General features: G+C 45.1%; 1 protein-coding gene and 1 long non-coding RNA gene across 4 annotated transcripts; one reads left to right on the top strand and one right to left on the bottom strand.

The window, feature by feature from the left end:
* Positions 1–53060: 53060 nt before the first annotated feature.
* On the bottom strand, positions 53061–92997 carry LOC142023194 (uncharacterized). Its single transcript, XR_012648150.1, has 3 exons — positions 92914–92997; positions 54571–54677; positions 53061–53998 (listed from the first exon to the last, which is right to left on the bottom strand). It is a non-coding gene; the product is annotated as an uncharacterized LOC142023194 (long non-coding RNA).
* SLC16A7 (solute carrier family 16 member 7) lies at positions 92940–269396 on the top strand. 3 transcript variants are annotated; one of them, XM_075013908.1, is made up of 6 exons: positions 182737–182800; positions 183514–183536; positions 185525–185773; positions 255336–255479; positions 257052–257864; positions 261456–269396. In XM_075013908.1, exons 3-6 carry the CDS (start codon positions 185560–185562, stop codon positions 261725–261727), a joined length of 1443 nt encoding a protein of 480 aa, XP_074870009.1. In that variant the 5' UTR covers positions 182737–182800; positions 183514–183536; positions 185525–185559; the 3' UTR covers positions 261728–269396. The 3 variants fall into 3 exon arrangements, with proteins under 3 accessions (XP_074869989.1, XP_074869999.1, XP_074870009.1); XM_075013888.1 differs by lacking the exons at positions 182737–182800; positions 183514–183536 and adding an exon at positions 92940–93148; XM_075013898.1 differs by lacking the exons at positions 182737–182800; positions 183514–183536 and adding an exon at positions 94062–94208.
* The last annotated feature ends 18962 nt before the right edge of the window (positions 269397–288358 follow it).

Genomic DNA, 288358 nt, shown 5'->3' with positions numbered 1-288358 from the left:
AATTCGGATGAAATTTGACTGAGTTGTGAAAAGTCTAGATACGCATAAAGCCAGGGACAGATGGGGAGGGTGGGAACGCGCTCACCTGCTCAGGGCCAGCTGCAGCTGTCTGGTTTTACACAGCACCTCCACAAGGAGAATTGTGCCTTTCGTCTGCAGCATGTCTCAGTACACCTGCCCTGGCTCGACCGTGGCTGTTCCTTATCACACTGAAAGGAAGGGTGTATTAGGTGGCGCCATGTTGCTTCTGTGCCTTTCTCACGCCTCTGCAGTGCTGGTGCCTCTCCCCAGCATTCCAAGGAAGCAGCTGGTGCTGATGCTACTGTTTCCTGCAGTTGCTGGAGGACAGATATTTCAGAGGGGCAGAAAAGGAGGAGGCAGATGGGGGAGGAGAGAAGAATGGTGTAGGGAGGATGGAGAGAATAGTGTCTCCTGTCATAGACAGGCCCCTCTGTGGGGGTGGGAGAGAAGTGGGAGGGTGCATTTGCATTCCCTCATAGGCCACCCTAGCCTGTCCCCACTCCACCACCACCCCGATCCCGTGGTCCCTCCCCAACCAGCATGGCCAGGGGTTACTGGGGCAGGAGGTCAGCAGAGGAAGCAGAAGCAGCAGCAGCCTCAGGAGGTCACCTCTGCCTGGCCTCCTGTGGCCCCCTCCCCCCCCACAGCATTCATCATGCAGCACTCCGCCACTGCCTCCCAGCCCACTGAGCCCTGCTCCTGGAGCACATGATGGAAGATGTACAGGGTGGACATCCCATGATGCACTGGCTGACAGCTGTGGTCTCAGACACTGGTGGTACTTGTCTAGACCAACCTCCAGCTGGTGGCTGGAGTGGGTCGGGGTATGTAGGGTCAGCTGGAGAGTGGGGAGAGGCAAGACCAGCTGTGGGGGGTGGTCCATATTTACAATAAAAAAAAGGCATCCCTTCAGAAATTCCTGCATACAGGCCAGTAGATAATGGAATAGGAGCATGTTGCATAAATACAGCATGGAGACAGAGAAAGCAAGAACAATAATGCTTTTCTCACTTGAGTCTACTCCAAAAACTATCAAAAACATTAGGGTTGCAAAGTGCTGTGCTTAAATGCCTCATGTTTCAGTGCTTCATAATATGGCTGCATACTATTTTCTTAAATAATAAAATGTAATAGAATGCTCATATTGCACACCAAAACTAAGTTAAAAGGACAGTTAGATAACCAAGTCAGCACTGAAAAGTCAGGAAATGCCAGCATTAAAACTGCCTGTGCAACACTAATTCCACCTCTTTGTGAGACTGTATTATGCTACAGTCAGCTACCAGTTTTTCCACAGGACCCCTGCTTCAAGGTCGAAAGGATCCTATTTTTTGAGTGCCCAACTTGAGATGACTTACTTGACTTAAACCCTTGTAATGTTCCAAAGTTCCTCATTTGCGACAAAGTCTTGCCATTTGATGCAAAAAATGTACCTCAGGCATCTGTCTATGAAGGTCTGTAGCTTGTGATTTGAACAATTTGAGCACGCCAGGCCTCGCATCCATACAACACCGCACTCAATGAACATGAGATGCCTTCGGCTTAATTTTTTAGTGCACTTAGATAGTACTGTATAGCACTGAATTGAAGGCACTGCTCCCATCGACAACAGCTGAAGGCAAGTGCTCAGCATGTCTGCAGATGTAACTCTAAGGTCTCATATTCAGGACCCTCAGTATAAGGAACATACAGATAGGGATCACCTTGCCAGAATCACACAGGAACTCTGTTCTAGAGGCAGGGATAGGATCCAGTTCTCCAGGAAGCACTCAATGTCATACTTGTAAGCCACTGCCTCATTCACTATACACCTTCCAGAGCAGCTGCCCTGCCAATGGAGAGGGCCTCCTTATGATACCTGTGCTACACCACCCTCATCTATGTGTGCAGGTGGCAATGTTCCACTTGGCATGCTGGAGCTTGGTCTGGGCAAGTACCACAAGAGTCTGAGACCACAGCTCTCGGACAGTGCATGGGATGTCCACCCTGCACATCCTCCATCATGTGCGTCCAGGAGGTGAGAGCAGCTTTGCCACCTGCCTGTCGTATTCCTTGACCACATCACACAGGAAAGTGCTCCTCACCTGCCTTTCAGCCCTGCATGTGATGATCAGGTCTCCCCAACAAGTCACCTGAGATGACTGTGCAAAATCCAGCCGGTCTGCCTCCAAATGTTACCCCGGAAATGTCTGTGTGTTCTTGTAATTCATATTATTCACTTTCTCACCCATGTGTTCCATCCTGATGCCAACTGACAGAGCCTGTTGTCACCTAAGGAGGTGAGGAACCCCCACTAGGTCAGTCTGTGCTCCACCTGGTCCCATGGCCTGCCAAGGACTTTAGTTGGCAGCACCTTCACGGAACCTTGAGCACAGGTGCTTACCTGTCATGCTCACAAACTCCCACAATACCTGCCTATTTTGCAGTGAGAGGTAGACCTTGGCATACATCTATATAGCAAGGCCAGGTTGCACCCTCTCTTCCATCTGCTCCAGAACCTTGCTAAGAGTTTCTGGCTGTACCTCCTGATCCACTCAGATCCTATCCACAGTCCTATAAAGTTGCAGGAGCTCCTTATCATCCTCTTCTTGGAGCTAGCCAAGATAGCTATCCATCAGTCTAGGAGAGGAGGCGGGTGGGTGGTCTCATTGCAAGCCAAGTTAAGCTGGGTTTCCCTTTAAGTTACAGGAATAGAACTGAACCAATCCACATTTTCTTAGAAAGCAAAGATCCTCCTGTGTACTGGTGGGTCTCTCAGTCAGCACCTCTCTGAAGCCCCTTAAACAGTCTGGGCCTCCATATCACCCTACACAGCACTCTCTTTATCCTCTTTGTCATTTTCTACAGTGTATACAAATCATGACCCCTCTGCTCAGAGTAGCATGAGTGCTGACCAGGAGGTAGAGTGACCATGAAGGCTACTAGTTTCAGCAATGTTTTTTTTTTAGTGATCCTTGAGTGGAATCCCTTAGGTGACTATTAGAAAGGTTCTCTTCTTTCCTCTCCTGAGTAGGTTTCGCTTCCTAGCCACACCCGGAGGGGGTGGGGATTCATTTGGGGGAATTCATTTCCCAGAAGTGGTACAAAACAGCGCTAACACGTCTGAACATAGTATTAAAGAGTACCCACCTCTACATTTGTCTCAAGTTCCTTATAACCCACTCTTCTTTTGGCCTACAGTGTCCTATATAGATCAAGAAGGGTTGATGCAGTGGCCCTTACACGCTGACCGACATAAGTTAGCAGCCAAACTCTGACATTGCAACATCATTATAGTTGTCATTCTTTCTTAGGGTTCTGTGCCTAATTTACTGAGCCTAGTTTTCTGCCAACTTCTGCCCTGCAGAAAGCAGGGCTATAGCAACATCCTATGACTGTGTCTACACTACATTCCCCTTTCCAAAGAGGAATGCAAATGAGTGAAACTGAAAATGCAAATAAAGCACACATTTACATATCTCATGCCTTATTTGTGCATTCTCATGTGATTGCACCTCCAGAAGAGGCTTTTCTGGAAGCAAAAGCAGTCGTGTAGATGGAGCGCCTTCAAAAACAAACCCTGGTTTCAAAAGAACCCTTCTTCCAATTTTGTTCGGGAAGAAGAGATCTTTTGAAAATGGGGTTTGCTTCTGAAAGAACCCCATCTACACAGCTGTTTTTGCTTCAGGAAAAGCCCCTTCTTCAAGCATGATTGCACAAGAATATGAAATGAGGCACAAGATATGTAACTCCACACTTCATTTGCATTTTAATCTTGCTTATTTGCATTTGCTTCTGAAAGCAGAATACAGTGTAGATGTGTATGTTTTGGTAAAGTTACTGAATAGGTTATGGTGAGATGACTCACAGAATATCAAGTTGCTTCAGATCACTGTGGTCCTTGTTACTCTGGGTGCCAACCAAGGCCTGACAAACTCACTATACATTCACACACTGCTGTCACAATATTTAAACATCATGTAAAGTATCAAATGAAATATAGCGACACAGGCATCATTAGTATCTTTATGGAGTGTATGACTTACTATCTGATGTGTGAAGGCACTAATCATTTGCCTCATTGGCGCCAATATTTCTCCCTGTGGCAGTGGGGGCCTTAAATCAGTCCTGTTCTGGAGGATTTCTATTCCTCACTCCCGTTTGTTTTTCAGTATTTGCAAGGTACAGTCAAGTAGTTCTGTTAAGCAACAGAAAAAGATGAACAAGAAATTCACAGCACAGAAAGGGAATACTTCTCCCTGCCCACCTCTCCAGCTGTTGCTGTTATTAGGCTGGCTTCTGGTTGCCAGTCCATCCCCAGACAAGTATGTTGCCCAGTTGTTTCCCCTTTGGGAATGAGAGCTGGCCTCCCAGACAGCCTTCCAAAGTCTTTTCTCTCTATTACTATTACTTACTGCTGCTAATCCTGGTGCAACTTGCTTCTCATCCTTGCCTCTCACTAGAGAAGAGCTTTTAAAAAGGTCACAAGCAGCCATTATTTGGACTCAGGTATCCCTAGCTGACCTGAGGTAACCTCTCTTCAGTTCACAGAGAAAAGGGCCTTCCAGTCTTCATTCTAAGGTGGATGCACCTGCCTTCTACTATCCTCTGATAGCTGTCAGGCTTGCTAATATAGGGATTTAAAGTCTGTAGCCAAACAAAGGGAGAAACAAGTTTCTTCCAGACAGGAGGGAAGATAGTTATCTATCTGTCAAATATAAATTAAGATCTGAAGCCCAAAACAACAGGAGAGCAATCCATTTGCATGTCAAGTCAACAGGCATAATTGGTGCAGGGAGGGTGTGAAATCAACAAGGCAGTAGCACTTTGCAGAACAAACAACAGGAACACATTTCAGTTGCTTACTGGAGGATGACAGGGGGTGCCAAACCAATAATCTGTTTTCTGTTCCACTGAGGAATCACCCTTAGTGGAATGGGATGATTGATAAAGGAATGGATCCTGGATTGACTGAAAATCAGTAAGCTCTGCCGAAAAACTCTGAGGGCGAGAAACTGCCTTGAACAAGCATTGCAGGACATTCAAACATGCTTTCTAAAGACTAAAGCTTACTTTAGTTTTATTTAAGGGTTATGATGTAAAGAAGAGGACACCCCTGAGAGGCAGCATGTCTGTATCAGTATCTACCAACTCATGTTGTATTAATGTGTTATGGTATATATAGTATATTAATGCAACGTGAGCTGGTAGATGCTGATACAGATACACTTCCTCTCACGGGTCTCCTTTTTTTTGAAATGTCAGACATGGTAACCCTATTTGCAACCATTTCTAGTTCCATTATCTTACTCAGTTCTCAGTCAAATCTATGAATCTGTTCTTTGTTAATAAACTTGTATTTGTTTCCACCACAAATAGATTATGTTGCTGTGTTCTAAAGGACCCAATCCTGAGTTGTCCTCTTCCACCTGTGTGTACACTGTACTGGTATCTCGAAATAGCTACTCCTTGTATTTCATACGCGCCCGTCATTTCAATATATTTTTCAAAATACTGGGTATGCTATTCCTGCATCCCTGTAGTCTTCTTTCCAGGAGGAGTAAGGGATGCTTTGAAATAGTGTGCTATTTTGACATTTGGTGCTGTTCAGAGTCTTTGGCTAGCTGTTCTTCAAATTCTGTGTTGGCCCTCTGAATTTTATTTTTATAGTTCATGTGCCAGGGTTTCTGTTCCTTTCTATTTTCTTCACTAAGTTTTAACTTCCACTTTTAAATTATGCTTTTTTGCCTCTCGCCACTTCTTTTGTTCTGTTATTTAGCCACAATAGCATGTTGTTGATTTTCTTTTTAGTTTATTTTTTAACTTAAGGAATATGGGAAATACATTTAGGCTGTGTCTACACTAGCCAAAACCTTAGAAATGGCCATGCAAATGGCCATTTCGAAGTTTACTAATGAAGTGCTGAAATACATATTCAGCGCCTCATTAGAATGCGGGTGGCCGCAGCTCTTCGAAATTGATGCGGCTCACCACCGCGCAGCTGGTCCAGACGGGGCTCCTTTTCGAAAGGACCCCGGCTACTTCGAAGTCCCCTTATTCCTATGAGCAGATAGGAATAGGGTTATGAGCAGATAGCAATAAGGGGACTTCGAAGTAGCCGGGGTCCTTTCAAAAAGGAGCCCAGTCTGGACCAACTGTGTGGCGGCGAGCCGCGTCAATTTCGAAGTGCCGCAGCCACCCGCATGCTAATGAGGCACTGAATATGTATTTCAGCGCTTCATTAGTAAACTTCGAAATGGACATTTGCATGGCAATTTCGAAGTTTTTGGCTAGGGTAGACGTAGCCTTAAGTTGTATCTCTTTAATGGCGTCTTTAAGAAGTTTACGTGCAGCTCCCAAGGATTTCACTTTCAGCACTGAACCTTTTAACTTCTATTTAACTAACCTCCTTGTTTTTGTGCAGTTCTTCTTTCTGAAATTAAATGATACAGTGTTGGGATACTGTGGCATTTTTCCTGCTACCAGGATGTGAAATTTAATCATATTATGGTCATTGTTATCAAGCTTTCCAGCTATATTCACCTCTTGGATCACATCCTGTGATCCATTTAGGAGTAAATCAAGAATTGTCTCTCCTTTTGTGGGTTTCAAGATCACCTGCTCCAAGAAACAGTCACTTGAAGTGTCAAGAAATGTTATCTCTGCAGCCCATCCTGAGATGACATAACTCCATTTAATATGGGGATAGTTGAAATCCCCCATTATTACTGAGTTTTTTATTTTAACAGTCCTTCTAATCTCCCCAAGAAAGTCACAGTCACTATCATCATCCTGGTCAGGTGGTGGGTAATATATCCTTTCTATTCTATTCTATGCTTAGAATATGGAATTACTATTCATACAGTTTCTATGGTACTGTTTGGTTCATAAGTATATTCAGCCAGCACTCTAAAATAGGAATAAGCTGTATGAGGTTTCTGGATGACATTCAGAACAAATTGATCTGGAGGGTAGCCTCTCTCTGCATGCCATACCACAGTTAAGACTAGCAACGAACCTTCAGCTGTAGTCCTACAGGCATCAACAAGAAGGCAGGCTAACTTGTTACTTCATGATGCCTCCTTGGCGCCAGTAGGAGGAGAAAACTATTGCCCAATAGCTAAGGCAGTCTTGGGACGTAGGAGACCCAGCTTAGACCCTTTATTCAGGTCTCTTGATTCATTCCAGTGTGGCATGAAAACAAATTTGAAAACTTGACAACATTTTTGGAAACAGTTCTTGTTGTCCAGCCAGCCATCCTACTTTTGTCTAAATATGCCAAATTTGACAGCCTTCTGAGCATCTTACAAACTTCTTCCCTGCTCAGGCAATAATCACATTTGGGAATTGTTAGACCAGGAAGGAGATTGGAGCTCTTGAGTGGCCTGGTTTGCTGGACATTGCTATAATGACACACTTCAGTGCTGTTTAGGGGTTAGTTTTGTATTTTTAAGACATCCGAAGGACCACTACAGTATAAAAGGCAATACTGGAGAACAGCATTTGCTTAATCTTATATCTTCTACTGCGTATACCCGCTTTTTCACTTTGGCTTATATGTACCATCATTTTATACTCACACCATTTTATAACAATTTACCAGTGTGTAAGTTACATAGAACCAAATTTGGAGGTAACTAGGTATCTTTTTGATTCTGGGTCTGGAAACATAAATTTTTAGCATAAGCTTCTTAATTTTTTTAATCCTAATTTGTATGCAAGGTTTATGAGTTTAGCTCTTTTGATTCCTTTAAAATCCACAGATGCCATCATACTATAAATGACCAATGTACCTCTGTTCTCTTCATCCTGGACTATACCTGTTCTTACAGGCAGAATTATTGACTTATTTTTTCTCTAAAACCAAGACTTTCCTTAGTATGCATTTAATTAAGGATTATTTCCATGCATACACACAAAAAGAGACAGAGATCAGGTCTCAGTAACGATCATATTATCTGCATCAGATGGCTGAAAACTCTTTGGACCCATCTGTAATTTGCATAATTTAGTAGAAGTGGGACATAATACTTTTTTCTAGCTAGTGCTATTCTTATGTGTGGTATAAGCTTCCACTTTGCTCCTGCATACCAAAGGAAAAAATGGGTTAATAATAGATGAATGAGGTTATATCCACATGACTGTCTCTGTGATCTGTTGTAAATACCCAGCTGGCAGGGAAGATTTACACTTGCGTTCCGTGCTGTATGAGTCTGTATGAACACCTGATAGTCAGATAAACAAATTACATTTCTATTGTCCCAGCAGCCTGGCAGCCTCACACAAACAGTCTATTTACAAGACAGCCTTGTGGCTTTAGGCTAAACTCTGAGGAGTCTTGTAGAAGAATGGAAATTGCAGGATCTGGCAGTGTAAATAGAAATAGCAGGAGGAGGTAATGGTATGGAAATAAATATTAGCTATACTCTACCCAGCCAAAGCACAAGTCAGAAGTGAGATGGGTGCAACCAATTTCAAATCTGTCTGCTGTGCAAATATCAGAAGTGGGAGTCACACAAGTCTAATATACATATCTGAAATCTCCTCAGTTGCTGATTGGCAGTCATTGGAAAGGACATGATGAAAACAGTTGAGTCAGAGATCAGGCACAAAAATTAATGTAAATATTTTGGGATTTAAGTTCTTTAGCAGACCCAAGCACAATGCAAAATTCAGGTGCAAGAATGCTAGTTACTAGCTATCTCCCTCCCTTTGTGTTTTAAATAAAATTTCGAATTCCTGATCTCGCCCAAAGATGTTGCTATAGATGGTCCATGCATCACTCCAGATCCTATAGTGAGCTCCACATACATGCACAGAGCCTTATAAACACATAGACCCCTAACATTTCATTGGCCACAGTGATCTAGCTATATGGAGGTCACTGCAAGATCAAATCCACCTGCATTTTCTGCAACCTACCATGGTACAGGAAACTGTAGTCATATGACATATTTCCTAAAGGGATATGATGCTCATTGTCAAATTAAATTGAATGATTTAGTCAATATTTTTACATTCATTAATTCAAGTATAATGCAGTACTGTGATTCTGATGTGCTTTGCTGGCAGTTACATAACGAGGCCAAACTCCCTTCACACAAATGATGGTGATGTTATGGTCTGTATTGGAACTTCTTGCCTATGGCCTATGTTTGTAATAAGGTTCCAAATCTGGACCCAGTGTCTAGATTACTCACAAGTATGCATAGCCTCACTGAAATCCAAGAGTGTACCCGTGCCAGTTGGGCTTAATACATTAGATCTAAATTGTTACAGGGTGCTCCTCTATCCTTTGGAGGAGTACCCGGTAACCCCCACACTATCATGCAGTGATGAATTTCTCCACACAAGATTAAATGTCTGTCTCTACAGCCTGGCAAGACTCAAGGCTAAAACTAAGATAAAGAAAGACCTCATTAGGGAACTCCTCTTCACAGATGATGCGGCTCTCATCACTCATAATGAAGACGGGCTACAGTCACTAATGGATTCTGTATCCAGAGCTTGCAAGTTGTTTTCTTTTGACATAAACATGAAGAAAAATGCTGTATTCACTCAAGGTATACCTCAGTGACCCAATGTCATTCTGGATAACAGCCCATTGGATGTGGCTCAACAATTCTATTACCTTGGACCTACTGTTACCACAAACCTATCCATGGATCAAAACAAAAAGCAGTCAAGTAGCACTTTAAAGACTAGCCAAATAATTTATTAGGTGAGCTTTCATGGGACAGACCCACTTCTTCAGACCATAGCCATACCAGAACAGACTCAATATTTAAGGCACAGACAACCAAAAACAGTAATCAAGGAGGACAAATCAGAAAAAAATGATCAAGGTGAGCAAATCAGAGAGTGGAGGGGTGGGGCGGGGGGAAAGGTCGAGAATTAGATTAAGCCAAGTATGAAGACGAGCCCTATAGTGACTATCCATGGATGAAGAACTGAACATCAGAACCAGGAAAGCAGCTACTATTTTTGGCAGACTTACAAAGCAAGCATGGAACAATCCTAAGCTGTCAGTGAAAACAAAGATGCTAATCTACCAGGTATGTGTATTGTGTATCCTGCTATATGGTTCTGAGACACGGATCACCTACTTGAACCAGGAGAAAAAATTGATCAGCTTCCAGCTTCGTTGCCTCCACAGAATTATGAATATCAACAGGCAAGATAAAGTTTCAGATGCAGATATCCTGTTAAGATCTGCCATACCTAGCCTCATAGCGATACTTAACAGCAGAAGACTACGTTGGCTTGGTCATGTGAGAAGAGTGAGTGATGAATGTCTTCCCAAAGAAATCCTCTTTGGTGAACTGTCATGTGGATTGAGAACAAGAAGAAGACCAAAGCTAAGATTCAAGGATACATGCAAAAATGCCATGAAAAAATTCAACATCGATCCAAAATCCTGGGAATCTACACCATCCGATCGAAATATCTGGTGATGATTGCTACAACAGGGCACATCATCCTTCAATCGTGTATGTGCAAGCCACGCAAAAGAACTTTGTCTTGAAAGGAAAAACTCTCAGGCTCAAGAATTTGGAAATAGATGACATGCAGTTGTTGCAATCGACTGTGCAAATTCAAAATTGGACAGATAAGCCACGAGAGAAGCTGCAGACTTAAACGCTGCCCACAGATCCTCACCGCTGCTGCTAACCACCATCTCTCATAATGAAAGGGGCCATATATATATATGTATATTTGTTTATATACAACTGTGATTGTGCATCTAAAGCATAACATGTAAAGTATCAGAAGAGAGCTTATGATCAGAGGAAACCTACAGTTCTTACTAAATAGGTTCACCTTTAGTGCACATGAAGTTACAAGATTATGCTGTATGGTTGTTAATAAAACATGCTGGGTGTGTCTACACTAGCCAGCTACTTTGAAGCAGCTGGCACAACGTCGAAATAATACATGTCGCGTCTACACATGCTGTGAGCTATGTCAATGTTGAAATCAATGTTAGGCTGCGAGACGTTGAAATCGCTATTCCTATCTGAAGATGAGAATAGCACCCTCCTTCAACGTTGAAGTAGGGCGTGTGTAGATGATCCACATCCTGCTACATCGAAATAGTGGGATCCTCCATGGTGGCCATCAGCTGGGCGGGTGAGAGATGCTCTGTCCAGCCCCTGCGGGGCTCTGTGGTCGCCGCATGCAGCAGTCCTTAGCCCAGGACTTCTGGCTGCTGCTGCTGCAGCTGGGGGTCCACACTGCATGCATGGGGTCTGCAACCGGTTGTCAGCTCTGTGGATCTTGTGCTGTGGCGGCTGAGTGTGTCTGGGAGGGACCCTTTAAGGGAGCAGCTTGGGGCTTTGCTGGCCCCTTATTTCGACGGGGAGCACTTGTGTGTGTGGATGCTCCACATTTCCTTCCAGGGCGGCTCCTTTCGACATTCTCCGTCGCTGCTTCAATGATGAATGTCGATGGCACCAGCCCTGGAGGATGTGTAGACAATACGCGTTGAAGTAGCCTATTTCAATGTTCTTACATCAAAATAGGCTACTTCAACATAGTGTGCTACTGTAGACATAGCCGCTGTAAACTGAGGAATCAGTCCTCGGAGACAACAGCAAGGAGAGTAGCAAATGCCTGGGGCGGGTGTCAAGCAACCACTAATAGCCATTTTCCAGGAAGGGAGCTAAGCTCCAAGGACTCACTTTCATGAAGCCGCACCAAGGAAGTTGCTCAACTTTGTCTGGGGACTCAGCAATGCCCACCACACATTCCCAGATTTGAATTCTCCAAGCCCATGGACTGAGTGTCTGAAGCCAAATACAGAGGGCCCATGCTTGGCATTCATCCTACCCCCATCTATGCTGCAAGCAGCAAGGACACTGAAGAGGTGACTGAGGACTTCAACAGAAGGGTGTGGCCCAGGGTGAAATGCAGGGGGTGAGAATGGGGAGAGGGCAAATGGGAAATTGCCCAGGGGCCCAATGACTCAACAGTGGTGGTAGTTAGAGCCTTGGGCCGTTAAAATTGCTGCTGGAGGGCTGCCAGGGCACGGTACGGGCAGCTGTGAGGGCTGCCTGGGAGGGCCACAGTGTGTTTCCAGCAGCACTGAAAACTGCAACGCATTCATAGCCTGAAGGTATTCCCTCCCTTCAGCAGTAGGCTGATGGCATGGATGTTTCACTACTTTTTCAGATAAAACCTCAAGTCTCTTAAGGTAGCAAAGCCTTCAAAAGTAGAGCACAGAGCAACACAGCCCGAGGGTCTGACATGTTCTACTCATGTGAGTAAGCACTCGCAAATGTGAGAAAACTTATCCATGTCATTCATTGTACAGTTTGTGCACACCCCTACATCAGAGAGGCAAATGCCTCCTGGAGATTCATGGCATGCAATTCACTACTATTAGTCCCTTTATACATTGAGATTTCTTTGGCATCGAAACTACAGTGACTACCCTACAAATTCCTCAAAGTCTGTGCTCAGAAAGATAGCTGAAGAATACTTTTTCCTACTCTTCCTTGAGTGGGTAAGGTACAGTTGCCTGAATTGTGGTTGTGAGCTGTTACACAGACACTGCCATTCAGCATTATTCCTTTTCTGATTGAGATAGTGGCAGTCCTTGCAAAACTACAGCACTGTCTTTTTAGAGAAGCTTCTCAGGAGTTTCTGTATTTTGATAATAGAACAATAAAATGTAGGAGAAGCATATGACAATCTAGGTGTTGTGTGTGCTTTTGGAAACAGTGAGCACAGGATAGCAACACTGAATTGAAGCTCAAATATTTAAAGGGCCATGATGCAGCCTACAGTTATCTAATCTTCAGAGTATCCAACTGGGACTCCCTCACACAGTAGGCATGAAAAAATTGGAGGAAAGATGAAAATATATCAGTCCATTAACAACTTACAGCACCTATGTACCTATAATTTTCAAGGCCTGGGATATGTTTCTTCATTTTTATTTTGGAAAATAGAAAACTTTTTTTTGTTTAAGTTTTAAATAGAGTACACTTTATATATATATATATATATATATATATACAGGGTTGTTGTAGCTGTGTTGCCCCATGGATCTGTAATAAATAGTTATCCACAATGCCAATATTGATCTCATAAACAAAAGCAGGTAGTGAGTCTATGAATGCAAGCTTATTTCACTGTTATTACAGAGAGCTTTGTGAGAAACTGTACTCACTCATGTGGGCTATTTTCCTTCTTATTCTCTTTGAATAGTAACAGAGAGTAAGCTGTGCTAGTCTATACACTATCAAAACAAAAAACAGTCAAGTAGCACTTTAAAGACTAGCAAAATAGTTTATTAGGTGAGCTTTCGTGGGACAGACCCACTTCTTCAGACCATAGCCAGACCAGAACAGACTCAATATTTAAGACACAGAGAACCAAAAACAGTAAGCAAGGAGGACAAATCAGAAAATTGATTATCTTTTTCTGATTTGTCCCCCTTGCTTACTGTTTTTGGTTCTCTGTGTCTTAAATATTGAGTCTGTTCTGGTCTGGATATGGTCTGAAGAAGTGGGTCTGTCCCACAAAAGCTCATCTAATAAACTATTTTGCTAGTCTTTAAAGTGCTACTTGACTGCTTTTTATTCTCTTTGGTGTGATACTCTACTCACGGTTGTGCTGCCAAAGATGTTCTGCGTTTTGTAGTACACATTGAACCTCCCTAGACTGGAACTTTCTGGTCAGTAACATCCACAGTCTGGCATGGTTTTAGTCAGCTCAATGTTCACTTTCAGTGGATCTGGCCAATTTTCCTGTGGTCCCATAAAGTTTGTTTATAGCCACCTGTCTTGGTTCTCAGTATTCTGTATTGTTACTTAAGCTGTAATTTACCCTTAACTGTCTTCTAAAGCTCAGCAAGCAGTGGAAGTGTTGGTAAAGCTGCTAGACAATATAGAACTCCTGAGGTTTGGCAAATTCTCTGGTTTGGCATCAGTCAGGTACTGAGGATGCTGGACTAGAGAGGATCAAGGTCTAGTGGCAGCTTTTATTGTGTTGCACAAGTGTAGGGTGCGAGAAGACATTGTAACGGTCGAGAGTGCAGTCCGACCCCTCTGTGAATCCTCAGGAGAATCTAAACAGACCAGTCTGTGCAAGGTGAAAAGCTGCAAAATAACTGCCATGGGAACTACTGCAGAACAAGGCGCGCTTGCCAAGACTTCAAGGCTACGCTGGCAGTAGGCCACAAGAGATAGTGATAAGAAATGCATAGGCAATTTTAGGCAATCTTATGTTAATGAGTTCAGCTTTATCAGCTAGTGTTAGGAGGCGGTTACCTCGCAATCTGAAAGGACGCAAGAGTTAACCCATCATTGTGAGGTGTTGGCGGTGAGAATTGCGAATCGGCAGCATGTGAAACTAGGGAAAGAACCAGTGTCGACGGCCCAAGTGTATGCGGTCCTTGCGCTAGCCACTTGGGACCCTGAGACCTGGGATGGGGACATTTGGAGCTCTTCCTCCTCTGAGGGGGAGGAGGAGGTGAACAGGGAGGCTGTGCAAACCGACCCGAGACAGGCGCACCCCATTCGGGAGCTGAGGGCAGAAGGAGGTCACTGCAATGAGGTCTGGCAAACATTTAAGACAAGTGAGTTGCAGGAGCTGGTGAAGAGTTTTAAGCAGGAGCCAGAGGAAGGCCTGTTGGCCTGGCTAGTGCGTGTGTGGGACAACGCGGGCAACACTGTGTTGCTGCTGCTTGCAGAACTCCACCAGATGGGCATGTTGTCCCAGGATTCACAGGTCAGACAGGCGCTGCAGACTATGCAAGGTCTTACAGATGCACAGGGAAACGCCATGGAAGCACCGTCCCTGTACTGCTGGTTGACTGTGGCGGTGGACCAGGTCTACCCCTCCCCGGGGGAACTGGAAGCACTGGTGAGGCCCTGGTGTACAATCCCAGAAGGGGTGAGTGCGCTACGGCAGCTGGGCATGGCGTGGGCTGTGGCTTTCATCGACATAGGACCGGACGATGTAGAGGTCCAGAAATCCATCAAAGCCACTCTGTTACGCCTTGCCCCCCTCGAGCTGAAGGCCTCCTTTATGGCTGTGGTCATGGCGGCGAATGGGCACATAGGTGACTTGGTTGGAACGTTGATGCAGTTAGAGGCTGTCATAGGCGCGAAAGAGGTCCGTGCCACAAAAGGAAAAGGTGATCGGGCGGGAGCCCCTGGACAGGAAAAAGAGCATGCTAGGGTGACCTGGAGAACCATGTGGACAGACTTGCTGAAGGCAGGAGTGCCCCGTGAGGAGATCAATGGTTTGCCAACACCAGACTTGTACAAGCGTTGGTTACAACTGCTGCCTGCCCAGCGGAGTGAGGATGTGGGTGCCTCCAAGAGGGCTGGCAAGACTCAGGCACCACAGAAAGGTACAGGAGCTGGGGGGAGGACCGAGCCCAGCGCCCCGGTCGACTGGACCCTTACCCCTAGGAAGTGACCGGTAGGTGGGTCCCCTGCGGTATGGGCTGTGGCGGTGCAACAGGTAGCAGGGGACCAGCGCCCATTCATCCCATTAACCATCAAGTGGCCCTGGGGAGGGGAGCAGCATGTGCTAGCTCTGTTAGACACTGGAGCTGAAGTGACCATTCTGCATTCTACCCAGACTGCGGGTCACACAGTGGTTGTGCAGGGCCTCAGAGGAGCGGAGACCACCGCTTATTCGGTGGAGGTCACCCTAACTCTGGGGAAAGCCCCTCCCTTTCAGGTGACTGTGCTGGCTGCACCTTTAGGTGAATACATCATTGGAATGGACGTCTTGCATGGCCGGTGTGTGGATACGCAATATGGGCTGTTTGCCTTTGGGCACCCCGATACATTCGGGCAATCAGAACTGTGGAGCCCCTACTGCGGGGACATCCCAAATGGGACCCAGTGCACCTGCCAATTCCCCAGACCCCCGTGTCAGTCAAGCAGTACCGTATTCCTGGTGGAGAGCATGAGATTAGTGACGCTATTGCTGCATTGCTACAAGTGGAGATTATTCGCCCCACGCTGAGAGCCTTCAACAGCCCCATCTGGCCAGTGAAGAAGCCGGATGGATTGTGGTGCATGACAGTGGACTATCGGGAACTCAATAAGGTAACCCCGGAGCTAATGGCCATAGTTCTGGACATGGTTACCATCCTGGAGCACATCACCATGGCGGCCTTGCCATGGCATGCCGTCATAGACCTGGCCAATGTGTTTTTCTCTATTGACATTCATCCTGAGAGTCAGGAGCAGTTTGCCTTCACATGGCTAATAAAGCAGTACACGTTTACTGTGTTACCACAGGGCTTTAAGCACTTCCCGACGATCTGTCATCAGCTAGTGCAGGCCGATCTGGAGCGTCTGGACCTTCCTGACCAGACGGCCTGCTACCACTACATCGACGACGTTATGATCTCAGGACCAGATGAACCGACTGTTCAAGCTGCCCTAGACACGGTTATAACAGGAGCTGGTGCGCAAAGCCACCCAGTGGAACTGGACAGAGAAGCACCAACTAGCCTTTGATCTCTGCAAAGAGGTGGTGGTGGCTCACGCCCGCCTCACTGCACCGATGCAGGGCCAACCATTTGAACTGGAGGTAACAACCATCAGCGACGTGGCATCCTGGGGTCTGTGGCAGTAGGTAGGAACCCAGCGAAAAACCTATCGGCTTCTGGTCACAAACCCTCCACGAAGCCGAAGGTGGGTACATCCCCCCTGGAAAAGCAAATCCTAGCAGTGGTGTGGGCTTTGCAGAACACTGAGTGGGTCACGGGCATTGCCCCTGTTACCGTACAAACCCTGATCCCCTTAATGGGGTGGGTCACGGGTACCTCTGGACTGCTGTAGCAGCGGCCTCAAAGTGGGGCCCACGTATCAGTGACAGCTCCAACGTACAGGTAGCATTGGCACAAACTGCCATCAACGCATCTGCCTTTTGTCTGCCCCACAGTATGGCCATGGGAGAGCTCATGAATACATGCTTTATAGGCGTCAGTGCTACTCCTGCTCTCTTGCAAAACTATACCCTTTTGCAAAACTTTGCTTTTACTGCTCTCATATGCTGTCATCAAGTCTGTTGCACAGGTGCACTCTGCGTTGCCAGAAGAGCATCAACCACTTCACTTGATTCCTACTAGCCTCGGAATTCACAAAGGGGTCGTGGGGAGGAGTGGAGGGTGCGAGAAGACGTTGTAACGGTCAAGAGTGCAGTCCGACCCCTCTGTGAATCCTCAGGAGAATCTAAACAGACCAGTCTGTGCAAGGTGAAAAGCTGCAAAATAACTGCCATGGGAACTACTGCAGAACAAGGCGTGCTTGCCAAGACTTCAAGGCTATGCTGGCAGGAGGCCACAAGAGATAGTGATAAGAAATGCATAGGCAATTTTAGGCAATCTTATGTTAATGAGTTCAGCTTTATCAGCTAGTGTTAGGAGACCTGTTACAGAGCCTCTCCCCAAGCAAAGCTCTAGCACATCAGGTCGTTCCCCACTGGTGACTGCGGCGTCTCCGGGGCTCCCGTCGCGGGTGTCACGCACTTTCAATAAACCAAATATAGCACTTGCCTTCTGGGTGCAGCCTCATTTCTGGGGAACCCGAGCCTGGTTCGCTACAACAAGGTATAATAAGGGTGTATGTTCAGAGCCTACCAAAACAGACACCATGGCCATTTCTACACATGCCACTTCCTAATACATGGACCGAAAGATGCTAATGAGGCGCGGTTGCAAATTCCCCGTGCCTCATTAGCATAATGTCACGTGATTTGGAGTCTGGAAGACTGTTCTTCCAGACTCCAAAACACCGTGTAGAAGCGTAGCCCCCGGGGGGCTTCTGAAAGGAGGTCCTTCTTCTGGAGGCCCCTTCTTCCCAAAAATTTTTGGGAAGAAGGGGCCTCCGGAAGAAGGACTTCCTTCCGGAAGCCCCCCTGGGGCTGCACTTCTACACGGCGTTTTGGAGTCCAGAAGAACAGTCTTCCACACTACAAATCACGTGACTTATGCTAATGAGGCACGAGGAATTTGCATCCGTGCCTCATTAGCATTTTTTGCTCTGCGTATTAGCATGCCACTTCTGAAGGAAGTGGCCTGTGTAGAAACGGCCCATGAAAGTGAAGGCTTTTGTCTCCAATGATAAATGAACAGGGCTGGAGTCAATAAATACTACTGACAGCTGAGAGCTGTAGCAGGAGCTCAAGGAATATAATTCAGGGAAGGAAGATGATAAATATAATAACTGAGCACTACTTAATTTGCATCACCTTAATAAATAATCAAGGTTTGCACTAAAAAAATTAGTCATTTGCTTCAATCAAAATGCAACAATAGTGCTGTGGAGAAAATTACAGTGTAAACACTCTTTACCTCAATAATTTCCTACATGATCTACTCCTGGCCTTGCAATGCACAAGCAAGAAGGTTCTCAGTGGTGCTAATTGTCTGGCTAAGACTGCAGTAGAACATCTGTCCTTTCCTCCTCATTCTCACTGCCAAAGGCTTTTTCTTGCCTTGCCGACTGCAATTTCTATTTCTCTCCTCCCCTCTCTACATCACTACTCCCCTGTTATTGTCCAACAGAGAATCACCCCTTTGCTCTTACGAGGCCCTCCTACACAAATCTCTGAGAATTATCCAATATTGAAATCCTCCTCCTCCTAATCAAAGAGGATTACATGTTAATGAGCCTATCAATTCCGCTCCTAAATTGACTGGAATGGCTTTTCTCGAGTAATTTAAGGAACTCCCTTAGGCAAGGCGATATGCAGGTCTCTGAGGCCCAGCTCCACAAACATACTTTAGTGCCTAAACACCAGATTTAATGCCTATTTCCCGGTTTATGTGGCCAGGCAATACAGATAACTCCTGCTCAGCTGCTGCTTTATCCTGTAGGTGCCTGAACTCACTTGATACCTTAATTTTCAGAGCAAAATTTCTCAGGGTACCTACGTTTCTGCCTCTGAGCATGCACATTGCCTGCCTCACTTGAGGTGTCTCAGTGCCTATCTCCCACTTATCAAATTGGCCCTCACTCTTCTCTTCCGCAAACTAAACAAGCCTAGATCCCTCAGCCTCTCCTCATAGATTATGTGCTCCAGCCCCCTAATCATTGTCATTGCCCTCCGCTGGATCTGCTCCAATGCATCCGCATCCTTTCTATACTGGGGGGCCCAGAACTGGACTCCAGGGGTCCATCTACACTAGCCAGCTACTTTGAAGTAGCTGGCACAACGTCCAAATAGTACGTGTCGCGTCTACATGTGCCGTGAGTTATTTCAATGCTGAACTCAACATTAAGTGGTGAGACGTCGAAATCGCTATTCCTATCTGAATATGGGAATAGTTCCCTACTTCGATGTTCAACGTCGAAGTAGGGTGTGTGTAGACGATCCGCGTCCCGCTACATCGAAATAGCGGGGTCCTCCATGGCGGCCATCAGCTGAGGGGTTGAGAAATGCTCTGTCCAGCCCCTGCAGGGCTCTATGGCCGCTGCATGCAGCAACCCTTAGCCCAGGGCTTCTGGCTGCTGCTGCTGCTGCTGCTGCTGCTGCAGCTGGGGGTCCAGGATGCATGCACGGGTCTGCAACCAGTTGTCAGCTCTGTGGATCTTGTGCTGTGCAGGGCGAGTGTGTCTGGGAGGGGCCCTTTAAGGGAGCGGCTTGGGGCTTTGCTGGCCCCTTATTTCAACCAGAAGCACGTGTGTGTAGACGCTCTGGATTTCCTTCTGGGGCGGCTCCTTTCAATGTTCTCCATTGCTACTTCGATGTTGAACGTCGATGGCACCAGCCCTGGAGCATGTGTAGACGATACACGTTGAAGTAGCCTATTTCAATGTTCTTACATCGAAACAGGCTACTTTGACGTAGTGTGCTAGTGTAGATGTAGCCCAGATGTGGCCTCTCCAATGCCAAATAAAGGCCGTGTCTGCACTAGCCAAAAACTTCAAAATTGCCATGCAAATGGCCATTTCGAAGTTTACTAATGAAGCGCTGAAATACATATTCAGTGCCTCATTAGCACGTGGGCAGCTGCAGCACTTCAAAATTGAAGCAGCTCATCGCCGCGCGGCTCATCCAGAAGGGGCTCCTTTTCGAAAGGAACCCGGCTACTTCGAAGTCCCCTTATTCCTATGAGCAGATGGGTTGTTTTGAAAAGGAGACGCATCTGGCAATTGCGAAGTTTTTGGCTAGTGTAGACATAGCCAATGAGCAATAATAACCTGTGGATCGGCTGGAAATGCTCCTTCTAGTGCACCCCAATATGCCATTAGACTTCTTGACTGCAATGGCACACTGTTGACTCATATTCAACCTCTCATCCACTGAAATCTCCAGGTCCTTTTCTTATGTACTACTACTTAACCTGTTGATCCCTGGCCTGTAATAGGACTTGGGATTCCTCCATCCCAAGTGGCAGAACTCTGCACTTGTCCTTGTTGAACCTCATCAGATTACTTTTGGCCCAATCCTCCAATTTATTTAAGTCACTCTGGACCTTATACCTACTCTCCAGTGTATCTGCCTCTCTCCCATCTTAGCGTCATCTGCAAATTTGCTGAGGGTGCAAGCTATCCCCTCATTCAGGTCATTAATAAAGATGTTGAACAGTACCTGCCCCAGAATCAATCCACTTGAAACTGACCACGAATCAGACAGTGAGCCATTGATTGTACCCATTGAGCATGACCACCTAGCCAGCTTTCTATCCACCTTACAGTCCATATATCCATAGTTTCTTAATTTATGGGCAAGAATATTGTGGGAAACTGTATCAAACGCTTTGCTAAAGTTAATGTATATCAAGTCCATGGACTTTGCCATGTCCACAGAGCCAGTTACCTCACCATAGATGGTCATATGGTCAGCCATAACTTGTCCTTGGTGAATCCATGCTGACTACTTTTGATCACTTTCCCCGTCTCCAAGTGCTTCGAAATGGATTCCTTGAGGATCCCCTCTATGATTTTTCCAGGGACTGAGGTAAGGCTGACCAGTCTATAGCTCCCTGGATTGTCTTTCTTTCCTTTTTTAAAGATGGGCACTACATTTGCCTTTTTCCAGTCATTTGGCACCTCTCCCAATCTCCAAGAGTTTTCAAAGATAATAGCCAAAGGCTATGCAATGACATCTGCAAATCCCCTCAGTATCCTTGGATGCATTAAATCCAGACACATGGATTTGTGTAAGTCCAGCTCTTCTAAATAGCTGTTAACCATTTTTTCCCAACCAAGGGTTGCCCACCTCGTTCCCATATTGCACTGCATAATGCAGTAGCCTGGGATCTGACCTTGTCCGTGAAGACTGAGGCAAAAAAAGCACTGAGTACATCAGCTTTTCCCACATCATCTGTCCCATATCCAGTAATGGCCCTACACCCTCCCTGATATCCCTCATTGTTCACATGCCTATAGAAACCCTACTTGTTACCCTTCACTTTCCTTGCTAGCTGCAATTCCAATTTACTTTCACCTTCCTGATTACTCCCCGGCATTCTCCAGCAATATGTTTACACTCCTTCTTAGTCATCTGTCCAAGTTTCCACTTCTTATATGCATATCTTTTGAGTTTAAGCTCACCAAGGATTTCCCTGTTAAGCCAAGCTGGTTGACTACCATATTTGCTTTTCTTAGAGTGCATCAGGATGGTTTTTTCCTGTGCCTTCAATAAGGTTTCTTTAAAATACTGCCAGTTCTCCTGAACTCCTTTCCCCTTCATATTTGCTTCCCAGGGAATCCTGCCCACCAGGTCTCTAAGGGAGTTGAAGTCTGCTCTTCTGAAATCAAGGGTCTGTATTTTACTGCTCACCTTTCTTCCTTTTGTCAGGATCTTGATATCCACCATCTCATGATTGCTGCAGTCCAGGTTGCCACCCACTTCTATTTCTTCTGCTAGCTCTTCCCTGTTTGTGAGCAGCAGGTCAAGCTCTGCACAGCCTCTGGACGGTTCCTTCAGAAATTCTACCAAGAAGTTTTCCCCAACATTCTCCAAAAACTTCCTGGATTTTCTGTGTGCTTCTGTATTGGCCTCCCAACAAATGTCAAGGTGATTAAAGTCTCCCATTAGAATCAGGGTCTGTGATTTGGAAGCTTCTCTTAGTTGTCTGAAGAAATGCTCATCCACCTCATCTACCCGATCTGGTGATCTATAGCAGACATGAGCCACAACATAACCTTTATTGCTTCTGCCTCTAAGCTTAACCCAAAGACTCTCAACAGGCTACTCCTTTCATATGCTGGAGCTCTGAGCAATCATACTGCTCTCTTATATACAGCGCCACTCCTCCTTTTCACCCCTTTCTGTCCTTCCTGAACAGTTGATACCCATCCATAATAGCGCTCCAGTTAAGTGAGTCATCCCACCAGCTCTCCATTATTCCAGTCATCTCATACTTCCTTGACTGTGCCAGGGCCTCTAATTCTTCCTCTTTGTTTCCCAGTCTTGCATTTGTGTATAAACACCTTTGATAGTTAGCTGATTGGCCTACTTTCTCCTTTTGAACGAGTGGTCCTTTGTTGTAACCTCCTCCTTCCCCACTTACCTCAGGGCTTAGGTCACTGTCCTCCAACAACCCTACTTTAAAGCCCTTCTCACTGGGTTTGCAAGCCTGCCCGCAAACATGCTCTTCCCTCTCTTCATTACATGGATCCCATCTCTTCCTAGCAATCCTTGTTCCCAAAACAGAATTCCAAGATCAAAGAAACCACATTCCCTCTCTCCAGCACCACCTGTGCAACCACACATTTACTTCTAGGATCTCTACCTGGACCCTGTCGTCCTTCAATGGAGAGGATAGATGAGAACACCACTTGTGCTCCATATTCCTTGATATTTCTTCCCAGAGTTACATACTCTTCGGTGATCTGCTCAAGATTGTTCTGTGCTGTGTCATTGGTTCCTACATGGAGAAGCAGAAAGGGGTAATAATCCACAGGCTTGACGATTTCTGGGAGACTGTTACGTCCTGGATTCTAGCATATGGTATGCAGCAACTTCCTGAGATTTCAGGTCTGGATGGAGAGATACCTATCTCCTGGAACTAGAAGGGACCTTCAGAGGTCATTGAGTCCAGTCGCCTGCTCTTACAGCAGAACCTATCACCATCCCTGGCATTTTTTCTAAAAAACATATTTACCCCAGACCTCTAAATGGCCCCTCCAGGGCTGAGCTTACAACCCTTGATTTGATAGGCCAATGTGCAAACCACTGTATTATCCCTCCTGCCAGGATAAAGCCTTAGTTCTAAGTCCTACTTCTTCAATCTTGTAGGAACTTCAGGCCATTCTGCCCTGCAAACCAATGCATATTACTTATTTAACCATCATGAGACCAGTCATGGGATCTGAAGTTCTCCTGGATAACTGCTGACACATCAACTGAGAAAAATTGTCTGTCCCTATACGGACAGCTGTTCATTCTGCAAACTAAATCAAGCCTGTTTCATTGTGCTATGTTATGCAATAACATAATGTAATGAAATACCTTAATCAAGAATGAAGGAAAAATATACTCATTTTATAATTCAGATGTTTGTCATTTAGATACTAAATATAGCATCATGTCTGGAATGCAGAAACAAATTTGGACTGAAAAAATGTTCCTACTTTAGTTCATTGGTAGTATACCAAAAGTAGAAATGCATTTCACAAGAATTTGTCAGAATCATACCTTCTTCTGAATCTCTGTTTATTGACAGCTTTCTAGTAGGTCACAGTAACTATCTCAGATACGTTTATTAGAAATCCTTAATGGAACCGTACCCTGGCTTAATGGTAAAGGATGCCTCCTTCTCCCCCACACCTCACGCTCAAAAACGTTATTTCTGTAAGAAATCCTGGACTGTCGTTAGTCTTTGCTATTGATTATATAACAGAATAGAATAAAATAAAATAAAATAAAATGGTTTCTTTATTAATGAGAACTCTGAAAAAATCTCTAATGTAATAGCCCAGATTGAAAACTGTAGGAAATAAATAAATCAATAATATCAACCTGGAACACAGCAGATGAAAAGCGAAGAGTACAGGTAAATGACCCTCGTTAGTTTAGTCTAGGCCCTAGGGTTAGTCTAGGGAGGGATGGTAATAAAATCTAAACTGAAATGTGTTTGTGATATTTGAGAGTTGCAGGGAGAAGTTATTTTATCAATACAGCCCTTAAACTGCAGTACTGTGAAAAAGACAACAATATTCTAAGAGTGCGCACAAACTGATTACAACACTGACTAGCAACTAAGTGAAACCAAACATTCCTGGCTTACTGTCCAAGCTAAGTGGCATCCAAGTAACAAACATCATGGATAAAAAGTCATGTTATGGCAGGCACTTTCCTCTGGAGTACTGTCTTGTATCAAAGCTGCTGTATCTCTCCCCATGCTCCCTACTGGCCCAGTGCAGAAGTGTGGGCATGTCTCTGCCTCTCTTTCTGCTTCTAGATCTTTCAGTGAGCTCAGTGAGTTCACAAATAATATCTGAAAAGACAAAACTATGGATCTTCAACACAAATGTGAAGAGTGTGCTCTTGTATGGATGTGAAACCTGGCATACTACAAAGTCTTCAAATCACAAGCCACAGATATTCATAAACAGATGCCTGAAGTACATCCATCACATCAAATGACAGGACTTTGCCTTCCCTTTCTTTTGGTACTGAGGCTAGCCAGCGTCCCCTTCACAAAACAAAGAAACAAACACAAAAAACACACTGAGTTTTAGTAAGTGGCTTACAGTCCCCTTACAAAACAAAAAAGCAGTCCAGTAACACTTTAAAGACTAACAAAATAATTTATTAGGTGATGAGCTTTCACGTGACAGACCCACTTCTTCAGATCATAGCCATACCAGAACAGACTCAACATTTAAGGCACAGAGAACCAAAAACAGTAATCAAGGTTGACAAATCAGAAAATTATTATCAAGGTGAGCAAATCAGAGAGCAGAGGGGCAGAGGGCGGGAGTGGGGGGTAGGTGAAGCATTAGATAATACTAAGTATGTAAAAGAGCCCCTATAATGAGCTAGAAAATTGCCATCCCCATTCAAACTACGTGTTGATGTGTCGAATTTGAACATAAAAGAGAGTTCAGCAGCCTGTCTTTCCAAATGGCTGTGAAAGTTCCTTTTCAGTAAAACACAGACTTTCAGGTCATTAACAGAATGGCCCACTTCATTAAAGTGCTGTCTGACAGGTTTGTGAATCGGGAGTCTTTTTATGACTGCTTTTTTGTTTTGATAGTTTATAGACTAGCACGGCTGTCTCTCTGTCACTATTCAACATGCAAGGCACTACATTCAGCTGTTTGGAATGGAGATCCATCAACTACATGAAAAAACTCACCCAAATACAAACAGACATCATCTTTCTCTTCAAATGCAAGAAAATGGACATTGTACCCAAGGGACTGACAGTGAAAGACCCATTACAATCCAGGTACTACACCAACTACAGCGAGCATCTATGCCACACGCTCTCTAAAAAACTGAGGATCCACTTGATCAAAATCCTTTACAATAAACAAAAGATGTTTAAAAATGAACTCTCTGAACTTCAAATTCTCATCAACAATCAGGCATCCATGCAAGACTCCACAGAACGAGACTTTACTAAGACTAGACAAGAAATCTATAAAACCCGCTTCCACTTCCGACAAAAAAGAAAAGGCAATAAATTTTCTAAATTACTTTGTACCTCAGGATGCAACTTCTACAACAACCACAGCTCTACTAACAATATTTCTAACCTTTCCAGCTACCAACTCAGCCCAGCAGAAGAGTCTCTTTTATCCTGGGGTCTTTCATTCCACCCTACTTCCTCCATGAACTTAATACTATTCTGTGGTGACCTTGAAGCCTTCTCTCGCCTCCTCCATCTAAAGGAATTTTTCCAATACACCTATGGACAACAGTCTGACTTTCTCGATGCCCCCTACCAACACCAAAAGAACAAGAACTGTATGTGGACTCCCCCTGACGATCATAGTGAAAGTCAGGATTTCTACATACAATGCTTCCGCAACTGTGCTCAGAATGACATTATATGCAAACAAAACCAAATGAGACACAATCTCAACTATGCTGAACGTTATGCTGTCCAGAGTCTCAAAAATAACCCAGACATTATAATCAAACCAGCTGACAAAGGGGGTGCTGTTGTCATCATGAATAAGGCAGACTATGAACAGGAGGCAGTCAGACAACTCCCCAACACCACATTTTACCAACACCAGACTTTTCTCCACTGATCCCACTTTGGAATTCCAAAAGAAATTACAACTACTTAAGGAACTCCCTGCTGCTACTCGGGACCTTATTCACTCAGACACACCATCTGAGCCCCAAGCTGGATTATTCTATTTACTTCCCAAAGTCCACAAACCTGGAAATCCCAGACACCCCATAATTTCAGGTATTAGCACTTTTAACACTAGACTCACTCTTCATACCCTATGCCACCAACACTCCCGGCTATCTCCAAGATACCACTGACTTCCTGAGGAAATTACAAAACATCGGAAAAGTTCCTGACAACACCATCCTTGCCACCATAGATGTAGAGGTTCTGTAAACTAATATTCCACATGAAGACAGATTACAAGTGATTAGGAATACCATTCCTGATGTCACCACAGCCAATCTGGTGTCTGACCTCTGTAACTTTGTTCTCATCCACAATTATTTCTGATTTGGGGACAATTTATACCTCCAGATTAGTGGAACTGCTATGGGCACCGTCATGGCTCCTCAATATGCTAATGTATTTATGGCTGACTTGGAACAATGATTCCTCAGCTCTCGTCCCCTATTACCCATCCTCTACTTACAATGCATCGATGACATCTTTATGATTTGGACCCATGGTATAGAGACTCTAGATGAATTCCACAGAGACTTTAATAATCTGCACCCCACCATCAACTTATGCCTCAATTACTCCACACAAGAGATACATTTTCTGGACACTACAGTACAAATCAAGGATGGCCTGATCAGTATCATACTCTACTGGAAACCCACTGATCACTATATTTACCTACACGCTTCTAGCTTCCATCCTGCACACACAACTAGATACATTGTTTATAGTCAAGCCCTTAGGTACAATCGCATTTGCTCTGATCTTACTGACAGAGACCGAAAACTACAAGATCTCTACCAAGTATTCATAAATCTGAATTACCCACCAGGAGAAATTAAAAAAAAGAAATTGACGGGGCCAGGCAAATACCCAGAGATCAGCTACTCCATTGATCAGAAGAAGTGGGTCTGTCCCACGAAAGCTCATCACCCAATAAATTATTTTACTAGTCTTTAAAGTTCTCTGTGTTTTGTGTCTGCTGGCTTGTAAGTGTCTGCTATTCCTTCGGATCACTTGTCCCTTGTGTGCAGTCATGGCCTATGACCTGGATGCCACTGTCCTCAGGGATGACTACTGAGGAGAGACATGGGGAGGCTCCAGGCATGTGACCATGAATGTTCCCTCTAATCTTTTCCATCCATGTACTTGCACCCAGGCATAGGTGAACATTGGCACTGGAACCAGGACTGGACTGGGGGTGCTGCCGCATCCCTTGACTTTGAAGTGGTTCCCATTATATAATTTGATTCCATGGATCACAGCACCCCCTCCATAAAAATTGCTCCAGTGCCCTACGTCTGAATGCGCACCACCAGCAGAAATTAAAAACGCCTAGCTTTGGGCACTCTGCTAACCAGCTGGGCAGTGTTTGACTCTCTTCTGAGCAGCTGCACAAGAGCACAGCCTACAGGAAACACTGGCAACCACACCCCACATGACTCTTCTCCATGCCGCTCTAGCCCAGGGGGAGGGCTAGGAGAACTCCTCCCTCTGCCAAAGCCCCGCCTATGCTCTGCTTCTTTCTGCCCTGCCCCACCTCTCCCTGAGCCTTCCCCACTGCTACTCTGCTCCATCCCCACTTCTCTGCAACCCCTGCTCCAACCCCACTTTGCCTTTTCCCCAAATCCCCTCCCCTAAGTGATGCAGCTGGTGGATTAGAGGAGTTTGGTGCCAGCAGCAAGGCTTGGGCTCCCCTCGTTCACTGGCAGCAGTGGAGGGAAGTGAAGCAACACGGACCCAGCCTGCTCCACTCTCACAGCTCCCAATTGCATTGCCCTGCTTCCTGCCACTGAGTACAGAGAGGTATTCCTGGTCCATCCCACAGAGCCAAAGTTTGAAGACAGGGTACTGGGCTAGATAGGCCTTTGATCTGACCCAGTATGGCTGTTCTTATGTTCTAATTATTGCTTTTCACTGGAGATAATAACTCCACTCCCACTTTTCTTGTGGTCAGATGAGCAGGTCATGTGGTAACCATTTCTTTTTGCTGACTCAAAACACCATTCTGTCAAGGAGCAGAGTTGTGTATTCATTACTGACCAGTAAACGTGCACTTGAGCACAGGCTAAACCAGCTGTCCATGCCCATGTATTTTTGCACTCCATCCTTATGAAACTAAATAAGGAAAAATGCTCTCTGCTCTCAAAATGTGATTCCATCCTTCACACTAAGCTCATCTTGAATTTGAAAATGTGGTTGGTTCCTACAAGTATTTAGCTTTTGTCTTCTGACCACCCTCCGCTCTCAGTGTATTTTCTGTTCATAGCTGGATGTCCTTGTCCATCACCTCTTTGTCTTTCATCAGCTTAGCTGTTGAAACTAGAAAACAGTGTAGCATGTTAATTGATCCACTGTCCTGATCCACTTCTCCCAACTCACTGATGCTTGGTATTTATGCACTGCTCAGGAGGGCAGCTAACATTAGTAATCATTCTTGACAAGATCTTCTCTCAGTACATGAACGGGTGCTGCTATCTGTTTTGAGCGTGAAACAGGAACTCGCAATGACAGTATGTAAGGGTATGTGACCTTGGGTGTACTGATGGAATTGCTCCACTCCAGATAACTCCGAAACTTTTTATTTTGGGTATCCCCTTTTCAGTCTCTGTCAGGTTTCTGCTGCCATAAGCAACTTGCTGCTCCTACAAAAAAAAAAAAAGACACCACACACACAATGTTTTCTCTCATGTATCACCCTGGGGAGTCAGTGGCTCTCCTTGCCGGTAGTCCTTCTGAACCAAGGCCCCTGTTACTGCTCCAGCATGTCAAGTGTTTGCTGTTGGACACTGGCACAGTTGCACTCAATGTCCTTCCTTGTAGGCTGATGTATGGATTCTGCTTCTGCAGCCGAGTGTGGACAGAACTTGGGCAAAGAAAATGGATCTTTCTGACGGAGTTCTGTCACCATTTCACTTCACATGAAGCGGGCACATCTCTGACTGCCTGGGTCTTCTTGGGATCTGCTTTCATCCCCTCTGCTGTGAGCAGATGTCCAAAGTATGTTACTTCACACTGTGAGTCACTTTTTTCCAGGCTGAATTTTATATTCTTGTCCTTACATTGGGTATAGAAAATTTGTAGTTGTCTGTCGTGGTCTTGTTCAGCTTCTACATTACTGCCCCTTTCGCCAGCAATGAGGATATTATCTGCAATTATTTTCAACCCCAGCAGTCCCGAGGCACTTGGACAAGTCTTTTCGGAACATCTGTGGTGCTGGGCCTATTCTAGGAGGCACATGTAGCCATCTATAGTGACCCATTAGTGTTACAGTAGTTGTCAGTAGGTTGGGTTCTTTATCCCGGTTTATGTGCCAAACCAGTGTTCCCTCTGATCTTTTCCATCCATGAGTGGATTTTTTTCGACCCCTGTGTGGAATGCATTTTTTATGTTCACTGAGCCATGTGCAAATGTTCATGAACACTAGAAACAAAAAACATCTCTCTGTGGGTGCTCTGCTAATGGTATTTGTATTTCTCTTGAGTGGCCACACAAAAACACAGCTTATGGGGAACGCTGGCCACAACCCACTATTCATATCACTTGCCATAAAATTATGTCTTTGGAAAATTCTGTCAAGATGTCACAATTCTTATCAGTGGATTTTGACATCTTTTCCATGCTCAGTTCAATGGTTTTGGGTCTATTTCGATACGTATTTTTCCCAAAAGCGTCTTTACTGCCACCATGCTGTAAGTACTGTGAAACCTGTGCTCTGCAGACTTTCGAGCTGCTGACATAATAACATAATAACATAACATAAGAACATAAGAATGGCCATACTGGGTCAGACCAAAGGTCCATCCAGCCCAGCATCCCATCTGCCGACGGTGGCCAATGCCAGGTGCCCCAGAGAAGGAAAACAGAAGACAATGATCAAGTGATTTATCTCCTGCCATCCATCTCCTGCCCTTGTTCTGAAGGCCAGGGCACCATACTTTATCCCTGGCTAATAGCCATTTATGGACCTAACCTGCAAAAATTTATCAAGCTCTTTTTTAAACCCTAATAGAGTCCTGGCCTTCACAGCCTCCTCGGGCAAGGAGTTCCACAGGTTGACTGTGCGCTGTGTGAAGAAAAATTTCCTTTTATTAGTTTTGAACCTACTACCCATCAATTTCATTTGGTGTCCCCCAGTTCTTGTATTATGGGAAAAGGTAAATAATTTTTCTATATTCACTTTCTCCACACCATTCATGATTTTATATACCTCTATCATATCGCCCCTCAATTGCCTCTTTTCCAAACTGAAAAGTCCCAGTCTCTCTAGCCTCTCCCCATATGGGACCCGTTCCAAGCCCCTAATCATCTTAGTCGCCCTTTTCTGAACCTTTTCTAATGCCAATATATCTTTTTTGAGGTGAGGAGACCACATCTGCATGCAGTACTGCCGCTGCACACTGCGTGGATGTCTTCAGAGAACTATCCACTATAACTCCAAGATCCCTTTCCTGATCTGTCGTAGCTAAATTTGACCCCATCATGTTGTACGTGTAATTTGGGTTATTTTTTCCAACATGCATTACCTTACACTTACCCACATTAAATTTCATTTGCCATTTTGCTGCCTTGCAATTTTATTCTTTACTAGTGTTTCTACTAATTTGCCTGGTACTGATGTTAAACTTATCGGTCTATAATTGCCAGGGTCTCCTCTGGAGCCTTTTTTAAATATTGGCGTTATATTGGCCGTCTTCCAGTCATTTGGTACCAAAGTGGATTTAAAGGGTAGGTTACAAACCACTGTTAATAACTCCGCAATTTCACATTTGAGTTCTTTCAGAACCCTTGGGTGAATACCGTCTGGTCGTGGAGACTTGTTACTATTCAGCTTATCAATTAACTCCAAAACCTCCTCTAATGTCACTTCAATCTGACAGAGTTCCTCAGATTTGTCACCTAAAAAGGCTGACTCAGATTTAGGAACCTCTGTAACATCCTCAGCCATGAAGACTGAAGCAAAGAAATCATTTAATCGCTCCGCAATGTCACTGTCTTCCTTGATTGCTCCTTTTATATCTTTATCGTCCAAGGGCCCCACTGCTTTTTTAGCGGGTTTCCTGCTTCTAATGTATTTAAAAAACATTTTACGATCATTTTTTGAATTTTTGGCTAGCTGTTCTTCAAAATCTTTTTTGGCCTTTCTTACTATATTATGACACTTAATTTGGGAGTGTTTATGTTCCTTTCTATTTTCCTCACTAGGATTTGACTTCCACTTTTTAAAAGCTGCCCTTTTCTCTCTCACTGCCTTTTTAACATGGCTGTTAAGCCATGGTGGTTCTTTGTCAGGTCTCTTACTGTGTTTTTTTATTTGGGGTATACATTTAAGTTGGGCCTCTAGTATGGTGTCTTGAAACAGTTTCCATGCAGCTTCCAGGGATTTTAGTTTAGTTACTCTACCTTTTAGTCTCTGTTTAACTAGCTTCCTCATTTTAGTGTAATCCCCTTTTTGAAATTGCTGCCATACTGCATTTCTTAATGTCACTGGAATTTTTCTGTGTATTATACATGCGGCTTTTACCAGGGGTCTAGTTCAAGCTTCAACTCTCCCTTAAGGCACCCATCTCCTTTAGCAGCATTCACATCCACTTCTAACGTTGTCCTTGGGATTTGCCTTTTGCTTCTTGCACACGACCGGCTGCACCCAGATCAGATTCATGGCTTATATAACTTTATTCCCCTACAGAGTGATCTTCAGGGCTCACCATCCATCACAACACATTTCACTTGGTACTGTTTGTTATTTTTTCAGGTTAGTTACCACAAGACCACATTCTTCCTATGGGCTTTATTATCTCTTGTATACTAATAGACTAAGTTTACACAAGAAACCTCTGTTGACAGAAGTCACTGTTGGAAGGGATTTCCCTGCAAAACTTCTGTTGACAGATTGCACCTACACATAAAAGCAGATCGAAAGAGCAATCTCCTCTTGTTCACAGAGAGCAGCCAGACTGTCCAGCCCTCTTTCAACAGAATGGTTGTCCGGAAGCTCTGCAAACAGGGCTACCAGGTGAACCAGAAGCCTTGTCTGTAGACAAAAGGGCCCTGGAGCATCTACATGACTGTTTTGTTTACAGAACACTCCCAAGAGAGGCGTTATACCTGAATGGGTCCAGGTATAACACTGCCGGCAGAAGCGCTGGGTTTTGTCAACAAAGCACGTTCTGCATGTAGATGCTCCATGGTTTTTCCCAACAAAAGCCCAGTTTTGCTGGGAAAAGCCTCTCAAGTAGACCGAGCCTTAAATGGTAAGTGCTCTATATAATGGATACATTTGAGTCCTATTCATCTTGAGTAAATCTCATAAGAGGAGGCCCAGCCATCCAGCTGAAATCACACAGAGCATTTTCCTGTTAACATTGCTGAACGAACAAAACTGGCATTGATCCTTGTTGGTTTCCTGTCATGAAAGCCTGAACCTGATATGCTCCGGGGCAGCGGTTCCCAACCTTTTCACTGGTGCAGACCCCTAGTCACTCTCCCAAAAGCATTCGGAGACCCCCATCAAAGCCAATTCTAGCTGCTACACACATTTCATTAAATGAAAAAGGAAACCACAAAATAGACTTTTGGACAGCAATTAATAACCTTATTGGAAGATATTTCATTTAAAAATAATAATTGATTGTAACTTTGCAATTTATTTAAAACATATTTTCTATGTTTTTTTTATTTTTCACATGGCCCCCCCTGTAATACCCTTGCGGGGCTCCAGGGGTTCATGGACCCCAAGTCGGGAACTATGGCTCTATAGTACTCGAATCATGATGTCATCACCACTGCAGAATGTGCCTACTTATGCATAAGTTTGATGAAATCTCTCTGAAATCTTCCTCTGCTCTTGTCAATGCTGCTAGCAGGGCTCGCCTTGACACATTCTTCACACTGCTGTCTTAGTTCAGGACATTTCTTCTTTGCCCATTCGTAATGTCATCTCACAGGATATGGAATCCTGGGCATCTGCTTGCCTTTGCTGTTGTCTCACTGTGTATACCTCTGGGTTGTTGTACCTCCTAGTGCTTTCATCCTGTCTCTGGAGGCTTTGGCTGCATGCCCTTTGTGACTGATGTGAAAACACTTTCCAGAGCAGATGCTTTTACAGGTGGTGATTTCAAGTGCCACACGCAATCCTGTTCTGAGTTAGGGAGGATGTCAATTTCCCAAAATTGCATGGAGCAGCCAGTGTGTAAAGCAGTAAGAGAGGAGTCTATGGCAGCCTCCCACTCCCTCCTGTGTTTTAGTTTCTTGTAAAACACCTGTCTCTGTCCACAGTTTCATCCTGATTTCAGGACCAATAAATGGACCCCTGGGACTCCTAGAACTGATGTGATGTTGGAAGCAATCGTGAGCATCAGAGTTATTCAGATTTCTTTGCCTTGCTTCCCAAATAAGGTAAAGTAACAGTTTTACTTTCCTGTGGTTGCAGTCCTCTTATTTGGCCATATGTGTGTACTACCAAAACTCAGTCTTCCACTCGGTCCATCACTGGACTACATTTGTTTCTGGAAAACCCAGGGCTCTGGGGAACCTCAGGCAGAGTTCCATGGCTCATGCTGCCAGTTGCTGCAACTCAGTGACCTTACAGCTTAGACTCTGCCACCATGTTTCATTAACAAAGTGGGAAGCTGAATGCAGGTTAAGCTGAACAAATGGAAATTTATTAAACCTTGTTCATTGTACTGTCTATGTGGCAGTTGCTTCCAGCCTAAACTCCATCAATACTGCTAACAGGGCTCACCTTGACACATTCCTCACCCTTCTATCTTAGTGCAGGGCGTTTCTTCTTTGCCCATTCTTCTTTGCCCTTGGTTTCCCCTCAGTAAGAGTCCCTCCAAGGAAGAAGGGCTCTTGACTCCAGTCTCACTGATTACACACACATCTACCTCATCTGTCCAGGCTCACTAGCAGAGAATCCCTCTCAGCCTGGGACGTTCCTTTGCAGTAGGGCCTCCTGCCATGATGTGAGCTCAGGATCTCTGCAGAGGTTTAACCACTTTAGCTCTTCTCAGCTGCGTCTACACGTGCACGCTACTTCGAAGTAGCGGCAGTAACTTCGAAATAGCGCCCGTCACGTCTACACGTGTTGGGCGCTATTTCGAAGTTGAAATCGACGTTAGGCGGCGAGACGTCGAAGTCGCTAACCCCATGAGGGGATGGGAATAGCGCCCTACTTCGACGTTCAACATCGAAGTAGGGACGTGTAGATGATCCGCGTCCCGCAACATCGAAATAGCGGGGTCCTCCATGGCGGCCATCAGCTGGGGGGTTGAGAGATACTCTCTCTCCAGCCCTTGCGGGGCTCTGTGGTCACCGTGGGCAGCAGCCCTTAGCCCAGGGCTTCTGGCTGCTGCTGCTGCAGCTGGGGGTCCGTGCTGCATATACAGGGTCTGCAACTAGTTGTTGGCTCTGTGTATCTTGCACTGTTTAATGAAAGTGTGTCTGGGAGGGGCCCTTTAAGGGAGCGACTTGCTGTTGAGTCCGCCCCGTGACCCTGTCTGCAGCTGTGCCTGGCTCCCTTATTTCGATGTGTGCTACTTTGGCGTGTAGACGTTCCCTCGCTGTGCCTATTTTGATGTTGGGCTGAGCAACGTCGAAGTTGAACATCGACGTTGCCAGCCCTGGAGGACGTGTAGACGTTATTCATCGAAATAGCCTATTTCGATGTTGCAACATCGAAATAAGCTATTTCGAAGTTGGGTGCACGTGTAGACGTAGCCCTCCAGAGCAGCTCGTAGGTCCACTTGATCTGAAGCTCCTGACAGTGCCTGGAAAGATCTGTCCCCTAGGAGTAGATCTGTCTGTGGCTCAGCACTCATTGTTCTTCTCTTTCAAAACTTCTATGGTATTCAAGATCTTCTTTGCTGGTGTGCACCTCGTCAGCTCCCCTGAGTTCTTCCTCTCAGGCTTTTGTATTCTGGATCTCATGACTGAGCCTATAAAGCCAGTTGCTAAGCCTCCAGTATTCCATGGATAATTGCCTAGCTGACTGCCTGGCAGTTAATTAAGTATTAGCAAGTGGCACTGGAGTGGCTTGTTCCCCTTAGGAGAGCCCGTGAAACATGGGCTCAATACCTGACCCCTTTAGATGGCAGCTGTGGATCTGACTGAGAGAAGATGGTTGCTAAGTAAGGAAGGTCTGCAGCTTCTCTGCAGCTCCAGGGCAGAGAGCCAAGTGATCTGCTGGGAAAGTCTGATTCTATCCCTCAAAGCTCTCTTGCAAAGGGAGAGGAAGAAGAAGACAGAGTTGGGAGAAGACAGCAATGGAAGGGGTTGCAGTTGTGGAAGGACACAAAGGGAAGGTAATTGAAAGCAGTTTTTGGGCAGCCCTTAGGGAACTTTTCCCAGAATAGCAAAAAGAGTTATCTGGGGGGACAAACTGACACAGATGCAGAAAGAGAGACGAGGAAAGAGCAGGGTTGGAGAAGGACGATCAACTAGACTAACAGATAATATCCTTGGTTGTGAAACAAGAGTCTCCCTAGTAGAAAAGAAGGATTACTAAAGAATGGAGGACTTAGGAAAGTGGAGATAAGAAGGGAATTCTACATGCTCTTCAGGACTTCAATGGTCTATATGGCATGAACTCAGCAGCAGAGAAGGTAAAACTGTTTGGAGTTTCTTTGGAGACGAGACCCCTAGCCCAGGAAAGCAAATTGATAGCCAAGGGGTTTCAATCAAACACTGTTTATATATTAAGGGGGATGACATGTGGCATCTTAGGCAAAGGTCTTGAAACAAACGAGGAAGGAAGTCCCCCAGTAGTGAGGGCAGGGGCAACTTTGGTGCGGGAGGATGATATGGGAAGATGTAGTATGAGTAAGTTATGTGGGGATACAGGAACAAATAACTGAAGATGGGCGAGGAGGTATGTGGCTCATTTGCAATACATTTCCCTAAAGAGATCAGTGCCAAACAGATGTTTTGACAGAGAATCTCTTTTTGAAAGGCATGAGGTTTATGCCTTCAGGCCCTGTAGTGCCAATTCAGCTGCCAAGGTCAAGGGAGATTGACATCTGCTTTCAGAGTAATGGAGAACTTAGGGAAGAACTCTGGTAAGGTTCAGAGTAAAGAGGGGAAGCAGCACATTGAGGGCTATTTCTTTATCTTTCCTGGACATAAAAATGTAAGAGTTCTCTTTAGAATCAATACAATTCCTTCTGAATTCACTGAGGGTTGGTTAAGATTGGAAATGACAATAGTGGCAAAGGAAGAGTAGAATTATGTGTCTCTCAGAAAGAGTCTGGAAGCTAATTCAAAGTGGAACAGTGGACTTGACGGGTGCCAGATAGAACCATCTCCTTAAATGCTTGGTTGGGATGCCACAGTATGTAGGAAAATAGGAAACATGGTGGGAGGAAATGGGAGGAGGACAGACAAGTGTGAGGATGTATCAGTAGGTACTATAGGCTCAAGTATCTGAGCCCTTGCAGATGAACAGCTGTCCAGAAGCTACAGTTGTGTTAGGGAACTTGAGGTGTCTAAAGACCCTGAGAATCTTTTTGAAATATTTTTGAAATAGCCTGGAGGTTTTGCCATAGGAAGGTGAGTGTGAGGAAAATATGTACACTTCTTTGGAAAGTGAGGTGGCATTTCAAATGGACACACTGACATAAGCTTTCCTGGAAGAGTTCCTGGAAGACGTGAGGAAGTAACAGAGGCCAGACACATCCAATTTCAATGTGGGTTGTGTTTGTGTTTGGTCCCTCTCCTCCTTTGGAGAGGGAGGAGGAGCAAAAACTTTTGAGACTATGGAGTGAAGAAATAAGGATCCTGGGCAGTATGTCACCTGCTGTTACAGTGGTAACTGGAAAGTTATAATGTTGGGTGGGGAAATTATGCAGTGCCCAGAGTACTGTTATTTACACAAAACAAAGCAAGCAGTCCTGTAGAACTTTAAAGACTAACAATACTATTTATTAGGTGATGAACTTTCGTGGGAAAAATCCAATTCTTCAGATCTGGGGAATAACTGATAAGTGGGTCTTTCCCATGAAAGCTCATCATCTAATAAATAATATTGTTAGTCTTTAAAGTGCTACCGAAATGCTTCTTTTGTTTTGTTATTTGTAGTTACCGTAGGCATCACTGAACCCAACTTGCCAGGGGCATAGGGGCCACGTCTACACGTGCATGCTACTTCAAAGTAGTGGCGCCAACTTCGAAATAGCGCCCGTCACGGCTACACGTGTTGGGCGCTATTTCGAAGTTGAACTCGACGTTAGGTGGCGAGACATCGAAGTCGCTAACCCCATGAGCGGATGGGAATAGCGCCCTACTTCGAAGTTGAACGTCGAAGTAGGGCACGTGTAGACGATCTGCGTCCCGCAACATCAAAATAGCGGGGTCCGCCATGGCAGCCATCAGCTGAGGGGTTGAGAGATGCTCTCTCTCCAGCCACTGCGGGGCTCTATGGTCATCATGTGCAGCAGCCCTTAGCCCAGGGCTTCTGGCTGCTGCTGCGGCAGCTGGGGATCCATGCTGCATGCACAGGGTCTGCAACCAGTTGTTGGCTCTGTGGATCTTGTGTTGTTTAGTGCAACTGTGTCTGGGAGGGGCCCTTTAAGGGAGCGGCTTGCTGTTGAGTCCGCCCTGTGACCCTGTCTGCAGCTGTGCCTGGCACCCTTATTTCGATGTGTGCTACTTTGGCGTGTAGACGTTCCCTTGCAGCGCCTATTTTGATGTGGTGCTGCCCAACGTTGAAGTTGAACGACGACATTGCCAGCCCTGGAGGACGTGTAGACGTTATTCATCGAAATAGCTTATTTCAATGTAGCGTTCACGTGTAGACGTAGCCAGGGTGTCATTGAAAGATTGTTATCACAGTTTTTGACAACTGCTTTTATTTTCCATTTTATTTATTGCTTCTGTGTACCCAAGAGCTGGGTTTGTGCCTGAGTATTGAGAAAATGCCAGACGCAGAATCCTGAGCACCCTGGACTCCCCTGTCTGCTGTCACCTATGGCTTCCTGACCCCTCTTTTCTGCCGCAGGCTACCCAGCTGTGGGCTCCTGGCCTCAGCCACCTCTCCCCAGGCTGCAGCTTCCTGCCTGACCCCAGCTGTGGCTTTCTGTCCAGCCCCCGGCCAAGAGTTTTCTATGCAGCCCGAGCCGCAGCATCCCGCCACCTGGGCTGGCAGCTTCCTAGCCCAGGTCACTGCTCTCTGCTGCAGCTCCTAGCCCGGACTCCCTGCTTGCTGCTATCCATTCTTGCTGCCATCCCAGCTGTAGCTGCCCTGCCCTGGGCTCCTGCCACTGGTCTGGCTGGCCCCTCCACCTCCCACTCGCTGGGACTCTCTGGTCCTGGAAGATCTGTGGTCCTGTCAGAGCATGGATGTTGCCAGATGAGAGAATGTCAGATTTGGAAGTTTTAACCTGTAGCAGCTTTTTGTAGACAGGGAATTGGGACAGCTGCCTAAGAGGGTTTTGTTTAAAAAAAAGGGGAAGGTATTGGGAGCAGCCTAGTGGAGTAAGCCTAAATATACTGAGAAGCACTTTATGCAGGACACCTAAGAATCAATGAGACACAGCGGTCTGAGGATGAGGGTAGATGCCCTCCTAGGCTACGTCTACACGTGCAGCCAACATCGAAATAGTCTATTTCGATGAATAACGTCTACACGTCCTCCAGGGCCGGCAACGTCGATGTTCAACTTCGACGTTGCTCAGCCCAACATCGAAATAGGCGCAGCGAGGGAACGTCTACACGTCAAAGTAGCACACATCGAAATAGGGATTCCAGGCACAGCTGCAGACAGGGTCACAGGGCGGACTCAACAGCAAGCCGCTCCCTTAAAGGGCCCCTCCCAGACACAGTTGCACTAAACAACACAAGATACACAGAGCTGACAACTGGTTGCAGACCCTGTGCCTGCAGCATAGATCCCCAGCTGCCGCAGAAGCAGCCAGAAGCCCTGGGCTAAGGGCTGCTGCCCACGGTGACCATAGAGCCCCGCAGGGGCTGGAGAGAGAGCATCTCTCAGCCCCCCAGCTGATGGCCGCCATGGAGGACCCAGCAATTTCGACATTGCGGGACGCGGATCGTCTACACGGTCCCTACTTCGACGTTGAACGTCGAAGTAGGGCGCTATTCCTATCTCCTCATGAGGTTAGCGACTTCGACGTCTCGCCGCCTAACGTTGAAGTTAACTTCGAAATAGCGCCCGACGCGTGTAGACGCGATGGGCGCTATTTCGAAGTTGGTGCCGCTACTTCGAAGTAGCGTGCACGTGTAGACACAGCTCTAATGTAAAGGTTGAGAGTTGGACTTCTAAGCAGAGGGGCATGAGAGGAACCTCTGCAATTCTGCCTGTAATGTAATATTGCTACTTCTGTGCTAAGGTGCAGGAAACCTTATGAACTCCAGGGACAAGGACTATACTGAAACTCCTGTGACCTAAAAGTTTTGCCCAATGAGGACAAACAGTTTGTGGAAGCCTTTTGATTCTGAGCAGGGATGAAAGACTACTCTGTCTTGAAAAGGCAACGGGCTTGCTTTGTTTTGAATTTACCCTAGGAGGAAGGATGTTTGACTTAGCCAGTGGACCACACCCCTGACTAACTGGAATCAATCTGCTAAGCATAAAAGGATGCTGAAGCATCCTGGGAGAAAAATAGTAGCAGAAACCTGTCAGGATCATTGAGAAGTAAGCCTTGCCCTCAGGAGCATCAACAAAATATGCATATACAAATAGCCAAAGCCTATCAGAAAGTAGCTGACTAGTTTTTCAGAGGAATCCGTTTCTGCAGCTCCAGGAATTTGCAGAAGCAGACGTTTAGCAAGCAAAAGGGTCACAAAGGTTGGCAAATCAAAATATTAGCAAAAGAAAAAAGTCAATTCAAAGAGTTTGAAATAATCTCACAAGTCTGGTCATTCCGAAAATAGTAGACAATGCTGCTGAATAGTTTCGGTCTATTTTCCTTTCTCATGAAAGTGAGAAACTAGTGAGGGAAGCCGTGCAAATTTCAGTATAGCTCCACAGCTCATCTGGAGGTCATGAGCCCCAGTTTGAGAACCACTGGTAGTTGTTTTTCTCATTAAAACCTTCACTTGCCTTCTTGTACTCATGCTGAGATTGTTATGGCCCTAACCCACTGCTAAGAGGGCTGAGAATTTCTGCTGGGACCTCAGTGTTGCTGTTAACAGGAGCATGTGTACAGTGAAGTACACTCTGATGGCCAAAGGGGGTGTATGTTCATTTATTTTACATGACATATACAAAATGGTGGAACTACAAATCATACATACAATTTTTAGCAGGAGCTCAGTTTCTGTAGTTAAAGCTGAAATGCAGCTTCATTCTGTTTCTCTCTCTCTCTCTCTCTCTCTCTCTCTCTGCTTCTAACTTTCAAGCAAATTCCTTTATGGAATTTTGTTTGTCCATCCAGAAATGAAGTTTTGTTTGGTTATTTTTTAAAAAGTGTATGTAATAATAATTGAAGCAAGTTGATGGACTACAGTATAGCTAATGACAGGAGTGTCAATGAGAGAGGCAAAATGATGGAGGTGTTACTTTCATGAGCAAACTAAGTTTGATTCTACAGTCTGCTTGCTAGTGTCCATCCAGTACAATAGCATTCTCACAAAATCTATTCAGTCTTTTTTAAGGTGTGCAGGTTTAAAAATATAAGCAAAGACCCCACACCCATTCCACACATTACAATAAGGAAAATGCTAGTGTTCCAGCTCTCCCTGCTCATTCTCACAGCTCTGCTTGTATGAATTGGTCTAGATCCAACCTTTTCACTAGTGTGGACCCCCAATCATCCCCCTCAAACTGTTCACATTCCCCCAGTCACCCCTCCCAAACAGTTTCTGGACTCCCATCAAAGCCAATTCTAGCAACTATGAACACTTCATTAAACGAAAAAGGAAAGCACAACATACATTTTTGGACAGCAGTTAATAATGTTATTGGAAGATATTTAATTTAAACATAATAATTAATTGTAACTTTGCAATTTATTTAAAACGTTTTGTCTATGATCATTTTTATTTATCTTTTATTTTTTTTTGTGGACTCCCTGCAACACCCTTATGGACTCCAGGTTGGGAACCATTGGTCTAAAAGTGCAAAGGAAACTTTTCTATTTCAAATATTATCTGTTCATAACTGCAGAACTACAGAACTGATTTTCTTCGAGCTTGGCTTCTGTTTTAGATCTCATTAAATCCTAAATCAAGCTAAATATTAAGGCAAAGTTTGTGCAATTTTCATTTTGAGTAGTATAGACTAGAGAGACACATCTTAAAACATATTCTGAAGGCTTAAGGCTGAACTTGCAAGTTTACTTGAAATATAGGTGAGAGGAAATAATTCATATTTATGTTCCAGTAAAGTCCAATAGCCAGCTCTTGCCACCTGATGTATTCAGACATGCAAGAAGTCATGGTGGCTGTCTTCAGGAGCTCACAAGCAAAGAAATCAAAAATAGGTGAGTAAAAGTAGGGACAACACCAAACGAATCATAGGGTGATGAGCTCATGATAACTTCATTTTTTCTTTTCCTTCTGATGTTATCAGTTTATTTACTTATCTTCATCTTTAGTATGAGGAAAAGGGTCGGGGGTGGCAGGAAGGTGTGAGGAAACAGGAACACTAAAGGAGAAAGGAGGGAGAGAAAGATGCAGAGGAGTAAGGCTGAGCATGCAGAAAGAGGCTGGTGTGAACAACCAGACAGCAAACAAAAACGTAATATTGTAGATGTACCTGAACACAAGCGACCAGATCTTTATCTGGTGCTCTACTGAGTTCAATGAGCGTATGCCTGCTGAGAACCGAACTGAAGATGTGACTATAAAGAATACCTGTGAGAAGCACAGAGTTGCCATAACAATATATTTTTTTTCTATTGACGTCAGCAGGAAAAGGACAGAGCCCAGCATTTGTGCTGGTGTATATCTCCCCTTAGCACTGCTGGAGAAGAAAAGGAGGAGTCAAACATCAGATTAAACAGTCTGTCAAACATAAGATAAGCATAGCCTCAAATTGCTCCATTTAGGATTGAGCCCATCCGGGTCAAGTGAAAAAAAAATCACTTGAATTTATTATCTGAGCCTTTGAACAAAACAAAATCAAAATCTTCTTTGAAAGGTAGTGCTGGCGTAAAGTCACTTTTGTGATGCATTTCAAACATCCCAGTGAAGCTTGGAAATGTATTGATAAAGGGATCGCTCATTTTATACACACACACATTCTGAATGGAAAAGGCATTAGCTGGGTCCCCTTTTTCCTTTATCTTTCCCCAATTTTTTAGTTCTGTTTAAAAAAAAACATTTGGTTTGGTTTCACTTAGCTTTCTTAGTGGAGAAGGATATTGTACATCTCGATTTATGAACTGCTGCCTAGGCTGATGATCTATCTCACGCAGGCTTCAATGAAATAAAAATGTTAGTTATTTCTAACATCTTCTTAAAGCTGAACTGGAAGTACAAAAGAGAACAAAACCCTATTTAATAGCATATTTATTGGAGAGAAAAAGGCAAGAATTTCCTCTAAAATTCCAGTTCTTTTGGGACTGACAGGCCATTTCTTAATACAGAAATTTTCTCCTGAGTGTGAAGTGAAGAATAGTACTAAAATGGCAGTCTTTGTACGTCCTATCTAGTTGCAGTTCTTTAGGACTTAGATTTAACAAATGAAATTTGTGGGAAATTACCATATCTAATTTTGATCTTTATTCACAGATTCCAACAGAGCACTTAATGATCTTGTCTGACTGACCATAGATTCATCCCACTGATGCAGGCATATGATGCAGCAATTTGTGCCTGAACTAGAACATGGGTAAAACATTCAAAAGTGCTTAGCTTCCTATCACTTTTGAAATTGGTATTTAGGACTCCAGAATCCTATATCTTTTAGAAAGACATCCCGTCCTTGACCCCAAAGAATGATAATTTACAGTTTAGTATCAGTTTTAACTTTTGAGATTTCAGGTTCTAGCCACTAGATAACACTATGTCAATATCTGATAAATTAAAGAACTTACTAGTATCATCCTCATCTCTTCCTGGGTGAGTCTACACTAGAAACTAACGTTGAAGTTAACTTTGAAGTTAGGCACTACATCAAAGCAGCCAGCAGAGAGTCCACACACATTTTCCCTCTACTTCAAAGTTAACTTCAAAGTCCTTACTCCACTCCTAGGAATGGAATAGTGCCCTACTTTGAAGTTTAATTTCAAAGTAGTGTGTGTGTAGGCACTCAACGTCAAAGTTTTTTGTAGACACAGCTCTTGTGTCTTAACCTTCTCTTTGAAGAGCTAAATAGATGGATCTCCTTGAGTGTCTCACTGTAAAGCATGTTTTCCACATCTTAAATTATTCTTGTGGCTTTTAAATCTTTCAATGTCCTTTTAAGAGAGTGGACACCAATTATGGACACATCGGCCTTGGCCATACAACCCCTCCCTTTTAGAAGGGTGCTTTTGAAATTGGGGCACTCTTTTGAAGGAACCCTGGCTACACAGCTATTTTTATTTTGAAATCACCACTTTTGACAGGCTGGGTGGCTGTCATTATGCAAATAAGGCATTGAATATTTATATCAGCCCCTCATTTGCATTTTTGAATGGCTGTATTTACATGCCCTTTCTGAAAGGGAGGAGTAGTGTAGCCACAGCCAACGTGATTTAGCTACATGGTCAGTTAGAGTAGAGTTTTATATGACACACCCTGCATGAGCCTGTTTCATCATCTCTTGAGGATGAGTAACCAGGAGCTCATTTTATACAAAACATTGCTTAATAATAATCAAGTTTAGAATCAATTCAATATTTAACTTTGGCTTTTGGTTTCAGCTCTGACACCAAGTAAACGTTTTGAAGAAATTTGGGTTTAGGTGTGGTTATAATAAATCTTTCATGGATTCCAGCAAATATAACGTGTAAAACTCAGTATATATGCCAATAAGATTAGTGACTCACCAGCTTACCAGGCCTTGTTTATTTGTAGCTTAGAGATACTGAAGAAATGCAACTAATTACTGTGATGTGATCATGGTCATAAACTCTATGACTTGTAATAAGTATGAACATTTTTTCAAGAATGCTGACAAGAGTGTGAACATTTGAACTTTTTGGCTAAAAGGGGATATGATAGAGGTCGATAAAATTATGAGAAATGTGGAGAAAGTAACTAAGGCAGTGTTATTTACTCCTCCTGATAACACAAGACCTAGGGGTAACCAAATGAAACTAATAAGGCAGCAGATTTAAAAACCAAAATGCATATTTTTGCATACAATGCACAGTCACCCATGAATCTTGTCTAGAGGATGTTCTGAAAACTAAAACTGTAACAGGATTAAAAAAAGAACTAGACAAATTCATGGAGGATAGGTCCATCAATGGGTATTAGGCAGGAGGGGCAGAGATGATGTTCCTAGCCTGGAGAAGAGGTCCTGAAGCTGGGAATAGGAAACAGGGAATCAACAGGTGGCCAACTCGTGGCCCACAGACCAGAAGCCTTTTCATCCAGCCCGCAAAGCCGGCACTGGCACCATTTTATCTAAACCAGTAAAGTGGGGCGTGGGGTTAGTAACCTGCATCTCTGGAGCTGTATGTGTCTCTTTAAGGAGCCATTTGTGGCTCCTAATGCTGCTGCCGCTGACTTATCCTCTGGCTGTCTTCCCTGCCATGGCTGAAATAATGGAACTAAATGTAATTGGTTTAATGGCTGGCAGGATGGTGGAAGGTATCTAGCCATTAAACCAATTAAATTTAGTTGTATTATTTCAGCGTGGAAGGACAGAGAGCTGCGCCAGCTGCAGGTGCAGGAAGGGAGTAGAAGAACTGCAGGGAGCCATGCAGCCGTGCTGAGGATGAGGTGGAGGCCACCACAAAGGAGCAGTGGGAGGGGAGCAGTGGCACCATGCATCATCTGAGGTAGGTAAATACTGCGTTTGGGGTGGGAGGGGTTAAGCCTGGAGATGAGGGGGCAGGTGTGGGGCAATTTTGTGTTCGGCCTCTGGAACATGTAAAAAATTGCCATGTGGCTCCCAGTGATAAAAGTTGTCCACCCCTGGCAATAGTCCATTTGATGATTACCTGTTCTGTTCATTCCCTCTGGGGCACCTGGCATTGGCCACTATTAGAAGGCAAGATACTAGGCTAGATGGACCTTTGATCTGACCTAGTATGCCTGTTCTTATGTTCTGAAGTTCGAAGGTGGGCCATTCCCCCACCCAAAAATAATACCAATTTACCCTATCCCCAAAATACAACTTTCTTTACATGATCTCTTTTGAAGTCATTGCACAAGGGCATGTTTGGATAAACCATTCCCAAACCTATGTTCAGTAATTCTGAGAGGTTTCTCCCTGAAACCCATTCAGTCTGCATAGGTGCCTATTCATTGTTGTCTGCGAACTAAACATCCAGCCTAATTTCATTTTAAAAGAATACATAAAACCACACCTCATGTAGTTTACACAATTATATTATCTGAGGGGTAGCTGCGTTAGTCTGTATCTTCAAAAACAATGTGAAATCCTGTGGCACCTTATAGATGAACAGATATTTTGGAGCATGAGCTTTCATGGGCAAAGACCCACTTCATCAGAAGAATTAAAATTATATTAAAATTAAATTATATTAAAATATAGAGCAAGAAAAGAGGTAGTTATGAGACTCTATACGTGTTCTCCAAGTAGCCTATATTTTCCCAGTGGATGATGTTTTTACCCCCCATAAAGTATTTATTAAACTGTGGAAACAAATCATGATTATAAAGATAAATGTATAACCCAGAGGCACTGTTAATGGAGAGTGAAGTCTGCTCTACAGCCTTAGCTAAGACCCAACTAGCCCTTAGCTCATGCAGTAGAGGCTCATGGCTTTAGCCTCTAAGGTCACAAATTCAATCCCACCTGACTACCTTAGAGGCTATGCCATGAGCCTCTACTGAATGAGATAAAACCCACCAGGTATTCAGATAAGGCTGTAGAGAAGTCTTTGCTATCTCTCATCAGTGATCTCAGTGCCTCTGGGTTAAAATGCATGGTTGTGCCTTTTGTGAAAATAAAATGTACACATTTCTAGATCTGTTACATTAGGTACACCTTTTTACATGAGGCAGGTGGGTAAACAAAACAAACAACCCACAGTTGCTTGGGGATCTACAGTTACAACTAATCTCTACAAAGTGCTGCATTCTGTACTGAAATCTGCAGAAGTCTGAACTAGTCTTTATGATGGCTAAAAGCTATGTGTATTCTTTGAGGCATGGTTTAGATGTAAGATAACATCTTCAGGCTTTCTGAGGGTTTTTGTTTTCTCAGTCTGTGGGAATTCCTGTTCCACTTTGGCAACTTTTGTTTAAACATAAAATCACCCAAGTCATTGCAGCTCTTGTATATTTTTAATTTGTCCGAACAGCTGCTTCCTGAGGTTTCACATATAATTCTATAGTAGATGGAACATAAGGATTTCTTCTCTCTCTGAATTCGGCAGCACTCCTTTGATCTGTTTGTGAACATCTGAACTGTGAAAATGATGATTATATTACATAACATAGAACAACATACCGCCTTCTTAACATACCGCCTTCTTAACTTTAGCAATGTTTTTTCCCTTGAATATTAAATTTTAATACCCAAAGAGAAGTGGAATTCTGAGAATAAAGACACACTGGGAAAGAGGATTCTGCCACTTGCTTCTCACACTACAATTGAAATGCTAATGGATTTTGCTAAGATGAAGTTTTATTATGATCTCTGTAGTTTGCATATGGATGCTTTTGATATACCAAGAGTTGCTCTTTTTCAGTTGAGTTGTATGAGTCCACGATTTAAATTGGCACATGTAGAATAAAATATCACATAAATACCAAACACTGGGGCTTAAAGATCAGCTAGCATATCTAATTCATATTCTTGTTGAATGTTGCTAACTTAGAATGACAAAACATTATTTTCAATTGAATTAGATCTCTTTGTACATATGGCCCACTTATTCAAAGTAATGTCACCATAAGCACAAGATTAGACTTAAATTATGTTTAGGATCTAAATGGATGTTGCTAATTACAGATTTCCTTTTAGATTTTGCGAATAATGACTTTTCACAAAGAAAGGAGAAAACTGATGGTTTGACATTGTAACCGAGAAAAAGACTAGAAATTACTGATGACCTCTAATGCAGCCATTCAGGAAAACTACAGAGGACTAAGGTGTGCCTTGTGTTGTCTCACCAGGGTTACCTGGATATTTGCTTTATGGGAGAAATGTGGAGCAAAGTATGGACTCATATCAGATGACACTCCTTCTCCCTCAGTGGGGCTGGCTGGACACTGGAGCTATGTCTACATGCCATGCACTATCTCAGAATATGGCAGTATCCTGAAATAGCTGTTCACAGCTAAGAAGCACACCCATTTTCTCGAAACAGTTTTTGAGATAATGGGCATGCTATTCCGGCATCTCTTGCAGGAGGGGTACAGGGGTGCCTCGAAACAGTGCTTTATTTTGCCATATGGTGCCACATGCCAAAACAGCCTATTTTGAAATCTATTCAAAATAGACTATGCAATTTGTGTAGCATAAATTGCGTAGCTTATTTCAAGGTTAGGCTGCCATGTAGACATGGCCTGAGAAAGGACTAAACTGCCCACCAAAATGAGCAGTTTTAAATTACTTTTCTCCCCTAACTCAATGAAGAAGCAGCTCTGAGCTCTGCTCAGGCTCTACTCCAAAGTTTATGTTTCTTACTGTTATCCAGGAAATCTACATTTGAGCTTTCTTTTAGAGAGGAAGTTGGTACATTTTAGTCATTAGCATAAACCTTGCAGGGTTTGTGTAAGCTGTAAGAAAACTGCTACTTTTCTCTCATATTTCCCTGATTTGCATCATGGATATGGAATAATGAAACCAAGGGAAAAGTATTCAGCATGACTCATGGATATGAAAAGAATGTTTGAAAAGTAAGTACGAATGTCAGGTGGTGAGTAAAAACTTTCGTTGTGAAAAGTTTTAGTAAGCTGAATTGTGCTGACTCCAGATAGTCTAAAAACTCAGGATAAAGAAAAACGGTGCCTGAAAACAAAAACTGAATACACGACATCTGGCACAGGATGCACTACTGCTTATAATGTGCGGTAAAATGATGAATGGCAGTAATCTAGATTTTAGGGTGAGCAGCTTCCATTGTTTGTTTCAGTAGCTCCAGTTGTGCAGTCCAGCTTCCTCTGCCTTCACTAATTTAGTAATATGTGTATCAAACAATTCAGGAGCTTTGGGGTTTGCACCCACTAGGTGAGTAGGTCAAATTTGTTAAGGTCCATTTTGTAGCACCCAATTTTGTAAAGTTGAGGGGGCATGTACACACTGGCACATGAAGTCAATGGAATGCCTTGCCATTGGATTGGGCAGCTTCAACTTTGACAGCAATGCACTGCGGTTACCTATCCCACAGTTCCTGCTGCCCCCTTGCATTGTGGGTTAATCTCCTTGGCTGCGTCTACACTAGCCCAAAACTTCGAAATGGCCATTTCAAAGATTACTAATGAAGCACTGAAATACATATTTGGCACCTCATTAGCATGCGGGCGGCTGTAGCACTTTGAAATTGCCACAGCTCGCTTCCACACAGCTCGTCCAGATGGGGACCCTTTTCGAAAGGACGCCGGGAACTTCGAAATCCCCTTATTACCATCTGCTGATAGGAATAAGGAGCTTTCAAAGTTGGTGGGTCCTTTTGAAAAGGACCCCCGTCTGGACAAGCTGCGTGGCATCGAGCCACAGCAATTTCGAAGTGCCACAGCGGCCAGCATGCTAATGAGGCACTGAATATGTATTTCAGCGCTTCATTAGTAATCTTTGAAATGGCTATTTGCATGGCCATTTCAAAGTTTTGGGCTAGTGTAGACATAGCCCTTGTGTCTGACAGGACAAGAAAGTTCCTCTTGCCTCCCATAAAGCACTTATCTCTTCTCCCTCCCTTTGGAAAACAATGGCAAATAATGTTTTCATGCCCTTTTTTCATGGGGAAGCTGAGCATACCCCATTGCAAGGCTAGCATGGACCCTCTTTGACTTCAAACTGTTGTGGCAAATATTGTGAGTACCTCATGCATTGTGCTGCAGTATGTGCAGCACCAAAGCAGCCTTCAGAATGATGAAGATTCTGAGGAGGCACGAACATTCATGAATATGAAACACAGAAGAGGAAGAACATGGAGATGTTCACTGCACTCAATGCTTTGTACACAGTGGAGCACTGGTTCTGGTGTATATATGTATAATTGGAGATACACATCTCCTAGACGGGACCTTGGGAGGTCATCTAGTCCAATCCCCTGCCCCCTTGGCAAGATCAAGCACTATCCCTGACATCTATTTGCCCCCATCCCTAAATGGCCTCCTCAAGGACTGAGCTCACAAGGCTGGGTTTAGCAGGCCAATGCTCAAACCACTGAGCTATGCCATGAAACAAGTTCAGACTGGTGGGACTGCATTGCTCTGCAAATATGGGATTATCAGCAGTGGCTGCAAAACTTCTGCATGTGTAAGGCCACTTTTACGAAACTATGCAAATTACTTTCCCCCTGCCCTGAAACACAGCATGAGACCTGTTCTGTCAGTTCAGAAGTGAGTGGCAATCGCTCTGTGGAAGCTTGACATGCCAGACAGTTACAATGGGCAATCAATCTGGAGTAGGCAAAATCTACAGTAGGGGGCTGCTGTCATCCAGGTAGCCAAAGCAATCAGTACCCTTCTGCTATGAAGTACTGTGACTCCGGGAAATGTGCAGGGCGTAGTGGATTGTTTTGCAGTAATGGGGCTCCCTAACTGCATTGGGACAATAGATGGCACACACATCCCTATCTTGGGACCAGACTACCTTGCCGCAAAGTACATAAACTGCAAGGGGTACTTCTGGATAGCGTTGCAGTCATTGTGGATCACAGGGGCTATTCATTGACATCAATATGGGGATGGTGAGGAAGGGTGCATGACGTCTGCATTGTTAGGAACTCTGGTCTGTTCAGAAAGCTACAGAATGGAACTTTCTTCACAGACCAGTAAATTACCATTGGAGTTGTGGACATGCTATTAGTGACCTTGGAAGACCCAGCATGCTTACCCCTTGTTCCCTTGGCTCATAAAGCCATACACAGGCAACCTGGACCACAGTAAGAAGCAGTTCAACTACAGGCTGAGAAAATACAGAATGGTAGTAGAATGTGTCTTTGGCCATTTAAAAGCTAGGTTCAGGACCCTTGTAACTCAGTTAGACCTCAACAAAAGCAACATTTCCATAGTAGTGGCAGCCTGCTGTCTGCTCCACAATTTATGTGTGAGTAAGGGCAAAATTCCATGCCAGGCTGCAGAACTGAGGCAGATCACCCAGCTACTACTTATGAGCAGCCAGACACTAGGGCACTCAGGAAGGGTACTGCTAATCAGGGAGGCTTTGGAAAACAGCTTTATGAATGACCAGACAGCGACATGACACCTCATTAGCATATTTGGGGCTATTTGTTAGCATGCCGCTTTTGGGGAAAGTGGCATGTGTAGGAACGACACTTGTCTTTCTGTACCTCAGTTTCCCTTTCTCTAAAACAAGGATAGTTACTTATCTCCTTTCCAGAAGTGTCTGGAGATCTAATGATGGACAGTGTGGTAAACCCAGTGGTAGACCCTTACCTGAAAGCTTCCGGAGCCTTCTAGAAGGACAGTATATTGGGTGGTGGGCCAATGCATTTCTGTTCCCTGTCTAGGCCCATACCTTCATTGTTCAGATAGGCCCTGTGCTCCCTATAAAAGGCTCCCCATCTGGTAGCAGGGGGGAAAAGATTTTCGAGGTGCACCAGAGGAGCAGGAGCAGGTGCACAGCGAAAAGGTACCACGGGGAAGTGGTGGGCGAAGTGGCCCAGGGTGAGGCTACTACTTTGGGGCAGGGGTAAAGGTCCTGCCGGTTGCCTCTTGTTCTCATAGGGACCCTGGGCCAGAGTCCAGGGTACAGGGTGGGTCTGGACTCCCCCCACCCTTTCCCCAAAGGATCACTTTACTGGGGCAGACGTGGGCCTGCAAGGGGACTGGTATTTTTCTCCCTGTACTGGTCCTGCCTATGATGAGGATGGCTAGCTAAGCGGAGACCCCTGCCTTTGGAAGGGCCTGGGCAAAAGGGGGGCCTCCGTGAGTCTCTAGGCAGCACAGCTCCGCCAGGAAGCGTAGGGACCCACAGAGGCTGACAAGGGATTTTGTCACACTTGCTTAATGCATTGTACAGTATTTTCTCCTATATTTGAGTAAATATGCACTGCAAGTCCTTTTGCTTTGCTTTTCTGCTATTGATGCACTAATGTGCTCTCACTGGTTCTGATCCAACATCCATTGCTTTGCATGTGATCTCTCCATTGAGTACAGAAGGAGTTGGATATGGGCCATAATTTCTTTGCATAACTCATAAATAACCAATGAAAGGCAGATTTATGAAGTTCATTTCTTATCAACTTCACAAATCAGGTCTGAGATAAATAACTCATTTAAAAAAGAATGGAACAGTGATGGGTTGGGGAACCCTATCTGCTGTAGGATGAGTGCACCCCATCCTTTGAGCAGCCTTCTGTCTCTAGCTGGTGAGATTTAAGAGCTAAACTTAATAGAGAAATCCTGATCCCCAGAGCTATAAGGCCTAGTGACTCTAATCACCCTGACCTGCAGAGCAGTAGGTCTCCATGGCCTAAGTCAATGGGGGTTGCCCTTCTCCACAAGACAGCCTAGCCTAATCCCCAAAGTCTAGAGTTATCCTGGTTCACAGGACTCTGAGCTTCAGTGGCCAGATCAATAGAACTTTCCCAGGTGTGCAGGACAGCAAGGCTTAGTGGCCAGAGTCCATGGAATTCTCTGGTTCACAGGATAGTGTGGCTTTAGCAACCAGAGTCAATATGACTACTCCAGTTTGCTGGGCAGCAAGGCCTGGTGGCTGGCAAAAGGCTTGGCCACCAAGTGGGAGGTAACTGGAGTAGTGAGACCTGGGTCCTCCGTCCTCAACTGGTTCCTAGCCTAGGGCTCTGGCAGTGGCAACTGAGTTCATCACTGAGTTAGTGGGGATCCAACTGCAACAGGCTGACTATGCTTGGGACAATGGCTAGTTCCTCCCCTGGGATACTTGCTACCATGACACCTGCATCCCTGGTCTTAGTGACTTTGGGATTCCCAGAGTCCTCTGTCTGAACTGGTTCTGGTGGCTTTGATGTCCCTAGGGGTGTTTGCAGGTATCTGGACATATTTTGGGGTCTCAGCAGCTTTGACTCCCACATTAAGAGATTTCTGTTTCTTGGAGGCAGGAGCCTACAGCAGACATCCCCTCAACAGCCTACAACCCATACTTAGCTGGGCTGCTGCTCTCTGTTACACTATTGCTGCATTTGGTGCATGGTCATTAGGGTGTGAAGGTATAGCTCCCTTAGCCCACAATAAATGCAACCCTTGCCCTTCCAGAAGGGGTGAGTACATCCTGTCACAAGTGGAATAGTAGGCAAATACATCCCTGTCCAAATGTCATAAAGTGATATTTATAATTAACAATGGCCACTAGATGAAGATCTGAATAAATTACTCTGATCTCTTGGGAGAATGCAAATTATTAGTCTAAAAATGTTCCAAACCAATAAGTATTCTAAAAGTCAACACTAATTTTTGGAAATAATTTCAAAACATGTCAGGAAGCCACTACAAGGTCTAGAGGACATGCCTAATGGATTAACTACAGGGTAGTAGCATTATATACAAACCATAAACTAGAAACTGACTTTTTAGGTAATTTTAACAATAAAGAACTGGAATACAGCAAACTTAAAATGATTAAGTATCAGAGGGGTAGCCGTGTTAATTGGTATCTGCAAAAAGAACAAGAAGTCCTGTGGCACCTTATATCACAGGATTTCTTGCAGTTTTTAAAATGATTAAAGCACTCAGCAACAGACCATTGCTGCTGACGCACAAAACGTGGTTCTGTAATCAATAACTGTGTCTTGCCGAAGACGGTGTTTGACTAATTGCAAGACATACAATCAGATAATTCAGAGTTTCAACTGTACATGAAGGGAAATGCACAAGGTATGAAACTGGAACACAAGTTACTGCATTAATAAGTTGTATGCCAGCTGTAATTATTACTTCAATCTTCAAATTCCCCTGGAAAATTGCTTTTGGTATGACTATTAAATTTTACTAGGAACTCTTTCAAACTAAACAGACGTGAGTGAGGTACATAGCAGACTAGATATGTGTCTTCTCTTGTCTGGGCAGCTGATCTACATTTATCCTAGGCTGATAGTAACAGGCTGTTTTTGCTGTCTGATGACTGTTCAGTTGCTTTTGTGAAACAAGCTGGTTTTGGAGAGATAACTTTCCACATCACAAAACAATCATCCCAGTCTGGTTGCCTGGTAACCATCACAGGAGAAAAGTGAACATTGAGTACAGACTTAACATATTTTTCAGGTTTAGAGGTGGTACCTCCAGGACATTGTTGAAGTACATCAGTGTGGGGCAGGTGAGCCTGCTGCTGTTACTTGCGGTGTCCTTGCTCCATCTTTATGCGTACATAGAAGGCATCAGTATCCATGACTGTCATTGTAACTGAGCATATATTCATCATAACAACAATGGTACAGTAAATATATGGAGTCTGCCAGATTATTTGAGCCTTTGGCAATTTTCAAGGAAACTTGCAAGCTGCATCTAGAATCATAGAATAACAAACAAATGATTAAAGCTAATGTTTCAGATAAAGATTGCAAGATACAAGTTAAAAAGGAACATCTGGGGTGAAGCTTGTGTTATGGGAAATTACAAGTATCAGTTTACACAGTTCACAAGATACATATCATAGATAACCAGTATCATCCCAGAACTGGAAAGAACCTCAAGAGATCATCAAGTCCAGTCCCCTGTGCTCATGGCAGGACCGAGCATCATCTAGACCAGGGGTGGGCAATAAGTTTCAATGGGGGACACTCCAAGATATTGGTAAGTGATCAGGTTCTGCACTTTTCAGTGGATGGGGTGTGGGTCTGAAATGGAAGATGGGTGCAGAAGAGAGTTTTGGGTAGGAAATTAGGGAACAGGCAAGAGTGTGGGGTCTGAGAGGGAGTTTGGGTGAAGAATGAGGTTGTGACTTGGGGCAGAGAATTGGGGTGCTGGATCTGGGAGGGAGTTGTGACCTGGAGTGGTGGGGAGCAGAGGGTTTCAGTGGTGACCTGGGGAAGACAGTTGGATTGCAGGAGCAGGTGGGGTATCAGAGGCAAGCTTACCTAGGCAGCTTCTGGCCAGCAGTCCAACAAGACCTTCAGGGAGGCTCCCTGTCTGCCATTGCTCCAGGCTGCTCCATGTGCCTGGCTGCTCCACGTGCCTCTCTGTGCTGGGTACAGGGAAGAGGCTTCACGTACTACTCCTGCCCTCAGCACAATCTCTCATCCTCCATTGGTCAGTTCTCATTGACTGCCCTCACACCCAGTATAAACTCTCAGTTCCCATTGGCAAGTTTCTTTTTTCCAATAGTTTCATCAGATAGTAAAGAAAACAAATTTCTCCCTCCTGCTTCTAACAACCTTGTAGGTACTTGAAAGAGGCTATTATGTCTCTTCTCAGTCTTCTCTTTTCCAGACTAAACAAACCCAATTCTTTCAGTCCTCCCTCCTGGGTCATGCTTTCTAGACTTTTAATATTTTTTATGCCTTTCTTTGGACCTGCTCCAATTTATTCACATCTTTCCTGCAATGCGACACCCAGAAGCGGCTGCAGTACATTCTTTAAAAGAAAAGAATAAATATGAGTTGGGCAATCTTGGTGAATCTTTTAGGCACAGTAGAAGTGATGTTGAATGTTTATCTAGTGGGTAGGTTTGAAGGGCTTTGTGCTAATCATAAGATCTATTTTCCCATCTCAAATGAATAGCAGGTACAGTTCAGGGCTCAAAATTCTGGCTTGAATCATATCTCCAGTTCTCAAGACAGAAACTGAGATAGCTGGAACCCGCTCTGAGATTTTATAAGGGTGTGGACCTAACTTATACATTTCAGTCTGATATTCACATATATACTTGTCCTATCTATAGCTTCACTGTTGTTCTTCACATGCCTGCGATCTGGCTATTGAATAATTCACAAATAGAAAAGAAATAAAATTCAACTGAGTTGTTTGTTCAGCTCTAATCCATTGCTAATGAAAGTACAGTAAAAACATATTTCACAGCTGTCCCCATCTGTGTGCCTGCCCATCAGTCTTTTTATTATTTTTATTATCCATCTGCTTTCAATGTCATTACTAAACTTAGTGAGTATAAGCATAAAAGCTGACGTTATAAAATATTAGTAACTGTGGTGTTTTATATGAAGGCTGTTAATATAGAATATTATAAATTTCTGCAATATTCTTTTAAAATAGCTCATAGTGACAGAGCCTATCTGTATAGGATTTATTAACTTGCTAACTTGAACAGTTAACCTTTGTCATATTAGTTTCTGATTCTATTACTTTTGTGGCTCTATTAAATAACTGTAACCTCAGATACCACCATTTCCTTCATATTTTCTTTTCACAAAGAATGGACTCAAAATTCAAGTCTCAAAGCAAGGGAGATTCTTATGCACAATGGATATATTACCAACAAGAAGAAAGAAAGAAGTCGTTTGAAGGGAAAGCTTAATGTGAACAAAAATAAAAATATGCTTAATTTTAACAGATCAGCAGTCCCACTAAAGTCAAAAGATTTCATCTGACGCTTAGCTGTGAGCCTGTATTTCAGTCCTTTGCCATGTTCAGGAAATAAAGCACAAAAACTGGGAACACTCACACTTTATCTGACTCATAAAGTGGGATGAGAAAGTTGGGGATACACTATCCCCAAAACAGGAAAGTTCTTTTTACAGGAGCAGACCACAAAAGCTGTACGTGGGATCCATTTAGTCACATGTTTACTTCCAGTAACTGCAATATGACACTTGTTCAAATAAAATGGTGGACCAAATTCAGTTATGGTACAACTACACTTGATGTATATGCATTTATGTATATAATAATCTTTGGTACATCAAGGACCCTCTTTCCCAGGACTTATTACACAATTTTGGCCACAGAACTGTAACTTGCATCACTAAGACCCTCTTGGTGATTCGTAAATCAAACTTGTGCTACTTTTGAACCCCCTATGCCTCTTACAATAGTGCATAGCTGTAACACACCTGGCTGCCCTCAATGCGTGAAATTCACCCTCTTCATGGAGCTCAGAGTCAGCAAAGACCTATGCACCATTAAGCTTCCTTTAAGCCTTATTTTAGTGGGCTCTGAGTTGGCTGTCTTTGGTGAATTTAATCCACTGTGACATTATCATTTGAACTACTTACCTAAATGCGTTCAATGACTCTTCAGGTATAAATACAGCAGGTGGTTTTTTCAGATCCTATCAGTCATGGAACTGGTTAGGAGTTACACTTGACAGAGAAAAGGCTAGGAGATACATAAAACCAGGGTTCTGTTTCTAAAGGATAATGAGCAAATGAGCTTTTGTAGCTACAGAACTGATTAACTTTTATGCAAAAAAGCAAAAAAACAAGCTTTCATAGTCATGTAGGGACAGTGTGTGCCTCTTCTGAAAAAGGGAGAGAGCTCCACACACAGGGAAATCTTCAGGTAAATTGTGTTGCCAAATAGATCAGGCTCTTCAGGGATCCATACAGCAGCAAATGGAATCTGCAGTAAAGCCAAGTTCTTACTAAGTTACCAGGCTGGAAGGAAAAGGTGATCTTCAACCTTTCAGAGTCATCACTGTGCAAAAGGTCAGATTTTTCTATTGAATAGAACTGCAAGAAGTTTATTACAGTATATGCACACTGTCCTACAAACAAGTATGACATGGCAGGGCTCTCACCAGCCTGACAGCACATGCAGCTGTAATCCACGCTTCTGTCATTGTTTCATTTAAACAGTAATAGTCAGTTTTGGTTTGTTTTTGCCAAAAGAATGGAACAGCTGTCCACAGACTCCAGTTAGTCTGGAACTAGCAAGTAAACAAAGGGAAAAGTTCACAAACAACCAGACTATGGCCAGTGGAGTATCTCCAAGGGTGGGGGCCAATTACACTCCCACGCACAAAGGAAAAAGATGCCAAACTCTTCATGTAGGTCAGCCAGCTAGCAATACCAGAGGGAGCATAAAACTCTCTGCCCTGAGCACTGATGCTCACAGGCTTTCTTTCACTAACTGCAGCAAGAAGATAAGCATGGGGAGATACCAGTCTATTCACAGTATCTGGGCACTTGCTCTTTCTTCAGCTTAGGACAATGTGGTTACATTAATAACAAATCAGTGGTGCTTATGCTAAAAGCATCGGATCAACATGGCTTGTGTATCAAAACAAAAAGCAGTCAAGTAGCACTTTAAAGACTAGCAAAATAATTTATTAGGTGAGCTTTCGTGTATGTGTATGGCTTGTGTATGTGTATGGCTTGTGTATGTTTTAGTAGTGAAGAAATCTGTATGTTTGATACAATTAATTGTTTTTTCTTTTTGGTTTGCATAGCATTTGCTGTGGTTCTAAGAGTTGTGTTTAGATTTATGAGGAATCGTAGTTAACCCTCAAATTGACCTCTTATAAAGTTACAGATTTACTTAGTCTGAGAAGCTTTGCTGTATTGTGGTCTCTTTATTCCAAACTGGAGCAACTCAAAATATGAACATTCACAACTGTCCAAATCTGAATACTTATCTTATATCTTATCATCCACAGGCAAGAGTTCTGTTGTCAAAACAGATGGCACATCAAAGTTTAGTGGTAACAGAGAGATAGCCATGCTAGTCTATATAGTATCAAAACAAAAAAGCAGTCCAGTAGCACTTTAAAGACTAATAAAATAATTTATTAGGTGATGAGCTTTTGTGGGACAGACCCACTTCCTCAGATCATAGCCATAGCAGAACAGACTCAATATTTAAAGCACAGAGAACCAAAAATAGTAATGAAGGTTGACAAATCAGAAAAATCTTATCAGGGTGAGCACATCAGAAAGTAGAGGGGAAGAAGGGGCAGGGAATCAAGAATTAGATAAAGCCAAGTATGCATAAGAGCCACTATAATGACCTAGAAAAAGCCCATCCTGGTTCAAACCACGTGTTAATGTGTCGAATTTGAATAAAAAAGAGAGTTCGGTAGCCTCTCTTTCCAAACTGTTGTGAAAATTGCTCTTCAGTAAGATGCAAACTTTCAGGTTGTTAACAGAGTGGCCACTCCATTAAAGTGTTGACTGACAGGAGTGTTTTTGTGTCTGTTTTGTGCCCATTAATTCTTTGTCTAAGAGAGTTTGAAGTCTGACCAATATACAAAGCATCTGGGCATTGTTGGCGCATGATGGGATATATGATGTTAGTTGAGGAACATGAATGTGCCCGTGATGCTGTGAATAACCTGGTTAGGTCTAGTGCTGGTATCTCCAGAATAAATATGTGGGCAATGGGCCTTGTTGCAAGGAAAAGTCCCAGGACTGGTGTTCTTATGGTATAGACTGTGGCTATTGGTGAGAATCCTCATAAGGTTGGTAGGTTGTCTGTAGGAGAGAACAGGCCTGTCACCTAGGGACTTCTGGAGTGTGGCATCCTGATTAAGGATAGGTTGCAGGTCTTTAACAATGTGTTGCAGAGGGTTAAGTTCGGGACCGTAGGTAATGGCCAGTGGTGTTCTGTTTTTGGCTTTTTGGGGCCTATCTTACAGTAGCTGGTCTCTGGGTATTCATTTGGCCCTGTTGATTTGGTTTTTTTGTTTCTCCTGGTGGGTAATTCAGGTTTATGAATATTTGGTAAAGATCTTGTAGTTTTGGTCTCTGTCAGTAGGATCAGAGCAAATGCAATTTTACCTAAAGGCTTGACTGTAAACCATGGATCTAGTTGTGTATGCAGGATGAAAGGTAGAAGTGTGTAGGTAAGTATAGCTATCAGTAGGTTTCTGGTACAGTGTGGTACTAATCAGACCATCCTTGATTTGTACTGTAGTGTCCAGGAAATGTATCTCTCATGTGGAGTAGTTGAGGCATAAGTTGATGGTGGGGTGCAGATTGTTAAAGTCTCTGTGGTTTCTTCTAGAGTCTCTATACCATGGGTCCAAATCATAAAGATGTCATCAATGTATCGTAAGTAGAGGAGGAGTAATAGGGGACGAGAGCTGAGGAATTGTTGTTCCAGGTCAGCCATAAATATATTAGCATATTGTTGGGCCATGCGGGTGCCCATAGCAGTTCCACTAATCTGGAGGTATAAATTGTCCCCAAATCAGAAATAATTGTGGGTGAGAACAAAGTTACAGAGATCAGACACCAGATTGGCTGTGGTGACATCAGGGATGGTGTTCCTGATTGCTTGTAATCTATCTTCATGTGGCATATTAGTGTACAGAGCCTCTACATCCATGGTGGCACGGATGGTGTTGTCAGAAACTTTTCCAATGTTTTGTAATTTCCTCAGGAAGTCAGTGGTATCATGGAGATAGCTGGGAGTGTTGGTAGCATAGAGTTTGAAGAGGTTGGGGCTCAGATGGTGTGTCTGAGTGAATAAGGTCCTGAGTAGCAGCAGGGAGTTCCTTAAGTAGTTGTTGTAATTTCTTTTGGAATTGCAAAGTGGGATGAGAGGAGAGAGGTCTGTAAAATGTGGTGTTGGAGAGTTGTCTGGCTGTCTCCTGTTCATAGTCTGACTTATTCATGATGACAACAGCACCCCCTTTGTCAGCTGGTTTGATTAAAATTTCTGGTTTATTTTTGAGACTCTGGACAGCATAGTGTTCAGCATATGTGAGATTGTGTCTCATTTGTCATTTTTGCATATAATGTCAGTCTAAGCACAGTTGCGGAAGCATTTTACGTAGAAATCCAGACTTCAACTACAACAGTCAGGGGGAGTCCACATAGTTTAGTTTACAAAAGAACCCAGCCCCTCACCTTTTTTCTTGGATCTCAGCCTCGCCACCAAAGGCTATCTGCTTCTTGCAGTTTCCCAATCCCAAGCAGAGATGTAACTAGGGGCAGGGTGTGGGGGCAGCCAGACATAGCACAGAGCTGGCAGGGTTGCAAAAATAGGGCAACACAGGATCAGGATCAGTGTTGTTTGTCTGCTCACTCCTCACGCCCACCCCAGGATTAAGTCTATAAGCTTAGGCCAGAGTCCGTGGGCATGGTTTGGGGTGGGCAGACATTGGCCCCCAAAGAGAAGCCTGGGCCAGATGCAGAAGGAGTTCAAAGCTGCTTCTCCTGCTCATGGTGTCTCTGCTGCTCGATGCCACCTCCTTTCTTCTACACTTTTAGAAAGATCTGGTCATGATACTTCTACAGGTGTAGGCACCCTGCATGGCCAGAATCCTCAGACATACAAGGCTGAGTGACCCTTGTGGGGGGCGGGGAAGGGACAGGGCAGAAGGGGAGAGGACATGTAAGGGAAGATGGGGAGGTGGGGGAAGAAGAGTGGGACAGAGCAGGGGGAGAGAGCATGGGACTGGGTAGCAAAAAGCTACCTTCATTCATATGAAATGACAATTTGTTATTCCTCTGAAAAATCAGAATGACTATTGCTCAGGCACGTTGTAAAATGATGTCCACAGTACTCTAAAAACAGCAGGGTGACAATTTACCTTGCAATGGCATATATGTTGTCTTCTTCTTTCTTCTTTTTCCTTTATGCTTCTTTTCCTAGGGGGGGTTGTAGCAGCAACATGGAGAATAGGGAGCACCAGACTACCATTTCCTCTGCAACAGACTCCAGCTCCTCCTGGGTAATTCCCCAATGTTCCCCAGCCAGTCAGGAGATATAATCTTCCAGAGTTTTCTAGGTTGGCTTTGGAGCCTCTTCTTGGTGAGGAATGCCTGGTAGAATTCCAATGGAAGCCTCCTTTGGGGCATCCTTATCAGACGCCCAAGCCACCTCACCTGGCTCCTCTCAATCCAGAGGACTAGAAATTCTACTCCAAGGTTCTTCCATATGGCTGAGCTCCTCGTTGTATCTTGGACTAAACCCACCTGTTCTATGGAGAAACCTCATTTCACTGTATCTGTGATCTTCTTTCATTCATCGAGCAAAGTTCATAACAATATGAGAGAATAGGGATGTAGAATGACTTCTAAGATAAGAGTTTCTTGCAAGCTGTTACCTCATTATCACAAACCACTGTAGCATCTGCATCACTACTGTCACACCAATCAGCCAGCAAATACATTGCATACAACATAATCTACCGGCTCAGACTCTTAAACCTACCCAGTCCCACAGAAGTCAATAAAGAATCAAGACGTCAATGGGAATCAGTGCAGATGAATACCTTTGAATATTGGATCCTTACTTAAAGTTGGTCTTACCGCAACAGATAATTCAAAACAGGACAGCTGGAAATATCCCCAAAGATTTAAAAAATGCTTTAACATCCATTTGCATAGGTAGAAGGGAGCTGGGTTTGAACTGAAGAAAAGCACTCTGACAGCATTTTATATATATAGACAGAGAGAGAGATGGATTTTTGCATTAGGAAGCCTGTCTTGCTTCCTGTAGCTACAAAATCAACCAAAGGGAATGCTTCTTGCAAAAGTCACAGGGGCAAAAATTGTTTAAATATCCAATGTCAATTTGAGGCGTATTCCTTTTCAGTCAGTATTGAACTACATTTTATTTATAGGTATTTTCTTTCAAAATAATATTTTTTTGTACTTCAGATATTAACCCACCCTATTTTTTATCTTTTGTCAAAAAAAGTGTTCTCTGTCACCATTAACTCCCAACAACAGTTTTCTAACCTACAACATATAAAAGAATGATAATATATTTGGGAAACTCTCCAAGAACTGTATTCCAATATAATGTGCTAATTTTAAAATCCCAGTAAGTCAATAAGAAATAATTAAACTGTCATCCTTCCAGGGTTTATATTTGCCCTGGGCATATATAGTTTGATATTCCATTTTTATTGTGCTTTAGTTAGTTGGTTAGTATGCATTTTTACAAGTGAAATATAATTAATAAAGATAGGGTGATATTTTTGTAAATTTTAAGATAAATACATAATTTGGCAACAGTTTCAAGAAATTACATATTTATATTTACACAGGTATTTGTCAGTTCTGTTTTCCAAAATAGATGTTTGGCTTAAAAAACCACAAGTATAAATATATGCATATTGATTTAAGATGCCATTCAACTGTGCTCATAATTTATTACTCTATTCATATGCTGTCAAAAATAAAGACCCAAGCATGATGATATTCATACTAGTAACAGCTTTTTTGTTTGATTTTGTGTCTCCAGAACTATATGGTAGGGTTGTGGCAAAGGCAACACAGAGAAGACTGCAACTTTCATTATATTTTGAAAGCCCTGTTTTAGACTCCCCTTTACATCCTTTCTCATAACATAGTTCTTATCATAGCTTCACACCTCTCTTCACCCCTCTGTGGTCTTTCTGCTTCCAAGTTCTGCTTCTGCCTTGCCTCCTCCCATCCTGCTCCACAGACTTGTAGCAAGTGAAAAGGGACTACAATTTAAAGATTTAATAACTTGGTGAAGATAACAGTAGGGGAAGCAAAGATTTTAAGCCACTTTTCTCTTCTCCCTCATCCTGGAGTTAGCCTGATGTTGTCTGATTCCCTCTCCACGTCTAGTTGAATTAGACCTTCTTTTAGGAGCATGAAAAAGAGAGTCCAATAGTGAACCATTGGGTTTCAGATGGTTCCAGGATGGTGATGCTGGTTCGTGCTCCTTCCCACTCATAAGTTCGTTGCCAGGTAATGATTCTAAAAGACGTTGCCTGGACACGCTCTTGAAAAGCACATCCAAAAGGAGTGGCAACCCAGTTCTGTCAAAATGAACAAATCAGAACAAGCATCTGGTGTTTCAACATGCTGTGGTGGAGTCAGGCCAGATGGCTACAAAAATATAGCAGAAAATGGATCTGTTAGCCTCAGGTAAAACAAGTACTTATTTCCCTGGTAAGCAAACAAGGTGCACCCATGTAAATTAAAACACCTGAAAGCATCCAGGAACCTAGAACCAGCTGAGACAGGTTGAATGGAACACTTGGAGCCAACCAGGGACCAGATGGAACAGATTAAAAAATCCCCACCAGCCCCTTTCAGCAATTCAGTTGTGTGCTAGAAGCTGTAGGAGGAGGTGAGGGGCAGGAAGGGCCCTGCTAGAAAGGGAGAGACTGGTTTAAGGAATCTAGTCTGTTGCCTCCATGCTCTATTGGTGAGTGGCAGGTTTGGGTTTTTTTGTTTGTTTGTTCTGTTTTTTTTTTCAGTGGAGTGGAAGGCTGGGACTGGGGCTCGGAGAGCCTAGCAGGGGTGGGTGGGCAGGTAAACCTTCACGTGTAACAGACTTTCAGTAATAGCAGACAAACTTCCCCTGATTAGCTCATCATATCGAGGGTTTACTGTACTGTCAACAGGCGCAGACCTTTTACAGAACTTCAGAAAACTTCAACCTCTGCACAATCAAAGAAGCACCGGATCATGGGGCTGATATATAATTTATGAAGACACAAAATTAATTTACAATGTAGAATTAGTGCAAACATGAATCTTGTTGACTAGCAGCAAATCAAACTCTAAGCAATTTTTTCCCAATACAAGTGACTGCAGTACTACTGGCATCGGAGCTTTCTTTTAAAGAATTCCCCCTGGGAAATAAATAGAAATTAACAGAGCTCAACTTATGTAAAATTCTATTTAGCCCACTTTGAAAATCATGACAGATTTTATTAGACATTTGTTAAGTGATCTGTACCAGTGCAGAAAGATTCCAGGTTGATCTTGTTTAACAAATATTACTTGCATTGTGCATTTGTTGATATGAGAAGTTACTCAGCAATTCATTAATGCAAAAATTGCCATTCAAAGGACCATAGAATAGACAATTTGAGTAAAATAAGATGCTGGTGAACTTCTAGTACATATGTGGCAAAAGTCAACACATCCTGCAAAGCAATTAGTGCTACAAAATATAGGAAACTATTGTTTTAATGATCAGGAGGAAGACAGTGTGTTCCTTGGAAAAGCAAAATATAGACTACTCCCATTAATTATGTTTTCTTTATTTCTATTTTCTTAGACCAAGCCTTAAATATAATAGCACTGGTATTTCAAAGATCACTACAAACTTAATACACATTACCCTTATTTCTCACAATTTAAATTTTTTTTTGCTTACATGCTTTGACTTTATCACTCTTGCTAACATCTCAATTCAATTTAAAACTGTATTTCATCCACGTCTAATGTGGGCCTATGCTCCTATGGTAGACAATGGTCAGAGGAGGGGAGTGTGGTAAATCAGAAATGAGTGATTCGCTAGTCTACACAGACTCTGACAGCAGAATGGGGAAGGTTCTAGACGGCTGGAAGGATGGTTGATGAGGGAGTCACAGAAGGAAGGTGTGGGGGATCCTGGGAGGAGTGTGACTTTGTAGGTAGTTTGTAGAATGCTGAATGAGACCCAACAGTGTTGGAGCTTATAAAAGTTAAGGCTTGGAGTGGCTACCATTTTTTCTCTAAGATCATGATGTACAAAGCACACTACTAGACACTTGCAAGGGGATGATGTACCACAGTATTCCAGTGACTCTACGGGATCAACAATTAAAATATGAAAAATGGGAAAAGAGGAATATAGCCAGATATACCATATTTTTTCAAGGCAAAGATATTTGGCCATCATACATTATTTCTGAAGTTTCCTTCCAGAGAATTCTTCTAACTCTATATAATATTAATCTGCCTCAGATATTTGAAGATGTAGGTGCATAGAAGATCGGGTCCTGATGAAGTTGTATCCAAAGGCTTAAGTCAGTCAAACTGTGAAGATTGTAAAATGTTCCTGCAATCCTTTTTATGACCTTGCCAATTGTATTTAAACCCATATACCTTTTTACAAAAATGTGTGAGCTGCACAAGCATTTGCAGATCTCTTTGGTTAAAATTCAGGCTAAAGGGGGAAAAGGTTTAATGGCCTGATTTTAATTCTGTGGATTCTTCGAAAGCATGAAGTTTTCTGTGCATTTTATTGCAAAGAGTTTGGGCAGGTCTACACTAGACCTTGAAGTTGATCCTAGATACGCATTTCCAGGTAGGGCAGTTGCACAGCTGAAATCGACATATCTACTATTGACTTATCGGTTTGTCCTCACTGAGGGAGGTTGACTGGAAAATCTTTCCCATCAACTTCCCTTATTCCTCATGAGAAAGAGGAGTACAAGGGTTGACTGTTGAACCCTGGTAGTTTGATTTCACATGTCTCCACTAGGTACGTGAATCAAACCCTGAAAGATTGACCCTGGCCAGGTTGATCTCCCACTAAGTGTAGATGTGCCCATAAACCAGTTCAGAGAAAAGTGTCATTGAACATGTAGGCCATCCCTGAGTTACAAATGTCAGACCTAAGAATATCTGCATGTACAAACAAACAACTAGCCACAGCCTCAGAGAAGCAGGCAAGAGGCACAGGTATGATAGCGATGAAAGTGATGGCAGAAGGACTCTGGAGGAGGAATAGGGGGTGATTGTGCAGCCCACGGCTGGAGGGAAACAGCACTTTGAAAGGGGAACCAATTTCTCTTGAGCCATTGGCTGCACGGTCAACCCTGCTCCTCCAGATTCTACAGACCTATGCTCATGGTCTTCTCATGAGAGGGGGCTAGGTGCTGCCTATGAGGGCGGGCAACTGGAGCTGAATGCTGGTGCTTCCAACATGGTCCCTGAATGGGCACTCTGCCAAGGATCAGTCCAGATGTGTATTTTTAAAACATCCTATAGGATTTAGTTGAAAATTATACACTTGCTTTAGTTCTGCAGGATGATTTAAAACTTAGCAGGAAATAGTTTTACAGTAATGTCTATAAAACTCTATTAGCTTCATGCCTATGTGTTTCTATAGAACTTTTCAGTAAGTGAAAAATTGGAAGTATTCAGAAGGTGTGTTTTAATGGGCACCTAAAAGTTAATCTGGTTATCTATAATGAATCTAAACTATCAAATTATCCTGCCTACCAAATTGAGCAAGGTATCCTGTGAGAATAGATTCTCTCAAGAAACCTTTGTATACTTCACCCTATTCTTCAGCTTGTATCTGTTTCATTGTCTTCTTAATCGCTCTTCAGTGTAGGCACATTGAGTTCCTGTATAACACGCTTTCGAGGGTGGAGATCTGTGTGGGTGCAGAAATTCATTTGTGTGGAGCTCCTTGCTCAATCAAGCTCTTATTTTTTTTAAGTCACAATGACATTCACTGTGAGAAGATAGTGTATAAACAATTTGACTAAAAAGAGAATGTATTATACTTACGGCATTTCAAAAGCCAATGTTTCTTTAAGTACTTCAGTTATGAGAATTCCTGTTAAACCATGTGATGCTAAAAACCCTGGCTCTTATGTAAAGAGAAGTGAGAAAAAAACATAGAAATTCTCTAAGGATTTCAGTTAAGCAACAGTGATGGAATATTTTCCTGTTACGGATGTTCCCAGTACTACTTTATAGTTAATTTACAGCATGGTTTAAATCTGATTTCAACAGTCCCCATGTTTTGTGGCATATTTCTTTATCTTAAGAGCAAATCTTAAATGGAAGACAAAGGAGGAGATAAGAGAAGAAAAGCATGGATACCTCCAACTGCTTTGATTTGTACATTCCCCTGAAGTTCTTGTACTCTCCACTTTGGGCTACATCTACACTAGATAGTTTTGTTGACAAAACCCATGCAGCATCCCCATTACCAAGGTGTTCTGTCAACAGCAAATTGACAGAACACAGCACTTTTGTTGAAAGCATTCTGCCATTCCCCCAGGAGACAGAACACCTCTCTTGACAGTGCTCTGTTGGCAACAAGCTAGTCTGGACATTCCAGGGGGCCCTCTGTCACTAGAAAAGGCCTAGAGGGTGCCACACAGCTGCCCTGGGGATTGTCCTGTCCACAGCAATTAGCGCTCTATGGATCCTGCCTCTGGACATTCTTAAAGTTGCAGCGAGCCCCAGAAACCCCATGGCCGGAAGCTGAGAGTGTGGAAGCAGCAGAGCCACAAGCTGCTTGTCCCCATACCCTCACAGCCACTCCTTCCTGCTGATTCCTGAAAGATGGCTGAGAACCAGGCACCCTGCAAACCCACGGGGCCCTCTAGGAAACAGATGGAGGCATCCCAGGAGCCATCCCTGGGCATGAAATGTTGGGCCCCCTCCTGGACTGGGCCTGAGGTCCAGGACTTACTGGGCTTGTGGGCTGAGGAAGATACCCTCCTTGACCACTCAGCAAAGTGGAGGATTGCCCTCACATATACCTGGCTGGCCACCATCCTGACAGCATAGGGCCACCCCACCCGCACCATGGAACAAGTGGGTGTGAAAATTAAAGAGCTCTGCCAGGGTTACACCCGGGCCCAAAACACCATGTGGAGATCAGGTGTAGGACCCACCACCTGTCCTTAATATTGGGAGCTGCACAAGCTCTGGGAGGAGGTGACATCTCCCCACCAATGTCCCCTGTCAACACAGGAGAGGAGGCTACACCTCCGCACCTGCAGCCAGAGCCCCAGGAGGACCAGCAGCATCCATGACCCACCCCCAACTGGAACCACAGGTGGACACAGGGTTCAAGGCCAGAGGTAGTACCCTGGTCATCGCCCTGGACTCAGGCCCCTCCAGTCAGACCATCTCCACAGCATCCCCAGAGCTGTTGGAGAGTCACATGGGCAATTAACCCATGCATCACACATCCTAGGGCGTGGAGGGTGGGCGCAGATGGGGCATGCTGCAAGTGTCACCAGGCAGTTCACTGTTTTCACACTGTATGTAAATAGTTTTTTATTATACTGTTTATTTTTTAAAAAGTTTCTTTGCTGAAGAAGTAATGTTATTTGACCACCCCCCTTTTGTCCCTCTTTATTGAGAAGGAGTCAGCAAGTGGTGAGAGGGTGAAGGGAGGGGTTGTGGTGGAGATGGGGTTGAGCTGCAGGCCTGAGGTCCCTGCTGGGGGTGCCCTCAGGAGGGTCTTTCATGGCTGCAGGAGAAGCTCTCCCTTAGGGCCTCATGGATCTGCAGCCCATCCCTATGGGCTTCACAGATTGGAGGTGTGCCCAGCTGCTCATAGCCACTGCCAGCATCTGCTGCCGAACCCCAGGAGGAAGGCTTCTCCCTCCCCTCCACAATGTTGTGGAGGGTACAACATGCCACCACTACGTGGGGGGCATTGGGCTCCCCTATGTCCAGGCAGGTGAGGAGCCACCTGAAGCATTCCTTCAGGTGACCAAAGGTGCTCTCAGTCTGCATTCAGGCCTAGGTGAGTTGGGCATTGAAGAGTACTTGATTCAGGTCCAGCTGCCCAGTGTGTGGCTTCATAAGCCAGGGCATGAGGGAGTAGGCAGCCTTCCCCACAATGCAGAGTGACATGTGCACATCCCCGACTGCCAGCTCCCAACAGGGGATGAAGGTGCCTGTCTCCATCATCTGGCACAGGCCAGAGTTGTGGAACACCTGTGTGTCATGTGGCTGGCCTGACCACCCAACCTAAATGTCAAGGAACTGCCCATGGTGGTTAACCATGGCCTGCATCATGATGGAGAAATATCCTTTTTGATTGATTAACTTGGCCGCACTGTGGTCCAGGGCATGGATGGGGATGATGGTCCCATTGGTCACCCCAAAGTAGTTGGGGAACCCCTGGTTGGTGAATCCAGCTATGGCCCCATCCATGTCTGCCCCATGGATGACCCTCTAAAGCAGAAGTCTGTTGATTGCTGTGTGATCTGCAAGGGGAGGGGACCAAACATACACATGAGGGACTGATGGAGGAAGCCCCTTGGCCCAGTTGCCTCCCATGCCCCGCTTCCTTGCCCTCCTACCCAAGCTCACTGGGTGGCCCCATGTGAGGCTGCCTCCCCAGCAGCATGTCTGTGTGAAGGTGGGATGGTACCGTCCCCTGGGGGTGGGGCTTCCCTCCCATACCTCCAACCCTTCTCCCCGAGGTCCCACCTTGGACAGGAAACATCCCCTACCCCATGCAGGGCCTGCATCCCAAGTGTGCCTTACTGCCATGAGGATGGTCCTGAGGGTGGACGTTCCCATGCCAAACTGGTTCCCAAAGGAACAGTAACTGTTGGGAGTGGCGAGTTTCCATAGAGAGAGAGCGACCTGCCTCTCCACAGGGATAGCGGGCCTCAGAGTTCCAGAAAGGTGTCCTTTTTCATTTTGCAGACAGCAGTTCTGGAGCCAGTGATGGTAATCCCACTGACCCATGATGAAACATCCCACCAATGAGAATTGGTGCTGTGCCTCCAGATCTGCCTGAGCATCTGGGGGAGGAGGTAAGTACAAGTGGCCCCGTATGGTAGCAAGGGTGTGCTCGTTGAAGGTGGTGCCAGGGTCACCTTCCCTGAGGACGAGAAGGACAGCCATGTGGATGTGCAGCAGATGCTGTAGCACCTCTGGGTGGGGAAGTGCAAGCCAGGGGGCTGCTCTGGCACCATAGCTATACAGAAAGTGCTGTGTCCCTCTCAAAAAGTGAGGGAGCCCTGTTGTAGAAACTGTGCTGTCTCCCATGGAGGGAGGCAAGCCTCAGCATGGGCAGAGAATGGGCATCGGGAGATGCCCTTTAAGGGTGCGCCTCACTGGCACTCCCAGAAGGGATTGCTGGCCATTTGACATAGCATGATGGAGTTCTGGGGCCCATTCTGTCAAGAGAGTGGCTGAGCAGTCTGGCCACTATCTGTCGACAGAGATGATTGAAACAGCGATCTGCTTTGGTATCTGGCTGCAATCTGTTGACAGAAATTTAGTTAGAAGATATCTTCCAACGGAAACTTCTGTCAATGGATTGCTCTAGTCTAGCTGTAGCATAGGAGTCAAGATACTGGGCTAAATGGACAATTAGCATTTCCCAGAGTGGTGGCTCTTATGATCTTAATATTCTCTGGCAACACCCATTAGCAGTGATGTCTGGATTACATGTAAGTATCAAGTGGAGAATACTGTTTTTAGTTGTTAAAATATTTGGTATAGTTACTCTGTTAGTGTTCAAGTGGTCTTCCTATGCAGAAGGTGGGATCAGATGCCTTTGCAGCTCTGCCCTTACTGTTTCATGTACCACATACTGAGTACTCCAAGAATACTAAGTGAAACCTGGTCTGGCTCTTTACTAATAAAATCGTTTCTGGAGACTTTGGAATACTAGTTACAGTTGCAGCTATCAGTCCAGCCCAGTACTCACAAGCCTAGCCCCCCCTGCTTCTTCCAAACCCTTCCTGCTGCCAACTGTGCTTTTTCCTCCACATTACATGCAGGTTGCTATGTGTTCCTTTTAGCAACTGTTATGTTGTAGGACCTGCTAGATCTACAGATTATTACTACATAATCCATCATATGCTGCTCTAGAGGAGGGATGGGACCTCCTCCACGCTCACCAGAAATGGTGAAATGTGGCGCTGATGATGAGGGGGGGCATGCGCTGGGGGTGCAAGTGATCCCTTGCACATCACCATGTACCACCCCTGGGTCAGAGTGGAGCTTGGATGGTTGCCTTGTGACATGGCTTGGAGTGGCTATTTGATGGTTGAATCCAGCCCTGCTCATCTGTGTACATTGTACTGGAGTCCTGGCTTGCTTTCTGCACTTCCATGTTCTTAACTGATTCTATGTATGGTCCATCTTTCCTCTGTAGGGCTTCAGCAGCCTCATGAGTCCTGATTCTCCAGCCCACAGTCCACTGTGCTGGACTACTGTCTAGTCTTTGGGAGGATATTTTGCAATGGTCCAAAATGATTATGAAGTGAATCCCTTCCTGCAGGACCATTCTTAGGGTTTTTTACGACTTACACAGCCCAAGCACCATCACCCTCCATCTTCTGTCAGGAAGGGGGGCAGCCACACCACAGGGGGAGCTGTGCTCACAGCTGAAGGGTTGGAGATGTTGGGGGGAGCAGGGCAGGGTCAGGGCAGGTAGGCTGCCAGGGGAGCAGGTGGATGGAGTGGCACGGCTAGCTGGAGCTTTAGAGTATGAGGCAAAGGCAAGGAAGGTGGGATCCCTGAGGTCAGGAGGCAGAGCAAGAGGTGGGAGGCCAAGAGACTGGGGTTACTGTAGCTGGCAACTGCCCATGGATGCTGGGGGCCCTAGGTATAAGCAGCACAGGACATTACTACATTTGGAGAACCTACAGTACCCAAGTCTTCTGACAGGGAGCGAAGGAAACAATGTGGGGAAACTCCACAAGGAAGAATTTTACAGAGATTTCTTCTCCAGACTTAGCCCTCTAGGGATTCTTCTGCAAGAAAAGCAAACATTTTTCTGTATCTGAAATCTCTCTCACTAACTCAAATGACTTTTAAATAACAAGAGAAACTCATTTTCCTGACCTCCCCGTTAAGGAAAGCAAACTCATGTAAGGCTGAGATTATTTGTATGAAGTGTGCGAAATACGGTGAACCCAATAAGCAACATTTCAATTCATGCACAGACAGTGAGTGGATTTGCCCTGAGCTTGGAGCTACAGGGACTTGACAGCCTCTTCCAGGAGCCCCATAGGGCTGTGTAGGAAACCTGTCTTAGCCTTGGGCCCCTGCTCTACTGCTGACCAGGCTTTTAATGAACCTCTTGGTAGTGCTGACTGGATCTGCCAGCATCTGTTAACACCTGGTTGAAAACAGGACACCTGGCAACCCTCAGCCAGAGCTCTGGGAAGCTTGAGGAAGTCCCATCAATTTAATTTTGAAAAATTCTAAATGAATGTCATTCCAGTTTTTCAAAACAAAATATTTGGACACCCCACCCCATTGCTCAGGGTACTTCACAATTACAAAATGTTCCAATGAGCAACTTTGTTGTTGAAAGTTTGGAATGTCCCATGAAACGGAAATTCTAGGTTCTAGCCAGCCCTAATAAAAGTTCAGAGAACACCCTCACAGAGGCCTCCTTGCTATTAAACGGACAGACTCTGCTGATGTTAATTACAGCGGTAGGCTACAGGAGAGAGGCATTTCATTTTACTCCTTGAAATACTTTTGATTAAACAGATCAAAACTACTCAACAATTTGAATAAACATATTGTTACAACCCTAAGCAGAGTACAAATGTAGAGTATCATTTTGCAACTCAAAGTACCTAGGGAAATAGCTTTGATACCGTTTTCTCATGTTTAGCTTTTTCTCTTGTAATCTTGAGTCACCATTAAAGTGACTTTTGCTTATGTGACCCTTAAAACAATTGGAACTAATTATTATAGCTTTTGGCAAAAAATTCAACTGTGGGGCAGAGAATTTCCATGGTCGGCAACTTTTCCTTAAAATTTGAGTGGATCAAAAAGTCAGTTGCAATGATGACAAATTTAAAATAACTTTTTCCTCTTAAAAGGTTAGGATAAATTAACATGCTTTCTGTACTGGCTACAGAAAAAATGGCTGTGTTTAAATAACCTCCTACAGCATACAAGGGATAATATTTATTTTTATTTTTGCCTCTCTTTCTTTTCTTTTCAATTACTTTTTTTCCTCCTGAAAACTATACACACATGCATCTGACAAAGCAGATCTCTGCCCATGAAATCTTATGCTTCAAAATATCTGTTAGTGTACAAAGTGCCACAGGACTTCTCCTTGTTTTTATGGACACAGACTAACATGGCTACCACTCTGATACACACACACATACACACCCCACACTGAAGTGAAAACAGTAAGCAAACAAAAACACTTAGGCTGCTTCTCCACTAAACACTCCAGATCCACAAACCAGTTAGTCAACATTTTAATGGAATGGGGCATTCTGTCAATGGCCTAAAGGTATGTGTGTTACTGAAGAAGAATTATCGCACAGTTCTGGAAAGAGAAGCAGCCGAGCTGGCTTTTATATTCAAATTTGGCACATTAACACATGATTTAAATTGTGATGGGAACTTTCTGAGTCACTACAGGGGCTCATCTGCATACTTGGCTCAATCTAATTCTTGACCTTCCCTCCCACCCCTCCACTCTCTGATTTGCTCACCTTGATTATCTTTTTCTGATTTGTCCTCCTTGCTTACTGTTTTTGGTTCTCTGTGCCTTAAATATTGAGTCTGTTCTGGTCTGGCTATGGTCTGAAGAAGTGGGTCTGTCCCATGAAAGCTCACCTAATAAACTATTTTGCTACTCTTTAAAGCGCTACTTGACTGCTTTTTGTTTTGATAGTGTATAGATTAGCACGGCTTCCTCTCTGTTACTAGAACTGACAGATATGAGCAGTAAAGCTGTGGCTGTCCTTTTAGCAGTAGATGTGATACACAGTTGTAGAACTGAGATGGTCAGTGAGAGAGCTTTAATAGGTCTTTCAGATTTTTAGATTGGTTTTCTATTTATCTTCCATACTTCTGTTGACAGTCTACTTGCTTCAGCTGGTAAATGGCAGCTGACTCAAATTCTCTGTAAGGCAGGAAATACTTTTTTCACATTTAACTCTTACTACTGTGGTCACAAGAAGTGTATTTGCTTTCTGCACCTCCAAGGGCTGTAAAAACATGCTTGTAATCTGAAGCAAATACTTCCTGTTCCTTAAAAAGAGGACAAACCTAAATAAAATCACACTCATGGGTAAATTTTCATATGGATTTGATAAAATGAAATCTATCTTGTGTAATGATTACACTTGTTTGAGTAATTTTCTCCTCTGTGTGATTTTATTTATTCGCAACAGGACAAAATTTACCTGCAGGGTCACTATTGGACCCATCATGTTTCTCACAATTCTTCATGGTACCAAATCCCATGGCATACAACAAAGTGAAATGCTGCTTCCCTCAGATGCTGCCTCATCAGTGTAATCTCTACAGTCAGCAAGAAAAACGCATATAAATGTTCACTGTGGGCCTGCCTGACTACTACTGTATTTAACTGATCTGAGGAATGTATTCTACGGGAATTCCCATTTCTTTTCTTAGAATCTTTTTGTTCCCAAATTTACATTCATTTAGTCTTGGTACACCTACAAGACATCTCTCAAGTATGATGGATGATTCCAGGCTGAATTGAAAGCAATGCGACTACTCTCACCTATAATTAGGTTTGGAAGGACTAGATTGTTACTGGTAAATGTAGATTTCACTGGGCACCAACCAACAAAATATGTTCCTTGGCAGTAATAAAACCTTACAGGTAAGCAAAATAAGAAAAATACAGCTTGAGAACATAGAATTTACAGGTATTTACTGTCAACATTTTGACATATAATTTTGGACAGCTTCTACTATAAAGGTTATAAAGCTTTACAATCTCAGGCTCTGTCATTAGTTAGCCATTGTCTGACAACTTCCGTAATTTTCCACAAAATGTAAAGATATATCAATGTTTATTTAAGCATTAGTAAAAACTTATCAATTGTATATTAAATTGAATTCTGCCCATCCTATATACAATAAACACACACCATATTTAAAGCTGAGTTTTTAACTTAATCAAGAGGTTGAATCACAGCTTAAATTTATGAAAAGTAATGCCTCCTTCACAAAATTACAGCAGTGGAGAGAACTAAATACCAAATAATATGGCAGTATAAATCTAGGAACTTATGTACATTTTTATTTGTAACTAAATGTGGAATTTCTCTCTGACACTTCAGCTCCTGGGATCTGGTGTACCTATATAATTCAGGACATGAGATGTGCACAGAATCACAGGGCTGGAAGGGACCTCAGGAGGTCATCTAGTCCAGCCCCCTGCTTCAGGCAGGATCAACCCCCACTAAGTCATCCCAGCCAGGACCTTGTCCAGCCGGGACTTAAAAACCTCAAGGGATGGAGAATCCTCCACCTCTCTAGGCAACGCATTCCAATGCTTCACCACCCACCTGGTGAAGTAGTTTTTCCTAATATCTAACCTACACCTTTCCCTCTTCAACTTCAGACCATTACTCCTTGTTCTGCCATCTGACACCACTGAGAACAGTTTCTCACCCTCCTTTTTAGAGCTCCCCTTCAGGAAGTTGAAGGCTGCTATTAAATCACCTCTAAATCTTCTCTCCTGTAAACTAAACAAGCCCAAATCCCTCAGCCTATCCTCATAGGTCTTGTGCTCCAGCCCCTTAATCATTTTTGTTGCCCTTCGCTGAACCTGCTCCAGCAAATCCACATCCTTTTTATACTGGGGGGCCCAAAACTGGACACAATATTCCAGACGTGGCCCCATGAGTGCCGAATAAAGAGGAATAACTACTTCTCTAGATCTGCTCGAAATGCTCCTCCTAATGCACCCCAGTATGTGGTTAGCTTTCTTGGCTACAAGGGCACACTGTTTACTCATATCCAGCCTTTCATCCACCATAACCCCTAGGTCCCTTTCCATCGTGCTGCTGCTGAGCCAGTCAGTCCCCAGCCTGTAACAATGTTTGGGATTCTTCTGCCCCAGGTGCAGGACTCTACACTTCTCCTTATTGACCTGCATCAGATTTTTCTTGGCCCAGTCCTCCAATTCATCCAGGTCACGCTGGATTCTCCCTCTACCCTCCAACGTATCTACCTCTCCCCCTAGTTTTGTGTCATTCGCAAACTTGCTCAGGGTGCAACCCAGTCCCTCATCCAGGTCATTAATAAAGATGTTGAATAACACCAGCCCCTGATCCAAGCCTTGCGGCACTCTGCTTGAAACAGACCGCCATCCAGATATTGAGCCATTGACCACCACCTGTTGGGCCCGACCATCAAGCCAGCTTTCTACCATCTTATAGTCCAAGGATCCAATCCATATTTCCTTAATTTATGGGCAAGAATGTTGTGGGAGACCTTATCAAAAGCCTTGCTGATGTCAAGGTATATCACATCCACTGACTTCCCCATCTCCACAGAGCTTGCTACCTTGTCATAGAAGCTAATCAGACTGGTCAGGCAGGACTTGCCCCTGGTGAATCCATGTTGGCTACTTTTGATCACTTTCCCCTCTTCCAAGTGCTTCAAAATGGATTCCTTGAGGATTCCCTCCATTATTTTCCCAGGGATTGAGGTAAGGCTGACAGTCTATAGTTCCCTGGATTGTCCTTCTTTCCTCTTTTAAAGGTGGGCACTACATTTGCCTTCTTCCAGTCATCCGGTATCTCCCCCAGTCTCCAAGAGTGTTCAAGAATAATGGCCAAAGTTTCAGCAATGACCTGTGCCAATTCCCTCAGTTCCCTGAGGTGCATTAAATCCAGACTCATGGACTTGTGCACATCTAGATTTTCTAGATAGCTCAGAACTTGTTCCTTCCCCACAGATGGCTGCCCTCCCCCTTCCCATACTGCATCATCTAGAACCGTCATGGGGAAGTTGACTTTGTCCGTGAAGACTGAGGCAAAAAAAGCATTGAGTACTTCAGCTTTTCCTGCATCATCTGTCACTAGGTTTCCTCCCTCATCCAGTAATAGCCCCACACCTTCTCTGATAACCTGTTTATTGTTCACATGCCTGTAGAAACTCTTCTTGTTACTCTTCACATCCCTTGCCAGCTGCAGTTCCAATTGTGCTTTCGCTTTCCTGATTACTGCCCGGCATTCTCCAGCCATATGTTTATACTCCTCCTTAGTCAACTGTCCATGTTTCCATTTCTTGTATGCATCCTTTTTTAATTTAATCTGACTAAGGATTTCCCTGTTAAGCCAAGCCGGTTGCCCACCACTTTTGCATTTCTTACTATGCAGTGGGATTGTTTGTTCCTGTGCCTTCAGTAAGACTTCTTTAAAATACTCCCAGTTCTCTTCAACTCTTTTCCCCTTCATCTTCGTTTCCCAAGGGATCCTGCTCATCCAGTCTCTTAGGGAGTCAGTCTGCTTTTCTGAAATCAAGGGTCTGTATGTTACTGCTCACCTTTCTTCCTTTCGTCCGGATTCTGAAATCTACGATCTCATGGTCGCTGCAGCCCAGGTTCCCTCCCACTTCTATTTCTTCTACTAGTTCTTCCCTGTTTGTGAGCAGCATGTCAAGTTGCGCACGGCCCCGGTCAGTTCCTTCAGCACTTGTACCAAGAAGTTATCCCCAACATTCTCCAAAAACTTCCTGGATTGTCTGTGTGCTGCTGTATTGGTCTCCCAACAAATGTCTGGATGATTAAAGTCTCCCATGAGAACCAGGGCCTATGATTTACACTATACTATACACTATATCAGTTGCTTAGAACACCTTTGACATAACTGGCTGTGTCAAGTGATGTGTTTTACTCATGTAGTGAGTCAGTATGGCCTCCTGCAGACCCGGAGGCCGGGGAGACTATGCAGAGGCCCTGGTGGGCGGGGCCGGAGCCAGGAGACCAGAGGCCCGCCCCTCAGAGGGCGGGGCCAAGGGCTAGAAGAGCCAAAGGCAGGACTCAGGACCCATTTGGGCCTGGGCCTCCGGGCAGGGAGGACGTGCCTGCATGAGCTCCTCGGCACCAAAGGGAGAGGGCCTGCTGCTGCCCAGCCAGGCCGGAGGAGCAAGCCCCCAGAGGCTCCAAGCAATCCCGGGTCCATATGCCCCAAGGGGACTACCCGGACTTCCCAGACCTACCAGGACCTTCACGCCGGCGGAGACCCCCCCGCCTTGGAAGAGGCCCCAGGAGCGGGCTGCCCCAGAGTCCCAGTGGATCCTTACAGCACTCAGACCCAGGATCGCCTAGGGTCTCCGGTATTACCGCCGCCCGACTACCCTAATGACATTGTTATGGACGACTGGCCGGAGCCCCCGAAGGTGGATGACCTGGAGGAGACCGACCTAGGGGGACCCCTTGACCAGATGGACTGGGACCTTCCGCCAGCAGAGGGTGAGGTAGGAAGTGGCCTGGGGAACGACGCTCATGAACCAATGGCAGTGTGTTGCGGTCTGGATCCCCACTGCCGGGGTTGCGTGTGAGCAACCCCCCAGGGCCCCGGGCCAGGTCGCAGTGGAGTGGGAGGGCCTGCGACCCCCTATCCCCCTCCGTGACAGGGCCAGCCTGTGCTGAGCCTGCACTTAAACCCTTGGGTTGCTGCCCTGCCCCAAACTGAGGGCTGGGCTTGTGTTTAAACCTTGTGTTGCTGCCCCGCCCCAAACTGAGGGCTGGGCTTGTGTTTAACCCTTGTGTTGCTGCCCTGCCCTGGACTGAGGGCTGGGCCCAGAACTGTGCTAGTACTTGGGAACTGCTGCCCTGCCCCTGGACTGAGGGCCGGGCCTAGAACTGTACTATTACCTGTAAACTGCTGCCCTGCCCTGGACTGAGGGCTGGGCCCAGAGCTATACAACTCTTGTGAACTGCTGCCCTGCCCTAGATTGAGGGCTGGGGCCGGTATGGCGTTGTAGCGGTGAGCCGCTGACCGCCCAAACTGAGTACGGGCTGGTGCTCTAACCCCCTTTTGCTGCCGCCCGCCCTAGGCCAAGGGGCTGGGCGTCTCTGGACGTGTTACACTCAACACAGTTCACAAGAAGTCCTGTAGCACCTTAAAGAATAACAAATTTACTAAGTCATGAGCTTTCTTGTGTAAGACACATATGATCAGATGATTGTAGTACGTACATTGGCTGTAGCCACACCTGGCTAAAACTTCAAAATGGCCATACAAATGGCCATTTTGAAGATTACTAATGAGGTGCTGAACTGAATATTCAGTGCCTCATTAGCATTAGGACGCTTCCGGCTGCGGTTCTTCGAAAGTGCCACTTTTGAATGTGCATGGCTCAGCGCGGCTACACGGGGGTCCTTTTCGAAAGGACCCTGCGCATTTCAAAATCCCCTTATTCCTCTCATTGGAGGGGAATAAGGGGATTTCGAAAGGTGTGGGGTCCTTTCAAAAAGGATCCCCCGTGTAGCAGTGCCAAGCCATGCGTTCGAAAGTGGCACTTTTGAAGTGCTGTGGCTGGAAGCACCCTAATGCTAATGAGGCACTTAATATTTAATTCAGCGCCTCATTAGTTACCTTCGAAATGGCCATTTTGAAGTTTTGGCCAAGTGTGGCCACAGCTACGTAGAATCCAGGGTTTATATAGGGGAAAGGGGTTGAAGGAAGGAGGAAGAAAAAATGGGGGAAGGGATGAGGTGGTTACCTGTCACTAGTAGGACCAGCAGATGAAGCAAATTAAGGAAGTAGGACGTGTCCCATGTGTCAAACACCTTTGATGTTCTCAAGAATGGGACATATCCTACTTAACTTTGCAGTGGGAAAGTTCAACAAATGAATATCCTTTTACACTTCACTGCTTTTTCTTTCTATTGCACAGCCTTACAGCGGGCTGTCCTTGGTCAGCAAAACCCAAGAGTTCACAGCTGTGTTCAGTTAAGAAGGGGTGCATCAAGCAATATCTCTGGATGTTTCCCTTTGTAGCTTTTCTCTGCTGTTACTGTTGGACGTTCACTGCCACTTCTGCATTGTCATGATCTGATGTTCTACTGCTTAACCCAGTACTCTCATGGTTTCAGCTCTTAGTCATTTCACTGAGTAGCAGAAAATCTCACTGTCAATACAGGTTGGACCTCCCATGTCCAGCACCCTGGTCCAGCAACCTGACTGGTTCTGAATGAGGGGATTTGCTGGACCAGAGGAGGTTGCCTGCCCCTTGCACCACACTGCCTCCACTCTGATTCTGGCCTCCCTACTTCTGGCCTTAATGCTTTCTGCTACAATCCCCTGATGTCAGCCCTAGTTTCAGCCCCACTGCCACCATCCATGGACTCTGGCCCTAGATGTGGCTCTGCTGCTGAAGGCTCCAGCCCCAGTCCCCGACCTTGCTGACGGGTCTGGCCCAGCCACGGTCCCTTCTACCCCACTGAGGTCTCTGGCCCTGACTGCCTCTGCCACTGCTGAGGGCTCTGGCCCTGGCTGCAGCCCTCAAGTGTCTGCTGAAGGCTCTGGCCCCTTCCACCTCTGCTACCATGGAGGCCTCCAGCCCTGTGCCCCTGCTGAGGCCTCTTGACCCGGATGCTTCTGCTGACACAGAGGGCCCTGGCCCCAGACACAGCTCCCACTGCTGTGGGCTCTGCACACAGCCCTCACTCTCTTGCTGAAGGCCCTGGACATGGTCGCACTGCCACAGGCTGTAGTCCCCGGTTCTCTGGTTCTGCAACATCTGCAGTTCAGCAAGAGCATGGATGTTGCTGGACCAGAGAATCCCAGTTTTTAGAATTACAGCCTGTACAAATTCTGCCTTTTCTCTCTTTTCACTACTGGTCCCTACACCATGACTGAGGCATAGCCCCTAGAGCTGCCTGTCAGTGATTTACCTCTAGTAACCACTGAACAGAGGCTGTGCTTCTCACATAATTCAATCAGGTTGCTCTTTGAATATCAGCAAGGAGACAATCAAAAAACAACAGGGAACTCTTTGAACACCAACCATCCTCCCCGCCTCTCCCGTCTCCACCAGGCGTTTGCATTCTCACCTCCTGCTTAGCAAGTGTGGTTCAGTTTAGGGTGACCCCCTCAGTCCAGCTAGGATAAGTACAGTGCTCCTGCCCTTTACTCAGACAATAAGCATAACAATATTGGATTCCTCTTGCAGACACTGCTAAAGTGATTTAGAACACACCTCCTGAAAGTGAATATTTTGACAAAGTAATGTCATCATGCTCAATGTAACTATGCACAGTAGACAAGCCTGTGCAAATACAGTGTGTTTCTAAAGTCTTTTCCCCCAACTCATCTCTAGATGCCAGTGAAGAGCACACACAATGTTTACACTTAAAAAAAAATCAGAGAACCCTTAATGCCAATAAGTAGAGAGGGTGCTGTGAAAATTGTCATTTCCATGTCAGATTCCTGCAGCAACCCCTTACTTATGCTTAACAATCAGCCTCCATGTTCTTATTATGCTATATAGATGGAATGTATAATATAATGCAACACTTGGTTCTGTGGAATGGAACTTAAAAGTTACAGGCTACACCTACACTAGCCCCATCCTTTGGGAAGGGGCATGGTAATGAGCCAGTTGGGAAGATGCTAATAAGGCACTGCCACAACTATGAAGCATTTCATTAGCATAATGGTGGCTGCACACGATTCGAAAGTGCCGCTTTCGAATCGCACGCCACCCATGTAGATAGGGGCCTTTTGAAAGGACCCCCCGGACTTTGAAAGCCCTTTATTCCCATTTGCTTTCAGGAGGAAGTGGCTTTCAAAGTCCAGGGGGTCCTTTGGAAAGGCCTCCGTCTACACGAGCAGCGTGTCATTTGAAAGCAGTGCTTTCCAATCACGTGCAACTGTCATTATGCTAATGAGGCACTGCATATTCATTACATCATTAGCATCTTCCCAACTCACTCATTACTATGCCCCTTCCAAAAGGAAGGAGCTAGTGTAAACACAGCCATATTGTATTCCTCCTGAAATTCATAAGGTACGCAACACTCTTTATTTTTCTAGTGCACCAAAACAAACAAAAAGTTCCATGCAACAATACTTTAATGCAGCACTTTTTAACTAGTGGGCTACAGTTCCTAGAGATTTTGTGGGGTGTTAAAATTGTAATTAACAATCCAAAGCAAAGAACCTCTTTTCTTCTGTCTACAGGCTGACCTCTCCGTGCTCATCCTTACTGTTTGAGGTCAAATATTTTCTGCCAGCCTCTTCAAACACATAAAAATGATACAGGTTTATATCTGATGCTTTGCTCCAAATCTAAAACAGAAGCATTTTTTTTCAGATTGCAAAAATACAACTACTAAAAGAATTAAAGGGTGGGGGAATTATTTATAAGTAATGGCTTTGCTTATTCACCATTCCATTATCCAGCTCAATTCCATTATGTCTAAATGCAGAGCAAAGCATGCTAAAGTCCGTGCTTCATTAGAAAAGATTATGTGTCTTGTCTTTTACAGGAACTGGCTATGCTTCTGCAGTGCTTGTGACTTCACGAGAGGACTACAGTGTGCTTGGCTGGTTTTTCTATGGAAAACAGCTGCCACTGTCTGTTATGTCACCTATCCATGTGGCTTGGAACAGGGCAGCTCCTTTTTGAAAGATATTGTGCCAGCTTCTGCCCTTATGTGCATAATTACATACTTGCAACTGAGATAACTGGCTCCTGCCTCAGATGTAGCTCAAATTTCTTCCCACACACTCACATCAATCATTTGCTTATTTTTGCCTGTTAATTGTCTTCTTCTGGGGCTTGTATTTATACGTCGTTTGTTGATCTGTTTTTAAGATATATTTCTAACCCCACAGACTCACTCCAACCCACCTGCACACCCACTCAGCTTAGCAGAACCAGGAATATTATCTGTTGTCACAGACGCTGAGCTTCGCAACCTGTTCCAGAAAGAAAATCAAGTATCACATGCCTAAAAGTGACTCTGCATATGTTACACTTAGATTCATAAATTGGAGATAACCCATTTCCCCACTGTCTGTCCTGAGCTATGTCTGACTCTATTGGAAGAAATGCCCACGACAAGGGGATCCATTTAAATCAGCTTGAGATAAGGCATTCCTGGCACTCTAGACCTTTTTTTCCCACCATGTGGCATCTGTCACGGCACAGCCATCTCTGTCTTATTATTGAGTCTGCAGCCTGCTCATCCATGAGGTGCAGCGCCTCTTCATTGGTTACATGATCTGTCCAATCCATGCTCAACTTATTTATTAAGTAAAGCTGGTGAAATGCATTCATCTTCCTGTTACGTACTTCCGCTTTCTGTCACAGTTGTGAGGTACAGTGTTGGGAAGACAACTATGTTGTTTAATCTCATTTTAGCATATCTGTGTGGAGTCTTACTGTTCCAGATGTCTGACACACAGGAGAATGCTTCACCGAAAATACCTTTCTGATCCTTGCCTTCACTTTGTGAGCTGGCCATTAGCAGGCACTATACTTCAAAGACAGATAAAGTCATCAACTCTTCATACTCTCAGTCGATCACACATCTGTCACTGTTGACAGCATTCTTTCATGTTTCCATGATCTTACTCTTCTAGATATTGATGGAAAATGCCCCTTCAGCAGCTTCTGGTTTTATGCCAACAAAAATTCTTTTCATTCTACCCAAAGTGGCATCCCGCACGACTATATTATCTGAAAAATCTAGGTCTCACAATTTATATTTTGCCCAAACACCACCAGTGTGTTCAGCAGCATCACAAAGTGAATGACAATACAGAAAAGTGGGGAGAGCATGCAACCTTGCCTTACGCCTGTAGCAATCTTAAATCATACCAGGTCTCCACTCTCTGTCTTGAAAGAGTATATAGTCTCCTCACATAATGCTTTTAACAAACAATTTAAATAGACAACACAAAGCAATGGATAACAAATAAATAAGAAGGAAATGGGGATAGAGGGAAAAGGTTCAACAAAAGGCAGCCACATCACTGAGGTTTCTAGCATACACAGCTTATGTTTAATGATAAAAATAACAGTTGTTAAATAAATCTAAGGCTGTGGCTACACTAGCCCCTGCCTTTTGAAAAGGGGGTACTAATGAGCCACTTTGGCAGATGCTAATGAGGTGCTGCCATGAATATGTTGCACCTCATTTGCTTAATGGCAGCCACACGCATTTCAAAAGTGCCGCTTTCAACATGCATGCTGCCCATTTAAACAGGGGCCTTTCGAAAGGACCCCCAGACTTGGAAAGCCTCTTCTTCTCATTTGATTTTGGAAAGAAGGGGCTTTCAAAATCTGGGGAGGTCCTTTCAAAAGGCCCCCGTCTACATGAGCAACATGCGTTTTGAAAGAGGCACTTTCTAAATGAGTGTGGCCGCCATTATGCTAATGAGGTGCTGCATATTCATGGCAGCACCTCATTAGCATCTGCCAAAGTGGCTCATTAGCATCCCCTTTTCGAAAGGTGGGGGCAAGTGTAGCCACAGCCTAAACGTTTTTCAGAAACCCATTAATGTTTTTTAAAAACATTGCTTCTCATGTAGCCACTAAACAGAATATTCACTCACCCTCAATAACAGTTTAGTCCCTGTTCCTTTATCTATATTTCATTTCTACACGCAATTTCAGTTTCAATTCCATTCCTACAGAGAGTAGTCTATAACTAAGATACAATCAATACAAATACAATAATAAAATTAAAATTAATGTGTTATTAACGTTATTTAAAAATTCAAACAAAATGTTTAGCAACATAATTTCAACAATTATTGTTTCTCCAGGCTTCTCCCACGAACCTGTGAGAATCTTATATATTAAATTAAAGTATATTAAACTGCACAGTTTTAAAATAAAGCAACTCAAAACTTGGGAAAGGGAAAATAAGGCTTCTCATGCAGTCATAATTCTGACCCTTGTGTACATCCATTATAACAAACTTTATTTATAGCCATTTTTCCCTCCTTGAATGCTCAGCAGCGTTTGAACCCAGGGTGCTGAAGATCCTCAGCACAGACTTAATCTACTTGAATTAAAGGACAAACCAGTAGCAGAGCTAGGCTGATATCCACATTCTTAGAGGAGAACACAAGACATGCTTTGACAATTGTTATATACCTATACCAAATGACTGAAGAATACTTAATGCTTTTTTTAAAAGCGTGAAGAGGCGATGCTGACAATTATAGGGTAGTAAGCCCAGGGTTCAAAGTAACTTAAATTTCTTACACTTTCTGTCATATCACAACCACCCCCAACCTCTTTCCCCACCTCCACTCCTAGACACTTACCTTCATGGAGCCCTTTGCATGATTTTGATACTTAAAGCTACTACCAATACTCTAGAATAGAACTTTAGTATTGAAATAAAAGCCTGAAATAACCTTATAGAGACTCCTACATTGACCCTTACAGCATCTCTCCCTGTTCCCATCATGCAATGCCTGGAGATAAATGTACTGTACTTTTCCAAGCCACATTTTCACACGTGGTGTAGGATTTGACTGAGTATAAAGAGGTCCCACACATTAAATGAATAGAAAGTCTGCTACATGACAGGTGGTAAGAGCAACCTGTTTCATTGTAATTGTTATTCATTGCACTGAATCCCATTTTGCAGTCAGCACTGCTTGCAGTAAGGTTGTCTGCTGCAAGGAGTTTAAGTCCTTTGGGAATGTTTATTCCTCCAGAGGCCTTGAATTCCACAAATCACTAGTGTGTTTCCTGTTGATTTATTCTCAGTTGATCACCCAATGTTCTTCCTTTCTCCAAAGAAGGGATTCTCTGGATTCTCTTGGCACGTTTCAGGATTCCAAAGTGACAAATTGTTAATTAAGTTGTTACAATCAGAAGACCTTACTTCATAGGTCGTTTGATCAGCTTTGTTTGAGGCAGCTGAGAATAGTTTGTTCTCATGTTGCCAGTAACTACTAGAATGCATTGAGGCAAGTTGATCCTGAGGCTTTTTCCAGTACTGGTTAGTTTGCTAGTTTCACAGATTGTTCAGCCTACTGGGTTTGTTCAGTGTGAGCTCGGGTCTGTTTTCAATCTTTTGATTCTCTTGAGCTGTGTGTGCACTACAGAGTTCTGTTGACAGAAGTCACTGTTGACAGATATTTCCAACAGAACCTCTGTCTACAGAGCACGTCCACACCTAATACAGGCTCTTCCTGCCAATTGCGGACAGACATCCAGCCCTCTGTTGACAGAACAACCAACCGGAAGCTCTGCAAACAGGGCAGCCCAGTGAGCCAGAAGCCCAGTCTGTCGACAGAGGGACCCCTGGAGTGTCTACACTATTTTTGTCAAAGATCTGTCGACAGAAGTGCTATGCCTTGTGCAGTCTAGGCAGAACTCTACCAGGAAAACTGCTGCATTCTGTTCACAGATTCTCAACAGAATGCATCTGTAGTGTGGATGCTCCCTAGTTTTGTTGACAGAAAGCCTCTTCTGTCAACAGAACTCTGTAGTGTAGATCCAGCTTTGATGTGCATTTTCATTAGGTTGTCTGCTTTGGGAATGGTCATTTCTCATTCTTGTAACACCTCAGACATGACCTTCAATTCTGCCAGCACATCCAGCATTTAAGAAGGGTTTCTGATGAAATTTACAGAACGTAACTTTGAGTGCAGTCTTTGAAATTTAGCACGTTCACTTCTGACTCTCAACTGGTCTTCTCAGGCCTCTTTGTGTGCCAGATTGTACTGCCTACTCTGCTTGTTGATACCACAGGCCTTAAACTAAGAACTTTGCCAATTTTAGAAATACAACATCAAATTCATTGGCATGAGCTCTCAGTTCGTGACATTGCCTGTATAATGAATATAATGCATCAAAAAAAAAAAAGGCTTAAAGTTATTTGTACCTCCAGTTACTTCTAAAACTTCATTAAAAACAAGTTCTAGTCTATGGTAGAGGCAATGCCATAATATCACATTAGGAAAGTCCATTTACAAATGTTTTCTAACACTTGCTTTAACTCTTAATATCACATTAGTGACATCACTACAAAAGTAAAATTTTCCCTTTGATGGCTTCTGCTGTTGCACTTTTCAGCTCAATCAAGTCCAGGGGAAACATAACTGGCTTCATAATTCCATCTACACTGGTTTTCAAATAAATGAGTCCAGTTTCCATCAAGAGTAGTTGATTCATCAACAAGTACAGTAATTTTTTACTTCTCAATTTTTTGGACAGTTTTCATATACAATTGATTATGTTTACAGAAGCTGTTCTACTGTGCAATAAATGCCCCATTTCAATTTCGTTGATTTGCTGTAGCTCAATGAGGCTCTTGTGGTCACCAAAGAGTCAATTTGTTTTTGCAAGGTAATATGCTGTATGGAATACGTGAGCAGTACTTTCAAACGCTGATTGTTCACTTTTAGCAGTCAGATTAAGAAGTGTTTCTTTATTAGCCATGGCTGAATTTTTTTCAGCCTCCATGTGAACTGCAGATTTCTTATGTTCACTTATTATTTTTTTAAGGGAGGGCAATTCTGTTTATTCTTTCTATATGAGGATATTCCACAAAAGGCCCAGTTTAGAGACATGTTAACTTCTCTTGCAGAATGCAGCTTCAAATTGGAAATGTCACAACATACTTTGTGCCCAAGTTAATTACCAGAAGCAAAAAGCCAGTTTTTTTTCATTTTTGAACTCCTCAAATTTCATTTTTGACCACACAGCAGGGTATGGCAACCTGCTTATCCAGCAGCAATTCAACAGGTTCATTTGTCTTCACTCTGTGGCAGCCCACATGACAAAGATGTAAAAGCATCAGCATTTTTTCTCTATCAAAACAAAAAGCAGTCAAGTAGCACTTTAAAGACTAGCAAAATAGTTTATGAGGTGAGATTTCGTGGGACAGATTTTGTTTTGATAGTGTATAGACTAGCACGGCTTCCTCTCTGTTATATTTTTTCTCTGTGGACTTTCAGCGTCTTCATTTGTTGTCAATCTTTTTGACTTACAATTCCCCCTTTCCTCGCGTTTGCATTTAAATGCACCCGTTAGGGCATGGTTTCCCAAACTGGGTGGTGTGCCCTCCTGCGGGGGTGAAGAAATTCCAGGGAGGTCACGAGGTGACCGAACCCCACCATTATTCTCCCCCCCCCGAAGAAAGAGCTGGCCTTTGCTTCCAGCTCTCAGCCTCTGCCATTTTATGTGGGTGACGTGGCATAGTCGCTATAAAAAGCAAGCAGCCAGCAAAGACCCACGTGGAGGTAGCTGCCTTCTGCAAAGATGAGTGAGGGTGGGTCGGGTGGGGGAGGAGGAGGATGGGATGAGATGAGAGGCTGGGGGTGCCTAGCTCAGGTGAGGGGGATGGGATAAGAGTGGGGAGGTGGTGATGCCTGGCTTTGTGGGACAAGAGGGGCTCAAGTGGACAGCTCATGACGTTCGGGCAGCTGACTGGCTTGTGGGACTCATGGTGCTTGGGCAGCTGGCTCCGGCATCCCAGGGTTCAAGCAGTTTGAGCTGGCAGCTGGCCCCAGCAGCACAGGGCTTGGGCAGCTCAGGCTGACAGGTGGGTGGCTGGCCCCAGCAGCACGGGGCTCAGGCAGCTGGCCCCAGCAGTGTGGGATTCAGGCAGCTCAGGATGGAAGGTGGGCGGCTTGCCTGGCAGCGTGGGGCTTGGGTGGGCAACTCAGGCAGTTGGCCTGTGGCTGGGGTGCATGGCTGGTGGGCAGGCAGCTGGTCCCAGCAGGGTGGGGCTCAGACAGCCAGCGGGCGGGCCAGTGGGCAGGTGGGCAGCTGACCCTGGTGGTGCGGGGCTCGGGCAAGTGGCTCTGGTAGCGCAGGTGTAAGGCAGGCAGGCAGCTGTCACAGCCAGGTCTGGTGGCCTGCAAGGGGCCAAGCAAAACTATTTGTGCTTGTTTTCAAATAACATTTTTATATCAAGTTTTTTGTATTTATTTTAAATTACAACTTGATTTTTTTTGTTAAAAGGGGGGTTGGATGATCATAAAGAAGAGGCTGGGGGCATGAGGGTTTCTCAAAACTCAAAAGGGGGGCATGATGCCAAAAAGTTTGGGAACCACTGCATTGTGGTCTATTTAACATGTATCTCTTTAGGATGCATTTTTCCCCACTTACTTTCTACTGTAAGTTGTGCACCTGACATGATAGACTATTCTAATAAGTATGGGGTGGTTGTACCAATTTCTGCTTATACATATAATACAAAACTGCTTTATGTAAGCAAGAGAAACTGCCTTTACCATCTATTTAAGACAGGCCCATACAATAGTGCTATATCACATCAGACCAGCTGTTTTGTTGAGACAGGGATGGGCAGTCTGGCTGCTCTCTGTCGACAGAGTGAATTGTTCTTTTGAGCTGCTTTATGTGCAGACACAATCTGTCAACAGAAGTTTTGCCAGGAAATTCTTTCCAACAGTGACAGAGGCTTCTTGTGCAGATATAGCCCATGGCTGAGAGGCAGAATGCTGCCGGTGTAATATGATGGGGTTTTTGGGCACAGCTAAGGAAATCAGTCCAGAGTACATATGCTTAACACCTGGCCACTTACAACCCCAGGCTGGGATTTCCTTCTCCCTAAGGCAAATCCAATCAGCCACAAAAGTACCTCTACCAGCCCCACTGGCAAGCCAGAAGCCACACCCGCAACCCCACAGGCTTCCCAGCTGCTATACCAGCCCAGACCAATAACCCCCAAACTCTCAAAACAAAAAAGCAGTCCAGTAGCACTTTAAAGACTAACAAAATAATTTATTAGGTGGTGAACTTTCATGGCACAGACCACTTCTTCAGGGGGAGAAACTAGCTCTCATAAAAGCAAGAGTAGATTAAGATAACACAGGCTAATGAGCGACTTGTGGATGGAAAGGGAAAAAAAGATAATAAAAGTGATGGCTGATTGAGAAAGGAAGTTATTGGAGGTCTACTTTCAGGAAGAAACAAGGTGACCATCGATCGCGTATTTGCTGGGACAGCCCTGTATTTCGGGCACCATTCTGGCACCCTGATTTATTTTGCAAAAGGGGCTAATTGCCCCGTATTTCACAGTGGTCACCGGCTTCTTCCAGCTGGGGTCACCGGGAGCTGGACCTGCACCACTGCCACCTGGTTTCCCCCACCTGTGGGAGCTGGGAGCCAGACTGCACGGCGGATCAGCTGCTGCCCAGCTTCCGCCAACAGGGGATGGAACTGAGCTGGGTCCGCAGGGGTTGGAGCGGAAGCTCGAGGCTTGAGCGGGGCCGCAGGGGTTGGGGCTGGAGATGCGAGGTGGGGTGTGGGGTGGGGTAACTGAAGAAATGTAACCTGGAATCTTACCCGTTATAGGGTAGACTTTCAAAGACTTTCAAGAATCAGCGTGTAACATTGCTGGCCTGCATCAATAGTTGTAATTGATGTATGTGAGGTATTGCTTAACAATTTTTCTCTCTAATCCTCCATTGTAAATAAACCTTTAGGGCTGCGTCTACACTAGCCAAAAACTTTGAAATGGCCATGCAAATGGCCATTTCGAAGTTTACTAATGAAGTGCTTAAATACATATTCAGCATCTCATTAGCATGCGGGCGGCCACGGCACTTCGAAATTGACGTGGCTCATCCAGAGGGGGCTCCTTTTCAAAAGGACCCCGGCTACTTCGAAGTCCCCTTATTCCCATTTGCTCATAGGAATAAGGGGACTTCGAAGTAGCCGGGGGCCTTTCGAAAAGGAGCCGCACGGCGGCGAGCAGCATCAATTTCAAAGTGCCGCGGCCGCCCGCATGCTAATGAGGTGCTGAATATGTATTTCAGCACTTCATTAGTAAACTTCAAAATGGCCATTTGCATGGCCATTTCAAAGTTTTCGGCTAGTGTAGACGCAGCCCTAAAGGTTTATTTACAATGGAGGATTAGAGAGAAATATTGTTAAGCAATACCTCACATACATCAATTACAACTATTGATGCAGGCCAGCAATGTTACATGCTGATTCTTGGAAGTCTTTGAAAGTCCACCCTATCACAGGTAAGATTCCAGGTTACGTTTCTTCAGTTACTGGAGAACTGGAGATCTGGCAAGCTGAAGTCAGCAAGCTGGAACATGGATCCTTGGAACAGGAACAAAGACAGGAACAAAAGACATAGGCTGTGTCTACACTAGCCTAAAAGGACCCCGGCAACTCTGAAATCCCTTTATTCCTATCTGCTGATAGGAATAAGGAGATTTCGAAGTTGGTGGGGTCCTTTCGAAAAGGACCCCCATCTGGACAAGCCGTGGCAATTTCAAAGTGCCGCGGCTGCCGGCATTCTAATGAGGCGCAAATATGTATTTCAGCACTTCATTAGTAAACTTCGAAATGGCCATTTGCATGGCCATTTTGAAGTTGTGGGCTAGTGTAGACACAGCCATAGACTCTCCCTAAAATGGATGCTGCTAGACCCTTTTATAGTTTTCTCCTGTGAAGGGAAAAAGCCCTTTCTCCTCTCATAAGCCATTCAGGGTCAACGTCATCTGACTCAGGTAAGCCTCTGTGGCAAAATGCCATTGGTTGCTGGTTTTGCTAGCACACCCTAGTCATTTACATGCCAGATGGAACGGATGTCTGGGCTTCTGATTTCAATTCCTTTACTCAGCCCAGGTCACCTGACCAGCAAGCTGCATTCTATTGACAAGTCCCAAATTTCTGAAAGGTGCATTGGACATCTGAGCCTTTGTTTATAGTCCATCATCCTTGCTGGGGTGGTGACCACACCTCCCAGTGTGTACTCCTAGCTCTGAATATTTCTAACATAACTACAGACCTAAAAACTATAACTTTACCTAACAACATAATACAAACATATAAGTAGCACACAGATTCAGGATATCATCAGCTTTCATTAGATACCTCACACAACCCCCTCACACACTATTTGGGGCCAACAGATAATCTGGGCACATAAAATGGCTTTCATATCCATTAAAAAAATCCAATCATGTGAGAGCAGGCAAAAGTGCTGAGTTTAGTCAAAAAACTGTCAACAAAATGCATTTTGTGTGTGGACATTCCACAAGTCTTGTCGACAAAACCATGGTTTTGTTGGAGAAGCTCTCTTGTGTAACCATAGCCTATATCTAAAAGGACACCCCACTTCCAAATTTCAAGCCCTGGACTCAACAATGGGAATGTTAAAGCTCTTCAAGAAAAAGGTTACCAGAATTTATTATTAGCATGGGTGAAATGATTTTTTTTCTGTAACCTCATTCTTAGAAACAGAACTATTTTAGCTTCCAAACTTTCTAAAAATTTCCTCCTGACACAGACATCTGACATGGAAAATTTTGACCTGAAGGTTAAAGTGCTGCAAAAATGTAAGCAGTTGAAAACTGGATCATGCACTGGGAAGTGTTAAGCACGTAATAAAAAGAGCTAGGAGAGCTTGACACTGCCTGCCAAATGCAAGAGTGTCATGTGAAAGGTGTCAACCTTGACAGGTCTTCATGGATCAAGTACCCCTGTATTTCCCTTCTCCTCCCTAAAAGAAATAACCAACCAACCAAAAAAACACAAAAATAAACAAACAAACAAAAAAACCCTCAAATGTACACCATGCACTTATTTGTTCATACCGAAGGGTGGGGCTCTCAGTTTACCCTGTAAGTGTGTATGTGTCTGGGGGAGGAGTGATCTCTGGAAAAAAGTCTTCCTGGGTTCTGGGAATGAACAAAATTAGGGAAGCTGTCTACCCCCAGCCACTAATGACCCTCTTATTGGACACCCGCTCCCCCTAACATTTGCATGTCTTGTCTGACACCCTCTCCTCCTGCCATTTCCCCCCTGGTCTGACACCGGCTGCCTTCTCCCTACTGCCCCATGGTCTGACGCCCGCTTCCCTCCTTCTTTCCCCCTTGTCTGACACCTGCTCCCTTCCAGCTACTGCTGCTTGGTCTGCCACCCGCTTCCCTACTCCAGCAGTCTGGTGGTCTGACATCCACTCCCCTCCTTCCACTGCCTCCTGATCTAACACCTGATCCCCCCACGCCTCATTGTTGCCTTGGTCTGACACCCACTCTCATCCCAATACTGCCCCCTTGTCTGACACCTGCTCCCCTCCCTTTACTGTTCCATATCTGATACCCGCTCCCCTCCCCACCACTGCCCCAGGTCTAACTCCCAATCCCTCCCCCCACACTACCCCAGCTCTGACACCCGCTCCACTCCCCTCCCCGCAACGCCCCAGGCCTGACTCCCACTCCCTGCCCCCACTGCCCCAGCTCTGATGCCCGCTCTCCCCACCGCTGGCGTTCCTTCAGCTGGCCGGGAGCCCGACGGGGAGGCCCAGGAGGCGTCTCCGGCAGCAGCCTCCTCCCCACCCCCGCCTGCCGCTCCGGCTAACCCCTTTGTCACCTTGCCCCGGCGGCCGGGCCCCGCACTCCGCGCAAGCACCGGGCTGCGGCAGCAGGTCCGGCAGCAGCAGCCGCCGGCTCGCACCGGGGCTCCCTCCTCCTCCGGCGGCTGCCGGGGCCACGTCATGGGGAATAAATAAATAAATAAATAACTCGCCCCCGCTCGCCCAGTGGCAGCGCGAGGAGCCGGCGGCGGCGGGATTAGACCGGCCCACCCAGCCCCAGCCGGAGAGCAGGTAACTTAACCGAGCCGCCAGGGGCTGCCCTGGGCCCCGGCCCGGCCGGGAGCGGGAGGAAGGGGACTAGCTCCGGCCTGGGGTGCGCGTCGCCCTCCCTGCACACACAGGCAGCGGCCGCTGCTCTTGCTGCTGCTGCTGCCTGGGGGCTGCCCTGCAGGCGGCGGACTGCGCTGGGCTCCGGCGGCCCCACGCCCCGCACGAGGAGCCGCTGCCATTGGCTGCTGGGCGCGAGGCCGGGTTGCCCCGCGGGCTCGCGCCCGGCCAGTGCCACAATCCCCCGCGGAGGAGGTGTGGGAGGGGGTAGGCGCGGGGCCGGGAGCCCCGCGCGTTGGGCTGCTCTTGCGGGGCGGGCGAGGCCCCGCTGCCTGCCACGCGCCGCTCTCCCGAGGCAGGAGCTGAGCGACGGGTACCCCGGGCAGCCCGGCCCGGCTCCCTCACAGGAGCGCGCGCGCGCCCGTGCAGGGCCGTCGCTGCAACCGCTGCCGCGCGGGGGGCTGCGAGCGGGGCGCGGCGCCCAGCCCCGCACGTCAATGAAACGTCTGTGGGAAGGGGCGGGGGCCGCATCGCCGTGCACAGCCACACACAGCGCTGACACCGCGAGCGGGGGGGGGGGGCGCACCGCCGTGTGCAATCACACACAGCACTGCCTTGTCCAGGGCGGCAGCCGCTGCAGGGATGCGCGTGGCTGTGCACGGCGGTGCGCTACCGCACCACCGTGCACAGCCACGCGCATCCCTGCAGCGGCTGCCGCCTTGGGCAAGGGGCGGGGACCCCCCCACGCGCACGCGCACGCACGAGGTGCACCCGTCTGTAGGTCACCCCCCCAAAAGTCTCAGCCAAGCCGCGTGCACACACAGGCTGCGCCCCTTGGTTCTGTGCCAGGCCGACGCCCCCCCCTCCCCTCCCCAGTGGCGGGGTTCACCCCGGCAGCCCCCTGCGCCGCCGAACTCCACGGCCCAGACGGGGTCTGGGTTGCAGGCTCAGCCCAGGCGGCCGCGGCGCCCCCGTTGCGTCCCGCGGCAGCCGGTTGTGATGGGGAGCGGCGCTGCGCGGAGAGGTAGGAGCTGACACAGGCTGGGTGTCCGCACTGCAGCAGCAGGAGGAGGAGGAGGAGGCGCGGCGGCGCTGCGACGTCCCCGCGGGTCTCTTTAGCTTTCTCCGCGCACAGCCCGGCCCTTTGCCTCCCTCCCGCGTCAGGGCAGACGGGCATCGCCGCGGGGAGCCGGAGACGGCCGGACCGGGGCTGCTGCAGGGTCTGCTGCGCCTCCCCGCCCCCCGCCTCGGCCAATGGGAGAGGGAAGGGGAAGGAGGCGTCAGGACCGGCAGAGGAGGCGAGCGGGCTCGGCCGGCGTCTCCCCGTTGGCCTGTGCCGGGGGAGCTGGGGCCGGATGGAGCGCGGAGTTCACGCCGCGCTTGTCTGGCCAGGGTTGCAGCGTACAGAGGCGCTTGCACGCTGGGGAAGAGTCCGCAGGGAAACGTGGGGACGTCTGAATGTCGTTATGGGAGGCGGGGCTGGAGGAAACAGATCCTGTCCTGGCAGCCGGCTGAGCCGCAGGGAAATCGGGCCGCAGTGGTGCTCCCGAGCAGAAGCGGGAAAAGGATTGTGCTTGAGAACGAGTCTCCAGCGTCCCTCGGGAAAACCACTTGTGTAAAAGTACACACATGCATGTGCACAAACACACCTCACGTCTTCATTGGGTTCAAGTACCTAGAGGTGAAAGCAGCTGCACTTTTACTCAAGTAACTTTTTGGCTATTTTTCCACCTCTGCTGACTTAGCAGTCCTAGGCTATGTCTACACAAGAGCGGAAAGTCGAGTTAAAGGCACGTAGCTTGATTTTACTGTTTGACTGTCTTCACCATGAATACCATGAGGTTGAATTTAAGGAGCACTAGGAGTGACGTTCTTGGGTCGACCATCCAATGTGGCGAAACGCCAAGTTCAAATTTGAAAGGGTTCATGCTAGTGTGGAAACTGATTCTTTAAATTGGTTTTATTGGCCTGTAGTGGAAGCCCACAGTGCCCTGAATGCATACAGTCTGTCTGCTTTCACCCCCCCTGCTATCCAGATGTGCAGGAAGTAGGAAACAGGAAGCCTGGCATTTTGAATTCATTTCGTTATGACCAGCATGACGATTGCATCTAGCCATGAAAGAGAGCCCCAGCATGGTGCCATCAGGAGAACCAGGGTCTCAGTTCATCTGGCAGGCTAGCCCAGTCCCCATCTCACCATGTGGTGGCTTGGCTGTAGGGACCAGACAGTAGCACATTAGATAGTGGGGTGGCATGCCATGCCCTCCTGCAGGGTGAAGGCTTCTTCCCTGCACAGGATGTAGCAGGAGAGTCTGAGAAACTTCTTTTCTGTGCTTCACATTTGTGTGGGGCAGCCCCCTCCCCAGGATCCGTGCAATCAGCGGTATAGCCCCCACCACATCACATGGCTAGCCCCCTCAGCACCGTGCGGCTGGCATGCCAACCCCGCCCCAGCCCACAACGCGGCAACGTGTGTGGGGGTCGTTCTTACAGAGAGTGGCATGTCCTGCATTGTGTGGAGTGAAGGCTTCCTCCCTGCACTGGATTTAGCAGGAATGTCTGAGAAACTTCTTTTCTATGCATCACGTTTGTATGGGGTAGTTCTCCTCTCTTCTGGGCACCATGTGGCTGGCGGGCGGGCTAGCTCCCTGCCCCAGCACACCACATGGGTAGCCCCCACTCACCCACCCACTACACCGCATGGCTAGCCCCCGCCCCACCACATCATGTGTCTACCCTGTACCTACCACACCATGTGCTGGCTGTGCATTGTGGACCATGCTTCCAGACAGCAGCATATCCTGGCTTGCGCAGGTGAAGGCTTCTGTGCTTTACATTTTCCAGGAGCTCACCAAGCACCGAGGGGCTTGTTCCCCCCATGGCAAAGATTATTGTGGGCTGGCTGGCCCCTGCAAGGCAACGTGTGCTGGAGGGATGGCTCCCATGGCGGGAAGTATTTTTGGGGGCAGGTGCTGGGGGGATGGCTGCCCCTACAGTAAAGATTTTCAGGGATTGGCTGGCCCCAGTGAGGCAATGTGCTGGCGGGGGATGGCTAAAAGAAACCAGGTGTCAATAGGAGCCTTAACTGGCGCGTACTAGCTGAGTTTAGTTGAGGAGCCAGCCCCTGGCTGCACCTATTTTCAGGGCTTCCCCCCACCCCGACCCTTTTTGGGTACACTGCTCAGGTATTCTCCCTTCCCAAAGTGTGTGGCCTGGGGGAGCCACAGTCTCAGCAGTGGCCTGTTTGCTGTATTTTAATCCAGGGAAAAGGAGCCAAGTGACCTGTTGACATGATTCTCTCCCTACCTTTCTGCCTGTGATCTGGTTTTAATCCACTGTTACCATAAACAACATTCCTTTTGAAAGGTGTTCTTTCACTGGGGAGCAGGGGGGAGTAAAACTAGTTGAAGTACCTGTTGACATGGAACAGGCAGCTGGAACACATACACTGTAGTATGTGGGTTGAGAGTTACCTGACGTGCTGTGTTATGAAAGGTGTTCTTTCACCAGGGCAAAATTAGTTGAGGCACCTGTTGAAATGGCAAAGTGAGCTGCAGCAAATACACTGTAATATGTGGGGTTGACGGTTCCCTGGAGTGCTGCCTTATGAAAGGAGTTCTTTCAGCAGGGGGAAAACTAGTTGAGGTACCTGTTGACATGGCACAGTCAACTGGGTGCTCCCAGAGCACATCTGTGAAGGGTGCTTCAGCTTCTGAACACTGCCACCTCTTTGGTTTTCTTTCCTTGGTATTCCCAACTTTCCTTCTCTGTTAATAATATTAAGTCTTTCTCTATTCACATGGATCCAGATTATTCCACTGTTTGGTGTTCTTTCACCGGGAGAAGATTAGTTGAGCAACCTGTTGATGTCGTGCAGTCATGGTTTTCTTTCCCTTGGGATTCCCTACTTTTCCTTCTTTCCTTCTGAAAAATGGCTGTTTGCTTTCAATGGGAGGGGAATGAGGGCAGTGCAGTCTGGGAAGATGACAGTGGGTGCTCTCAGGACACATTTGGTTAAAAGGTTCATAAGGTGGACGACTCAAATAATTTCACTCATCGGGGAAAGAGACTTCTGAAAAATGGCCGTGTTTTTATAGGGAGGAGAATGAGGGCACCGCGATGTGGGAAGATCACATCACATGGCCACAACACCTTGCAGGGTATTTTTTCCCATAATGCACCATGAAAACACCCCAAATGTTATGGGGATGAGGGATAGGTTCTCACAATGCGCTGCTGCAACAGTCAAACTTTAGGCAATGCACTAAGTCAACTGTGTGGACAGGTGCGGATACTCAACTTTGACTTTATAAAACCCAGTGTTATAAAGTTGACATTGATAAATATGACTTTATTTCATAGTGTAGATGTAGCCCTAAAGTATTTTTTGCTTTGATTACTACTACAATAATTATTGTGTTGGTTATGGTTGGTAGTTATTGATCCAGCTGTGCCACAGGCAGTGTATAGAGGGAGAAGTGAAGTGCAGGAGTTAGTTTTGTTATTGCAGCATCTTGACATACTTTAGCGTACATCCTGGATGCAAAGTAGTCCTGAAGTTCCTTCACAGAACTTTCCAGTTTGAGGGGCTTCCTTAGCAGGAGGAGCACGATTATGCCTTCACCACCACCCACCCACAAGCATCATTCTGTTGCAGAGTGCTCTGGAACTGGGGCATCACTGAAGCCCTGCTACCAAGGCCTCAGCTATTTCTAGCTGCTGGAATGGCTCACGTAAAATGACAGCTGAGGCACAAGATCAGAGCAGGTCAACAAGCTGCCTTAACCGACGCTGAGGTTTAACTGTACCCTGGCTGTTGGCAAATCCGCAGTCCCTGTCCCAGGCACAATGTCAACATATGAATGAATGAATGAATCCCCCTGAGTGATCACATGTTAGGCAGGGATAGTTCAGACATCAGGTGCTCAGTGGTGAAATTTTCTTACTGAGGTTATTGTTGAACTCCTATGTGGTGAACATTTAAGAGCAAACTGAGGTCAGTGGCTTGTGGAGTCTTTCATATATGTTACACTGGCCTTAATTGTAATTCTTTGCATTTCTGTAGCTCAGGCTCCTTGCTGAATAATAATGAAATAGCTGCATGGAGTTTCCATTGCAAGGGCAGGGTTGTAAATGCAGCAGCACACTAGATAAGCTTAGCAACATACCAGTCCAGGTTTATGAGTTGAAGCATATGAAGGTCATGCTTAAAGGCAAACATTTTGAACAGAGAGAAGAAGTAGTAAAAGTAATTACAAGAGAGGGCCAATAAAGGAAGGATAAAATATTTACATTTAAATTTGTTATTTTGTGGAATAATAAGATACATATTTTAAATAGAATCTTCCTATCTCTCCTTCAGTTCTAGACTGCATATCAAAGTTATTTAATATTGAACATTTCTGGTACTCTTCTTGTTAAAGAAACAGAGAGATAGCCATGCTAGTTTATATACTATCAAAACAAAAAAGCAGTCCAGTAGCACTTTAAAGACTAACAAAATAATTTATTAGGCAATGAGCTTTCGTGGGACGGACCCACTTCTTCAGATCATAGCCGTACCAGAACAGACTTAATATTTAAGGCACGGAGAACCAAAAATAGTAATGAAGGTTGACAAATCAGAAAAATATTATCAAGGTGAGCAAATCAGAGAGCAGGGGGCTCCCTCTGCTCTCTGATTTGCTCGCCTTGATAATATTTTCCTGATTTGTCAACCTTGATTATTATTTTTGGTTCTCCATGTCCTAAATATTGAGTCTGTTCTGGTACGGCTATGATATGAAGAAGTGGGTCCGTCCCACGAAAGCTCATTGCCTAATAAATTATTTTGTTAGTCTTTAAAGTGCTACTGGACTGCTTTTTTGTTTTGATAAAGAGATAGCCATGCTAGTTTATATACTATCTCTTTATCAAAACAAAAAAGCAGTCCAGTAGCACTTTAAAGACTAACAAAATAATTTATTAGGCAATGAGCTTTCGTGGGACGGACCCACTTCTTCAGATGATAGCCGTACCAGAACAGACTTAATATTTAAGGCACGGAGAACCAAAAATAGTAATGAAGGTTGACAAATCAGAAAAATATTATCAAGGTGAGCAAATCAGAGAGCAGGGGGCTCCCTCTGCTCTCTGATTTGCTCACCTTGATAATATTTTCCTGATTTGTCAACCTTGATTATTATTTTTGGTTCTCCATGTCCTAAATATTGAGTCTGTTCTGGTACGGCTATGATCTGAAGAAGTGGGTCTATTCTAGGAAAGCTCATCGCCTAATAAATTATTTTGTTAGTCTTTAAAGTGCTATTGGACTGCTTTTTGCTTCTTGATAAAGGGTGCTGAAGGGTTGCAGTTTCATCAGAAGAGAGTAGAGAATGGCTTTTTTTATGAGTTAAACATTCCTCTGGAGTATGTAACTTAGTATGGAGTAATAACTGTGTGTGAACTGTGTGTGAACTTTTAGTGATGCTATCTTGTCTTTTCCCCTAAATAAAAGCAGTGGTTTTCAGGACTACCTCCCAGTTAGAAATATTTTCATTATTTTGTAAAAATGTGACTCTACCAGCATACCCAGTATTTGTGTTTGTTCTGCCTGTATTTATCTTACAAATTACATGTTTACATTTCCCCATTCTGTTTTCTTATCTGACAGAGGGTCCTTATTGTGACTGCAGGTTACCTTCCTAAATAATACAACTTACGGTGAAACGACTTATAAAGTGGAATTAATATCCATAAGGAATAATGTAATTAGCTTGAGATACGTTCCAAACACATACAGTTCACACAAGTGTGGTCCATATACTGTACCTATAACCCACAAAAACAGTACATAGAAATAGAACAGAAATAAGTAAATAGAATAAATATATATATATATATAATAATAAATAATAACATAAACAAATAAATAAATGCAGAAAGATAAGCCAGCTCCCAGCTAGTGCCCATGGGCTCCCCACCACTCCCTGCCAGCTTCCCACCTGTTCCCACATCTCCCTGCTGGATCCCTGCGGCTTCCCTCTGGCTCCCTGCCAGCTCCCCACCTTTCCCGCTGGCTCCCTGCCAGGTTCCCGCTGCTCTCCCAGTTACCTGCCAGTATAACCCACATACAAGTAGTAGCACCTAGACCACTTCACAGCAAAAGAAAGTGTCCTCTACAGCCTAGGCTGAGAGCCAGCTGACCTTTAGCTCAATCTGTAGAGGTGCTTGCACTAAGTTTCAGAGGTACCAGCCTCAAGCCTGCCTGGGAGTAGTTACACCAGCTCACTTCCAGGGCCCCTGCACTACAGCACCTGCTGTCTGGCCACAACAGATCTCTGCTATGTTCCTGGCTTTTGGTCCCTTGGTTCCTAAACAACGTAAGTGTGGATTAGTGTGATTTACAATGAATCTGCTTTCCTGAATTACTTAATGGAGTATATGCAAAATGACTTATAGCAAAGCAACTTATGATGAGGACCCCCTGTAGGTTTAGCAGTCCTAGTCGTGCAGACTATATACAACCTGATTTCATCTGCTGAGGGGCTGGTGTACATACTTACTAGCTAATCCATTTCAGTGTTATACCTATATAGAGCCATATTTATACATTAGTCATTGTATCCTAAGAACTTTTTAAAAATCACAAATCAGGGACAGAATAAATCAGAAGATCTAGGTTTCCTCTCTGGCTCTGATTCACCGTGAGACTTTGGGCATATCACTTAATCTTTCATACTGGGGATTTCTTCTTTACACAGTGGAATGTATGATGGCTACCTACCTTTGCAAAGATCTTTGAGGTCAACAGATAACATAAAGCCATAAGAATGCTATTATTGTTTACAATTACCATGTTTATTATTGTTGATTAGTAGACAAAGTGACTATAAAAAGAACTGCAGTCTCTGAAATGCCAACAAACAGTGCAGTAAACATTGCACAACTAGTTGGTTTGATTTCCCTTCCCTCAGTCTTTCTGTGCTCTAGGCAGGCCTCAAGTGCTGTGTCTACACTAGAGCAATCTGTTGACAGAAGTTACTGTTCAATTCTTCCAACAAAACTTCTGTCGACACATTGTGGCCAGACTGCAAAATAGATCAAAAGAGCGATCTGCTCTGGCAACAAAGAGTGGCCGGACTACCCGGCTGCTCTCTCGACAAAACAGCCAACTGGAAGCAAAGCAGACAGGGTTGCACGGTGTCCTGGAAGCCCGGACTGTCAAGAGAGAGCCCCCCGGAACATCCAAATTGGCTTTCTATCAACAGAGGTGTTCTGCCTCATGGGGGAGTGGCAGAATGCTGTTAACAAAAGTGCCGTGTTCTGTCGATTTACTATTGACACATCACCTTGAGAATGTGGACACTCTGCAGGTTTTGTGTACAAAATGCCAATTTTGTCAACAAAACTCTCTAATGTAGACATAGCCAAGGATATCACCTAAATGCTTTCTTGGTACTTTGAATATATGAGTATAGAAGGAAAGAAAATACAGAGTGTAGGGAGGGAAACAACAAATGTAAAGGGGAGAAAAGAAAACAGATTGAGGGAAGGAAAGATGGGATTATGGGGAAACTAGCTCTCATAAAAGCAAGAGTAGATTAAGATAACACAGGCTAATGAGAGACTTGTGGATGGAAAGGGGAAAAAAGATAATAAAAGTGATGGCTGATTGAGAAAGGAAGTTATTGGAGGTCTACCTTCAGGAAGAAACAGGGTGACCATCGGTCGCGTGTTTGGTGGGACAGCCCCGTATTTCGGGCACCATTCTGGCACCCTGATTTATTTTGCAAAAGGGGCTAATTGCCCCATATTTCACAGTGGTCACTGGCTTCTTCCAGCTGGGGGTCACCGGGAGCTGGACCTGCACCACTGCCACCTGGTTTCCCCCACCTGTGGGAGCTGGGAGCCAGACTGCACGGCGGATCAGCTGCTGCCCAGCTTCCTCCAGCAGGGGATGGAACTGAGCTGGGTCTGCAGGGATTGGAGTGGAAGCTTGGGGCTTGAGCAGGGCCGCGGGGGTTGGGGCTGGAGATACGAGGTGGAGCGTGGGGTGAACCAGGGCTTCACTGAGGTCGGATCCGGGGCCTGGATGGCAGGGATTGGTGCAGGGTTTCTGGAGCTGGGGCTGAGGGGGCTGCAGCCAGAGGCACGGGGGGCTGAGCCAAGCCATGGAGGTTGGAGCGGGGGCTGGGGCCAAGAGTGGAGGTTGGAATGGGGCTGCTGGAGCTGGGAGAGGGGCGGGGGGGCTGGAGCTGAAGCCACGGGGGTTTGGGGGTGTGAACTGTGGCCGCAGTGGAGTTGGAGCCGGAGCCGCCCAGCTTCCCTCAGCTGGGGTAGCCAGGAGCTGGACCTGTGTAGTGGTACTGGCTGCCACCCACAGCTCGGGGAAGACAGAAGCTTCGCTGCTGGGGAGGTGGGGGGGCAGCCCTGTTCCTGGTGCCCCGGATAGGGTGACCATGCATCCCATTTTGGTTGGGATGGGGGTTATTTCCATGTCCATATTTGGCCAGGGGAGATACAGTCACTCTAGGAAGAACTCATATGCCTTAACCAGAACACAAAGTATATGTTTATAGATTTTGAAACCTTGATACCCGCTCACTCCCAGTTTATAAAAGAGGCAGCATATTTAAAAAATACTGTTTTCATGCACACTGTCTCCACGGAGTCAGCCTTGGTTTAGTACAAATCATGTAAGTACTGCCTAGACATTTCTCCAGATCTGAAAGCTCATCATCTAATCCATAATGTTGTTAGTCTTTAAGGTGCCCCAGGACTACTTTCTTTGTTTTGTGAAGATAGAAGATACAGACTAACACGGCTACTTCTCTGAGACTAGACATTTCCTGTCTGTTACTAGTGACTGTTCTAGTAATTTCTAAGCAGTCATTCTATAATCTATTATATTTGAGAATTTATGTTACATTTGTAAGTGGCATCCTGGAGGAGTTGTACCCCAACCCTCACTTGCCCAAACACATTTCTGTGCCACTTGAGCTGAAAGACTAACTCCCAAAACCGAGCACGCTATACAATCAAGACACATTACAAACTGGCTATCTAGATTGGAGTCCAGTCTTGAAGCAGTGCAGGTATTTTTATTGTTCCTTTCTTCCTCTGACTCCCTCACTGATGGACTAAAATTGAATGTTTTCACATAAGTATGTTTTAATGACATATTTTAATAATGAGAGGATAGTTGTTGAGATTTGAGTCCTACGTCCTTCTTGTCTTACCCAAAAGGCATTGTAAGCAATTGTGGTGTGGTCCTGGGAATGCCACATACAGTGTATGCAGTCCATCTGCTCTTTGTGCACAGAAGCCTGCTCTGTCTAGGCCTATGTCTGCAAGGCCAAGTTATCTCAAAATAACAGCAGTTATTTCAAAATAACTGCAGCGTCTAAATGATGCACATACGATTTCAAAATAAATTTGAAATAGCTGGTGCGTTATTTCAATTCTGGTAAACCTCATTTCCTGAGGAATGACACCTATTTTAAAATCAGCCATAATGGGTTCCAATGGCACTATTTCAAAATAGTGCTATGTGCCTGGAAATGCTATTTTGAAATAGCTGGGTACTACAGTAAACCCTCAATTTATGTGGAGGTTGCATCCTGTGCAACCTCCTTGTAAATCAAATTTCGTGTAAATGGAGGGGGCAGGGTTTGAGGAGCTCCCTGGAGCTCCCCGGAATTCCCCTGGCTTGGGGAAGTGAGTGGCTGGAGCCTCTGCTCCGGCTGGTGGCTCTGGATCCCCCTGCAGGCAGGTGGGGTCTGCGTTAGGGTTGGGATGGGGTGCCTCCTTCTCCAGCCGCTGGCCATGTGGAGCAGCCACAGTGCCCCTACTACCCGCCAGCTGAGGCTTCGCTTGGCCCCTGGGCTGCTCGGGCAGTGGCAGCTCCAGCCCTGGTGCTGGAGCCCTGGGCAGCTCTAGCTGTGGTGTGGGTTGACCCCAGGGATGCTTGGGTGGCAGCAGCACTGGCAACGTCACTGGAGCCCTGGGCAGCTCCAGCCTGGCATTGCTTGGCGCTGGGCAGCTCCAACCATTCCTGTCCCTCTCTGCCCCCAACGTTGCAGAGTCAGGTAGCCACAAGGCAGGAGCTGCCTTCTAATGAACCCTTCAGCCAGCCAGCAGTGTGGGCATAAGTACAGAGGTGGGGTACAAGAAAGTAGGGTTTCCCCACACTCGAGCAACATTAATATGAAAACGTGTTAGTCTAGCCCACACAAAGTGAGGGTCTGCTGTATTTCAAAATGCATTTTGCATGTGCTTGTGTTATTTTGAAATAGCCATTTTGAAATGCCTTATTTTGAAATAGGGCTGTCATGTAGAAGTAGCCGACGTGATCTGTCCACAGTAGCTCAGAGAGGCTTGGGGCATGAAGAGGATGGAATAATCACATCTACTGGCCACTACTGTTCCCCGATTAAGATGCTTTTAAGTACCTGGGGTACCATTATAGAAGTGAAGTATTTCTACTGCTGCTCCATGACCTAGATGAAAGGATTCTGTGGAACATTGCTTTGCAAAGTTAACGTAGTCAGGCTTTTTGCATTGGAAAGAGTTTGGGTCCTGATCTACAAGAAAGTAAAGTGATTCTGCAGAGAGGGGGCATCATGGAGCAAGCCTGATGATGAGCAATAGAAGCTTGGGTAAGTGGGAGAGTGATGGGATCCCTAAGCTGTAGGAGACTGAAGGAGTTAAATCCCTTCAGTGTGGGAAGAGCAAAGAGTGACCACATTTAGTGTCAGACTTTGAAAGATGGCTCTTTAATGGGGGCTCGGTAGAAATACAAGTCCCATAAGAGTTAAGGGATCCTGTAAGCAAGGAGGTGAATATTCTGCCAGTCTAAGCAGAGAGGACTTTTTTTTCTTGAGTCAAGTGCCTGAGATTGTTGGTCTTTTGTTATTGCCACTGCTACTGAGGAGAATTTGAATTATTTATTTGATCCTACTAGCTTCATTAACTGTGTGTGTTTATTTCTGTTGTCCTGCTGAGAAGGGACTCTGTCTTTGTTTTCCTGAAAGGTGGACCTGAAATTGTTCAGCTAAACACTATAGAGAAGGGAACATTTTTTGTGTTTGGTTAAACTCTGGACCGGGGTGACCCAAAACTGCTCCTTTGACCCTATCCTAAGGAAATCCTCCTATTTATTTTCTCACTTACTTGAATTGTTTATTATGATTTTTTGTGTGTGTGGAAAAATGTGCATTTTTTATGCCAAGAAAGAGCCCTGAACAACTGTTGCTTGACTTACAGAAAAGGGGACTTATTAAAATGTGTTTGTAATTTTGTTTAATTTGAGAGATTGGTGATGCCCTGTTCTAGATTAGTGTAGCATTGACATTTTCATTGGGAGTAAGCAGAAGTGATATGAGAAGAGAGAAGGGGAGGAACTATGTGTTACAGAGCCTTGAAATTATAGGACATTTAATTTCACACGGAGCTAAGGAGGATTTGGTTCTTGCTTCAGATCAATTATCCAGTATCACTTTCTGACTTCTGCTACCCTGCAGAACTTGGTCAGAATCTTACTATGAATCCGTAGCTCAAGCTGTGTGAAACCCACTTTTCTCTGGGTGGCTTTGGAGAGACTGCCATACTCGAGAAATTAGGAGAAGCTGGGCTGGGAAGAAAAGGTGTTGGCCTGGCTGCATTCAGGCCTGCCATTAGCACTTCTGTAGATCCTTGATACCAAAATAAAGCTGCTTTCCACTGAGGGAACCTACAGACAACTATAGTTCCCAGGGAGTGGGTGCTTTGCCAGTATAGCAACCATTGTAGATAGTATATAGAAATTGCACCCTTCCTCCTTGTAAATTTGGGATGTACCAGGCACCTCTCTGTAATTAAAATCACTATTTCAATTTCCAAATGTTCTCCAGCATCATTAGACTGTATGTTTAAACCATATATAAAGGAAGCCCTATCTTTTAGCTACATTTTTCTTTTTAATTATCTACCTTAAATCAATACCAACTTGTCTGGAAAAAAATTGAGACTGACTCCCACAAACACAAGGCTGTAAGCTATTTAGATTCAGATATCTCAGTTTAGATTGTAAGTAGCTGAAGCTAGGGACCATTTCTCCTACATGTGCTGTACAGGGCTGAGAATAGTGTTAGTGCTTAACAAATAATAATTTCACGCCTACAAACCTTGCTAAATTTTCTTTAAGGATTCTGAAGTGAATATCAGAACATCAATGGCATTAACAATTGTGGAGGTTGCCAGTAAAAGAAGCATTATAATCCCTCGCAATGTCAAAATCTCAGTTCACGTCCCTCTAACACCCGCACATCAGAGTGCCAGTCAAAGGTGGTTTGAATCCAATGACAGTGGTATCATCTAGTTGCTATACTCTGGTCTATGTCACCCTGTGACAATAATCAGTGACTGCCTTAGACTAGCAGCAGGATTCAGTAGCTGTGTCACCCAGTGGCCAGGTGAAGGGGAACCCCAGGCTGTCCCTGCTCCACCATGTTTCTACCAGAGCTCAAAGAAACAATTATTCAAATTGCACTTCATAAGGGATGGGTATTCCCTAACCCTGTTCTCTGGACTACTTCCTATCTCATTTTTGGATCCTCTGCTGGTATCACTGATCTGTCTTGTGGTCCCTCCTGGAGTGCTTTGAAGCTACTATCTGGATGATTTCCCCCTTTTGGGGCAGTTTGGCATCCACAGCAGAAGGGTCTGCAACAGCTTGACTGTGCGGCCTGGGCTGCTTCTACGCTCGCTCCCTCCCATCGGAGGTGGCATAGTAATGAAGCAATTTGAAGCAGGCTAATGAGGGACTAATGTGCATATTTAGTGACTCATTAGTGTAATAGCAGCCATGCAAATTTCCAAGTGCACACTTCGAATTGCAGATTGACAGTGAAGATGGGGGCAGCTTTGAAATAAGTGCCCCCTCCAGATGTAGTTTTGTGGGAGTAAGGGAAGTCGAAGTGGGGAGCTTATTTCAGAGCTCCCTCATCTTCACTGTCAATCTGCAATTCGAAGTCTTCAGTTTGAAATTCATGTGTCCACCATTATAGTAATGAGGCGCTGAATATGCATATCAGTGCCTAATTAGCCTGCTTCAAATTGCCTCGTTACCATGCCACCTCCGACCGGAGGGGGCAAGTATAGAAGCAGCCCTAATCCCAGCCCTTGGAAGCCTCAGCTGCTCGTGTGCATTCTCATTTTCTCCAGCTTAGTTCAGATTGAGATGAGTTACTCCATTTTGAACCCTCTGTCCCCTGGGAGAACACTCTGAGACAACACGTTGTGGCTTCCTGTGTCCAGACCAACTCCTTCACTCTCACCTCACCAGTCTGGGGTTACCCTCTGCTGTCACAGGGCCCAAATGCACTCACTGCCTCCACGCCTCCATAGCAAACACCCCTTCCTTGCTAATACGCAGTCATGTCCAGTAACCACATTCAGTTACTTGGAAGCCAAAGCAAAATGTGTACTATAACCTTAAAAGATATTTACACACGCACACGTGCACACACACACACACACACACACACACACACACACACACTCTGAAGGTGAAATGAAAGCTCTGTTTCAGTGGTAGTTGTAAAATAATCCAAAAAAGACTGAATAAACTAGAAAATTTGTGGATGCATATGAATGGCCAAATTACACTGTTTAAAAAATAAGGTAGCAATGTAGAGGATTATGACTTTCCCTCTCAGTTAGGGCACTGGCTTAAATTCAGACAATGACAACACCTTTAACTCAGCTGTCACAGATGCTATTTAGTCATCTCAGCTACGTAGTCACCTTAAAATGATGTACAGTCTGTGCTTGTTTATAGTTGGACTCCAGGGAAGCTGTTCATTTGGATTATTTTGAAAAGAGAAATGTTCATTGAAGATAAAAAAATTAGGAAGACAGGGAGAATTAGAGCAGTAGCAGAGTCATCTGCCATGGAGTCTTGTGGAAATCAGGGCTTCACATTCAGCTGTACAGGAGTCTCTATTTCACATGGGCTTTGCGTGGTGCTGTGTTGCTGAGGCACTGGCTGGCTGGGTACAGTTATAGTTGGGGAGATGAGGCATCCAGCATCTTGAGGTGGATGAGCTTGAGTGGCAAAAGTGAACAGAGCAAATGTGCAGGACTGGAGTGCCCATGGAAGGAACCGAAGTAGAGGTATGGTTGATTCTGGGTATTTGGGAGAAGCGGTTGTACATTGTTGACTGTGAGATCAGAAACATTGGCAGCTGGTTTGTGTACACCAACAGAATACTGAGTGATCAGTTGAAGGAGTCCTGAGGAATCTCCTTGGATTGTGTACCCAGTAATTCCCCTGTTTGTGGGCTGTAGTAAATCCCTCCCATGTGGTTGACCAGTCCAGCCGGCTGGAGAATGAGGGGGACAAAGTTATTCCCAGCTGCTTCCCCATTCTTTCTTATCGCTGTGGGCAAGGTTGATTGATATAAATCAATATTTAAATAATGGATTAATTATTGATTAAACCATGATTTAAATCTCCAGAAATCATTAATTTAAATCAAGTTACCAAAAAATCCGAAGACTGACAGTGCTTAGAGGGCATTTAAGTTTGGAGTAAGCCTCACTGAACTCACTGGCACTTGTTTTTTGAGCAAATAAGTAAATAGGGTTCCCTTGGAAAAACTGAGTTCTGCTGAAGCAAAATAGGGAGTAGGCTTGTGGCATCATCCTTATGTTCTGCGGCCATGATGTTCCAAAATAAGGGACATGTATTATGCAATATAAAACAAGAAAATTACACTCAATGACAACTGGCAACTCTAGATTTCCTTTTCTACCAGTTTCTGTATTGTGTACTTGAGTGATAGGTTCTAAGCCTGGTTAACTAAACAAGTCATAAGGATTAGCAGAGCTAAGCTGTATTCCTTGCAGCATCCAATACAGCAAACATCTTAGAAATGTATTTGTCAAATCACTTACACTAAGACCATGTCTATACTAGCACCCTCCCCATTTCGAAAGAGGGATGCTAATGAGATACTTCAAAGTATGCTAATAGGGTGCTGCAATGCATATGCAGCACCTCATTAGTATAATGGCAGACAGGGCACTTTGAAACTGCAGCTTTTGATCGCGTGTCTCGTCTACATGGGGTCCTTTTTGAAAGGACCCTGCACACTTTGAACTCCCCTTGTTCCTATAACCAAATATTTTGAACTGTGTGGGACCGAAAGCAGCACTTTTGACGCAGCCACTCAAACATGTTGCTGAATGGTGTCTTACCCCTGTCTGGTCTTATTATTCAGTTCTGGAATCTCAGGCCCAGTCTACACTACAGATCTTACACCTCCACTACTGTAAGTTCTCCATTGTACTCGCTCTCCCATTGGCATAATTAAACTGTGCCCAATAAGTGGCTGTCACTATGTTGTTGGGAGAATGACTCCTGCCAACAGAGCACTTTCAACATGAAGCACTTTTGTCAGTGACATTTTTGTCACTTGAGTGTGTTTTCTGCACACTCCGCCTGACAGAAGTTTTACTGACAAAAGAAGACAAAGACTCTGCTCAGAGGGGTAGCCATGTTAGTCTGTATCTGCAAAAACAAGAAGGAGTCCTGTGGCACCTTAAAGAGCAAGACTGCATCTACACTACAGAGTTATTTCAAAATGACAGCTGTCTACACTATTATTATCATCATCAACAAGCATGGGCTTAAAGCCCGTTGGTGTCCGATGCCTCCGTCACTATTTCCTTCCATCTTTCCCTGTCCAATGCAAAGTGACTTAGTTTCTACAGACTAACTCCTCACCAATCTACAATATCATCTACCCATTCGATGTGGGGTCTGCCTCTACTATTTGAACCGTCCATTATGCCAAAAAACAGGGTCTTGATTTTTTTGCTTCTCATTCATTCTGTCTACGCTATGTACATACTATTTCTAAATAAATTTGAAATAGTGGGTGCGTTATTTCTAAATTGATAAAGCTCATTACAGGAGGAATAACACCACAACGTAGGTGCTATTAATACACCGAATAGCGCTATTTTGAAATAAGGCATAGTGGCATCCAATGGCACTGTTTAGAAATAGGCGCTATGTTTCCAGAATGCTATTTTGAAACATCTGAGTGCTATTTCAAAATGAATTTTGTGTGTAGCTGTGTTTTTCAAAGTAATTTTTGTGAGTGTTTCTTTGTGTGTTATTTCAAAATAACTCTATAGTACAAATATAGCCTGTTTGGGCACATGCTTTTGTGGGTGAAAAACACTTTGTCAGAGGCATGATTCTGCTGTTATATTAGCCGGGGTGAGCGAACTTTTTCTGTCGGGCCCCACATTTCATCCCTGCAGTTAGCAGGTTTGCCCCCCCACCCCCCAATCCTGTCTAATGTAATATAAACTGACAGAACTTTTGGTTATGTTTGTACAAAAAGAAATGGATTTCAGCATGTGTAAGAAAATAAGTATGTAGAGTGCAAAAACTTCATTAGTCTGTATATAAATGTGAATACACATATGTAAAAAGAGTAACGTGTTTCAACATTTTTAGTGAAATGGATGAGCCTGAGACCTACCAGCCAACCCTTCTGAAATTTCATGCCCTCCTGAGGGGGGCCTGCCCCCACTTTGCTCACCCCTGAAAGATAACAAATCTTCATTCCTAAATGTTAGAACTAGTTAAATAATTCATAATGAACATTTTAGTGGATTAACTTTGCCTCTTTTTCTGAGAATGAATTAACTAAAGGATTCTTACATTTGTTGTAAAAATCTTCACCAAATAGTTTTTGTACTGCAAGTCAGTTGTGAGCAGTTCATTGTTTAAATTCCATGTACATTTCATTGCATAAGGCATATGGCACTGGATATTGTTCAAGTGATTGATCTTTTCTCACTTGAATGATTATGTGGCAAGCTAACAATGCGAATTCTGGATTGCATTTACCAGTCTAAAATTTGAAATTTGTGCTGTTGTTGATTAACTAGAAAAGTAAAAATTTGTGTTTGCCAAAGCATATGTAAATTTCACATTTGAAAAGTATTTACATGAGTAAAGATAGTTGGCTATCCTATTCATAGAAAACAGGACCCAGCCTATGGACACTATCTGTGTACTTTCCAGTGTAGCTAACTTAGCTGGCTAGATACAAATGTTGCAGACTTCCTGAGTTGCTAATTTTACAGGCACAGCAAAACAAAATCCTGTACACAATGTACTGTGCTGCATGTGATTTTCAAAGACTCATAACTTGGTCAAATTGAAATGAGTTTTCTCTGCAGCACAAAAGAATGCTATCCCTAGGCCAGATTTCAACTTTCAACACCAAACCAATGAGATTAGGGGGTTATTTCAAAGAAAGTCATAAGGATATGTTCCTTGTAGAAAACCTTCACCCACCTCTCACACCAACATGTGTGTACTGATTCTGCTAAAACATAAAATAAATAATTAAATGTTAAAACAGAAAACAAGCCTGAGAAGGGTCAGCCTTAAAAGAAAATTGTGAGTGTCCCAAAGCAGATAAATTAGACCATAAATTATTATACAATACTAAGTATAGGGGCTTCTGCTGCTCCTGCTATAATGCAGTGTGATGATTAGTGGTTTTATTAGTGACATATCTGGATTATGGCAAAAGGATATGATATGGGAAAATAAGGAAAAAAAAGGAAATAATATGTCAGCTATGAACACCACAGTCTGAAAATTGTGAACAGATAATGAGACATGAACCTCAGGTGTTTGGGAAATTAGCTAGATTCCTGAAAGTCTGCTTATTTACTGGAAACTTATTTGAACTTTTAAAGATTCCTCAAAATCTCTGAAACTACTTCTACTCTTTTCTAGGCTGTTTCTACACAGGCAAGATCTTCCAGAAGAACGGTGCCTTCTTCCGGAAGATTTGAGGAGCGTCTACACATGCAAGATTCTCTTTTGGATTTCTTCTGGACGAAGGTGCCCCCTCTTCCAGATTCTGTATTCCTCTTCAGAATCAGGAAGAGGACCTTCTTCCGGAAGAATCTTCCTGAAGAAGGCACGTGTAGACGTTCCCGGACTGCTTCTTCCCAAAAAAGCAGTCCTCCATGGCGGCAGCCTGCTGGAGAGCGGGGCCACTCTAGACATCCCCAGTGAGCTTCTACGGTCCCCAGGTCCTTGCAACCTTTAAAGCTGCAAGGACCTGGTGACCCCGTGGCAGGAAGCTGAGAGTGTGAGACAGGCAGCACGTGCAGGGCTGCCTGCCACACTCCCACGAGGCCCTGCCGTGCCCAGTGAGTCCCAACTCACAGGGATGGCCAGCTGGCCACCACCCCACACTGCCCAGGGGAGCCCCAGGAACCCGGACGAGGGCAGCCAAAACCCCCACCGGCCCCCAAAACAGAGTGCCCCCTCCTGGACTGAGCCAGAGCTCCCAGACCTTCTGGGGCTCTGGCGTGATGAGGAGGTCCTTCGGGACACCAGCAGGCAACGGAGGAACGCCCCAGCATTCACCCGCCTCACCCAGGGCCTGGTTGCCCACGGCCAACCCTCCCGGACACCTGAGCAGGTCAGGTGCAAGGTGAAGGAGCTGCAGCAGGGTACATGAGGGCCTGGGATAGCGCCCGCAGATCCAGCTGTGCCCCTGCCAGCTGCCCCTTCTACTGGGAGCTTCGGAAGCTCCTGGCTGCGGATGATGCCTCCCCACCCTGTGTCACCATGGAGACAGCCGCACCTGAGCCCCCGGAGGAGGAGGACGAGAGACCCACCACTGTTGATGTCCCATCTGATGGGGAGTCTACGGATGGGTCCCTCATCATCACGGTACCCTCCACCACCAGCGTCCAGGCCCCCACCAGTCGGGCATCACCCAACATATATGAAGCCATCTCAGGTAAGTGCGCACAGTGGCAAAGCACAGTGGGGGGGAGGGGTACACCTGGGCCCTAGCCCCGGGCCCCGAAGCCCCGGTCAGGGCCCAGTGCACACCCATGCCTGCAAGCAGCACCCAGTTCCCTTCCCCATGGAGTGCCCCCCTGAGTGTGCTGAGGGCCCCCCGGGCAGCAGAGGGTGGGCCACTGTGGATAGCGCATCAGCCCCAGCATCATGCCCCAGTGGCTGCTGCGGCGAGTGCAGGCAAGCCCACATGGTGGCCTCCCCAGCATATGCTCGTCCTGTGGGTCCATGGAGGGAGTAACCAGCCAGGGAGACTGAGGCCAAGCCACCCAGGTCCCAGAGGTGGCACTGACTTCCCCCTCTGCCCCCACCCTCTCTCTCTTAACAGCAGTTCCATCTGAGAGCTGGGGCAGCCGGATGAGGAGCCCGGGGCCTGCCAGCCCCATCCAGGCTGGAGGACCCAGCAGCCCACCAGCTGGGCCTGCACCAGCCCCTGCTGCATGGTGGCCACAGGTGCACCAGACCCGATGCAGCTGCTGCAAGGAGGAGGTCCCGGCCTACATGGTGGCCCTCCACCAGCAGAACACCCTCGCTGAAAGACGGATGGCCCTTGATGAGGCCGAGCTGCAGTGGAGGCGGGACACATGGGGGGAGGTGGTGGGAATACTCTGCACCTTGTGTGGGGCCCTAGCAGGCCAGCCCCTCTGCAGCTGCCTCCCCGCAGCTGCCTCCCCACAGTTCCCCCAGAGGTCCCCCCTGAGGCCCCCCCAGCAGTCCCCCCAGAGGTCCCCCCCAAGGTCCCTCCCGAGACCCCCCCTGCTGTCCCCCCAGTGCCCCCTGAGGCCCCTGCTACTGTCCCCCTGAGCCCCTCCCTGCTGCCCCCAGCTTCCTCCCCTGCATTCCTCCTGCATTCCCCCCTGATGGCCCCCCCGTTGGCCCCTTAGCTGCTCCCATGCCCCCAGCCCATGACCCTGAGGCCCTGTCCACCTACTGTCCCCAGGCCTGCCCGATTCTGTGCTGAGGGACCTTGCAGCATGGCTTGTGGCCAAGTTGGGCCCCATGGAGGGTCACCTGAGCCACACCCCACCCGCTTCCAGCCACTCCCCTGAGGCTGGGCCAGATGCCAACCGGCCCTACCTGCCAGTGCTTCAGGCCCCATCAGCGCCCCGCAGGGGACTGTGCACCTGGGGTGGGAGGGGCCCCTGTGGGTGCTGCCTTCCACCCTGTCCCTTGATTAGGGCCCCCCACCATTCCTGCCCCAGTCCCCATCCAGGTTTAAGTGCCCCTGCCCCCTTATATAGTATAGTATAGTTTACTCTCTATCAGGTTTTTGTTGTTATTTTTATTATTCACCATTTACTATTTACATTGCTCATGGTTGTTAATGGTTGAGGGTTAAATATATGTTAGCATTCAGCACCCCCTGTGTCCCTGATTACTGTGGGGGAGGGTGGGGGGTTGAGGGATGTGCGCATGGGGGTGTGTGGGGGGGGCCTGTGAGAAGGGGTACGGGGGTTAGTAGTCCCCTTGGCTGAATGCCTCCCAAAGCGCCTCCTGGATCCAGAGCCCGTCATGGTTGAGCTGCCTGTTGGCGGCCGCAGTGGGCTGCTGGTAGCGGGGGGCCACCTCCACCATCCAGCCCTGGGACAGGGTTCCCTCACATGCCTTGGTGAGGTTGTGGAGCACACAGCATGCAGCCATGACCTGTGGGACATTCTCCACCCCCACATCGAGGTGCGTGAGGAGACACCTGAACCGCGCCTTCAGACAGCCAAAAGTGCATTCGACGGGACACTGGGCCCGTGTGAGCCAGGCATTAAACAACTCCTGGGAGGGAGTGGGGTGGTCCGTGTATGGGCGCACCAACCAGGGCTGGAGTGGGTAGGCTCAGTCACCCACGAGGCAAAGAGACATCATGATGTCCCTGACGGCGCGCTCCTGCTGGGGCACGAATGTCCCGGCCTCCATCCTGTGGAACAGAGTGGAATTCTGCAAGATTCGCGCGTCATGTGCCCTGCCCGGCCAGCCAGCATAAATGCCTGTGAACTTCCCATGGGCATCCACCACCGCCTAGAGCATGATGGAGTGGTACCCCTTGTGGTTGATGTATCGGCCGCCACTGTGGTCCGGGGCCCTGATGGGGATATGCGTCCCGTCAATCGCCCTGAAGCACTGGGGGAACCCAAGCGTGTTGAACCCCTCAACAACTGCATTCAGGTCCCCGATGCTCACCACTGCCGCACCAGCAGATGGTTCGTGGTCCTCATGACCTGCAGGGGAATGGGCGCATTCATGGGAATAAGCAGAGGGGTCCCTGCCCCCCCTTTCCACCCTCCGCCACCAGGACCCCCCTGCTGAGGGACCCCTCCAGCAGCGGCCATGTGGTATCCCTTCTGGGCTAGGCCTGCCTGTCTCCCCAGCCCTGCTCTCTCCCAATCGGTGCCTGGTGTCCCCCGAGCCCACTGGCCCCCTCCCTACCACCAGTGGGGCAGGGTCTGGGGCAGGGCTTACCTGGAGGACGACGGCCCCAACGGTGGATGTGTCCATCCCCAGCTGCTGCCCGATGACTTGGTAGATGTCCGGGATGGCCAAGTTCCATATGGTGATGGCCATGCACTTCTCCAGGGAGAGGGCTAGCCTCATCCAGGTATCCTGGCGTTGTAGCATGGGGGCCAGCCAGCTGCAGATTTTGAGGAAGGTCTCTTTCTTCATCCGCAGGTTCTGCAGCCAGCAGTCATTGTCCCACTCCCCCATGATGACCCTGTCCCAGCAGTCCGTGCTGGTGGCGTGGGTCCAGATGTGCTGGACTGGTTGGAGGGGGTCCAGCAGGCATGGTGGGGGTGCAGGATCCATGGGCCTGGGCCTCTGTCTCCAAAGGAGGCTGAGGAGGATGGCTAGCATGTGGTTGAGGGCAAGCCTGCTGTTCTGCGGCTGCTGGGGGTCCATGCCTGCTGGTCGGCGGGTGCTGGACAGGGATCTGGGTCTAGCTTATTGTGCACCAATGTGGCAGGCCTCATCAGCATTTGCAGGGAGGGGCTGTTTGGGTGAGGCTCTTTAAGGGGCCATGTGGCCCCAGAAGGGCTCCCTGTCTGTGTAACCCCTTTTGCATTGTTTCCTGCCCTGTTCTTCCGGAAGAGTGCCAGTGCATGTGTAGATACACTCTTCCAGAAGAAGCAGTGGCTCTTTCGAGGTCCAGTTTGATGTGTAGACGCACTGTTCCGGAAGAAAATCTTGCAGAAGATCTTCTTCCAGAAAAGTGCCATGTATAGAAACAGCCCTAGAGTCTAGGTCTTCCACTAACGATGACCCCAGTTTGCTGTCCTTCTCAGTACCCTGCTTTCCAGTGACAGGCCTTCTGCTTCCTAGTCTTCCTTGTGGTGACCTTGTTATGAAGTTGCTGTTTTCCTTCAGAGGAGACCTGTAATCTTCCAGAGCCGCGTCTACACATGCACGCTACTTCGAAGTAGCGGTGCCAACTTCGAAATAGCGCCCGTCATGGCTACACGTGTTGGGCGCTATTTCGAAGTTAACTTTGATGTTAGGCGGCGAGACGTTGAAGTCGCTAACCCCATGAGGGGATGGGAATAGCACCCTACTTCCATGTTCAACGTCGAAGTAGGGAACGTGTAGACGATCCACGTCCCGCAACATCGAAATAGTGGGGTCCTCCATGGCGGCCATCAGCTGAGGGGTTGAGAGACGCTCTCTCTCCAGCCCCTGCGGGGCTCTATGGTCACCGTGTGCAGTAGCCCTTAGCCCAGGGCTTCTGGCTGCTGCTGCTGCAGCTGGAGATCCATGCTGCATGCACAGGGTCTCCAACTAGTTATCGGCTCTGTGTATCTTGTGCTGTTTAGTGCAAGTATGTCTGGGAGGGGCCCTTTAAGGGAGCAGCTTGCTGTTGAGTCCGCCCTGTGACCCTGTCTGCAGCTGTTCCTGGCAACCTTATTTCGATGTGTGCTACTTTGGCGTGTAGCCTATTTTGATGTGGTGCTGCCCAATGTCGACGTTGAACGTCGACGTTGCCAGCCCTGGAGGATGTGTAGACGCTATTCATCGAAATAGCTTATTTCAATGTCGCTACATCGAAATAAGCTATTTCGATGTAGCGTGCACGTGTAGACGTAGCCCTGATGTGAGCTCCAGGCTCACCTTCAAGGGTGGAGCTTGCAGCTGCTCTCTCAACCACCTTTCTCTTTTGTGGATGTTGAAATCTTCCGCTGAAGGCGCTGTTTTCTCTCTCTTTGCTTCTGCTATCTGCTAGACCAAAAAGAAAAAAAGAGAAGAATAGAGAGAGTAGGGATCCTGTGAAAGGAAGTGTATCCCTCTACTGAAGGCCCCAGAAGGAACAGATTATGGTCTTATATATTTTTGAAGTATAAAAGAAAGAGGATGTACACAGAGATAAGGAGAAGTTATTGAACTCTAGCAGAGATCATCCAGTAGGAACAATGGTCTGTTTCCTATCACTTACTAAAAAAAGAAAATAAACTTGGGTTCCTGATGTGTCAGAGTTGAACAACTTGCCTTTACTACATTTTGTATTTTGTGTTTCCCACCTCTCTGCTCTCTTTCTTATGTCCTTATATCAGCAAACACAATCCTCTCCTGCTGTGGTCTTCAGGAAAGAGTTGAGCACCCTTCAATCCAGTCCTTTCTATTTCCTCGGCAACTGAGTCTGACCTATCACTATTCCACTTTATCTTCCAGTACACTTCATCCCTCCTAAAGAAACCACATCATATACAAAATAAACTTTCAGACATCACAGAGATTAATTATATGATTATATTTCCCCATTATTAAACAAGTCTGAAAAAAGAGGAAAAGACTTTTCTTTATTTAAACAAACACACTGGGTTTTCACATACTGTTCTAACCACCAGGCTTAGAAATGCCCATTGCAAATAATTGTATTTTTTCAGATAGACTTAATTCATAGTGAGAATTGTTTCTTAAACTGAACTTTCAAAAAGTCCTGGACAGAGAAAAATGGGAATTTTTCTTATAAAATCTGTTTCAGACACAGGCTAAATTCACAAGTCAAAGTAGTTGATGATGTGAAACCCTGGAGGTACCAATATGAAATGTACAGTATATATTTAGGGCAAGTTTAGGTTTCAATTTATTCCTGTACCGGAGGCTACAGAATTTATTTTCCATGTCATGTAGACGTGCCAAGTCAACTCTTTCTGCACTGAGTCATTCTTATTTCATAAGTCAAACTGCAGATGGAGACCTGTGAAAAACATTTTCACTGATCTTATGACACTGAAATATGTAATATTTTTGTTATTTTTCTGTTTTCATGGAAAAATGTAATTTTTGCAATCAAAAAGGGAAATGCTTCTGTGTCAAAATGGTGAATGCATTTTTACTTGGGGTTGAAGAGTAAAAAGTTGTAACTTGTTTCCGATGGATTTTTGCCTTTTACGCGTTCATATGTTTTGCAATGTATATCTAAAATTATTAGCTTTCACCCAACATTAAAACTGTGAGGTTTTGGGAATGAAATCAAACCATGCAACTGTAAAGCAAAATCTACAGTGTACGTTTGGAAAGGCACTTTTTTTTTTTATAATAGTGGTTATTCACACATTCTGATTAAACTATAAAACCTAATGTGAAATTTTACTGTCTGTGAATGAATCTGACTAAAGAAATTGGTGTAATATAAACCCATATTAATAGTTAATTGCTGGATAATTTGTATACATTACAAAAATACATTTTTTACAGCACAGTTGCTGCAATATGAATATCTAATGTTTTCAAGAATATGCATGAAATTTTTGTTGCATAGTTGACTTTGTTTTTTAGCTCTGTCAGCTGAAATAATAACTAGTGATGGTTTTCACTCATTATATTTCTTCTCAAGTGACATTAAAGACCCGTGAACTCTGCACTGGAACGCCTATAAATATTATCAATCAACTAAAAATTCAAGTTGCCTCTAAATTGTAGGCATTCAAGTTAGATTTCTTGCCTGATTTTTTCCACATATTTTTAAAACAATGAAGTTTGTGCAATATGAAGAATTTGTAAAAGGTAGATTTTCATAAATTAAAACCTACATGATGACAATCAGAAAAATCCTGTGTAGCTGATGAAGAACCTTTTATGAGAGCTTCTTGCTCAAGTGTTAGGGAAAAACACAACTTTTACTATATAACTTTACTTATGCAGTAAATGGCACTGAGAAAGAAGCATCATAACCTCATACTTGAAAGTAATTTGAGATGCCTGTTGCTTTGGCTATTGGCTATTCAAAATAAACAATGAAAACACCAAGTGTCGTCACAAACCAATCAGGCCTACAAAGAATCTTTAAATACTCAGCCTGTCTTAAGTCCTGATAGCTATCAAGAGTAATTATTGTCTTGGACAGCAGCCTTCTTGCAGGTAACATATCACTTTATTTTCTTTTACTCTTTGCTTAATGGTAACAGATAGCTGGCATGGATTTATCTAGTATTTGAAACTAAGCAATTAAAGGTGGTAAGCCAGTGCTATATAGAATATTGCACAACGTGTTACGAATGCATTATAGTTATTTCTGTATATAACACCACTTAAAGATAAGCATGAAGACAAGGACACATCAAAAAGAGTTGTAACAAAAATAGCATGGTTGAATAGTGGCACTCAGACAGGCTCCTTATTTCCTGGGCTTTGCTCGGACCCTTTTTTTGGTGTATTTTTTTAATACTTCTGTGAAGAGAAAATGTTTGTCAAAGATGAGGCTTATGAAGAGGAACTTAAAGAAAAGAGAAATAGCACTGAAGATGTGGTCAGGAAAGGAGCTTCAGAATTATCGGACATATGAAATAAGTTACAGAGGCAGAAGAGAGCTTTTATCTATTGTGGAAAATATGAGAGGGACCAGTAAAAAGATTTTGACATGGCTGAATCAGCTGGCAAGGTAGATGATTTTTGTGCAACTGTTGGGAACAGAAGGACAGAATCAAGGATGCCAAAAAGGATTAACTTTGAACACCCTCAAAGTATGCAATTATTTTAGATAGACAAGATGAGTGCGCTATTGTCTTTTATTGGAGCAGCACTGCGGACGATTGTTTTAACATATTCATTTAAAAGGTCTTACTGGGATGGGCTCTGAAGATAAACATCTCTATTTCCATGAGGGCATTGGAGATACAGCAATAATAAAATCTGTTTCTGGTATAAAACAGAATATATAAATCACAGGAAAACTGAAACAGTGAGCGAAATGCAGGATGCCGAGCAACACTGGGCAGTTACACTTCATTTCATTTTGCAGTGTTTAAGGCTTTTTCAAAATGAAGGCATAGAGGTTACTTCAGAGCAAACAATTTGACGGTCTGTTTTAATGAAACTGTCTCCCACGACTCGCTTTAGCTCCAGGTATTTAAAAATTAATATGACGGTTTTGAGTGAAGCGCATGTGACAGCATTTTTCAGCTTTTCATTCATTACGTAAACAGGATTTTTTTTTTGTGCTAATAGCAAAATAGTAATTTTCAGATGGCTGTTTTCAAACAGTTTAGGGCGAAATGTGGGTAAGTTTTTCATGAAGGTAAATTAATGATTGTTAGGTTATAGTAACACTACAGCACTCTATTGAAAGAGGTCACTGTTGGAAGAGATTTCCCGACAAAATTTATTTTGACAGTGTAGCCACACACAAAAGTCAATCGGGAGAGCTCTCCACTCTGTCAACGGAGCAGCCAGACTACCTGGCTGCTCTCTTGACAAAACAGGCACCTGGAAGCACAGCAGGCAGGGCTGTCCACGGTTGTGGATGCCCTGTCTGCCAAGAGAAGACCTCCCCCAGAGCATCCACACAGCTTTTTTGTTGACAGAATCTGTCTACAGCAGTGTTATGCCTCTAAGCTTTGAGGAGAGACACGGCCGGCAAAAGTGCTGTGCTTCGTTGCGATATTGTCGACAAATCCCATTTGTGTGTGTGCATGCTCCACGTGTTTTCTTGACAAAACTGACGTTTTGCCAGCAAAACTTGCTAGTATAACCATAGCCTTAGGGTACTCCTTGTGAAATGCATTATTAAAGTGTTTGAGAAACAGAAAACCTGATGCTGAAACTCCCATTTACTTTCAAAGTGCAGAATTAGGGCCTAAGTGGCAGATCCTCAGGTATCACAATACAGCTCCTTTGAAGTCAGTAGGTGTGTTCTGAATTATACTAGCTGAAGAGCTTGCAGGAAATGTGTCAAAATATAAAACTGAAACTGTAAGTAACTTCAATGGTCATCAGAACACCAAGCAAAAGTAAGAGAGTTTATTATAATGATGTGAAGCTTGCATTATAGTTTTTACTGATCATTTTTATTGCTTCTGTACTGAGAATAACTAATATAAATAAGATTTTTTGCAGGGGACAGGTTTTTTTTTTGTTTTGTTCTTAACTGGATAGGAAATAGATGTTTCTGTGTGATTGACATACATAGCAGGAGGGGAGAATATGGTATGAGCACATGATCGTGATTCGTATTAGTCCAGATATAGTCAGAGAGCTCTGGGAGTGAAATCTGAAAGGCAGCTGTGCTTCCATGATTGAGCCTTTCCTGCCTCTCCTTCCAGAATATGGATTAATCATTTCCTTTCTCTACCCTTCCTTTGCTGTCTTAGGCACCTGTAATTCCCTTATGTACGCATCTCCATTCAGTTTTGCTGGCTGGCTACAGCCACTTGTCCACGCCTCCTGAAAAATGTCACTGGTGGTTTCAAAGTATGGATGTTCTCACTAGACCTGCTCAAACATATCACATTTGGATTTCTGATGAAAGAAAAGACACTGTTGGATGGAGGTCAAAGTGCAGAAAAATCTCTTTGGCTATGTCTACAAAAGAAGCACCTGTCAACAGAAGTGACTGGCAGAAGAGCTTTCCCGGCAAAACTTCTGTTAACAGATTGTGTCTACACATAAAAGCAAATTGAAAGAGCAGTCCGCTCTGTCAACAGAGAGCAGCCAGACTTCCCAGCCCTCTCTCGACAGAACAGCTGACTGGAAGCTCTTTGAACAGGGCTGCCCAGTCAAATGGAAGCCCTGTTTGTCAACAAAAGGGCTCTGGAGCATCTACACGGCCATTTTGTACACAGGAAACTGTTGAGAAAGGCGTTGTACCTGAACACAGAAAGATATAACACTGCTGGCATATGTGCCAAGTTTTATCAATAGACTGTTGACAAAGCACATTTTGCGTGCAGACATTCCATGGGTTTTGCTGACAAAAGCCCAGTTCTGCCAGAAAAACCTTCTTATATAGACATAGCTGTGGTGTTTTGACCAGCATTAGTTTTCACCAATGGCCTGAATCACAAATTCATTCATACACTGAGATGGGAGTTATGTACCCACAGCTTTTTCACACTGAGGATAGGCAATGCCATATCCACAGACCAGGGGAAAGACCGCAAAAAGATTAGTTGTGCTGGAGATGACCAAAACTCCTTGGAAAATCTAAATTAAGGAGTCACTCCGAGGCATGAACAGGTTTTTATGGTGCTCTAACCTTAATAAAGTCTATGGCTGGGTAGTGTTCCTCTCATTTTTATTGGTCTCATGCAAATCCCCTTTTGGAGTGACACATTGATTTTCTTGGATTCCCTCCTATCCCCTCCAACAGCTAGGGTGTGGAAGATGGGAAGAGAGAGAACGATCAGCATTGCCACGTCTCTCCTAAATGCTGGGGAGAAGAGAACCACAATGTCCAATCCACTTAGTAGCAAACACAAGGAAGGAAAGAGGGAGGAGAAGATCATTATGTGGAGTTACAGAGATTATAAAATAATAATAGTGTGCGGTATAAACATTGCTTTACAACAGTTATCTTGAGAATGTCCATTAATATGTGGTGGCACATGCCAACATGGTTGAAAACCCCCAACTACTGTGCTTTCCCTCCCATAGGCACACACAGAAATTTTTTTAAATTATCACAGATTCAGGGGAGTAGGAACATATGCTCCTTCCTTTAAAAATGAGAGAGAGAGAGAGAGAGAGTTGCAGGGGCACTTAGAAGCTGGTTTTCAGAATAGTTTTCAAAACTGCTTTTATTTAATTTTGCTAACATTAATCTAGTTTAAGTTTTAGCTGTCTCTTTAACTGCAGTCATGCAGGGCTTCCAACAGTGGAGGCTCACTGCAGAATTTTGGAACTGAGCAATTATTTTGTTTTCTTAGGCATAATCTGCCCACAGGATTTACAATTAAGAAAAAATATTCTCAGCTAGTGACAAATTAAAGCAGACCAGATTTTTACTGGTAATATACCCAACATCTAAAATAATTATACTACAGCTAACAATTTGCATTTTCCCCAGATCTAGCACCTACAATAGAATACTGGCAACATCATAGTGCCATCTTGTGATTCACAATTCTGTTACAAATTTGATGTTATCAAGCTCATGCATAATCCAGCGAATTCAAATTTGTCCATCAGAAAAAAACAAAATTGCCCATACATAGAGCTCTGTCTTCCATGTTATTTTCTATATATTGAACACCTCTTTAAACTGATCTGTAAGACCATTACTCTCCCTCCCTGCAAATTCCTACCTAAATCTCACTTCTTTCATTCTGCTGACAAGAAACAGGTCAAATGTAGGTTGAGGATGATATGTAAAAGCTACAGTATTTATTTATTTGGAAAAATAAGACACTTTTGATAATAAACAAAATTTATGTAAAATTGCCCTGTAATTAATTGCATCTCTCTACCTCATCTCTTGCATGTTGCCTTTTCTCGTTAGATTGCAAACTCTTTGAAACTTGGATTGTGCTTTGGTGTATGTGATATCCCATGTAATGGGGCATGAAATGACAATACCTTTAAATGCACTAAAAATTAGAAGGAAAATGTTTCTTCTAGTCTCTCTGGAGTTTTTAAACATTTTATGTTACTGAAAACAAGCAAATATATATAAAAAAATCTGAAACTAGTGCGATTTTTGAGTTGATCATATTAATTCTCCCGCTGGTTATAATTTTAATCACACGAAAATCAGTAAAAGAAAAAAGGCAAAGGCTGAGTATGTTGAGAATGTGAAGATGTATAAATAGCAACGTTTTATTCAACAAATTAGATTATTTTTTCCTAGTTAGAGTACTGTCTACTTCGCTTTTTGACAAAAATGATATTTTACCACTTTTTCTCCTGCTGCCACAGAAGAATCAGAATATGCTATATCTGGATTACTGGAATAATGCCTGATAAGGGGCTGGTGACAGAGGGGCTTTTTTTGCCGGCAGGGGCATGTCCACATAGCCTCTTTACTGCCCGGACCCCTTCTGCTGAGCGTGAGCTCTTGTGCCGCTAGGCTAATGAGCCACAGGACCATGCTAATGAGCAACCATTTGCAATTTCAAGGTTACTCATTAGCATGGAGCTGCTGGGATTGCTGCTCTCTGTAGATGGAGCCATACAATTTTAATGTCTTTTGCACTATAAAAATGGGAAATAGTAAACCCAACATCTTTAAAAAATAACCTATAATCTTGTTATTCGCTTTTCCAATGGAAAATGGATGGGAGGGAACTAATAGAGAAGACAAAATCCCGAAAAAACACAAATGATCTTTTCCAAAATACTTCATCCAGAAAAACTTTACTTAAGGTTTATTTTCTTCAAAAAGGGGGAGAAATTTTCAAAAGAAATTAAAACCATTTCTTCAAAATACTTTGTAAAAATTGACCAGCTGTAACTAATATCAAGACAAAAGATATTTCTGCTTTACGACATTTCACAATAAAGGCCATTAATACCACAAACCACCAATTTGACAAGAACACAGGTAAAATTAGCAGCCTGCAACAAGCCACCCAAGATGTGTCAGCCCACCGAGAGAAAGCCCAAGAGAGCAGAGGATCTGGTAGGTTGTGGAGGCCAACAAATATGAGCTCTTTCAGATCACAGAAACTTTATTTAAAAAAAATAAAAGAAAACTTTTTACAAATTTGATTGGCAAACACCATGGGGAATAGAGTTTTGATAGTTTATTTTGTAACATTTCCATTATGGGAGAAAGTCCCTGGCAGCTTTTCCCCTGTTCTTTTGGTTTTGTAAAAATCCATTTACAAATATTAAATTGAGGGTCAACTTTGATGAGACAGCATCTCTTTAGTTAGGGAATTACAGTAAAACTAGTTTTTTGGAGGCCCGGTGGGTGGGGTGGGAGGGTTGAGTTCACAAGTATAATGCAAGGTCAGGCTGACACTGGCACCCAGTAGTTTCTGTGTGTGGCTAAGCATTTGCCAGTATTTCATTAAAACTTTAATCGGGATGCTTAACAGCAACAGGAGTTGTAGGTGCTGAAGTACAGGACGGAAGCCGTAATATGAACAAGAATGGTTAGTTGAAAAGTGTATTCTACATCTTTTAGGCAACAAAATGTTTTCTTACCAGTGGACAACAGACACACAGAGCTTGTTTGTTACCAATTCATGCCTTTCAACCTTATGAAGAGCAATAGGGTAAGAATAAAACAAAGAGCATGGTATCAAGCTATAAGGAGCATATCTATGAAATAGAATCCTGTTAAAGTAATTATTCCTTTAATTAAAAATGGAAAGGCACATATTTCACTTATACTGGAAATACCATTTATTGCCATTTTTTTCCCCTAATAATAAACCTTTACATTTGAAATTGCTTGACCTTTTCAGAAGTCAATTGCTGATCAAAGCCACTGTGACGGGAATCAAGTATTGGAGGGTAGCCGTGTTAGTCTGCATCTGTAACAGCAACGAAGGGTCCTGTGGCACTTTATAGACTAACAGAAAAGTTTTGAGCATGAGCTTTTGTGAGCACAGACTCACTTCATCAGATGCTGGTCATGGAAAGATTTCCATGGAAATCTTTCCATGACCAGCATCTGATGAAGTGAGTCTGTGCTCACAAAAGCTCATGCTCAAAACTTTTCTGTTAGTCTATAAAGTGCCACAGGACCCTTCATTGCTGTGATGGGAATGTAGAATAATTAAGAGTGATACCCTCAGTGGTATTGGAATGGAGGCCTTTTTGCATTTTATCATGCAATTATAATTGCATGGAACTTTCTCCTTCAAGGGCAAGAAGTTAGAGAGAAGCTATCAGCATCTGTGTCAGGTTCTGTTCATAAAACCATGAAACATTATAGCTGTGTCTACACGTGCACGCTACTTCGAAGTAGCGGCACTAACTTCGAAATAGCGCCCGTCGCGGCTACACGCGTCGGGCGCTATTTCGAAGTTAACTTCGACATTAGGCGGCGAGACGTCGAAGTTGCTAACCTCATGAGGGGATCAGAATAGCGCCCTACTTCGACGTTCAACGTCGAAGTAGGGACCGTGTAGACGATCCGCGTCCCGCAACGTCGAAATTGCTGGGTCCTCCATGGTGGCCATCAGCTGGGGGGTTGAGAGATGCTCTCTCTCCAGCCCCTGCGGGGCTCTATGGTCACCGTGGGCAGCAGCCCTTAGCCCAGGGCTTCTGGCTGCTTCTGCGGCAGCTGGGGATCCATGCTGCAGGCACAGAGTCTGCAACCAGTTGTCAGCTCTGTGTATCTTGTGTTGTTTAGTGCAAGTGTGTCTGGGAGGGGCCCTTTAAGGGAGCGGCTTGCTGTTGAGTCCGCCCTGTGACCCTGTCTGCAGCTGTGCCTGGCACCCTTATTTCGATGTGTGCTACTTTGGCGTGTAGACGTACCCTCGCAGCGCCTATTTCGATGTGGTGCCGCGCAACGTCGAAGTTGAACATCGACGTTGCCAGCCCTGGAGGACGTGTAGACGTTATTCATCGAAATAGCCTATTTTGATGTTGCTACATCGAAATAAGCTATTTCGATGTTGGCTTCACGTGTAGACGTAGCCTATGGTGCACTGTCAACAGGCACCCCTTCCTCTACTCCTGAAACAGAAAGACATTTCAAGAACTGGGGAATTTATTTCCTGCTCTAACAGCAAATCTAAACTGTAAGCAATAGAGTTATTTAAGAAATAGATAGTCTACTCAAGAAGCATTTATAACACACGGACTTGTTTGTGGCTTACAGTCAGAGGGCTCCCTGGATAGATTGCACTGACTTAGAATTCCTCCCGGACAGCATGTGGTGCTGCAGCAGCTCTTTCACTCTGGGAAAGGGAACAGTGTGTGATTCCTGCTGTCAGTGACCTCCTCCTGTATCACCGCCGTGCTTCTTTTGGGGAAGATAACATTGTTTGTGCCCCAAAATAGTACTCACTAGGCACAATGTGGCTGGTCTGTACACAGGAGAAAAAATAGGGGGATGCAATCTTCAGCCCAGCCATATTCCACCCATAGTATCCCACCTTGTAAGGTCTTGAGCAAAGCACTTGACCACATGCTTAACATCAGGAGGACTCTAATCTGAGCAGTTTTTATGCCTACGACCATTGGGTCACTGAAGAACTTTGCTCCTAGCCTGATTGACAGCTAGCTCATTTTTATTCAGTGTAGCTAATAATGGGGTGGGTGTTTTTTTTCTTTTTTTTTTAGCAAAGTAGTATTTCTTATTTGACTTTTTTTTTATTTTGGATCCTTTTACCTAATAACTATCATTTTACAATATACAGCTTACAGAAATATTTTATGTTTGACTAAATTTCAAGTTGTTTGAGTCAAATAAATATCATTTAATCTTTCAATATTAACTCATATTTGGTAATCATGAATACTTTCTCCTTTATTAGTTAATTTTGTATAATATTACGCATAAAATGTTGAGGACCTTTGACACAAGTGCAAGAATGTATGATGGGCCACTGAGACCCAAGAACCTGTTCATGCCGACTAACAAAGGGGTTTTGAGGGGCTCCAGAAGTCTCCTGATTCTGATATGTGCCTTTTGCTTCATTGAAGGAAGTTGTGTGATGTCTTAAATTAGAGACAGAGAACTTTTTTGCACACCACCAGGAGAAACACAAAGCTAGCTGTAAGCACTTTGCTAATCAGGTGTCTGGCATAGGAAGCTCTCCTGAGCAGCTGCTCAAGTGCACAGCTTACAGGGAGGAGTGATCGGTACAGGAGGTGAGGTGCAGGAGCTGGATGGTAGGTTGGGTGGAGGAGCAGGCTAGGGTGTGGGGTCCTGCAGGAGGGTGGAGAACATTTGTGGGGCAGGGAGAACAGCTTGCAGAGTCACTTTCCACCCCCATCACCAGTCAGAGCCCCAAGGGCTCATGTAATGAATGCCTCGCCTTGATCTAGCCTGCAAGGCTCAGAGCTCCCTACGCACCCAATAGCAGAGAGCTGGATCAAGGCACGCTATAGGCCTAAGCAAGGAGAGCCATGGGCTGGATGTGGCTCATGGGCTGTAGGTCCCCATTCCTGTCTAAAATAAAAGCTGGTGTCACCATGGTCATAGATATCATTGTGGCATATATGTCCAAATACTATGAAGGAGTTATGTATGTACACTGAAAGTATGGTAAGTTTGTAAGTATCGGTCTTCACCAAAGGTGAAAAATAGGATTTCTATCATGCAAAAGATGTTGTTCATTTATCTACCTTTTGACATGTAAATAAAGTATTGTATTGCTCACAGTTGGCTTCCTATCAGTAATATAAACTGAATGCAGATGAAGGATTGTGTGGGATTCAGCAGGATCTAGTAGGAAGAGAAGAACAGCAGGAGAAGGGACTGCTCTCTGGTAGGAGCACTTCTAGGGTTTGTTTGACTGTATTCAGGGGAAGTCAGAGAAGACAGCAAAGTGTCCTTTACTGAGGAGGCAAAAGTCTGCATCACAAAAAAGGGGTCTTGGACAGGCTTCGTTGAAAACAGTGAACAGAACTTTGGGTGACAGTGAACTTCTTTAGATAAGAGACTAAGTTATAAATTAAATTTACTGTCTAGAGTATGTAGGAGTGTGAGAGGGAGGCCAGGCAAGGCAGGGGTTAAACAAGGCCTATTAGCCCAATCAGCCCCACCCCGGTTCACCTGCGCTCAGTGTCAGGCCTGGAGGGGTATAAAGGGAGGGAAGCCAGCTCAGTTTGGGGCTGACTAGCTAAGAGGCAGGAGCTGGCTCTGAGGCAGGAGGCCTCAAGCCAGAGCTGCCACCTGGTTAGCTGCCGGAGGGCGAAGCCCAGGACCCTCCCCCAGGTCCTGAGGGGAGCATGGGCCCCCCCCCCACCCACTGCTGGGAACCCCTCTCCTGCCAAAAGAGGGGACTAGATCCTTGGGGCCAGGCCCCAAACTCAAGCCATAGATTCTTGGGTGGGGCTGCGCACCCACCCAACAGGCCCTGGCTAGGGGACCTAGCCACTACGCCACCTGGGCCCAGGTGCAAACCACTCACAAATATGTATCATGGTTTTTATTTACATGTAACCATTACTTTCCAATAGTTTTATTCACTCTGACTTGAATCTTGCATTATTTTCATAAGAAACTTATTCTTGTTTTCACTGTAAGTATTTCTCAGTGCTGTGGTGTTAAATCAGGTAGTGGTATGGAAATGAAACTTATGAGCCGGTGTGTCCTGTTCTTTTGTGAACAGCAGGCATGGTAATTCACAGACTCAGGGACTTTTAGGACAGAAGGAACCACGATAATCTCTAGTCCAGGGGTCAGCAAACAAAATAGCAAGAAGAGCCATTTTTTTTTCAAATTCTGTAAATACTCAGTAATTCAAGAGTCATAATGCATGTGAATAGGAGACCGTCCTTAATAAATACCATCAAACCATACTTTTTGTAACCCCTATTTTAAGAACAGTGTACACACAATAATTTGCAATGTGATGCATTTTTACTGCAGTATGTTCTCATACTTCTTATGTATTCTGTTTCCTCACATTTTACATGTGTGTATTTGTACCACTGTCTTCCTGACTTTCACTCCTGAACTTTCTGTCTCTCTGGAGGATGCTAGATGTTAAGTACAGTGAGCATACAGAGACAACAATTATATCATTTCAAACCAATACATTGCTAGTGTGGTTTCATATCAATGAAATGGGACATTTAATTAGTTTTAGCATCTAAGGTATACACATGAAAAGTTTTCAACTTATCAGTATTTTCAAATACACACACTAATGTGATATATCAGTGAAATGGGGCATTCAGTTATTTTCTTCATCTTAAGTATACGTCTAAAGTTTTCAGCTTACCAATATTTTATTCAACTTCTGCTGCTGAATTTCTTTGGAGAGTTGTTCAGTGTTTGGAGAGTTGGCTGTCATTTTTATTTTCAAGCAGGACTGTAGACTTTCATCATTCAGTTGGCTTCTCCATTTGCTTTTTGTGGAATTCGCCTCCTCCAAGGCTTTTTTCTGGCATCTCCAGCTCAATACTGTGTGGCAAAAGCAGTATGATTTTTGAGAAAATGCTTCTCAAGGTTGCATTTTTTGTTGTTGGCGAATCTCATTGCAAATGAGACATAAAAGGAGCACAGCCAAACTGGATTTAAATGTGACAGATTGGGTTAATTCAGTTAGAGTTTCTCTGTTTTTTATCTTTGATTTTCCTCTTTCTGAAGCCATTCCAGCCCCACTTTAATTATGCCAATTTTATTCACATTTATTTTCATTTTCTTTCTTAAAATGCCTCTTGCCCTTCCACAGTAGGAATACTGCAAGCTTCTTTTTCCTTTTCAGAATCAAGACTTTATTAGCAAGAAGATCAAAACAAAGATACAATGTCATATCTCAAGATGCACTGCACGTACTAAATAGGGAGTTATCCAGTCTTTCAAGATCACATATCATTTGCTATTTAGATATGAGTTGTTCATTGTTTGGCTTTAAGATGTCCACTGTTTATCAAAAATCAGGAAGGTTTTTTGTTTGTTTTTGTTTTTAATTTGCGATTATAGCGTTGGGAGCCACAAAGTAGTCCTTAAACAGCCACATGCAGTTCTAGTCTGATGTCCTTCACAGAATTTCACCCGCTTACTCCTTGAATAGACAGCTAATCTCTAGCAGAGTTAACTGAATAGTAACAGAGAGGAAGCCGTGCTAGTCTATACACTATCAAAACAAAAAGCAGTCAAGTAGCACTTTAAAGACTAGCAAAATAGTTTATTATATGAACTTTCGTGGGACAGACCCACTTCTTCAGACCATAGCCAGACAAGAACAGACACTGGCCTCAAATCATGCTTTAAAGACGTAATGTGACAGAGAATCTATCATACTAATTTAAATCTGCAAGCGACCCATGCCCTAAGCTACAGAGAAAGGAGGAGCCTTCCAGAGTCTCTGCCAATCTGACCTGGCATGTGGGGTGGGGAGAGAAAAACTCAAATATGGCAGTTAGTTACACCCTGTGCTTGACCCACACCTTGCATCCTCTAGTGTCTGTAAAAGATCTCTCCATTTTCTAGGTGTGTCTTTCAGTCAGGCCCAACCCTCCTCAGATAACTGCCTGTTTCACTGGATCTTCTTCTACATCAAAAGTGAACTTCTCAATCTCATCTTCACCTGTCTAGGGATCTCTGACCTTATTTAGATCTGAGCTCTTTCCTACCATGATACTCCCCTCATGCCAGGCTGCCTTCAAGTTCTCTTGTATTTCCCTTTATGCTTCCTTCAGATTCTTTTAATACAAGTTCCTCTGCACTTCTTCCTGCACTGCCCTCTGTGCGTCATCTTGCACACAGTGTAACTATGACCCTCTTCTACAATTCACTCCTGAAATATTACTTCTTTCTGTTCTCTCATCTTCACAGTGCAGGCTGATACTCCTGCAGATGGGTGGCAGGTAAACCCCCACCTGGGGAAGGCCCCATTCTTCTCTCCCCAGCTTTGCCCCTTTCACCCAAAGCCCTGCCCCTTCTGCCTCCTGCCGGAACCCAAGGCTCTCCTCCCCAGTATGACCCCCTGAGGAGCCCAGGTAGGGTGAGTGACATGAGGCCACAGCCTTCTCAGCCCCAGCCAGAGCACAGGAGGACTGGAGAGGAGCCACATAAGTGGGGAGCTTGGGCAGCATCATGCCTGGCTGTTTGGGGAGGTAGCCTATGTCCCTGCATCAATTTAATAAAAACTATATTACAATATGAATAAAGTGTACCAAGCATAATGCGTATATACACTGCAAACACAGGAGAGCACAGTATTGTATTTAGTGTAAACCTAGATGCTTCCTCACCTGCCTCTCGTCTCTCTTGGACGTTATCTATAGGTCATTTGATTGTAAATTCAAGATTGTTCTTATGACACTGTAAATTCTCCAGGGCAGTAGCTATGGTTTTTATTTGTCTGACAGACATCTGTATAAGCAATAAAACTCATAGTACAAAAAGGGGAGCAGAAGGTCCTCTGTTGAGCCCACTGCAGGGTGTAATTTTGACTGTTTTGATACACAGTTCTGTGCAGTTATTTGTTAGGATGCAGTAATAGCGGATTTTTTGCCACAGTTGACAGGAAAGAAAGGAAGCAAACCTATTAGGTAGGATTCCCACACATTAGCTGGAAAAGGAAAAGGGAGAATTTCCAAACCACACCACAACAAGTATGTCTGCACTGCACACTTCTTTCTGCAGCATGTAGAGGACATATTCACGTTGCCCCTGAGCATGGGTATAATTAGCAATGCAGCCAATGAGATATAGCTTAAGCAAATAGAGTAAAACCATGCCTGAAGTGTGTGGTATGTACTCACACACAAGCTGTGGAGGAGAGTAGGTAGTAAGGAAAGGCTCTATCCACTCCCCACCACTGGAGACTACCCTGTACTCCCAGGAAAAAAAAACTCTGGCAGGGAGGAAAGGACCTGGCATCACCCTGCTGCTGGCACATTGCCCCTCTGGCAGCAAGGAAGGCAGTGGGGAAAGGCTCTGGCAACTCTCTGCTGGAACCCTTCCCTGCCACAATAAAAGACTCAAACATCAGGGAAAGACTAAAGCAGTGGGAAAGGGCAGTCTCAGTTCACCATTGCTGGAGCCGTCCCTTGCAGCATGCAGAAACTCCAGCAGTGGGGAAAAGGCTCTGACAGGAGAGTGGCAGCAGGGAATGGCTGAGTCAGAGCTTTTCCTCTGGGAGCCAGGAACCGTTGAAACCTTTCCCCACTGCTGCCCTTCTCCAGAGTCTTTCTCTGGTATCTCTAGCTGGCTACCCATTGCAGTGTGGAGCCAGCATGATTTTCTCTGCAGCTTGTAGCTACAAGTGCCCCCCCACCCCCCACCCAGGCCACCACCCATGGTTTGTAGTGCAGATGTAGACTAGGGGAAATCCAGATAAAGAGTATAAGCTGCTCTCTCAGAGTTCCCTGGGTCTAAGGTCCAAGTTGCTTCGTTATATGCCCCTCTCAGGGAGGAGATTGAGTTCTAGGCCTTCAGTCCCACAGGACTACTTTTCTTTGGTCTGTGATGTTCTTGCAGTAGGGCCAATAGATCCTGTGGGCCTGGGAGTGGGGTGGGTTGGGAGCCTGGCTTCACATCCCTGGACGGGTCAGGGTCAAGGGCAGAAGGGGCAGTGCTTAGGACAGTCAGTCCAGCCTCCCACGCACTCCCTCAGGGTTATGTGCAGAGCAGAAGCACAGCACTGTGCGATGTTTCAAAGGGACCAGGGAGCAACTACTCCCTTTGCCCTTCCATCATTGGCAGGCTGTGTTCAGGGCATGTTCTAACCGTGATGCTGAGGCCCTGCCACGCTGCTGCACAATTGGTCCATATCCTGTTCTGGACACCCCGCCTGCTGCAAAAACCTGACAGCCTGTGCCATTATGTGCTCCTCCCAATAGTTTTGGATCATAAGATCCTTCTGCTGGTGGGGCTAACCTGAGTCCTGCCCATCCTAGAATGATTTATGAAAACTTTTCTTCCAGGTCTTTCCAAGAGAGCAGTACTGAGCCAGACTGTTCATTGTTATGTTTAAAACTTACACAACCTCTATTATGTTAAACAGCATCTCTGCCAAAATCATGATAATTTCAGTGGGAAAACTACAGACTTAAAAATGTTGGGGAAACTCTGAATTTATGTAGACTCAAAAATGTGGACAAATATTTTTCCTTTTAGTCCTGCCCCAGGAAATGTTATAATAAGAACAATATTGACATCCTTATTACATCCCTTTAAGCCTTTTAACAGAATTTTACAGGAATATGTGAGTGCAGCTCGGTATGAGTTTGGATTTGTTTCATTACTAAGTTGCTTCTTTCTGAGCCTTGTTTTGTTAAGATATACAAGAATACATCATTCTGTAACATCAACAGTGTTCTGGGTTGCCTCCAAGTCACAGGTATTTGCAAAGTCAGAGGATGGTGCATTCTGGATAAGGGAAGTTCACAGAGGATAATAATTGTAAATTGTTCCCATTGCAGCAACATATCTGGGCTTAGTTTTCATATTTGATGTACTATTTGCCATAACTGGGCAAAGCAGGGAGGACTCATGGGCTGTTCGAATTCAGTCCAGCATTTTGGGGTGAGCACAATGATTAGTGGGATGCAGCAACCAGTAGTGAGTCATAACAGAACAGCATGGCCATTCTTAAGAAGATGGATATATAATGGCAGATCATATAGTAGCCTGAGGGCAATGGACATAAAGAGAGAATCCAACTGCCTAGTGTTATTAGCTAGTAGCTCTGGAGGAGGACTAGGAAAGCCAGAAGAGATGCTATGGAGATGCAAACTCCCTCATACCCTGTCACAAAGTGTTAGGATGGAGACTGGACAGAATAACTGTGCAGTCCTTGTGTGTGCAGTGATGTTAGGACATGCTATAGGAAGGGTTGAAGACTGAGAAGCAAGGGGAAAGGCCAACACTGTGAAAGAGGGAGGCAGGAATTTCCACAGCCACAAGTCTATTTTCTAAAAGTTTCTGATGCTGGCTGGGCAGAGAAAAGATTGATTAAGCCAATACTGGCTCACTCTGAGAGAAGAAGGACCAGTCTGTTTATAAAAGGCATACATGGGATTGGACTGTCTAGGCTTAGATATCTGGCCTAAACTGGTGGAGACATGGGAAATATCTAACCTGGGAAGTGGGGAGCAGCATGGATATATTCAAATCCCCACTGAATATCCGTAATCTCCACTTCTGAAAGCAGGTGTCTTTAAAGAGTTATTTGATGAGAGCAAACTGATGTCTCTTTTGAATTTTGAGAATAAATATGGTCTCAGTGACAAACAATTTTTATTGTTATGCAGTTGCATAATAGACTGACCCAAGTGACATGATAAGGAGAACTTTTTTTAAAGAGTCTTTACAAATAATCTTAATTTACTCTGGGACTACAAACACAATATATACTAATCATAACTGTATATTCAGTGCACAACATCAATTTAGGATGGAGTTAAAGGTGTTTGGGTGCCTTATGTGTTTTCCATATATTAGCATATTTGGATTTCTTTTAAGGTTATCTTGAATTTTAAATTTGTGGAAGTTTTAAAACTTGTTCTAGGGGTAATTACATCCTCTTTGAATTTTTTTTCTGTGAAATAACTGATACACGCTCAACTTTAATCTTTACTCCTGATTAATTTAGGTTTATTTTTTTAATCTGGGAATAATTAAAATATGAATGTAGCTTTCTCAATAAGTAATTTCTTCAATAAAAATAAACAGCACTGATATTATTATGAAACTAATTTGCAACAACAAATCAGTTTATCAAATGCAGTATATTATGTCTTTTAGGATAACTAAACTAGTGTTTAACTTTAGATTACTCAATATTTCACATTTGGCCCCTGATGAAGGGTTGTTGTACTGTGAAAATGTTAAGGAGTTAATTACACTATATGAAAAAGCCTTGTAGGATGTGATTTAGTTCTCACATAAAATGCATTATGTTTTCTCTTGGTAATTAGCCTGTTTGTCCACAATGATCTCATGTTACTCATTTCTAACTTGGTATAGATGATTTAGATCACCAGCATCTCCTAACATCTGGCTTCACAGTTTGGCTGAATTACTTGTGCAATAGCAGTATGAGATGAAAATGGCAGCTAGTATATATAATTTTAAGCTCAAGGGCCTTGTTTCCTTGTGCAAAGTTGGTTAAGCAGACTGGCAATGCAGTCAGTCTGAGATGTTAATGTAGGCAAATGTAATTATCTTTGCAATAAAAGTTACAGCAATTCAAGAAGTAGGTACAAACCAAAGAAAATAGTGCTATCATTGCATAATCAAACTTGTCAGTTGTCGTGCTGGACATTGCTAATAGTCACGCTCTTCTGTTTTGCATGATGGAATGCCTGGCTACGTCTACACTAGCACACTATGCCGAAGTAGCCTATTTTGACGTAAGAACATTGAAATAGGCTACTTTGACACGGATCATCAACACATCCTCCAGGGCTGGTGCCATTGACGTTCAACGTCGAAGTAGCGATGTAGAACATTGAAAGGACCCGCCCCAGAAGGAAATGTGGAGCTTCCACACACACAAGCGCTCCCCGTCGAAATAAGGGGCCAACAAAGCCCCAAGCCAATCCCTTAAAGGGTCCCTCCCAGACACACTCAGCCTGCACAGCATGAGATTCACAGAGCTGACAACCAGTTGCAGGCCCTGTGCATGCAGGATGGACCCCCAGTTGCAGCAGCAGCAGCCCTGGGCTAAGGGCTATTGCACACAGCGACCATAGAGCCCCACAGGGGTTGGACAGAGCGTCTCTCAACCCGTCAGCTGATGGCTGCCATGGAGGACCCCGCTATTCTGACGTAGTGGGATGCGGATTGTCTACACACGCCCTACTGTGATGCTGAAGTAGGGCACTATTTCCCATCTTTGGATAGGAATAGCGATTTTGCCTTCTCGCCATCTAACGTCGATTACAACATCAAAATAGCTCACGGCATGTGTAGACGTGATGCGTACTATTTCAACGTTGTGCCAGCTACTTCGAAGTAGTCGGCTAGTGTAGATGCACCCCCTGGGTATGAGAGGAAACTACAAAGGCAAAGCTCTGTTAGCTGTGAGTATCACAGATGACATTCAGCACAGTCTTCAGGGGACAGAAGAATTTACTGTGTCATTGCAACTGTCCCTGTGCCTAATGCTTAGCTGTGCATGTGTATGTGTGTTCTGTCAGTGTGCTGTCCCGTCTCAGTGCAGATAGTGGTTACAGCAGACCTCGACTGCCCAATCAATCCACAGCCTCAGTTTTCAGTGAAGGCACCTGGCCAATTTTATTGCCAAAAAGCATGACCCCAGATCACTGGATCGACGTCTAAAGTTTCACTAGCACATGTGTGCTCATGACATGGTATACAACCAAGTCAGACACCTCTTTAGGCACTAGTATAAGCTGTGTATTTCTCCTTTGACCTACCCTATGTCTATACTAGAAGTAGAAGTTGACCACCAATATGCATTTTAGCATGTGTAGCTAAAATTGATTAGTCTGAGCTTGACTTGGAGGAAGGTCACCAGGAGAATTTCTACCATTGACCCTCCTTATTCTTCACCTCTCGCACAGAGTACAGGGTTCAACGTCGATCCTCAGCAATCTGCTGCTGTAGTGTGGCTCTAGCAATAGTTTTTGTTACCATTCACTACCTTGCACATGTTGGTGCATTCAAAACATCTCTTTCTATCCATCATGTTGTGATCTTGACCTTATTTTTAGGAGGGATCAGTGTGTTCTCCTTATCTTTCGGGAGTGTGTTTTGGTACCACCCTTCTGAAATGTGTCTGCTTGAGTATCCTGTTCATAGTACTACTTGGGAGTTTGCGTGTGTGTGTGTGTGTGTGTGTGTGTGTGTGTCTGTTTGCAAATCTAGCCCTATTCTTGACAAGTTCATGTACTGGACAGTGAGCCTGATTTCTGCTAATTCTATCTCAGCAGTACTGGAATTAAATTCAGGCCTGAGGCCTTACATCAGGCTACCTCAGGCTCTCTCTTTCTACTGCAGTCCCCTCAGCTAATTCAAACAAAACTGGATATAAAGTGAAGAGTGACAGCTTGGTACCTTCCTTGTAGGAGGGCTAAGTTAAGAAAGAAAGAAAGAAAGAAGGAAAGAAATCCCCCAAAGACATTGTAGTTCATCCAGCACACAAATGTAGGTATGCCACAATTTCCTACTCATCTAATGAAGTGGGGTTTATCCACAAAAGCTAATACATTTGTTAGTCTCTAAGGTGCCACAGAACTGCTTGTCACTTTTAAAAGAGCCATTTAGTTTTGCAGCTACACCAGGAGTTTCTTCTTCTGGGGAAACAAAAGTCTAAAACTTCTACTCTGTCTTATGCTTAGGCACTAGCTGCCCCACCACGAACCTATCAGTTTTCCTCCTTCTCCAGGAACTATTTGATCTCATCCACTTATTCACTATCTTTGGGTTGCATCCCTTTCTAAAATCTCCCACCCATCCAAAGTACCACACCAACACCCCGGTGGCTCTCAGCGTGAGAATAGATCTCACAAGCACATACTACAGCTCTCCCAATTTTCTTTCCCTATGGCTAATTCCTTTGACTCTGTTACAATCCTTTAATTCTCCTCTCAGGTCTTGGCCTTTTCTGGCTAAAAATAAAATCCCCCCATCCCACCCCAGTATATATTACTCAGCCACTGGCTGTCTTTTTACGTCTTTTTTACAGCTCGTAGTGCTTGTGCAGGGGTGGACAATAAGCAGCTTGTAGGCCAGACACAGTTTGCCAGCATTAGCCCTTGGTGGGCCGCCAGATGCTTTATGTATTTGTGCATCTGCAGGTATGGCTGTTGGTGGCTTCATTGTCTGCGGTTCACTGTTTCTGGTCAGTGGAAGCTGCAGGAAGCAGAATGAACATGACCAGGCGCTCCTCATGTCATAGAAATGCTCAAAATCTAAAGCGCTAACCATCCATTTTCATTTTTAACCAAAATATTTAATTGAATCATTTTCATAATGCACTCTAAGGTTCTTTTTGTTTTTCAACTCCTCCTGCTCTCCCAGAATTTCTTTGCTGAGTTCAGTGTGTTAAACTTCTGTGCCTTCCAACATTCTTTTATTGTTTTCTTCATTTCTCTCGTCATCATGGTTCTTCATATTCATAACTAAAATAGCTGTGCCTAAGTACATATATAACTCCAGGAATCAACGTAATTTGCTTAATGGAAATTTCAGGAGACATTCACCTTCTACTAATCCTAAAATCTCCCTGTGCACAGATTCTGATCTCTCATATAACTATAAAGCAGGAGGAACTGCGCCAAATACAGTGTAATTAAAATAACATAACATAAGAATGAGGTCAATATTCTATTCTAGTTCAAACCTTGTTTTAGAAAAGCTGCGTTAAAGTGCTGGCTTCCTTTTCGGACATCTTTGCCACAGACTGAACATGTACATTTATTGCATTTGCTTTATAGTAGCAGTTTGATTCAGAAACTGTCATAGAAATAATTTGACAAAACACCCAAGAGTTAGAGTTCTGTGAAACAATTATAAAGCAGATCTTTCCCAATAACTTTTGTCATCTGTGACTTTCACACAGTATCTTTGAGTGTCCTAAGCAGTTGCTATAATAACAGCATTTGTTGTTGGAAACTTAAGGTTGTATTAGTCACATGCATACCACCTGAATGGAGGTAGGAAAATTATACGTTAACTTTCACTTAGTATCACATGATGTGCTTAATTTATCTGGATGAAACTGGCTGAGAGAGGTTCAGCCAGTTACTCTGCTGGCATAAATTGACTTCCTGGTTGATTCTGTGGACCAGTTGTCACTAATTTTAGCAAAGTGCTTTTCAGTTTGATTACAGGAATTAATTGTGTAAGTCATGGGATTATTTCCAAAAAAAAAAAAAGAAATTGAAATAAGGGTGTGGATGTTTTTAAAAGTTATTTTGGCTTCATTTCTGATGTTTGCATTGTAATTTAGCACTATCCTTGTTGCTGAGACATCTTTCATAATGTGTTATGCAATATAGATAAAAAATTACAGGAGTCTTCAGAATTCCTTCAAAGCTGGAAATTTGAGCTTAAGGGAAGTATCTTCAAATTGTAAATTATAATTCAATCTGCTGGCTACCAAATGGTTTGTGTCTATAGCTGGGTCTACACGAGTGCCCTTTCGAAAGTGCGAAAATGGAAGTTCGGAGGTCGAAAGAGCGGCTATCGAAAGGGAGCACCTGATGCCATTAGCGGATTAGCATTTTGATACGCTCTTTCGAAGTGCTGCCCTGGTCTTTCGAAAGAGAGCGTCCACATGGCAGAGCACACTCATCCCCACGATGGAGGCACAGCAACAGCCCCTGCAGGAGGAAATCCTCATTACAGACACCCTGATGGCAGTGCTGTGCACCATCGCTGCAGCTGCACCCGACCTCATCGGGTGGCTGGGCAGTGGCCCTGAGGCCGTGGGACTCCCCCACCCAGGGCACCGCTGGGTGCCCCTCCCAGGTGCCCCAATGCCTCTGGACCCACCCCAGCAGCACCGTGGCTGTGGGAGTGGGGCGAGCAAAGGTGGCTGAGGAACTTCCGCATGTCGAGGCAGACCTTGGAGGAGATCTGCCACTGGTTCGCCCCCGCACTCTGGCACCAGGACACCTGCGTGGGGCCAGCTCTCACCCTGGAGAAATAGGTCGTGATCGCCATCTGGAAGCTGGCCACACTGGACTCCTACTGCTCCATGGGACAGCAGTTTGGGGTGGGCTGTACTTATGGAGGTAAGGTGCAGCTGGGTCACGTGTCTCCCACAGGTGGGTGTGGGGGCTGGAGCTAGGGGAACCCACCACTGCAAGTGTAAAGATGGGAGGGGGCAGGGTGTTGGCTGGGGCGGGGGCTGGATGGGAGGGGGGCAGAATGGGCCTTAGGTGAGGAGAGAGGGCCACTACACCTTCACTAGAACACATGTCCCCTTCCCCCTGCAGGTCATCAGAGCCATCAATGCGATGCTGCTTCATGGGGTCGTCTGCCTGGGGGATCTGGACAACACCGTTGCCAGCTTCCAGGACCTGGGCTTCCCGAACTGCATCGGCGCTTTGGGTGGCACGCACATCTGCATCCGCACTCCTCCACACAGCACCAGCCAGTACGTCAACAGGACGGGCTACCATTTGGTGGTCCTCCAGGCCCTGGTGGACATGAGGGGCTGGTTCATCGACATCTGTGTGGGCTGAGCTGGCTGCACCCACAATGCCCGGCTCTTCTGGAACTCTGGCCTCTGCTGGAGCGTGGAGGCTGGCACGTTTGTCCCCCAGCGGGATATTCCAGTGGCAGAGGACGTCACCGTGCCACTCTGCATGGTGGCAGATGTGGCATACCCCCTGCAGCCATGGCTCATGAGGCCGTGGACACCTCGACCCCACTTGGGAGGCATTCCATCAGTGCCTCAAACACTCCCGCAACATCATGGAGCGGGCCTACAGGCGCCTAAAGGGGCAGTGGAGGTGCCTCCACACGCGGCTGGAGGTTGGGGTCCTGAACGGCTGCGTCTACACGTGCACGCTACTTCGAAGTAGCGGCAGTAACTTCGAAATAGCGCCCGTCACGTCTACACGTGTTGGGCGCTATTTCGAAGTTGAAATCGACGTTAGGCGGCGAGACGTCGAAGTCGCTAACCCCATGAGCGGATGGGAATAGCGCCCTACTTCGACGTTCAACATCGAAGTAGGGACGTGTAGACGATCCGCGTCCCGCAACATCGAAATAGCGGGGTCCTCCATGGCGGCCATCAGCTGGGGGGTTGAGAGATACTCTCTCTCCAGCCCTTGCGGGGCTCTGTGGTCACCGTGGGCAGCAGCCCTTAGCCCAGGGCTTCTGGCTGCTGCTGCTGCAGCTGGGGGTCCGTGCTGCATATACAGGGTCTGCAACTAGTTGTTGGCTCTGTGTATCTTGCACTGTTTAATGAAAGTGTGTCTGGGAGGGGCCCTTTAAGGGAGCGACTTGCTGTTGAGTCCGCCCCGTGACCCTGTCTGCAGCTGTGCCTGGCTCCCTTATTTCGATGTGTGCTACTTTGCCGTGTAGACGTTCCCTCGCTGTGCCTATTTCGATGTTGGGCTGAGCAACGTCGAAGTTGAACATCGACGTTGCCAGCCCTGGAGGACGTGTAGACGTTATTCATCGAAATAGCCTATTTCGATGTCGCAACATCGAAATAAGCTATTTCGAAGTTGGGTGCACGTGTAGACGTAGCCAACATGCCCCAGGTGGTGGGCGCCTGTTGCATCCTCCACAATGTTGTGGAGATAGAGGGGAATGCCTATGTCCCCAGGGGGGGCCCTCCAGCCGGCGCTGACTATGAGCAGGCGGGCACCTCCCCCATCCTCCAGGCCCACCAGGATGGCCACCGCATATGGGAGGCCCTCAGGCAGGCCTTTGCCAACAGCCATCTCTGACCCACATGCACACCCACATCCCATGCACATCTGCTACCCACCATCCCCATCACCCCCATGAGCACCACACCCACACATCCACCACCCACCATCCCCTTGAGGAGCACAGCACGGAGTGGTGAACATAAAAATAAACATTTATCTAGACTATTCTCATTGAAAATATGTACAGGGGGTGGGAACGTAACCTGGAGTGGGGCGGGCGGAACCTAGCCTGGAGGGGAGCAGGGTGCTCATTCTGGGGCAGGAGTGGTGGGCTGCAAGCCCTGTCGGCCCCTGGAGCCTCTGCCTCCCCAGGTGTGGGGTCCCCAGCGGGGAGGAAAGGGTGCGGGGAGCACCAGCAGGTAGGGCCGGAGAGTGGGCCTGGTAGGGGCAGAGAGTGTGGGCTCAGTTGGGGCGTAGGGTGCAGGCTCAGTGGGGGTAGGGGGGCGGGCTTAGTGGGGGCAGGGGGGCAGGCTTGGCAGGGGGAGCTCCTGGAGGGGCCAGAAGGCGGGCAATGTTGGCTGCATGGTCCTGGAGGGTGTGGCCAGAGCCCTCCAGCATGGTCAGCAGCCTCTCCCAAGCTGCCCTCCGCCACTCCATCTACTCCTTGGCGAGCCTCAGATGCTGCTCAGCCACCTCAGCTTGGAGCTGGCTGGCTGGGTCCTCCTCAGCCCAGCAGGGGGACCTCCAGCCATGGCACCGACGGCGTGCTGTGTGGGGTGTCATCTGGGTGCCTTTGAGGGCTGTGGGGGGCTCTCAGGGATGAGGGATGGCGCAGGGCTCTCCCAGCCCACAGATGGTGCAGCTGTATGGAGACGGGGACAGCATGTTGGTAATGTGCCCCGGAAGGAGGGGACCTGGCTGTGGCCCACATGCCTGAGCCCACCCCATGGGGCCCCCACACCCCCAAAGGACACTGACCCCCCAAGGGGCACCGACCTACCCATCACGGGCTGGGCCTCCCAGCCTGGGGGTGCATCCAGGGGTCTCTCATGTGGATGGCCCTTCCCGGCCTCTGGTGTGCAGGCCCCAGGTGCTGTCCGGCACTGACTGGCCACTGCCTCTGTGCGGCTTGCGGCGCTGCCCACTGAAGGCAGGTGCTTGGCATCGCTGGTGGGCCATCGCAGAGTGCCACATCCCATGTAGGGGCTGGCCTGTGTGCAGCCTGGGACCACTGGTTCTGTGTGTGGGTGACTAGGAGTTGCATCGCCCTCACCCTGTGGAGAAGGTATGTGCCCCTCCATGTACGTACTGGAGGGTCCCTCGGTGACGTCCAGGGATCTCCTGGTTGCCCGGCTGGAGGAGCGGGAGGGGATGAAGATGGTGAGGTCCCCCTCCTCACTTGACCACTTGATGGTTCCCTCACCCTCCTGAGTCCCCAGTCAGGGCTGCTCCTCCTTTTCCAGCTGTAGGTCTTCGGTGTATGTGTCCAGGAATGCTGGGGGTGGGGAGCTGTCTCTGGGCCCCAGGATGCCCCAGAGTTCCTGGAAGAAGGGGCATGTGGCTGGAGCTGCCCTGGAGTGACCAGCCTGGTCCCTGGCCCGGGCATAGCCCTGCTGCTCTGGGTGGCCCCTGGACTGGAGGCCCTGAGCCAGGCAGTTGAAGGAAGCGGCATTGCGCCGCTTGACCCCAATCTCGTGCAGGACCTCCTCCTCCTTCCACAGGCTGAGGAGGTCCTGCAGCTCCCGCTCCATCCAGGAGGGGACCCCTTTTCTTCCTCTCCCTGGGAGCCCTGTGGGGGCCTCGGGAGGGCCATGGGGCTTGCGGGGGGGGCCGGCTGGTGGCCATGCTGCGGCGCTGGAGTGTGGGGCTGGAGCACGTGCAGAGGCGGCTCTTAGCATGCTCTCAGCTTCCTGCCATGGGTTTCCTGCATGCGTGCAGCTTTAAGGCAGGTGGGGGCAGGGACCATAGAACCTTGCTGCTGCTGGCTGGAGTGGCCCCACGGTCTAACTGGCAGCGAAAAAGCGGACTGTGGAGCCTCTACATGTGTACTCTTTCGATTCAGTATTTTGGAAGGGGACAATCTTCTTGATCTGGGATCGGGGTTCGGATTTCAACATCTGCACCCCGTTCTTTCAATTTCCTTTCGAAAGACGGCGTTACCCATGTGGACGCTCCTCCTGCTCTTTCGAAAAAGGGTTGCTTATTTCAATGTTTTATGCACGTGTAGACACCACTCATGTGTCTAAAGTTTGCAACACTGATTGAGTTCTGATATATATCTCTGTAAAATATTAAACTTTTCTTGATCTGACTTGATGTTATTAGCAATGGGTTCCAGGTTTTGCTCCTGTTTTAGTCAATAGAATTTTTCTTTTGCCTTCAATGGGATCTGGTCTGGAAACACAGACTTGGAAGATTTGCACACCTCTGCAAAGTGAATGCTGAGCATGACAGCATGAATGACAACCACTTTCTGAAAATAAGCCCTTTTAAGTTGTCTCAAGTTGATTACACAAAAACAGAATTTTGAAAATCTTGGCATGTGAGTCCTGAGTCAGTGCTTAAACAAGATATTTCTACCTTTCTAAACCAACCTTCCTTTTTATTTGTATGACATTACTAAAAAATTGGTCATTCAAAGTAGAGTGTGCCCAAATAAAGGCCAACTCTAGCAAAATTATTTAAAGTGGTGTTTTAAGCCTCCATTCTCCTGATTCATCACCTAAGATGTTGCTAATTCACCTACCTCCATCCACCACCTCTTCTTCCATTTTTGTGATGTTAACATTAACATTACATACAACTTTGGGCCCATGAGTTCATGGTAAAAGTGGGGGAAGGCACATATTGCTTGTAAGTTGATTGTAAGTACAGCTTTTAAGGACAACTAAGGAGATCTAGGAATAATTTTGGACAGTTTGTTAGCAGTCAGGAACCCTTGATTTTCCTACATTTGGAATCTGGGCTACTTTAAATTAGAGAAGAGAAATAAATTTGGGGGAGATTATGCAGTCCCTTGAGTGCTACATAAAAGCAGTTTTTTTTCATCTCCTAATAATTTGATCCAGAAGATGACCTTTGGTGTAAAATAAAAGCCCTTGTAGCTGCTGAGTTTTATGCATTGTTTCTAATCCCCGTAGTATCTACAATGATTTTACTGTCTAGCTATATTAATAGTGAGGGGGAATTTATGTGGCATTAAGCAGGAAATGCTGAATCTCACTGTAGCAATGAGTGCACCACAACTCTAGGAGTGGGCTGAACACCCAGACAAGTTAAGGGCTTGGGAAACAGTAAAATGGAATTTAAATGATGTTAACGGTACCTTAAAAGTTTTCAAGAATCATAAACCTGCAAGAGAATAAAAAAAATCTGCTTCTAAGGTGACATTTCTGTGCAGTTCTTTATTGATGAAGAGCTATAAAATAAAACTCAGCAGTTTGTCCCAGAACTATTTATTGCCCTCTCCAAAATTTGTTGGATTATTTCACAGTTGAAAGTTGTTATATGATCCAGCTTTTTCCAGAAACACTTATGCACTCCGTAGTGCTTAGTTTGAGGAGAGAATGGAGATTAAGAGAATTGAGGTATGACCCCCTTTGTATCCCTACCGAGCTTTAAAAAAATAAAAGGGTAGAAAGACTATTTTATGCTACACTTCTGTGCTTGCAACTTTGTATTTATTCCATTGGACCTTTCTGACTCTCACTAAAGTTAATGAAAGTACTGCCCCTGACTTCCTTGGCCATTGGATAAGGCTCAATAGGCTGCACCCAATCTGAACACGTAAAAAATTTCTTCCAGAAATACATAGGAAATCATCTATTTTCAGCAAATTTTAAAATAGCATTTGGCTCTTTCTCCCCTTTTTCAGCTTCATGAAAAGTGAGTAACGCTATCTATTGTTCTCTTAAAGACAAAATGTTTCCCGTGGAACTGTTAAAGTTTTCAAGGATTTCTGGTTGCTTGTTAGAGATTATTATTATCTTCATGCTGAGGACTTGTTGTGAATGCTTTAAAAAAAACAAAACTTTTCTCTACATTGTACACTAACAAAAGAAGCCTACTCTGGCTTCACTGATTTGTGTGCAGAATATAGAATTAGGCTTTCCCTGAGTGAACAAAACCAAAGAAGCCCCATAAACCAAAGAAGCCCCATAAGCTAAGAAAGTAGTAAAAATCATTGGTGAAAGTTAATTGCTTATTTTGTAACAAGTGTAAATGGTTTAACTTGATTCAACCTAGACTTCTTTCCATAAACAACTCTCTCTATCCTTGCTTGATTTAACATGGAACATAAGTGTGTGTAGGGTCAATGAGGGTGAACCGAGTCTCTGATCACAAGGATACAAAGGTGACCTTGTTCCATTATGATGTCAGATATTTTATCTGTATCCTCAATTGAGTCCTCCAACTGTATCCTTGAGACTGTTAGCACAGATATGAAAATATTGAAAACACGAAGGACACAGGTTAAATAAGATGTGTCTGACAAATTCAGTGGACTGAGTGAATGAATGACAAAATGTAATCCAGGCTTCAAGAAGCATTTATGCATGCAGCATTCAGATGTGTCAGTGAAATAATGCATTACGTTCCTGTATTTTGTGAATTTTTTTGGAATTATGAACAAATTCTGCATTGACACTAAAAATAGGCTTAACGTCCTTCCTCTTCCCCTTTCTAGCTAATGGGTTTATATACATGCTGCAAAATACAGACAGACATTCAATGGGGTCATGCAGAATGCTTTTTGTTTGTCTTTGCTGGGCACTGTAAAACACACCACCACTTGATGAGGTATTTCACTGGCTTTTGTATCATGTGTAGAGCCCTGCCTGATTTGTGTCCTGAGCCTTGGCTGCCTTATAACCCACCTCACCCTTTCTGGTCCTTTGCACCACTTAAAAACTGCGAAGCTATTTCTATATCCTGGATTGGAACTTTCAGAGACTAGATGCAGAGTGTTCTTGGTAGAGAGTCCTTGGCACTGGAATTTGTTTTGTGTTGGTCTGCTGACTGCCTAATTTATTGACCTTCAGACTATAATGGAAGGCTCATCTGTTTACTTGTATTAGGGAAATACAGTAGGATGAATTTACAGAGGTAGCTGCTTTCCATTGTCAAAGTTGCTACTATGCTGCCCTCCACTTTGATTTGGAAAATTCCATTAGCCTGGAATTTGTCAGATTTATTTTGAAGACACAGGAGAATATTTTTGCAAAGCCTGAAGAATTTGGTTTAATCTTTTATGAGCTCGATCACTAACGATTCTCATGATCTGAGATGTCAACTTTGTCTAAGCTTTTTTGATGCTTTCTGCTATTCAAAAATGGTTTGTTACTGCTCCACTGTCAAAATTTACACCCACATAAATCTTGAAAACTTGTATCCTGGATTAAAAATGAAGAAGATAAATTGCAATTAAACTAAATTATCAGTTAACTTCCCTTGAATAGTTTTAAGTCCGTCCTGTTCCCACTGATTTCAATAGTTTATTATTGTTGTTATTATTATTTTACTTACTTTAGTAAGAGAAGTTTCGGAAGACTATGGCGTAAACTTTTTAAAACCTGAACTCATTACTGTAGTCGTAATTTCTGAGTCAGCAGCATAAAATGAGTATGATGTGATATCTCCTTATATTTTTAGACTTAACCCTTATTGAATTTGTTCTGAAGACACTGAATAAACTAAACACCTCTTTCCTTGTAAAGCCTTCCGAATAACCCATGGAAAGTTTTGTGCAGTGTCTAGGATTTCTTGTGTCCTGTTACCAGGCCAGTGAAACCCCATTATATCACAGTGCTCAGAACATAAATAGATTTTACTGACTTTCGCCAGGCAGCCTAACTTGTCGCTTTTTTAATCTTTATACAGTACAAGAGTGATAAGTACTTTAAAAATGCAGATAGATTAGATAGATTTTGACATTGGCTTTTGCAACACAGTTTTCAAGGGCAGAAATAATAAAATGTTTAAGGGTTTTCTACTGAAAAACTAGATACAACTCTTCATCACAGAAAACTGATAAAGAAAAAGCCAATAGAGAATGTATTCCACAATAGCGCGCCCCCACCCCAACCTTAAGGAATTTATTTCAGTGACCAAAACAGACATACCAGAGTTGCTTATATAAAATGCGTTCTCACTGAGAACTTTTTATGACCCATGAAAACATGGGGGGGTGATATTTTCCTTGTAGACAGTGCATTTTCAATGATGAATTCTTCCCACAATTTCCAAATAGATAGAGGAAAATAGATTTCATTTTATAGCCATTATTAGTTTGGTCAGCTCAGATCAGTCTTTAATTTAAAGACAGGGTGACCCACTATGAATAGCATATTAAATAACTGAATCTTCATTTACCTACGTAATGGACACCAACAAAAACAGCCCTGGAGAATTCAGAAACAATCAAAATGATCTCCAAACTTCTTTTTAAACCTAGTTTAGATTGCCAGATGGTTTGAACAAACCCCATTATCTATGCAATTTTATTTATTTAGCATTAAATAATAATTCAGATGACACCTATCCATGTCTCTCTGCGGCAGATTTCCTGTGTGACCTCAACAAAACTATATAGTCTCTCTGTGCCCTATTTATTCAGCTGTAAAACAGAACTTCCCTACCTTACAGGCATCTGGTGAAGACAAACACAGTCATGGTGGAGAAGTACTCAGGTGGGATGGTCATAGATACGCCATAGATGTATACTTCAGCAGTACTACATGGTTATGAAACTCAACTATTTAAATATTATTAGCCAGAAATAGCAAAAATTGATTATCTGTTAATATATTAATAGAGATATTTCCTACTTAGCAGTGTCCCATAAAACAATACAAAAGTTTGAATGCAAAAATTAAGATAATGAAACAGTGTTGTTAAAAAGACACCATTTTGGGTTAAATTCAAGATTGTTTTGTTGAGATGAAATATATATTTCTTTCTGAGTGTTAAGAATGAAGTCCTCATCTGTGGTTGTATTATGGTCCCTGCAGTTCAAAGCTGCCATAAAGCCATCTTCCTTATCTTTTGTTTAAAGAAGCACTCCATTTCAAGTGGTTTACTTGCAGTTAATGATTTTGCTATTACATGATACCATATGAAAGAACTTTTTCATATTAGAGCAAGTATGCATGGTCGGTTAGATCAAATCAATAGGGGCTTTGCTGTGTTTATAGACAAATGAAAGATCTTCATTTAATGTTGTGAAAAAAAAATCTGTTATGAAAGATTTAGGTGAGTTGTGTGTCTGGGCTATTCAACTCTCATTCATCATTTTCTCTCTAATTATAGAGCAGCACAAGTACAAACAATCTCTAGTGCAATGAAACAATATTGCTATTTCTAGGGCATACTTACAGTTTTGCAAAATTCTTTCCATATTACATGAACTTTATTCAGAAGAATTTTAAGGCCTACTCTTCTTTGGCTTTTGAGACTGGTTAATAGGTGGGTTTTTTCCTAAGAAAATACAAATATATGTTCCTTCTAAATCATGTAACACTGGATGTAATTACATGTTTATGGATTTTTTAGTCAAAGTCAAGCAATTCTCAATTACCGTATATTAAGCAATTTGTTAATAATGAAGCTTGTGTGATGTGGTTCAGGGGTCCCCATGCACAGCACACCATCCGCAGGCAGGAGTGACTCTCACTCAGCAGGTAAAACAGGAAGTTTATTAGGCAACAGAGGCCCAGTTTCTTTCAGAAGCGTTAGTGCAGCAGTCAGAGGCAGTCATTCCACCCCGTCCTGGGGAGAGGAGCCCAAGGGGTGCCCCTCTGGGGTGTGGCTTCCCCCCTCACCAGGCTGGCTGCCTTGCAGCTCCCTCTCCCCTCCAGCGTCTAACTGCTGCCCCAGAATCAAACCCAGCTCGGCTCCTCCCTCCTGTTTGTTCAGGGCAGAGGTGTTACCTGCCAGCCTAGGTTATAGCCCCAGTGTCATCCTTAGCCACTGGGAGCTGCTCTGCTTGTCTCACACACATCCAGCCTGAGTCTCACACATGCACTCCCCCCACTCCATCACACCTTGGCAAAGTTATTAATGAAGCTAGGAAGCAGGCTATACTAACTTGCAGTGAGTGATTGAAAAGTTTGACTGGATGTCTCTTGTAACGGTCAACTTAGCTATTTATGACAAGGTTATACAACTGAGACTTTAACAGTCCATAGCAATGGATTATGCTGTTATTTCTTGTCTATAAGAGCCATCCCTTGCCCCCCCAGTATTTTTTATAGTTTTAGAGATAATTATGAAGTGGCAGAGAAAAGTGTCAGAGATCCACATATTACAAGTAAAAATTGTGAGCAAATCTGTTAGATTCCATTGGTGTTCATCAAAATATTGGGTGAATAGCTCTGTCTTGCACTTAGCTTTACTATACATGCCTCAAAGGACCTGAGTGTTCTACTTTCAGTGTTTGCTTCCCCACCTTACAGAGCTGAATGTTGAAAATATACAACACTTGAATTATGTGAGTGTTGGGTTTTTGTTTACCTATGGTGTTTTAGTCATCAAAATGTCAGCTTAGGCAAGTTCTTACTGTGGATACCAGGAGGATAGAAGCTGCAAACACAAGCTGATTAGTTACATCATGTTCTAATACAGGGGTTCCCAAACTTTTCGGCATCACACCCCCCTTTGGATTTTTGAGAAACTCTCATGCCTCTCCCCCTCTTTTTTACCATCATCCAGTGCCCCTTTTAACAAAACATTCAATTTGTAATTTAAACACAAAAACTTCCTCTAAAAATGTTATTTAAAGTTAAAAATAAGCACAAATCGTTTTTCTTGGCCCCTTGAGGGTGCCTGGTGTAGCCCCAGCTGGCCAGCTGCCTGAGCCCCATGCCAGCTGCCAGAGCCACCCGCCCAAGCCAGCTGAGCCCCACGCTGCTGGGGCCAGCCACAAGGGCCAGCCCCCTAACCTCCTGCCAGCCTCATGAGCTGTGGGCCAGCTGCCCAAGCCACACTGCCAGGGCATGCCACCCGCCCACCAACCACCTGAGGCTCACACTGAAGAGGCCAGCTGCCCACCTGCCAGCTGCCCCAGCTGCCCACCCAAGCCCCATGCTGCCAGGGCCAGCCACCTGCCTGCCCACCTGCCAGCTTGAGCCGCCCGAGCCCTGCGCCAGCCACCTGAGCCCCACACTGCTGGGGCCAGCCCCGCAAGCTGCCCACCCAAGTCACACAAGCTGCCTACCCAAGCCTCTCTCATCCCCCAAAGCCAGGCACCACCAGCCCCCTGTTCTGATTCCACCCTCCTCCCCCGAGCCAGAAACCCCCATCCCCCCATCTAACCCCGTCCTCCTCCTCCTCCTCCTTCCCCCCAACCCACACTCACTCACCTTTGCCGGAGGCAGCTAGCTCCACGTGGAACTTTGCTGACTGCCTGTTTTTATAGCGGCTGTGCCAAGTTACCCATGTAAAATGGCAGGGGCTGAGAGCCAGAAGCAAAGGCAGGCTCTTTCTTTGGGTGAGGGGAGTGATGGGGCGGGCTAGGTTGCCTTGTGCGCCCCCCACTTTGGGAAACCACTATCTAATAAAATTCTTCACAACAGATTTGTGATCTAATTGGGTTAATACCAGGCATTCTCTTACCTGAATGTATATGAGATTTATGTGCAGGCATGTTGATACATATTGAATAAATTGTAAAGGCCATCTTGTATCTGCAGGTGCACCAAGTGCAACCATGTTAACAGTGTATTAGCACAAGTATTATAACTGATTGCATAACTCAATCCCAGTAATAGTAGCCAATGCATATGGTGGTATAATGCTAAAATTATCATGCCTGATTTTCAAGAAGGGGTTAATCTCCTCTCAGATGGGTGCAGCTGTGTGTGTTTAAGCAGTTTAGTGTGCATTTTTCACCCTCCAAAACCCACAGGAATGCTTCGGTTGACTTCAGTGGGCTTTGCATTGTTCCCTAATGGTTGAAATGACTGAAGATAAACTTTACACATGCTAACCCCATTTATTAAAAGTTATCGCTTGCCCATACAGGTACTGGTGTTCAGAAATGTATTTGTACAGACAGTTAAGTGTGCACAGAAATGGTCACCTCATGAAACCAGAGCTTTACACTGTAGTTTAAACTTATTCTACTTTCTTATGGAGTGGGCAGTTTTGTAATTTTTAAAATCTTCATTGATCTGCTTATACGCTTAGACACCAGATTTTATATTCCAGTGACTAGTTCAGAAGATATGTTAAATCTTTTCTTTTACTGATTTTTAGAGTGGTGCATTTAAGTGATTGTTTTCGGGTTTGTTTTTGTTTGACCAAATATAAAACTAGATAAAAAGTCATGCAAAATAGGCTACAAAATTATTTATTTACAAACTGTTCTTAGGACAGAGAGTAAGAAGTTTTCTTTGACTCAGGGGAAAATTTATTAGCTCAGTATAATATTATAGGTATATAGTTAGTTATTACCAGTAATAAACTATGTTATACGTGACGTGCATGGTACACTGTTATAACTCACAGCAGTAGTTCAGATACAAAATGGGTGGAGACTGCAGCCAATTGAATATTACATAATAATGCCTCCAAGGCAGAACTGGACAACAAATGTAGCATGGATTGCAATACACTACAGCTTTACAACCACTTCCTATTGTGCAAGGAAGTTTGATCATGACCACACCTCTCTCATGCCTTGGAAAGGAAAATAGTACAAGTGGTCCCAGCCCTTTGCAGGAGAACTGGGTGGGTACAAGGGCTCCCAACACACTTTGTCCCTTCCTCCTCATCTCAGCAAACTCATAAATGGGAAGGCTCCGTGCAGGATGCCTGTATCCTTTTATCTTGCCCAACCATACAGCAGCTAGTCACAAGCCTACCTGCAATATTCATAATTATTTTTTTCCTCATGACCTCCTTTGAACTACAGTCATACCCCAAGATATGCCCATTTGGGCTACGAGAATTCAAGTTTACGAGCAGCTTGATTAAGGACCACTACTTCACCTAACGAGGCATTTACTCGAGTTTACAAGTGCCTTAGCAGGAAGCGGACACCTTGTAGCTGGAGAAAGTCAGCCCATCCTGGCCTCGCCCCTGCTGCTCGCTCCTCGGGCGTCTAGGAGGCCGCCTCCGCCCGCCCTGCACAGCTATGCCTCAGGTGCCGCTCGCTGCCTGGAGGCGGTTTCCCAGATCCCCCAGCCCAGCCTTTATTTGGGGCTGATCTGTTTTCCACCTTGGTGCCCCTGGGAGACGTGGCTACTGGGTGCACAGTCCATCTTGGCCCTGTCCCTTCTGCTCGCTCTCCGGGAGGCTAGGGGGCTGCTGCCGCTGCCTGCTCTGCACAGGTGTGCTGCAGGCGCCGCTCACCACTGGGCAGCAGTTTCCTGGAGTCCCCAGCCCAGCCTTTACCTGGGGCTGGTCTGGTGTCCGCCTCAGCATTGCAGCAGCCGGCGGCTTCTCTCAGGCGTTCCTGGGAGACGTGGCTGCTGGGCGCACCATCCATCCTGGCCTGGCCCCTGCTGCTCTCTCCCTGGGTGGCTAGGGGGCCGCCACCATCTGCTCTGCGCAGCTGTGCCCTCTGCCAGGTAAGCATAAGTGGGTGTAAATTTTGGGGCTCAGGAATGCATAAAATTTTTTCCCATTGAAAATAAATGGTAATTACATTTTCGACTTACAAGAATTCACCCTAAGAGGAGTTTTTCAGGAATGAATTACCCTTGTAAGGTGGGGAAAGACTGTAGTTTTTCTGTATTCATAGGCTGCGTCTTCACTACAGCAACCCTTCGAAAGACATTCTTCTGGAAGAGATCTTCCGAAAAAAACTTCTTTCAAAAGATCATGTACACTCACAAAAAAGCAGATCGAAAGATCGGTCTCCTCTTTTGATAGAGAGGGTCCCCACAGCCCTGCTCTTTCAAAAGAATGGACCAGGGTTTGAAAAATCGGGCACCATGAGGACTGCTCTTTCAAAAGAAGGGCCTGCAGAATGTCTACAAAGGGCTTGGTTTTTTTTAAAGCATTTTTGGAAAAAGGTGCTTTTCTTCACCTGGGAGAGGAAGAGGGTGACTGGAATAAAGGTCGTGTTCTTTTGATTTCAGATTGAAAGAGCACATTTTGTCTGTAAATGCTGCATGGGTTTTTTTCAAAAAAGGTCCAGTTTTTTTTCGAAAACACTTGCTAGTGTAGATGCAGCAATACTGATTTTTACACTTCTGTTTCTGCATCTAACTTGCACTACAGCTCCCACTGTTTCATTCACACTCATGTTCCCATCAGTCCAACTCTCATTCCCTTATACCCAAACTTGCCCCCCCCATCATCTCCCACCTGATTCATTTACCCTTTAAGTCCCTGTGCATTCCTCAAGTGCAGCACTCCCATTGCTAAAATCCTTTTCCTTCCATGATAACTCACAGGCTCAGAGCCCCATCTAACCTTTAATCCAAGTCTTCCACCCAAGCTCAGACCCCTCCCACTTCAAGTGGAGAAACCCCTCCCCCATTTCCCAACAATCCTCTGTAGCTCAGAACCTCCATCCACATCAGCTCCTCCCTCCCTAATTCGAGCTCTTTCCCTTTCCACATGAGCGTTCTTGTCTACTCAAAACCCCAGCCCTGAGCTCATCAGCAGACCCACAGGCCATTTCTACACAGGCCCCTTTCTTTGCAAGTGGCATGGTAATACACGGCCCGAAACATGCTAATGAGGCATGGATGCAAATTTCCTGAGCCTCATTAGCATGCGGTCATGTGATTTGGAGTCCGGAAGACCGTTCTTCTGGACACCAAAATGCTGTGTAGAAGTGCAGCCCCCGGGGGGACCTTCCAGAAGGAAGTCCTCCTTTCGGAGGCCCCTTCTTGCCAAAAATTTTCAGGAAGAAGGAGCCTCCGGAAGAAGGACTTCCTTCCAGAAGACCCCCCGGGGGCCATGCTTCTACACGGTGTTTTGGAGTCTGGAAGAACGGTCTTCCGGACTCCAAATCACGTGACCGTATGCTAATGAGGCACAGGGAATTTGCATCCATGCCTCATTAGCATATTTTGGGCCATGTATTACCATGCCTTCGAAAGTGGCCTGTGTAGAAATGGCCACAGAGAGCCACATGTACAGTGGCCACTGGGTTTTCCAGTGGAAAATCCCCTCTGCACCATCACTATGCGTCCTAACTGTCAGGAAGTGATGTTATAAACTGCAGTGCAGCACCTAACCCATATCATGCAATGTGTAGTGTATAATGTATTAATTTACTATATATAGCATAGTACACCACAGACACAAACTTTATTTACATTAGGTGTTGCTCTCACGCTGATGTAAATCAAGGCTAATGCCATGAAAGTATATATATGGTCCCCTCGTCTCAAGAGATGGTGGTTAGCAGTGGTGGTGAGGATATAGGGCAGTGTTTGACTCTTCAGCATCTCTCATGGCTTATCCGTCCAATATTGGATTTGTATGGTCGATTACAATAACCACGTCAGTCTCTTTCTGAATTCTTGAGACTGAGATATTTTCCTTCTCAGACAAAGTTCTTTTGCATGGTTTCCACATATACTATTGAAGGATGAAGTGCGCTATTGTAGCAATCATCACCAGGTATTTCGATCTGATGATACAGATTCCCAGAATTTTGGATCAATGTTGAATTTTTTCATGGAGTTTTTGTATGTATCCTTGAATCTTAGCTTTGGTCTTCCTCTTGTTCTTAACCCACATGACAGTTCACCAAAGAGTATTTCTTTGGGAAGATGTTTGTCACGCATTCTTCTCACATGATGAAGTCATCATAGTCTTCTGAAAGTAAACAATGCACAGTTGGTGTGGAATCAGAATCCATTGTTATATGTATAATGTGGCTGATTTGGTTGCCTTGTTGATATTCTTCACCATCCCTGGGTGACATGCTATCTCTTCTTATTTCCCTACTGTAGACAAAACAAACCCCGGCTGATAATTCTCATCTGATAGTGTTATTCATAATATAAAAATATTTTCAAACTTGGATTCACAGTAAATATAGCCAAATATTTGCATAATTTAAACCTAACACATGAAAGATGTGACTCAGACTTACAGGACACAAATATATAAAATGATAGGGCACACACAGTGAGCAGTGGTGACCTGTTGAATGTTTCCAGTGATATGTTTGATATTAGACAAGTTACTGTGTGTGATTGGATGCTTGGTTCCTGCTTCCTGCATGAAATTATTTATTTATTTATTTCAGTTGGGTGTGGAATTTCTTTAGAAGACACTGATGCCCACCCAAAGCTCTGGGCATTCTTGAGATGCATTTCAATTCACAGTAAATTACAGCGCATAAGTGGTCTGAATCAGCTGTCCTGCTGTTTCATCACGTCTTTAATCTCTAGTTATGTGACCATTTCAGATTAACTTCTCACCAAAGTTTCTCATGACACAGAAATTTAATCTTCATCTGCTAGACCAAGGGAGTCTCATTAGCTCCAATCCAAGAGTATAAATGGTTATATCTATTTCTTTTAGTCAACAATAATTAAGGGCAAAGAAAGAAAGACCTGTCAGAACTACTCAGTCCCTTGTGATTTTGAGAGACATACAAAATCTTTGAGGTTCCTGAACAGGAATACCACCTAGTCTGCTAAATAATGAAAACCACTTGGTCTGCCTCTACCACGAGCCCTGTAACTCACTGTGGGGTCTTAGAAAATGTTAGATGATGCTAGGGAACAACAAGAAGTCCTGTAGCATCTTACAGACTAACAGATATTTTGGAGCATAAGCTTTCGTGGGCAAAGACCCACTTCATCAGAATCATTAGAACAGCAACGAGATTCATCTGATGAAGTGGGTCTTTGCCCACAAGAGCTTATGCTCCAAAATGTCTGTTAGTCTATAAGGTGCCACAGGAGTTCTTGTTGTTCTCAAAGATACAGACTAACACGGCTAACTCGCTGATGCTAGGGAAGAATCCTACACTAGCAAGAACATTAACTGGTGACCTAGGAGGCTTTTTCCACATCTGCTTTTGGTGATATGTTGCTTTTCTGTTTTTTTTTTTTTTTTAAGTTACTCAGGTTGTGGGAAACAAAATGTCAATAGAAGAAATAGATACAAAATAAAAGAAATTAAACTATCTTCATCTAGGAAGATGAAGTTGGGGGCTCAGCAGATTCTGAGCACACTTACCCTCACTAAACAAGTACTTTACTTACAAGTACTTGCTTAAACGAGGGACACGTGTACCTACCTCTGTTTATTAGATGAATGAACTCCCCCTGCTAATATTAGCCTTACACCTCTCCCTGCAGCTCCAACCCACTGTGGTCTGACCCCACTGCTGGCCTGCACAGCCAACCTGTCACAGCCTGACCCCCACTTCTGGCCCTCACACCCAAACTGCCACAGCCTGACCTCCTCACTGGCTCTGCCGCTCCAACCTGACGTTATCTGACCCCCCTCGCCAGCTCCGTGGCCCCAACCCGCCACAACCTGACCCCGCCCCCAGCTCCCTGACTCCTACCCACCGCAGCCAGACATCCTCTGCTCGCTTGTACAGCCAACCTGCAGCAGCCTTAGCCCCCACGCCTGTCTGCCCGCCCCATGGACCCAACCCACCGCAACCTTAACGCCCCCCATCTGTCCCCCGGACCCAACCCGCCACCATGCTTTAACCCTCCCTCCTGCTCATGGCCCCAAACTGCCCCCAGCCTTTAACCTTTTCCAGTGCCGCCCCCCAAAACTCAAGGTACACTTACCTTTCAAAAGCAGTGCCACATGCTGCCACTCCTTCGCCGAGTTAGGAGCACTAGGAACCAATCAGAGACTTTTACATGTATTTTAATGGTAATTTAGTGTCCCTCTTACGAATTTTCGCCTACGAACAGAAAGTTGGGAACCAATTGTGCTCATATAGTGAGGGATGAGTATAAACTTAAAAATTTAAAATATGGGTGAGTGGCAAAAACTGGAAATGGAAGAGGTACTCATTTATGTCTAGCTATCTCAGTGGGTCATTGGTATTTCAGTTGGACCTGTGCTATTAACATGTGCTATTGGCCCTGTTAGGAAATGGTATTAGGGTCCAAGCCATAAACGATGACAGATTGCCTGACCCCCCCCACACACACTGAGTCTCATGGAGATCAGCTAAGTGTGGAAGCAGGACTGCATGCACACTTAGTACAAGATTATGGCCTTCAGCAGATTTAAGGCAGACAGGTGTGTGTGTACACACACACACACACTCATACTGAGGTTTTTGTATATGTTGAAATCTATTATTATTCACTGGGCTGAAACAGTGACCTCAGTGGACAAAGATGCTCTTAATGTGCAATTCTAGTGTTGTGTTTTATTGCATTGTGAGATACCAATGCAAGAGGTCTTCTATTATAAACCTTCAGCACAGCCTCTCCATCTCTCTAATTCACATACACGAGGAATCATAGAATCATAGAACACTAGGACTGGAAGGGACCTAGAGAGGCCATCGAGTCCAGCCCCCTGCCCCAATGACAGGACCAAGTACTATCTAAACCATCCCTGATAGACACCTATCTAACCTGTTCTTAAATATCTCCAGCGATGGAGATTCCACAACCTCCCTTGGCAATTTATTCCACTGTTTGTCCACCCTGACAATTAGGAGCTTTTTCCTAAACCTAAACCTAAACCTAAACCTCTCTTGCTGCTGCAGTTTAAGCCTGTTGCCTCTTGTTCTATCCTCAGAGGCCAAGAAGAAGAAGTTTTCTCCTTCCTCCTTATGGCTCCCTTTTTGATCCCTGAAGACTGCTATCATGTCTTCCCTCAATCTTCTCTTTTACAAACTAAACAAGCCCAGTTCTTTCAACCTTTTTTCATAGGTCACATTCTCTAGACCTTTAATCATTCTTGTCGCTCTTTTCTGGACCCTCTCTAGTTTCTCCACATCTTTTTTGAACTGCAGTGCCCAGAACTGGACACAATACTCCAGCTGAGGCCTAACCCGTGCAGAGTAGAGCAGGAGAATGACTTCTCATGTCTTGTTCACAACACACCTGTTAATGTATCCTAGAATCATGTTTGCTTTTTTTGCAACAGCATCACACTGTTGACTCATATTTAGCTTGTGGTCCACTATAATCCCTTGATCCCTTTCTGCTGTAGTTGTTCCTAGACAGTCTCTCCCGATTCTGTGTGTGTGTGAAACTGATTGTTCCTTCCCAAGTGGAGCACTTTGCATTTGTCCTTATTAAACTTCATCCTGTTTACCTCAGACCATTTCTCCAATTTATCCAGATCATTTTGAATTATGACCTTATCCTCCAAAGCAGTTGCAACCCCTCCCAACTTGGTATATGAAATATAATGTATTTTGCATATTTTAACATATTATGCAAAATTTCATGTATGAAAACATTTTGATAAAATCTTATTTTTATGTATAAGCTGACCTTCAATAGGAATTGTAAAGATTATGACAGCAGTCCACTCTCTCTGTGCATCTATGTGTCATTTGAGAAAAGCGTGACTGACTTTTTGCTCCCAAACTGATCAAACGTCTATCCTGAAACTGACAAAAGAATCATTGTTCAGACTGATGTTCTCAATGTCCTACATTCGATAGAGTTTACTCTTGATTTATTAAGCTTCGATGTAAATGTACCTGGTTTCATGTGCACATCTTTTACCATGATCTTTTCCTAATTGGTATCATAGAGACATTAGGCCGTGTCTACACTAGCCAAAAACTTCAAAATGGCCATGCAAATGGCCATTTCGAAGTTTACTAATGAAGCGCTGAAATACATATTCAGTGCCTTATTAGCATGTGGGCAGCTGCAGCACTTTGAAATTGATGTGGCTCGCTGCCGCACGGCTCGACCAGACGGGGCTCCTTTTCGAAAGGCCCCCCGGCTACTTCGAAGTCCCATTATTCCCATCTGCTCATAGGAATAAGGGGACTTCGAAGTAGGCGGGGTCCTTTCGAAAAGGAGCCCCGTCTGGATGAGCCACGCGGTGGTGAGCCGCATAAATTTTGAAGTGCTGCGGCCACCCGCATGCTAATAAGGTGCTGAATATGTATTTCAGAGCTTCATTAGTAAACTTCGAAATGGCCATTTACATGGCCATTTCAAAGTTTTTGGCTAGTGTAGACGTAGCCTAAGAGTGTCTTTATATTTCTGTCCCCTCCAAGCTTACTGTACATTAAAAATCAAAATACATTTCATTTCCTATTACAGCAATTATTTTTGTATTTCTAATTGTCTTGTCCATATTTTCTAATAATGAGGGAAACGTTTGCTTGGTGTGTGTTATCACATTTGATGGATATAGAGGTTACAGGTTGAACCTCTTAAATCCAGTCTTAAATCCAAATCCTCTGTGGTCTGGCAGGGTCATGGATATTGCAGGACCAGAGACTCCCAGGGCTGGGGCTAGACTGAATTTACAGGGCAGGTCTCAAGCAGCAGCCAGCATTATGGCCAGGGCTGCATTCTCTACCTGCCCTGCAGCACTGCAGGGTAGGGGCCAGAGCCCCCACCACAGACCCTACCTGCCATGCAGCACAGGTCTGGAAACTGGAGCCCCCACTGGCTCCATGGTGGTGCATGGGCTGAAGCTGGAGTTCTCCTCTGCCCCAACACAGTGTGGGACAAGAGCCCCCACCAGAGCCCCTGCCTGTCTTGCCATGGGGCGGGTCTGCAGCCAGTGCCCCGCTCCTGTCAGAGTCCCAGGGCAGCCCCAGGATCACGGGAATGGGGACAGAGTCCTGTGGCAGCCCAGGGAGCCTGGCCAGTGCTGGAATCCAGGGGGAGTGAGAGGTTAGGGCTGCCAGGAGCAAAAGACTTGGACCTCCCCGGTCCTGCAAACTGTGTCATTCAGGATCGGTCAGGCCTCTGACCGTGCCGGACCATGCAGGTGCGACCTGCATTAAGCTTTTTCTCTGACGCTGTAGAAATATAGAAGGATGCCTGCAACTAATGGATACTGTAAATTTGTTCCTTTGTTTTTGTTTTTTTGCTTACTGACAATGAAAGCTGAGGGTGAATAATTCAGTTATCAGGATGACTGCTGTATGTAACAATGGAACAATAACCGATTAATATGTGTTACGTTTTGATGAATGCAGATTTACAGGGTTGTTCTTGTTTAATGAATCAACATTGTCTTCTGTTCATTCTGTAACTCTGCCAAACCTGAGTAATTTATTAGCTGAAAACAGTGGTGGGCAACCTGTGACCTGTTGGGTTTCTATGTGTTGCCCACAAGACGTGCTGTTTACTGTTGCCCTTGATTCTGCTGGTTTCTGTCTGTATAGATTTTTTTTCTACTAGCCTTACTATATTGACACACACTTAAAACAAGGGTATGTGAAGTGAAGTGTGTGATGATTGTGTAATCTGTACACATTCTGGATGTGGTGTACCGGCTCATCTAATGGGACTGAGACATTTACAGAAAGAATAATGAAGTAGCCCTACAGCTTTAGCTGATGGCCACCTGGCTTTTCACTGGGGCAGCACAGGCTTATGTTTTGAGGTCACGGGTTCAATTTTGCCAGTTGGCATTACAACTGCGTACAACATTGGCTGAGGGAGAAGTGCACTCCCTCTGCATTCAAAGTACCACTATCTTTCAGTCACCACATCCTGCAAGTTTTAGGTGTGCAGTTTGCACACCTACCATATCCTGGGAGACCATCTTGGTTATAACAATCTTACAGCCCACTGACATGAAGCAGGGCCACTCCTATGGCCCACTCTCTAGCCTAGGTTGCCAATCACAGTGTTAAAAAGACATATTGCAGAAATGAGTGTTTCACCTAATTAGCAGTCTGCTCCTCACCAGAACTTCCATTTGAAGTTTTGGTTTTAGGTTAGAATTACAGTTACAGCCAATTGCATGTTAAAACCATCCATTTGAGTTACTTAAAGGAATTCTCTTGGTCTAATTGTTCCAAAGAAAATATATAATAAACGGTGGAGGGAGTCCTGTGAATTCTAATTACAAGTCTTACATGCTAAACAAGAACTCTAGAGAGAGCTCTATGTGTATCTCTACTGTGGCTTGTAGCATTGGAGATTGATCGCAGAATAGTGCCAGGCTTGGTAAAAGTATCTCTTGAATTAAGGGGTGAATATGGGAATTCAGGAAAATGAATAATTTAAAGACATATTTTCTTAAGATTTGCCTAAACTTTTTTTTTTTTTTTTTTGTGTTTGGAGAATATGAGTTGTCTTGGGAGGGTCCCCATTCAGAAATGATGTAATATGACTTGTACACTTTGGAGGGTTGGTCTGAACCCCCTTGTTCACCTCAGCTATTGAGTGGCACTGCTTCAGAGGAAGATTACAGCCTCAGCATGCTATGTAGGCTTTTTTGCATCATGTCCCTTTGCATCCTTTGTGGCTATAGCAAAATACGAAAGAGAGAGAGAGAGAGAGTGTGTAACTTTGTAAATAATGTGACAATCATCTTTACATAGGCTCTAAACTTTGTAACAGAACATCCAAACATTCTTTCTGTGCTGTTGTAAAAGTGTGTCTGGGAGAGATAGAGCAACATGATATAGGAGTGTGTGTCCTGTATTAGTAAAAACTTCCTCCGTTAAGAAAAGGGGAGGTTTTTGATCTCCCCAGGTCTAGTTTTTTACAATGGGTGACCAAATACACATTAGCATTTGATGAAATAATCTTATCCTTTAAAGTTAGTTTATACATACCTTACTGCGTCAGCTCATTCACACTTGGACAAAGTACATAGGAAATTTGTTACTAAACATCCTTTCCCCTTCTATGAAAGTCAAACACAATCATAAGTTCTTCCTTCCTTGTATTTGTTTATGCTAAAACCTTGTCACTGCCCCAAATAGTGTTCATTTTGGTGCATACTTCACGTGAATTCTTTCATTGTCATGATTCAGATGGACAAACAACCATTTCTGCATGTACTTGAATGCTCTTTTATTCAGTTACCAGTTCCAGGTGATGCACCACCATGAAAATGTAAGTCAGTTCTTTACCACTGATATAACTCAGTTAAGAAATATTGAAACACAAATACAGACACGGGAGAGGCTAAAGTTAAATGATCTATATATAAAATAAACAGCAAGTCCACCATGGTGTTATTATATGACTGGTAGACCACGATGGCCAAGCAGGAGATTAAAAAATGGAAACATATCAAAAGCAGTTATTACATTAACTCATCTTCATCTTGAGAAAACATTCAGTTTGAGTCAAACATCTCCCAGTCCTGTAATAAAATGTGTTAGAATTTTAATAGATCTATGATTCTGAGGCCACATTATGGCAGTTGTCTTATCAACTCTATTTATATGAAATGAATGTTTCCTATTTTCACTAATACCAAGTCAAGATAGATAGCTGAAATATCCATTCTGTTTTTTGGGATACTATGATCTCATATGATCTCAGTGGCTATAGTTACACTACAGTGATCCATTGGCAGAAGTCACTGTCGGAAGAGACTTCCAACAAAATTTCTGTCAACAGAGTGTGGCCACACACAAAAGCAAATTGTGAGGGCACTCCACTTTGTCGAAAGAGCGAACAGACTGCCCGACTGCTCTCTCAAAAAAACAGGCTCCTGAAAGTACAGCAGGCAGGACTGCTCATTATCCTGGACACCCTGTCTGTCAAGAGAAGGCCCTCTGAGAGCATGCACACAACTTTTTTGTTGACAGAACCTGTCGACAAAAGGCACTTTTCCTCATTTGGGAGAGGTGGAAGCGCCCACTTTTGTCAACATACTGTCGACAAAACACATTTTGTGTGTGGATGTTCCACCAGTTTTGTTGACAAAACTGGGGTTTTGTCAGCAAAACTTGCTAGTGTAGCCATATCCAATGAGTTTTGAGCTCACTAGTTCATATTGTGACCTTTACAAGTAAAGGGAACAACATATTTGTAATCTGGGTTTGATTTTTTTAGCTCAAATTATTTGTGTCATTTTAATTCTAGTTTTTATTACAGTAACTAAGCTTGCACTCATATTCTCTGATAAAACAAAATATACACTATCCAGAGATATTTTCTTTTCTGATCAATGTCACTTGAATTTTGTTCTTTTCAGACTGAACTCATATGACTGAGGGGCTTTTCCCCCCTTATTTATAACAATTCCCCAGTAATTCACTTTACTTCCCACTTTTGTAAGTTTCTATACAAGTTTTTTCAATGTTATTTTATATGCTTATCTTCTTTTCCGTGCAATCTAGCATTAATGTCAAATTCTTTTATTGTGAGGCAAATCATTTATTAGATTATTCCAGGGCACACTTGTTTCTACCACTTCAGAATTTCTTACCATTTCTACTGGTTTCCCCCTCTGCAAGTACTGGAAACATGCCTTGAATGGACAACAAGTTTCAGACTGGTGAGATATTTGAAGTATGACCCCTATGTAAGGTTCTGTAGTTTGGAGCTGTGTTTGTTTTTGTTTTTGTTTTTGTTTTTGTTTTTCCTTTTTTTTCCCAGCCTGAAACTGTAATTTGAATGCAATCATATGTCCTCAGGGAGCAAATCTGTTTTAATTTACAGCTTATTACACAAAAAGAAGACTTGTCACTGAGACTAGACATTAAACATTATAGTCTATAGTTACCCATAACAATACCCTTGAACTCCCTTAATCGGCGTGCCTGTAATCCAGGGACACCCATGGTTCAGACTTCCGAATGGCTGGAACGTTATACTGGTAATAAAAACCAAGGAAGTTGAAATACAGTGCAACAATTCAACAAGTATACATACCTATATACCATACTGTTTAGCACAAATTTAACATACAAGCATAAGAACTTATAGCTCACTCTAGGTACAACTGGTCATAGTCTGTTCTCTTATCTACTTATGATTATAAAAACAAAATAGGAGTTTAAATACAGTGCATTAACAATGTGTCTTATGACCTGTTAAACAAGTACAGTACTCTATAAAGAGTTGTACCTACAAAAGCTTTAGTCATAGACTTTGTTTATTCATCATTATGCCAAACACCTATGGACCAAAGAGTCCATAATCTGGCATAGCCTATTTCCCTAGGGTGGCAGATTAAAGAGGCTGAAGTGTATTACTAAGTGAATGGGCAGAAAAAATTCTTTGTCTGTTCACAGAATGATACCTTCAAGTGAGGACAACAGCCTTTGGTAGGATAGCATACAGAAAGTTTGTTCAATCATCCATGTTTGATAAGAGAATAAAACAGAGACAATGGATTCTAATCTCAGTTATTTTGTTGTGAGTATAGCATAACTGTCATGATTTTTAAGAAGATGTTTGCTGGTATAACTAGAATCAGATTCCGTTGTTTCTTCATAAGCACAACTATAAAACTGTTATATAGATATAAATACTTTACTAACAAATAAATATTACCATTTTTGAAAGAATGAATTTATGTAAGATGCAGAAGGTTGAAACATGAAATTAGTAGTTCAGGGAAGATTTATTTAATCATGCTCTCAGGGTGTGTCTACATGTGCATGTTATTTCAAAAAGACAGGCCCTCTTTTGAAATAACAGAGGGAGTGTCCACACATGCCATGCACTCTTTCAATTGGAAATCAGGGGAACATGGCCCAAACATTGAAACCTGGACTCCAATCCCGTAGAGAGAAGAGCTCCCCCTGTCAACAAACTACATGAAAAGAAGACACAGGTAGAAGCTCCATGGCTCACTCTTTCGAAAGAGGAGTCCTCCATGGCGGCACCCAGTTGGAGCATGGAGATGCTCTGCCCTGCAGAGCAGGGCTCTATGATGTGTGTGTCCAGCCACTCTTAAAGCCACATGGACGCAGAAACCCTGTGGCAGGAAGCTGAGGGCAGGCAAGCTGCAAGCACAAGCTGCCAACAGCATGCCTGCTCAGTCACCCCTGATGACTGTAGAGGCCACATGGCCAGCACCTGGCAGCCTCCGAAGCCCCAGGGTCCCCCCTCAAAGTCCTCACATAGTTCCCAGGAGCCCACCCCGGAGAGAAAAAAAGGGCCCACTACTGTACGGAGCCCAAACTCTGAGACCTCCTAGGTCTCTGGAAAGAAGAAGATATCCTCTGGGAGATGGGGGTCAAGCGGAGAAACACCTCAGCCTTCGCCCGCTAGCCTGGGGACTGACCAACCCTGGCCACCCAGACCAGACCTTGGACCAAGTCCAGAGCAAAGTAAATGAGCTCCATCAGTGCTATGCCTGGGTCCAGAATGAGGCCGAGTGCTCGGGGCAAGTCCCACCTCTTGCCCCTACTTCCAGAAGCTCCACTCCATCCTGGGACCCTGGGATAGCTGCCCAACCCCAGTGGTCTGGGACCCCTCTGCAGACCAACCCAATCTGGAGGGGCTCGGAGAGCCAGGACCAGCCAACCTGAGCCAGGAGGTGGACATTACCCAGGACTGGTCCAGTGAGGAGGGTGACCTCATCGTTGATGTTCCCTTGTGGTCATCCAGCTGGGCCATGGGGAGCTGGGCCTCACCAGACATCATCGAGGGACCTGCCCCCTCCCCCCCGGTAAGTGCATGGTAGGGCTGGTGCCCGGGCTGGTAAGGAAGGGGCGGCACAGCCGCCAGTGTGCCACACACAGGCCCGCAGGCCCAGGGCCAGACACCCCAGCCGGCCGTGGCCCATGGCACGCCCCTGGTGCCTGCCTGCACTACCCAGCACGCAGACCCATGAACAGTTCTGGGCATCTAGATGCACAGTGGGACATACACAGGCTGGCCCACATCTGGGGATGGTCCTACCCAGGGGGAACACGTGTGCACACCCAACGACACACGGGTGCCGCACCCACCACGCCCGGGCCCCTGGGGTTTGGAGGGATGAGCCACCAGGGGGAATAGGAGGACGGGGTCCTGGGGAGATGAAGGGATGGGGTCCCAGGGGGATGGGGTGATGTGGTCTTCGTCGGGGACTGACACACCATCTGTCTCCCCTTCCAGGTGCAGCAATCAAGGGCCCGCACAGCCCATCGGCCTCGGTGGTCTCCGAGAGCCCCCCCGAGGCTGTGAACAGGGGCCAAGCACCTCCAGCGGCCCTGATGTGCCATGTCCACAGCTGGAGACTGCAGTGGTGCACGAGGAATGACACCGCTAGCCTCTGTCAGGCCAAGCTGGCTGAGCAGCGCCTCTGGTTGTAAGAGGCTGATCTGGCATGGCAGAGGGAGGCATGGGACTGGCTGATGTCCCACCTGGAGGGCATCCATGGGACCCTGCAGGAGCACATGGGCAAAGCAGCCTGGCTCCTGGCCCTCTATGCAGCCACTCCCCCGCCCGCCACCCACCCACCTGAACCTCCATGCAGCCCCCCCTCCGTGCAGGGCCCACCAGAGAGGTCCACCCACAGGGTCCCCTGCCCCCCCCCCACAGAGGCGCAAGCCCCATCCCACACCGATGTCCCCACTGACATCCCCCAATGCCCCTACCTTCCAGTGCTCCCCACCTCATCCCAGCCCTGCCGCGCAGCTTGCACCTGAGGGGTGGGGAAGAGGATCCCAGGGCTAACTAGGCTTTCAGCCTGCAATCCCTGTCCCTGAGTGACCCTCCCAGTTCAGGCCCCTCCCTGCACTTTCCCAGTTCAGGGCCCATCACACAACATACATGGCTGGCCCCCCACCCCCTCATTGTAAATAGTTGCACATTTGCACAGGCGCTGGGTTGTGGTTCATGGTCATAAAGGTTTATTACACACCAATGCTTGTGTTCCGTGGTCTTGTCAGCAGGAGGCACAAGCATGGTGGTGGTGGCTGTGGTGGTGCATGTGGTGGGGGGCGTGGATGCAAGGTAGGACAGTGAGGGGTGAGCACCGGGGGGGTCAGTGCAGCCCAGGGGTGAGGTTCACCTGGAGACCCTCCTGGATCTGGAACCCATCACGGTTCACCTGGTGACTGGTGACAGTGGCCACCTGCTTGAACCCTCCAGCAGCCTCAGCCACCCACCCCAGATGTGGGCATCCACCTTGCCCTCCACTATGTTGTGGAGGGCACAGCAGGTGCCCACCACCTGCAGGACGTTGCGCACCCTGACATTGAGGCCGATGAGGAGGCACACCCACTGCCCCTTCTGAGGCCCCCAAAGGCCTGCTCAACCACATACCAGGCCTGGTTGAGGTGGGTGTTGAAGGTCTCCCAGCTGGGGTTGAGATGGCTGGCATAGGGCTGCATCAGCCACAACAGTAGGGGATATGCTGCATCCGCAACCATGCACAGTGTCATAGTAGTGTCCCTAACCACCAGCTCCCGCTGGGAGATGAAGGCACCAGCTCCCATATGTTGGCATAGGCCGGAATAGCGGAAGAACCTAGTGTTGTGGGTTTGCCTGCCCAGCCCATGTAGATGTCCATGAATCGGCCCTTGTGATCCACCAGGGCCTGGAGAGCTACAGCGTGGTAGCCCTTCCAGTTGATATAGTGGTTGGCGCTGTGTGGCGGATGGGGATGTGCATCCCATCCAGGGCGCTGAAGCAGTTTGGGAACCCCAATGAGGAGAAACCCCCAATGATGGTGTCCAGATCCCTGACACGGATGACCCGGTGCAGGAACATAGCATTTATGGTGGAGACAACCTGCATGGGAGGGAAGCCATGTGCTCTTGTGAGGATGCAGCAGGGCATTCCCGGCCAGCATGCCCCCCACACTGCCTCCCGTTCAGCAGCCTCAGGGGATTCCTGTGTCCCCTCCCAGCCAACAGCCCCCCGGGGGTCCCTGTGCTCCCTCCTGGCCAGCAGCCCCAGGGGACCCCATGCCCAGGGGCCCCCTCCCCACCCTGTACTGGGGGTGTGCCCTGGGCCCAGCTTACCTCCATGAGGACCACTCCGATGGTGGCCTTGCTGACCCTGAACTGGTGCCCCGCTGAGCAGTAGGAGTCTGGGGTGGCCAGCTTCTGTATCACAATCGCGACCCATTTCTCAAGGGGGCGAGCAGGCTGCATGGTGGTGTGCTGGTGCCTCAATGAGGGTGTCAGCCAGTGGCATAGCTAGTGGAAAGTGTCCTGGCTTATACAGAAGTTCTACAACCACATGGCATCGTCCCATTGCCCCAGTACCAGTCGCTACCACCAGTCTGAACTGCTGGGCTGGCTGTATGGGCCCCGAGGTACCCGGGGATGGGGTGCAGGCATGGGGGGGTGGATGCAGTGACCGTGTGGATGAGGTGGGCAATAGTGTCCACGATGTCTGCATCCAGTGCGAAGAGCAGGGTGTTGTCCGCCATGGTGCTGCTGCACTGGGGTCTGCATTGCTGCTGGCAGCTCGGCAGACCTCTGCTCATGCAGGGCGGGGGAGCTGGGGGAGCCCTTTAGGGAAGTGGCTGGCTGTGGGTCACGGAAGGTCTTGGCAGCCATGCAACCCCATCCACGGCGTCTCCACCTCCCTTCTTTCGAAAGAGTGCTTGTACCCATGTGGAAGTTCCCTTCTGAAAAAAGAGGACAGATTGTCAAAAGAGGGTGTTGGACTTGCAATCCGCCTTTGCCACTTGGTCGTACACTTTCGGACACCGGGAGTTCGATTCCTGGCTTTTGGTTTTGCCCTTTCAAAGGTGGGCTCCCGTGTAGACACAGCCTCAGAGAATAGAATGATTTTCACTTTTCTGCATAACTTTTCTGAATCATTACTATTGGGAGCATAGTGTTGAAATGATCGTCTTTTATTACTGCTCATACAAATTCCATCTATTTCTTTCGAGAACTCATGTAATAAACTTTTCAAGCAATGTGTTGGAGCTATGTAGATAACTCCATTAATACTGCCTTTAAACCTTAGCTCTATCTATTATATAAGGCTGTGATGCTATGAAAGCATCCTCTCTTCCTCCCAAATCCAAGTACATACAAAAATAATGCTATACCACAAGTCATTGTTACAGATTCTGTATTGGTCAGTTAACTGCTGAAGTTTTAGGTATAAACCATGAACTCGAAGGACTCTTAGGCTGCAGCCACACAGCCAAGTTTTTTCCAGATAACAACTGCTATTTTGAAATAACTTTGCTGTCATCTACACTATGCACACGCTATTTCAAAATAAATTCAAAATAGCAGGTGCCTTATTTTGAAATCAGTAAACCTCATTGCAGGAGGAATAGTGCCCTTTTTGAAATAACTATTTCAAAACAGGTGCTGGTCAGGGCTACGGCTACACTGCATTTCACTTTTGGAAGTGAAATGCAAATAAGCAACATCAAAATGCAAATGAAGTGGTTTTACATATCTCACGCCTCATTTGCATATTCTCATATGATCGTGCTTCTGGAAAAGGCTTTTCTGGAAGCGAAAACAGCCTTGTAGATGGGGTTCCTTTGAAAACAAACCCCATTTTCAAAAGAACCCTTATTCCTGAAACAAAATAGGAGAGCGGAATTCTGTTTAGCTGCAACCAATGGCCGTGTTTACACTAGCCCCAAACTTCAAAATGGCCACACAAATGGCCATTTCAAAGTTTACTAACGAAGCGCTGAATGCATATTCAGCGCTTCATTAGCATGCAGGCAGCCACGGCACTTCGAAATTGACGCGCCTCACCACTGCACGGCTCGTCCTGACGGGGCTCCTTTTCGAAAGGACGCCGCCTACTTCGAAGTCCCCTTATTGAATAAGAACAAAGAGTAAGCCGTGCTAGTCTATACACTATCAAAACAAAAAGCAGTCAAGTAGCACTTTAAAGACTAGCAAAATAGTTTATTAGGTGAGCTTTCGTGGGACAGACCCACTTCTTCAGACCATAGCCAGACCAGAACAGACTCAATATTTAAGACACAGAGAACTAAAACAGTACTAATCAAGGATGGCCTGATCAGTACCAAACTGTACCGAAAACCTACTGATCGCTATACTTATCTACACCCTTCTAGTTTCCATCCTGCACACGTGACTAGATCCATTGTTTATAGTCAAGCTCTTAGGTACAATTGCATTTGCTCTGATCTAACTGACAGAGACCAAAAACTACAAGAACTTTACCAAATATTCATAAACCTGAATTACACACCAGGAGAAGTAAAAAAAGAAATAGACAGGGCCAGACGAATACCCAGAGACCAACTACTCCAAGATCAGCCCAAAAAAGCCAAGAACAGAACACCACTGGTCATCACCTACAGCCCCCAACTCAGACCACTGCAATGAATTATTAAAGACCTACAACCTATTCTTAATCAGGATGCTACACTCCAGAAGGCCCTGAGTGACATGCCTGTTCTCTCCTACAGACAACCTCCCAGCCTCATGAGGATCCTCACTAACAGCCACAGTCTATACCCCAGGAACACCAGTCCTGGAACCTTTCCCTGCAACAAAGCCCGCTGCCAGCTTTGTCCACATATCTTCTCTGGAAATACCATCACTGGACCTAACCAGGTTACTCACAGAATCACAGGCACTTTCTTATGCTCCTCTACTAACATCATATATGCCATCATGTGCCAACAATGCCCAGATGCTTTGTATATTGGACAAACTTCTACCTCCCTTAAACAAAGGGTCAACGGGCACAAAACAGACATCAAAACACTCCAGATCCACAAACCAGTTAGTCAACATTTTAATGGAATGGGGCATTCTGTCAATGACCTAAACGTATGTGTGTTACTGAAGAGGAATTATCGCACTGTTTTGGAAAGAGAAGTGGACGAGCTGACTTTTATATTCAAATTCAGCACATTAACACATGGTTTAAATCGTGATGGGAACTTTCTGAGTCACTATAGGGGCTCGTCTGCATACTTGGTTCAATCTAATTCTTGACCTTCCCCCCCACCCCTCCACTCTCTGATTTGCTCACCTTGATTATCTTTTTCTGATTTGTCCTCCTTGCTTACTGTTTTTGGTTCTCTGTGTCTTAAATATTGAGGTCTGTTCTGGTCTGGCTATGGTCTGAAGAAGTGGGTCTGTCCCACAAAAGCTCACCTAATAAACTATTTTGCTAGTCTTTAAAGTGCTACTTGACTGCTTTTTGTTTTGTTATTGAGTAAGGGGACTTCGAAGTAGGCGGGGTCCTTTCGAAAAGGAGCCCCATTGGGAGAAGCCGCACGGCGGCGAGGCACGTCAATTTTGAAGTGCCGCGGCCGCCCGCATGCTGATGAAGCGCTGAATATGCATTTCAGCGCTTCATTAGTAAACTTCGAAATGGCCATTTGCGTGGCCATTTCAAAGTTTGGGGCTAGTGTAGACGTAGCCGATATGTGGGATAGTGCTTATTTTGAAATAATTATTTTTAAATAGGTGCTATTTCGGAATAAGTGTTGTGTGTGCAGGCTATGTTTCGAATACCTAAGTGCTATTTCACAAGACATTTGGGAAGAAGGGTGCTTTCAAAATTGGGGCACCCTTTCGAAGGAACCCTGGCTACACAGTTTTTTTAGTTCGACATCAGCACCTTCAATGGGCCGGGTGGCTGCAGTTATACAAATGAGGCACTGAATATTCATACCAATGCTGTCATGATCATGAGGATTAGCCAGCAGCCTGGGAGTAAAAGGGTTAACCTCCTTAGCCAGGTGGGCTTGGCCTATAGGAATGTAGTTAAGAATTGAATTTTGGCTCCTCCCTCTTCTGTTCTCTGTTCTTTCTTCTTCTTTGCAGCCATGAGGGAGAGAGACGCAGAATATCTCTCTCCAAAAACAGGCTCTCTAATCTTCTGTAAGTAGGGTAAAGTTTAGATAGATCTGTTAGACTTTATTGTTTTATGGTTTGGGAAGTGGAATCTAATGTCTGTGCACTTTTTAGAAATGTTCTTTTACTCTCTTGTAACTAAGTTCTAGGCCCATGGTGGAGAATCCCCATGTGTTTTACTTTGTGACTCTTCCATCTAGTCATAAGGTTTGCAACACAAATATTGTTGTAATAATAAAAGTTCTTTCTTTTTATTAACCTGGTACTGGTTAATGTTTGTGTCCTGGTTTTTACTTCTGGGACTAAAATTTCTCAAGTAGTCTCTCCCTGGTTCCCTTATTATTACTTGGGTGGTGGCAGCAAATTTTATCCCCAAAATCTAAGGTTTTTTAGGATTTTGGAGGGGAAGTTTATACCAAAACCTGGTAAATAAGGTTTTGGAGGTACTTTTGCTGGCCCCCACTTCTGCATTTATCTTGCTAGAGTGGGGAAGGAGCCATGACATGGTGGCAGTGGGAGCCATAACAATTGCCTTGTTTGCATTTTTGAACAGCCATAATTTACATGCCCGTTCTGAAGGGTTCAGGAGTAATGCTAGAATTTAAGGAATGGTAGGAATGGTTAAAATAGACTAAGTGGAGCAGTGTCCTTGCAGCGCATTCAGTCTCCATTTTGAGCTGTAAAGTGCGTGTTTAGTGCTCTGATTAAAGCGAGTGTTACAAAAAGGTTGATTAGTTTGAATTTTTCCAAAGGCTAGAGAGATTTCAGAAGGAAATCTTAAGAGAAGAACCAGTAGAGGGATTAATTTTAGTAAAGGACTGGCACCAGATGATCACTTCCAGTGCTGAAACTGATTAATTCTTCGAATTTAATCAGTCACATTTCATTTAAATACATTCTGACTTGACTAGTATATTCCCTGCTACAGGAATGACTTCCTTGAGGTAATTCATATGGAACTGCTGACCCTTCATGGTAATCACCATGTCTTCATGTGTGTTCGTATTGCTTTTTTGGCACAATACAGCTCTAATCCTGAATGAAATATAATAATGATATGGTTTGTATAGCCTTTATAGTTATACATTAGCAAAATAAATGGTTTTCAAAATTTGATCTATTTGATAAAGTATTTAATATTTGAGAATTTTCCAATTCATTGTAAATAGGGCTGTTAACTCACGCGATTGACTCAAAAATGAAACATGATTAAAATGAATTACAATTAATCAAAATTTTAATTCCACTGTTAAACAGTAGAATCCAAATAGAAATGTGTTAAATATTTTGGATAGTTTATTTCACTTTATTATATTTGCAAAGTATATAAATGACAGATATGCTAAACATATATGTGCCCCTTAATGCTTCGGCCACCATTCCAGAAGACATCTGTCCATGCTGGTGATACTCAATAAAAATAATGCATTAATAAATGTTATGACTGAACTCTTTGTGGGGGAGAATAGTATGCCTCTTAATCTGTTCTACCTACATTCTACTATATATTGCATATTCTAGCAGTCTCAGATGATGATGTAGCTCGTGTTGTTCATGTTAATATTTTAACTGAAAATTTAACCAAATACAAAGAAGTACAGCACTCTGCGATTTTTGAAGAAAGATACAGCACTTGACCCAAGATTAAGAATCTAAAGTGCCTTCCAAAATATGAGGACAAGGTGCTTTCAGATATCTTAAAAGAACAAGACTCTGATGGGGAAACTAGAAAATCTGTCTTTACCTGGTGGCATCTGAGTCAGATTATTCAAATGAACATGCATTAGTTCACACTGTTTTGGATCATTATGGAACAGAAGCTGTCATCAGCGTGGACACGTCCTCTGGAAAGGTGGTTGAAGCATGAAAGGGCATATAAAAATTTTACACATCTGGCTAATAAATGTCCTGCCATGCTGACTACCACAGTGCCATACAAAGATCTATTCTCACTTTCAGGTGACGTAAACGAGAAGTGGGCACCATTATCTCTTGCAAATGTAAACAAACTTGTTTGAGTACTTGAACGAAGAAGAAGTAAGACTGAGTGGCCTTGTAGTCTCTGAAGTTTTACATAATTTTATTTTTGAATGAAGTTTTTTAATATATAATTCTATATTTGCAAGTTCAACTTCCACGAGAAACACATTGTGCCACAGTAATTGTAATGAGGATTTGAAAAATAATATTTCTTTTGTTTTTACAATGCACATATTTGTAATGAAAATAAAGTGACCACTCTATATCTTATATTCTGTGTTGCAGTAGAAATTTATATATTTGAAAAAGTAGAAAACATCCAAAATATTTAAATACATGGTATTCTGTTATTGTTTAATTTCACAATTAATTGCATGACTAATCACAATTAATTTTTAATTGTGCAATTAATCATGATTAAATTTATACTGTTTGACAGCCCTAATTGTAAATAATTATTACAGATTTCAGTGGTTTTACACTGTCTATCACTCAGATCTTCTTGTAGACAGACTGATATCTTCTCGTGAATCAGCTAAATGTTCATGGCCAAAAATCAGCCACATCTAATTATAAATATTGATGCTTGATAAATGGTTTTGAAAATGTATCTAATAGCTCTTCAGCACAAATACTGAGTCAACATGGCACCATTTCATGGTTGGATGTGAGGTGAAGAAAAACAAAAATAAAGTCCAAGAAAATGTAACTAGAAGAATTAAATTAGTTGAGGAAAGATAAATTATTCTATTTGGCTGAGTGAAGTTATGTGCCTCTAATTTCTAAACTCTTTGCTTAATTCTTTTTCATTGTTTTAGATTATTTTCAGTTTTCCTTTGTTCAGAGATTCACATGTCCGCTCCTTAATTTAATTAGATATTGGGACAAAAACCTGGCCCCACTGATGTCAATGGCAAGACTCCCTTTTTCGTTGATGGGGCCAGGATTTCACCCAAGATCTCTGCAGGCTCTTACATTCATTCCAGTTCTACTCTTTGTGGGCATGTCACGTAACTTAGAAGCATGCTGATGTCTGGGGTGACCAGGTGTCCAGTTTTTGACCAGAATGCGCAGTCAAAAAGGGACCCTGTCAGCTATGGGCAGCAGTGCTGACTGGCTGTTAAAAGTCTATTGTATGTTGCAGCAGGGCTAAGACAGGCTCCCTGCCTCTCTTAGCTCCATACAGCTCCTAGAAACAACAACATGCCCTCCTTTGGCTCCTACATGGAGGGGCAGATGGGGGCTCTGCATGCTGACCCTGCCCCGTGTGCCAGTTCTGCAGCTTCCAGTGGCCAAGAAGTGCAGCCAAAGGGAGCTGCAGGGATAGTGCTTGTGGAAGGAGCAGCGCACAGAGCTGTCAGACCTTGCCTTTACCTAGGCATGAGAGTGGAAACATGCTGCTATTCCCAAGAGCTGCTTGAGTTATGCACCACCTAGAGTCTGCACCTTCGATCTCCTCTTGTGCCCCAACCACATGTCTCAGCCCTCTCTCCCTCCCTCTGATCATCTTGATCTCAGCATGGAGCCAACCTCCTGCACATCAAACCTCCCATTACCAGCTCTGATCCAGAGTCTGCACACCCCTTCATGCCCCAGCTTCTTTCCCAGCTCTGATCTCCCTTCCAGACTTCAAATCCCTCCATCCCAACCCAGAGCCCCATCATCCCTGTGCCAGAGCATGCACCTCCAGCCAGGGCTCTCATACACCCTAAATGCCAACCCTCAACCCAGCATCCCCTCCTACACTCCAAATCCCTTAGCTCTTGACCCATATCACAGCCCACGGCACCAGCCAGAGCTCTCACATCCCCCACACTCCAATTTCCTGCCTCAGCCAGGTGACTATTAACAAGAGCAGTGGGAGAGTATACTTTTTGAATCAGGTGTCTGGGAGTCTTTGGCCAACCTGAGCCTTATAATCGTAAGACTAGTTTTTTCCCCCTGCTAAACCCAGTGTTGTGAATTCAGTCCTTGAGGGGGCCATTTAGAGGTCTGGGGCAAATACATTTAAAAATATGTCTGGGATGGTGCCTACCCTACCAAGAGGGTAGGGGAGTGGTCCCAATGCCCTCCCTAGGTCCCTTCCTGTTCTATGAGGTGGGTGATGGGGGGATGGAGTGATCAGGGTGCAGGAGCTCAGAAAAGGAGTGGGGCAAGCCTGGGGCCTCAGAGGAGGAGCAGGGTGGAGGATGTGACAAGGGTGTTAGGTTATATGGGAGGAGAAAGTTGGAAACTCTACTGATATAATGTCCCAGAAAATGTGTTCTTGCTATTGTTATCAGTCCTAACAGAACTAAGAAGTAGCTAAACAGGAGACTCAGACTGACCCAAAGAATCCTCCCCTGCCAAGTAGAAGCTGAAGTGAAAGTTTAGGTCACTCACTGTAGAGTAGCAGCATGACAAATATGGGCATTTCAGTTAAGCTTAAAGTTACAGTAAACCCTCGACATGGCAGACACCATTTTGCTGGACATTGGCAATAACAGATGTCCGCTATCCTCCTCTCAAAGAATATAGGATTGCTGCAGCTGTGGGGTCCCTGGACATGGCTGGGAGAGCCACCACCACCAGGTCCCACGACCTCCCATGGCTGGGATCACTGCAGCTGCAGGGTTCCTCACTGCAACTGAGAGATCCACCACCACTGCAGGATCACTGGCTGCAGCTGGGAGAAGAGCCGGCACCAGGTCTCTCTCCCTATCCCCGACCACCTCCTCCTCCTCCTCCCCTGCTGCACGACTGGGATCCCTGCAGCTGCAGGTTCCCTGGCCACGGCTGGGATCGCTGTAGCTGTGGGGTCCCTGGCCATGGCTGGGAGAGTGGCCACCAGCTCTACTGGTCCCCCACCACCACTACACCGCGGCTGGGAGAGCTGCAGCCCCTCCCCGCGGCTCCTGGGATGCAGAGCCTGAGGAGCCCCCACACACACACTCTGCCCTGAGTGCAGGTGGCTCAGAACCAGGACAAGCCCCTGCACTCAGGGTGGAACGTGGGTGACTCAGAGCCGGAGGAGCTGCCAGTCTCAGGGCAGAGCACTGCTGCGACCTGCAGGAGTCACCAGGGAGCTGCAGTGCCAAGAGGAAAAGAGCTGGGAAACTGAGGAAACCCTCAGATATAAGGAACTTTCTCTTTTAACATGCACCCTTCCCCCATTAGTCTGTTATATTGAGGGTTTACCATACTTGCAAGGATGATCTTTATGGCCAAAATTTGATCTCACTTACACTTAGGGCTGCCAACTGCTTAATCACACAAAACCCACACAAGCTTACTCTACCCCTGCCCTGAGGGCCCACCCCTGCTCTACCCTTTCTCTGAGGCTTTGCCCATGTTCATTCCCACCTCCTGCCCCATTACCTATTCTCCTTCACACTCACTCACTCATTTTCACTGGGCTGGGTTAATGGGTTGTTATGCAGGCACTGGGGACTAGGGAGGAGGGGTTCAAAGTGCAGGAAGAGGTTCAAGCTGGAGCAGGGTGGGTGGGTGTGAAGTGCAGCCTACAGGAGTGAGTTTGGGTGCAGAAGGTGGCTCGGGACTGGGCCAAAGGGCTGGGGGTGGGTGGCTGTTTTGAGTGTGGGTTCCAGGCAGTGCTTACCTTAGGAAGCTGCTGGAAGTGCCTGGTGTGTGTCTGCAGCCCTTAGGCACAGAAGTGACCGGAATTTCATACATTATCCTTGTCCACAGGCGCTGTCCCTCACAGCTTTCATTGTCCCTGGTTCCAGGAACTGCACAGTCAGGAAAAGCACGCTGCCACTTCTAGGAGCTGCGTGGAGACAGGGCAGGCAGGGAGCCTTTGTTAGACCTGCTGTGCTGCCAACTAGACATTTAATAGCCTGGTCAGCAGTGCTAACTGGTGCTGCCAGAGTCTCTTTTTGACCAGGTATTCAAGTAGAAAGTTGGATGCCTGGCAACCCTATTTACCCTGGTGTAACAATACATTACTATGTAGCTATTTCAGCTTTCGCCTCACACCTACTACACACATAAGCACTTTCTTGTATGATTGGCTAAAAAGGGATCAACTTAAGTACATGCTTAAAGTTAAATATGTAATTAAGGGCTTTGCTGAACCAGGGCCCTCCACTGGTGTAAGTGGGATTTGAATTGTGTCCTGGGCACTCTAGGCCTGAGACATAGCTCATGTCTCCCACTCATTTGCAGAGGGAGTGAATTAAAGAGCTGAGGAGCTTTATTATTATGCCTGCCTTGAATGAGTAGGGAGGTCTTATTTAACTACAATGTCTGTGTGGGCATATTTGTATAATTTTTGCACTGGGATGAGTAGTCTATTGGAATACTAATTCAGTAAAACAAATTGTTTGTGGGTGTTTAGTGTGGGATGGGTGACTGTTTATTTAGTGTGTTGGAATCCTTCTCTCCACATCTTCAAGAAAAAAACAAACAAACCTACTTTATATTCCTTCCTTGCTCTTCTTCCACAAAGTATGTTAAAATACTTTTTGTAGAAACCTTCATCCATTGTAAAGAAGAGTAGTTTTACTATGAGAAAAAAACAGATGAGCATAATACTTTGTACATTCTTGAAGAGAAAATCATATAAGCAAAGTCTGGGTATTATTTTTAGCATAACTTGTTTTATTTACATTATATATCCTTGTCCTTAAAAAGAAGAGGTCAAACTGCATGCAAGCCATCATCATTTTTGAGGAATCTGGGTCAAAACACACTGCAGTTCGAGTGCCCTGGAAGTAACTCTGCCCTTAGAATCGACTGTAGTTATAGAGATTAAGACAGAGCGCAGATTGTCACACTGCTTACGGGAGCTTCCCTCAAAAGAACCTTCAGAACAAAACTAACAAGAGTACAGCACTTCTTCAAAGACTGAGCAGTGTTCACAGGGTAGGAAAAAGTACGTGTACAGGTATGCCTGGCCTTGGCTTTTCATGATTCCTGACATAACAAGAAATTGCCCAAAGCCCAATAAACAACAGATTTTAATAATAGCAGAAAACTACTTTCTCCCACTTTTAAACAAGACTGTTTTCCTTGGTGCAGCAGAAAGTGTAAGTCCTGTGTAGAGTGGTCAGTTCTGGAATGGTGCAACTAACAAACCACTAATTTTCAATGTAGTAAACATGCTAGTAAGGAATGAGTTTGGGATTAAGGTAAATCTTTTTTTTTTTTTAACTCGGGCCCCAATTGTACAATTTAAACCATGCCAACAGACACTTGTACAAGTCAATGAGGTCTAAGTCAGAGGTGGTTTGACATCATCAGTTGTCTTTGGATAGTTCCCTCTAAAGTGCACACCTGGCTGCTCTGCATGAAAGAATGAAGGGTGCCCACCTAACTAGTGGCCTCAGGCATAGCTCCACTACTTAGGTGCCAAGGCCCTGGACCATGTGGCTTCACAAATAAGGTGAGGTGGTGGCCTTCAGGGGGAACAGGAAGTAGTGGGAGGGAGCAGCGGGATGATAAGAGGAGATAAGGGGAACTGGTGATTTGCAGATACAGTGGCCAGAGAAAGAGGCGACTTTCCTCAACTCCCAAGGCTGTGGTTGCTCGGTGGGGAGGGGAGGGAGGGAGATAGCCCTCCTTTCTGGTCCCAGCCAGTGGGGCTGACAGCTGCCGTGGGCTCCAGGGCAAGATGGGCAGGGGACCTGGCTCTGCACCCCAGAAGGAGCATGCCCAAGAGCGGAAGGGACGTGCTCAAGGGCAGTCAGTTCTCAGCACTGCCCAGATTGTGACTCTGCCTGCTCTCCCACTCTCTCCCAGCTGATGCAGCCAGAGCAGTGCTGCCATGCCACTTCAGAAGGGACACAGGGCTCCAGCTGCTGCTCCTGCCAAATTAGCAGTGTTGGCTGGAGCTCTGGGCCCCTTTGAAATGCCATGCCCAGTGGGGTAACTTCCCCTTTCATCCCCATCCACAGTCCCCCCTTGTCAGTGGGCCTGGTCTCAGCTCAGTGGGCGCTGTGGCAGGGAAGAGATCCCTACTGATATTCAAATTAGAATTGTGTGCTTTAGTATGTAGAACAAAACCCATTTATTATTAAGAGGTTTTTATACAGCACTTTTTTACAGAGTGCTTTGTAATACTTTGCTAATGCTACAGACAACATTTGGAAAGATCATTAGTTGTCTGCTGATACCCTCTGCAATTTTCAAGTGAGCCATAAAAAAAAAACTTTAGAATCATGGATCTAGATCCTTTTGAAAACTGCATCCTTGCATAGTTCACAGAGACACAAACAGGGAGTTTCGTAGGGGAGTTCTCCGGGTGAAGGTGGAGTGATTATGGGACTCTTGAGGTAAGTGGCTGTCTGTGGTGTGTGCTGGTGGTTACTTGTTGATTGCGTGAAAGATAGTGTGTGCTGAGCTTGTGTTGTTTGTTTGGAGATACAGGTGTTGAGCTGTTTGTTTGAAGGACCGTGTGCTAAGGTCGGCAGTTGGAAGCTGTGAGCTTCTTAACAACAATTTGAGATCTATAACCCTCTGTTCATTGGTCAAGCTTTAAACAAGGGGTGGGGCTATCAGGAAGGCCAGAACTATATAAAGCCTGCTAGTAAGTGGCCAGGGAGCTTAGCAAACAGGAACAGCTAACAGGGAGTTTCATGGAGCAGAGAGAAACCATCCCATGATAGGGACCCTCCTTCCAGATGATGTGATGGTATTCTCTTGCACTGAAGATACCTCTCTAGGCCTGTGTCTACACTGGCACAAAACTTCGAAACAGCCATGCAAATGGCCATTTCGAAGATTACTAATGAGGTGCTAAAATGCATATTCAGTGACTCATTAGCATGTCGCCGACCGCGGCTCTTTGAAATTGCCGTGTTTCGCTCCCACGTGGCTCATCCAGACGAGGGTTCTTTTTGAAAGGACCCTGCCAACTTTGAAATCTCCTTATTCCTATCAGCAGATACATTTGTTCCATTTTGTTCAGCTTTTTCTGAGTGGTGTGATGGGTGTGATTTTTAAACAGATGTGTTTTATTTTTGGAAATTGGAGGGCTCAGTTTATTATCACTTTTAATTCAGTTACATTATGGACTTAAATGTTGATATTGTGTAGAATGAGTTTGGTCTAATTTTAGTGGGGATAAAATGTTGATACATGAATCTGAAATATCTGCAGTTCAGACTGCTGAAATACAGAGTCATGTCTGCATATTTGTAATGCATATTTGTAGGATCTGTCCAAAAAGTGTGTTAGCAAAGCCAGGAAATCCTGATCAGTGGCAGGCAGTAATCTTTGCAATTACTCTGTAGTCCACCCTCAGCTGATCTGCTCATAGGAACAAAGTTGTATGTTTCATGATAATCTGAATTTGTCTTCTGGATACTTATAAGGAGGGTTAATAAATCAGCATATCTTTTGAATGGTGGCAGGAGATGTGGTCGGAGGGAATGTTTCTTTGTTTGTATGTTTTAGCCTTTCAGGCCTGATTCAGCAATGCATTTAATCATGGGCTTAAGTGCTTTGCTGAAGTCAGTTCTTAGCTAGGAATCTTCCTTCCCATAGTCCAGATTCTTTTTTTCAAACAGAGGACATGATTCTCCTCTCGCACCAGTGAAACTTGGTGTAGTTGTATGTCAGTAAAACCGGCTAAGTGTGATCAGGATCAGAGGGGTATCCATGTAAATCTGTATCCCCAAAACCAACAAGAAATCCTGTGGCTTACAGACTAACATTTTTTGGAGCATAAGCTTTCGTGGGCAAAGACCTGCTTTGTCAGATGCAGCGTAGGGCGATTGCAGAGGTCTAATTATACAGGCTTATGAACAGTGGTGGGAGTCCCAATCAAGAAGAAGACCAGAGGTGATGAGGTCAGTTCAGTCAGGGAGGGTGTGGCCCACTTCCAGCAGCTAATGTGGAGGTGTGAACACCAAGAGAGGAGAAACTGCTTTTGTAGTTCGCCTGCCACTCCCAGTCTCTATTCAGTCCTTTATTGATGGTGGCAGATTTTCAAATGAATTGTAGCTCTGCAGTTTCCCTTTGGAGTCTGTTTTTAAAGGTTTTTTTGTTTGTTTGAATTTTATTTTTTTGTATTAACAGATTTAAAAGTAGCCATCCTGCAACAAAATATCTTCAAAAACAGACTCAAAAGAGAAACTGCAGAGCTACAATTCATTTGCAAATTTGACACCATGGCTGCGTCTACACGTGCACGCTACTTCGAAGTAGCGGCAGTAACTTCGAAATAGCGCCCGTCACGTCTACACGTGTTGGGCGCTATTTCGAAGTTGAAATCGACGTTAGGCGGCGAGACGTCGAAGTCGCTAACCCCATGAGCGGATGGGAATAGCGCCCTACTTCGACGTTCAACATCGAAGTAGGGACGTGTAGACGATCCGCGTCCCGCAACATCGAAATAGCGGGGTCCTCCATGGCGGCCATCAGCTGGGGGGTTGAGAGATACTCTCTCTCCAGCCCTTGCGGGGCTCTGTGGTCACCGTGGGCAGCAGCCCTTAGCCCAGGGCTTCTGGCTGCTGCTGCTGCAGCTGGGGGTCCGTGCTGCATATACAGGGTCTGCAACTAGTTGTTGGCTCTGTGTATCTTGCACTGTTTAATGAAAGTGTGTCTGGGAGGGGCCCTTTAAGGGAGCGGCTTGCTGTTGAGTCCGCCCCGTGACCCTGTCTGCAGCTGTGCCTGGCTCCCTTATTTCGATGTGTGCTACTTTGGCGTGTAGACGTTCCCTCGCTGTGCCTATTTCGATGTTGGGCTGAGCAACGTCGAAGTTGAACATCGACGTTGCCAGCCCTGGAGGACGTGTAGACGTTATTCATCGAAATAGCCTATTTCGATGTCGCAACATCGAAATAAGCTATTTCGAAGTTGGGTGCACGTGTAGACGTAGCCCATCAGTAAAGGATTGAACAAAGACTGTGAGTGGCTGGCCAACTGCAAAAGCAACCTGCTAATCTATGAGGCGCCACAAGACTTCTTGTTGTTTTTGACATTAGAATAAGGGCCAAGGGCTCTTCTACTTCATATATATTATGTGCTGTACATAAGCGACAGATACTTATTCCTACCAAAACCAGGCTTGTTTGGGGTTATTTTTATTGATTTAATTAGTTGGGGTTTTCCAACTTCTATAGGAGCCAAATGTATTTTTGTTTGATTTAGCCCATAGATATCTGCTGTTACAGAGGTGATGTGTACAGTCTTCTTGGAAACTCTGAGCGACATTACATAAGGACTAGAGTGGTAAAAGATAATTGTAAAGGCAATGCTATGCTTGTTTTCTAGCATATATTGTAGGCTTTACCAGGTGCACTTTAGTATTATGGGGCTCAGAGTGCAGTCAGCAGGATTAATTTAAGATAATTTAAGATTTTTACATTTTGCTAACTCTACTCATATCATTGTCACCACTGATACAATTTGCTATTAGAATTGTAAGCATTCTTTAAATGGCACGGAAAAAATCACAGACAGACCCACTGGCAAGAGTATGTATAAAGGGAACATACACATAATTCTGGGTTTGTATCTTTGGTTGGTGGTGACCACTTGAGTTTAAAACAGAGCTCAAATGCCAAAAAGGAGCACAAGGGAGGGTGACAGCTTCGTTGCATGCTCTGTACATGTTCTGGAAATGTATAGAACTAAATACCGAAGGACCAAGGTTTCATGTTTTTAGGGTTGGGTGATGCTATGGTGGGAGAAGAACTGGCCTGGGAAGCAGCCACTCTCTGCATTTTCTCCAGTGATACCACTTGATTTCTAAGCAAGGTGCAGATTGTCTTGGTATTCAGATACCAAATGAGCAAAGTATAAACCTTAATTCGATAGGGGTGCAACAAGTGTTGATTTGACTTGCCCATGTATTCCTGGGCTTAGTAGTGTTTGCTAACTTCAACAGTTATCCCTCCCATCAGAAGAACATGAAGTGGCACGTCTGTAAGATTTGACTGCTGAACATTTTTACAGTAGAAAATTATTAGATATTAAATGTTTATGAGGTTTTTCCCTCATGGTTGTAGCCTTACAGCAGGTTTAAGAATCTGCCACTGATACACATTCAAAATTCCCTCTGACAATTCTATGTACATAAGAAAAGCAAAGTATTCCACTCAAGTTGTGTGGTGAGCTTCTGAAAGAGGAACTGTGTTCTTACTTGTTCCAACATACATAAAAGTATGCCAACAAAGCTGTTTGAAAAAATCAGAAGTAAGTCTGTCACAAAATTATAATTTTTAAAATTCTCATGATGGATGCACAGCAAATTTAAATCTGATTTGAAACATTTTTAATAAACCAGTTTCACTTAGTAAAAGTAAAAGATATTTCAGATAGAGTTCAATTTAATAAAAAAAAATTGGCAATTTGTTGCTTGGTATTATTCCCAAACATGTAAACGTTAAGAGGATGTTACAGAAATTATATTTAGAAACACTGGAATGTAACTTTTTACCATTATCCACAATAAGGTAAAGCAAGTTGTTTTTTTGTATTTTGACACCTGTGTTTGAATTAAAAAGACACATCCTTAAGTCAGTAGAACTATGTCAGTTCCCAGCAGCTGAGAATCTAGCCCAAAATGCAACTTTTCTAAAAGCAATTCATTGCTAAATATAACTTCATAATTGAAATAAATGATCTGTAACATTTACAAGATACAGAATATGATTCTTTGAATAACTATTGCCGGATAATTTACCTTCTGCCTCGGCAGATATGGCCAGTATTCATGCTATATCATCTCACGCTATATCATCCCATGTCTTTTGGTAGAATTTGGAAGTTTGTTCTTTATTGTGATTATGATTTATGATCTGTTATCCTTATTATGAATGATATGTATTTGTTAAAATCACCGTACTAAAGAAAAAAGGACTGTATTTGAAATATTGTTTCTACATTTCAGTTACAGCCTAGCTGGAAAACAGACGAAGCCTGACAATGCCGCCAGCAACAACAGCCCAACAATACACACCCCCAGATGGAGGATGGGGCTGGGTTGTAGTCTTTGGGGCTTTTATCTCCATCGGATTTTCCTATGCATTCCCAAAAGCCATCACAGTGTTCTTCAAGGAAATTCAGGAGATCTTCCACACATCATATAGTGAGATAGCTTGGATATCTTCGATTATGCTGGCTGTTATGTATGCAGGAGGTAAGTCATTTGAGAAACTACCAAATAGTATAGCTATTTAGGATTCTGTGTATTCTTAAATACTGTAAAGTTAATTCCTGTTGCCTGTGTACACACTCACTCACCATAGCCTGACTTATCATGGCATAGTTGTAGTCACTCCATAGTCAAAGTTGCATCTGTGTTTCCATCGTAACTCAGTTATTGCACTAACTCCTGATCCATTCTTAAATCTAAACAGTAATATCAGTCAGGATCACTTGTGGAATGAGGGTAAAATCGTTTTGCTGTACTTGTCCTAAATTAGACAAGGGGTTCTTAAACAAGATTCCAACATTGTCTCTTGGTAGCCAAAAAACCCTCCAAAAATTACTCACTCACTCACTAACTCACCCAATCAAACACAAAACCCCATGCATAAAGGAGTGCGATAAAATTTTAGTCTACCTGATGAATTTGTTCATCTAGTTCAGATATAGGTCTCAATAGTGCAAGATGCTGAGCACCCCAATGAAGCTGTGAACATCAATACCAAGCCTTAGCTGATTGAACTGAAATTTAAACAGTTCTGTTTATAATGATGTCAAGTTTAGGAGCTGACCATCTGTCCTGCCTGTAGTCTCTCTAATGGCACTTCCCCTCAGATATTAGGCCTCTTGCTCTTACCTGTTTTCAGTGAAATCTCATGCTTTTTAGATCGAGACCCAGATACTTCCCATGTATACTAGCTGCTTTTTGCCTTCTAAGTCTTGGAATGGCCAGTGAATAAATATTCCAAGAAGCTGTGCTCTTGAGAACAAACAAGTAACTGTATTTAAGGTTAGAAAAGGTAATTATGCAGTATTTGCAATTATGAAAGAGCATGGACATGTTTCTCACAAGTGATGCCTGAATAGTACAGGTTGGACCTTTCTATGTTATGTTTGTGAAATGCCCTTCTAAGCACTACAAAGATTTGTAAAGACAGATTTGTCCCAAAACCTTAGTGTTTTGTAGCCTGGAATCAATGTTTAATTTACACAGTCATCCATATAAACTCTCAATTTGGCCCTTAATTATTAATAGTATAAAAGCTAATTATATAATATTCAACAATGGGAGTATTTGTTTTAGGAGACCAGAAAACACAAAGTCAATTTATGCTATTACTTATTTTTATTTAGCATTTCTGTAAATGCATTGGCTACTGTCGGCAGACAGGATACTGGACTAGATGGACCTTTGGTCTGACCCAGTATGGCCGTTCTTATGCATTGGCCAGTAATTTGCTAATTTCCCATTCAGTCTAAGCTAGCCAAGAAACATCTCAGTCAATGTAAATAATGGCAGCACAAGAATGTGGTCTGAAGTTATTTTGATGTCTTGATACAATAATAACAGTGGGCAACCATGCTCAACATAATTTTTCTTTGAAGCCACAGCTACTGTATAACTACTTCCTAGAAAATAAGCCATTTAGACAATCACTGGCAGACTATGAAATAGGCAAGCCCTAAGAAAAACATTTGAGAAAGAAATCATTCCATTGTTCTCCCACTCTGGCTATGGCCATGTTTTCGTTCTAGTATTTGATGTACCGTAATCTGACATAAGCAGAAGGTACAAGCTGCACTGCTCACTATGAAGTGCAATAGGTATATCTAAATTGTTACTTGTACACTTTGTTCATCATACTGCTATTTAAGATAACCTGAAAAAAAATCTGAAGATCTGATGCAGTCATTATGGCTTAGCATTCAACCTACTAATCATCTCAGTGGGGTCACTGAGTAAGTTAGAATCTATTCAGAGGTTCTTTGTGTTGGTGGCTGTACCTCTTGCAGTAATTATATGGCATCTGTGTCTCAGTAACAAGATATTAACTTACCTTGCAATGTTTGAAAAAAAATGAAACTAATAAAAGGCATCCAATAAGGAGTGAAAAAATGTTAATTATGTTTATCGCTTACTTCATACTTAGAATAAAATGGCATCAAATTGTAGCAGACCATCTGGCAATCCATATGGTCTCCCAGAGTCCTGGTGAATTCCAACAAAGAGGTCAAGCACAGTGTGCACCCCGTTAGGAAAGCACTAAGCAGAGGTGGCAAATTGTATAAATTAAATCAATATGAAATCTTTTCCCCTTCTCAGTCGGATATAATAGATGCTTACATGGTTTTGACAATGAGCATACATATTGTGTTCCTTTTCACTTTGTCAGTTATTTTCCATTTGTTCAAGATGATTGAATTGCTAATCCTGAAAACAGAGTCTTCTGTGTGATCATGGTACATGGACAGTGGGCAGCCAGTGGCAGTGAGAGCTCCCCATGTTCTTCAGCCCATTCAGTCTGAATCATACTCTCTAGAGAGGAGCAGTAGTTCAGTCTCCATGGCAACTCATTCTTCTCCCTGTCTTGAGCAGAAACTGTCAGTAGTGTTAAATTAAAGGTGGTAGTTTTGTGATGGACTCCTGATCACAAGGGACTAAGACTGAGACCACCTAACTTATTTTCCTGGAGGCCAGGACACAAGATGTCATAGGGTTTACGTACCAGTGGCTATAATGCCACTTATTTCTGTCTACCTACCTGCCTATTTTTATAGCTATATAAATATAGATAGATAAGTTAATCTTTGTTTTGTCTTTATTTCATACATTCATTTTTTTACTCTGTACAGAATTAACTTCCAAAAAGTAGCTATAACAAAACAGAAAACTTCCTCCAAATGGTTGCTTTCTGTGGGTTCAATACACTTCACGTGAAAGTCAATGGAAAGATTCTCATTGTCTCTGCCAATGAAATTTGGTAGAACCCTTAGTGACAATTAGGAAGCCCGTTCCATATGACAGCTCATTACACCTTGCGCATGTCTGACCTTATGTATTATTTTTCCATTGGAAATAATATTTGGTTTTGCTACTAGATTGTTTTGCTACTGTTTTTTGTTTTGTTTTGTTTTGTTTTTTTCACTGATCAGTTCTATGGTGGCCTAGTAATGGTGCTAGAGTTGGTTGATGCTAGATTTGTAGAAATAGCAAGCCGTCATTAGCTGTGTCTACACGTGCACACTACTTTGAAGTAGCGGCACTAACTTCGAAATAGCGCCCGTCGCGGCTACACGCGTCGGGCGCTATTTCGAAGTTAACTTCGACTTTAGGCAGCGAGACGTCGAAGTAGCTAACCTCATGAGGGGATCGGAATAGCGCCCTACTTCGACGTTCAACGTCGAAGTAGGGACCGTGTAGATGATCTGCGTCCCGCAACGTCGAAATTGCTGGGTCCTCCATGGCGGCCATCAGCTGGGGGGTTGAGAGATGCTCTCTCTCCAGCCCCTGCGGGGCTCTATGGTCACCGTGGGCAGCAGCCCTTAGCCCAGGGCTTCTGGCTGCTGCTGCGGCAGCAGGGGATCCATGCTGCAGGCACAGGGTCTGCAACCAGTTGTTGGCTCTGTGGATCTTGTGTTGTTTAGTGCAAGTGTGTCTGGGAGGGGCCCTTTAAGGGAGCGGCTTGCTGTTGAGTCCGCCCTGTGACCCTGTCTGCAGCTGTGCCTGGCACCCTTATTTCGATGTGTGCTACTTTGGCGTGTAGACGTACCCTCGCAGCGCCTATTTCGATGTGGTGCCGCGCAACGTCGAAGTTGAACGTCGACGTTGCCAGCCCTGGAGGACGTGTAGACGTTATTCATCGAAATAGCCTATTTCGATGTTGCTACACGTGTAGACGTAGCCATTAAGAGCTAAACCTTCAAATCTTCAGCACAGCAGAATGAAACATTTATCTCAAAGAAATGTGTTTGGCTATTTTATGGTTTTAATAAACAAAGAAATGAATAAATTTTATTTCTACCTACAACTTCAAAGTTCCCTTCCAATGTCTGATAACTTTCCACAAGAAAATAGACAAATACCAGCGAAGGTAAGTCAAAATGGTTATAGGTTTTTTTATTAATTAAATTTTTCTTTCTCTCTTCCTCACCCACTAGTCCTGGCAATATTTAAAATTAAACACTTACAGGCATGATACTAAGGAAGACAAAAGATCATAGTGTTCTAGCACAAATCAGAGTGGTGCCAAGCACCCTTAACTCTCATTGGCCATGTCTACACTATTCCAAAACTTCAAAATGGCCATGCAAATGGCCATTTCAAAATTTAGTAATGAAATTTACTATTCAGCGCCTACTTAGAATGCCAACAGCCGCGGCACTTCGAAATTGCTGCAGCTCGCCACCGCATGGGCTCGTCCAGATAGGAATAAGGGGATTTCGAAGTCGCTGGTGTCCTTTCTAATTAGGCGCTGAATATGTATTCATTAGTAAATTTGCATGGCCATTTTGAAGATTTGGGATAGTGTAGACGTAGCCATTGTGTCAAATTCTATTTCAATGGGAATTGAGGAATTAGTATCTATCAAGGACTGCCATAGTTCATCCAGCGAAGATTCCATTTCCATTCTAAGGCTATGTTTATAGTGTAGGTGCTATTTCAAGATAAAAAAATGTCCTGAAATAGTAACGCCATGGCTTTTCGCAGCTCCCAGAATAGCTCTGCTATTTCAGGCATGCAATTGCAATTCAGCTACCCCTCGTCATATGAGGAGTAATGGAATGTTCAAAATAGCCCTTTATTCTGAACTTAGATGCCGTTTGGATGGCACCAAGTTTGGAGTAAGGTATTTTGAAATAATTTACGCAATTTGCATAGTGAAAATTTTGTAAATTATTTTTAAAAGTGTATAGTGTAAACATAGCCAAGGTGAAGTATTTTTTTTCAAGATAAGTCATTTTAAAAAAGCAATTTATTGTCCTTCTGGATGAAAGATGCTGTAGAACCTTAAGTAATACTTGTGGCTGATTTACATTAGATAGGCTCATAGAGTGGACAAAACTTGTTCTTCTTTCTTTTGCCCACATCTTAAGTTATCTAATGTTTACATTACTTATTTTTATATAGCATCAAACTCTGAAAGAGTTTGTTCAGTTGACAATTAAAAAATAAAGAGCTTATCCTGTCTTTGTCAAATATTACTTTGGAAAATAACTTTTCATATGGTGTGTTTAAAATATTTGCAATTTTATCTCAGTGGGGGTTTCAGTGATATTGCTATGAAGATGAAATTGTATGCTCTATAGAAATGACAAACTGTGAAATCCATACAACATGAACAACAGATGGCTTCATTTTTAACTTTTACACTAACACTAGGCCCCCATGATTTTTATGTTAAGGTGCTGAGAGAATTATCCTGATTTTTGCTGAGCTTGGCAGACAAATCAGAGTGGACATGAAGAAGGTGATTGAGAAACTTTCCTATTCTGACCTATATCTCTTGTTTTGCGGGGCAAAGCTATATTCTCCACCAGAATATGCAAAGTGTTGAATTTTAATAACCTAATTTACAGTGTCCTTGAAAACAGAACTTACCAACTTTCCAAATGCCTCATGGGCATGAGGGAATAGTTCACATTTAGTTTAAAATATATATACAACATCTGTGTCAAATTAATTTGAGACTGCAGAAAAAGGAGAGGGGGTCATAATGAGATGACACAAGAACAGAGAGTTGTGAGTCTCATTAGCAAACTGAGACAAATACAAAAAAAGAGATTTGAAGAGTAACAAAAATAGTGTGAACTTAGAGTAGCTTAATTTAAAAAAAACAAGACTTACAGTTTAAAGACGCCTGACAAATCCTTCATAGGCTGGTATAACCTTTTCTTCTTATGCCTCTTCCAAGACTTTGCACATAAGACTGAGGGTTGTGCTCAATACGACAGTTTTCAAAGTATTGTCATACCAATTCTCCTCGTAAATCCTCAAGCTTGCCTTATGCACAGAAAACACTTGTTTAACTGGACTCTGGAAGAGAAGTCAATGAGGTCTTCACTGGTGACTTTTTTTATAACATTGCTGTTTTCAGTTTATTCTAAACGGCTGTGTCTACACTAGCAAGCTCTTTTGAAAGATTTTCCAAAAGAAGGGGGCTCTTTCAAAAAAGCCCACAGACTGTCTGCACACAAACAGTGTTCTTTTGAAAGTAAATTGAAAGAATGCAACAGAGAGTAAGCCGTGCTAGGCTATACACTATCAAAACAAAAAGCAGTCAAGTAGCGCTTTAAAGACTAGCAAAATAGTTCATTAGGTGAGCTTTCGTGGGACAGACCCACTTCTTCAGACCATAGCCAGACCAGAACAGACCTCAGTATTTAAGACACAGAGAACCAAAAACAGTAAGCAAGGAGGATGAATCAGAAAAAGATAATCAAGGTGAGCAAATCAGAGAGTGGAGGGGTGGGGGGGAAGATCAAGAATTAAATTGAGCCAAGTATGCAGACGAGCCCCTATAGTGACTCAGAAAGTTCCCATCACGATTTAAACCATGTGTTAATGTGCCAAATTTGAATATAAAAGTCAGCTCGTCCACTTCTCTCTCTAAAACGGTGCGATAATTTCTTGTGATAATTGCGATAATTTAAATAAGAAATTATCGCACCGTTTTAGAGAGAGAAGTGGATGAGCTGACTTTCATATTCAAATAAGTCACATTAACACATGGTTTAAATCGTGATGGGAACCTTCTGAGTCACTATAGGGGCTCGCCTGCATACGTGGCTCAATCTAATTCTTGATCTTCCCCCCCACCCCTCCACTCTCTGATTTGCTCACCTTGATTATCTTTTTCTGATTCGTCCTCCTTGCTTACTGTTTTTGGTTCTCTGTGTCTTAAATATTGAGGTCTGTTCTGGTCTGGCTATGGTCTGAAGAAGTGGGTCTGTCCCACGAAAGCTCACCTAATAAACTATTTTACTAGTCTTTAAAGTGCTACTTGACTGCTTTTTGTTTTGAAAGAATGCAGTGCTCCTTTCAAAATCACACTTCCTTTCCTGTTTCAGGAAGAACACCGCCTTTCCAAAGCTTCTTTAGAAAGAAAACAAGTGTTGACACTCTGCAGGACCCTGCTTTCGAAAGAACAGTCTTCATTTTTGATCCCTGGCCTGTGCTTTGGAAAGAGCAGGGGCTGTGTGAACATACTCTTTCGAAGAGCAGATCACTCTTGATGCACTTTTGTGTGTGTGGATGCTTTTTTTCAAAAGAAGCTCTTTTGGAAGAGATCTTCTGGAAGAGCTTCTTTTGAAAGATCTCTGTAGCGTAGACATAGCCAACATATCTTCTGCTTTATATTTTCTTGTTGATCTCCATGACGGGCTCAGATTCACTAAGAATAATTTCTTCCCTGGGGGATTACATGAGCATCCCCTCAGAAAGCCTGTGTCATAGTCAGGAATAAGATACTATGACGAAAAATACCATCTGATTTCATCTTCTGTTATAATGTTTACCATAATTCAATATAATAGCTTTAGAAATATTAAAATGTCACAGAACCATCCCTCAAACCCCACCCTCCCAAATTGTGATGAAAGACAAATATGTTTTCAGGTTAAATTATTTATGTGCCATGAATTATTCAAAGCATTCACATTCATATTCCTCCATTAAAATGAATTATTTTATAATTCAGCAGAGCAACAATTTTCATCTCTAACAATCTGTTTTACATGCATTGTCATTTTTTTAAGCTGGGCACTTATATCAGCAAAGTGGTAATACTGCCAGGCTGTGTCTACACTGAACTCTAGTGCCCACAGTTTGAGGCAAATAAGCAGCCTCAAAAATGCAAAATGGAAGCTTATTTGCATATTTGCTCTGCTAGTGTGCATATTCATGAGGCAAATTTGCATGTTCACCACAGAAATTAAGCAGTGTAGATGTGGTTCTGCTGGCAAAAAAACCTCTGAATTTTTCCAGGTATAAGGGGTTGCCGACAAAGGTGTTGGTTTTTTTTTTTTTTTGCCAGCAGAACCACATCTACACAGCTTGATTTTTGCCACAAATATGCAAATTAGTATTGTAAATATGCATATTTGCCACATGAGTATGCAAGTGAGCATTTTGCATTTTTGAGACTGCTTCTTTTCATCAAACTGTCAGCACTAGGTCTCATTGTAGACACAGCCCCAGTGTTTCCATCTGAAATTGAGCATTCTGTATCTGCTATTCCAAGCTTTTTCTGACTAACCTGTCACTGAAAAGAAATAATAATAGACTGACATAAAGTATAGTCTTTGAGGGACTAAAACCTTTGGTTTGTTTAATATACATATTGAGAGACAAATTTTGTCCTTTGATACATGCATGCAGCTTTAAAGCATGCTTTCTTTGTGTGTGCTAATAGCAATGGATTTGTTACAGTTCATCATATCAAGGATCATGCAATTCTTATAGTTAAGTGTGTCGCAGGACTAAAAGGTTTAAGAAACAATGGTTCAGCAAATATGGAATCCTGAGAAACCCAGGCAGATTCAGAAGAAAGTATCATGAGGAAGGAAAAGTCGATGTGGTCCTGCTGTGTATGACATTGTAATCATATTACCACAGTAAATGAAATAATAAACTTAATGCTTTACAAAGTACCTATGACTAACTATTCCATTGTTTTGGAATCAATAGGAAGTATTTTCCTGTTTAGCTCTTATGTTGAATGGCTACACTTTTGTAAGTTGTTTCCATGTCGCAGACTCAAAAAGCTGTTATTGTACAGAAGAATCCTACTGTAGTTCATAGATATGTAGTTGATAGTAGAAATAAGTAGCTCATGGACTTATTAGAAAAAGATGAGTACAGATCTTGAGGGAACCCCAAAGCAGTGAGCCAGTGGTGGTGACCTTGTTTCTGAGGCTAGTATATCAGTTAATTTAATTAACTAGTTTTCAGGCTCTCTTGGGGAGATCACATGAAATATACTCTGCTAAAGGTTTCTCAGTGTAGTCAAATCCTTCATGTGTTATTTGTTTAGTAGGCTGTCAATTTTAAATTCACCTTTTCCAAAAGATCAGTTATAACTGCTCATTTGAAAGCAAACTGCATTTTTTCTCTCTGGATTTCAGGAGTAGTAGGGACCAGATTATTTTATTTTTCCCCCCACAAGTTTTGGAAAACTATTCTGTTCCTCCCCACAAGTCAAAAAACCGTGAAGCATTTGCACTACAGATTGACATTAAGTTATTCAAATGAGGGAATCTTTCTTCTAGCTATGCTAGCTTTGACAACCAAATCAAAGAATGTGATTAAACTAGGTGACTTTGTTGTGAAAAAAGATGTTGATTTTTTCACTTAATTCTAACACCAGTTCCAGCAATTTCCCTCTTGATAACTTCTGTAAGCAGTATGCTCTGTTCCTATTTCTCTGTGTAAAACTCTGAAATGATTATAATGAAATGCACTCATTTTACAGAATTTATAATTTAATTGTCCTTGACAAGTTTCTGTTCTTATAGTGATTTCTTTTCTAGTACCAGATAGAGACACCACTTGAGCTCAGGATCTCATTTTGCTAGATGCTATACGTTAAAAGAAAGTGTCATCCCCAAAAGCATTACAATCTTTGTATAGCAAGACAGTTAGACGGATAGAAAGGAAGTGTTGTCTCCAGTTTGCTGATTGAAAACTGAGGCACAAAGAAATTAAATAATATGTCCTGGATGCCACAAATAGTCTCTGGCAGAACAATGGGTTTAATCCAAATCTCCTGGTTCACAAAGTTTTGTCAGCATAGCTACATCAGTCAGGGGTGTGATGGGATGTGATTTGTGACTGACATGGTTGTACCAGAAAAAGCCCCTCACGTACGTGCCATTATATTGGAAAAACTGAGCTTTTGCCAGTATAGCATATTTTCACGGGGGGTGGGGGGGTTAGTGGGGGTAGGGGCTGGAATGATATAAACTATATCCATCCCAGGAGCACTTTGCGGGTACGGCACACAAATGTAGATATACAGGCAAATCTTTCCAAGTGTAGGCTTGCCACTATTCTAGTACCTTATGCACAAGACCAACTTTTCTCACGGTGAAGGTCAGCACACATTGTTAGCAGGCAGCGCTTCTTGGCCCACAAAACAGTAAGCCCCTATGGTATTTGATGTTACATTTTGTATCTTGCATATCATTTCACAATGTTTCTCTGTCATTGCCACACCTTTATCAATTGTGAGACCAGTCATGGGGCTACTGCAATGTGCTGCAGCTCCTGAAATTATATGTATGGCTGAAGTTGCTCACTGAGTACTTGTTCTTTACTAATATCATTTTCTTTACCATAACTTCCCTAAATCACATCTCCACACCCCTAAAAAACAGCTCAACTGAACCCATCTGCTGATTAGTCAAAATGAACTCACAAGTTTATATTCTTTTGTAGTTCTTGATAATTGAAGCTTGAGATCTGTGCATCTGCCGTCAGTTCTTCTGCTTATTGTGTGCTTTAAAAGTTAAACAGACTTTATTTGAACCAAGCGGAATGTAGTTTATTTGCAGCAGCATCCCCAAGCATCTCCATACCAGTTCTTCGCTGGTGTGATGAGGCACGATATATTTTGCAGTTCTCTGTGACACCTGCTTTGACTTTGCAGAAACAGAAACAGGTTGAATGAGCATTATCTTCTTTTATAAAGATAAGCTTTCTATCATAGTAGAAGCCCTAAATTGAAATTGGATTTTATCTCTACCTTGTATATTTTTGAGAAAAAACTCAAAATCAGCTCATGACAATAAATGTGTTAGTCTCTAAGATGCTGCAGGACTGCTTGTTATTTGTGAAGCTAGAGACTAACATAGCCACCTCCTTGAGTCTTGTATATTTTTGGTCCTTAACCATTTGACCAATAAGGCAAGGCAAAATGGATTTTTTCACCTTGCACAGACTGCATAAGGACCAGACACCACAGTTTCTGTGACCATGGGAGCACAAAGATTAATTCCTATTTTCTCAGGGGCACACATTGCCCTGAATGGTCAGGGTGGTAATGGCACAGACCGTTTGCAATCACCTCATAGGCAGGTTTGGCACAGTGAAGAGGGTGAACTTGAAGGCGTATAGCTGAGGGTGTTCCCTCCCCAGGTATAGGAGAAATAAAGGAAGAATTTTGTTTCCTCAAGATAAAATCCCTCCCTGAACTTCTCCCATGATGGTTCTCCTCTAAACGGCTCCTTCAGATGGTCTATGCCTAATTGGCACAATTAATCCCTGCAGCTAAATTGATGTTTACATGTCTAATTAAAATAGCCCTGATTTTGTCAAGTGCTATGAATTACTTTGCTAATTGCTGCACATTTATTCTACATGAAGAGATATTAGAGAATCCCTTTGGAGAAACATAACAGTCTAGAATGGAAACATTGTGTTTTCTGAGTGAGCTGCATAAAGTTTTAAAGTTGACAGAATAAACATGCAATTTTTTTACGGTGATATGAAGATATTTTGTTTTCTGGGCCTCTGCCCAACAAACTGCCATGTTGGGAGGGGTTAGCTTTGGGTGGTTGCAAGGGGGCAGCAGGACTCCTCCATGGGGCACAGAGTCAGTTACCGACCCATCTGAAAGGAGGCAGAGTTGAGAGCCACCATTCTTCTGCTGTGGTTGCCCCCCAGTGGTCACTTTGCAGTATAAGTAAACTGTAAGAGCTAAGTTTTTTTTTTTTTTTTAATCTTAGGATTTATCCCCAATAGGGGCAAATTCTACCATTACTGTGTTGACTTATGGGGATACACTAACACTCTGCTATCTGTTATGGAGGTTTGCGCAGGGGTTACTTACTGACCTATGTATCCGTGGCAGGGGTTACTTATTGACGTGTGTATGGGTCAAGGCATGCTACAGTGTATACTCATTAACCATGTTAAGTGCTTGTTACTTCCTTAGTCCAGTTTTGCACTGCAGATGATTTACATGCGCTTTTTTTCATATCCTGTAGAATTTGGCTTTGTTTGGTTATAAACATTTGCTCAATAAAACTCCTTTAACCTGTTATAACTCCAATGATTTAATGAATTTCCACCAGCCAAGGAATACTGGCTATCTCCACATGAAAAATAAGCAGGTGTGTTCACTGCTGTAGAGGACCCAGCTTCTCACCTCATAGTTCTGTTAGGCTATGTCTGCACTACAGCAACCTTTCAAAAGAAGTTCTTCTGGAAGATGTCTTCCAAGTGAACTGATTTGAAGGAGCGCATTCACACACAAAAAAGCGAATGAAAAAAATCAATCCGTTCTTTCGATAGAGAGCATCCACACAGCCCCCGCTCTTTCGAAAGAATGAGCCAGGGATCAAAAAATCTGGCACCATGAGGACTGCTCTTTTGAAAAAGTGGCACCTGCACATATTTTTGCTAAAAGAATCTTTCAGAAAAAGGTGCTCATTTGGGAGAGGAAGAGAGCTGCTGGAAAGAGTGCTGTGTTCTTTCAATTTCACATCATAGAATCATAGAATTCTAGGGCTGGAAGGGACATCAGGAGGTCATCTAGTCCAAACCCCTACCCAAAGCAGGATCACCTCCAACTAAATCATCCCAGCCAGGCCCATGTCAAGCCGGGACTTAGCCTCTAGGGATGGAGATTCCACCACCTCTCTCAGTAACACATTCCAATGCTTCACCACCTTCCTGGTGAAATAGTTTTTCCTAATATCCAACCTACACCTCTCCCTCTGTAACTGCAGACCTTTGCTCCTTGTTCTGCCATCTGTCACCACTGTGAACGGTCTCCATCTGCTTTAGAGCCCCCTTTCAGGAAGTTGAAGGCTGCTATCAAATCGCCCCTCAGTCTTCTCTTCTGCAAACTAAATAAGCACAAATCCCTCAGCCTCTTCTCATAAGTCATGTGCTCCAGACCCTTAATCATTTTCATTGCCCTCCACTGAGCCCGCTCCACTGCATCCACATTCTTTCTATACTGGGGGGGGGGGGGCAGAACTGGGTGCAGTACTCTAGATGTGGCCTCACCAGTGCTGAGTAGAGGAGAATAATAACTTCTCTAGATCTGCTGGAAATGCTTCTCCTAATGCACCCCAATATACTGTTAGCCTTCTTGGCTAGAAGGACACACTTTTGACTCATATCCAGCTTCTCATCCACTGTAATCTTCAGGTCCTTTTCTGCTGCACTGCTACTTAGCCAGTAGGTGCACAGCCTGTAACAATGCTTGGGATTCTTCTGTCCCAAGTGCACGACTCTGCACTTGCCTTCTTGAACCTCATCAGATTTCTTTTGGCCCAATTGTCCAGTTTGTCTAGGTCACTCTGGATCTTATCACTTCCCTCCTACGTATGTATCTGACCCTCTAGCTTAGTGTCATCTGCACATCTACTGAGGGCACAATCCAAATGCATCCCCTCATCCAGGTCATTAATAAAGATACGGAACAATACTGGTCCTAGAACCAATCTTTGGGGCAGTCCACTTGAAACTGGCTGCCAACCAGACATTGAGCCATTGACAACTACCCTTTGGGTCTGTCCATCAAGCCAGCTTTCTATCCAACCTTACAGTCCATGTATCCAATCCATACTTCCTTAACTTATGGGCAAGAATGTTGTGGGAGACTGTATCAAAAGCCTTGCTAAAGTCAAGGTATATCACAACCATTGACCTCTTCATGTCTACACAACCAGTTACCTCATCATAGAAGCTAATTAGGTTCATTAGGCATGAATTACCCTTGGTGAATCCATGTTGACTACTTTTGATTGCTTTCCCTTCTTCCAAGTGCTCCAAAATGGATTCTTTGAGGACCCCCTCCACTATTTTCCCAGGGACTGGCGTAAGGCTGACTGGTCTATAGTTCTCTGGATTGTCCTTCTTTCCTTTTTTAAAGATGGGAAGTTCGTTTCCATTTCTTCAGCCATCTGGGACGTCTCCGGATCTCCACGAATTTTCAAAAATAATGGCCAAGGGCTCTACAATGACATCTGCATTAAATCTGGACCTATGGACTTAAGTACCACTAGCTTTTCTAAGTAGCTCTAAACCTGCTCTTTCTCCACTGAGGGCTGCCTCCCTCCTTCCCACACTGCATAGGGTGACCATATCTCCCTGTCTTAAATATGGAACAGGGAGTTATAGGGGGGAGGGGTGTCTGCTCCCAGTTCCACCAAGCGCTGGGGAGCCAGGAAGGAGGCAGCAGCTGCCGGCCCTCCCTGAGCCCTGGGGAAGTGGCAGCCCCAGCACTCCCTGAGCTCTGGGGAAGTGGCAGCGGCCCACACTCCCCCTGCTTCCCCAAGGTTCAGGGAGTGACCTCATGCTCTCTAGCCAGCAGCTGAAGCCTGCACAGCTGCTGGTGGGAAAGGTCAGTGGGAGAGGGCCAAAATATGGGACAATTAGTCCCTTCTGAGTAACAAGTAGGGATGCCTTTTTGGAGCGCCAAATACAGGATGGATGGTTATCCTAATACTGCATTGCTTAGTGCCCCAGTCTGGGAGCTGATCTTGTCTGTGAAGACTGAGGTAAAAAAATAATTGAGTACTTCAGCTTTACCTGCATCATTCGTCACTAGGTTACCTGCCTCAGCCAGTATCGGCCCCACACCCTCCCTGATAACCCTTCTATTGTTAACATGCGTGTAGAAACCCTTCTTGTTACCTTGTTACCCTTCACATTCCTTGCTAGCTGCAGTTCCAATTGTGCTTTCACTTTCCTGATTACTACCCAGCATTCTCCAGCCATATATTTGTACTCCTCCTTAGACATCTGTCCAAGTTTCCACCTCTTTTTATAAATCCCTTTGAGTTTGAGCTCACCAAAGATTTCCCTGTTAAACCAAGCTGGTTGCCTACCATGTTTGCTTTTCTTACTGCACTTCGGGATGGTTTGTTCCTGTGCCTTCAATAAGGCTTCTTTAAAATATTGCCAGTTCTCCTGAACTCTTTTCCACTTCATATCCATTTCCCAAGGGCTCCTCTCCATCAGTTCTCTGAGGGAGTTGAAGTTTGCTCTTCTGAAGTCAAGAGTCTGTATTTACTGCTCGCCTTTCTTTCTTTTGTCAGGATCCTCAAATATATCATCTCATAGTCGCTGCAGACCAGGTTACCACTCACTTCTATTTCTCCTGCTGTACTATATCGAAAGAGCACATTTTGTATGGAGACACTCCCTGGGTTCTTTAGCAAAAGGCCTTATTTTTTTAAAAAAAGAATTTGTTATTTTAGACGTAGGAGTAGAGGGCTGTTTCCAGAACAGAGGTGAATATGGAGGATGGGCAAATAGCTTTATGCAAGTCACTCTGGGTCTGATGTATAAAACAGGGATAATATTTTCCTACCTCACCAAGGCTGTCAGAAGAAATACTAGGACTGACAAAGATTTTCTGTCAGAGTGATTGGTCAACAAAAATTCAGTTTCCAAAATTAAAACAAATATTTTGCTTAAAATGATTTTCTGTTAGTTATAACCAAATTAAACATTTCAGTTAAGCTTATTCAATCCCAGATCAAAGTATTGTGATTTGTTGACATGATATGAAGTGCTTCCCTGTCATACCTTATAGGAGTATTAGTTCAAAACCTAATTGTCTCTTATCGGGTCGGCTTCCTGGAGCAGTCCCATAAAACAATCCAGGGGCTCCACTCTGCTGAACTGGGTTGTGTGTCATGGGGGGCCACACAAGTCTTTATGACTGATGGAGCCCTGCTAGGAAACCTCTCCAGAAGAGAGTGGGAGTATCGGGCTTCCAAATGACAACTACCCGAAGGCAATATGTCACAATATGGAAATAGAAAGGAAAACATTTCAAATAATTTCAACAATCGAAAATGAAACATTGATTTTGGAAAATTCAGAATGTTTCATTTCAAATAGAAACATTGAAACAAAATCTTTTCAAAATTTTCATTCCATTAATAATTTTGAAATTTCAACTTTTATCCTAATTTAGGATGAAAATAAATGTTGAAATATCAGAATTCCTGTGCGACAAAAATTCCAGAATTCACTCAGCTCTAATAGATAAGTTTAAAATAGCAAAAGACTCAAATAATGTGGTATTATTGTAATATGGGAGTCATATAATTCACTATAGTTACCTGGGAAAACAGTTTCCATTATGACTGCCAGTTTCCTGAGTAAGTTGGCCATGGCAGAGACAGAGAAATGAAAATTTTCAGCCTGCATGGGATGCAAAGTTGCCACAAAACTATTATTCAGCGACTAGTAAAGACTCAAGTCTTCAGTAACCTTTCTAGCAGCTGTGGCCACTGTGCAGAGGAGTTATATAATCATTAACCACAACTTACTTAAAAGGTATTGGAAGTCTGAAATCATGGCTTTCTTTCTCAGTGATCTCATGTTGCAGTGGGAGAGGTCTAGGTTGGATATTAGGAAAAAAAAATTCAACAGGAGGGTAGTGAAGCACTGGAACTGGTTACCTAATGAGTGGTGGAAACTCCATCCCTAGAGGTTTCTCAGTTTTGGCTTGACAAAGCCGGACTGGAATAATTTAATTCGGATTGGAACTGCTGTGAGTAGGGCCCTATGATTCTCATTTCTTGAAACTGAGTCTAAACACCACATAGCTTTTGCCTGCTAATTAACTATACAGCAAAGTTCTTTGTCCCAGTCAACAACTAAAACCACTATGTGTGGGCTAGATTCTCCATTTTTGCACCTTGTGTCATCATTTACATCAGTACAAAGTGCATGCAAATGTATACCCCTGCCATTCTGACTACTGTAGTAACTGTACACTCACTTTTGACAAATATAAATAAGTACTGTGCTCAAGTGCAGGGCAATAGAGTTTCAGGCCCTGTGACCATGGAAAAAGCAGAGTTCATCAAGGAAAGGAAAATGGCAAATTACAAATAAGTTTTGATCACCACCAGTTGGTACATGCTATAAAGAACTAAGTGGCAAAATTCAAATACATGTATCTGTTAAATCAACCACTTTACTGTCTAGTTGGGGTGTATGGGGTGTCCATGGAGGGGAGGCACCTCTGGTGTGGGGACTTGTCGTGTCTCTTTGGGCGCAGTTCGTGCACCTTTGGTCCCCACCTGGCACCCAGCTCTCACCTGTGGCTCCAAGAAGCTGTAGCGTGCAGTGGCCACACCCTGATAAACCACTTTGACGGACAGGCTAAACCAGGTGAGGGTAGCTGGCAAGTCCGAAACCTGTGGCGAGATAGGGAATTGCCTATCCCAGCATACAAAGTCGGCCCTGGCAGATTGGACAGATGAGATCAACAGCAAGATCGAATGACCAGGAAGGTGGTTCTGCAACGCTCTGAGGAGAGCAAAGGGCATGACAAGGCATCAAAGACGGCATGGCCATCCACTGCAGCCTAGGAAGTCCCAGCCGTGAAGACTTTTTGTACTACTGGAACCAGGCTTCTGAGGTCAAGAGGGTGGAACTGCCCCTGTGCAATGGCTTTTCCACTTTAAATATTCTCCCGCACAGGTTCTTTGCACAGTCTCATCACTTCTGTCTACCTCAAAGTCCTGCAGTGATGGTGGAGGGGTGAAGCAACAGATGAAGGTGGCCACTGGAAGTTGTAGCTCCAAATCTGCACGTAGGCGGCCTGTGGACTTTGGTCGCTCAACTCTGACCCCAGGACGACAGAGGAGTTCGGCAACATCCTAGGTGACTGAGCAGGCCTTTTTAGGAACAGCACTGCTCACCTTCAAAATGAGGGAGGGGACTAGAAAAAGTGTCCCAAAAATTGCTTGTCCCAACCAAAATGGCCAGCGTGCTACAGCTGGCAGTTTTACCCTCACAGCATTTGAAAAACAGTGAAAAGAAAGATGATATTCGCAGCATGGAACGTTCGCGCTCTCTTGGACAGGGAGAATGCTATGAGGTGTGAGAGAAGAACGGCCCTCATAGCAAGAGAACTGGCATGTTAAAATGTTGACATAGCCACCCTGAGTGAGACCAGACTGGCAGAGGAAGGATCCATCTGGAACCAAAAGGAGGTTACACCTTCTTCTGGAAAGGGAGGCCAGAAAATGAAGACAGAATCCACGGAGTGGGACTTGCCATCAAGACATCACTCCCGCACCAGCTTCCTGACCTACCAACTTGCATCAGTGAGCATCTGATCAAGCTCCACTTCCCCCTCAACACCTCTCGCCACATTACAGTCATCAGCGCTTATGCCACCACACTGACTAACAGCAGCGAAGCAAAAGAAAGTTTCTATGAGGACTTGGACCACCTTGTGAAAGCAACTCCTCCTAGTGACAAGCTTCTCCTGTTGGGTGACTTCAACGCCAGGGTCGGCAAGGACTGTAGGACCGGGAAAGGGGTGCTGGGGCATCATGGTGTTGGTAACATGAATGCCAGTGGCTGCCTTCTGCTAAGCTTGTGTGCAGAAAACGACCTGACGATTACCAACACTCTCTTCAGGAAAGCCGATAATTACAAGACCACATGGATACACCTGAGATCAAAACAGTGGCACCTGATTGATCATGTCATCAGTCACAGGCGGGACATTCAAGATGTTAAGGTCACCAGGGCCATGCAGGGAGCTGAGTGCTGGACTGATCATAGACTTGTCAGATCAGTACTTATGCTGCGCATCACACCACTGCACCGCAAGAAGCTCAAGGTTGTCAGACCCTCCTTCAGCATTGGGAAGCTGCAACATACTGGTCATCATGAGAAATTCGCAGCCGGCCTTGACGAAGTGCTGACATCCCATGAACCTCTAACTGGAGACCCAACACAAAAGTGGGACAAGTTCAAAACCCTGGTGACGGAGTCAGCCAAGTCAACACTAGGACTGAAAAAGAGAGTTCACCAAGACTGGTTTGATGAAAATGATGGGGCCATCATGAAGCTCTTAGAGGAAAAACAGAACGCATTTCTGCTATGACAAAATGATCGGTCCTCAATCTCCAAACATGATTGTTTCAAACCCTTTCAGAGCCAGGCGCAAACGGCACTTCACAACATTCAAAATGAGTGGTGGGAGAGTAAAGCTGATAAAGTTCAATACTACACTGACACCAAGAACTCCAAAATGTTGTTCAGTGCTATCTCAGCTATATACGGACCTTCAAAGCCAAGTACTACACCTGTCCTGTCTGCAGATGGCATGACCCTTTTGAGGGAGAAGAACAGCATCAATAATAAGTGGAGAGAGCACTTCAGCAACCTTCTCAACAGACCCTCCATTGCTGACCCTGTGTCCCTAGACCAGATCCTTCAGAAACCCACAATAGACAGTCTTGACTGGCCCCTACAATGGATGAGGTCAAAAGGCAATGAGCCAGACCATCTCTGGCAAAGCCCCATGGATGGATGATATCCCTTCTGAAATTTTCAAAGCAGCAGGACCAGTGTCACTTGAAGCCTTTCACAACATCTTGATCAGCATCTGGGAAGAAGAAGACATGCCCAAAGACTTTAAGGATGCCCCAATCATCTCGCTCTACAAGAACAAGGGCAACAAAGCTGACTGTGGAAATTACCGGGGCATCTCCCTTCTCTGTACTGCTGGGAAGATCTTGGCTTGAGTCATCCTCAACCGTCTGATCACCAGCATCTCAGAGGAGAACCTACCAGAGGCAGAGTGTGGTTTTCGCCCAGGCTGCAGCACCATTGACATGATATTTGCTGTTCATCAGGTCCAGGAAAAGTGCATCGAGCAGAGTTTGGATCTGTATGCTGTCTTTATAGACATGACCAAGGCATATGACACCATCAACAGAGAAGCCCTGTGGATTATCCTGTCAAAACTTGGCTGCCCAAGAAGATTCGTTAACCACATATGCCTGTTCCATGATGACATCACTGGCTTTGTTCTTTCAAATGGTGAGTCCCCAGATCCGTTTGAGATATCCAATGGTGTGAAGCAAGGGTGCATGCTGGTCCAGTGTTAGTCAGCCTCTTTCTCATATGTGTCCTCAGCCACGCAGTTAGGGACCTGGACCACGGAATCTACATAAAATACAGACTTGATGGGTCACTTTTTGACCTTCGTCTTCTGAATGCTAAAACCAAGAAGCTTGAGAGGCTCATCCTTGAAGTCCTTTTTGATGATGTCTGTGCACTTATGGCACACAAGAAATCTGATCTCCAGCTCATCGTCAACAAGTTTGCTGATGCCACTCGCCTCTTTGGTTTGACCATCAGCCTAGGAAAGACTGAAGTGCTGTTTCAACCTGCTCCAGGATCTGCTGTTCTCCCTGCTTAAATCTTTATTGAAGGAACAGAGTTAAAAACAGTAGAGGAGTCCTTGGCAATGTGATAGCCAATGATGGCTCCCTTGACAAAGGAATCAATGCCAGAATCTGCCAGGCTAGCCGGGCACTAGGATGTCCGAAAGCATGAGTGTTGAATCAGCACAATATCCAACAGTCCACTAAACTGGAAGTGTATAAGGCTGCAGTCCTGACCAGTCTCCTGCATGGCTGTGAAACCTGGACCTTGTACAGAAAACATATAAAACTGTTGGAGCACTGCCACACACACAGCTTGAGGTCAATGCTGCACATTTGATGGCAGGACAGAGTTATGAACTTGGAAGTCCTGGACAGAGCAGGAACCACAAGCATCAAAGCCATGATTCTGAAAGCCCAGCTTTGCTGGACAGAGCACATCATATGAATGGAGGAATCAAGAATCCCTAAGCAACTCCTCTATGGTGAACTCTCCCAGGGCAAAAGGAATCAAGGTAGGCCTCGCAAGAGATATAAAGACTGCGTGAAGGCCAACATTGCTCATGCCGGTTTAACACCAGATCAGCTAGAGCAGCATGCAAAAGACCGAACAGGCTGGCATGCTCTCGTACAACATGCGTATGACAACTTTGAAGTGCAGCAATGCATTAACCTCTTTGATACTCATGAGAGGAAGAAAGCAACAGCAGTAGCTGTACCAACAGAGCCAGGACAATTCCCTTGCCCCCACTGTGAACGCCCATGCTGTTCAAAGCTTGGTTTCCTCAGCCACATGCAAGTCCACAACTGATGAGCCTGTGCAAGCTCAAGACGTTATTGTCGGACATGACAGGCTACCTACAACTACAACTGTCTTTCTGGAGAATAATAGTTCTTCCTAAAGAAAGAAAATACTTTGTTTACTAGTAAACCTAAATAATATTCTCATCACAACCACATAAGCTACATTTTTGAGGAAGCTGGTATATTTCACTGGATCATTTTAATATGTTCTGGCTGAAGAATATCAACACAAATCCTCAGATGAAAGGTAATTCCAGTAATGCTTGAAGTCTAAGCAGTGTTTATAATATAGATGATGAGAAGCCTGTGATTTAATGGCTATTAATTTATTTTGAATTTGTGATGCATTGCAATCATTAGAAGTAAGCTACTTTACACTAACTCATGGAGAATAAGATTTCTGCCCATGGTGCATTGTTTTATATCAGAATACCAGTAAAGAAAATTTGCCCTTTCCAAAGGCCAAATAAATTCTGCCACTAGCTTCAGAAAGGGGGCACCTGGTCACTAATCATTTTTTTAAATGAGCAAATATATAATATTCAGAGGATCGTGAGTATGATTCTATATGATCCCCTGCTACATGGAGGATAAACACACCACAGTTTATCAGTACCCTTCTAATCCACACAAAACTCCGGTACTTAATATATTTTATTGTCCATCTCTCATTCTGTGTCACCTTCACTGTTTTTTAGTGTCTAGTACATCAGTTTCAGGCTTCTCCTCTTCATTTTTCATAATTCATAACCTCCCTATTTGGCCACTTTATGGTAATAATATCAAGGACAACACATTTTTCTTACAAAAAAAGATGTTAAAACAGCCTCTGTTGGCTCACTGGCAGTGAGTAAATTCAGTCACTTCAGAGAAGAAACACTATGGCAGCATCTACACTAGCAAGCTCTTTCAAATTAGCATGAGCTATTTTGGAAGAACATGTGGAGCACCCACACACAAAATGCTTGAACACGGCACTTCTGGAGTCCCTATTCCACTTCCAAACCAGGAAGAATGCCTTCTTCTGAAAGAATCTTTCAGAAAAAAAAAGTGTGTGTAGATGCTCCGTGACTCCTTCTTTCAAAAGAGCAGTCCTCCATGGTGCTGGCCAGCTGGACCATGGAGACGCCCTGCTAGCACCAGCGGGGCTCTATGGTCTCTGCCTCCAGCTACTCCTAAGGTGCAAGGACCCAGAAAACCCACAGCAGGAAGCTGAGAGCTTGGGGGCAGAAAGCATATGCACTCTTGCACCACACACTCCCCAGGCACTCCAGCAGCGTCTGGAGCCACCATGGACAGCAAACAGCAACACCAAGGGGATCCCCATGGAGCCAGCAGGGGGTTCCAGGAGATTGCCTGGGCACAAGATGGAGGGCCTCTTCGTGGACGGAGCCAGAACTCCAGGATCTCTTGGGGCTCTGGCAGGATGAGGAAATCCTCCAGGACACCGCTGGGCACTGGGGGAATGCTGGACTGCTGACCAGGTCCATTGTAAAGTAAAGAAACTGAGGTCGGGGTATACATGGGACCGGGACAGTGTCAGATGGTCCAGGCAGTCCTTGGCCACAGGCTCCTCACCAGGAATGACAGCTTCCCACCCCAGACCCTGCTGGACACAGCAGCCCCAAAGACCCTTGTTGCACCGGAGAGGAAGCTGGATGCAGACGAGGACCTGCCTGGATCCTGCTGGCAGGGCATCTCACCAGAGCTGGCATCAAAGCTGGAGGTCCCATCAGGGGACAAGTCCTTGGGTGGATCCCTCATCACTGAGTTGCCCTGAGAATCTTCCAGTCACACCACCTCCAGCCAGGCGTCCCCCAGCCTCTTTGAGGGCCCCACCAGCAAGTGTGCATTGTGTCATATACACTGGGGCGGGGAGGGGGGCTCTCATTCCTTCCATGGCCCGAGGTGGCTCAGACACATGGATGATGGCATGACCCCCGACATCCCACCAGGGAGTGCTGCCCCAGCACATGGGCATGTCTGCAGCTGACACCAACCACCCTTCCTTGTGGACAATGCCATGAGCCACACGGGTATGTTGGAGGTGGGGGGCTCAGTAGGGCCAAGCTGCTCCCAGCTGACCCAACACACAAGCAGGGATTCCCCTTTGTCCAGACACCCCACTCTTGCCCACTAGCCCATTCCCCGGGGGCAGACACGGAGGAACCTGCCATGGGCAGCACTATCCCCAAGGCACTGCAGAGGCCATGGGTGGTATGGGCCAATGTGCAGGGAAAATATGCTACCATTATGGGGACATCCCTGGGACATGTCCACCCCTCAGGTCAGGGATGGGAGCGGTGCCCTACGGAGGTGCAGGACATGGCAAGCAGGGCCAGGATGTGGGAATGACCTCCCCCGCTTCCTTACAGCTGCACCATCTGAGGGCCAGGAGAGCCCCAGCACATCCCCAGGGTCAGGTAGGCCTGTCCATCCTGTCGGACCACCCCAACCACCAGCATGCAGGCAGGCCCACAGATGGAGGGCATGTCGCCACAGGTGGGAGGACAAGGCTGCCACCTACACAGCTGCCCTCCATCACCAGAGAAACCTGGTGGAGCAGTGGCTGGGTTTGAACGAGGCCGACATGGCCTGGTGATGGGACACATGGGCAGAAGTGGTGGACATGTTCCAAGTTGTGGTGCTAGCCCAGCCTCACACCCCCCACAAGCAGCCTCCACCTCTCCAGCAGCATCCTCCCCCCCGAAGTCCCCACACCCACATCTGCCTCCCTCACTGCCTGGCTGCCATCCATCCTCATCCTTTCTGCCCTTCGTGGCCTGGATCCCGGCCAGGGTGGGACACACTGAGGCAGCCCAGGGTGGGGGACATAGCAGGGGCTGTGGTGGGTTAGGGCTCCCAGGGCCGGGTCTCCAGCACCACAGGAGGCAGAGAACGGCTGCCAGCAGGATGGCCAGCAGGCAAGCCAGGGTGGTCCTGTGGGTCTGCAGCTGCTGTGGGTCCATGGCTCTCAGAAGCAAGGGTCAGACCTGGGCACAGGCTCAGCTTCACAGTAAACAGCTCAGCAGGCCTCAGCAGCATGTGCAGGAAGTGGGTGTTTGGGAGGGGCCCTTTAAGGCAGCGTGCAGCCAGCGGTCCTGGAAGGGCTTTCTAGCCATGCAACCATGTCCACACAACCATGTCCACGGCATTTCCTGTCCTGTTTTTTCAAAAGAGTGCCCATGGCTGTGTAGATGCACTCTTTTGAAATAACAGATGGCTCTTTCAAGCCTCTTTTTGTGTGTCGACACAATTGTTTGGAAGATGATTGTCTGGAAGATCATCTTTCAGAAGATGTCCAGTGTAGACACAGCCTGTGTGACTTCAGCCTTGTGACAGTATTCCACAAACCCAATTCAAACCCGTAAATGACACCACAAAAATCTTCACTGACATTTTTGCTGAAATATACAAAGTAAGTCTAACTTTGAAAAAATGTACACTGACATCAGTTTGTCAGATAGACAAGCTTTTCGGCTTATGCAGAGCTCTCATTCAGGTCTTCGCTATTCCTCAGATTTTAATCGTTGTTAAATGTTGTTTCAACATGTTATTTCAAAGCATCATTTGAAATGGTTTGTTTAACTTAAATGAATTTATCAGAGAGGTAGCCATGTTAGTCGGCAGCTTCAAGAACAACAAGAAGTCTTGTGATACCTTATAGACTAACAGATATTTTGGAGCATAAGCTTTTGTGGGTCTTTGCCCACGAAAGCTTACGCTCCAAAATATCTGTTAATCTATAAGGTTCCACAAGACTTCTTGTTGTTCTCAAATGAATTTGTTGTTGTGTTAGTTTCAGTGATAAGAAGCAAAATAATTCAAGTTTAGTTTGAAATCAACTCATTTTTAGCCACATAACCAAAAAAATTAATTATTCAGTAAGCTCCATTTGAAACAGTAAGCAGTGTTGTGCGACTAGTCATATAGTTAGACAGGATCAATGGCAAAGTGTTACCAGTTCTAAGCATTCAAAAATCATGAGTCAGACCCTCAGAAATTATAACTGCCTTTAATGTAATGAATAATCAAAGCAATAGTAACATAATAATAATTATTAATAAATGAAGGGTTTATTTTATTTCAGTTTTTTTGGGTAGCACCCCAGGTACATGTTTTCAAATTTTTCTCCACAACCATGATTGTTAGATATTTACTTTTTGAATAAAAGCTGAGATCTTGATGTAATCACCTGATTCTAAGACCTTTAAAAGCAGCAGATATTCTGAAACTTTCAAAAAATTTGCAAGAGTTGGTAGGAGTAGGTTCATCGGTATGCACACTTTCTTACAGAGTCTTCCTTGATTAAAGGCACTCCTTCTAACCAAGGTCATAAAAAACTGCATATATTGACTTTTTAATATTTCGTGTAGGATATTTTGCACAGAAGTTCTGCAAAGAATAAAATGAGATAAAACCACTGAAGGAAATGGAATATGGAAAATGCTGAAAGATACTAAGCACATAATAATGTGCTAGTGTTCTCTCTGTGTCCTCACTAACATTGCCTTTTACTGGATGGAATACTATCCTTTGGCCTCCACAGAGTGTTTGATCACATCTTACTACTGCAGCACTTAGAGTGACAAGAGAAGAAAGGTGAGAAAGAGCAGGAAGACAAGAAGATGAGAACGAAAATAGAAACAGGTTTCTGGTTTTTTTTTCCAAACCTAGTGCAAAAAGAAAGTGTTACTTGTGGTAAATAATTTTTAAAAATGCTTTTGATAAAAAAATCAGTGTAAAATATTGATGAAATTTTCCTGGTAGAATGCAAAGATAGTCCATTCTGAATCCTGCAAAATGGAAACTCTTACTAAATTCTGAAATTCTTCACAAAATTATTTCCACAAGTTTTGCCCACTTGAGCAGAGGCTAGTGGTGCAGAGCTATATGAAATACATATGTTTTGAAAAGGCTTTGAAAGACAGAGAGACCATGGGCAAAAAGGAAAGAGAGAAGCTGTTCTAGATGTAATAAGTATATTTCAAGCATTTTAAAATTCACTGCACCACATACTTGCTAAGTGTTGCTATTACTGCTGCCAACACAGGAGGATGGACCTATATATGACTTCTGGTTCCTTTCAATCTTAAATCTCTTGTGTATCTAAGTACTTAACAGTTATATTGCTTCAAGTCTTTTTGATCCATAAGGAAAAACAAAGAGTGTAACCTTTAGATGTCATCCTGTTATTAAAGGGATCCCATCAATCCCCACAGGTCTAATTTTTAACTTGCCTGAAAAAACAATGATTTTCAGGATTGTTTGATAGCAGAATTTATTTGTGGGGTTTCTTGTCTTGTCAACTTGCCCATTTATTAAGTATTCACAAGGAACAGCACAAACTGTTCCAATCCAGCATAACCACATTGATTTAATAGCCTGAATTTCTATTGTGGGGGGCAGGGTGGAATCAAATAGATATAGTCTACTCTGTTTGCATTACAGACAGTGTTCTAGCATAGTTCAGATCTTCACCTGTTGCAAATTTGCATAACTTTGTTGAGTTCAGTGAAAGTAACACTGTCCCTTTATTTTGACCTTACTGATAGTTTTCTTCTTCTTTTTTCCATATAATTATTTTTAGGTTCACAGAGAGAATTGTACAAATATAGGCAACAATTCTCAATTCTAATAATTCAATAATTTTACCCTCATACAGGTAAAAAACTAAGAATCTAAATGGGAACATCTTTTAATCTAATATGAACTAGTTACATGAATATGAAAAGGTTTGAAAGGAGACACAGATCATTTGCGAGTTTGAATAACTTGCAGCATCTACAGCATCTATAAAGCTCACACTGTAAATGCCAAGTGTACTATTTAGATTTAGGCATTGTATCACCGCATGTACAGTTTTATGTACTTCCCTTGTAATAATGAGGCAAATCTGTGATTCACTGCTAACAATTACAGTACTTCAGCACCCATCTCTAAATACTAAACATACCAGTGTTAGCTTATTAATCCTAAAGCCAACATTTATTTTAACATGCATTTTGTCTTTGTGCATTTTGAAGCCTGTCATGTTCATTGTACAGACAATAGTTTCACAGATTAACATTTTTTTGGTTACCATTGTTCCCTGATTCAGTTCACAGTTTAGCTGCCACTACAGAGCGTGTTTGACGTTGATTAGTTCTTAGTTAGTATTATCCTGACAGCAGTGTTATTTAATAGTTCACTCAAGTAGTGGAAGTCACCTTTCCAATTAGACACATCTGTCTGCATTATGATAAAGGGATAAAACAGTGAAGCATACTGTTCAGTAAATAATATTAATATATGTTTATTTTAAAATAATAAAAATAGATACTTATTTGTTATTAAAATAGTATGAAGTAAACAGGATGAAATTCAGTTAGGACAAACAAAAAGCACTCCAATGAAGAAGGAACAATCAGTTGCACACATACAAAATGGAAAATGACTGCCCAGAAAGGAGTACCATAGAAAGGGATTTAAGTGACAGTGTGGATCGCAAGCTAAATATAAATGAACAAGGTAATACTTTTGCAAAACCAGCAAACATAATTACAGGCAGTAAGAGCAGAGACTTTTGTAAGCAAGACATGAAAAGTAATTCTTCTGCTTTATTCCATACAGAATGGGTCTCAGCTGGAGTAGTTTGTCCAGTTCTGGGTGTCACGTTGCAGGAAAGATGTTGACAAATGGGAGAAAGTCTGGAGAAGAGCAACAAAAATGATTTAAGGTCTAGAAAACATGACCTATAAGGGATGATTTAAAAAAGAGGATTTGAGACTGAGAGGGGACACAGTAACAGACATACTAACATAGTATCAATTTAAAAAGCTGTTACATGAAAGAGGAAGAAAAATTGTTCTTGTTAACCTCTGATCATAACACATGCAGCAATGGTCATGGGTAGCAACAAGGAAGGCTTAGGTTGGACATTAGGAAAGCTTCCTAACTTTTGGGGTGGGTAAGCATTGGAATATGTTGGCTGTGGGAGGTTGTGGAATCTCTGTCTCTAGAGATTTTTAAGAGCAGGTTAGATAGACACCTGTCAGGTGTGGTCTAGTACTTGTTCTAGCCAAGAGTGCAGGGGACTGGACTAGGTAACCTCTCAAGGGGGCTTCAAGTCCCACAATTCAATAATTCTGTAATATATGGAATCAAGGATATAATTTATAGGCCAAATATAAACAAAACCAGAGTATGATATCCAGAACTGACTTGGATTTTTTCTCATCCTGTTGATCCAATGAATGATACTAGTTATGATATCTGTGCATGCAACAGTGTCTCGATAACAATTGAAAAAATTGCCTTATCCTTTTGGTGGTGAAGTTTTCCAGTGAGCATGTAGAGGGCTTTGGTGTTGAATGTGGAGGAAAATGCAAAAGCAGAGCTGTGAATAATCCAGGGATAAGTATACGAATTTTACAGAGCACTTTCAAATGGACAGGGCAAACATTCACCACCTCAATTTGACTTTCTATTTTTAGTGTCCCATTCATATGTACAAAGCTATCATTTTCCAAAAAGGAACTGCAGACAGTCTTAAAATCTCTTAACTTGGAAGAAAGGAACCACAAATGCAGGATGCAGCATTGTTTGGAGGCACAATCTTACATATCACCTGATTCCTTGATTGTCTTGCCACTGAAATCCCTAGTGGTTTTGATTTAGCTCTTTTCACATTATCTGATTTTTTGTCTAGCTTATGTTGTACTCCTCTTGGGCTCACTCCCTTAATCAGATGAACATTAGAGTATATTTATTTCTTACTCCATGAGTGGTAGGGGACCGGCAGCTTGGGCAGGCTAGCCCTTCCCCATGCACCTCTGCCCAATGGCCCACTCCCTTCGCCTTCCCTAATGCCCCCTCCCCTGCTGGAGCCCAGACACCCAGTGCAGAAGCTGACTCCCCATCCTCTCATCCTTAGCCCCTGCCCTGACCTCAGCCCCAGAGTGCAGAACATGTAGCACTGCTGGAGCACCTCTAGTCCTAGCCCCAGAGAATGGGGCAAGTAGCATGCCCATGGCGGCCCCAGCCCCAGAACACAGGGCCTACAGCACCACAGCATGAGTCCGGAGCATGGAATGGGCAGTGCAGTGACAGTGCTCCCTACCCCAATCCAAGAGCATGAGGTGGGCAACAGCCCCAGCCTTCCCAAGCCATGGCGGCAGGCTATCTGGCCCCAGCCCAACCACAGCCTCGGTCACAAGAGAGCAGGAACTCACACGCATGCGTGGAGGGTAGAGTATGGGCACAGCCATGCCAAGCTCTCTGGGGAGTCTCAGCCTCTCACAGCTTATGATAACAGCCATTCACATCTTCGTTTGAAATATGTGGTGTGGCCATCTGCAGCCCAGACCAGGAAACTCAAGAAGTGTGTTGTTTGCCTTGAGCAAGAATGCAGATGTGACGGGGTGTCTGCTGAGGCTGGTCAAGCCATTGAGCCACTACCCCTTCCTGCTTCTCCGTGTGAGCACCAATGATATGGCCAAGAATGAATGAGCAGGTCACTGTAGGCCATGTGGCTCTGGGAAGAAGTATAAGAGTATGATTTTTAAGTTGTATTCTCATCCATCTTTCCTGTTGAAGAAAAAGGCTCAGGTAGGGACCATGAAATTTGGAAGATAAATACATGGTTGCACAGGTGTTATTACAGAGAGGGCTTTGGGTTCTTCAACCCTGGGACACAATTCCAGGAACAAGGATTGCGAGGAAGAGATGAGATCCACCTATCAATGAGAGAATAGAGGCAAGTAGGTTTGCTAAGCGAGTGAAGAAGGTTTTAAACTAGATTCTCTGGTGGTGACCTAAGTCCTGTGTTAAGTGGGGACATGGCATACTGGGAGGAAGTAAAAGGAGAAGGGTGCAACAAGTGCAACCTCCTGATTCACATTGAGAATGTGGGCTACTGGCATGGTTATCTTAGGTGCCTGCACATGAATGAAAGAAACTTGTGAAAAACAGGAAGAATCAGAAGTCATGGCGCGATCAAAGAACTACGATATGATGAGAAGAACACACACTTGGTAGGATAACTCACATGGTGCACTGTAATGGATGGCTAGGAAGGGCAGGCAGCAGAGAAAAGGTGGAGGAGTTGCACTGTATGTAAAAGAGCAGCATAATTGCTAAGCAACATGTTGGTCATCTGCTATAGACCACCAGAGCAGGAGAACGAAGTACATGAGGCATTCTTAAAACAAGAAATGGAAGTTTCCGGGTCATAAGCCCTGGTTTTCATGAGGGACTTCAATCACCATCACATCTGCTGGGATAGCAATACAGCCATGCACAGAAAATCCAGGAAGCTTTTGTAGCATTTTGAGGACAACTTCCTGAAGCCAGTGCTGGAGGAATCAAGTAGGGGTCATACTTCTCTTGATCCGTTGGTCACAAACAGGGAAAAATTGGTGAGGGAAGTAGAAATCTGTAACTACATGGGCAGCAGTGACCATGAGATGGTTTTGTTCAGGATCATGACAAAAGGAAGCGGCAAAGCAGCAAAGCAGACTTTGAGTCTGTCAGGGAACTGATGGGCAGGATTCCCTGGAGGTTAATACGAAGGTAAAAGGAGTCCAGGAGTCTTGGCTATATTTTAAAGAAGTCGTATTGAGGGCATAGAAACAAACCATCCCAATGTGCAGAAAGAATATCAAATATGGCAAGTGACCTGCTTGGCTTAACAAAATACTCCAGTGAGCTAAAACACAAAGAGAAAGCTTACAGGAAGTAGAAACAGGCAGCTGAATAGGGAGAAATTTGAAAACATTGCTTGAGCATGCAGGGACATAATAAAGAGAGGTCAAAGCCCAACTGGAATTGAAGCTAGCAAGGGGTGTAAGGATAATAAGAAGGATTTCTACTGGTATGTTAGCAATTAGAAGAAAATCAGAGGAAGTGTGGGGCCCTTAATGAATGGGGAAGGCAACCTAGTGACAGTGTGGAACAAGCTGATGTATTCAATGCTTTTATTTATCTGTCTCCCCAGAAAAGATTGGCTCCCAGACTACTGCAGTGGGTAGCACAGTATGGGAAGCAGCCCTCAGTAGCAAAATAACAGGATAAGGATTTATTTAAAAAAGTTGGATATGCTCAAGTCCATGGGGCCAAATCTAATGCATGTGACATTGCTGTAAATGTGGGCAGATGTGACTGTAGACCCATTGGCCATTATCTTTGAAAACTTGTGGCAGCTGGGGAAGGGGAACTGCAAATTCAGTACCCTTTTATAAAAAAAAAGTGGGAAGCATGATAAAGGGAACTACCAACCAGTCAGCCTCCCCTCAATCCGGGAAAAATTATAGAGTAGATCTTCAAGGAGTCCATTTTGAAACACTTGGAGGAGAGGAACGTGAGCAGGAATAGTCAGAAGCATTTGCAAAGGAGCAACAGTCTCAAGTGGTGGTGGGGGAGGTCAATTTGGATATTAGAAAAAAAACTATTTCACTAGGAAGATGATGAAGCAATCAGAATGGGTTGCCTACAGCAGTGGTGGAATCTACATCCTTACAGGTTTTAAGGCCAGGCTTGATAAATCCCTGGCTGGAATGATTTAGCTGGGATTGGTCCTGTTTTGAATGGGCAGTTGGAGTAGATGACCTCTGGCAATCTTGTGATCATCAATTGTAATCACCTATGAGGCGGGGGGATTTGGGCTCATTTAGTTTACAGAAGAGAAGACAGAGGGTTGGTGATTTAATAGCAGCCTTCAACTTCCTGAAGAGGGCTCTAAAGAGGATGGAGAGAAACTGTTCTCGGTTGTGAAAGATGTCAGGACAAGCAGTGGTCTCAAGTTTCAGAAGGAGAGGAGTAAAATGGATATTAGGAAACTCTGCTTCACCAGGAGGGTGGTGAAACACTGGAATGCGTTGACTAGAGCGGTGGTGGGTTCTCCATCCCTAGAAGTTTTTAAGTCCTGGCTTGACAAAGTCCTGGCTGGGATGACTTAATTGGGGTTGATCCTGCTTGAAGCAAGGGGCTGGACTCAATGACCTATCGAGGTCCCTTCCAGCCATATGGTCCTATGATTCTATGACACTTGATATTAGTTGGCACAGATCTTCAGCGCTGGTTGCTATTTTGTTATTTAAGACTGTATGCCCAGCTGCTAGTAAACTGGGAGCACTTTTAATGCCATATCCTAATGTAGGGGTGGGGGTTACAATGACGAAGGGAGCCACTAATAATTTATCTTTTATAATTCTTTGAAATTACAGACTGTGGTATCTATCTTTGTAAAAATAATTTCTAATTAAGTAGTAAGAAACACTTTCATAGAAGACATAAACAAACATTAGTTTGAAGCAAGTGGTAAAGAAGGAATATAGTCAGAAAACTAATATGATGGGAATTTTGTATCAGTCAAAGAAATTCAAATGGCAATATTGACTAGAGCTGGTTGACTTCATAATCAATACATTGATTAAAAATTAAGTCCCTTCAACTTGTAAATTGCTAGTAAAATTGTCCTAGTTTCAAGTAATAGATTTGGTATTCGTAGATATTTGTAAAATAGTCTGTGTGGGGTTTTTATAAACTGTTCACATTGGCTATTTTTCTATTGGAGATATATTGTTCACTTAAATAAAGAGGTATTTTTTCTGCTACCTGACAGGATGACTAAATATTTTAAACAAAGTAAAAGAAAAAAAAATAAATGATGAACAGAGAATAACAAACAGGGAATTATGAATAGCTAATAAGCTCGTTCACACTTACATACATGTGAACAATGGTATACAAGTATTGTATGAAGAGGAGTCTTTGCTCAAATGTGAAGAAAAAATGTCTGAATAGAAACATTTGACAATAGCTCATAACACCAGCAGACAGTTCTTTCAGAAGTAAAACGATTGGTTGCAAACACTGGTTTTGCAATATACGGACAGAGCAAAGCTTAAGAGTAAAAGTACAATATGCTACTTCAGCGACGAGAATTTCAATTTATTACATAATAGCCTATTTCAAACTAAGTTTGAACAATTTTCAAAATTAGCGTTTGCAATTTGTGCTGTGCAAATTGCATAGTTTATTTCAAGTTTAGGCTGTAGTGTAGACATAGCTTAAGTAGGGCTCACTCATCTTAAAAACAGCTTTTATAGTTGAAGCTGATTATTAGCTTGAGCATGGCATCATGTACAGCATAAGCCAGGTACTGCATAAGCTGTCCATTGATTTTGAATGGTTGTCTCATGGACTAGCTAGTCTAGAGAGTGAAAGGTCTGAATGGGCAAGTCTAAACGGAGCTGTACTGCTGGCACCTCCATGCTAATGAGCAGTCTCACAATTGCAATGGCTGCTCATTAGCATAACCATGGAGCTAATTGGCATAATCTTGATACTCTAAAACTTCAGGCTTAATGGGCTGGTGACGGGGGGGCGGGGGGGCTAGCTGGCAGAGGCACATCCACACAGTTTGTTTACTGCTGGCAGCACCCTCTGCCAACAGTGAGATCTCACATGTCTATATTAATTAGCCCTATGATTATGCTAATGAGCAGCCATTTGCAATTGCAAGACTGCTCATTAGCAGTGGAGTTGCTGGCAGTACAGCTCCATTTAGATGTGTCCAGTGGGTATGGCTGGCCATTCCATTTGTTCTTAGGACCATACACTGTCCATGATCCTAGAACATTATGTCCATAGTCTATTCTTTATCTTAGCAGAGAGGGGAAGATAGACGTTGATGAAGTATAGGTAGGAACAGAAGGGAAGCAGTCAAATGAAAAGAATGCCGTTTAATTATAACACGTGAAGGCACACAACTAAATACTGACATATTTTATAAGTACTTTTATAGAAATGCAAGTTTAAGTGTTGATAGATGGACTTGATTGCCTTATATCACAAAAACATAGTGGAAATACGATAATCCATGGGAAACAGTGATGCCAGGGGATGAAATACATAGGAATGACAGAGTAGGTCCTGTTGGTTTGGGAGTGGCAATAAGAAAGAAAGCAAGGAGTCAAATATAATAAGAATCTTGAACAGATCAGACAGTATGACAGAATCTCCACGAATAGAAATTACGTGCTTGAATAATAATAGTATAACGGTAGAAGTATACTACTGACCACCTGACCAAGATAATGAAGTTTATTTTGGGATGCTCAGGGAAACTGGAGAAAGAGAACAAAAAACCCGTATAATAAAGAGGGATGTCAAATATTCCCATTTTAGCTAACTATATCCAACAGGAGGGCAAAACAAAAACACATTTTAGAAATCTTTAATAAGACGTTCTTGGAACACATGGTTCTGGAACACACAAAGGAAGAAGCAATTTTTGATTTGGTATTAAGTGGCACATTGTAGATGAATAGAGTTGAACCACTCAGTAATATCAAAACAAAAAAGCAATCAAGTAGCACTTCAAAGACTAAGAAAATAATTTATTAGGTGGGCTTTTGTGGGACAGACCCACTTCTTCAGACCATAGCCAGACCAGAACAGACTCAATATTTAAGGCATAGAGAACCAAAACCAGTAATCAAAGTTGACAAATCAGAAAAAATTACCAAGGTGAGCAAATCAGAGAGCAGAGGGGCGGCGGGGGGAGTCAAGAATTAGATTAAGCCAAGTATGCCAAAGAGTCCCTAACTCTTGACTTCCCCCCACAGCCCCTCTGCTCTCTGATTTGCTCACCTTGATAATTTTTTTCTGATTTGTCAACTTTGATTACTGTTTTTGGTTCTCTATGCCTTAAATATTGAGTCTGTTCTGGTATGGCTATGGTCTGAAGAAGTGGGTCTGTCCCACGAAAGCTCACCTAATAAATTATTTTCTCAGTCTTTAAAGTGCTACTTGACTGCTTTTTTGTTTTGATAGTATATAGACTAGCATGGCTCCCTCTCTGTTACCACTCAGTAATAATGACAATAGTGAGCTTAAATTTAACACCTGTGCATTGGGGAAAATACCAAAGTAATCCACAACAGTAGCTCTTAACTTCAGAAAGGAGAACTTCACATAAATGAGGAAGCTAGTTAAATGAAAATTGAAAGGGACAGTTACAAAAGTTAACTTTCTGCAAGCTAAATGGAAACTTTTAAAAATACAATAGCAGCTCATATTAATATATAACCCAAATGTAATAAAATAAAAACAGTTAGAGGAGCAAAACAATGGTACCATGGTTAAGCAGCAGAATGACAGAGGCAGTTAGAGGGAAAAAAAGGGAAGTCAAATCCTACAGAGGAAAGTATGCTACTACTAAGGGATGTGATAGAGGATGAAAAATAATGAATGGGGTGGAGAAAGTCAACAATAAAGTAAGGAATAAGGATGACCCAATGCAATTAGGAGGCCAGAGATTTATTACAAAGAAGAGGAAGTACTTTTTCACACAGTTCAGAGTCAACTAGTGAAGTCTGTGGTCATAAGATGTTGTGAAAGGCAAAATCATAATTAAGTCTGAAGAAAAAGTCGATACATTCATGGGCTGTGTCTACACTTACCAAAAAATTGGAAATGGCCATGCTAATGAGATCATAGGAATAAGGGGATTTCATAGTTGGTGGGGTTCTTTCGAAAAGGACTTCCAGGTAGCCGAGCCACGTGGGAGCGAAACACGGCAATTTTGAAGTGCTGAGGCCGGCAGCATGCTAATGAGGCGCTGAATATGCATTTCAGCACCTCATTAATATTCTTTGATCTGGCCATTAGTGTGACCGTTTCAAAGTTTTTGGTAAGTGTAGACGTAACAATGGAGAATAAGTCCATCAGTGGCTATTAGCAAAGATGGTAAGTGATGCAATCCCATGCTCTGTGTGTTCCTAAACATCTTATTGCTAGAAGCTGGAACTGGATGACAGGACTGGATCACTTAATACATTGCCATGTTCTGTACACTGCCTCTCCAGTATCCAGCACCGGCTGCTGCCAGAAGACAGGATACTTGTCTAGATGGACCACTGGTCTAGCCCAGTGTGACAATTCTTAAGTTTTTGTTTTTTTATGGAAATCACTGGGAGTGCCACTGTCAAGTGAGAACAATAAATCTCGGTGTCAGAATAACAAATATGAATACTTACACGAAAGTCTTTGGTATTACAGTGAGTGTGCTTCAGCAACTTTTTTCAAACTGAGACAATTATTTTCTTAGTAATTTACATTTAAGCAAATTGTGAATGGATAATCTTAGACTATGTACAGCTGTTATTTAATAAGATTATCTTAAGCTAGAAGAGCTAGTATAAATACTGGATGGCTATCCATAAGTAAACTCCTCCATGAAGCCACTGCGAGCTCCATGCTGATCCCAAGCCTGGATGAGGGAGGAGGGTTGGTCAAATGTGTGTCAATGTGCTGACCGTCAAACAACAATACGAATGAAATCTGATGCCAGTACAACTAAATGTTAAAAGATGCCAGCTCGGACGTCGCCTGGATAAACAAGGTCCACGATACCAATTGAGCAATCGGGGATGGGTCGATAAGTTGGCTACAGAAAGAAAATTACAGCTAACACATATGCTATCCATTGGAACATGGAACTTTCGAACACTGTAGGCAACAGGAAAATTAGAGCTGCTTCGGAAGGAGATGGAGAAATACCTATGTGATATACTTGGACTGGCAGAGATGCATTGGACAGCATCAGGAGAGATATGTAGTTGTGAAATCATTTGCTCAGGAAACGAAATGAAGCATGAAGCAGGAGTTGGATTCCTTCTCAGCAAAACAGCTAGAAGAGCACTATTAGGATACAAACCGGTAAGTGCAAGAATGATTGTAGTGAGATTCAAAGAAAAAACCATTCAACATCTCAGTCATTCAGGTGTATGCGCCCATGTGGGACAGTACGGAGGAAGAGATTGGGCTATTCTATAAAGACTTCACAAAGACGGTGAAGGAGATACTGAAGAAAGATGTGTTGATCATTGGAGGAGATTGGAATGCGAAGGTTGGAACAGATAAATAAGGTTGGGAGAGAGTCATGGGAAGGTTTGGCTATAGAGAAAGAAACAAATGAGGTGAGAAACTTCTAGAGTTTGCTACAGAGCATGAGAGGGTGATCTGCAACACAAGATTCCAACAACAGGACTGTAGGAAGTGAATGTGGCAATCAAATGACAGGAAGTCCAAAACCATGATAGATATGATTTTGATAAGAAGAAGATGGATAACATCAGTACATCAATGCTGAACTTTCCAAGGAGCGGATATAGACTCACACCACAGTCTAGTGATTGCAAACATCAAGATAAAACTCAAAAGAAAATTTAATACACAGTTTAAGAAAAGGAGACACGTGGCGAGGCTAGGTGAGGAAGAAACAGGGAATGCATACAGAGCAGCGCTCGAAAAGAAGATTAAGAATATCGCCACAGAGAAAGACCGAGATAAGAGAGTCGCAGGGATAGCCATCTCTATAGAAGAGACAATTGAGCAGACTGTTCCAGAAGAAGAAAAGATCAATAAGAAGTGGATTACCCAGGAGACACTGAAGTTGGTTCAAGAGAAGGGAGCGTTGAAGATCAGAAGAGGTGTTTCTGAGATGGCAGAACAGCAATATAGGTAATGAGGTAAGGAAGGCAGCCAGAAAGGATAAGGAGGAATGGTTAGAGGAGCAATGTGAAGATATAGAGAGGTATTACAGTGAATGCAAGACCAGGTAGGTGTATAAGACAATTAGAAATATTAATAGGAAATGGCAGCCAAAGCAGATGGCAATCACAGATGAGAATGAAGAAGTGCTCATGAACAGGGAGAAGATTGTGCAGTGATGGACGAGATATTTCACCAATCTGTACAAAGCACAGTTGGACCCGAGTGTCTCAGAGAGACTGATTAAAGAACTGAAAGAGATATCGCCACTGATCATCAAGAGTGAGACCGATATTTCAAAGGAGGAAGTAGAAAAAATGTCAAATGACTAAAGAACAACAAGAGCCCTGGAAATGATAAGATCACAGGAGAGATGATTATATATGGCGGAGAAAGCATGATTCAGGAAATACACTGACTATGTAATATAGCATGGAAAGAAGGGAAGGCGCCTAAGGAATAAACAAGGTCTGTGTTAGTGACAACACCCAAGAAAGGAAGTACATTGGCGTGCAAGAACTACAGAACAATTGCCCTAATGAGTCATCTAGGTAAGGTGCTGATGATGATACTGACAGAGATTAAGATCACAGATAGAAGAACATATAGCAGATGAGCAAGAGGGGTTCAGAAAAGATAGAAGTACCATACAGCAGATATTGGCACTAAGACTGATAGCAGAGAAAGCTTGACGAAAGAACAAGAACGTATACACTTGCTTCATCAATTTTCAAAAGGCATTTGAAAGTATAGATCAGAAAGTGACCTGGGCAGTGTTGGAGTCATTCGGAGTGCATAGCAGACTGATACGGTTGTTGAAGGATATCAGTGATAATGTGGAGGCAGCAGTGAGAACATGCGAGGAGTTGGGAAGTTGGTTTAAAACAAGTAGAGGTACGAGACAAGGAGATCCAATATCACCAAGTATCTTCATCACACATCTGGAGAGAGCGATGGACAAGATCAAGGAAGAGTTAGAAGGGATATCTGTGCACGGGAAAAGAATTAACAACTTGAGGTTCGTAGATGATATAGTTATCATTGAGGAAGACGAGGAGAAGCCAGCGAAAACGGTGCAGGTGTTAAACAAAGAGGGAAGCAGTACAGACTGATGATGAACATCGATAAAACAAAAACAATGATATTTAGAGAAAAGGAAGATCAGTGTCGATGGCGTTGAACTAGAAAATGTAGAGAAGTTCACATATCTGGGGAGCAACATAACATAGGATCTAGACTGTAAGAAGGAAATAGTGACTAGAATAACAAAAGCAAGACGGAGTTTGAAGGCGATGGATACAATCTGGAAAAGCAAAGCAATTAGCTTAAGAACGAAGCTGAGTGTCTTGAAACTGTGCGTATTCAGCAGCATGTTGTACAGATGTGAGACATGGGTGATAACGAAAGATTCAAAAAGAAGAATATTGGCTTTCAAAAGTTGTTATAGAAAGATTCTGAGAATAGGATGGATGCAGAAGGTCACCAATGAGGAATTATATAGAAAGATACAGCCAAAGGAGAACCTGCTGCAGAAGGTTATAAAACGGAAGCTACAACTATTTGGGTATAGTTGCAGAATGAACGACAAATGAAAAATCAAGACCCTGGTATTTGACATAGTGGACGGTTCGAATAGGGGAGGCAGACCCCACAGAGAATGGGTAGATGATATAGTAGATTGGTGCAGAGCTAGTCTACAGAAACTAAGCCACTGCACAGTGGACAGGGAAAGATGGAAGGAAATAGCGAGAGGCATCAGACACCAACAGGCGCTGAGGCCACAGTTATTGATGATGATGATGATGATGATGATGATGATATCGATAAGTACAATATTGCTTTTAACAGTGGGAAAATTGTCAATGACACTATTATATGTCTAATTTTTTTATTTTGAGGTTAACAATATTTTTCTTAGTTCCATGGAAGCAGACAGATGAGATAGGGTCCATGTTAATCTTTTTAAACATGCAATACTTATATCAGCAGAATTGCACAAAGATAGATTTTGCCAACCTGTTGTCAGTCTTCCACCTGCAACCACATACAAATTAAAAACCCACCTACTGAGATTTACAGATACTATTTCAAAGAAGTGTGCCTCGGCAGGAATATTTATAAGTATTTTACTTGGAGCATTGCTGTAGAGTCATGCATCCTGAAATCGCCTCATGCCTGCTGAAATTGCCTATGAAGCTCTAAAATAGTATATATTTCAGGAGGTTTATCATTAAAATAACAGTCCTGTATTTTTAATTTTAGATTAGCAAGTTAGTGGTTCTAGTTTGCTTTCTTATTTGAGGATAAAGCAATCTTTTATGTCAGTGGGTCATTGTTGAGATCACTAGTAATAATGTTTAGATGAAATCTCTGAAAATTTTAGAGGCAAAAAAAAAACCTATGATAAGTTTAGATTCATGGAAGCATGAGCCCCAAGTGAATTGAATTAATCACTGTTAAATGCTAAGCTGGAAAAATTCAGTCTGTCTTTTCCTTGGATGGAAACATTTATGAATTCTGCAAAGAACCTTGCATTTGCCCGTGAAATTGCTAATGTTCATGTTGACACTTTTACCCCTTAAATTACAAGATGCTGGTTTTCCAAATGTCATACATATATTTTTGAGAAGAGCATTTGGAATTGATTTATCATGTGATGATTCTGTTTCTGGCTATCTTCTTTAGAATAGCATGAGGGACCCTTTGTTAAATGTATGTGCTCTGTGTTGCATTATATCTATTTATATAGATCTATTTCATGGGTAGTTTGATTTCATCTCATTACGATGGCTGTGTCTACGCTTAGCAAGTACGTTCAAAAGATTTTTCAAAAGAAGGGGGCTCTTTCGAAAGATCCCATGGAACGTCTACACACATAAAGCATTCTTTCGAAAAATTGAAAGAATTCAGTGCTCCTTTTGAGAGCGCATTTCCACTTCCATTTCAGGAAGAATGCCTTCTTTCAGAAGCTTCTTTCAAAACAAAATGTTTCAGGAGTAAAGGGACTTCAAAGTTGCCCAGGCACTTTGAAGTTAAAACTTTGGAGTTGCCACAGGGGAGAATTAGCTTAATGGAGTGCTCCATAGGCAGCGCAGGACTTTATTAATAATCTCCTGACACCCTACTTCCTATCCTCCCTTCAAAGTAGGGAGACAGTGTAGACAAGCCCACAAAGTCCCATATGTCTTTAAAAAAACTGAGGCTGGACTTACAGCTTCTGCTTTGTTTCTGGGTATGTGTGTGTGCATATATAAAACTCCATCAACTTTTAATATAAGGTTTTTAGAGGACACCTACACCAGGGGTGTGTCTCCACTAGGAACTAACTTCAAAGTTAACTTCAAAGTTAGGCACTACTTCAAAATAGCCAGCAGACAATCTACACACATTTTCCCTTATTTTAAAGTTAACTTCAGAGTAGGGAGTCCAATTTCGAAGTCCTTACTCCGTTTCCAGGAATGGAGGAGTGCCCTACTTCAAAGTTTAACTCTGAAGTAGGTTGTGTGTGGATGCTGGACTTCGAAGTTGCTTACATTGAAGTTGTACTTCGAAGTAAGCAACTTCGAAGTAATTTTTGTAGTGTAGACACAACCCAGAGCAAATGAAACTGCAGCTTAACCACTGAGAATGTGCTATCTAAGTATAACCCACGGACCACAAATCAGTGTCATCCTGAAAGAACTAGCAATCTTAACTGACCACATCTTTACTTTACCAGCATAGACACATATGCAGATTTCAATCCTGTAATTTGCATATAAAATAACATATTTAGAGCAATCACTAGCAATATAGCTCACCCATTTGTATGCTTTTTATAAGTATTGCTGAAAAGCATCACATAGTTACCTTTGCAGTCTGACATAATGACTTGCTAATTTATGTGTACCAGTACAAACCCAAACTCTGAGAGGGAGAGGCAGGTTTCATTATATGTTTGTACAGCACTGTCAGGAATAAAGCCATGCAGATATGCCTGCTCAGTCTTCTGACAACCTAATTAGCCTGACAGCTCTTCCTGCCTGATTGGCTGAAGGAGCTAGCAGGCTTGCTGTTAATCTCAGCAGCAGCAACAGTCTTCTGGTTACACAATGCATACATCTGCAGTTTTGCTTCCTTCCTGTGCTCATCTTGTTCCAAGCCCTGCTTTTGCGTCATTCTACCTTGTTCCATCCTGGGCCCTGTCCAGCACCAGCTTCTGCCTCGGAACTAGCCTTGCCTATGGTCATGGGAAGTAAGGGGGTGAGGGGTGCTGTGGCACCCAAACATTTTGCACCTGGTTTCCCCTCACCCAGGGGATGGTCCCACTCTGAACCCACTGCTGGATCCACCACCCCTGGGTCCCATCTTCCAGGTGGCCCTCAGGAGTCCTACTGCCCCCCACTTCAGCAACCCCTGGGTCCCACCACCCACTCTCCCTTCAGGCTCTTCAGCCCACAAGAGGGAGATCTGTACCACAAGGTTTCTATCTACATCACCAAGGCTTCAGGTTCTTGATGATGAAGACATGCCCTTTGCAGGGCACCTTGGCCATCTGAAGACCTAGAATCTACTTGCAAGGAGTTTCTTGTGTACATGCTTACACACCTCAGTCAAGAACTACATAAAATCCTGTGATCTTTGCCCTGGGACAAACTGTCCATTCTCAAATATACTCAGCTTTCTCCAGTGCATTCCCATTATAGCTCAGCAATGGGCTACCATATCCATTGACTTAATTCTGAAGCTGCCACATTCTCAAATGCGTAGTGACCCTCATTATGGTAGATCTCCCAATAAAGCTGCCTCCTGTCTTCCCTGGCCTTGTTATCCCTATTGTCCCTAAAAAAAGCTATGCTCTTCCTGGAGAACATCTTTTGTCTCCAAGGATTACCAACAGTCATCAAGCCAGACTCTGTTTCTCAATTTGTTTTTTACTTCTGATGGGCAGTTTTAAGACTTTTGAGGACTGAGCCCCTCCTCTGATCCATCTACCATCCACACACTAATGGACAGATGTAGCAGATCAACCAGACTGATGAGCAATAGCTTCACTATTATTATGAGAACAACTCATTGTTTTATGCTTCCATATGGCAAGCTTGCATATAATAATGCCTTCCATGCCATTACCCCTCAAACTCCCCTTTTTGCACAGAAGGGTTTTTAACATGACTTTCTGGTGTCCTCCTGAATTCTCCTGTACTTGCTGTTGCAGCTCTAACAGTTCATCTTTGCCAATTACACCAAGAGCTCAAGGAGCAATCACGAATAACTAAGGAAGCATATAAACATCACACTGACCAGAAATGCCAATCCACTTCCAGCCTTGCTATAGGAAGCGAGGTCTGGCTCTCCACATGCAGTCTTAAATTGACTCAGCCTTTTGCCAAGCTGAATCACCAGTATGTGGATACTTTTTAGAGTAAAGCATGGATCAGCCTGTACCATTCAAAAGCACTACGTAAGTCATTCCCTATTTGATGCCTCCCTCCTGAACCTATATACCAAAAACCTCTTCTTGCACCATTCCAACATTCTTCCTCCACCTATAATAATCCAAGTGTAGAGCCAGTGCATAATAAAACAGATCCTTGATTCCCAGTGTGTCAAGGGACATCTCCAATACTCAATAGACTGTGAAGATTAGGAAACAGTGGAACACATCCATGTCCCAGGTCTGCTGTGAGCTTTTCACATAAATTACCCTCAGAAGCCAGGCCTGGAAGTGCTTTGGGGGCACCCTCAAAGGGAGGGGGTATTGGTAGGAATAAGGCTCTGCAGCTACTCCTGCTCAGCCTCCTTACAGCTTAATGAGCACAGCTATATCCCATGAATCGAATAACCTGATGGATCACCTCTCCTGATGGGCTGAAGAAACTATCAGGCTTGCTCTTAAGGCCAACAGTAGTTGACTGTCTGCTCATCATACACTCCTGCTGTGCGTGTCTTGTTCCAAGCCATGCTTCTGAACTGCTTCCACCTGGCCCTAGCCTAGGTCTTGCCCTACATGCAGCCTTGCTTCATCCCTACTCTTTCCTTTGATCCGGCTTGGCCCTGCTTTACCTCACTCCAGGTAGCCCGGCTCTGATCTTGGTTGTGATTCCTGCCTTTGGTTCTAGCCCTTGGTTATGGCACCTGTCCTAAGAAGCCAGCTCAGATCCCAGGTTCTTATTCCTTGGTACTGATGCCTGGTCTAAGCACTTGTCCTGCTACTTGCTACAGTCACTGGCCATCATCTTGCCAAGAGCCTAATATATTGGGGTTGTGCTCTTTGACTGGGTAGCTCTTGCTGCTACCACAGACCAAATATAATAAATAATAACTATTATTGTTATTAAAACAAAAACCATATATGGTACAATACATGAAAGCTAAACCAATCCTATACTAGTCAACAGAACTCATGAACAAATAATAAGTGAACGTGGTTAGTGTTCAAAATGTGTTCAGGGTGAAGAGGGAGCTGTGGGGCTATAGGTGTTGAAGGTGAGATAGTTTACCTTAAGATGAGGACGTGATGCATGGAGTGTAGCTGGGTTATTGAATGACTTAATTGCTTTTGTCTGGCTTTATATGCTTTGTGCTTATGAGCTATGTAGTTTAGCAACCTTAAGTAAATATTGCCATGTTTTTTTAAGATAGGGAGAATATGTAGATAGATGTATGTACTGCAAGTCGTCATAAGTTTTGGCATTTTAAAACTCTACTATATTTTTTGTGTTCCATTCCTCCGTGATATTTTGCCCCCATCCCCACATTTCTACCTCTATCCCTACCCCGACAGCAGTGATCAAAAGCCTTTAGAAATAGAAATCTTATCGCCTCACAAAGCACATTAGTCCCATTTAAACCTACTTGAAACTAAAAAACTTCTGTTCTTCAAGTGGTCCCCGAGTGGTCCCTGTGGGTGCTCCACAATAGGTGTCGGGCTCGCCCGGCGCCGCAGATCGGAAATCTTCCAGCAGTTTCTCCTGGATCACGCATGCGCCGGTGTGCCCGGCTACCCCGTGCGCCCCCGGCCACGTGCGCGATCTGGTCCCCGCCAGTTCCTTCTCAACCACCATCGCCTGCAGACGGAATCCGCTCAGGCTAAGGCTAGAGTCAGATTAGATAGTTGTTTTCTACGTGTAATTTGTTGTTTTGGGTTACAAAAAAAAAAAAGAGAGAAAGCAAAGACAAAGAGAATATCAGAAAAAAAAAAAAAGAGGAGCGGAGAAGAGAAGAGCGGACGTGAAGGCCATTTAGGCTGCCCGCTGCCCCGCAGGCTGGTGATCGCTATTTGGGGTGGAAGGGCACGGATTAAGTGCTAAGGACCCTATTAACAGTAAAGGACTCACCGCAATGGCCTCTTCATGTTTTAAAAAGTGTGAGTCATTCCGCGAAGCTATGCTGGTCTCTGATGGGCATAGCAAATGCATCCGCTGCCTGGGGGAATCACACGTTACCCAGAAGTGTTCTCACTGTGCTAAGCTCACAGCCAGGGCCAGGAAGGACAGGGAGATGAGGCTTAAAGTGCTCTTGTTCAATAAGGCTCTCCAGCCGGACTTGCCAGAGAAGCCTCGCTCAGAAGGGCCCTCTGGGTTGCATAAGAGGAAGGCAGCTTCTCTGACCCTCTCACTGCAGAAATGGAGGAAACTCTCCTCGGCTCAATCCTTGCCAGCGGGTTCAGCGAGCAGGACGAGCAGTGCACACAGCCCCCAGCCTCATACTCTGCTGAGCGGCAGCGCAGCAGCGCATGTGGCAGAGGCTGAGCCTCCGGTTACACAACAGCTGGCACACGCGGCGCCCAGAGCATCAGCGAGGCAAGCGCTGGACCTGGCGGCACCGCCGCAGGCAGTACCAGCCCCTGCAGCACCAACGGTTCAGGGGCACCAGGCACAGAGCCTGCAGGCGCCGGAGGAAGCTACCCACGCGGCATCGCAGCTGATTGTGCCGAGCGCGGCGCCGACAGCGGGGCCAAGATCCCTGGCATGGGAGGGGGCGGTGCCAGCCCCGCAGGGGAGGGGCAAGGCGAAATCAAAAACCCGGCACCGCAGCCCATCTCTGGACAGGGCTGCGCTGCTGTTAGCACCAAGCCCTCCCCCTGTGATACTCCCAGACATTGGGGGTACACACTCCGTGGGTGGTCCAGGTCTCCATCCCCGGACCCTTGCCCATGCTGCTATGGTCATCCTCATCATGCTAGACACAGACACCGCAGACCTACATCCAGGGGCAGGTCCCCCCCAGCCGCTCAATACCCCCATGGACACTCTCGATCGGGGACGGAAACACAGTTGTCTCAAGGGGAGTTAGTTTTAGAACCCTGAGACTTTCTTTCACAATCCTCCAGGGAGCAAGTGTATCATTGACCGCAGGAGCCTGAGGGTTCGAGGGAGGTTTACCCCAGTGGTTCCTTCTGATCCTCCCCAGATGAGGCCGTGGCCCCCTTGGATGTCTCCCCCCCAGATGACCTTAAACAATTTCAGGAGCTATTTAAAAGGGTAGCTTTCACGCAAGACATTCAAACAGCAGAGGTGCAGGAGAAACATCACAAACTCCTGAAAAATTTGAGACACCCGGCTTCATCCAAAATTGCTATCCCGCTGGATGAAGCCATTATGGAGTCAGCCACTACCATATGGCAGACTCCGGCCTCTGTCCCGCCTACGAACAAGAGAGCAGATAAGAAGTACTTCGTCCCTGCAAAGAGCATGGAGTTCCTCTTTAGTCACCACAACCAAATTCTTTGGTGGTCGAATCGTCCCAGCAGAGGTCGAAGGCTTCTCAGTACAAATCGAGGGATCGGACAAAGATGCTAAGAAGCTAGAGCTGTTTGGCAGGAAGGTATATTCCTCTTCTACCCTGCTATTGAGAATGGCAAATTATGCGGCACACCTAGCAAACCATAATTTTGATAATTACTCCAGACTTACTCCCCTCATGGATTCACTGCCGGAAGACAAAAAGCCGGTGTTAAAGGCGATTGTTCAAGAGGGATACGCAGCATCGCGGACGGGAGTCCAGATTGCTCTGGACGTGGTGGACACGGCGGCATGTTCAATGGCTACAGCAGTGGTCATGCGTAGAGAATCCTGGCTCCAGACGTCTGGTATCCCTAGGGACCTACAGGCGAAGATTGTGGACCTTCCCTTTGATACACAAAAGCTGTTTGCAGACTCAACCGACTCGGTCCTCCACTCCAGTAAGGACTCGAGAGCTACACTTAGAACCCTGGGCATTTATACTCCCCCATACAGAAAGAAAAAATTTTATCCTCGGCAAAGACGCTATGCTTACTAACCACAGCGTGCTCAATATCAACGGGGCTATGACCAAGGGCGCCATCGAAAGCAGCAACAGTACAGAACTCCCAGGCGACGTTCTCAACAAAGCCGTATGCCCTCGGGACAGGCCCAAAGGCAACAAGTTTGACGGGTATGTCAGGGGCTCCACTATCAATACCATTGCTCAGTGCCACTCTCATCTCATGTTCCATCATCACCTCAGACCGTTCCACTCCCAATGGCAAAAGATCACCACAGACAAATGGGTGCTGGAGATCATAGCCACGGGTTACATGATCCCCTTCCAGTCGCTCTCACCGACGAAGCCCTCTACCAGGCCTCACCTCAGGGATGCTGCCCATGAGGCAAGGCTCAAGTAGGAGGTGGATCACCTTATGTTCATAGGGGCGATGGAAAGAGTGCCGGAAGAATTCCAAGGGAAAGGTTTTTATTCACGCTACTTCCTAACAGAGAAGAAAACAGGAGGCTGGAGGCCCATCTTAGATCTTCGGGGCCTCAACCGTTACTTGCACAAGCAGCGTTTTCAGATGATCACCGTTGCCTCGATACTCACGGCACTGGATGATGGGGACTGGTTTGCAGCCCTCGACTTACAAGATGCTTATTTTCATATAACAATCCACCCGGCACACAGACGCTTCCTCCGCTTCACGGTTGGCAAGGAGCACTTCCAGTACAGGGTTCTTCCATTCGGCCTCTCCTCGGCCCCCAGAGTCTTTACCAAAACCCTGGCAGTGGTGTCAGCCTACCTGCACAGACAGGGGGTGTTTATTTTCCCATATCTGGACGACTGCCTGCTGAAAGGGGCCTCGAAGGCCGAGGTCTTACGCATGATACGCGTCACAGCGGACACGTTTTCTTCGCTGGGCCTAGTTATCAACCTCGCAAAGTCAAAGACCGAACCCACACAAGATATAGTGTTCATAGGGGCACGCATAAACTCTATAACAGCAAGGGTGTACCTACCCAACACCCGCTTCCGCGCCATCAGTTCGCTGGTGCAAGTCATCACATACAGCCCCACGGTGCCGGTCTTAATGTACTTACAGCTGCTGGGCCACATGGCGGCAGCGACGTTTGTGGTACAGAATGCCAGGTTACACATGCGAAGCCTGCAGCATTGGCTGGCGAGCGTTTACAAACCGGCATCCCACACTGTCCACGGGGTGGTGTCACCCACGACAGAGGTGCGCAGATCCCTGGTGTGGTGGGAAAACCCCAAGAATCTGCTAGTGGGGGTGCCCTTTCACCAACCACAAATTTCTATTTTTCTTACTACCGATGCCTCCCACATAGGATGGGGAGCGCACATCGGCGACAAGGTGATGCAAGGGCTATGGTCCCCTGCAGAACAGACACTGCACATAAACATACTGGAGCTCAGAGCAGTGTTCAATGCCTGCAAACATTTTCGAGATTACCTACATGGCAAAGTAGTCGGGATCAATACCGACAATACCTCCACTATGTTTTACATCAATCGACAAGGAGGAGCATGATCCCGTGCCCTATGTGTGGAAGCAGTCCGATTGTGGAACTGGTACATCACCAACAACATAATGTTGAAAGCCTCGTATTTGCCGGGCGCTCAAAATGTGAAAGCAGATCAGCTGAGCAGGCGCTTCGCACTCACGCACGAATGGCAGATCCGCTCCGATCTGCTACGGCGCATTTTTCATACATGGGGGTTTCCCCAGATCGATCTGTTTGCCACCCAGTACAACAAGAAGTGTCCCCAATACTGCTCCAGGGCAGGAGTGGGACGGGGGTCTCTGGGGGATGCATTCATGATTTCATGGAGGGGCCCCCTACTTTACGCGTTTCCCCCCCCCACAGTGCTTATCCACAAGGTTCTGCAGAAAGCCAGAAGGGAGAGAGCTCGCATGATACTCATAGCCCCAACTTGGGATCGGCAGCAATGGTTTCCCTTGCTTCTGCTCATGTTGGACCGCCCACCGCTTCCTCTACCGGTGGCGCCGGACTTACTCACACAGGCTCAGGGGTCCATAGTGCACCCGCACCCTCAGGGTCTGCGTCTGCATCTGCAAGCATGGTTAATCCATGGCTCAGCTCCTTAGAGAGCATGTGTACGGAGGGAGTACAACAAGTCCTGGAATGTAGCCGAAGGACCTCCACCAGGAGGACTTACAAGCAGAAACGGACTCGATTTACAGCCTGGTGTTCTGCCAAGCAGTAGCTCCCCTTGACATTCCTATACCTGTAATACTAGAATACTTATTGGACCTCAAAAGAGGCAGGCTTTCTCTATCCTCGCTAAAGGTTCACCTCGCTGTTATATCAGCCTTTCGGCATACAGAGGAAGGGCCCACTGTATTCGCCCTTCCTATCATTACACGGTTCTTGAAGGGGTTGGTAAACCTGTACCCCCCTCGGAAACCGCTTCCACCATCGTGGAGTCTGGACTTGGTGCTCAGCACACTATCGGGTCCACCTTTCGAACCATTAGCCACAGTTCCCCTCCATCTCCTTACGGTGAAAACAACCTTCCTCCTTGCGATTACGTTAACCCACAGGGTGAGCGAGCTCGCAGCAGTGATGGCAGCACTGCCCTGCACAGTATTCTCAAAGGAGGCGGTAACCTGAAGGTTGCACCCAGCCTTTGTTCCAAAAGTTTCTTCAGAGTTCCATCTTAACGAACCAATAGTTTTACCCTCGTTTTACCCGAAGCCTCACAGCTCCAGCAAGGAGGCACGCCTGCATCTCCTGGATGTGAGGTGGGCTTTGGCCTTCTACATAGACAGAACTAAGTCCTTCTGGAAAACGGACATGCTTCTAGTCTCTCTCGCTTCCGGGTCAAAAGGAGAAGGTCTCTCTTCACAGAGAATCTCAAAGCACATTGTGTCCTGTATAAAAATGTGCTATGAGCTTCAAAAGACTCCTTTGCTGGCCCCGCCTAGGGCTCACTCCACCAGGGCAGTGGCGGCATCAACAGCCTTCTTCAAGGGCATCGCGTTAAAAGACATCTGTAGAGCGGCGACCTGGTCATCCTATGACACCTTCGCCAAGCATTATGGCCTACATCAGGCATTCGAAGAGGATACCCGTCTGTCAACAGCAGTCCTCTCGAAGGCAAGCTGCACATGAACCGATTACCCACCTCCTTACTTGGGTTACTGCTGGGTAGTCACCTATTGTGGAGCACCCATGGGGACCACTCAAAGAAGAAAGAGAAGTTACTCACCTGTAGTAATGATGGTTCTTCGAGATGTGTCCCCGTGGGTGCTCCACCACCCGCCCATCCTCCCCACTTCAGATCTCTGTCTGGTGTTTTTCAGGAGCATTCGAGGCGGTTGGTCAAGGAACTGGCGGGGACTGGATCGCACACATGGCCAGGGGCGCGCGGGGGAGCGGTGCATGCCGGCGCATGCATGATCCAGGAGAAACTGCTGGAAGATTTCCGATCTGCGGTGCCGGGCGACCCCGACACCTATTGTGGAGCACCCACGGGGACACATCTCGAAGAACCATCATTACTACAGGTGAGTAACTTCTCTTTGCTGAGCAAGTAGCTTATAAATGCAAGATTTTGTTTTGGGAAACTAACCTAGGGCTTTTGTCCAAACAAATCAACTCCTCACATGCAAATAGGTTTTGTAGATAGTAAAATACTCAACTGACGTTAGTGGATGTTTAAGATTGTAGAGTTCATTAGATATTTTCAGTCTGTTAGAAAAGACAAATAAGTCTGAATCAAAAATGAGAAAAGAGCTACACTGACTTTACCAACCGTATGGCCAAACTTGTAGTTGTGCTTATAATGTCTGACTTGGCATCTATAACAGTGAGTTAATGCAAGCTAAAAATAAAACTGCTGTGTTTATTTTTAATTTTTTATGACTTCTCTGTTATATACCAAACTGTCACATTGTTCAGTTTGACTTGTTTCATATTCCTGGTTTCAAAGTGATCAAGCATGATGTATGATGTGTTCCTTGTTAACATACGGTTAAAATGCTACTGGTGTATTAAGCAGCCTCTAGTGTAGTTCAATATAGATGTCAATGCAGAGAAGAAAATTCAAAGCACAAGTGGGTGGTACATTAATTACAATGGAAGCATGAAAGGGTTGTAGTTCCACCACAAATTAGAGTAATGAGAATTCAAACCAGAAGTAAGAACTAAGAAGATACTTAAAAATGAATTTAATTATTGAACTAAAGTCACTTCTTCAGTGAGGGTATATGTAAGAAAGATTTGAAGATGACCTCTTTATAGAACTCAAGGTCTTTGGTGGCAGCTTGGTACCTGTACCAGCTAATCCCTGGTGTTATCAGTTTTGTGGACTGATTAGCTATCAGGTAGTTAAATTAAATTACAAAACACTTTTCTTCTATCATAAAGTGTTAAAGCGTGTTACCTGTTAGTGAGAAATATGTCTAAGAGAAATGTATTTGTTCTTAATGTAAAAAAAATGATGGAACAGGGAGAAGAAAGTAGGTGTCCTACTGTCCTAGATTCTCACTCTTGTTCCTATAAATTAATGGAGTATACCTAATATTTCTTCTTCGAGTGTCCCCGTGGGTGCTCCACCATAGGTGACGGCTTGGCCGGCGCCGCAGATCGGATCTTCCAAGCAGTTTCTGCCGGACCGCGCATGCGCCGGTACGCGCCGCTCCCTGGCGCGCTCCTGGCCATGTGCGCGATCCGGTCCCCGCCAGTTCCTCTCAACCGCCGTCGGCTGCAGACGGAATCCGACTAGGCTAAATCCACATAACCATTCATCCGGCTCACCGACGTTTTCTCCGGTTCATGGTGGGCAACGAACACTTCCAATACAAGGTCCTGCCGTTTGGCCTTTCCTCGGCCCCCAGAGTCTTCACCAAGACCTTGGCAGTGGTGTCAGCCTACCTGCACAGACAGGGGGTGTTTATTTTCCCGTATCTGGACGACTGCCTGCTCAAAGGGACCTCGAAAAGGGAGGTTCTCCGCATGATACGCGTCACAGCAAACACGTTCTCCGCACTTGGCCTGGTTATCAATATGGCAAAATCAAAGATAGACCCCTCACAGGACATAGAGTTCATAGGGGCTCGCATAAACTCAGTCTCGGCGAGAGTATACCTTCCAGAAGCTCGCTTTCGAGCCATCGGTTCCCTCGTGCAGGTCATCACCTTCAGCCCTACGGTGCCGGTCTTGACGTGCTTGCAGCTGCTGGGCCACATGGCAGCGGCTACGTTTGTGGTACAGAACGCCAGGTTGCACATGCGCGGCATGCAACATTGGCTGGCAAGTGTATACAAGCCGGCAGTACACACCGTTCACAGGGTGGTGTCGCCCCCACCTGGGGTGCGCGAATCCCTGCAATGGTGGGTAAACCCCGGGAACTTGCTAACAGGGGTACCCTTCCATCAGCCGCAAATATCGGTTTTCCTCACTACGGATGCCTCCCTCATAGGGTGGGGAGCGCACATGGGCGAAGAGGTGGCTCAAGGACTGTGGTCACCCACGGAACAGTCTCTGCATATCAATGTTTTAGAGCTCAGAGCAGTGTTCAACGCCTGCAAACACTTTCGAGACCGTATACAAGGCAAAGTCGTCGGGATCAGTACAGACAATACCTCCACCATGTTTTACATAAACAGGCAAGGAGGAGCTCGATCCCGTACCTTATGCGCGGAAGCAATCCGCCTATGGAACTGGTGCATCGCCCACGATATAATCCTGAGAGCCTCCTACTTGCCGGGCACGCACAACGTGAAGGCAGACCAGTTGAGCAGACGTTTTGCGCTCACCCACGAGTGGCAGATCCGTCCCGATCTACTACGGCCTATTTTCCACGCATGGGGGTTTCCCCAAATAGATCTGTTTGCCACTCAGCACAACAAACAGTGCCCACGATTCTCCTCCAGAGCAGGGCTGGGCCGGGGGTCCCTGGGGGACGCGTTCGCGATCCCGTGGGGAGGCCCCCTGCTTTACGCGTTTCCCCCCGCAGTGCTGATCCACAAGGTTCTGCAAAAAGCCAGGAGAGACAAGGCTCGGATGATCCTGATAGTCCCAACATGGGATCGCCAACCATGGTTCCCCCTACTCCTGCGCCTGTCGGACCGCCCACCGATGCCTCTTCCGGTGGCGCCGGACCTGCTCACGCAAGCCCAGGGGTCCATAGTGCATCCGCACCCCCAAAGCCTGCGACTGCAAGCGTGGCTAATCCATGGCTCAGCTCCCTAGAGAGCACATGCACAGTGGAAGTACAGCAAGTCCTAGAAAGTAGCAGGAGGACTTCCACTAGGAAAACCTACAAACAAAAATGGACTCGCTTCATGGCTTGGTGTTCTACCAAGCAGCTGGCCCCCCTTTCGGTGCCTATACCTACAATTCTAGAGTATTTACTGGACCTCAAGAGAGCAGGACTCTCGCTATCCTCGTTAAAGGTCCACCTGGCCGCCATCTCGGCGTTCAGACATGAGGAGGGAGGGCACACGGTGTTCGCCCACCCTATGGTTACCAGGTTCCTCAAAGGGTTGGTAAACCTATACCCCCCTCGGAAACCGATTCCACCTTCGTGGAGCTTGGACCTGGTGCTTACCACACTCATGGGACCACCGTTCGAGCCCTTGGCCACGGTTCCCCTTCGCCTCCTTACAGTAAAGACGACCTTTCTTCTTGCAATTACGTCAGCCCGTCGGGTGAGCGAGCTTGCGGCAGTCATGGCAACGCCACCCTGCACTGTCTTTTCCAAGGAGGCGGTAACCATACGGCTGCATCCAGCCTTTGTTCCCAAAGTTTCTTCCGAGTTTCACATCAATGAACCTATTGTTCTACCCTCGTTCTATCCAAAGCCTCATAACTCCAGCGAAGAGGCGCGCCTACACCTCCTGGATGTGAGGAGGGCGCTAGCCTTCTACGTAGACAGGACCAAGTCCTTCCGAAAATCGGATAGACTCCTGGTCTCCCTCGCTCCCAAATCTAAAGGAGAAGGTCTCTCATCGCAGAGAATCTCAAAGCACATTGTATCCTGCATAAAAATGTGCTACGAGCTCAGAAAGACTCCTTTGTCGGCCACTCCCAGGGCTCATTCCACCAGGGCGGTGGCAGCATCAACAGCCTTTTTCAAGGGCGTTGCATTGAAAGACATTTGCAGAGCGGCGACCTGGTCATCCTACGACACGTTCGCCAAACATTACGCCCTTCACAGGGTATTCCAAGAGGATACCCGTCTCTCTGCAGCGGTCCTCTCGGGGACCAGCTGCACATAATCCGATTACCCACCACCTATCTGGGTTACTGCTGGGTAGTCACCTATGGTGGAGCACCCACGGGGACACTCGAAGAAGAAAGAGAAGTTACTCACCGTAGTAACGGTGGTTCTTCGAGATGTGTCCCCGTGGGTGCTCCACTTCCCGCCCATCCTCCCCGCTTCGGATCTCTGTTAGTGTTTTGCAGGGGCAACCGAGGCGGTTGGTCGAGGAACTGGCGGGGACCGGATCGCGCACATGGCCAGGAGCGCGCCAGGGAGCGGCGCGTACCGGCGCATGCGCGGTCCGGCAGAAACTGCTTGGAAGATCCGATCTGCGGCGCCGGCCAAGCCGTCACCTATGGTGGAGCACCCACGGGGACACATCTCGAAGAACCACCGTTACTACGGTGAGTAACTTCTCTATTCATACTCATAAATGTTATTCTACCTGAGAGCTCTGTAGGATATAGATTTCATTCCAAATAAATCTTCCTTTATTCCATTCTGTGGCCTAAAGCTGATTTGCCACTACCATTACCTCTTGGAAGTATGAATGGAAATATCTATGTATCATAAAATGGGAATATTGTTATCTGGTTTGAATTCTATGAACTCTTCGAAACCTTAAGCACAAAGCTGTTTCATTGTCTTCAGAGCTAGATCATTCATGAACTATGTATTCCTTTTAGGGATGATAGAAGATCAGAACAGATAAATGTGTGAGAGCGTGTGTGTATATTAAATGTGTAACACATAAAATGACCCCTAAATATTCAGTTCAGCAGAAATATCATGTTATGCTTTTTAACAATAGAATATTTTACTGTTCAACTTCTTTTAAGACCATATTAGCTCAGTTAGCATTTTTAAGAAGGAAAAAGGTCATTCCTTCAGCTTCTTTTTATACCATATTATTCAGTCATTATTCAAGCATTGAAGCCATGATTCTGAAAGCCCAGCTTCTCTGGACAGGGCACGTCATACAAACGGAGGAGTCAAGAATCCCTAAGCAACTCCTCTACAGTGAACTCTCCCAGGGCAAAAGAAATCAAGGTAGGCTTCAGAAGAGGTATAAAGACTGCTTGAAGGCCAACATTGCTCATGCTGGATTAAAGCCAAATCAGCTAGAGCAGCATGCAGAAGACCGAACAGGGTGGCGTGCTCTCATACAACACGCATACGACAACTTCGAAGAGCAGCAACACATACGCCTCATTAATGCTCGTGAGAGGAGGAAAGCAACAGCAGCAGCTGCACTGACAGAGCCAGGACAATTCCCTTGCCCTTACTGTGAATGCCCTTCCTGTCCAAGGCTTGGACTCCTCAGCCACATGCAAGTCCACAACCAATGAGCCTGTGCAAGCTCAAGACGTCATCGTCGGACACAACTGACTACCAAGCATAAGCAAAATAGTCTTTTTAACTACTACTCATGTTCAGCATCGTTACTTAGGAAGAAAGGAGAGATTAAAACAGTGACTGAAAAGAGAAATCAGCAAATTAGCGAGCAAGGATACACACAGATTACTAATGCCTTTTTTATTTGAAAAGTAGTTATGTTTACTTAAAGAGAACAATAATATATTCTATTTCTATATTAGAGTCCTGTTGTTCACCTAAAGCCAGATCTTCTGGTGCAAACTGAGTGTAATGGGACTGAGGATCTGCCCAATGGGTTTAAATTTACTGCTGTGCATTGGGACGGGTACACGGTGTATTCACCTCTAACATTCACAGTAACACTCAGAATAGATTTTATGTGTGACTTAAGTGGCACTAAAGGTTTGTGTTGGCCTTTTGTACAGATGTGATGTCTATCCTTATGCCTCTAAGAGCCTTCAAGTGAAGGTCAAAGAGTCTTTCATGCCAAAAGTTTAGGTTACCCTTCCTATACATAAAGGTACTTGGTATATAGCCAAATTCATGAAATAAATAATAAAGCACCTGCAAAGTACAATATGTCAAATTAATTAGCAACTGAACCAATTATGTAGATTATCTTTTGAGTGCATGTTACTTGAAAAAAAACCCGTAAATGATAAAAGTAGTGTCAATCGCACCAACCTGACATTCTGCGGTATGCAAGATAAGTGTAATTTGCATACTGAAAAGGCAGTGGGCCTCAGACTTTGTTGCCCTTCACCTTTTGAAGTCATTTACACCATTATAAAGTGGATATAAAATGTTTCCACTCCTAGCACCTGAGTAAATGATTAATTAAGCTGCAAGACTATAGCAACTCAGGCAGAGAAGATAAGATATGAATAAGAGGAACAGCAACTAAAAAGGGAATGTAAAATAAGCTACACAGGAATTAGGCAATATGACAGGATATAGATTGCATCAAATCATGATGAAAAATTTAACAGTTCTGATTTTCAGAGTGGACTAACACATCTGGCTTTAGTGTTCCCACTGGTGGCAATTTAAGAAAAAAGCTCCAGATAAAAAAAGCCAATCCTTTACCATTTGATAAGGTTTCAGTTGTTCGCGTCTCTTTCCTAACCATCTGTTGAATAGTCCATCTGTACTTTTTGCTATGATAAAAGTTCTAGACTTCTATTATGAGGCTGGTCATCTACTGAGAGCACTTTCCTCTGAGTTTAGTCAAGCAGGATGCTTCTGTGGTGTTTCTTCTCAGTTATCTGAGGAGTGTTCAGAGGGGCTGACAGCCCTTCTGAGCCCTGGTGCAAGGTGGGAGGGGGGCCTGGCTCCATGGCCCCAGAAGGGGCAGGGCTAAGGGTGAAAGGAGCCAGGCCAAGGGCAAATAGCCCTTAGTGCTGCTTGGACCGCAGTGCTGGGCACTCCCCCCACCTTCACAGCCATGCAGAGTGGCGCTGCCACAGCACTTCGAAGAAAACTGTCCCCTTTATTCCACCCACCCCTCCGTTGGTAGGCCTGGGAATGTGCAGTGCATTTAGCAATCTCAGACTGCTAGAAACATCTATCTTTATAGAGAATATAGGTGCTTAGAACCTGGGAGAAACTTTGCTCAAAATCCCGCAAAATATTTGCATTTTTCATCAACATTTTCCCTCTTCTAGTTCTGTGATTTGTGGCAAGGGCAAGTCTAGAGAAGTGTGGAATAGAAGGAAGTTGGAAACCATTTTTTCCTGTATTTGTAATACAGCTCTGAGGCCCTGAATAGTAGTGAAAAGATTTTAAGAGTAAGGAAGAAAAAGAACTATTAGAAACATCCAAGAGCATTCTCAATATTTCTGGGAGGCCAAGAGAGCAAACATCAGTGACTGGCATGTGTGTTATGAATAGGGTGACCATCCGTCCTGTGTTGGGCAGGACAGTCCTGTATTTGGGACACCAAAAAGGTGTCCTGACTTATTTTTTAATAAGGATGAGTTGTCCCATATTTGGGCCTCCCTCCCCAACCTTTTCCTCCAGCAGCTGTGCAGGCACAGCTGCCGGCGGAAGTCCCTTCCCTGAGCCATGGAAAGCAGGGGGAGCATGGGCAGCTGCCACTTCCCTGGGCTCCTGGGGAGCACTGGCATCTGTGGCTTCCCTGGGGCTCCGAGAAATCACCGATGGCTGATGATTACCTGGGCCCCTGGGGAGTGCTGGCAGCTACAGCTTCCCTGGGGCTCTGGGGCAGGGCTGGCAGCTGCTGCTTCCCTGGGCTCCCAGGGAGCACTAGGGGCTGTGGCTGTCCTGGGGCTCCCAGGGAGCACTGGCATCTGTGGCTTCCCTGGGGCTCCTGGGGATCGCCGGCAGCTGCTGCCTCCTTCCTGGCTCCCCAGGGCTTGATAGAGCTGATTGGAGCCACCCCTCCCCCCATATTTCCCAGACCCCTATTTGGGACAGGGAGACATGGTCGCCCTAGTTATGAAATATTCCCTTTTGAGATCATGGGTGCGGCTACGCTAGGAACTAACTTCGAAGTTAACTTAGAAGTTAGGCATTAATTCGAAGTAGCCAGCAGAGAGTCTACACACATTTTCCCTTACTTCAAAGTTAACTATCAAGTAGGGAGCCCGACTTTGAAGTCCTTACTCCATTCCTGGGAATGGAGTAGTTCCCTACTTTGAAGTTTAACATTGAAGCAGGGTATGTGTAGATGCTCAACTTCAAAGTTACGTACTGTACTGAAACTGTAAACTCGGAGACCAAATATTAATTTGAACTAAGTAGGTATCAAGTATATACACTTGAACTAATCAATATTAGATTTTATAGACATGAACTATAAATATGGATCCTAGTGCTGCAAGCACTTACATGCTCAACTTCAAAGTTATTTTTGTAGTGTAGACACAGCCCATGTGTTTGCCTTCTCAGGGGATGAACTGTCTTATCCTGAGATGATACAGGAGGCATGAAAGCTAGAGCTTTATGGTGGAGCTGGGACTATGCATGCTTTTTAAAACATTTTGCTTGGGACTGTGACTTTCCTAGACATGAACTTTCCTAGCCGTGTCTCTCCAGAGAGCAGACAACTGGGCTAAGCAGTTCTGAGGTAGGAAGTCTAGAAGTGACGTAGCATAAGGACAAGGCTTTAGTAGAATCTTATGCTGTTGTTAATGCCTCTGTTGATCAAAGCAGTCCCTGGGAAGAAGAAGTTTTGAATTGTCAGTTTTACTGAAAGCCGTGTTTTGCCTCAGTTTGGCCCAGGCCTGAAGACTGGCTACCTCAAAAAGCACATAGCCACCAGGGCTGTTGAAAATACTGACTACACATGCACTTTCAGAACCAGCTTGCACCAATGCTCTGAGTGTTGACTCACTCATTTAATACATCCAAACAAGACTTCCAGATGTTCCCACAAATGTATGAGCTATGGAATCAGCCCACCGACTTACGTGAAGCTGAATTTTCTTTTTAGTGAGGCACATGAGGTAGCGGAGATGAAAAAGGGTCCTCAACTGCCCAAAGCTGCCTGTGTACAGCTCTCCGACCCTTTCCCAAACAATCTCTCTCTGTAGCCTTCAAATCCACCAATCTGACACTTACACCAATGACAACTGTCCTCTTCGCCCCTTGAAAAGTCTGTCCACCTTGCCAGTCAGAAAAGAATCAAGCAAAAATCCTGGCAAGGATAGAAGTAGAAAGTAAATAATATTTCCATTGAAAAGTAAAGAAGTCTGCTTATTTAACCATAATTTATTTACTTGTTTTTTTAAACATATGTCAGCAGATAGCATGATTTTTGCCATTAATTTGTTACTAGAAGTTGAGCGTTTGAATTTTCAGCAGGGTATATATATATATATATATATATATACACTCACATATTAACATTGCTTAAAAATTTAGTTGCAGTTAAATGTAAACTCAAATTTGTGTTTGCCCATAAAATACCTGATTAAATGCATACAACTAGAATTTATGCAGATTTGTAAATCCATATACACTGATGAATATGTGGAATTTTACGAGACTCTAAAGACCAAAGTATGTGCAAAGACATCAGCATAAAATAGTTAATCTACTTATCAGGACTGATGGAAACTGGGAAATATATGGAGTTTCCTCATTTAGTGGCGTAACCCAACATTATGGTTTATGTGACAATTAATATTCCCTGCGTATTTGTATTTTAAACTGAAATACTGGAATATACCCAGAAAACAAAATCAAAGTGGTAAGTACATGTTGATGATTTACAGAAAAACTTTAATAGTGTGTTGTAGTTTAAAAAAGTTTAAAATTAAACATATTGATTTCAAAGTTTTACTTAAAACAGCATTAGACTCTCTGGCACAGGTGCCTCCAGTTCTTCCCCTTTATTCTCGCCTACAAGACCATGGGATCTCTGATAGATCAGCAGTGCTCTGGGATCTTCACTGATTGCTTTCTAGTTGGGGTTTAAGATACTGGCTTTCCACCTGAACTTGCCTGGAGTATCCCATTTTACCTTTGTCCGAGGCCTGACAAGTGCAAATTTAGTACCCAGTCTGCCCTTCCCTTGAAATGGAGAGGAGAAACACTAGCCTGTGTAACCTGAACTGATGTGGCCCAAGCACTTTAACTGAAACAAGCCATTTTAGGTAAAATATGAAACAGATTTATTAACTACAGAAAGGTAGATTTTTAGTGATTATAAATAATAAAGAGTAGAGGTCAAATTTGGTTACCTAAGAAATAAAAGTACATTTGCAATTTGAGTTCTATAAGCTGAACGGGATTTGAATCAAGCAGTGTCTCACGCTGCTGTGTGGTATAAACTGGTTACAGCTCTTCAACATACAGGCTAGAACTCTCCTCCAGCCTAGGGCCACCCTCCTCAGTTCAAAGTCTTTGTTCTCCAGATGTGTTTCCAGGGAGTGACTTGTGGGAGTGCAAAGCCAAGTCATGATGTCACTTCCCCTGTTTGTAGTGTTCTCTAGTTTGCTGGAAAGATCTATGCTTGTGGCATAGAGGGCCACCACAACAGTTTAAGCAGCCTCCATTGTTTGCATACTCTTTCTGAAAACTGTTCTGGAATGGTCACTGGGCAAGCGAGTTCCCCTTTAATGGGCCAGGAGCACATACGGTTATTCCATTGTTGTACCTGAAAGACTGGGGGTGGGTGTACCCAACCTGACAACATATTTCAATAACACACGTACAGAAACCTTCATTCACATTCAGTGATAGCACATACGCTCCAAGAGGATATTCATGTGCAACAGATCAAAACCTTTAAGATGGTACTTCATAAGGCACACTTTGTACAAAACATATAACTACATGACAGTGGTGAATATGATGGTGGCTTCAGGGTGCTGCTGAGGTACAGAGTGCCACAGTGGTTCTTTCGTGGGGCTGTACATCCCAGGACTGGCAAAATGGTGTTCTGCGTAAGAGTCTTCATGGTTGGAGAATGCTTCTGAGAGCATACCTTCGGTAAGCATTAGGTCACAGTGCAAGATATATCTGTTCAAAGCTTTGAGTTTGATTTCTCTATTCCATGCTTCTCAGTAATTCTTTTTATGGTTAGTGCTGAAAGAAGCCATGCCAACCTATCATATAGGAAACTGTTCCCAAGGTATTTCTGACCTGACCAGAAATGACAGATATCTAAATCGCTTGAAAATTCTGCTCATAACCTTTTGGGAAGTAACCAGATTTGCTATAAAATTAGGAGATCTGGTCAACCTAGATGGAAAGTTCATTTCAAAATCTGTTGCTATTGTTACACTACAGCTGTCTGTCAACACAAGTCACTGTCAGGAGAGTTTTTCCTGCAAAACTTCTGTTGACGGATCGCATGTACACACAAAAGCAAATTGGGAGAGTCTTCTGCTCTAGTGACAGAGCAGCTGGACTGCCTGGCTTCTCTCTTGACAAAAGCGGCACCCAGAAGCACAGTGGACTGGGCTGCCCATTGTTGTGGATGCTCCGTCTGTTGAGCGAGGCCCCCTGAGGGCATTTACACAGCTTTTATGTTGACAGAAATCTATCGACAGCACTGGTGAAAGTGTTCAGTTTTGTCAATGCCCTGTCATAGAATCATAGAATCATAGAATCATAGAATAGTAGGACTGGAAGGGACCTCGAGAGGCCATCGAGTCCAGCCCCCTGCCCCCACAGCAGGACCAAGCACTTTCTAGACCATCCCTCAAAGCCTCCTATCTAACCTCTTCTTAAATATCTCCAGTGATGGAGATTCTACCACCTCCCTTGGCAATTCGTTCCAGTGTTTGATCGCCCTGACAGTTAGGAACTTTTTCCTGATGTCCAACCTGAACCTCCCCTGCTGCAATTTCAGTCCATTGCCTCTTGTTCTATCCTCAGAGGCAAAGAAGAACAAGTTCCCTCCCTCTGCCTTATGACACCCTTTTAGATACCTGAAAACTGCTATCATGTCCCCCTTCAATCTTCTCTTTTCCAAACTAAACAAGCCCAATTCTTTCAGCCTTTCTTCATAGGTCATGTTCTCTAGACCTTTGATCATTCTCGTTGCTCTCCTCTGGACCCTCTCCAATTTCTCCACATCCTTCCTGAACTGCGGTGCCCAGAACTGGACACAATACTCCAGCTGAGGCCTAACCAGCGCAGAGTAGAGCGGGAGAATGACTTCTCGTGTCTTGTTCACAACACACCTGTTAATGCATCCTAGGAACATGTTTGCTTTTTTTGCAACAGCATCACACTGTTGACTCATATTTGACTTGTGGTCCACTATAACCCCTAGATCCCTTTCTGCTGTACTCATTCCTAGGCAGTCCTTTCCCATTCTGTATGTGTGACACTGATTGTTCCTTCCTAAGTGGAGCACTTTGCCAACTTCATCCTGTTTACCTCAGCCCATTTCTCCAGTTTATCCAGATCCTTTTGAATTATGACCCTATCCTCCAAAGCAGTTGCAACCCCTCCCAGCTTGGTATCATCTGCAAACTTAATAAGTGTACTTTCTATGTCAATATCTACATCGTTAATGAAGATATTGAACAGAACCGGTCCTAAAACAGACCCCTGCGAAACCCCACTAGTTATACTTTTCCAGCAGAATTTAAACCGTCAAAACCGACTTTGTGTATAAACACACAGCATGTTCTTTGACAAAACTCTGTAGTGTAACCATAGCCAATGGCATGGTAGAGTCCTTACATTGGTTAATGACACTGAAGTCTCGATACTTTAGTGTGATTAACCAAAGTGAGGACTGTATCATGCCAATGATTCTGAAGCTAAATTTCAATGTACGGTGACCATATGTCCTGATTTTATATGAACAGTCCCAATATATGGGGCTCTGTCTCATATAAGCCGCGTCTACACGTGCACGCTACTTCGAAGTAGCGGCACCAACTTCGAAATAGCGCCCGTCACGGCTACACGCGTCGGGCGCTATTTCGAAGTTAACTTCGACGTTAGGCAGCGAGACGTCAAATTCGCTAACCTCATGAGGAGATAGGAATAGCGCCCTACTTCGACGTTCAACGTTGAAGTAGGGACCGTGTAGTCGTTGCGCGTCCCGCAACGTCGAAATTGCCGGGTCCTCCATGGCGGCCATCAGCTGGGGGGTTGAGAGATGCTCTCTCCAGCCCCTCAGCTCACTGGTGGCCGCATGGAGCGGCCCCTTAAAGGTCCCCTCCCCCTCCCTTCCTGTGCAGGAAGCAGAGGGATCGTGCAGGCAGCAGCCTGCACACGCGGCTAGCCTGCAAATCCCTCTGCCCCCCACCCAGGTGTGATGGCTGCCCGGCAGCCCCCCCAGCGCCCCCAGGGGACCCCCCCCAAGGGGAGCCAGGGCAGCCAGCCCAGCCAGGGCAGCAGCCAGGCTGGGAAGCGGCAGCGGGGCCCCTCCTGGACGGAGGCCGAGCTGCGGGACCTGCTGGGGCTCTGGAGCAAGGAGGAGGTGCTCCAGGTAATGGGGAGCAAGAGGCGGAACGCGGATGCGTTCGCTCGGCTGGCCGACGGCCTGGCTGCCCGGGGTCACCCTGCCCGCACTCCTGACCACGTCAGGAGTAAGGTCAAGGAGCTGCGGCAGGGTTACGCCCGGGCCCGGGATGCGGCCAGCCGATCTGGGGCCGCCCCCGTCACTTGCCCCTTTTACAGGGAGCTCAGGGACATCCTGGGCCCCCGGCACACCTCCTCCCCTCCGGCCACCCTTGACACCTCGGCCGACGAGCCCCAGCAGGCCCTGCAGCCGGAGTCCGCCCCGGAGGCCACCCCCGGGACATCGCGGCAGGAGGAGGAGGAGGAGGAGGAGGGGGGCTCCTCCTCTGCAGAATCCAGCCTGCAGATCCTCCTCCTGCCATCCCGGAGCAGCAGCAGGGCCTCCGCCCCCCGGGGATCTCCGGACCGTGGGAGCGGACCGACAGGTAGGTACCCCCCCTCTGGTGGACACCCCTGGGCTTGAGGGGCGGGGGTAATAGATATGTGTCCAGGGCCCCCCACATGCTCACATGGCCATGGCCCCAGGGACACCAGGGCCATGGCCCTCACAGCACTGCATCAGCCCCTGCCCCTCCCCACCCCGCATGACAGTGTCATGCCCCATCCCCGGGCCAGGGGGGAGCGGAACCTCGAGGGGCCCCCGGGAGGAGGGGGTGGGACACCCCGCAGCAGCAGCATGTGATGGAGTGGGGGGAGTGCAAAAGGGAGACTCAGGCTACATATGAGCAACAAGAGCCGAATAGCTCCCAGGGGCAAAGGAGGATCCTGGGGCTACAGCTGGCAGGTGACACCTCTGCCCTGAACAAAGAGGAGGGAGGAGCCGAGCTGGCTTGGAATTGGGGGGCGAGGGCGGGGGCCACAGGTAGAGGCTAGGGGAAGGGAGAGCTGGAAGGCAGCCAGCCTGAGGAGGGGGAAAGCTGCATCCCAGAGGGGCACCCCTTGGGGTCTTCTCCCTATGACGGGTTGGAAGGACTGTCTCTTCCGACAGCTGGTGCTGTCACTCCTGGGAGAAACTGGGCATCTGTGGCCTAAGAAACCTCTCCTGCTGTCAGACCCTGCGGGGTGAAGTGAGAGTCGCTCCCACCAGGGGACGGGGTGCAGGGCAGGGGGACCCCTGAACCCCATCCATCACAGCAGCATCTCCCAGGGACGGGGATGGGGAACCTGCAGCACAGGGCTGGGGGGACAAAGGCCACGGCTCGGGGCCCACACTAACGCCTGTCTCCATTCTTCTTCCCCCCCTCCTCTCCTGTGTCCTGCACCTGCACCATCCGAAGGACCGGAAGAGAGTGCCGGCGGGGCCTCAGTAGTCCCGGAGAGCCCTCCGGGACCATCGCTCCAGGGCAGCCCCTCGGCCGAGGACCGACCGGCCCCATGGCGGGCTAGACGGCGGACCCCGCGCCACCACCAGCCGACGGCGACGGACCCCCAGCTGCTGGCCATCCACCACCGGCAGCTGAAGGTCACAGAGCAGCACCTGCATTTGCAGGAGCGGGCGCTGGCCTGGCGCCAGGAGGCATGGGGGGCCTACATGCAGACATTTAACCGCCTGGTGGACTACCTGGCCCCCCATGCCACGCCGGCCGCCGCATCGCCCGCCCTGCCTGCTCCAGCAGCCCCACCACCAGCTGCTCCGCCTGTCGCCGTCCCGTCCGCCGTCGCCCCGCCACCCACCGCTGAGGGCTGGAGCGCCGAGGGACCCCTGGAGCCACCTGAGACTTGCTGGCCACCCTACCTTCTGGTCCGGCCCGCCCCCACGCAGCCCCGGACAGGGCTGCGACCGCGGTGGGGCTCCGGGCCACCAACGCCAAGTGCCAGGCTATAGGGGCAAGGGGCCCGGGACGTGGTCCCCCCCTTGTATATAGTTTCTGGACTCTGGTATATATTTGTTGCCCCCCGTTTGCCCCTTCCACCCCATGTACATAGTTCTCCCCTTTATCCTCCCTGGTTTTCTTTTTATTATGTAGGACGCTTTTGTTTCGTAGTATTGTTTTATTTTTGTACATATTTTACTTTGTTTTCACATGTCTGTACATAGTTTGGTTTTGGTTCCAATATTTACAGTTAAAAGAAAAGTTCACAAAAAGAAAAAGAAGTTTAAGTTGAGCCACAAGTGCGTGCTGTCATTTGTCCAGGACAAGTGGGAGCGGGGTGCTGTGGGGTGCTCCATGGTGTGGGCGTTGGGGCAGGAGTGTGGTGGAGGAAGGGGCGGGCAGTAGGGGGCCTGGGCAGAGTTCACCCCGCGGCCTCTTCATCAAAGTGGGCCCGCAGGGCCTCCCGGACCCGGGTCCCCTCGGGGTCCACCTGCCGACTGGGGGCAGCAGGTGGCTGGACGTCTGCCCTGCCGGCCTCCTCAGCCCAGCCCTGGAAAAAGGTCTCCCCCTTGCTCTCTACCAAATTGTTCAGGGCGCAGTAGGCACCCACAATCTGGGGGATGTTGTTGGGGCCTGCATCCAGGCGGGTCAGGAGACATCTCCAGCGTCCCTTCAGGCGGCCAAATGAGCGCTCCACCACCTGGCGCGCATGGTTCAGGCGCTCATTGAAGCGCTCCTGGCTAACGGAGAGATGGCCCGTGTAGGGGTTCATGAGCCACGCCCGGACGGGGTACGCCGCATCTGCGATGACGCAGAAGGGCATGGTGGTGTCCCCCAGAGGGATCTCCCGCTGGGGGATGTAGGTCCCCGCCTCCAGCCGGTGGCACAGGCCCAAGTTCCAGAAAACCCGGGCGTCGTGGGTGCTGCCAGGCCAGCCCACATAAATGTCCTGGAAACGTCCCCCGCTGTCCACCAAGGCCTGGAGGACAACAGAATGGTAGTCCTTTCGATTCAGGTATCGTCCTCCACTGTGATGCGGGGCGCGGATGGGGATGTGAGTCCCATCCAGAGCCCCGAAGCAGTTGGGGAAGCCCAGGGTGGCAAAGGCCGCGATGGTGGCATGTGGGTCCCCCAGCCTCACGAGCCTGTGCAGGAGCATGGCGTTGATGGCACGCACAACCTGCAGAGAAAGCACATGGGACAGCCCCAATGAGGGGTGAGCAGGGTGTGCGTGGCCCTGCCGTGCCCTGCCCTCCTCTGCCCTCCCCTCCCCTCCTCCTCCCCTGCCCTGGCCTCCCCTCCCCTCCCCTGCCCTCCTCCGCCCGGGCCCCCCTCCCCTGCCCTGCCCTCCGCCCGTGGGTTCTCTTACCCCCATGAAGACAGCCCCGACGGTGGCCTTGCTGACCCCAAACTGCTGCCCCACGGATTGGTAGCTGTCTGGAGTGGCCAGCTTCCAGACAACAATGCCGACCCGTTTCTGCACTGTGAGGGCACGCCGCATGGCGGTGTCCTGGTGCCTGAGTGCGGGGGTGAGCCACTGGCACAGCTCCAGAAATGTCTGCCGGCTCATCCTGAAGTTCCTGAGCCAGCGGTCGTCGTCCCACTCCCCAAGCACCAGCCGCTCCCACCAGTCGGTGCTGGTGGGGTAGCTCTACAGCCGCCGGCGTGTGAGGCGGGGGGGGGCGGGGTGCTGCAGGGGTAGGGGTTGAGCCCTGCTGCCCTGGGGGCAGCTCCTCCTCCGGGGTGGCAAGGAGGTGCTCAGCTGCCTCCCGCGTGGCATGGAGCAGGGCAAGCCCTGCTCCTGCCGGGAGGGCTGGGTGGACCTCTGGCTACTGCTGCTGCTGCTGCTGCTGCTGCTGCTGCTGGGGGTCCATGACTGCGGCACCCGGGGTCTGTGTGCCTATGGCTCCTCAGACCGCGTGCTGTGCAGGCTGTGTGTGTCTGGGAGGGGCCCTTTAAGGGAGCGGCTAGCTGTTGCCCCGGAAGCACTAGTCCGCCCTGTGACCCTGTCTGCAGCTGTGCCTGGCAGCCCTATTTCGATGTGTGCTACTTTGGCGTGTAGACGTTCCCTCGCTGCGCCTATTTCGATATTGGGCTGCGCAACGTTGAGGTTGAACATCGACGTTGCCGGCCCTGGAGGACATGTAGACGCTATTCATCGAAATAGGCTATTTCGATGTCGCTACTTCGAAATTAGCTACTTCGATGTAGCGTGCACGTGTAGACGTAGCCATAGTCATCTATTACACCCATTGGCTACGTCTACACGTGACCGCTACATCGAAATAGCTTATTTCGATGTAGTGACACGTCTACACGTCCTCCAGGGCTGGCAACGTCGACGTTCAACATCGACGTTGCGCAGCACCACATCGAAATAGGCGCTGCGAGGGAACGTCTACACGCCAAAGTAGCACACATCGAAATCAGGGTGCCAGGCACAGCTGCAGACAGGGTCACAGGGCGGACTCAACAGCAAGCCACTCCCTTAAAGGGCCCCTCCCAGACACAGTTGCACTAAACAACACAAGATCCACAGAGCCGACAACTGGTTGCACACTCTGTGCATGCAGCATGGATCCCCAGCTGCAGCAGCAGCAGCCAGAAGCCCTGGGCTAAGGGCTGCTGCACACGGTGACCATAGAGCCCCGCAGGGGCTGGAGAGAGAGCGTCTCTCAACCCCTCAGCTGATGGCCACCATGGAGGACCCCGCTATTTCGATGTTGCGGGACGCGCAACAACTACACGGTCCCTACGTTCGTTGAACGTCGAAGTAGGGCGCTATTCCTATCCCCTCATGGGGTTAGCGACTTCGACGTCTCGCCGCTTAACGTCGATGTTAACATCGAAATAGCGCCCAACACGTGTAGCCGTGACGGGTGCTATTTCGAAGTTAGTGCCGCTACTTCGAAGTAGCGTGCACGTGTAGACACGGCTATTCTGTCCCAATTTTTCACACTTGCTATCTGGTCAACCTACTTCCATCAGATTCAATGGAGACTTAAAATGTTGATGGCATATGGTATGCGCCTAAGACTTTTGCATGTGACCCATCACTCATAGTATCCTTTTTAAGGTAGGTCAGTCATTGGACCCAAACTTGGACACACTACAAACATTGGCCATGTCTACACTAGCCAAAAACTTCGAAATGGCCATGCAAATGGCCATTTCGAAGTTTACTAATGAAGCGCTGAAATACGTATTCAGTGCCTCATTAGCATGCGGGCGGCCATGGCACTTCGAAATTGACACGGCTCATCCAAACGGGGCTCCTTTTCAAAAGGACCCCGTCTGCTTCAAAGTCCCCTTATTCCTATGAGCAGATGGAAATAAGGGGACTTCGAAGTAGGCAGGGTCCTTTTGAAAAGGATCCCCATCTGGACGAGCCGCGCGGCGGCGAGCCGCGTCAATTTTGAAGTGCTGCGGCCACCCGCATGCTAATGAGGCGCTGAATATGTATTTCATTGCTTCATTAGTAAACTTCGAAATGGCCATTTGCATGGCGATTTCGAAGTTTTTGGCTAGTGTAGACATAGCCATTGTGTATCTGCAGGGTTCATGAACTTCATTTGTACTGTTAATGAAAATGCTGATGTGTATGTGTCTTTCGGCATTTATTATGGAAAATTTATTTTGCAGACTATACACAATAGGGAACCAGACTGATTTTTTCCTGGTATCATTTTTATCACCAGTTCTAAATCTTTGCATTTTTTTTCTCCACACCCCTTTTTGTGTTTCGTTTCCTTTTGTTTTAAATTGAGTGACTCAAGGCCACAGTCAGCTGTAGCGTAAGTTTCCTAAAGCAGATCTGACAGCTTCTTAAATTTGATACACAACACGCCATCTATTTCTGTTGTGGACCTTTAAAAACATTCAATGCACATTGTGACAGATTGCATAATAGTTCTTTGTTTGGTATGGACAAAAATACACTAGAATAAATTTCATTTGAATTTTAAAATCAGGTTTGTATCTATATTTTCAAATTTTATAGGCTGTTATACCAAACACACATCAGAAGTTTAAGGCAACAGAGCACAATGATACTGTCCATTATGACTCTCACTCAGAGCTGGACAATGAAAATAGATTTCAGATGTCAGTTGTTTATGACCCACTTTAACACCTTAAGCAAGTGAGGAGTCCCATTGACATAATTAATTATGTTGCCCTAGTCAACAGAGTGATTACCCGGAGTTCAGAACAAGCTTCCTTGTATCTGAAGCTGTTGTAATCCAACTTTTTAGAGATCACCCCTATTCTGTTAACTATTGTTTTGATTAAACAATTTCCTTCCATTTGAAATTCTGACATGTACCAAAGACAGTGAGTCTAATCCTGCATTTCTTGCACACTGAAAACGTCCATTGACTGGGCCCATTGTTAGTTCTTTGAGACCTGTAGTTTACAAGATTGCTGCTCTCGTGTTTTACATCCTCTGGTCCACCTCCATGGTCACAGGTTATTCTATAAGGCCTGACTGTGCAAATACACCCGTGAAGGGTGGGTAGTTCCTTTGACTACTAGTATGGTAGTTCTTGCATGGTCAGACTCATAGGGAAAGATTTTAGTCACTAAAACACACACAACTGCAAATGTATTTATAACTGCAACGTGGATAATTATTCCTTTTCCTGCCATTAGGTCCCATAAGCAGTGTCTTGGTGAATAAATATGGTAGCCGGCCAGTGATGATAGCTGGAGGTGTATTGTGTTCATCTGGAATGATCGCTTCCTCTTTCTGCAACAGTGTCCTGGAGCTGTACGTATGTGTGGGAATTATTGGAGGTAAGTGACTGGTTCAAAATAGTAATTAGTCAAATTAATTTCTGCTATCCGGAACTGTACACCTTTAAATTGATTTTTAGGATATTAAATTACTGCTCAGGAGATTTCATGCACCTCTGATTATTTTATTCAGTAAATGCCCTATGTACATGCCATCTTGCACTGCACTATAATTACAAAGTAGAAATTGATTGACTCATGACAGCACTTATGAGAGTCATTTGTATTTGATTTTTCATTTTTTTTTGTTTAAGTTTTCAGACATGTCACAGTGTGAATGAAACAGCAGGGACTAGTAGAGGTCTATTAAGTGTGCATACTCTAATACTAAGCTTTCATAAGCTCACCAAAAATATATGCATGCCCAGCTCAGTAATATGCTGGGCAAGGCACAGCTGGCTACAGAATAGAAGTACAGTTAGTAAGTCACTGCAGCTCTGGAACTGATCAAAGGGTGGGAATTAAAGTGATAATAAGACCATTATTAAATTACCTCACTACCAGAAAGATTCTGATTTTTAAAAGCATCACTTCTGAAGGAAGCATGGCATCCTCAAATGAGATTTTAGTCTGTGACTACATCAAAACTTCTGTTGATCTGTAATAGATGAGTAGAAGTTAAGCCATCTGACAGAACTCTTTCTTACTGAATGTGATGGGTTTCTTGTTTGTTTTGTGTTTTTTTAAGATCTCACATGGCACCTTTTTTTAACAGCCAAGCTTAGAGACCTTCAAGGAGTGAGTTGGGCTCTGGGTTTGCTCATGGAGGAAAAGGGAAGGAATCCTTCCTTAGACTGCATAGCAGATACATTGCTACTAAAACTCTGTAGTTCCTGTGTATCCCCATTCCAGGAGAAGGACAACAGGTAGATCCTCTGATTATACACCTGGCCCAACTCCGCCCCTCCTATGTGCACTGCTGTTCAGGGAGCTGGACCTATGCATACCACACTTCACATCCCTTTCTAAACCAAATAGTGACCAACCAGAGATTTCGCTACCATGACCTCCACAGCTGTGGATGTGGGACCTGATTTCCTGCAAAATCATGATTTATTAATAATTTTACATCTTACTTTCGATACATGTTCAACCTTAAAAAGTGATAGAGGGCTAAAAGCCAATGGATTTATACTTTGAAATGTAATCTGCTCTCTTCTGTAGATGAAGTGACATTTAATAACTGTTGTGAAATGAACCACGAGAGAATTGTGTTTCAGCTTAGTAAAATACAAAAATGGTATATTCAAGGTCTTGATACCATTGTACCTCTGTCACTCCATTGTCTATATGATTGCTCAAACATTATTACGAGTGTTTACTTTTACTGCAACACAGTACAAGCAAATTACCGCTCTCAAGTGTGACATAGTGGAGACAATAAATGTGTGGAAAGCAGTGAATCCACGTTTCATTTTTCAGTGCTGATAGCTTTTTATCTTTATTGGAAATCTCTGAATGGTATTTTAGCTTTGTTGAGCACTTTTGCCAGATTATCATGCAAGATTTTCAGTGTATTACATGCAATAATGGTGTGTGTTTTTTTTGTTTTGTTTTGTTTTTGCTGTTTAGGTCTTGGCTTAGCCTTCAACTTGCAACCTGCCTTGACTATGATTGGCAAGTATTTCTATAAGAAGCGTCCCATTGCTAATGGACTGGCCATGGCTGGAAGTCCTGTGTTCTTAAGCACACTGGCTCCTCTCAATCAATTCCTTTTTAATGCATTTGGATGGAAAGGAAGCTTTCTCATTCTGGGAGGACTTCTTTTGAACTGCTGTGTGGCTGGATCACTTATGAGACCTGTTGGACCAAAACCAGTCCCTCCTGTGAAAAAAGATGTTGAGAAGGGAGTAGGAGATTCAAACTCGCAGATGAATAACAAAAAATCATTCTGGCAAATCCTGAATAAATACTTAGATCTATCCCTCTTTAAACACAGAGGGTTTCTGGTTTATTTGTCAGGAAATGTTATTATGTTTGTTGGCTTCTTTGCCCCAATAGTATTCTTGGCTCCATATGCCAAACACAAGGGAATTGATGAGTATTCTGCTGCTTTCCTGCTGTCCATCCTAGCTTTTGTAGACATGTTTGCTAGACCTTCAATGGGACTTGTAGCAAACTCCAAATATATCCGTCCAAAAATCCAGTACTTCTTTAGTTTTGCCGTCTTGTACAATGGCATCTGTCACATAATGTGCCCACTGGCAGAGAACTACACAGGCCTGGTGGTCTATGCTGTACTTTTTGGATTTGCTTTTGGAATGGTTAGCAGTATCCTTTTTGAGTCGTTGATGGATCTCGTTGGTGCTGCCAGGTTTTCCAGTGCTGTAGGACTTGTCACAATTGTGGAGTGCTGCCCTGTTCTCCTAGGTCCCCCTTTAGGAGGTAAGGAGTTCTTTTTATTCTCCTTTCAAATGTCATTGGGCTGACTGTAAATATTTAAATTATTAATAGTCTTCTAAAATATTAGATGCGCATGTGTTAATGCTGCCATGAAAATTGCAATCTGTTCACCACTTATTCTTTTGCAATTACCTTTGCAAAATTACATTTCTGAGGACATTTCACAGGTTTAGATTTATATGCAAATGTATGTTGCCTGTGCATGGTGTAGAACCACCATGTCTCTGTATGTAGCTATACAGCTGGGCACACAGACATGGATACAGGTTGACCCTCTCTAGTCCATCACTCCCTTGTACAGCAACACCCGTAGTCCAGCATGATTTTAGTTAGCCAGATATCCACTTATCATGGGTATGGCCAAGTTTCCAAAGATCCCATAAAGTTTATTTAGAGCCACCAGTCCTGGCTCTCAGTGTTCTCCACTGTTATTTAGCTCTAATTTACCCTCTAAATGTCTTCTAAGGGTCCAGTAAGTAGTGGAAATGTTGGTAATGGTGATGGACAATATTCACCTAACATGGCTCGGCAAATTTTCTTGTTCAGCACTGGTCAGGTCCCAAGGGTGCTGGACTAGAGAGGTTCAGCTTGTAGCCTATGGTAAGACAATATTTAAGACAATATTTGCACTAAGCGCTAGTCTCCCACTGCTATTTTTCATGTGCCTTCCTAGTCAGATAGCAATGCTGAAAACATCTCCTCTGTAGTGGTACTTCCATTACCTTCCTGCCAGCACAGCTCCTTCTCTCTCAAAAGGGCTTCATTTATAGGACTCCACTTCATTCCCTACAACAAAGAAGTTGTTGCTGTAGTTGTTGTCTCAGAAAATGCCTCCTGATTTCCCTAACCAATGGCTGCCAAAGCAGTGGCTGCTTAAAAATAAAATAATATATATACAGCTTGTCATTTTAAGGCTCCCCACATGTTGATTTACAACCTTACTTCTTTAATCCCCAAACACAAGTGTAGTTAGTGACATAAGATCAGTTCTTGCAACATGGCTAAGTAAGATACATGCATGCAAGAGTGGGCTCTAATGGATGCTGCTCCTGGAACATGTCAGAGCCTTGTTCCACATTAACAAAGACAGTTTTTATATACTAATTACCTTCAGAATTCTGATAATTAGAGCTGGGATTGTCAAACAATCTTAAGGGAGTTGGGTGCCCAAATCCAACTGTAAACTCCGAGACCAAATATTAATTTGAACTAAATATATATCAGTATATACACTTGAACTAATCAATACTAGATTTTATAGATGTGAACTATGAATACGGATCTTAGAGCTGCAAGCACTTACATTCTCAAAACTACAGGAGTACTCCCATTGAAGTCATTGGGACTGCTCATGTGGCTAACGTCATATTTGCAGGCCCCAGACTGTGATTTGTACTGATAAAACATCCACTGAACTTATTTCTGAATGCAAATTTAAATGAAGCAAGCTGATTATAACATAAAAACTGTGTTTTATTGAAATCAGTATTTAACAGTTATCAACTGATTCCAAATGAATCTGATCTCATCTCATGTTCACTAAGGTTGTAAGACAATAGATTCCTCCAACACAGACACTTGGCATGCCACCTAGTGGAGGGACTTTGTCTATTACTAATAAAATCCAGTCCCCTATATTAATGTTAAATCAATTATTAGTGTAGTGATAAAGTACTGTTCTAGTCACCTTCTTATATTCATTATGTGTAATTTTTTAAAAAAGGAGGTTCTTTGGATATAATCAGCTCACCTTTGCTAATCAGCTTTCACAGAGAAGACAAAGCAGAGATGAATATATTGAAAAGACCATATTCCAGTTTTGATCTTTTTATATCCTTAAAGTATTATGATCTCATGAATGAACAATAAGTTATTTTTTGTTAATAATTCTATGAGACTGGGCTCCATTAAACACTAGCAAATAGTCTGCAATAACTACTAAGTTCCAACAATATGTTAATATTTATGTAGTATTATATTATTAAGACTTCAATATATAAATTATTTTATCTATCCCTGGTAGTAAATGTAGGGAATACTACCAATGCCAAGGTAAACTTGTCTATTTATTTAAAGCAAAACTACTAACTTTGTAAGGTGAACACTGTGCATTATCTTCAAGGTCTCATTGTATTAAATAAAATATTACTGTCTTTAAATGCTTTATAAAATGTATAAACGGTAAATATTCAAGCAGGTCCCATATTTTCAGGTAGAACACATTTTCAATGGAAAATATAGATTTTGATAAAAATTCCCCTTGAAAAATATTAAATTTGACCTTAGAGTGAAGCATTTTTATTTTTTGTTTGAAATGTGTATATTCTATTGTTTTCTGTTACATTATATTACAAAAAGAATTAAAACCCAATTTTAAATTGTACAAAATTATAAAAACATGGCTATATCAGAATAAAAAACAAAACCTTTGGATTTAGTTAAAACTGTGTTTCTGGCAACCACAACATTTCATTTAGCAGGATACTGGAAAATTTTCAGCTTTAGTCAAATTTGGAAAATTTGGTTTTTTTTAAATGTTGCAGTTTCCCACAGAACAGAAATTTCGAATTTCAACAAGGGCTAGTCAGTATGCCAGCAATATGGTCCCTATCCAAAAAAAAGCGTTTAAGGACATACTTAAATTGTGTGAGTCATTCCATTGACCAGTAAGACTACTTATGTGATTAAATTTAAATATGTGTTTATGTGTTTTGCTGTACTGGGAGCTTGTCTTTTAATTTCAGAGTTTAGAAATGCTAGAGGAATACAAAAAAAGACTCAAAGTGAAAATGTATTCAGAATACATTTTTCTTTGAGTCAAATGTGTATAAGTCATGCCTGATCATTGGGACGTGCTGTCTCCTTCTGGTAGTGGCAAGGCCAATTAAAGATTGACAAGCCTGATGCTACTTTGACGAGCAGAGTTCTTTTAGCTAGTAGAAACTTATGCATCAAGGCATGAATGTCCCACATTTGATCTCTACTGCTGATGACCCACCCACGGGAGTTAGCGTTACCCATGCAAGTGTGGGAACACATTTCATAATTTGGTACTCAGTTGTCATGGCAATGGTGCCTACACACTAAGGTGAAATACTTTGTTTCTGGGGACTGAATAAGGAGAGCACAAATAGCAGCTGCACAATGAGCCATAGTGAAAAGAGCTGAGAAGGCAGATGCCTTTCCAGCCTCTTGTCTGCAACTATCCCCATTGACTGCCAGACATTTATTCCAAAGCAACAGTAAAAAGACATTAAGATGAGGGGGAAAATACAGCTCTCAACAGAATAATATACAGTCCACTTGTATTGAGTATGCTGTATGTCCTTAGTCTTTCAGTTATTTTACTACAGATAATGAATGCCATAACTGTCAGATTAACTAATATGAAATTAGTTAGCATTGCACTGTACATCCATCTGCAAATATACCCCATGTAGGACAACTTTTATAGTACTGGAAATACTTTTAATGAAGCACATTTCTTGATAATACCTGCAGAAATGACACAAAAATATATGTCTACAGTCAGAATATTTTCAAGTTTGGTTTGATTTTGTTTCTGTCTTTCAGGCTGGTTAGTGGATATAACTGGAGAATATAAATACATGTATATTGTGTGTGGATCGATTGTGATTGTGGCAAGCATTTGGTTATTCATTGGCAATGCCATCAACTACAGGCTTTTGGCAAAAGAAAAGAAGTTAGAAGATGAAAAACAGGAAGCATTAAAGGATGCTGATCCAAAGGAAGCAGAACCTTTGACCAACAATGAGAATGAGGAGGCTGCCAACAAGGCTGACAAAGTACTCAAAGATTCTTCGGAAAGAGAAACTAATATTTAATATGAAATATGGCTCAGACCTCAATGTTTTTGACTTTATTAGAAGTATTTTGTCAAGATACAGGCCAGATTTTTTAGTAATAATGATCAGCCACAATATTGGATGAGAACAAAAATTTGCCCAATGCCCAGGTTCCAGATAAATTATCTTCTAGAGTTTGTTTATTTATTTGGGTGAGGAGAATTTTAGGTTTCAGAGACAGTGACTGCGTGCACAAGTCCATTCCAACTGTGACTATGGACACTATCGGTCAGATAGAGTCAGATTTTAAGATCTTTAGTGACAAATTATCATGTTTCAAAATAACTTCTAAGGTAACAGTATCTGTTTAGTCTTGCTACAGAAGCCATCTCTCTTTCCTCTGGACTGCCAGTGCCTGATGATTTCTTCCCACCACCATATTTTGTCCTCTAGTTTTAAAGAATGAATCACTTCATGGGTTACGATCTGAAAGGGAAGACAAAAATCTGAAATTATCTTAGTAAAGCACACAATAAACTGCCTACCCTTTTATAACATACCCCTCTCAGATCAAAAGGATGTATTTATACATATAACTTCAAAGTGGGTGTAAAAGATAAGGTTGGAAGATAAAAAGGAAGATATTTTTATTGCTAAAATGCAGCACTTCATTATAATAAATCCAAGTGTTTGTTTTGTGTAGTGACAGCCAGTCAAGTCTTTAAACATTTACTTTTGAACTTTGAACACATTCAGTCTGCATTAACTCAAATTAACTTCAAAAGCTGTTTGTAGTGAGAAAAGAAAAGATGAATATGCCAGTGGTACATAGCTTGTAAGGGTAGCTACCATTTCATCCACCAGATACGTAGACTTAAATTAATATGAGGGACTAACTGGTTCAGAGGATTGGGATGTTTCGGCTTTTTATCGCTCCTGACCTAATCCAATAACCAGTGAAGTCAAAGTGAGTCTTCCTATTCATTTCAGTGGGCTTTGGATCAATCTGTCCTTTGGTAAGTAGTTCAAATCACAGCCACATGTTTATTCACATATGGTCATCGTCCTTTGATAGCCTATGGGAAAGGAATTTTAAGATTCAATTTTGGGTCCTTGTGCACAGGTAACCTCATTATAATTCCCATTTATCCACCTAGCACATTATGCTAACTCTTTTGTTGATTGCATGAGCGGAACTGAACTCTTTGAAAAACAACTTAGACATGCTGGCAATGCAGGGTGGGAAACCTGGCAGTGCCACTGTGTGTAGTACTTTTTTTTTGGTACTGGATTTTGGTTTTGCACCAGTATTACCTTCTATTTCAATTGAAAAAAATTATATTTTTTTCTGAAGAGTACACAAATACAAAAAGTCAAACAATATCTAGTTATGATTACTCTTGAAAGCTAATACTAAAAGTTAATTTGAAGCTTGGAGACATTTCAAAGTGCTCATGTGTTAAATGGAATTATTTTTGTTTTATTTAGGTTAGTAAGGGAAGGTGCTATTCATAAATGTTGAAAGGAGGCACCTACATATAAATGCATCTGAAATTGTGAAATTAAGGGTCTGATTCATGCAACATTTATGAACTAGTTATGTACACAAGATTTAGGAAAACATATATTTTCTTTTTGTAAATTTGACACACACAGCCTTTTTTACCTCTTATAGATGTGAGCATATTAAACAGATTGGTTAACTAAACAGAAGGTGAAATACCAATGTCTCAGGTTAAATAAATATATAAATCTGAGAATAATTGGGCAGATGTGTGGGTATTTAAGGCAGACTTGCCATGGTACTCATGTTCAATTTGATTCTTTACATCAGGTATCCATTTTTCGTTTGATGAGCTGTCATTGTTAATGTACAACACATTGCTAAAGAAGATGCAACACTTTGTCCTTCCTTTCAAGACTTCAGCGTTTTCAGTAACATTCTGAATCCACTTACAATGCTGTGCAGAAATGTAAACTGATATTTGCCAATGCTCTTGCAGCAAAGCTGGAAAATTTAGAAGAAAAATCTAGTAATTTTATAGGACTCTCGTGAATGGCTAATGCACAGTACAAGCAAAGCTTTCAGAGAAAATACCTATTTTTACGCACTTTGGTCTGAATTAAATATAGACTCAGGGCTGTATTATAGGTAGTCACAGTTGTGTCACCACAGGGCTTGGTCACAGTTCCTGCCTTGCCCTGCCTTGCCTTGCTTCAGGGAGAACAAAACATTGAAATAAGTTAAACTGTGCCTATTAGCCACATTGTGGCATTCTTACTTATACTAAGAAGTATCTTACTCCTTAAGTAGTACCATCAGCATCTTTCTTCCGTGTTCTCCATTTGTTTGTTTTGTTCCTAATTCTGGGAAATACTAAGCAACTCTCTCTTTATTTATGGAAGTGAAGGGTTCTTAATATAGTGCTATTACTCAGCTCTCAGCAACTTGGATGATGCCCCTTGATTCTCTGATTAGTGACAAATGGGCCATTTGGCTTTTTCCTTATTAATGTTTTCTCCCTCCATTTCTTACAAAACTACTAAACAAAGTGGAGTGATCTATAGGGAAAAGTGGTTTTCCTCTTTATAAACTGTAAATTCTCAGTTTCAGCAGCCAATGGACAAGCACTTTGCTTGCTAAATGCGACTCCTGCAGCACTGGATGATCATTTTCAGAATAAACTGGTGGCAATTGCTCTCTTATAGGTTAGGGGTGTCCGCAGCCTCTTTTTTGTCCGGCCTCAGCCACAGAGCTTGTGCCCCTGAGTGCACGTCATTTTGGGTTCTCATATTGCACAGGGGAAATATAAGAGTAACACCACTGAAATTTTATACTAGCATTAGAATAGGACCCTAGCAGTATGCAGTGGTGTTTGGCATGTTATGACATGGCTATTTTTTAGATAGCTTCTTAGAGCATATCTTCACATGCAGTTAATTCCTCTAATTTCTGGCCCTCCCTCTGTCTTTAGTGTCCTTTTAACTACAAAGAAAGCCTTCACTCCCATGAGTCTTGTTATTTCTCTTTTTCAAGTTTTAATGCATGTAGATGTACACCAACCCTCTTCTCACTGAACTGTTTGCAACTATCTCCACTTCTGGATTATCTCCAATCTCACCTTCCGATATTAAACCTTCTGACATAAAAAGCCACATCCCAGAGCCCCACTCCATAAAGAGCAAGAATTGTGAGCTATCCTGGCTGAGTTCCACAGGGTCTTATTTTTCCCAATCGGCCACCTTTTTCTTTAAACATTGCACTTCATCAGGACTCCCTTGGCTGTACTGGAATGGGATAGCAATATGACCTTTCCAGAATCCCATACAGTACTTTAGGTGGGCTAATTGGAAGCTTACCTTACATTCATAAGTCACACAGCATAGAGAAGGGCACAATCTTTTCCTCTCCTTTCCTTCAAGATTTCTACAAGTTCCTATCATAAAGAAGGGATAGGAAAAGCATGGCAAATACAAATGTTTGTGACAATGTAACCAGATTCTCATTATGTGCAATTCCTGTCATTCCTTTCATTCTCACCCATTGTCATGGCTGCTCATTAGTTTGTTCGGTGACTTCATCTTAACTTTAAGCAGTACTTTTTCTCTGTTACCCTATCACCTCTCTTTACTGCACTGAGACTGTTGCTAGCGTTGACTCAGAAGGACATACTCCTCCCCACACCACAGAGGAATAGGATCCCAGTTCAATTCTTTGGTCAGTCTATGTGCAGAACATCAATAGAAGAGGGCCTAAAGAATACCAGTGATGGTTCACTCTCTTGTTCTTTTGCTTTTGCAGAAGGAATTTGATGTTTGGTAGTTTTATTGTCTTTATTTCCCTTCAACTACACTTAACACATCATTTATTTTCTTCATCTCCTTTATTCTTTCACTATGTTCTTTTCTCCCTGTGTAACAAAATAGAATAATATCTGGTATATTGTGATTATTGTTGAGTGTTCTGATTCTTTTCTGCAAATGCCTACGTGACTTCCTCTTCCTCAGTCTCCAGTGGGGCTGTGGCTTCTGGGGATGTTAGTAATGTTTAGATCATGTATAACAAACCATTACAAGTCTCGAATAGCCATCAGTTCTGTCTCTGCTCAGACGCATACCTGTGCTTTTCAGTAAGCAACACCAGACTACTTTGCTGTAGGTCAGGCTGCCATTTTTGCATAGTGCAAAAGTGGAATGAGGGCAACTTTTGCCAATTTCTCTATAGATAACTATTTTTCTGCTCCCATACAGGTATATAAATGGAGCTTTTATTAATTTCTACCAAATATGACATTTCAGTTTTAATAAGTGTGTTCACTAGACATTCTTCTTGTATTGTTTTGATGTTAGTGTATGCTTATTCTATGCATTCAAATACATGCTGAAAAATATCTTTCAGCATAAATTTCATATTCTTCTTTTGCAGTGCAGTAAATGTTTTTTCTACCTCTCAATTACAGGTTAGAGAACCCCTAGAGAATGTTAGCAAAGATATAATGAAAAAGAATTATCAAATTAATTAGAAAGCCTACCATTTTTAAAAGTCAGTAATGGCATTAATTATTATTATTATTATTAAAAATAAACATTACAAATTTAGGGAGAGCATCTCAGAAACCTGGGCTTGCTCTGTTGACCACCAGCTGACCACCCACCTACCATGAGAAGATTTATTCTTGACTGGCTTAGGTTTTTATACATATCTTCATTTTAATACTCACTATGGTATCATATTTTGATACATATATATTACACAGTTCTTTAAGGGAAAATGTTACAGTAAACTATTGCAGATTTGAAACCAATATTTTGTTTAGTTCAAAAAATAATAAGGGGTTTAGTATCGCTTTGCCATTTTTCTTTTTTGGGAAGGGAGTGATCACACAAGGTAGGACTGAATTCAAGGTGCAGTTAGTTCCCATCATGCCTTTTGTACAACAGCACAGATGCCTTTCTCTCCAGGGATATCCTTATTTTCAGCCATCAACTCTATTCTTGCCATTCTAGGGCTTGGTACAGAGCCAGTGAAATCGACAGAGAGACTCCTATTTGGATCAGACCCTGAAGGTGAAATCCTGGCCCTACTGATGTCAGTGGCAAAACTCCCCTTGCCTTCAAAAGAGACAAGATTTCATCCCTCCTCTAACTATTTATACCTGTCCTCAGGGGTGCCAAACATAACATAACAACTGTTAGGCTGTGGCCACACTAGCCCTTCCTTTCAGAGGGGCTATGGTAATGTGCCACTTTGAAATATGCTAATGAGGTGCTACTATGAATATGCAGCTCCTTATTACCATGATGGTGGCCACACGTGCTTTGAAACTGCCAGTTACAAAATGCACGCTGCCTGTGTAACCAGGGGCCTTTCAGAACGGCCCCGATTTCGAAAGCCCCTTCTTCCCATTTGCTTTTGGGAAGAAAGGGCTTTCTAAATCAGGGGGCCGTTTTGAAAGGCCCCAGCTACACAAGCGGCTTGCATTTTGAAACTGGAAGTTTTGAAGCACGCATGGCTGCCCTCACCCTAATGAGGCGCTGCATATTCATGGTAGCACTGCATTAGTATATTTCAAAGTGGCACATTGCCATAGCCTCAGCTACATGACAAATAGAAAGTAGGGTGTGGCGGCCTTGTAAATCAGTCCTCACATTTTCACAAAATATGCAGTATTTTAATAGTGTAGGTAAGTAATGAAGACACAGGTTATTAAATATAAAAGGCATATTTCAATAAATACCCAAACAAATCTTATTTAAATCCAAAAGGAGGTTAACTATTTTCCTTTAAGCCTTTCTTCATCAGCTTATAGTCTTAATCTTTCACATCTGTTTGGAATGTGTTTTATTTCCTTATGGATTTATATATATATATATTTAATCCACTTACAAGTGTTTTATGGAACAAACACAGTTTGTAACCCTCTCTATATATTGTGCTTAGACTATCCTTGCTAAATGAAACATTTGTAAGTAGATTAGTAAAAGAACTTTAACAAATGAAACTGAATTTTTTCTACAGGACTCTATTTTGTTATTTTTACCTTTCTTCTAGTTTTTATTTATACGAGAAATTCATTCAAAGAGAGAGTTGCAATGTCATTGGTGTTCTGTTGTTCTATCATGTCCTATATGTTCAGTATGGCCTAGAATACCATTGGTATTGTAACTGCTGTTTTTAAAATGAGTGTTTTTTAATAGTCTAACCATAGAAATAGTGTATATTCTCCATTGTCCTTGCACAGCAACTCCCATCTGATAACAACGTTACCACATATCTCCAAAGGGGTTGTGTGTGGAATGTCAGAACCTGAGCCTCATTGCCCTGGGCGGGAGGTTAGACCGCTGCTCAAGCCCCAGCCCAACTGCCCAGCGTGATGGTGGGAAAGAGGGGGCAGAGCCAGGCCTTCATCTTCAACTCTTAGTCTCAGTAAGTCTGATGCTTGCCTTGGTGACCTCATTCAAATGGGATCACCACCACAGTTTAAGAACCGCCAGTATAGATGGTCTTTGAAAAAATGATACCATTTTGGCTATATTTTATCTATAGTATTACATACATTGGTGGCCTAATTCTGTGAGGTGCTGAAGGCCTTTAAGTCCTTGTGAATTTAATGTAAATTAAGGGTGCATCAAAGAACACAGAACCTTGAAACGTGGGGTCAACATTGGGATTTTAGAAAACTTCTCTTGATGTAGTTACTGAAGTTTAATGAATGTCACATTTAAGACAAAATCATGCGGATCTTAACTTTTGTACCTTTGTATATGTGTTTCAGTCTGCCTGAAGCTACACAATTTGGAGGGAAAGAAATAAAACAGCATTTGCCTATTACCCAAGGGAAGGTTTCACCCAGGAGGAATAGAGTCCATTTTCAGAATAGTCGGGGGAAAAGCATCCTTTCTTAAGTGATGCATAAGTGGTGCATTTTCCAGCCAGCGCCTACTTAAAAAATGTGCCACTTCTGTTCCCTACCAACAGAATATGCTATGCAATAATTAAACATGTAGTAGCCTCTCACATTGACTAACAAGATTTTTTTAAAAATTTGCAATGCTGTAAGTTTACTTGAATGTGTTGACAGCAATTTTTTGGACAATTGTTTATTAGTAAGAGGTGCTATTCATATTCCAAAGATGGTTAGGATGATAATAAATGTGTCTACTTTAACAACCTTTTTTGACTTGACAAAATTTCATTGTTCATACTGTGTATTAACACTGTATAAATGCTTATACACTATATTATGCTGTATTTATATGTATATTTATTTCTTTTTTCTCATTAACTTCTATTCCAGGCCTGTGTTAGAGACTAATGTGTCCAGTTTGTCCTTATATATTTAAGAAATTACAAGGAAAATTGCCTAGGATAAGCAATTTAAGAAATGAAAACTGAAAATAAAATCATCATGGAAAGTTTGTGAAAGAATGTCAGCTTTATCTGGTGTTTATCTGGATGCATGCACAGAAATTTGTTTACACTCATGAAGTGTACTTGTATTTAGTAGTTGCATAGACACAGATTAATTATGTATAATAGCTTCCTCTTGCTACATGTATGTAAGTCCCATTAACAATCATGAGAATTATTCATGTCCATCCATATGGTGCAAATCCTCAATATTTAAGTGGCTAACACAGAAATCACTGCACCTAAATACATTTGAGGTTCTGGACCTATAACCCTGAAATAAATGGATGAAGGTTTTTGTTTCCCTTGTCATCATCTAACCTTTCCCAGATCACCTATGTTAATTGATTGGCCAGATTTTCCTCTTACATCACTCTTAGCTTCATTTGCATCAGTGAAAATAATGCTGATTTACAGTGTTGACAAGATCTGACTTGGGTCACATTTTAAATTTAAAACTATTATTTAACATCCTTATGATTTTTTTCAGTATTACACCAGAATATCAATGTGCACCTCCTGCTGGACATTGGTATACTGAAAGACAAGCATGTATAACTTTAGAAGACAGTAGACTGGTGAATAGGCCTCAGAGGAAGATGGTAAAAAAAAAATCACAAAATTTGTCTTTAGAACTTTTTGGTTGACTTAATTTCAATTCATTTTTCTGTGACTTCTGCTACAGCTGATTTAGTCTGCAAATATTGTTTCAACTATCAGAAATCAGTTAGAATTTTGTTTGGTCCCCTTTTTGGTCAGGTTGAATTCTGTCACCCTCAGGACCTGACCGGTGCCGGATGAGAGAATTTGCTGGATGACAGGTCAATATTTTCTAGCACATTACCAACACTTCCACTGGTTACTGGCTCTTAGAAGACATTTAGGGGTAAATTACAGCTAAACAACAATACAGAACACTGAGAGCCGGGACTGGTGGTTGTAAACAAACTTTATGGCACTGTGGAAAACTTGGCCACACCAAAGATAAGTGGTTGTCTAATTAACTAAAATCCTGCCAGATTAGAGAGTTTTCCAGACAAGAGCACTCTGGATTAGAGATGGTCAGTCTGTACATGGACTCCATATAACTAATATTCTTAAGAATTAAACCATGTACAGTAAGAATTGAGCTCCAAATTCATTTCCTGCAAGTTTTTTTTTCCAGTGGGATATTGCTATTAGCCCTGTCTATTGCACACAGTTGATAAACACATTTAAATGTATGAGTGGTCCCATTAAAGCTACTACCAGTATGTTTCAAATTGGGCACATGATTCAGTCTCTTGCTGAATCAGAGCCACTCTGAACATAGTCCAAACTCAAACTTTTGGCGTGGTTTGGAAGTGGCTTGTTGGTAGATCAATAACAGAATGAAAATCTCAGCCTAAGGTTTCTCCTTATTATTGGCTATTAGTATGTTACCCATGCAGAAGTTATTCTGTCCCACTGAGGCTACGTCTACACGTGAAGCCTACTTCGAAGTAGCTTATTTCGATGTAGCAACATTGAAATAGGCTATTTCAATGAATAACGTCTACACGTCCTCCAGGGCTGGCAACGTCGATGTTCAACTTTGACGTTGAGCAGCACCACATCGAAATAGGCGCAGCGAGGGAACGTCTACACGCCAAAGTAGCACACATCGAAATAAGGGCGCCAGGCACAGCTGCAGACAGGGTCACAGGGCGGACTCAACAGCAAGCCGCTCCCTTAAAGGGCCCCTCCCAGACACAGTTGCACTAAGCAACACAAGATCCACAGAGCCAACAACTGGTTGCAAACCCTGTGCATGCAGCATGGATCCCCAGCTGCGGCAGCAGCAGCCAGAAGCCCTGGGTTAAGGGCTGCTGCACACGATGACCATAGAGCCCCACAGGGGCTGGAGAGAGAGCGTCTCTCAACCCCTCAGCTGATGGCCGCCATGGCGGACCCCGCAATTTCGATGTTGCGGGACGCGGATCGTCTACACGGTCCCTACTTCGACGTTGAACGTCGAAGTAGGGCGCTATTCCTATCCCCTCATGGGGTTAGAGGCTTCGACATCTCACCGCCTAACGTCGATGTTAACTTCAAAATAGCGCCCGACACGTGTAGCCGTGACGGGCGCTATTTCAAAGTTAGTGCCGCTACTTTGAAGTAGCGTGCACGTGTAGACACGGCTTGAGTGACACTTTCCTACCTCTTATATACCCTCTTGACATTAACAAGTTGCACCTGTCACTCTATGTCATCAGTAACTACCCTGCACCTTTATTCAGGATTCAGACCTCTGAATGACACAAATTCCTGTTCACAGCCCTTGAACCTCCCATCCAGGTACAGTTAATGTAAAATGATCTCTAAAACATTTGCTATTTTCACATTGACTCTTTCTCACCTAATGGCATGTAGTTCTCAGCATTTAATTTCTAGTGCTACTTTTAGCATAAGATGCGGCAACCCTTTGAAGCTCAAGGATACTGAATTGTATGTTCAAAGATAGAGTCAGAAGCACAAGCAAAGGAAAATAAATTGCATACATAATGAACTAATAAGTAACACAATTAGCAAATGCAGTGTTGTGATAGTCATTCTGGTCCCAGGATGGTGCAGTAATATCTTTTATTGGCCCAACTCTCAGCAACAGAAAGTGGTTCAATAAAAAGATATTACATCACCCATTGTCTTGCTAATAATATTCATTGCTTGAATAAACACACAATTTTCAATAAGGGCAATGCCTACTTTCTTCTTACAGGTCTTGAGATGTCTTCACGAGTACTTATTCAGAATGATGTAACCCTTTGGAACTTTGCATTTTCCCAGCAAAAGGGCTTTACATCATGACCATTTATGGAAGTCTATTTCAGATCCCTCAACATTCCTTCAGTGTCCCCGACATTGCACATATCAGACATCACTTTAATAAGGAAGCATATTGATTAATAGCTCACTGTGAGCGGTTTGCACCTGGGCCCAGGTGGCCTAGTGGCTAGGCCCCCTGTCCAGGGCCTGTTGGATGGGTCCACAGCCCCACCTGAGCATCTATGGCTTGAGTATGGGGTGTGGCCCCAAGGATCTAGTCCCTTCTTTTGGCTGGAGAGGGGATCCAGGGTGGGGGCTCCCTGCTCTCCTCAGGACCCGGGGGAGGGTCCTGGGCTGTGCCCTCCAGCAGCTAGCCAGGTGGCAGCTCTGGCCTGGGGCCTCCTGCCTCACAGCCCACACCTGCCTCTTAGCTGGTCAGCCCTAAACTGAGCTGGCTTCCCTCCCTTTATACCCCTACAGGCCTGACACTGGCCACAGGTGAACTGGGGTGGGGCTGATTGGGCTAACAGGCCTTGTTTAACCCCTGCCTTGCCTGGCCTCCCTCTCATACTCCTACACATCCCCCCCTCAAGACTCCCACAGGGGTCTGCCCCTTTCCCAACTGTGTTCCTTCTCCCCAGGAAAAAAAGTCCACATTTGCATGATCCTTTCCTGCACTGTGCTGGATCTGGAAAGAAGGGTTGGAGGGAGAGGTACCACCTCATGATGGTTATTTCCTTCATTGCCTGTAGCCAGCACAGGGGGGCATGATCGGTGACGAGGGTGAAGTGTCTGCCCAGGGGTAGTATTGAAGTGAGTCTATGGCCCATCTGACTGCTAAGGCCTCTTTCTCTTTTACTGAGTGGGCCTTCTCCTTGGGAAGCGCTTCTGCCTGATACAAAGAATCAGGTGCTCCTGGCTTCCCACAGTTTGGGAGAGCACCACTCCCACCTTGACATCCAAGGCATCTCTGTGTAGCAGGAACACCTTCGAGAAGTTGGGGCTGTACAGGACTGGTTCTTGGCAGAGCTGAGTCTTTAGGGCCTGGAAAGCTTCCTCACACGCTGGAGTCCATGGGATGTGGTTTGGAACCTCTTTCCTGAGGAGGTTGGTAAGAGGGGCAGCAATGGAGGAGAAGCCCAGGATGAAGAGGCGGTAATACCCGGCTAACTCCAGGAGCTGGCGTACCTGTCTCTTCGAGGATGGAGGGGCGTACTGCTGGAGGGCTTGGACCTTCCCCACTAGGGGGTGTACCATGCCCTTCCCCAAGGTGTACCCTAAGTAGGTGGTTTCATCCTTTCCGAGCTGGCATTTTGCTGTGTTTGCCATCAGACCTGCTTCCTGGAGGGACTGCAGTGCGGCAGATACATGTTGTAGGTGGGCCTGCCAATTGCGGCTATAGATCACTATATCGTCCAAATATGCTGCAGTGTATTGGCCATGGGGACGTAAAAGCTGATCCATTAGGCACTGGAACGTAGCCAGAACACTGTGCATCCTGAAGGGCATGATCTGGAACTGGAAGAGTCCAAAGGGAGTGGAGAAAGCTGTCTTCTCCTTGGACTCAGGCATGAGGGGGATTTGCCAATAGCCCTTGGTTAAGTCTTGGGAGGGTGATGTATTCAGCTTCCCCAAGCCAATCGAGCAACTCATTGTCCCGAGGCATTGGGTAGGCATCGAATTTGGAGATGGGATTCAACTTGTGGAAGTCGATGCAGAACGGAGTTCTCCCATCCGGTTTGGGGACTAGGACTATTGGGCTTTTCCATTCACTGAAAGATTCCTCGATTACCCCCAGTGCTAGCATCAACTGCAGTTCTTGCTTTACCACCTCCCTTAACTTCTGGGGAAGGAGTCGAGGCATTTCTTGGACCTTAAACCCAGGTTCAGTCTGGATATGGTGGACAGCCAGGTGAGTTCAACCGGGTTTCATTGAAAAGACCGAGGAAAATTCAGCCACCAACTTCTGGGCCTGAAGTCTCTGCTCTGGGGTAAGGTTGGGCCCAATCTGTACCTCCCCAGGGTTTGCCACCTCCGCTGCCTGGGGCCCCAGTTCTGGGTCTGGTGGGTAGGGGGTGATTGTAGCCCTTCCGGGGCCTTCCAGGGTTTTAAGAGATTTACATGGTAGATCTGCTGCCCCTTACTCTTATCTGGCTAGTCTGCCTCATAGTTCACTGGGTGCACTCGCCGGATAATCTCTTAAAGGGCCCTGCCAGCAGGCGAGGAGCTTAGAGTCAGTACTTGGTAGTAGCAGTAGCACTCGATCCCCTGGCTGAAATTCATGGAGTCTCGTCTGTTTGTTGTAAGTTGCCTCCTGGGCCTGCTGCGCTTGGAGGAGTTTCTCTTGGGTAAATGTACCTAGAGCTTCATGTCTCTCATGTAGGTTGAACACATATTGCACGCATTCTTGCTTTGGGAGGGCTGTTCTTCCCACATCTCTTGTACTAGGTCCAGAATCCCCCACGGCTGCCTCCCATACAGGAGTTCAAAGGGTGAAAACCCTGTGGAGGCCTGGGGCACCTCCCGAACTGCAACCATGAGGGCGGGAAGGAGCTGGTCCCAGTGATGTGTATCCATCAGCACAAACTTGTGGAGCATGGCCTTCAAAGTCCAATTGAAGCATTCTACTAGTCTGTCTGTCTGGGGGTGGTAGACAGATGTGCAGAGGGTCTTAATCTTTAGCAGCCGGCAAAGCTGTTGCACTGTTTGGGACATAAAGTTTGTCCCTTGATCTGTTAGGATCTCCCGTGGGACACCGACCTGAGCGAAGATGTTCATGAGCTCAGTTGCTGTCCTCTTGGCACTCATGGAGCGTAGCAGCACGGCTTCCGGGTACTGAGTTGCATAATAACAAACGAGGATGAACTGGTATCCAGCAGCACTCTTCTCCAGGGGGCCAACTATACTCAAAGGGTATACTCACGAGTGGGAGGGGAACTAATGGGGCCTTCTCCACGGACCAAGGTGCTGTGAGTTGTCACTCTGGCAGGAGGCACAGAAGTCTGCAACCTCTCCGTGGATGCTGGGCCAAAAGAAGCAGGCCAGGATCTGGGCCAGGGTCTTGTCTCTCCCCAGGTGTCCTGCCATGGGGATGGCGTGGGCAAGCTGCATGACCTTCTTCCGATATGGCTGGGAGACCAGGAGCTGGTGGTGCACCTCTCCAGTCTGAGTCCTTCTCCACGCAGTAGAGGGAGTCTCCCTGGATTTCAAAATGGGGGCACTATCCCACTGGATGGGGTCTGGTGGTCTCCCCATTCACTACAACCACCTGATTGTATGCTCGGATCAGTGTCTCATCTGCCCGCTGCCCCCCCCCCAAAGTCCAAGAGCCATGCGAGGACTGCTGATTGATGCAGTGAGAGGGCTCCCTCTCCACTTGATGGGGGCTTGGGTCCACCTGGGCTGGGGCTGGTCCCTGAGAAGTCCCTTCCCCTGGGTCTGCCACCTCCCCTACTCCAGCCACATTTGCAGTCCCTGCCTTTCTCTTGCTCAATGGCTGGGGCTGCCGCTTCCTAGCTGAAGGCTTCCCAAGTCCTGATAGTAGTTCATGAAAATGTTTCCAGTCTCTACCCAGTATTACTGGATAGGCAACAGCTGGGTCCAGGCCAGCCATTGTTGGTGGTTCTTGCCTTCCCACCTGTAGGGTCACCCAGGTGCAAGGATAGGCCTTCACCTACCCATGGACACACTGCAGCCTGATGGTGCCTTGGGGAGGCCCTACATCAGGCACAAGCACTTGCCAAACCAGGGTCTGGGCACACCCTGAGTCAATCACCCAATTGCCTCTGTCCCATTGACAAACACAGGGACGATCAGCTTGGCAGGGCCTTGGGGGGGGGGTGTGCCTGTGTTTGCAGGGTCCAGAGCTTCCCAAAATTGCACTCCATGTATGGGCAGTCTCAGGACCAGTGCCCACTGCCCCCGCATGTAAAGCAGGAGTCCAGTTCTGGGGTGGCCTTCAGGGGGTCTCCTCGAGGGACCCATGGCAGGGATGGATGTGGAACTAGGCATCCAGGCTGGGGCATGAGTGGGGTTGCTGTTACCTTGTCTGACAGGCAGCTGGGTACCCCATGGGGGAGCTGGTGGGTTGGTCTGGGGCCCAAGGGTTGAAGCCCAGGGTTAGCCTGGTAACTCTGAATTTTTCAGGGCCCAGGAAGGAGCAGCAGGTGCCACGGCCCACCCTGTCCTTGTGACTCCCGGTCCCCCTCCGTCCCTTGTGCCGGCGTTCCTCCGGCTGCCTGGGGGCTACTGAGGGAGTCATCCCCTGGGACTTGGCTGCTAGATAATTCTCCATCAACTGGATGGCTGCTGTCATATCTTCCAGATGGTTCTTCATCACCCACTCCCTTCCCCCAGGGGGCAGCATCTGTGTGAACTGTTTGTGCAGTATCTGCTCAACTACCTGCACCCCGGACTTTGTTTTGGGCTTCAACCACCTCCAGCAGGCATCCCGCAGCTTCTGAGCAATGCGGCAGGGTTGGGTTCAAGGCACCCATGCTTCCCCACGGAAGTGCTGATGGAAAGTCTCTTCTGAGATACCTAGAGCATCCAGGGTTGCTGCCTTGAACCCGGGCATAGTCCTGAGCAGCTACCACATCCAGTGCCCAATAGGCAGTCTGAACAACCCCTGTCAGGTAAGGTGCCATGATGACCATCCAATGCCCTCAGGCCCACTGGGCTACAGTGGCCACCCACTCAAAAGTCTGCAAGAATGCCTCTGGGTCATCTTCTGGGCCCATCTTTGTGAGTTTGATTGGTGCTGGTGCCAACGCCGGCGGCCCACCCGGGGTTCGGGGTTGTATCAGGCAAGTTACCTGCTGCATCAGCTGTTGCTGGTGGGTTGGTAATTCCCCAATTAGTTGCTGCTGCGCCATCTGTTGGAGCAGCAGCTGTTGCTGCTGCTGGCTGGCCTGTTGCTCCACCTTCCACTTCAGCAGGGCCTCCATTGCTCCAGCGGTTCGCAGCTACTGGGTCTATGACTGGCACAGTAGGATGGCCCTTCTGCAGAGCCAGGTTATACCCACATTCTCCACCACGTGTGAGCGGTTTGCACCTGGGTCCAGGCGGCCCAGTGGCTATGTCCCCTGGCCAGAGCCTGTTGGGTGGGTCCACAGCCCCACCCAAGAGACTATGGCTTGATTTTGGAGCATGGCCCCGAGGATCTAGTCCCCTCTTTTGGTGGGAGAGGTGTTCTATGGTGGGGGTTCCCCGCTCCCCTCAGGACCTGGCGTAGCGTCCTGGGCTGTGCCCTCTGGCAGCTAACCAGGTGGCAGCTCTGGCCTGGGGCCTCCTGCCTCACAGTCAGCTCCTGCCTCTTAGCTGGTCAGCTCCAAACTGAGCTGGCTTCCCTCCCTTTATACCCGTACAGGCCTGACACTGGCCACAGGTGAACCGGGGTGGGGCTGATTGGGCTAACAGGCCTTGTTTAACCCCTGCCTTGCCTGGCCTCCCTCTAACCCTCCTACTCTCACAATAACATTTTTTAAAAAAACACCCAAAAGAGTACATAATACACATGATTTTCTGAGTGGGCTGCTAGATCAATGAAGTGCAGGGCTATTTCACATGGAAATATTCCTAGAAATATGTAAAAATATCAATATGGGGGTGGGGCAGAGGGGAAAGCCTTTTCAAAGTAGCCTCCTATATCCGACATTGATAATTTAGTGCTGGGAGAAAAGCAATGCTACTGAGAACACTTGGAACATTGGTTCATCAAACTCTTGTTTCAAAGCTATCTTGTTTGGGGGTTCTCAGTGCCCAGATTTCAAGTAACTCATCAAAAACTCTGATGTCCTGTGTAAATATACTACTGACTCTATCCACTAGTTTGGTAGCTTAAGTCCCGCGTATATAATTACAACATCTAAAAGAGGCAAGAAAAGCCCTTGAAACCAACTTGCCATTTTTCTTGTGCATATCTTCTTCGCCCTCATTGTTTTGACAGTGGACATGTTGGAAAACTAACCAAGCATGTAAAATGTGTAATATTTCTACTGGCTACTGAGATAAGTGACACTCCATGCAACATGTCACAATGATACAAGAACAAAGCAGCCCTTTGCTTTAAACATGGAAAAGTGAAGAATAGCATGTTACATTGTGACACTTCCGGCCACACAATATGTCATCCTCCTGTCATGTAAAGTCCATTCTTAGCACCATGGTGTGCCTCATAACGTGCGCTACAGAAAAACATGCTACTCAACTTCCCAGCCACCACACTAACCACAGTGTTGCAAATTATCTGGAATAGTCACATAATTAGATGCTAGAATTATAACATTTGTAAATCGAAACTGGTAGATTCAAGCAGGTAAGATTTATCAGTGTCATAAAGTTCTTATACTGTAGTGCCAGGTAAACTAAGAGAGGTTTGGAGGTTTATTTCTGTACATGAGTTAGAAACTAATGCAAATGATTCAGACCTCTGGTATCTGTGAAACTGGGATGGGAGATTTTCTCATGAGATTTTCTTTACTTTTTACTTTTGATCAAGCTAGAAGATCTCCAAAGGCAGGCTATGCAAAATATTTATCTCACACGAGTTAAGCACTTAAATACCCATGATGTTTCACTCAGTCAGGGACAGCTTGTGGACAGAAATTTTGGTGGCACCCAGGGCCTGCACCCATCCTAAACACAAGCTCCCTCTACCTGCAGCTCTGGGGAGGAATTTGGGCAGAGCTGGGGTGCAAACTCTGGGAAAGAGTGTGGGTGCTGAGTGCAGGCTCTGCACTGGTGCAGGGTATCAGAAAGTGGGGGTTCAGAGTGCCAGTTCTGGGAGGGAATCTGGGTGAAGAAGAGGTAAAGGATTGGGCTCTGGAATAGAATGTGGATGTGGGAGGGTTTCTGAGGTACAGACTCTGAGATGCAGTCTGGCTGCTGGGTGCAGGCTGTGGACTGTGGCAAGGGATGAGGTGCAAGCTTTGGAAGGGATTTTGTGGGCTGGTGAGGGGCTGAGGGTTATCATTTCTGCTACTCACAGGCTTCAACCTGGCAGCTTTCTATTGGCCATAGAGATGCTCAGGACAGGGCAGCACAAGGTGACATCCCCTGCCCATGAAGCTGCAGAACATGCCAGTAGAAGGGCTGAGCTTCCAGCCAGAAGCCGCTGTAAGCTGTGTCTACACGTGCACGCTACTTCGAAGTAGCAGCACTAACTTCGAAATAGCGCCCGTCGCGGCTACACGCGTCGGGCGCTATTTCGAAGTTAACTTCGACGTTAGGCGGCGAGATGTCGAAGTCGCTAACCCCATGAGGAGATAGGAATAGCGCCCTACTTCGACGTTCAACGTCGAAGTAGGGACAGTGTAGACGATCCGCGTCCCGCAACGTCGAAATTGCCGGGTCCTCCATGGCGGCCATCAGCTGAGGGGTTGAGAGACGCTCTATCCAGCCCCTCAGCTCACTGGTGGCCGTGTGGAGCGGCCCCTTAAAGGTCCCCTGCCCCGCCCTGACTCTGCAGGAAGTTGAGGCAACGTGCAGGCTGCAGCCTGCACACGCGGGCAGCCTGCAGAGCCCTCAGCCCACCACACAGCGGCGATGGCGACCCAGGAGCCCCCCCAGCGCCCCCAGGGGACCCCCCCAAGGGGAGCCAGGGCAGCCAGCCCAGCCAGAGGGCCACCCAGTCTGGGAAGCGGCAGCGGGGCCCCTCCTGGACGGAGGCCGAGCTGCGGGACCTGCTGGGGCTCTGGAGCGAGGAGGAGGTGCTCCAGGTAATGGGGAGCAAGAGGCGGAACGTGGATGCGTTCGCTCGGCTGGCCGACGGCCTGGCTGCCCGGGGTCACCCTGCCCGCACTCCGGACCATGTCCGGAGTAAGGTGAAGGAGCTGCGGCAGGGTTATGCCCGGCCGCCCCCGTCACTTGCCCCTTTTACAGGGAGCTCAGGGACATCCTGGGCTCCCGGCACACCTCCTCCCCTCCGGCCACCCTTGATACCTCGGCTGACGAGCCCCAGCAGGCCCTGCAGCCGGAGTCCGACCCGGAGGCAAGCCCCGCACCCCGGGGGCCCCCCCCGGAGGCCATCCCCGGGACATCGCGGCAGGAGGAGGAGGAGGAGGAGGAGGAGGAGGAGGGGGGCTCCTCCTCCACCGATTCCAGCCTGCAGATCCTCCTCCTGCCATCCCGGAGCAGCAGCAGGGCCTCCGACCCCCGGGGATCTCTGGACCGTGGGAGCGGACCCACAGGTAGGTACCCCTCTCTGGTGGACACCCCTGGGCTTGAGGGGCGGGGGTAAGAGAGATGTGTCCAGGGCCCCCCACATGCTCACATGGCCATGGCCCCAAGGACACCAGGGCCATGGCCCTCACAGCACTGCAGCCATCAGCCCCTGCCCCCCCCACCCTGCATGACAGTGCCATGCCCCATCCCTGGGCCAGGGGGGAGCGGAACCTCGAGGGGCCCCCGGGCGAAGGGGGTGGGACACCTCGCAGCAGCAGCATGTGATGGAGTGGGGGGAGTGCCAAAGGGAGACTCAGGCTACATATGAGCCACAAGAGCCGAGGAGCTCCCAGGGCCAAAGGAGGATCCTGGCGCTACAGCTGGCAGGTGACACCTCTGCCCTGAGCAAACAGGAGGGAGAAGCCAAGCTGGCTTGGAATTGGGGGGCGAGGGCGGGGGCCACAGGTAGAGGCTAGGGGAAGGAAGAGCTGGAAGGCAGCCAGCCAGAGGAGGGGGAAAGCTGCATCCCAGAGGGGCCCCCCTTAGGGTCTTCTCCCCACGACGGGTTGGAAGGACTGTCTCTTCCGACAGCTGGTGCTGTCACTCCTGCCAGAAACTGGCCATCTGTGGCCTAAGAAACCTCTCCTGCTCTCAGACCCTGCGGGGTGAATTAAGAGTCGCTCCCACCAGGGGACGGGGTGCAGGGCAGGGGGACCCCTGAACCCCATCCATCACAGCAGCATCTCCCGGGGACGGGGATGGGGAACCTGCAGCACAGGGCGGGGGGGACAAAGGCCACGGCTCGAGGCCCACACTAACGCCTGTCTCCATTCTTCTTTCCCCCCTCCTCTCCTGTGTCCTGCACCTGCACCTGCACCATCAGAAGGACCGGAAGAGAGTGCCGGCGAGGCCTCAGTTGTCCCGGAGAGCCCTCCGGGACCCTCGCTCCAGGGCAGCCCCTCGGCCGAGGAACGACCGGCCCCGCGGAGGGCAAGACGGCGGACCCCGCGCTTACTACCGGCGGCGGCGACGGACCCCCAGCTGCTGGCCATCCTCCGCCGGCAGCTGGAGGTGTCGGAGCAGCACCTCCAGCTGCAGGAGCGGGCGCTGGCCTGGCGCCAGGAGGCATGGGGGGCCTATATGCAGACATTCAACCGGCTGGCTGATTACCTGGCCCCCCATGCCGCGCCGGCCGAGCCATCGCCTGCCCTGCCCGCTCCTGCAGCCCCACCACCAGCTGCTCCAGCCGTCGCCGGGCCGTCCGCCATTGCCCCACCACCCACCCGCGAGGGCCACAGCGCCGAGGGACCCCTGGAGCCACCTGAGACTCGCTGGCGCCGATACCTTCCTGTGCAGCCCGCTCCCACCCAGCCGCGGACCAGACTGCAGGCACGGCGGGGCTCCCGGCCGGGCACGCCCAGTGCTGGGCTCTAGGGGCGAGGGGCCCGGGACGTGGCCCCCCCCTTGTTGTATATAGTTTGAATGTTTGTTTTTGGTGCCCCCGTTTGCCCCATCCCCCCCATGTAAATAGTTCTCCCCGTTCTCCTCCCTGCTTTTCTTTTTTGTTGATGGCGCACACTTCTTTGCTTTGTTGTTGTATTGTTTTATTTGTGCACATCTTGCTTTGGTTGAACGTTTGTCCCTCCTTTTTGGTTTGTTTCACATATTTATTTATTTACAAAAAAAAAAAAAGTTTCGTAAAGACGGAAAAAAAAAGTTTACGTTCACCCACAAGTTCGTGCTCTCATTTGTCCAGGACAAGTGGGGGGGGGCAGTGGGGTGCTCCATGGTGTGGGCGTTGGGGCAGGAGTGTGGGGGAGGAAGGGGCGGGCAGTAGGGGGCCTGGGCAGAGTTCACCCCGCGGCCTGTTGGTCGAAGTGGGCCCGCAGGGCCTCCCGGACCCGGGTCCCCTCTGGGTCCACCTGCCGACTGGGGGCAGCAGGTGGCTGCACGTGTGCCCTGCCTGCCTCCGCCGCCCAGCCCTGCAGAAAGGTCTCCCCCTTGCTCTCCACGAGGTTGTGCAGGGCACAGCAGGCACCCACAATCTGGGGGATGTTGTTGGGGCCCGCATCCAGGCGGGTCAGGAGACATCTCCAGCGTCCCTTCAGGTGGCCAAATGAGCGCTCCACCACCTGGCGCGCACGGTTCAGGCGCTCGTTGAAGCCCTCCTGGCTAGCAGAGAGATGGCCCGTGTAGGGGTGCATGAGCCACGGCCGGAGGGGGTAGGCCGCATCTGCGATGACGCAGAAGGGCATGGTGGTGTCCCCCAGAGGGATCTCCCGCTGGGGGATGTAGGTCCCCGCCTCCAGCCAGCGGCACAGGCCCGAGTTCCGGAAAACCCGGGCGTCATGGGTGCTGCCAGGCCAGCCCACGTAAATGTCCTGGAAACGTCCCCGGCTGTCCACCAAGGCCTGCAGGACGACTGAATGGTAGCCCTTCCGATTGAGGTATCGTCCTCCACTGTGATGCGGGGCGCGGATGGGGATGTGAGTCCCATCCAGAGCCCCGAAGCAGTTGGGGAAGCCCAGGGTGGCAAAGGCGGCGACAGTGGCATGTGGGTCCCCCAGCCTCACGAGCCTGTGCAGGAGCATGGCGTTGATGGCACGCACGACCTGCAGAGAAAGCACATGGGACAGCCCCAATGAGGGGTGAGCAGGGTGTGCATGGCCCTGCCCTGCCCTGCCCTGGCCCCCCTGCCCTGCTCTGCCCTGGCCCCCCTGGCCTGCCCTGCCCTGGCTCCCCTACCCTGCCCTGCTCTGCCCTGGCCCCCCTGCCCTGCCCTGGCTTCCCCCCGTGGGTTCTCTTACCTCCATGAAGACAGCCCCGACGGTGGCCTTTCCGACACCAAACTGCTGCCCCACGGATCGGTAGCTGTCTGGAGTGGCCAGCTTCCAGACAGTGATGCTGACCCGTTTCTCCACAGGGAGGCCACGCCGCATGGCAGTGTCCCAGTGCCTGAGTGCGGGGGTGAGCCACTGGCACAGCTCCAGGAATGTCTGGTGGGTCATCCTGAAGTTCCTGAGCCAGTGGTCGTCGTCCCACTCCCCAAGCACCAGCCGCTCCCACCAGTCGGTGCTGGTGGGGTAGCTCCACAGCCGCCGGCGTGTGAGGCGGGGGGTGGAGCGGGGTGCTGCAGGGGTAGGGGTTGAGCCCTGCTGCCCTGGGGGCATCTCCTCCCCTGGGGCAAGAAGGTAGTCAGCTGCCTCCCACATGGCATGGGCCAGGGCAAGCCCTGCTCCTGCCGGGAGGGCTGGGTGGACCTCTAGCTGCTGCTGCTGCTGCTGGGGGGTCCATGACTGCGGCGCCCGGGGTCTGTGTGCCTATGGCTCCTCAGACCGCGTGCTGTGCAGGCTGAGTGTATGTGGGAGGGGCCCTTTAAGGGAGCGGCTAGCTGTTGCCCCGGAAGCGCTAGTCCGCCCATTGACCCTGTCTGCAGCTGTGCCTGGCATCCCTATTTCGATGTGTGCTACTTTGACGTGTAGACGTTCCCTCGCTGCGCCTATTTCGATGTTGGGCTGAGCAACGTCGAAGCTGAACATCGACGTTGCCAGCCCTGGAGGATGTGTAGACGTTATTCATCGAAATAGCCTATTTCGATGTTGGCTTCACGTGTAGACGTAGCCCTAGTGTGTTAGAGATGGCACTGATCACGTCCTATGATCTCAGTCTCATGTCCTCATCCAAAGCCCACTGACTCATATGGAAAGAGACACCCTGAGCTCAATGGGCTTCAGATCCAATCTGTGCATTCAGCACCTTCTGCAACGCTGAAAAGAAGAGACATGAAACATTAAAAATAATGAGGAAAATGTGAATTATCCACATTTTGTCAGACCTGTATAGGGTTCCATTTAGGTTTAGTGCAAGTTTGGACAAAGTTTTGTGGTTATGAAGAAAGGATCTTTTATCTGAGTCAGACATCCTCTTGTATGTTTCAGGTAAAAAATTAATTCAAAGTTTTAAAAATATGGTCCCCTAAGTTAGACTCCTAACTCCATAATTAAGCTACCAAAACAAACAGATGTTCAGCACTTTTGAAAAGCAGGTTAAAAATTCCATTGCCTAATACCTGAGCAATGCCAATTTTTTTTCAAAAAAAGCTAACCAGCTGAGCTCATTTTTGGTTCATGTTCACAACTGCAATAAGGTATAACTGGTATCTTAATAGTAGGCTAAGTTCTGAGTCCTGTTACATTCTGTGCAGCCTAAATTCAGAATAAGAAACAATCTCTAGCCTAAAAATGATACAGTCTTAAGTGTGGACCAAGGGTTGGGAAAAGTCCCCATTACTGGAAGTAGGCATCCTTCAGTCTGCATAGACTATGGATCGCGCCCTTTAAAGTTTCAATTGAGGACTTCATTTACAGCGTCTACTGTGACTATGAAGACCCACACGAGAGTGACAGTCTTTGATGCATCTCTTGCAGATGTAGTGGGTGTCTGGCAACAAACAAACAAACAAATTACATGAAAGAAACAAGCTACCAAAGAGGATTAAGTAATTTTTCCTTTAAATCACACATAGTTAATTCAACTTAAAATATATTGCCAGGAAATGCCTGCCAATGATTTTTACATTGGTTTTTAGTTTGTTTCTATCCCTCCTGTCTTCACTTGGCAATTCTTTGATTGCAAAAGATAGAGAACCATTTTATCTTGATAGAAAAAATAAACAGAAAAACACAGGCAGATTGACATGAATGATCTGTTCTTCCTTTTTAACTTTGAAACAGCTCCTGTTGATAGCAAGCAAACAGCTCCAAGATTTCATACCAGATATTCCTAACCCCCACAGTCTGTTGTTTCTTATTAACATGTACCTTGGCTTCACTATCTTTGAGGAACTGGTTCGGTCTGGTTTGAATTATTTCCCACAGAGCACAGGCGGAGAAACCTTTTTTGGTCAGGGACCCACAGAAAAAAAAAAATCAGTCGAGGGATCACACACAAGTGAGAAGCAAAACAAAGAAATGAAGGAAAAAAACCTCACTGACCTATCTCCCATGTGAAAATCATGCAAGCAAGCAAGCAAGCAAACAGCCTCCCCACCCAAGAAAAAAAACAAACTAACCTCACTGATTTGGCCTCCAAGGGAGAAGAAAAAAAATCATTCACATAACATGGAGAGCCGGGGATCTGCTTGTGCTTCAGCCCAACAGGGGGTTGTCAAGACTCCCAGGTGAGCAGCAGGGCAAGCTGGCACATGTTTCCTATCTATCCCTTTGGGGGCACTGAACCTTGGAGACATGCCCTGGGTTTGGAATGTGGGAGGTGGCTTGCCCAGCTGTGGGGGAAGCCCCAAGTCTCACTGTGGGTTCCCCACTTTGCTATAGGGCATCAAATTTGTATTCTAACTCTCAGATTCAAAGTGCAATAAGACAGACACTGTAGACAGCAAAAAAACAAAACAAAAAAAAATCATGTCTTGAGTGAAGAGAGCAAATAAGGAAGTATTTACCCCTTCTCATAATGCAAAAGCTGGCTCAGTAGTCTCAGCATTGGCCTGTGAAATCCCAAGTTGTGAGTTCAGCCCTTGAGGAGACCATTTAGGGATCCTGGGTAAATAGATTAAAAAAAATAGAAGGGGATGGTGCTTGATCTTGGCAGGGGAGTGGACTTGATAACCTCCTGAGGTCCCTTCCAGCTCTATGAGGCTACGTCTACACGTGCACCCAACTTCGAAATAGCTTATTTCGATGTTGCGACATCGAAATAGGCTATTTCGATGAATAACGTCTACACGTCCTCCAGGGCTGGCAACGTCGATGTTCAACTTCGACGTTGCTCAGCCCAACATCGAAATAGGCACAGCAAGGGAAAGTCTACACGCCAAAGTAGCACACATCAAAATAAGGGAGCCAGGCACAGCTGCAGACAGGGTCACGGGGCGGACTCAACAGCAAGTCGCTCCCTTAAAGGGCCCCTCCCAGACACACTTTCATTAAACAGTGCAAGATACACAGAGCCAACAACTAGTTGCAGACCCTGTATATGCAGCACGGACCCCCAGCTGCAGCAGCAGCAGCCAGAAGCCCTGGGCTAAGGGCTGCTGCCCACGGTGACCATAGAGCCCCGCAAGGGCTGGAGAGAGAGTATCTCTCAACCCCCCAGCTGATGGCCGCCATGGAGGACCCCGCTATTTCGATGTTGCGGGACGCGGATCGTCTACACGTCCCTACTTCGATGTTGAACGTCGAAGTAGGGCGCTATTCCCATCCGCTCATGGGGTTAGCGACTTCGACGTCTCGCCGCCTAACGTCGATTTCAACTTCGAAATAGCGCCCAACACGTGTAGACGTGACGGGCGCTATTTCGAAGTTACTGCCGCTACTTCGAAGTAGCGTGCACGTGTAGACGCAGCCAGAGCCAACAACTAGTTGCAGACTCTGTATATGCAGCACGGACCCCCAGCTGCAGCAGCAGCAGCCAGAAGCCCTGGGCTAAGGGCTGCTGCCCACGGTGACCACAGAGCCCCGCAAGGGCTGGAGAGAGAGTATCTCTCAACCCCCCAGCTGATGGCCGCCATGGAGGACCCCGCTATTTCGATGTTGCGGGACGCGGATCGTCTACACGTCCCTACTTCGATGTTGAACGTCGAAGTAGGGCGCTATTCCCATCCCCTCATGGGGTTAGCGACTTCGACGTCTCGCCGCCTAACGTCGATTTCAACTTCGAAATAGCGCCCAACACATGTAGACGTGATGGGCGCTATTTCGAAGTTACTGCCGCTACTTCGAAGTAGCGTGCACGTGTAGACGCAGCCTGAGATGTCAAAAACTAGGGGGGTCACCAAAACTAAGGCTGCACTATGGTCTTTATTTTGGGATACATTTGTATCCTGAAATAGAAACCGGATGGCCAAACACTGCTCAAAATATCAGGATGGCCAGATTGGGTCAAACCAATATTGTACGACGGTTACCTGGAAGTTCGAAACAGGCCCTTATTTCGTATCCTAGTACAGTGTAGCTTACATAGGGTTTGAAATAAGGTATCTCGGAATAACTTCTGAAATTTCCACACTGCAAATTACGTACATTATTTCGAGATAGGGATACAGTGTAGGCCTAGCCCAAATTAATTTAATAGGCAGCAACTTTAAGGCTATGGCTACGCTTGCCCCCTTCTTCGAAGGGGGCATGGAAATCAGAGTGATGGGAGATTACTAATGAAAATTTTGGGGAGTAAAGGCACTTTGAAGTAGCATGGGCCCACGGCTACTTCAAAGTTGCCACAGGTGAGAATTAGCCTAATGAAGTGCTGCACATGCCTCACAGCACTTCATTAGTAATCTCCCATCACCCTGATTGCCATGCCCCCTTCAAAGCAGGGGGGGAAGTGTAGACGTAGCCTAAGACAAACAAAAGGAAATATTTCCTCGCACAATGCACAGTCAGCCATGGAAATCTTTGCCAGAGGATGTTGTGAAGAGTAAGACTATATGGCTATGTTGATACAACATGCTGCTGCCAGCAGGGTCGTGCAAATGAGGACACTCGACAATGCAAATGAGGTGCTAATTTACACATCTCACGCCTCATTAGCATACTCTTGTGTGATTGCTGTCCTGGCAGAGGCTTCTGCCAGAACAAAACAAGCCGTGTAGACAGGGTTCTGTCGACCAAACCCCTCCCCTTGTTGACAGCCCCGTAAACCTCATTTTTGTCAGGGATAAGGGGCTGTCAACAAGAGGGTGTTTGGTCAACAGAACCCTGGCTACATGTCTAGTTGTGTAGCAACAGAAACCTCCGCTGGGACAGTGATCACATGAGAGTATGCAAATGAGCTGTATGAATTGTAAATTAGCACCTCATTTGCATGACCTCCCCCACTAGCATTAGCACACTGTGTAGACATAGCATAAGAGGGTTCAAAAAAGAACTAGCAAAACTCATGGGCTGTGGCCATACTAGCCCCTCCTTTCAGAGGGACTATGGTAATGTGGCACTTCAGGATATGCTAATGAGGCACTGCCATGAATATGCAGTACCTCATTAGCATAATGACAACCATGTGCACTTTGAAACTTCTGGTTGCACAATTCAGCTGCCTGCATAGCTGGGGGGGCCTCTCAAAACGACCCTCTGATTTCAAAAGCCCCACATTCCCAAAACCAGATGGAAATAAGGGGCTTTCGAAATCAGGGGGTTGCTTTGAAAGTCCTCCCCCCACCCCAGCTATACGGGTAGCTGCATTTCAAAACTGGCAGTTTCAAAGTGCATGCAGCCACCATTATGCTAATGAGGCACTGCATATTCATGGAAGCCCCTCATTAGCATATCCCAAAATGCCACATTACTGTAGCCCCTCTG

The sequence above is a fragment of the Carettochelys insculpta genome, chromosome 1 (assembly GCF_033958435.1).
Source record: "Carettochelys insculpta isolate YL-2023 chromosome 1, ASM3395843v1, whole genome shotgun sequence".
Classification (NCBI taxonomy): Eukaryota; Metazoa; Chordata; order Testudines; family Carettochelyidae; genus Carettochelys; species Carettochelys insculpta.
This window is presented reverse-complemented; position numbering and strand designations above follow the sequence as displayed.

Excerpts from the sequence above, each read along its gene's own strand:
- SLC16A7 (XM_075013888.1), top strand. The coding sequence starts at position 185,560 with ATGCCGCCAGCAACAACAGCCCAACAATACACACCCCCAGATGGAGGA. Across the intron at positions 255,480-257,051 it reads ATGTGTGGGAATTATTGGAG|GTCTTGGCTTAGCCTTCAAC; the intron begins GTAAGTGACTGG and ends TTTGCTGTTTAG. Across the intron at positions 257,865-261,455 it reads CCTAGGTCCCCCTTTAGGAG|GCTGGTTAGTGGATATAACT; the intron begins GTAAGGAGTTCT and ends TCTGTCTTTCAG.